Source organism: Felis catus, chromosome A1 (genome assembly GCF_018350175.1).
Source record: "Felis catus isolate Fca126 chromosome A1, F.catus_Fca126_mat1.0, whole genome shotgun sequence".
In the NCBI taxonomy this organism is placed as follows: Eukaryota; Metazoa; Chordata; class Mammalia; order Carnivora; family Felidae; genus Felis; species Felis catus.
This window is the reverse complement of record NC_058368.1, coordinates 161,213,384-161,501,741: the sequence shown is the minus strand read 5'-3', so window position 1 is coordinate 161,501,741 and position 288,358 is coordinate 161,213,384. Positions and strand designations below refer to the sequence as shown.

At 35.6% G+C, this 288,358-nt stretch overlaps 1 protein-coding gene and 1 long non-coding RNA gene across 3 annotated transcripts; one reads left to right on the top strand and one right to left on the bottom strand.

Moving 5' to 3' along the window:
- Window positions 1–56,659: 56,659 nt before the first annotated feature.
- FAM174A (family with sequence similarity 174 member A) lies at window positions 56,660–94,747 on the bottom strand. Of its 2 annotated transcripts, XM_011284785.4 has the most exons (3): window positions 94,091–94,744; window positions 71,249–71,383; window positions 56,660–57,235 (listed from the first exon to the last, which is right to left on the bottom strand). In XM_011284785.4, exons 1-3 carry the CDS (start codon window positions 94,528–94,530, stop codon window positions 57,232–57,234), a joined length of 579 nt encoding a protein of 192 aa, XP_011283087.1. In that variant the 5' UTR covers window positions 94,531–94,744; the 3' UTR covers window positions 56,660–57,231. The 2 variants fall into 2 exon arrangements, with proteins under 2 accessions (XP_011283087.1, XP_003981213.1); XM_003981164.6 differs by lacking the exon at window positions 56,660–57,235 and having other exon boundaries at window positions 71,245–71,383; window positions 94,091–94,747.
- Window positions 94,743–279,344, top strand: LOC123379211. Its single transcript, XR_006583423.1, has 4 exons — window positions 94,743–95,013; window positions 262,718–262,887; window positions 271,813–271,965; window positions 279,286–279,344. It is a non-coding gene; the product is annotated as an uncharacterized LOC123379211 (long non-coding RNA).
- Window positions 279,345–288,358: the final 9,014 nt, after the last annotated feature.

Here is a 288,358-nt window from a genome sequence, read left to right as displayed (position 1 = left end):
TTTATGCTCCAAATGTGATAGCACCCAAATATATAAATCAATCACAAGCATAAACTCATTGACAATAATACAATAATAGTAGGGGACTTCAACACCCCACTTACAACAATGGACAGATCATCTAAGCAGAAAATCAACAAGGGAAAAATGGCTTTGAATGATATACTGACCGGATGGACTTAACAGATATATCAGAATATTTTTATTCTAAAGCAGCAGAATGCACAATATTCTCTAGTGAAGATGGAAAATTCTCCAGAACAGATCACATACTGAGAAACAAATCAGCCCTCAACAAGTACAAAAAGAGATCATACTGTGCATATTTTCAGACTACAACACTATGAAACTCAAAATCAACCACAAGAAAAAATGTGGAAAGATAACAAATACTGGGAGACTAAAGACCATCCTACTAAAGAATGAATGGACTAACTAAGAAGGTAAAGAGAAAATTAAAAAGTACATCAAAGCCAATGAAAACACCATAGTCCAAAGCCTTTGGGATGCAGCAAAGGCAATCAGTCATAAGAAGAAAGTATATAGGAATCCAGGCCTTCCCAAAAAAGGAAGAAAGGTCTAAGATACACAACCTAACCTTACACTTCAAAGAGATGGAAAAAGAACGGCAAATAAAACCCAAAACCAGCAGATGACAGGAAATAATAAAGATTAGACCAGAAATCAAGGCTATCGAAACATATAAACAAACAAACAAACAAACAAGCAAAAAAACTATTAGAACAGATCAGTAAAACCAGGAGCTGGTTCTTTGAAAGAATGAACAATATTGATAAACCTCTAGCCAGTTTGATCAAAAAGAAAAGGACCCAAATAAAAAAAATCAAGAATGAAAGAGGAGAGGGGCGCCTGGGTGGCTCAGTAGGTTAAGTGACAGACTTTGGTTCAGCTAATGATCTCACAATTTGTGAGTTCAAGCCCCACGTCGGGCTCTATGCTGACAGCTCAGAGCCTGGAGCCTGCTTGGGATTCTGTGTCTCCCTCTCCTCTTTGTTCTCTCTCTCTCTCTCTCTCAAAAAATAAACGTCAAAAAATTTTTAAAAAAGAATGAAAGAGGAGAGATCACAACCAACATGGCAGAACTACAAACAAGAGATTATTATGAGCAATTATATGCCAATAAAATGGGTGATCTGGAAGAAGTGGAGAAATTCCTAAAAACATATAAGCTACCAAAACTGAAACAGGAAGAAATCGAAAATTTGAACAGACCCATAATCAGTAAAGAAATTGAATCAGTAATCATAAACCTCTCAAAAAACAAGAGTCCAGGGCCGGATGGCTTTCCAGGGGAATTCTAGCAAACATTTAAAGAAGAGTTAACACCTATTCTCTTGAAGTTGTTCCAAAAAACAGAAATGGAAGGAAAACTTCCAAACTTTTTCTACGAAGTCAGCATTACCTTTATTCCAAAACCAGACAAAGACCCCACTAAAAAGGAGAAATACAGACCAATTTCCCTGATGGACCTGGATGCAAAAATCCTCAACAAGATACTAGCCAACTGGATCCAACAATACAATAAAAGAATTATTCACCGTGATCAAGTGGGATTTACACCTGGGATGCAGGGCTGGTTCAATATCCACAAAACAATCAATGTGACATATCACATCAATAAAAGAAAGGACAAGAACCACATGATCCTCTCAATAGATGCAGAGAGAGCATTTGACAAAATACAACATCTATTTAGATAAAAACCCCCAAGAAAGTAGGGATAGAAGGATCATACCTCAAGAGCATAACACCGACATATGAAAGACCCATCACTAATATCATCCTCCATGGGGAAAAACTGAGCGCTTTCCCCCTAAGTTCAGGAACAAGACAGGGATGTCCACTCTCGCCATTGTTATTCAACATAGTATTGGAAGTCTTAGCCTCAGCAATCAGACAACACAAAGGAATAGACATCCAAATCAGCCAGGAGGAAGTCAAGCTTTCACTCTTTGTGGATGACAAGATACTCTATCATGGAAAACCCAAGGTTCCACCAAAAAACTGCTAGAACTGACCCATGGATTCAGCAAAGTCACAGGATATAAAATCAGTGCACAGAAATCGGTTGTATTTCTATACGCCAATAGTGAAGCAACTGAAGGAGAAATCAAGAAATCAATCCCATTTACAATTGCACCAAAACCCACAAAATAACTACGAACAAACCTAACCAAAGACACAAAAAAATCTATATACTGGAAACTATAGAAAACTTACGAAAGAAACTGAAGAAGACACACAAAAAATGGAAGAATATTCCATGCTCATGGATTAGAAGAACAAATGCTGTTAACATGTCGATACTACCCAAAGCAATCTACATGTTCAATGTGATACCTATCCAAATAACACCAGCATTCTTCACAGAGCTGGAACAAACAATCCTAAAACTTGTGTGGAACCAAAAAAGACCCTGAATAGCCAAAGCAATCTTGAAGAAGAAAACCAAAGCTGCAGGCATCACACTCCTGGACTTCAAGACGTATTACAAAGCTGTAATCATCAAGACAGTATGGTACTGGCATGAAAACAGAAACTCAGATCAATGGAACAGAATAGAGAACCCAGAAATGGATCCACAGACATATGGCCAACTAATCTTTGACAAAGCAGGAAAAAATATTTAGTGGAATAAAGACAGTCTCTTCAGCAGGTGGCGCTGAGAAAACTGGACAGCAACATGCAGAGAAATGAACCTGGACCACTTTCTTACACCATACACAAAAATAAACTCCAAATGGATGAAAGACCTCAATGTAAGACATTTGGATACTCCAAATCCTCGAGGAGAAAGCAGGCAAAATCTCTTTGACCTCACCGCTGCAACTTTTTTTTTTGGGGGGGGGGGGACAGAGAGAGACAGAGCATGAACGGGGGAGGGGCAGAGAGAGAGGGAGACACAGAATCTGAAACAGGCTCCAGGCTCCAAGCCATCAGCCCAGAGCCAGACGCGGGGCTCGAACTCACGGACCGCGAGATCGTGACCTGGCTGAAGTCGGACGCTTAACCGACTGCGCCACCCAGGCGCCCCTCACCACTGTAACTTCTTACTCAACATGTCTCCAGAGGCAAGGGAAACAACAGCAAAAATGAACTACTGGGACCTCATCAAAATAAAAAGCTTCTGCACAGTGAAGGAAACAATCAGTAAAACGAAAAGGCAACCGACAGAATGGCAGAAGATATTTGCAAATGACCTATCAGATAAAGCGTGAGCATCCAAATCTATAAAGAACTTATCAAACTCAATGCCCAAAAAACAAATAATCCAGTGCAGAAATGGGCAGAAGACATGAATGGACACTTCTCCAAAGAAGACATCCAGATGGCTAACCAACACATGAAAAAATGCTCAACATCACTCATCATCAGGGAAATACAAATCAAAACCACAATGAGATACCACCTTACACCTGTCAGAATGGCTAACATTAACAACTCAGGCCACAACAGATGTTGGCGAGGATGCAGAGAAAGAGGATCTCTTTTGCACTGCTGGTGGCAATGCAAACTGGTGCAGCCACTCTGGAAAACAGTATGGAGGGTCCTCAAAAAATTAAAAATAGAACTACCGTACGACCCAGCAAATGCACTACTAGGTATTTATCCAAGGGATACAGAGGTGCTGTTTTGAAGGGGCGCATGCACCCCAACATTTATGTAAACTCTATCAACAATAGCCAAAGTATGGAAAAACAGCCGAAATGTCCATCGATGGATGAATGAATAAAGAAGAGATGGTACATATATACAATGGAGTATTACTTGGCAATCAAAAAGAAGGAAATCTTGCCATTTGCAACTATGTGTATGGAACTGGAGGGTATTATGCTAAGCAAAATTAGTCAGAGAAAGACAAATATCATATGACTTCATTCATATGAGGACTTTAAGATACAAAACATATGAACATAAGGGAAAGGAAGCAAAAATAATATAAACAGGAAGGGAGGCAAAACGTAAAAGACTCTTAAATATAGAGAACAAACAGGATTACTGGAGAGGTTGTGTGAGGCAGGATGGTCTAAATGGGTAAGGGCATTAAGGAATCTATTCCTGAAATCATTGTTGTACCACATGCTAACTAACTTGGATGTAAATTAAACAATAAATAAATTTTAAAAACCCAGAAACTGTAAAGAAAGATGATTTTGAAAGATGCAATGCATAATAAAAAGGATTTGACACTCCAAAATATAAATAAAATAAAATAAAATAAAATAAAATAAAATAAAATAAAATAAAATAAAATAAAATAAAAATATGACCCAAGGGATTATTCCAAATCCTGAGTTGGATCTTGGCTTCTCTGAGCCTACGAAGTTAAAAAGAACTTATCACACCTAATTCTAAGAATCTGTAGAGCTACTTGAACCACTCTGTATTTCAGTACTGGGTGCTCGAATCTCTGTAACTTACAGTTTATAGGATCAAGTCCCGTGTTGGGTTCTGCCCTGAGTGTACACAGGCTGCTTGGGATTCTCTCTCCCTATCGGCCCCTCTCCTGCTCTCTCTTTTTCTCTCAAAATAAATAAATACACTTTAAAAGTACATTCATAAACACTGTTTTTTTAAAAAAAAGAGTTTTTAAATTTATTTATTTAAAATCTAGTTAACATATAGTGTAATATTCATTTCAGTAGTAGAATCCAAAGATTCGTTACTTAAATGTAACACCCAGTGCTCATGCCAACAAGTGCCCTCCATAATGCCACTACCAATTCAGCCCATTTACCCACCCATCTCCCCTCCAGCAACCCTGTTTGTTCTCTGTATTTAAGAATCTCTTATGGCTTGCCTCCCTCTGGTTTATCTTATTTTTCCTTCCCTTTCCCTATGTTCATCTGTTGTGGTTTTTAAATTCCACATATGAGTGGAATCATATGATATTTGTCTTTCTCTGACTTATTTCGCTTTTCATAATACACTCTAGTTCTCTCCACGTTGCTGCAAATGGCAAGATTTCATTCTTTTTGATCGCTGAGTAATATTCCACTATATATCTATAGATCGAAAGACAGGTAGATAGATAGATAGATAGATAGATAGATAGATAGATAGATAAACAGATAGAAAATCACATCTTCTTTATCCATGCATTAGTTGATGGACATTTGGGCTTTTTCCATACGTTGGCTGTTGATAGCACTGCTATAAACATTGGGGTGCATGTTTCCCTCAAATCAGCATTTTTGCATCCTTTAGACAAATGCCTCATAGTCCAATTACTAGGTAGTAAGATCGTTCTATTTTTAATTTTTTGAGTAAACTTCATGTTATTTTCCAGAGTGGCTGCACCAGTTTACATTCCCACTAACATTGCAGGAGGGATTCCCTTTCTTCGCATCCTCATCAACATCTGTTGTTTCTTGAGTTGTTCACTTTAGCCATTCTGACAGGTGTGAGGTAGAACCTCATTGTGGTTTTGATTTGTATTTCTCTGACGATGAGTGATGTTGAGTATCTTTTCATGTGTCTGTTCGCCATCTGGATGTCTTCTTTGGAAAAGTGTCTATTCATGTCTTCTGCCCATTTCTTCACAGGATTATTTGTTTTTTGGGTATACAAAGAAGATTAAAAAGGCAGGAAAGTATGCTTACACCGGAAACTTAAGATCAGATACTGTTAGCTCCATAGTAAATGAGGAAATAACTACCTGTATTCAGAATATTTACATATAGGCTGAACATTGAATCCAATCAAATAAAAAGAAACTGGTATATATCACAAGACGACCTTTAAAAATTTACTGAATTTGCTGCAAATTAAGGGAGACTCATCTGCCTGGCATTTAAGGCTGTTGTATAAATTTACACAGGTATTCCCATATACCTACCCTAGGCTCCAATTAAATACATCTCCTGCTATTGCTTTACACATTAATGTTATGATGTCAAATTTTTGCTTGTGCCTTTTTTTTTTCCCAATCTAAGTACTTTCAGGATCCTATTCATCTTTAAAGCTCCATTTTGAAATATCATTTCTACCTCAAAGATACTCTTATTTTTTTGATTGCTTTAATTTCAAAGCCAAAATGTATATTATCTCCCCTTCTATTACAGTGGACCTTACATTTCATCAAAATAAGGACAGGAGTGGTAGGGTAGATGGAGAAGATTTTTAGGACAAGATCTGAAGTTAGGTAATTTTTATTAAAGGTTTATTAACATTCAAGTCTTCTGGTTACTTTTTTTTTCCAAGTCACTTAATCATTTAACAATTTGCTGACTATTGTGAGCCAACATGTGCCAGATGTACCTGGAAATGTAAAGACGGATTAAGACATAGTACCTACTCTCAAAAATTTTACATCTAATGGGAAAGAGGGATTTGAACACTGACGGTCAAGGCATAGAAAAGGGCCAAAGAGAAGCAGGGCAGTAGCACATCACATGGAATTTTCATAACTACCCACATCTAATTTATTCAAGATTTAGACCATTGAGATAGGAGAGTTATTTTGTCACATCATCTATCACTGAAGATACATTCTAGAGAGAAATGAAAAATATAAACAAACACAACACATACAAAAACACCCTAAAACTCTTATTCGTTGCAGAGCATGTTGAATTTGGTCCTCAGTTTCATTTGTTTCATATTTTCACATTTCATGGTTCACTTAGCTCCTATGAGTCAGATGAAACATTTTTAAAATCTATTCTTATCTCCTTATTTGCATATATGTTTATTTTATAAGCTTGGAATTTTAACATTAACTTTCTGACCACAGTGCTGAAGTCTCATAAGAGAGTATGAACATTTTTAACAATTTTGTGTATAATGCAATCTCTAAAAATATTTTTTATGTGCAGTTTACAAAATGTTCAAGTGTCTAAGAAGTTAGGCAGATGTATACTTAGGAAAGAACAAACTTTAATAGAGACTCAAAAGTTATTTAGAAAGCTAGATGTAAGATAATATTTGGTAGTTTTCTAAAAACAAAGGAAAAATGTAAAATCTTAGAGTGAAATTATTATGGGACTACAGAAGTCTCAACCGTGGGGAATTGGAAGAATGGCTTTATTTTCTGAATGAAGAATGACTAACTGAGAACTTGAATCAAACAATTAACCTCCCTATGTCATCCACTACTACTCATCTGTAATATTTAGCTGAATATTTCTTCCTATCTTCAATTTCCTCTTCTCCTATGTTTAGACAATAAAGAAATATCCAGACTATTCCCAATATTGGAGTGATGTGCTTGTGTGATTTAGTTGGAGGCTGGAGTTACTACCTATGTCCGCAGGTGTAACTGGCAACAGGAAAAAAAAAAAAAAAAAAAAAAAAAAGGAAACATGTAAGAGTAATTAAATTTCAATTTTCTCTTCTGCCAAGAATCCATTTTTTTTTAATTTTACATTTATGCTCTAAAGGGGTTTGTCATGTCATTTTAGTCAAAAAAGGACTTCTCAAGATGACATTCTGCTATTTCTTATTTTCTCTCCATCTGTGTTTTACATAGCAAATGTGCTCACATACAAGTCAAAACAAGATTTGTTTTGTTCTGACAGCACCAAAGTCAATCTTCACTCTAAAAATCAAGCTCCTCTTTCTGTTTCACATCTACTACAACTGATCACTAAAAATTTGAGAAAATTCAGACGTGCCCTGGTAGCTTGGTTTATATATATAACTAAAAAAAATTTTGGTTGTCTCTTTAGTAGATAGTCTAATTTCACTGTGACAACAGTAGCAATCAGATGATTTGAGGTTCATAGGGAGAACATATTCTAGGAAATGTTTGAGGAACAGATAAGAAAATAAATAAATATAGAAATTACAAAGAAATAGCATTAATTCATGCCACCTATGAGGTTATCTAAGGTTGTTCGGAAGAAATAAAATATACACTAATTTAAAATAAATACAAATTGGCTCATATAGAGAATATGCCATAATTCACACCAAGCTAACAAAATATCATAGAAATATTTAAGCCATGTACTTTAATAACAGAATATGATATGAAAGATCATGTCATGGCCTTTAATAAATTAGCTACTACTATCTTTATGTAATTAGATATTTATATAAGATTTGTAATGGTTCCTTTATAATGTCCTTTAAGAATTCACTCTCTAGTCATATTAACTTTTGCTGCCTACCAAAATGAAGTAAACAACTGAGATCAACTTCAGGCTAGTCCCCTGAAAATTCCATTAGTGATGTCCCAAGCAAGATGGTTTCACTACATCATTGCAAAATAATAATAATACTTTTGTAAATACTCCTTTTGGATTCCAAGATTTTCAAAAATGTTGCCTAGGATTTTGAAATGTGAAAAAAACTATTTAAAAAACAAACATTATTGGACATGAAAGTAAAGGTGAGTAAGATCCCGATAGAGATTATGAGTGTGATCACACTTTTAAGAAACTTAGTTTTATAAATTCATCAGCTGATATTCTTCTGCTTCAACTTTTATCTCTACAATGTCTTTGGCAGTCAGTACTGTCTGCAGTAAACCAACCAAGAAACAAATAAGAAAGGCTCTCTTTAGCCTGGTGAAACAGCAGGAAGCCTGGCTGTCACCCCTGAGCTATACCCAACTGCTTCTCCATGTACTAACTAGGAGCAATGCTCATCCAATCAAGAGTACAGCACTAGAGAAATGATGCTCATGGTGAGTAGAAAAATGATCATGGGAGCTAAGACACTACTGAGAAACTATTCAGTGTGATGTTGGTGGCCCTTTCTATTTTTTGGGGGGTCTCCTTTATACCCAATCCTATCCAGTGACCACCATCATCTGGGTCTATTTTATGTACCTTTGATAGATACTGAACAAATTGGTTGATCATAACATACAGAAGTCATAAAAATATAGATGTAGGCTCTTACATGTTCATCCTTTTTTTTCTGTTCCATAATCTTACTACTTCTGCCTTTAGACTCTTCGTGTTAAGGCTATTATCACTTTTTCCAGCATCCTTCACTGCCTCGGGTTTAGACAGAAAAAAATATTTCTCTTCTTTCTTTTACACTATCCCTGAACTTTATGCCCTCACCAAAAGCTATACAATACCTCAATTACAACTCTTTTTATGTTGTATTATGACTATTATAGTGTATGCTTCTATTCAGGTCTCTAAACTTTGTGAGGAAAAGTGTAATACTTGCTTTATCATTTTTAAACCCAGTGCTGAAGCTGAGTAAGTGTTCATGAAAAGTTGTTCGAAGCAGACTGAATGGAACATTATCCATTAATGTCTACTTCTTTTATGGTCTTACCAAAATGACATTCTAATGCTATAATACTGATAGAATTTCAAAATTACACCTCTTCTTCCAGGAATAAGAGAGTAATTATTATTTTATTCTGAGATCAAGACCAAAAATATCCATTACAAATCTGGGACTTTAGTTGCCATCATTAAAATGGAGTTCTTGAGCACTGTCCACCCACTTCAGAATTTTATGAGAAATTATTATTCAGTTAAGGTTTTTATTGTAACACTGGAAACAAGACTAACTTGCAACAAAATAATTCATTACAAAACTATTGGAGGGAGTTTGGGGAGCTCCAGTGGCCCAGGAAGAATATTGGGAAACTCACAGAGACTCAGGCAGAAACTGATAGAGAACAAAAATTTCTTCCCAGGAGGCTGTCATTTTTGCCATCAAGGCTGGGTAACTGTGGCTAATCTCATCTCTACCACAGCCTCTACAAAGTTATCAGAAACTTGCTTGTTCCTTTGAATCATTCCCCCAAAATTCAAAGTTCAACAGTACTGTCTAATGGACTATACCTGGGTACCTAACAATTTTCTTGCCAGGTAGGTGGGAGAGAAAAATGGGTGTCCCCTTTAACTTAAAGAAGACCAAAGTTGAGAAAGGATTTAGGATGTTATATTAGCCAAGGCTCTGCAGAGGAAGAGAACTAATGGGATATATTTATTTGAAGACATTTATTATGAGGAATTAGCTTATGTGATTATGGAGGCTGAGATGCCCCACAATCTGCCTTCTGCAAGCTGGAAACAGGAAGGAGCAATATAATTCCAGTTTCTAATTTTGAACTCCTCTGAGAACCAAGGGAGCTAATGGTGTAAATCCCAGCTCAAGGGCAGGAGAAAACTGATGTCTCAGCACAAGCAGTCAGGCAGGAAGCAAAAAGGCTAAATTCCTACTTCCACCATCTTTTTGTTCTATTCTGGCCCTCAACAGACTGGATGATGCCATCCACTTGGGGGAGGGCAATCTACTGTACTGGGTCTACTGATTCAAATTCTAACATCATCTGGAAATACCCTCACAGAAACACTCAGAAATTATTTTCATTCTGGGTAACACTTGGCATGGTCAAGTTAACACATAAAAAATTATCACAAATGTGATACCAGAGTTGTACTCTAATGAGACTCACTGAGGTCCTGACCCATTTAAGGTCTGATTCTGTTACCAAAATACTTCTCTACTGTTTGGACATTATTATTTTAGACTTTTCACATCCAAATTATAAGATATATAAAGAAGAAACAGCAATGTTGATAATTGATGGGTTGGGCTCTAGAGGGTTTATTTTTTTTTCCCCTTCCACTATGTCTCCACATAAAGCTGATGATATCTTTTATATTTAGGAGTTTCACTTAGAAAACAATTTTTTTTATCATAGGGTTTGCCCAAACTCTTTTTTTCAATTGTTGTAATTTTTATTTATTTTTGAGAGGGAGAGAGACAGCATGAACAGGGGAGGGCAAGAGAGAGAGGGAGACACAGAATCTGAAGTAGGATCCAGGCTGTCAACACGGAGCCTGATGGGGGTCTTTAACTCACGGACCACGAGATCATGACCTGAGCTGAAGTCGGATGCCCAACCGACTGACCCACCCAGGCACACCAGCTTCCACAAACTTTTGAAAACAACATCTCTACAAGAAGTTTCCAATCCACATACATATGCTAATCAAAAAGAAAGAGAAAAGTTTATTTTTAAGATTTTTAATTACTTTATTTTTAATTTATATCCAAGTTAGTTAACATATAGTGTAATGATGATTTCAGGAGAATTTGGTGATTCATCACATACATATAACATCCAATGCTCATCACAACAAGTGTCCTCCTTAATGCCCCTTGCCCATTTAGCCCATGCCCACATGCACAAACAAAAAAGGAGAAAGTTTTTAAGTTACAAGGCTAATTCATAAAAATATTCTTAGCTCATTATAGAAAATAACATTGCTTTAAGATTAAGGATCAAATTAAACAACGACAATCATTTTAATGACATTTCAAGAATAATTGTCAGAAAAAGCTTGTTTAATTAGAGAAAATTGAGGATATATCAATGACTTTTGTAGATAAGATAAAGGATTTTCCACATTCAGCAAAAAGAAGCCAAGCACCAGCAGAAAGTATCAGTGGGAAAAGGAAACTTAGATGTGTGTGTGTGTGTGTGTGTGTGTGTATATATATATATATATATATATATATATATATATATATATATATATTTGAGATTATTTGAAATGCAATTTACTCAACTCAAGAAATAAAATATAGTAAGGGAAAGTGGAGAAAAATGTGACACATCAGTTTACAGTAAGGAGGAAAAGGTGCTATTTTAGTCACCGAGAGTCACAATAGACCAAGCTATTATCTGGAAGAGGACACATAAGCAAGGGTGAAAAATGAGTCCTTCATATACAAGTACAGGATGATCATAATCTGGGAGACTTTTCCAAGATAGAGTATACCAATCAGACATTTATGTTGTCTCATATTTATAATGGTATTGGCATTGTTTTCTGAACACAATTATTACTCATTAAGAGTTTCTTAAGGGGTGCCTGGATGGCTCAATTAGTGGAATTGCAGTATATCAAGAGCTTGATCTAGGGGTCATAGTGAGTTGGAGCCCCACACTAGGCACAGAGATTACATTAAAAAAAAGAGTTTTTTAAAAAGTAAAATAGGTGAGGGGCGCCTGGGTGGCGCAGTCGGTTAAGCGTCCGACTTCAGCCAGGTCACGATCTCACGGTCCATGAGTTCGAGCCCCGCGTCAGGCTCTGGGCTGATGGCTCAGAGCCTGGAGCCTGTTTCCGATTCTGTGTCTCCCTCTCTCTCTGCCCCTCCCCCGTTCATGCTCTGTCTCTCTCTGTCCCAAAAATAAATAAACGTTGAAAAAAAATTAAAAAAAAAAAAAGTAAAATAGGTGAAAAAAATATTAGCTGACCAACCTATTAAGACCTTCATTTACTACAATACTCCAAAAATGGTATCTTGTGTCCTCATAGAACAAATTAAAACAAGCTGCCTATATATTTGTTTCTCTCACTTCATACAGACAGCAAATAAAACATACTTTATTATAAGTGTTAGCATTCTGGAAAAGAGAATTGTGCAAAATAAACACTTAAAGTTTTATATGTAAATTTGTTTCTATCTAAAGACAAATCTAAGATTTTCTTGATTCTGATTCATGTTACGAAGATTTTGACTTAACTTGAAAAGTCCAGATAACTATTTTTTTAAATGATCATCATAAAAGATTAGCACTATTAGCCTTCAGAGCAACTTGATAAATATTTTAAAAATAAACTTCCCTTGGGGCGCTATTGGTGAGAGAACAGCCAAGATGGCATAGCAGCATAGAAGTTCGCTACTGCTTTTGTCCCTGAAATGCAACCAGATCAGCACCAAAACAACTTGCACACCAGGAAAACTGACTTGAGGATTAATACAACAATCTGCACAACTTGAACCACAGAATTTGGCAGGTATGTGGTGCAGAGAGGTAAACTGGGGGAGACAGAAGCCGCGGAGGGTAGGGAGCTGTTTTTTGTTTGCTGAGAGAGAACAGAGAAGGGGGAGAGTATAGGAAAAGCACTCCGCCCAAAAGCAGCTGGAGTGAAAGAGAAAGAGGGGAAACACCCACAAGGAACTGGACAAGAAAGGGAGAAGGGGAAAGGAGAGGGTTTCAACACCATTAAGACTATAAACAGGGGAGCACAGAGTCAGAAACTATGTGGCTGGATACGTGGAGGTGCTCTGGTGGGAAAAGCAAATCCCCAGAAGCAGATGGCAGAGTCCTTGGCATCCTCAGGACACATGGGAAGAGGCAGTTCCCTGCCAGGACGATATTTGGTAGAGGCTATGCACCCTCTCCACAAGCAAAAGTGCCAGTGGACCCCATATTACAGCCACGTTTGCTGGTGATGGATCAAGGTCGCTAGGGTGCAGTGAAGCCTAGTGGCAGATGCCTGTTGTGATTTACCATAGTCCCTGAACTGCTGCTGCTACAAGATCACACAAAAATTTTCTGGGGTGGGCTGGCACCTGGCTGCAGTCTCAGGGCTTCGGCAGCAGTGCGGTTGTGTGAGCATTCCCAGGGGGCAAGCTGGCACCGGCCATTGCTTGGCGAGCCCCCCCCTCCAGAGAATCTGAGTGGGTCACAGCTGCAGGGCCCTCAAATGAGCCCCATCTGAGATAAAATTCGGGACAGAGGTACTGCTTGGCAGGCTGATGGCTTGGCCGGGGACAGCGTAGAAGCAGAGAGTGGGTGGAAGCCAGAGACAAAGGAGAGGTGCTTGATTGCAGGTTGGCAAGAGCACAGAGCTCTGATGCTAGAGACTGGGAAGGTGGGTAATGCCACTATTACCTCTCCCACGCATGCACATACATCCATATTCACACCACACTGATCCACCCTGGTAAGTTAAGCAACGCCACCGAGTGGAAAATGGAGCCATTACACCAACCCCCATCCAACTGCACAAACTAAGCTCTAGAAGAACACCACAAGTCTCTCCATCTGCTTGTTTACCATCTATAAAGTGCTTCATAGTTTGACTTCTAGGGGAATCGATGCAATTTCATTCGGATTTCATTCTGTTTGTCCATCTATTCATTTTTTTCTTTTATTAATCGTTGACACAGAAAGAGAAAAAAATGATTTTTATTTCCAGTTTTTACAAAAAAGAATTTTCTTTACTTTTTTCCTAATGTATTTTTTTATTATTTGTAAATTTTTTGTCTACTTTCATTTCATTTTTTTCTATTTTATTGTATCATCTTTTTAAAATTTTAAATGTTTTCCTACTTTTTTCCTTCTTTTTTTATTTTCTTTCCTTTTTTTCTCTATTCTATCAAGCTTCTTTAAACAACGAGACCCAAACACATTTAGAATCTAGCTTCCTTTATTTGATTTTTTGTGTGTTGTTTTCAATTTTTTTAATTTAATTTTTTTTACTTTATTAATTCTTTTTCTTCCTCCAAAATCATGAAATAAAGGAATTCACCCCAAAAGAAAGAAGAGGAAGAAATGATAGCCAGAGACGTAGTCAACACAGATATAAACAAGATATCTGAACCAGAATTTAGATCACAAAAATAAGAATACTGGCTGGAGTTGAAAAAAAGCATAGAATCCTTATCTGTATAGATAAAAGAAGTAAAATCTAGTCAGGACAAAATATAAAATGCTATAACTAAGATGCAACCTCGAATGTTTGCCACGGTGGCAAGGATAGATGAAGCAGAGCAGTGAATCAGTGAGACAGAGGACAAACTTATGGAGAATAATGAAACAGAAAAAAAAAAGGAGGCAGAAGAGCATGATATAAGAATTAGAGAACTCAGTGACACATTAAAAAGGAATAACATCTGAATCATAGGGGTCCCAGAGGAAGAAGAGAGAGCTGGCTAGAAGGTTTATGTGACCATTCATAGCAGAAAACTTTCCTAACCTAGGGAAAGAAACAGACATCAAAATTCAGGAAGCACAGAGAACTCCCATTAAATTCCACAAAAACTAACCATCAATAAAGCATATAATAGTCATTCACAAAATACACACACAAGGAAAGAAATTATGAAAGCAGCAAGGGAAAAAAGAAAGTCCTTACCTATAAGGAAGACAGATCAGGTTTGCAGCAGACCTATCCACAGAAACCTGGCAGGCCAGAAAGGAGTGGCAGGATATATTCAACGTGCTGAACTGGAAAAAAATAGGCAGCCAAGAATTCTTTATCCAGCAAGGCTCATTCAAAATAGAAGGAGAGATAAAGAGTTTCCCAGACAAACAAAAACGAAAAGAGTTTATAAACACTATACCAGACTTGCAAGAAATTTTAAGCAGGACTCTAAGGGGAGAAAAGACAAAACAAAATGAAAAAGACCAAAAGTAACAAAGACTTGAAAGGACCAGAGAACACCAATAGAAACTCCAAGTCTACAGGCAACACAATGGCAGTAGGTTCATATCTTTCAGTACTCACTTTAAATGTCAATAGACTAAATATTCCAATCAAAAGACATAGGATAACAGAATGGATAAGAAACTAAAATCCATCTATATGTTGTTCTCAAGAGATCCACTTTAGACCTAAAGACACCTTCAGATTGAAAGTAAGAGGATGGAGAATCAGCTATTATGGTAATGGAGGCAAAAAAAAAAAAAAAAAAAAAAAAAAAGCAAACAAACCTGTAGTAGCCATACTTATATCAGAGAATCTAGATTTTAAAATAAAGACAGTAACAAGACATGAAGAAGTGCATTATATCATAATTACTGGGCCTATCCACCAAGAAGATCAAACAATTATAAACATTTATGCCCCCAATGGGAAAATACAAAAATACATAAATCAATTAATCACAAATACAGAGAATACAGAGAAACTCATTGATAATAATACCATAATAGTAGGGGACTTCAGCACTCCACTTACAACAATGCACACATCATCTAAACAGAAAGTCAAAAAGGAAACAATGGTTTTGAATGGCACACTTGACTGGATGGACTTAACAAATATATATTCAGAACATTTCACCCTAGAGCAGCAGAATACAAATTCTTCTCGAGTGCACGTGGAACATTCTCCAGAATAGATCACATACTGAGACACAAATAAGCCCTCAACAAGTACAAAAAGATTGAGACCATAGTATGCATATTTTCAGACCACAATGCTATGAAACTTGAAATCAACCACAAGAAAAAATTTGGAAAAATAACAAATACTTGGAGGCTACAGAACAACTAACTAATGAATTAATGGGTTAACCAAGAAGTTAAAGAGAAAATTAAAAAGTATTTGGAAGCCAATGGAAATGATAACACCACAACCTAAAACCTCTGAGCTGAAGCAAAGGTGGCCATAAGAGGAAAGCATGTAGCAATCCAGGCCTTCCTAGAGAAAGAAGAAAGGTCTCAGGTACACAACCTAACCTTATACTTCAGATCTGGAAAAAGAACAGCAAATAAAACTCAAAACCAGCAGAAGACAAGAAATAAAGATTAGACTGGAAATCAATGCTATTGGGAAAAAACAAACAAATAAACAAAGAATAGAACACATCAACAAAACCAGTAGCTGGTTCTTTGAAAGAATTAACAAAATTGATAAACCCCTAGTCAGTCTGATCTAAAGCAAAAAGGAAAGGAACCAAATAAATAAATCAAGAATGAAAGAGGAGAGATCACAACCAACACTGCAGAACTACAAACAAGAGATTATTATGAGCAATTATATGCCAATAAAATGGGTGATCTGGAAGAAGTGGAGAAATTCCTAAAAACATATAAGCTACCAAAACTGAAACAGGAAGAAATCGAAAATTTGAACAGACCCATAATCAGTAAAGAAATTGAATCAGTAATCAGAAACCTCTCAAAAAACAAGAGTCCAGGGACGGATGGCTTTCCAGGGGAATTCTAGCAAACATTTAAAGAAGAGTTAACACCTATTCTCTTGAAGTTGTTCCAAAAAACAGAAATGGAAGGAAAACTTCCAAACTTTTTCTACGAAGTCAGCATTACCTTTATTCCAAAACCAGACAAAGACCCCACTAAAAAGGAGAACTATAGACCAAATTCCCTGATGGACCTGGATGCAAAAATCCTCAACAAGATACTAGCCAACTGGATCCAACAATACAATAAAAGAATTATTCACCGTGATCAAGTGGGATTTACACCTGGGATGCAGGGCTGGTTCAATATCCACAAAACAATCAATGTGACATATCACATCAATAAAAGAAAGGACAAGAACCACATGATCCTCTCAAAGATGCAGAGAGAGCATTTGACAAAATACAACATCTATTTAGATAAAAACCCCCAAGAAAGTAGGGATAGAAGGATCATACCTCAAGAGCATAACACCGACATATGAAAGACCCATCACTAATATCATCCTCCATGGGGAAAAACTGAGCGCTTTCCCCCTAAGTTCAGGAACAAGACAGGGATGTCCACTCTCGCCATTGTTATTCAACATAGTATTGGAAGTCTTAGCCTCAGCAATCAGACAACACAAAGGAATAGAAGACATCCAAATCAGCCAGGAGGAAGTCAAGCTTTCACTCTTTGTGGATGACAAGATACTCTATCATGGAAAACCCAAGGTTCCACCAAAAAACTGCTAGAACTGACCCATGAATTCAGCAAAGTCACAGGATATAAAATCAGTGCACAGAAATCGGTTGTATTTCTATACGCCAATAGTGAAGCAACTGAAGGAGAAATCAAGGAATCAATCCCATTTACAATTGCACCAAAACCCACAAAATAACTACGAACAAACCTAACCAAAGACACAAAAAAATCTATATACTGGAAACTATAGAAAACTTATGAAAGAAACTGAAGAAGACACACAAAAAATGGAAGAATAGGGGCACCTGGGTGGCTCAGTCGGTTAAGCGTCCGATTCAGGTCATGATCTCACGGTTTGTGAGTTCTAGCCCCGCATTGGGCTCTGTGCTGCCAGCTCGGAGCCTGGAGCCTGCTTCAGATTCTGTGCCTCTCTCTCTCTCTCTCTCTCTCTGCCCCTCCCCCACTCACACTGTCTCTCTCTCTCTCCTTCAAAAATAAATAAACATTAAAAAAAATTTAAAAAAAAATGGAAGACTATTCCATGCTCATGGATTAGAAGAACAAATGCTGTTAACATGTCGATACTACCCAAAGCAATCTACATGTTCAATGTGATACCTATCCAAATAACACCAGCATTCTTCACAGAGCTGGAACAAACAATCCTAAAACTTGTGTGGAACCAAAAAAGACCCTGAATAGCCAAAGCAATCTTGAAGAAGAAAACCAAAGCTGCAGGCATCACACTCCTGGACTTCAAGATGTATTACAAAGCTGTAATCATCAAGACAGTATGGTACTGGCATGAAAACAGAAACTCAGATCAATGGAACAGAATAGAGAACCCAGAAATGGATCCACAGACATATGGCCAACTAATCTTTGACAAAGCAGGAAAAAATATTTAGTGGAATAAAGACAGTCTCTTCAGCAGGTGGCGCTGAGAAAACTGGACAGCAACATGCAGAGAAATGAACCTGGACCACTTTCTTACACCATACACAAAAATAAACTCCAAATGGATGAAAGACCTCAATGTAAGACATTTGGATACTCCAAATCCTCGAGGAGAAAGCAGGCAAAATCTCTTTGACCTCACCGCTGCAACTTCTTACTCAACATGTCTCCAGAGGCAAGGGAAACAACAGCAAAAATGAACTACTGGGACCTCATCAAAATAAAAAGCTTCTGCACAGTGAAGGAAACAATCAGTAAAACGAAAAGGCAACCGACAGAATGGCAGAAGATATTTGCAAATGACCTATCAGATAAAGCGTGAGCATCCAAAATCTATAAAGAACTTATCAAACTCAACGCCCAAAAAACAAATAATCCAGTGCAGAAATGGGCAGAAGACATGAATAGACAATTCTCCAAAGAAGACATCCAGATGGTAACCGACACATGGAAAAATGCTCAACATCACTCATCATCAGGGAAATACAAATCAAAACCACAATGAGATACCACCTTACACCTGTTAGAATGGCTAACATTAACAACTCAGGCCACAACAGATGTTGGCGAGGATGCAGAGAAAGAGGATCTCTTTTGCACTGCTGGTGGCAATGCAAACTGGTGCAGCCACTCTGGAAAACAGTATGGAGGGTCCTCAAAAAATTAAAAATAGAACTACCGTACGACCCAGCAAATGCACTACTAGGTATTTACCCAAGGGATACAGAGGTGCTGTTTTGAAGGGGCACAGGCACCCCAACGTTTATATAAACTCTATCAACAATAGCCAAAGTATGGAAACAGCTGAAATGTCCATCGATGGATGAATGAATAAAGAAGAGATGGTACATATATACAATGGAATATTACTTGGCAATCAAAAAGAAAGAAATCTTGCCATTTGCAACTATGTGAATGGAACTAGAGTGTATTATGCTAAGTGAAATAAGTCAGTCACTGAAAGACAAGTATCATAAGGCTTTACTCACAAGGACTTTAAGACACAGAACAGATGACAACAAGGGAAGGGAAGCAAAAATAATATAAAAACAGGGAGGGGGACAAAACATAAGAGACTCTTAAATATGGAGAACAAATAGAGGGTTCCTGTAGGAGTTGTGTGACGGGGGATAGGCTACATGGGTAAGAGGCATCAGGGAATCTACCCCTGAAATCATTGTTGCACTATATTTTAATTAACTTGGATGTAAATTTAAAAAGAAAAAAAATCATACTTGTTATTTATGAAGGTATTTAGAGGTATTCAGAGAGCTCTAGTGATCCATATATATAATTGTGACCTATATTGTGATTCGAATTCTAAACTGATTTTTGAGGGAGGAGTATATACAACCATTTCATAGTATTCCTGCATATCTGTGCATCTGTATCAGAGAAAATGTCCCAGATTGTGAATGTCTAAAGTAGAAGAACCAGACTACTTATATTTATATTTATGATATAATATATATTTAATTTTGGTTTTAATTTATCACTCTGGGTATCTGACTTTCTTGCATACGCAACCCTTCCATTATATACAGGCACTGTCCATTATTTAAATCAAACTTAGCATTTAGCAAACAGCCTTATTATTTGTTGGCTATTAACATCTAATCATTCCACAGATTTAAGCCAAACATTATTTCCTCTAGGGTTACCTTTTAATCTGTACAGCTTCATGGCTAGGCCCTGAGTATCCCTTAGTTTCTGCTTAGCTTCTTCCTCTACGCTCTATTGTTTTCTATCCTTCTGCCCTCCTCACTTTTATCCTATAACTCATGTCTTGATGCTATCCTTGGGACAATGTGGGAAGTGGAAACCATAAAAATATGGAGCAACCACTCAGAATATTTTTTGTTGCTAATGTGAACAGATTTTAATATGATTATTCTAGCAACAACAAAACAGATTTTTTTCAACCAGGAGTGAAAAGAAACATAAACATAGTCGTGAGAGGGAAGAAAACTTTGTCCCAGTTAGCAAGTAAAATGAAAGAAGTTAAATCAAGCATTCCTACATATAGCCTGTATAGACTAGTCAGTTTTCATAAATAAATATTTTCCATTATCACTAACAGCATTACAAGTCCCATTATCTTGAATAAATTACATAATTTGAGGAGGAGAACTGTGATCAGAAAGGTTTCCTGTCAGACTTCAAATAGCACTCTTTCACCGCACATACATTCAGCCTGATAAGTCACAGAAATCAGGTCTACTTATTTCACAGAAGAAAAAAACAATTGCATTATTATCATCAATGCTGAGCTGTGAACATCTAAAAAGCAAGTTAGATTTTTTTTTTCCACCTAATGCTGTGTCAAAATGCTGCCAGAAACATCCTGATCTTGGAATTTTTATTGCTGTTGATGATGTATGAAGTGGAAAGAACATAGCTTGATTTTCTAATAAGTGGTTAAGGTTGCACTACTGACTACATTATTAAAAAAAAAAGAACTTGGTAACTGAGTGCATATGATAGGAAAGTCACTGATGGGGAAGCAAACTAGAACACTGAGATGTGTCAGCTTTATAGAGTCACATTTTTGGAAATAGTGTCCTTTAAATCAAAGAAAGCAGGTTATATAGGAATGTTTTTAGGAGGTTACTAGTATAGCACTTTTGAATAAAATGTAGTATTTTCCTTGACAATGCTTCCAATAAAATGTAGTATTTCCCTAAAAGATGCTTCCGATGGAAAATACAGGTTTTAAACAAGAAATAAGTTATCAAGAAATATAAATCTCCACAGTCAATTTTTTTTTGGTTGTAAAACACAATTAGGCTTCAATAATCATAAGACTTCAGTGATAAGCAGTAATATGTCACATAGGACTGGGAAATACAGATGTGTTAAAACCTATGCTTGTCTTAAAAATAAGTTGCTATTCATATATTTACACATACTTAAATTTACTTTACAAGCAAAGTTTGATAATGTTCTAAGTCTTTTAGCAGTCTCATTATTAGATCCTGAATACTAAGGGGTCAACAGAATAACCAGACATAGGCAGAGTAGGTTAGAAAAATGGGTAAATCTATTCATTGTACGATTTTCACAGAAACATTTAAAAATAGTGTTGGCTCACTATTTATACTATACTATTTATTTTATATTTTATATATACACAATATTTTATATATACATAAAATAATATACATACTATTTTATATATACATAAAATAAAATACATATTTATATATTTATACATTTTTATACATTTGTATACATATATTTATTTTATATTTATATATACATATTTTATATACATATAATATACATAATATTTTATATATACATATACACATGCATATATGTATATGTGTATATATATATCTATCTACATCTTATATAATCCTGTTTTAACATATTTATATTATTGCCTCTTTTAAACCTGTTCTACATTAGCAGTATTACTTTACATATTCAGACTGAATTTCTATCTCCTGCTACACATTTACTTTTTCCTCTGTAGGAAATAGCCACAGTATGATTACAAATCATCACATTTAAATCAAACAGCAAAATCAACAGTATTTCCTTCTAATTATCTGTCACTAGCCTATTCTGAAGTCTCATATTACACATCCATCTTGGTTTGGAGTCTTTCCTTCTAGGACCCAAGCTGATGTAGCAGCTGTAATGTATGCATGTCAAGATAGTGCCAGGGCAAAAGAGCCATGGTGGAACCATTTGATGACTCTTAATGGTTTTGTTGGAAATAGTGTGCCTAAATCAAACTTCCACTCACATTTCATTAGACAAAGATTATCACATGGCCATGCCTGATGTCCATGAGATAAGCCAGTAAGGAGGGGTTTGGTAGAGAAAAGCTGGACTATTTAGTTAATTATGCAGATTAATCCAACACTCAAATCCCAAGTCCTCAAACAATGCTGGCTTTGCCTATTTACTTCATAACTTTCATTCCTTACCTCTATACTAAAACCCTTACTGCTTGGGTCAACTCAAGGTTAGCATATCTAATGGGCAGTTTTCTATCCTTACATTTTGATCTATCAGAAACATTCAAGTTCCCCACTCCCTCCTCTCTTTTTCATTTGACATTCAAGACTCCAAACTCTAGTTCTATTATTTCTAATTCTCTTACTTTATTCTTTTTCCAGTCTCCTTTGCTAACTGTCCTCTGAATGTTAGCACAACTCAGAGTTCAGTCCTCGGGTCTCTTTTGGGTTGCTGTTATTATTTTCTTTTTTTTTTTTTTAATTTTTTTTTCAACGTTTATTTATTTTTGGGATAGAGAGAGACAGAGCATGAACGGGGGAGGGGCAGAGAGAGAGGGAGACACAGAATCGGAAACAGGCTCCAGGCTCTGAGCCATCAGCCCAGAGCCCGACGCGGGGCTCGAACTCACGGACCACGAGATCGTGACCTGGCTGAAGTCGGACGCCCAACCAACTGAGCCACCCAGGCGCCCCTGCTTTTATTATTTTCTAACTCTCCCTAGATGTTCTCATGGCCTCAGATCCCATGTATATTCTGGTAACATAAAGTATTTTCAAACTTTGACCTCTTTCCTGAGTGCTATCCAATTATATATCTCAAGGAGATCTGAAACATAATATCTGTAAATACAAACTCATGATCTTTCTCCATTCAAAATGTGCTTCTTTATGTCTTGGCAGCATGTGAATTCCTTCAGGTTCTTCTAGCCAGTGATCAGTGCTTTATTCTCTAAACCTCCTTTCCCTCACCATATTTTATACTAATCTATCATAAAATGTTATTTATTTTTAGAACAACTTTATTGGGGTATAAGTGATAAATCTTAAAGTATCGGTCATATAACTCAATCTTCCTAGAATTCTCTTTAATACACCTTGTTATGCCTAATATCTATATCCATTCAGTTTTAGAGTAATAACTACTTCCTTGGAAAGCCGTGTCTAACATATTGGTGAAAATTTACATTTAGCATATGATTTATATTTTTCTGCTATTATCTCCCATAATATCCTAATTTTTTTAAATATAATTTTATAGAGACTACCTTTGGTCCCCAGCTGCACATCTGCCCTTGGGATAGAATCTATGTAGTCAGTGAGCCCTCACTCCTGTGTCCCTTCTGGACTACATTCCAAATATCTGAGTCCAGGTATTTCCTGGCTCAATAGCCCTGAGCCTACTTTCAGGACCTTTAGCAGAGCCAGTGAGTGGTGCTGGAGTTAGCATGTGGGCAAATAATGGTGGGAGTCCAAGAGCTTCCGTCTATGCTCTTCCCCTGGGACCTGGAAACATGAAGGCCAGTTCTGCCCACGATGTCCCTTTTTAAATGGGGGACTTGATGACCATAGCCAGCTATTTCTGTTGTGTCTCTCAGAGAAATGAAAAAAGAAGTCACTTAAAGATGAAGACAAATTCAGCCCTTTAGCTCTCCAGAGTCCACAGTCCTCTCTCTGCATTCAATAATCATAAAAACAACACAAATGCTAGCAGTGTGGCCACACTTCAAATTGTATTTACTTGTTTAGTTCTACATTTCCTTTAGGAAAATTTTTATATACATATGTCTTTATGGAAGCAAGACCTTATAATTTCTCTTTACACCTACTGACATACTTCATAGGAAGCCAAGCCTTATAGTTGGTATCTAGTGTTTTAAGTTTTTCCTTTCTGAGGGAGATGTACTCTCAATTTTTTACTTTTACAAATGTCAGGCTATATATTTAATTGTTCTAGATGTAAGACCACATACACCTTATATTGAAAATGTGAGATTGTCCAGTGTGCAACCAACCTTTTTGAATCTATATTTACAGAGGTCTAATTGTTGTGTATTATAGGGACAGTTTGAGTGTATCCTCTTTGTGTTAATTTGATTATTTAGAACTAATGGTTGTTTTTGGTTTTTCTCTGTGATATATCCAACATGGAAAGAAAAGGTAAAACCAGAGATTCAACATAAATGTCTATCTGATTCTAGTTCCTTCCCAGTATCTTGGACCTCACAGCTCTCCTTCAAAGCCTACATTAGTTTTTATGATACAAGTTTCCAATGAAATAATATACTTAATCTAAATTCTCAAACTATTAATATAGAAATGAACACTGCATTCATGAAATTGAAAACACCATTCTCCTAATTCTAAGCTCCAATCTACCTGTGATTATAATCTATTTCATCCTTAAGTATTTGTTTTCTTTAGAGTAAATTAAAATTCCCAAAATTTTTTGTAATTTTATTTTTTAAATATCCATTATGTTAGAGTATTAATAAATCATGTTATTCCAACCCATTAACTTATTATTTTATTTTTGAACTTCTTCTCTAGTAGCTTTTTTATTTTTATTTTGTATATTCTTTTTTAAATATCCTGGAATCAAATGCTTTCTTTAAAAATTATTACTCTTCTTTCTCCTGTGGTTTATTTAAAAGAAAAGAAAGGGGTGACAGTATGGAGCTTGTGTGGGATTCTCTCTATCCCTGTCTCTCTCTGCACCTCCCCTGCTCATGTGTGTGCACTCTCTCTCTCAATATACATAAGCAAACTTTATAAAGAAACGTAAAGGCTATAAATTTGTTCTGAGTACAGCTTTGACCAGAGCGCATAATTTTTGAAGTTTCATTAAAATCAATTAATTTGCAAAGAATCTGTAATTTTAATTGTCATTTCCTTTTTAACTCAAGAGATTTTCATAGTATTTAACAATTTCTGGTTGTCAGATTATTTCTGGTTAATTTCTATTTACAGTTTTATGATATTCTGGTCATGAAATATAGCCCATATAGTGTTTTCTTACTGAAATGTATTGAGGTTTTCTTTTTGACATGATATATAACTGATTTATATAAATATTCCCTGGGCACTAAAATTCATATTTTATATCCATCAGTTAAAATGATGTCTTCAGATATATATTACATCCATTAGTTATCTATTTGATGATCATAACAGATTACTTATTATGCCATTCAATATGTTGGAAATGTTACACAGTGGAACAAACACTAAAGGTGATTAAAACACTGTTTCCATAGTCCCTATACTTGAAAAATTCATACATCAGGGAAGCAAGTGATTAGTAATAATACAAATAACTACAATGGAGTAACCATTCTGATAGGTGATATGGAAGCACATAATAAAAACAAATAACTTGGGGTTGGGGGGGTCACGGTCTTCCCATCTGAAAGAAGTGATATGAGAATTATATTAGCTAGGCAGAAGTAGGGAGAATATTCCTGGAGTAGAGTACAACATGTGGAGCACAGCATATGTATGTTTGAGTAATTAAAAAAAAAGAAAATAGAACGGATAGGAAGTCAGGGTAGAAGTATGTTTAACCACATACTGGAAAATAATTCCAGAGAAATAACTTTACATCAAGTTTACTAAGTACTCATTAATGAGTTTAAAGTAGGTTGGTGAGATGATCACATTTTATAGAAACTTTTGTGGGCAAACCTACATTGCAAGTCAGAAGGCTAGAAAAAAGAACACGAGTAAGCTGTTATTATACTAACACAGGAAAGAGACGAAGGGAAAACGAATACAATTCCGGGAAGTGAGAGTAGAATTAACAGGACCAATTTGACAGATATTTAGGAGGAATAGTTAAAATAACTGGTGAGAAATTAGAAGGCTTTACTTAAATTTCCCTTTGAAGACACTCAATATATTTCCATATGTTTATTAATAGTATGCATTTTCTCTTGGGTGAATTTTCTTTTTACAGCCTTCCCTCATTTTCCTGTGTCATCTGTTTTTATGTTTTTAATTTGTATGGACATTTTGAATACTAAGGAAAGTACTCTTTATAATATCACATGTATTGTAATATTTTTCCCAATCTAAAAGTTATCTTTGGATATTACTACTGCGAGTTTTCCCTCTAAATGCTTTAAAGTTCCTTTGTTCATTCACTAATTAATTCATTTGGAAATTGCTCACTCAATAAGGAAAGGAAAAACTGGTTTCAAGTGCACATGTTGAAAAGAGGTGAAGGTAAGTAAAGATGTAGTTAAATATAAAAGTACATATAAGCTCACTTCATCCTACAACAACTTAGTATTGTAGACAAAAGCTTTTCAATTTTGCAGCTTAATAAATGGAGGCACAGAGTTTAAGTAATGTAAATGGGATTTAAAACAATATGTGAGTGGCTTAAAAAGCTCTTTCATTAACCATGCCAAATGTGGTGAGATCTCTGCAGATCTGTTCAATGTTATCCCTTGAGCTCTTTATCACACATAATCCAATTTCACTGATCTATCATGTATGAACAGTGAGAGAATTAACTCTAAAGAAAGACATATTATGAAGTAAGAGACCTTATATTTAAGATAAAGTACAGATACCCACATACATACACATTTTGTTTTAACACAGATATTAGGTGACTACAAACCCACACAATGTTGAATAAGCAAACATAAGATATCTATAAATATCTGAAAATCAATGATTAAATTTATATAACAGATTTACAAAAATTATTGCTTATAAGTACTTTGTCAACATAATTTAAAATATTCTGGGGCATCTGGGTGGCTCAGTTGGTTGAGCGTCCGACTTTGGCTCAGGTTGTGATCTCATGGTTCATGGGTTTGAACCCCACGTCAGGCTCTTTGCTGACCCCTCAGAGCCTGAAGACTGCTTTGGATTCTGTGTCTCCCTCTCTCTCTCTCTCTCTCTGTCCCTTTCCCCTCTCTTTGCCCCTTACCCTGTCTCCCTCTCTCTCTGTCTCTCTCTGTCTCTCAAAAATAATACATAAACATTAAAAAAAAAATAAAACATGCTGAAAGTAAATTTAGCAAAAAATGTGTCACAAAACAAGCAATCCTAAGGGGAGATGTTTTGTATTATGTATCTATTCAGAAATATGCATTGGGACACCTGGGTGGCTCAGTCGGTTGAGCGCCAGCTTTGGCCCAGGTCATGATCTCACAGTTTGTGGGTTCGAGCCCCGCATCGGGATCTGTGCTGACAGCTCAGAGACTGGAGCCTGCTTCTGATTCTGTGTCTCCCTCTCTCTCTGCTCCTTCCCCACTCATGCTCTGTCTCTCTCTCTCTCTCCTTCAAAAATAAATAAAAACATTAAAAAAATAAATAAATATGCATTGAGGGGCGTTTGGGTGGCTCAGTCAGTTAAGTGTCTGACTTTGGCTCAGGTCATGATCTCACAGTTCATGAGTTCAAGACCCAGAGTGGTCTCTCTGCTGCTGGCACAGTGCCTACTTTGGATCTTCTGTCCCTCCACCATCCACAACTGACTGTCTCTCTCTCTCTCTCTCTCTCTCTCTCAAAAATAAATATTTAAAAAATTTGAACATGTGAATATACTAGTTAATACTGAAACATGGATCCTGTCTTACATCCAGACTGTATCTGAGTATGATAGGGAAACTGTTGAGGATACTATAATTCTACTTACAGGAAGGTCTGGGAGCCACTCATCTTGATTTTTTTTCTCCACAATTTCCTTGTGAGATTAAGCTTAAGTAGCTTCACTTTGAAATGCACCTTAGCTGCTTTTCTTTCTTTGAACCACTTCTTCAATCCCTAATAGTGGTTTTTGAACTTCCCAAATAAACTATTATACTGAAACTCTTGTATTACAATCAGCTTCTGGGGAAACTCATTTTAAGATAGTTGGTATCAGAAATTTTCCTAAACATCAGATCTTCAGGATAAAATTCTAAAATTGGAAAAAAAACACCACTCAGATGACAATTAAAACCCCATAGCCGTTTTTAAATTGGGTGATATAAATCGGCAGGCTGTCTACAAGTAGCATTATTACTGTGGTGAAGTGAATATGATACAGTTAAAAAAGGAAGTGCTGATTTATGCAATGTCTCTACTATCTGGGAGAAATGATAATAACTTGAAAGACTGCAGAATTGAATGGTTACTAAAAGAACAAAGAGGCAGGGTCAACCCAGCCAACAGTCAACATAGGCCATGATGGAAAAGCCAGAATGTTTAATAAAGGAAACATAATCTGCACCAGGAGGGTAAACTGGGAAGACCGTCAAGCCCAAGACCAATTGTTGCAGTAAAAGAATTACAAAGAGGTTTTAATTCACAGACTTAACAAGTCTCCCAGGCTAAAATCAGGGCCCTAACATGGAATTAGTGAGACACTGAGACTTAGGAAAAAATATCTGAAAGTAAATTCTAACCTTGAACCCTCTGTTACATTATATCCTCTAAGCATGCAAATGTGGCCTGTACCCTTTCTAGAAGATAGTAGTTTCCTTTTGCCTAGATATCATGCAGGGGAGAACTCTTACAACATCATGACAAGTGCATGTGATAATGATTTCAAGACTTCCCCAAATCACACTAAGTTAATTTACATAAGTAAGAGTACCCAAGTACTAGTATACTGAGGCAAGAGGAATAGCAAGAGTTTTTGAAGGCAGTTGGATTCAGAATTTGAGCTAAAACTAATACTCGTGTCCAAACTAGCATTAGAGTTCTCCTATTAGCATGGCAGCATAGAGATGCTATATGGTAGATGGAATCATGACCCAAGTTCTACTCATATTAGGTTCAAATGCCTATGAATCTATCCTGTAATCATTTTCCCAAACTCTGAAACCAGAATTGAAGTGCATATGGTTAGCAGATGGCTGAATCCTTATGATAGTCCTTGACTTTTGGGTATGAAAAGCCAAGAGAAAGACCATGAAATTGTCCTCTCCTCTACCAAGATTAAAAACCAGAAGCAATTCTGCATTCCAAGTAAAAGGGTACAGATCAGTGCCAAGATTGTTGGTGGTTCCCATCATATCCCCCCCCTTTTTTTTTTATTCATCAATCTGGCCTCTACAAAAATTGGGATGAATTTGGCAGATCATGAGGGACTACCATAAACTTAACTGGGTGGTCACTCAATCTTAGCTACTGGGATAAATGTAGTATCTTTATGTGAATAGATCAGCACAACCTCTTATACTTAGTATACAGCCAGAAATTGCCAAATGCTTTATTTTCAATCCTATAAGGAAGGAGATTCAGAAATGTAATCCACTTAGAACATACAATAATATACATTCATGGTCTCGCTGCTAAGTTTTACTAACTATCCTGCTAATGTAATACAATTCGAAAGGTATTCATTTTCTGGATATTGCACAGAATATAACCATAGCTCTGTATTAATGGGAAGAAGAAAGTAGTAAGTATTATTGATGGCTTGGAAAGACACATGTCAGAATGTGAAAAAATCTAAAAATTCAAGAAGCTGCCGTTGGTGAAGATTTTAGTTATTCAGTGGTCTGGGAATGCCAGTACAGCATCCACCAAAGTATAAAGAAAGTCATTGTACTATATCCATCCTATCACTAGGATAGAATTACAGTGCTTCATTGGTCACTTTACAGTTTTGGAAGCAATGCATACCACACTTATACATGTTGACTCAGCCCATTTGTCACTCACTGTATGACACAGGAGATTCCAAGTAGCCCTATAGACTTGACTTTAAGTGATAGAACACATTAAAATCTCTAAATATACAAGAAAGAAGATTAATTCAGAGATCATTTCAAATTCCCAAACGTAAAGATTCTAAATATTGGTCACACTATTGGCTTCATTTTGATAAACCAAAACAAAGTCATTGTTATACATAAGAATTTCATTGAAACCATAAATAGGGAAACACCTAGAAGGGAATATTAGAAAACATGAATGGAATTCAGCCATAGATGAATAAAAATCATCATAAAACATAAGTAAGGGGTCTGTTCAGGTTCAAAACATCAACATATATTGAACTTAATAAGGATGGTTGTTGTCTGCTCAATAAGTCAGCTGTGTCACACAAAGAGAGAAAACAAATGATCAAGATTACCCAAGCCAGATATTGGCAAGGTGAGACTGGAGGAGAAACCCTAATGTGGGAAGCAGGAAGAGTGGAGCTGGAATTACTTGAGTGAAACTTAACTATATATCAAATTAGTAACATAACTACTGTGGGGAGAGGTGGGGACATGCAGCTTTGAGCACAACTCTAACTGTACATCATTAGTGAAATGTCTTTAAGAATAAAAAGAAATGTTAAACTTCTCTCAGTAGCTTTATTGTTAGTAAAAATAATGGTTAGTAAAAAGCATACATAGTGGTATTATAATTTTGCAACAATTATAATCAAATTGCAGGCTAAATCAAATAAGTGCATTAGTGATATTGGTGACTGAGGTTTTTCATAAAATAGAAAAGAGACTAAATTATAAAATTAAAGAAGTTAAGAAATATTCTGCCATGTTAAATTTAAGTTAGACATGTCAATAAGAACATGCTTTTTAAAAAAAATGTTTATTTATTTAATTTGAGAGAGAGAGAGAAAGAGTGGAAGAGGAGCTCTGAGAGAGGGAAAGAAAGAATACCAGGCAGGCTCTATGCTGTCAGCACAGAGCCTGATGCAGGGCTCAATCTCACAAACCATAAGAGCCGAAATCAAGAGTTGGACGCTTAAATAACTAAGTCACCCAGGTGACCCTGAACATATGGTTTTTAAGCCACTGAAGTAGCACTAATTAGCCCTAAAACCCAGAAACCTGGATCTTGGTTTCCATATACCTACTTAAATAAACCAGGTCTCTTGGACGTATTCTAGGATTAGAAGAGAAAACACAACATGTCCTTGGGACTTCTGTTGTGGAAGAATAAAAAGAAGCCTGAAGGGAAAAGTTGTCAAAAGGACATAAAAGTCCAATTGAAAGCCCCTCCTCACTGGCCAATTAAAGCATCACAAGTGGCTACTCTTGAAGGTGAAACACTGAATAAATAAAAATACATGAATCCATCATGACACAAACAAAAGAGGAAAGACAAGAAAAATATCCATTTACATATCAGGATATATCACAAAATAGTTATGTTACTATCTAAATGTTGAATACATATGAAATTATTGTATTGACTACATTCAGAAGTGCTTTCTTAAACATATCAATTAAGTTTTCTGATAAATATGGCAAATTTCATTTGCCAAAAATGAAAGGTCAGAAATACTGCTGCCTAAATTATACTATGTTTAACATGTATTTTAAGAGAAATTCAAAGTTATTTATGTATTTCCTATGGTATAAATACTGGCTCATAAAACTCATTACCATAAAGGAAGATGAAATAAATGTATATAACTTGGTGACATAATTTGTTTTCAATGGAAATTATAAACTCCTTAATAAAATCATAATAGCTTAATAATATCACTTTTATAATAATTATAGTCACTTTAACAAATTAATGTAAAAATAAGAAAATATCTGTATCATGCCAGAAATATATTTTTAAAAAATGAATGTGCCATACATCTGTTCAAAGAAAACTCCAGAAGGAAACCTCAAAGGTTCTTCATTCTTGCTGAATTTATTTCTAATAAACAATACAACCAGAGATCCTTAAATTCATGGGCAAATTAAAAAGCTCTTCTATGCTGAGATGAGGAGATCGTAAATCTATGGCACTGACATGGAAGAGAACACAGTGTTCAGAGTTTATTTAGCTATAAAAGTCAAGATGGTGGTCTTTAAATAACTTACGTGATTGGGTGGTCACTTAGGAAGCTGCAAATACAGCATTTATAATCTTTGCTAAGAAACTGCAGTTTCTCTGTGAGAATGTTTTGATTGCCTGTAGGAACTGCCTTTTTAAGAAAAAAGCTTAGTGATTTCTAATTATGACACCTTGATAAAATTCCTGTTTCTATAAGTTCTTATAAAAATAAAATGCACATATTTATATCTGTAATTTCATTAAATCCCATCATTCAGAAGTTATCACTGTTCCTTTCCAATGTATTTATAGAGACTGATTAGCAGAAACAGAAAGAGATTCCTTATTATACTTCTAGGTAAAAGGACAGAAACTGTAGGCAATTAACAACATATGCGGCAAAAGGGGATAGAGGATACGGACAACTCAAAAAACTTCTTGTAGGAATTTAGACATGATGGTTCATGTAATAACATTTCACTTCTAAAGGCATATGCAAATACCTCATGAGTAGAAAAACAACTGAAACCTATCTATGACATGTTTCAGAATACAAAAGGAAGGGCATGAAGTGCCTGTGTTTTAGGGAGGGATAATTCCCCTACAGTCTCTCTGGAACTATTGTTTCTCTGATGTAGATGGTACGGAAGTTTTTGTCCAATATTTAAAAATGCCTGGAACTAATAAGTATATGTGGCTTGAAAGGATAAGGGATACAGAATTCACAAAATACACTTCTAAAAATACAAAACTGTTTTCTTTTGGAAAATTGAGGAGCATTTTTTAAGCAACTTACTAAATATTTAATTCTCCCCGATAATGTAAATTAATTGACTTAGTGAGTGGAGCATCTGTTAGAATACAAGCAAATTTTCAGGTCAGTGTGTCTCATCTTTGGTAAATTCACTTATGTCATGGTTATTTATTGCTCCTGTTCTATGTGCCAGACACCATGCTAGGAGTTGAAAACAAAATAATGAATGAGGCAAAAAAGTTATCTATATGTAGTATATGTTTCTGTGTGGTGGTGAGAGGGAAGGAGACTTAAAACTCATATAAGTAAATACATAAGCTAATTTTAGACTCAGATAAAGCAAATGAAACAAACAGGATGTGGTAATAGGGAATAACTGGCTGAATGATGGGGAATATGCATACAGGAAGGAGACCTCTATGAGGAAGTGATATTTAAGTTGAACCTAAATCACAGCTGGACCTGAGTAGGTATGTGAAAAATCAGTTAGTGATGAGTTCCTTACAGTGACTAAGTAACTTGCCTAAGGTCAGCCACCTGGTCAGAATGAAACCTAAACTCAAACTCAGAAATTCTCACTAGATTATTCTCAGCAGAAAACATTTCTGTCCATATAACTGCAACTTATCTAAAAATTTCAGATTCATTTTCCTCCCTCTATTCTCTTCACCTCTTAGTGTGGGAGTCCTACAAGATTTGATCTTTGAAACTTCAATCTTCTCCACCTAAGTTACATCTATGTTTTCTGCAATCACATTCCATCCCTTGCTTTAAACACCACCCAAGTGTATCTCTGAAGTCTGGACCTCTTTCTGATCTCCAGACTTGTATTTCTGACTACCTTCTCAATAACAGCAATGTCTAATAGACCTATCATGTAACACATCTTGAAGTGAAATATTGGTTGTCTCCTCCAAACCAATTCAGTTAAATGCCATTCTATCCTTCCATTTGCTAAAGTAAAATGATTTATTCTAGGCTCCTTACTTTCTTTGAAAAAATGTCTCCAATTCATCAGCATATCCTGCTAGTAATACTTTGAAAAAATGTCCAGAACTTCACAACCAGGTAATTTCTTTGGATATATTTTCTAGTTTTAGCTATGTGTATTCTACTGCTCAATATACTGATATTCTAGTTCTAAAACTATATTGTTTTCCATTTATATGAGTTTCATTTTTCTTTCCATTTGCCTCTACATTTCTATTAATCATTTGTTTCTTGTTCTTTGTGATTGTCCTACTATTTAGTGCAAAGCCTCCTATATTCTCTTGCTTTTTGTTCAGCCTCTAGTAAACATACTTTATTTCTGTTACATATGTTGCCTTCACAACTCCTATATTTTATTATCTTTGTGAGCTCATGGCTTTATTGTAATCTATGGGAGTCCTGTGGGTTAAACAGGGAAAGCTTTCCTCAAGAGATTTGCTTGTTTTTTTTTTTTAAATATTAAATTTATTGTCAAATTGGTTTCCATACAACACCCAGTGCTCATCCCAACAGGTGCCCTCAATGCAAATCACCCACTCTCTCCTCCCTCCCACTCCCCATCAACCCTCAGTATTCTCAGTTTTTAAGAGTCTCTTATGGTTTGGCTCTCTCCCTAACTTTTTTTTTTTCCTTCCCCTCTCCCACGGTCTTCTGTTAAATTTCTCAGGATCCACACAAGAGTGAAAACATATGGTTATCTGTCTTTCTCTTTATGACTTATTTCACTTAGCATAACACTCTCCAGTTCCATCCACGTTGCTACAAAAGGCCATATTTCACTCTTTCTCATTGCCAAGTAGTATTCCATTGTGTATATAAACGACAATTTTTTTTATCCATTCATCAGTTGATGGACATTTAGGCTTTCCATAATTTGGCTATTGTTGAAAGTGCTGCTATAAACATTGGGTTGCAAGTGCCCCTATGCATCAGCACTCCTGTATCCCTTGGGTAAATTCTGAGCAGTGCTATTGCTGGGTCATAGGGTAGATATATTTTTAATTTTTGAGGAACCTCCACACTGTTTTCCAGAGCGGCTGCACCAGTTTGCATTCCCACAAACAGTGCAAGAGGGTTCCCATTTCTCCACATCCTCTCTAGCATCTATAGTCTCCTGATTTGTTCATTTTGGCCACTCTGACTGGCGTGAGGTGATATGTGAGTGTGGTTTTGATTTGTATTTCCCTGATGAGGAGTGACGTTGAGCATCTTTTCACGTGCCTGTTGGCCATCTGGATGTCTTCTTTAGAGAAGTGTCTATTCAAGTTTTCTGCCCATTTCTTCACTGGATTATTTGTTTTTCGGGTGTGGAGTTTGGTGAGTTCTTTATAGATTTTGGATACTAGTCCTTTGTCTGATATGTCATTTGCAAATATCTTTTCCCATTCCCTCGGTTGCCTTTTAGTTTTGTTGACTGTTTCTTAGTTTTGTTGATTGTTACCTTCACAGTGCAGAAGCTTTGCTTCTGCTTCTTTGAGTAGCTGGGAGGCTACATGGGTAGCTCTCTAACCACTTTCAGGTGAACGATTTCACTAAGAAGTCCTAGCCTCAGTTTCCACCTTGATTCCGGCTCCACACTCAGTATTTAGACTGTTTTTATGCTACTCATATCTGCCGTGCCTCTACTTACTGTCTGCATCTCTAGCACCAGTTCATGTCTTATTTACTTGGGAGGGGTTATCCTCAGAGACTGCCACTACCTTATGTGAGACAGCAATGCCTGCGTGTGTCACAGCTACGATATAGTTGTTTGGAAGTTAAAGGATCTTTCATGTCACACCACTCCACTGGAACACTGGTTAAATATGGGAAAAAGTGGTATATTTTATTTACCTTTTATATTTATAAATGGATATAGAAAATGCAATATGATTATTAATTTTTCTCCTCTAATCTGCAGTTTTTACTTTGAATTTTTCTAGGCTGTGCTTTAAATACAATTTTATGATTGATATTATTTTCCTTTTAACATGAAGTAACGTCCTTTATTTATATCTTAATTTCCCTTAAATTCTATTTTTCATATAAATTTGCTTTCGCTCGTCTTTATCTAGTGAATTCTTTTCCACCCTTTTATTTATATTCTTTTGCAACAGGTGTTCAGCTTTTAATGAGAAATAGTTATATAATTCTAATCTTGTGTTTCTCAGAAACAGTAAGTTTATGTCATTTATCTTTATTGTGGATATTAATACTAATATGCATTTGGTCTAACTTTTGCAGTCTGTGATATATGCCATGCTGCTTTTGCTTCCTTTTTCTTTTACCTTTTTTAAATTCATAAGTTCCTCCTTTTCCCCCATTACACATTATGTTATACGTTCCATTTCTAAACTCGGTGATTAGTCTTCAATATTAAACAAGCTTATTAAGTATTTCTTCCCTAGACTTCCCACAGCTTTCAAACTCTTAGTCATGTGTTGCTTATACACATCTTTGTGTGATTTTCACTTGTGGGTAAAAGATTGATAGAAAATTTGAGGCTTATAACAATTGCCCCTTAGAAGTTTTAAAATAAATTTCTATTGTCTTCTGAAATTTTTTTATTATAGATGATGTCTGCTACAATTCAGCATTTTGTTTTGTTATTTTTGTTGTTCTTAGTTATCATTCTTTTTTCTTGGGTAGTTTTGAGTTTTTCAATATGTCCTTGATATTAAGTAGCTTTATTAGAATGTATGAAGTGTATATTTCATTTTCTGTTCCACTTGCCTTATTATTTGTTGAGTACTCTCAGGTTTCTTCGAGTCTCAAAAATTTTAGCCATTATAAGTCTGAATTGTATCTCTCCAATTAGTTCTCTGTGCTGCTCCTAGAAGTTCAATAGCATACTTGTTGAGTTTTCTTCTCTCCTTTCTGTTCTAAAATTCTACAAGATTTTCTCAGTTTTATATTTCTGATTATATATTTCTATGTGCCTAGTTTACTATAGAGCTTTTCTATTAAAATTTACAATATCAACTATTAAATTTTAATTCCAACATTTTAACTGGTTAATTTTTATATTACTCTGTTATTAAGAACTACGTGCTTTTATTCCACAATTCATGGAGTCTGAAACTCCTAGATGTCTTGGGAGCAGATTCTCAGTAAAAGCAGCATGTGCCACCTCCACATGTGGCTCATAAATCTCTCACCCATGTTTTCCCATGCTCTTCCCATTTTCCTGTCATCTTCAAGATGGTAATAGGAGCAATCCTGAAGCCAAGTACAAAGATGGAACAACCACCTACAAGTCCAGGTCATTGAACAACTGTATGTGTCACACCAGTAAAATTCCCACTCTGGACTGTTTAATGTGAGACTTACCTTATCTTTTAAGTCAGTAACTCTTACCTTGAAAACTCATCTTGCATTGGAATATTTCTCTTTTCCACAAGACCACTCCTCCGTGTGCAGTATTTTCTGAGGTTATCTCAGCCCAGCCCAAGGGTTCCACAGTTCTTAAATAGGTCAACCAAATGTTTGTAACACTAAAGGACAGTATTTCTTTCTTAAAACCAGCATTAAGTTGGCCAGCGTTGAACTTGTACTGCTACTTCTTTTTACTCCCTCCACCACATACAAGCAGTCTGTTTGTTCTACAAGTGGGCAAAATTTTACCAGCTTCATTCATGTAGCTAGCCTGGCTTTGGGACTCAGGCATGAGCTATGCTGTCTGTTTTCATACGCAAACGTTTAAATTTTAGACTCAACTCCTACTTCTGAGCTCAGGGCTATAGGGCTTCATTTCTGATCGTAACTTGTAAAATCTTTCTTTTTTTGTATTTTATTTTTAGCACTGTGATACTCTTTTATCATCTCATAAACTGGTTCTATGTATTTGTGGAAGTAAGAACAGTTATGCTTGTGTACTTAAACTAATTTCATGAGTTCTCTAATTCATTCTAAACAGTGAGGTGTATGTAGAGATATATATACAAAGATATTTTAGCATTGTTAATACAAATAAAAAATGAAAATGATTGACAAAAGGGTTTGATTAAATATATCACACTATTCTGCAGAATAGAATGTGTACAGTCAGTAAAAATAATTATGTTAAAAGCTACTAAGTTGAACATATATTAATTTTCCAAATTAAAAAATAGCCATTTATAAAACATTTTATATATGTAGTTAGGCATTTTCATGTTTGAATATGTGTGTGCATATACAACATGTTACAATGATAGGCTATCAGATTATTTTAAATTTGTGGGCTCTAAATGTGCATTTTCCAAAATTTTTATGATGAACATTTTCTTATTTCAAAAACCAGGATTAAAAAATTCAGTTTCTAAAGGTAATGCTAGACTTTCATTGTGAAAAGAGTTGGTATTAATTCGTAATGTGCTTAGAAAATAATTTGATAAAAAGATATTATTTAGCTTGTGATTTTTTATTCTGTTGTTTCTGGCACCAAAATAATACTTATGCTTATTTACAACACTCTGGGACTCAAATCTGGGATCCTGAGCCTGCTGCTTCATCTGGCATATGTTTAACAAACAGATGGATCTTCCACTATACCCCAAGGGTCAGAAAACTTGGGCTCTTTCAAGCAAAGCAGTAAATTATTTAGTAACTTCCTCATGGTTCCATTAATGACCTGATAGATCAGCACATCAATGAAATGTGTAAAGTATACTAAATTGATGGTGGTATGAAAAATTCATTGAATACAAAAGGAAGAAACAGATTAATCAAAAAATAAGTGAGAAGAAAATGTGCCAACATACATTCCTCACAAAACCTTAAGGGAAATAATGAGGTAAACGAGAACAATGTAGAGAAGCATTAGGAAACAATGAGTTTAGAACCTTTGGAAGATGCTTTTTTGACTATATATGCTTAGAAAAAAATATATAAATTTCTGTTGTGAATTATGTCTTAAAAACGTAGTTGAAACAAAATCTAGAGGGCCTATGCATCGAAAAAAATTACTGGACTTGACTGCTTTTAAAGCATTCGATACAAACTAATTTTTTTGAGGGTTGGGCAAGTAACTGTAATTTTTATTTTCCAATGTATCTGCCTAGTGATCTCCATGTACTAAGTGATCATGAAATCATTGCTGAATTGAACAGAATTGATTGGAGTTTCCACAAGTAAAAAAGTGGGGGGAAAAAAGTGAAAAGTGATATATACAATTATATAAATCTGAAAAATGACAAGGCCAAATTCAGAAAATCTATCCTTTGATATAAATATTTTGCTCTCTAATGAATATTTCTGTATAGAAAGTACCTTTTAAAAATTTTTAGGTTTTAGAAAATTCATCCTTGTTTTAAGTTTTCCTGTGCCACTTATTTACTCTTTCCTTTTTAAGTCTTTTAAGACTAAGAACGGTGGGAGTAGAAATAGATGTTTTTTCAAGGTGAAACATTTAAAAAACCCAAAGTTCATAAATAATGAATGTATCTTGGCCTAGAATTTAACTGATGCACACAAAAGCTAGCTTACCCGATGAGGCTGACTTTCCCCTAAGCTTTGAAGGTAATAATAGCTTTAACCTTCTTAGATGAAGAGAAAAAAGAAAGGAAAAGCATGCCTCCAAGTAGGAGGCAGCTATGTTTATGAACCCTGATGCCTGGCTAACATATTTTTGCATAAAACAAGGCTTGCTAACCATGGAAACATAAACCTTAATCATGTTAGTCAGCTCTGATTGTGAGACACAGCTGTGATGGAGAGTCTGACTGTAAAAACAACCTTGGTAGGTTTTCATGTTGCTTCAGCTAATATACATAGGTATTCACTCTGCAAGGGAGCATGCAAACAACAACAACAACAAAACAAAACAAAACAAAACAAAAACATGCTGCTAGGGTACAGACAAAAGAAACAAATCGAAAATAAAATTTAGATATCCACTAAGGAACCCAACTTATTACCAACTTCTTAAAGGTTCCTTCGTGATATCTGGGCAATCATATATCATCCTTCACTATTTTAAATTCTCTTTAATTAATCAAAAATTTTGGCTAAGGTATTCATTTGTTACATGCAACGTACTGGCGATAAACTACAAAATAGATCCAAGAAGTCCAAGGTAATTTCTTTATATACCATTTTTATGTCTGCAAAAGATAAACATTTTGCATACATCCTGTATTTCGTATCTTTTTACTTTAGTATTCTCCCATGAAATATATATTTATTCCTCACCATTATTTTTTTTTCTTTTTTCAACGTTTTTATTTATTTTTGGGACAGAGAGAGACAGAGCATGAACGGGGGAAGGGGCAGAGAGAGAGGGAGGCACAGAATCAGAAACAGGTTCCAGGCTCTGAGCCATCCACCCAGAGCCTGACGCGGGGCTGGAACTCACGGACCGCGAGACCGTGACCTGGCTGAAGTCGGACGCTTAACAGACTGCGCCACCCAGGCGCCCCTATTGCTCACCATTATTAACTGAGATACCTCTGAAACCTTAACGAATTGCATTTTAGTAGCGATATCAACTCTTTAATAGTTAAAACTTGTCTTTAAGCCCACTTTTTGTAACCTATAGAAAAAAATAGTCTTGGCTCCTATGACTTGTTTTGAATCCACATTCTATTATAATAAGATAAATTTTGAATGATTAACCAGAATAAATGCCAGAAAGCCTACCATCCTCATAATCATAATTTCAAATATTTTATATTCCCAAACTATTTTCCATCTGGAAAGCTTACTCTTAATAACATTCCCATCACTTCTGGAATACTTTTATTTCTTCAAGATCACCAACCCATTGATCTCTTCAGTTGTTTACAATCCATCAAGGCTGTCATGTTTTCAGATCTCTCATTGTCTAGTTTAGATTCCATTGCTAATCATTTTAATATTCACTTGCAAATACTCTCAAATGTCTTGCCTTCTATTTTTTCTTTTGCAATCACTTGGCAAAATCTAAACCCAGTTCTATCTAACTATCATATAAATAGCTGAATACCTAAAATAATTATTCCCTATTCTCTTTCAAACAGAAATCCGTTACATTTTTCCTTATGCCCATACTACTCATCATGACCAGGTAATTTAGAAAAGGCTGACTCAACCCCAGATGTAAATTCTGATTGGACTAAGCCGGCTTTATATATATATATATATATATATATATATATATATATATATATATATATATATATATGTGTGTGTGTGTGTGTGTGTGTGTGTGTGTGAGTGTGTGTGTATGGTCAAGTTAGCTAACATGCAGTGTAGTTAGTCTTGGTTTCAGTAGATTCCTGTGATTCATTACTTACATATAACACCCAGTGCTCATCCCAACAAGTACCTTCCTCAGTGCCCATGACCCACCTTCTCCACCACACCCAACCCCCCACCCTCATCAACCCTCAGTTTGTTCTCTGTATTTAAGAGTCTCTTATGGTTTGCCTCCTTCTCTTTGTAACTTATTTTTCCTTCCCTTTCCCTATGGTCTTCTGTTAAGTTTCTCAAATTCCACATATAAGTGAAATCATACGATATCTTTTTCTGACTTATTTCACTTAGGATAATACCCTCCAGTCCCAACCATGTTGTTGCAAATGGCAAGATTTCATTCCTTTTCATTGCCAAGAAGTATTCCATTGTATGTATGTATGTATATGTGTGTGTGTATATGTGTGTGTGTGTGTGTGTGTGTGTGTGTGTGTATACACACCACATCTTCTTTATCCATTCATCAGTTGATGGGCATTTGGGCTCTTCCCATAATTTGGCTATTGTTGATAGTGGTGCTATAAACATTGGGGACCATGTTTTCTCATTCTACTTGTTGGGGAGTGGTTAAAGCATGTAATTATGACAGAATTTGGGGCAATGAAAGAAGTTTTCTAAGTGGCTTCTAGAAACAGTTTTATTATTAACAGTTACAAAGAGATAATGGTGTTATAGTCTACCTTCTCTGGCTAGATGTCTGCATATGGCTCTAAAACTTTGGCAACCATTTTACATCCATAAGGGAGGCTGGTCTAAGAAAAAGTCAAACACTTGGAGAATAGCCAAGGAAAGTTGCAAGAACTTTGGTTACTGTGACCCACTGACATAACTGGAATAATGAAACTTGAGACATCTTACTTGATAAAATAATTCACCCTTACTGGTTAAGTTGATTTGGGATTTTGTCTTACTTGTAAACAAAAGTATTCTGAGAAATGTGGTTAAGTTGATTTGGGATTTTGTCTTACTTGTAAGCAAAAGTATTCTGAAAAATGATACTAATTAGCAAGTTAATCACATACCTGGTTTCCCTTTTAAATTATGATCAATTACTCTGCATAGACACTGTATACCACTGAGCACCGAGCAATACCATATCCTTCCTAGTAATTTTACTTTTCTATTGATTGAAAATGCTATTTTATACCATCTCCTTTTTTTGTAAGATTTCCTTATCACTTTAATTCCATTCTTACTGATCATCTTATCAAAATCACAATTTTTTCATTCCTAATGTTTCAATCTTAGTGTCTGCATCCTACTTCTCCTTCCCTCTTGTTACATTTGAAGAAAACTTTATGCTTCTATAAAGTACCAAGCCCTCCACTGAATTCTAAATCTCCATCACCCTTGGTCTCTAAAGGACTTAGATTCCCTAAGTCTTGTTTCTTCACTCCTGTTTTCTGTAAGAAAAAAATTGTTTTCTATATTGCTCCTACTTGATCTCAAATTCAGTCTTAAACTTATTTTTTCTGGGTTAAGTCTCCATCATTTAATTAAGACCAATTTAGCAAAGCATTCAATAAATTTCATGTTTCTCAACTCAATATATACTTTTATATCATGTTATTAAAAACTTTCAACAGTATGATAGAGTTGACCACTCCATCTTTCCCAAACATTTTCCATTTCCCTTTCTCAGCCATGGTGTCAGCCTATAATTTTTCTTGTATTTCCATGGTAATTCTTCTTCTTCTTCTTCTTCTTTTAATTCTTTGCATATCTGTCTCCACTAAACCTTTAAAAGTTCAAGTTTCTTAGAGCTCAGTCTGGGGTCCTCTTCTCTGCTGAATGGACATGCTCTCCTATGTGACTGGGGACCCCCCTTCATTCTCATAACTTTTTCCCCCAAATCAAATATTACGCACACAGACACATCCATATACATTTTCCGTAATCTATAATAAGTCAAGGACAGGAGAATTCTTCACAAAACTCTGGACATTGAGGTTTCTCAGATGATGAGCTTATGACTTCTTCTCCCTAAATCTATATAATCTACCCAGGTAATTTCATTTTTACCCCATGATAAATACTGTCTTATGTTGATAATGCACAGTATCTTTACCTCCGTTCAAGAGCCATAGACTTAGATACCAACGCTTTGTGGCAATACCCAAATATATATTTCACCTCCTTTGCCTTCCTGACCCATACCCAACCACCTACTTGATATCCTTACTTGCTCATCTCACTGAAATCTTACAATGGAAATCTTGATATATTGATCCCCAGAAAATACTTATCTCAAACATAATCTTTTGTCAATCTGCCCTATCTCAGAATACTACAACTAACCCAATTACTGAAGAAAGGAAATGGGGAGTCATTTTGACTTCTTTTTCTTTATCTCCCCAACCCAATCCATCAATAGCTCCAACTGGTTTGTTGTGTATCTAAATTGTATTACATTTCATACACTTAGATCCATTTCACCTCTTACCACCTTACTCCCGCACACCACCTATTTATTTCAAAAGCCTTCTAACTAGTTTCTCTAATTTTCTCTGAACTCACTCCAATGTAGTCTCCATATAACAGCCAGAGGGATCTTTGTAACACAAATTAGATTAAATCACTCTCTATTTTAATCCTTTCTGTAGCTTCCCATTTGCATTTCAGTTATAATAAAACCCAAATTTCTTGCCAGGCCTTTGTAACTGTGCAATCTGGCCCACGTTGGCTTTCTAACAGTGTACTAGTCTCTCCCACTAGCTCACTCAACCCCAGGCATTCTGGTGTTCTCTCAGTTTCTCTAATGGCTCAAATTAGTTTCTGTTTAGGAAGCTTTCAGAATGTAATTCCCTGGAATGCTTTCCCACTGGTTTTTCACACATAGATCTCTTTTCATTCCTCCAGGTCTCAATTTAAATGTACCTTCTTGGGGAAGAATTTCTTGAATCCTATGTTAAGGGGCTCACCCTGCCCCTACCAATACTTTTTTAATATAGCAACTACATGTTTCCTTCATAGTGCTTATCATAGTCAGTAATCATTTTATCTATGTTTGTGTACTGGTTTACTGTCTGTCTCCTTTACTGGAATATAAACTATATGTTTAGTTTACTCCACCACCGTGTGTGTGTGTGTGTGTGTGTGTGTGTGTGTGTGTGTGTGTGTGTATCTCCAGTCTTTTCACTTTTAGGCAGAGCGACTAACACATAGTGTGTGCTTAAAAATTTTTCTGGAATTAGTGACTAAATATTAAGACTCAATAATATTATCCATAATTCAAAGAGAAATGTGGGGTATGATAAACTTTTTACAGAAGTCCTTTAGAACTCTCCCTGAAAAATCCTGAGATACTAAATCTTAAATTTTCATGCAACCTTTTCAATACTTTAATATTCAGAATTATGTACATTTATTTAAGCCAAGTCTCATTCTAAAATTAAACTTCAAAATCCTAAAGTACCTTTCGAAAATATAGTAAAAATTCCAAATTGAGGGAAAAAAAAATAAGGTAGGAAATTGCTTCAAAGTGGAACTAATGTATAACAGCAGTAACTATTACTTAGTGAAAAATGGTTTCATATAGACATTATGCTAACTATTTGCACTATCCTAAAACAGTCATCATACTGAGCTTATATTATCCCAGTTTTTCAAAATAGGAATACTGAGGTTTATGAAAATTAAGTAATGCCTATGACCACACAGCCAGTGGAGTGCGAATGCCACTAAGCCCGAGTGCTGAACCTACATGTTGTATTTGCCACTATGATATTGTTGCTTCTCAACAAGGAAGGAAAAATGCAATAAAAACCAAGCGTGACAGATTGTACATATCTGCTTATTGATTACTCATTCTTACATGTTTTTTAGCTTGCCTTTCTGTAAAACAGACTGTAGAGCTGAAAACTGTAATCTCCAGACTGCTTTGCAGTATCAGGCAGAAGTCTGGCAATAAACTGGAACACAATCAGTCAGCCTTTGGGCAGGGACATCTGATCTGGCGTGTATAATCACAGAGGTATGTTTTTCTGGGGCAGCTGTAGCAGTTTGTTATCTAGCTCCTGGTGTCATAAGTGTTAGGAGATGTTTCCCTTTGTATAGTTTTTCTCTGGCCCTTCTCGGGATTTTATGAACTGTTACTAATTAAATTATTTAGAATGCATTGTTCGTGCACCTAAGTACTGTGATTGGTTCAGTAATTGTTACTAGAAATAGGTTGCTATAAGTAACAGGAACTAAAATGTGGAATTGACTTAATGGATAGAGATGAAAATTCAGGTCTTAGATACTTGACACTAGAAAATAGGTCACACTTTATACACAATGGAAAATATTTGGTTGGACTGTCATCTGAGGAACTTTGCAAAGCAAACTATATACTGACTGAGTCCTGTTGGAAAGAGTGGGACTGATCAGAATGTTGGCTAGTGCTGATTCTATTACCACATTTAGGAAAATGAAGAGCTAGATGAACCCAGGTGAAAGGTAGATAGCTTGGAGGCATGGATGAGAGGAAATGCCACTTCGGCAAGAGAAGGGCTCTCTTCTCACAGTCTGACGTCTGTATTGCCAGAGAATCCTATAATTTGAACTCTTAGAAGGCCAAAACAAAACAAAAACCACACAATTCGCATCCTAAATAGAAGGCATTGTAAAGCAGCAAACTTAATCAGAGATAGGACTGGTAGGCAGCCAGGCAAATGCAGCCAGTATGAAGGCACAAATGAAATAAAGGGTTTAGCCTTTCCCCAAACATATGATTTTAAATTACACCATGGCAATAACCATTAAGTTAAAGCAAGAAGAGTGGGCAGAATGTAATGGCCAGGCAATAAAGACAATATCCACTGTTAAAAACATTGACTAGATCATATCTTTAGCTATAGTTATACCTACAGGATAGTGACTAGACCTGTATAACCTGCTAGTGTGTGACAGAATTGTACGGTGGCCAAACATCTAGTCTGGACTGTAAACTCGTGCAACTGTCATTGCTCCACTAAAAAGGTACGAAACTATTCCCAGGATCCCCCAACACACAACTGCATGTAATTATTTTTAGAAACTGTACAAGAGGCTGAACTATCACATCTGTGTAGCCCCTCAGAGGGCAGAGCTAGAGACCACAACAATGCAATGAGAGAGTACAGAGTTGGCTGATCCAGAGCTTCCTCTACCCCAGTTCAGGAGGTCCCTGCTATACAGGGTCCCTGCGGTCAACAGGACTTGAAGATCGCTATGAATGTTAATTCTCTGGGTTTTTTTCTTAATCCTCTATTCCCAAATGGAGGTTTTAATAACAGGAAAAAAAAAAAAAAAAAAGGACCCACATTTCCTAGTCTGCACTGTTTCTTTACCCAACTATGAAACAGTTCTGGTCAGTGAGAGAAATATACTAAGGATTTCTGGAAAATTTCATTTTCCTCGGGTCATAGATAGACAATCTCTAAGGATGGCCATGAAAATTCCTTCTTTTGCTTTACAGGCATGTTCCCTCACCCCCAAGAGGTGGAGGTTTAGTTCCTGTTTTCTTGAATCTGAGATGGCCTTAGTGATTGACTTGACTGACAGGATATAGAAAGGATATTCAGAATTTCTGAAAGTAGGGCATATGGAAACCTGTTAGCGGCACAAAGTTTAGTGATAGCATGCCACAGTAATGTAGAAAATAGAAAATTGTCCTAATGAATAGATATATCAGGCTAAGAAAAATGCCAGGCAGAAAGCTGAACATGCCAATTGGTTTCTGTTAGATGCAGAAGATAAGATCTAGATAAAGAAAGAATGAGCTAAAAAAGACAATATTCAACATTTTATAGAGGAATTTAGAGGATAAATAAAAGAGTTAGGACTTATTGGGCTCAAAAATAGAACTGTTTATCATGTCTAGTCTTTGCAACCTGCAAAAAGTTTCTCAAAATAAGAAACCACATCAGGGTAAAACTCAAACCCAGAATATTTCCAGTAACATGTAACAGGAGGGTAAAGTTCATTTTAGTGGTGCATTTGGAGCATCCTTCCCTGATACATAAGAAGCATTTATGACAAGCCTTCAACCAGATGAACAGGCTTCTATGAATATCACTGAATGTCTTATAGACTTTCCTAACTAAAAAATAGAGTTCCTAAGAATCCTAAAGATATGAACCCACACTATCAAGACTCTCAGACCAAAGTAGAGAGGAGCCTTTTGGGGGGGTGGGGAGGGGGAGTGGGAATGTTGATTTTTTTTTTCTAATGGAGTGAACCCTAATAAAACTGGACTAAACAAAGCAGTTCAAAACTTAAAAGAGCCCTTGGAGGCTCCGGCCTTCTGAAGGCAGAAAGCAGGCTGAGAAGACTACTCAGCAGCAAACACAGGCCAGTTGTAAAGGAAAAGAAGGGAAGTCTTAAGAGTCCAGCACCAGAAACCCAGAGGGCAGACAACTGGCACACAGCCTCATTCTCAGGGAGCAGGACTCGCCCCCACTCAAGGAACTTTTGATTCCTGTGTGCTCAGGCAGACTTCAGACTTCCTGTGCATGAGCAACTGCTATGTCTGTCAGACCGGATTTCTTTTTCAAATTGGGAGGTTTTTTGGTTTTGTTTTTTTATTGCAAATTCATACACATGCATCACCACTGTACTATTGAATGTGTTAGATAATTTATTGAGTTTATTGGGCAGACAACTTGTCTTTTTAGGCAAAAGGTTTCATTAGAGAGAAATCATGCTTGAGAAACTGCATTTGAGAAGTGAGACCCTCATCAACCCTTGATCCTGACTTAAATGATAAATCCTGGACTTTAAACCAATGTCATAATGCCTGCCACAACTTGGGAGACAGTGAAGGGCATTAGTCTACTCTGCATGTGGAAGGGACATGAATATTAGTAGCCAGAGAGCAGATTGTAGTAGATACTCTCCAAAATTGGCCACCACTGATTCCTTGTCTCCATCCCCCTGTTGCTTCTCACATGATAAGCTAGGCTCTCATGACAAGCTTTCCTTCTCATGCATATGAGTATACCTTCTTTTCTAACCAAAATAATGTGACTAGAAGTGGGGCATGTAGGTGGTTCAATTGGTTAAGCATCCCACTCCTGATGTGGGTTCAGATCATGATCTCACAGTTTGTGAGTTTGAGCCCCGCATCGGGCTATGCGCTGACAGCATGGAGCCTGCTTGGAATTCTTTCTCTCCTTTTCTAACCCTCTCCTGCTCTTTCTCTCTCTCAAAAAAATAATAAACAAACAAACAATGTCACTAGAAGCAATATTCTCAAACATCAGAGACCAGGTCATAAAAAGTCTTACTGCTTTGATTTTTAACACTTACTCTTGAGATGCTTTCTCAGAATACAGCTGCCATGCTATGAGAAGCCAAAGCCATGTGTAGGCATTTCAGCTGAGCTCCCAGACAACAGCCAGCGTCAACTCAGCCATGAGTGTGTCACCTTGGATACTCAGATCTGTTAAGCCTAAGATGCCTCCAGTCCCAGCCACAATCTGACTGTAAACATGAGAAATACCAAGTAAAAATGGCCAATTGAGCCTAAATCATTACATAGAACCATAGGTGATGATACTAAATTATTTTAAGCTACTAAGTTTTGAGAACGTTTGATATGAAATAATAAATGGCAAGAAAACCTGTTACCAAGACCAACTATTTTTTTCTGGTACTTTCTTCCTTCATTTTGCAATCAAAGGCATGATTCCTACAGCTATAACAATCATCTTGAGACCATGAAGGAAACACCAAGACATTTTTAGAGACTTTGACCCTGGATTTCTTGATCTATAAAAGAAACACTAGCAACCACAAACCTCTTGACTTCGAGATAATGAAAAAAATAATCTATTTGGATTTTCAGTTACATGTAGCCATGCTAATAAACTGATACTCCAGGAATGAGATGAATACACAAAATGATACACCATAAGGTGTTGTACTTTGCTAAACAGGGGTTGCTGGTTCAGCTTCAAGTTTTATGGGCAAAGAAAAAAAGTCAGTCATACAAATTACAAAATTGCCAGATTACATAAAATAAATATCCAACTAGCTGCTCAATGGTAACACAAATATTTCTGGTACTCAACTGAAGGAAATATTTATCATTTCCTTGTATAAAAACTGATGTGATGGGATGTCATATACAACTTACTCATTGTTAACAAGTTAAATGTAACCTTATCTTTCACAGCTAAAATTTTCATAATCTCTCTTCAGCAAAGGCATAATCCCAGATAGTCCAAAGTGATTCTACAAAATGAAAAACAAAAGCAATGAGGTACAGCTTTACAGGCTATTGGCAGTCTGAATTAATCCAAGAATTGAATTCAAAGTGTAGAGGAATTGGTGGCCAGTGGTTTCTACTTCCAGTCTTCAAAAAAACTTCTTGCTAGTAAGATTTTGATGAATCAATATGATAATATCTAGTGCTGTAAATACTTTATTATTAAAGATAGATTCAAATGCTGATATGGAGATAGAGTTAACATTCTCTTATGGAAACTGAAGAGCCTAATTAAGATATGTGCCTGGGTGGAAGACTGTAATTCAGTCCGCAGATTGGCCAAGATAGTAGTCAGTAACAGAATAAGGACTTTCTTGCAGAACATTTCTGTTCATTTTACAACACAAATGGAAAACTGAGATGCTAATAATCTAGCCCACAGAGTATAGGCCACATAATTTTTTTATGCCCCATAATTTTAACTTGGAAAAATTAAATTTTGTACTGCCAAATGCTCTCTTTGATTATATGTATATGTGAACATGGTATTGACTAAATATGGCAGGTGAAGAAGATGCTAAGGAAGATTCTGTGACTTCTGGTTTGCATACTTAAGTGAATGCTGATGTCCTTCACTGAGAATTGGAACACAGAATAAATCCTAGTTTGTGTGAGGACGATCATGAATTTGATGCCTCTATGGGCCATCCACATGGGGTGGGAAGTATATACAGGCCTTTAAATATATAGGTCTTAAATATCAGAGAAATTTAAGGAAATACACATCTGTGAATAACATGCTGACCAAAATGGCCTTAACATTCTATTCCCCTTAACTTGACTAAAATGAAAACTTCTTCCTAACTCATGATTCCTTACCTACCTTTTTGTTTATTTATTTATTTGAGAAAACATAATTGTAAATTCTCTCTCTGCCCCTTTGAGATGTAAATCTTTTTTTTTTTTTTTTTTCTTGTAACCTCCTGACAGTTTTACAACCCAGAATGTCTTTCTTAGGGACTTGGGAACAATCTGTTGGAAGCATAAGTAAACATCAAGGGAGATAGTACCCTTATCTCCCAGTTCTTGTGGGAGAGCAGGAGCCCAACTTTTCTGGGGTCAAGTTGCAAAACTATCATCATAACGATATGACAAGTTTATTTTCCATTTGGATAAAGTCAATTAGTAAAAGTATATGGCCTGTAACTTTACCAACATCCTCTAGTACTTTAGGGCTTAAGAACCCTTCTGATCTTTGTTTCAGTGGACTTTACATTCTGTTCTGGCCTCTATTCTTCTCTTTTTAACTAATTATTTATTATTTGGGGAGGGCAGGGACAGAGGGGGAGAGAGGAAGACAGGGAGAAGGAGGGATAGTGGGGGGAAGAGACAGAGAGAGAGAGAGAGAGAGAGAGAGAGAGAGAGAGAGAGAGAAAGAGAGAGAGAGAGAATCTCAAGCAGGCTCCACATGCAGTGTGGAGCCCAACATGGGCCTCATTCCCATGACCCTGGGATCATGATTTGAGCCGAAACTAAGAGCTGAATGCTCAACTGACTGAACCACCCAGGCGCCCTAATATTCTGTCCACTATTGTAACAGCTTTGAATGAAGTCTTCCTTGCCTGGTGCAATTTTTGATTTGACACTGTCTGTATGGTAAGTGAAGTCATGAGTAGTTATGCCAAACTTATGCTTATAGCCTAAGGACAGATCAAAGTATGAAGAGGAGAAGATCTAAGAGAAACCTAAAAGTAAAGAGAACTACAAACAAAAGGAGAAAGAGAGGAGGAAAAGCAAACACATGTTGAAGAAGTGATTCCTTTTATAGGTTTTTTTAAAGAATATTTTGGTAAAGGCTGACTTAGACAACATTAAGACTTACCTTCCCGTTAGTATAAATCAGTAGATAGTTGCATAAAAAACAGGATTATTTTGATTTCCTGTGAAATTAATTTTACTGAATTATATCAGAGTGTGATGCCTACAGTCTATATTAAAAGACATTTTAAAAGATGTGCATGGCATATTTTGTGAGTTTATCATAAACATGTTGAAGAAAGAGTTATCAGAGGACCTTCATTATATTACTACTTAAGAACCCAGGAAAAGAAATTTCCTTCTAGTCCCTGTACTAGCAGTAACTGAATAGCTTTACCATCCTCTTCAGTGACATTAATGGCACACTTATAGCAAGGTATGGAATTTCATAGCATAGACATGAGATAATAAAATCATAGCATGACCTTATTTTCCTACCTATTCCTTCCCTGTATCTCAATTTTCTCACCTCTGCAAATTGATTTTATCTTTTTGTTGTATGTACATTTACAAACAACCTAATCCTTTCTTTGGAAACAAAGTGAGATTTACATTAGTAAAAACAAATTTCTTGAACTTATATTCAGTAGACCGTTCTGCTACTTTCTAGCTCTTGGATTTGAAACAAATTTTCCAATCTTTCTAAGCCTTAGTATCCTTATCTGCAAAATGAGGATAATAATCTCTCTCTCAAAGAGTTAGTATGAGAATTGAATGTATTAACAAACCTAAAGCATTTAGCACACTAGTCGTTCAGTTACTATGAACTATTAGTTTTATGTGGAAAATAGGAGACAGTGAAAAAAGAAATACTGGAGTTACTAAGAGGAAAATGATGGAACCAGAATTCAGTACAAGATCTGTTAGACTCTGAAGCTCTGTTTTCAATCACAATGTGATTCATCGTTAGACTGGAAAAGGATCTCAATCTGAGTTTACAAAAGAATTGCTCATGTAGCTTTCTTTATTTTTTTTTCTTTTTTCTTTTTAGTTTCTTTATTTTGAGAGAGAGTGTGAGCAGGGGAGGAGGAGGGAGGGAGAGAGAGAGAGAGAGAGAGAGAGAGAGAGAGAGAGAGAGAGAATCTCAAGCAGGCTCCACACTGTCAGTGCAGAGAATGAGGCGGGGCTCGATCTCATGAACCGCCAGATCATAATCTGAGTGGAAATCCAGAGTTGGGCACTTAATACAGTGAGCCACCCAGGAGCCCCAGCTCATGTAGCTTTATTTTAATTTTTTTTTTTTAATGTTTATTTATTTTTGAGAGAGGGAGAGAGGCAGAGACAGAGCGAGAGCAGGGACGGGGCAGAGAGCAGGGATGGGGCAGAGAGCATGAGCAGGGACAGCGCAGAGCCTGTCACAGGGCTCTAACTCATGAACCACCAGATCACGACCTGAGCCGAAGTCAGCTGCTTAACTGACTGAGCCACCCAGGCACCCTTTAGCTTTCTAACTGTACAGATGCTTAAGCCACTCCCAGTGCCAATATAACATGAATTCTTCAGTGTGGAACCAGCAAATGTATACTTAAAATATTTTTTTTTTCCCATAGGCCAGGAACCATCACACTTCCTGCAGAAAAGAAATCTTCTTGCTCTTTAATACTTCTAGGAAGAGACCCCCTTTGGTCCTGCTAACAGTTCTGGCCTTCAGATCCCGAGATACAATTGTCTTTTTAAAACCATGTGCATCATAAACAAATTAAAAGTAAACTAAACTGTGAACAGATACCCAGAGTAGGTGCGTTTGCTTGACAGCATACTAATTCAGCAGCAGTAACCAGTGGGTTCCTATGGATGCCAGAAACAAGCTTGATTAATCAACCCCTATCTATCAAAGTCTATTTTACCACAGAGAGAAAACAAAATTACGGAATATTATGAAATAAAATTCGCGCATCCATATTAAAAGGTTAAGCCAAAGAATTGGGATGCCTACTTTTGGAGCCTAGCTTGCCATATTTCAAGGAAAAAAAAAAAATGCAGAATTTATCTTTTGTGAAAGACTGCACCTATTGATTTTACCTTAGATTTTAGGATTTGTTTAACCCATAGCATGGGTGTGGTGTATTGCAAATCTGATAAACCCTCTGACAAAGGTCACATGCCTGTTGCTTGGAAACAAGTAAATCTACAGGCTTCCTGGACCTCCCTGACCACACTGGTACTAGTCTATTTAAAATTTAGCTAATTAACCCATGAGAAGCTATTAGCTCGTAATAGTTTATCAGCTTACTGAGTAAAATGCGGTTCGAGAATTTTAGGAGATTAGATCCTGAACAGATGAAGAATTGCAACAGACTGAATGGGAAAAATACATAAAACAAGGGGATAAGAACTAAAGTCTGAAGCTTAAAGACTGCTACCCTTCCTGATTTGGAGATAAAGGATTTAAAAACAAAACAAAAACAAAACAAAACACAAGCTGCACTCTATGTCAAGAACTTTCTTCAGGCAAGGAGGTGAGCAGAGTCAAAGGATGAAGTGAACACCTAATCCTTCTTAGGTAATAACAATAGGTGGAGACTAAGGCTGCTTCAAAAAGGACACTGGCAGATTAAGAACAATAGCTATCAGAGATGTTCGGCTTACTTTACTTCAAATGCCTATTTAACAAAAGCAATCTGAGTGATTTTGTTTTATTCTTGGATGACATAGCATGGGTACTGAAAGAACCTGTATAGTAAGAATGGAGAGAAATACAAATAAAAACATATTTAGAGTGAGATGAAAAGAAAAAAAAAATCAGAGCCAGACACCTGCCAATACATCCTATACTGTGGCTTTATAATGGGATCTTTTAATGGAACACACAGCATTCAAGGTTTCTCAATGAGCTAGTCATGAAAGCTTTGGGGAGGATTCCTCCCCTAATTTCTTCCCTCTATCTTTATCTCTTGCTTTGTAACAGGCTATTCCCATGGGCAGGTAAAATATATTGACGTCTGTGGATTTAAAATGTTCAACTTCTGATATAGGAACTGATAGTGTAAAATGAGAAAATATCAAACATCTATCTTACTAAATCAAGCATAGCATCTATATTGAGAATAATTTTTGCTTGATTCTTACAAGTCACTGAAACTGTTCATAAAAGTCATTACTGACTGGGATAGCTTTGGTGGGGTAGCCAGAGAAATATTCAGGGAAATAAGTATTTTAAATATTTATGGAATGGCTTCTTTCGCTACATTCATCCCTTCAATCCTTTTTTTCTAAGTTCTTTTTACATTCCAACATAAGAAAAAAAACAAACTATCTTTCCTTTATTGTTTCACTTAGAGAGGCAAATTAGGTAAAACTATACTACATAAGTAAAAAGGAATAAAGTTAAAAAGGACCAAAAGAAAAAAAAAACAAAGGACCAAAAAAAAAAAAAAAAAAAAAAAGGATAGGTGATACAGGGTCACAGACTATACCTTCAGTGAGGCAACTAAACCCAGTAACCACCTGTGAGCTGACTCGGTGTGGTTTGAGTACCAAGCCCAACAGCATGTCTTCACTGTATTGTAGTGACTGTCTACCTGATAATTATAAGAAATTAGGCACAGAGAAGCTACTTAATTTTCTAGCCCCATGCGGTGAATGATCAGTTGAAGTGTATGACATCTATAAATTACCCCAAACCCATGTTTTCTCTAATTTACTCTAGTCCTAAACTATGACCACAATTATACTACTTTCCATTGATCTCTAATTCCTAGGGTAGGTTCTTACCAACAAATTATAGCCACAAATAAGTAAAAAAAATGAGAAAGGAGAATAGTAACAGGTTTTCACAACATCTAAGATATCACCAGGTATTTTATAATGTACACATAACTTTATAGATGAAAATCCTAACCATTTTATCAGCATGCTTGTTACATATCCAATGAAGCTAAAATCCGGCATACTATCTGGCACTTTAATCAAAGTGTGGCTTATTATGATTACTATTTAACAGATTTGCAGTTCAGTAATGATTATATAAATATAATGAAATAAGAGCATTTCTAACAAACATGCCAGAATTCCCATATTCAGTTGAAGGATATTCTCTTTAAAGTAGTCACTTAGAGAATTTGTGTATTTCTAATAAAGTTGCTGCTGCCCAAACATTTCAGTAACACCTTTTTTAATTTGTTTTTAATTATTTTTTAATGTTTTTATGTATTTTTGAGACAGAGAGAGACAGAGCATGAGCAGGGGAGGGGCAGAGACAGGGGAGAGACAGAATCTGAAGTGGGCTCCAGGCTCTGAGCCGTCAGCACAGGGCCTGACACGCGGCTCGAACTCATGGAGTGTGAGATCATGACCTGAGCTGAAGTCGGACACTCAACCGACTGAGCCACCCAGGCGCCCCAGTAACACCTTTTTTAAACCTAACTTAGAGGGGTGCTTGGGTGGCTCAGTCAGTTAAACGTCTGACTTCAGCTCAAGTCATGATCTCGTGGTTTGTGAGATCAAGACCGGAGTAAGACTCTGTGCTGACAGCTCGGAGCCTGGAGCCTACTTCAGATTCTATGTCTCCCCCTCTCTCTCTCTGCCCCTCCCCTTCTTGTGTTCTGTCTCTCTCTCCTTCTCTCCCTCTCTCTCAAAAATAAATAAACATTAAAAAAAAAAATTCTAAACCTATTTGGAGATCATTTATTAAAATTATCTTTACTTCATCTTAAACATTATTCTTCAGGCAGATTTGATTTTTACCTCCATTTAGTTTTAATTCAAAAGTCAGTTTATAAATAACAGCAATTAGTAAATTAATTATTACTATTTCTAAGATACTATAGTATATGATTTTCAAATATCACAAAATGGTAGGTAGGGGGCTAAAATTAAATCCAATATTATGTTTTTAACTACATTTAAAAATGAAGAAAGTTTATATAAGAAATCTGGATCCTTGGCTTCTCTTAGAAAACTATGAGTTCGTAGTACTGGGCGAGTGTTTCCTCATGGTAACTATTGGTGGGAGCTAAACTGAGGCTGCTCCCTTCAGAAGAGAAAATGTATTTTCACTTTTAAGTTCCTACTTAGACAACATATAAAAATACAGTGACATCAGGGGGACTAGACTTATTGTAGTTAATTTAAGCCAGTTAACATACTTGATAAAACTAAGTTGGCATTTCAGGTGGCCAAATACTCCAACTTACCTCATTGCTAGAGGATTACCTATCCTTGCCTTGTTGAACTCTGGAGTAGCCTTAGGGTGTGTTTTGGCCAATAAAATGTAGATGGAAATGAAATATATCACTTTAGGGCAGAAGCTTATGAACTAGCATGTAGTTCACCACATCTGGACATTTAGCTACGAGGCATTATTCCAGGCAGAGGTTTCTCCATCAGCATTGACCCTGAAGAAAAGACAACGGAAGAGTAGAATCACAGTCCATAACAAACGGGCAGCAATCTTTGTTGTAACCCACTGTGATCTGGGGACCATCTGTTACTACTAAACAACTTAGACTATACTGATAGACAGACACATATTTAAATTACCTCCCTGGCCTCTATCAGCAACTAAATTTGTGACCCATGCTTTTCCTGTAAGTTCCTTTCTAAGTTTTAGAATGTGGAAAACTGAAGCCCAACAGGGTTAAATAGCTTAGAGTTAATAAAGTCAGTCTCTGTATTCAGGTCTGTCTGACTCCAAAGTTTATGCACTTACTTTAATTCCTTTTTCTCCTGCACCAAAATATATGACTGGAATGTTTTGTCATTACTTCTATCTTTCACAATACTGTAAATAAATAAAATGGCCTTGAAATTCACATTTTTCTAAAATATCTAATCAAAGAAGGTATCTTAACAAGTTGCTCAATAAAATAATCTTTTTTGAAAGATTTTTCTAGAAACCATATAATATGTATATATTAATATATAATTCTATAGTCTTTGGATTTATTCTGTAAACATATTCTGTCTGTACAATGTTAAAAGAATTTTTACATCATTTCTTGTTTTGCAAACAACTCAGACATTTATTAATTTACAAAAAAACACAAATGCAAAGTAATAAATTTGGCTTCTTTTTCCCCCAAAAAATGGGAAATACATCTTGGTAAAGAAATTTTAAATTATTTTTACACACCAGTTGGTTGTTGGGATTTATAGTTTTATCAAGAAAAAAAAAAAAGGCAAAAATCCTCCCCAAAACAAAAAGTCCCCCCCAAAACCCACAACAAAACAAAACATTAACTGATTAATATATAAAACTGTTTACAACAATATGGTAAGCAAGAAACAATAACTGATCAGAAAACACCCTGCTTTAAAGTAATTTTCACACAGATTTCTACTATAGTGCAGTTCACTCCCAACAACTGTGAGCCCATTAAGAGCACTTCTGTACATTCAAAGACATAACAAAATGATACAGTATTTATTGCAAAAACAAATTAAAGGTTGTTATAATATATATAACTTAAATACCCCGCCCCTAGTGATAAAGTGGCTTCTTATTCCTTAAACATAGAAATTCTGCTCTTCATTGTAGAAAGATGAAGTCCTTTCATCAAAAGGCACATTCTTATCTGCAAAAAAACAAAACAAAAACAAAAACTGTAAATGTTCATCCCGGAATAAACTTGAACACATTTTAAAATATCCCCAAAGATTTAGCCTGGCAGGAAGGTAATGAAAGTATTTAATGTAAGGGAATTGCAATGAATGGCACTGAATAAAACAAACGATTATTTTGCCTATATTAATTAAATCAGACCCTATCTTTCGAATTATAATTCTAATATTTCCAAAGAGATTTTATATGGTAGTGACATGTAGAAGAAGTACAGGCAAATCTATTTCAAATATATAGTCTCATGTGAAAACAGGAGTGACCATAATACTTAATGCTTTGATTTATTTAAAATAGGGCCTGCAACCTATTCAGCTATGTGTGCTAAGTTTAGTACTTAAATACATCACCAAACATATACCGAGCTATTATCTGCCAGAAAGAATGCTTGATACTGGGGAAGATGGTGATGACAAAAAAGAAAAAAAGAGAAAAATAATAAACATTATTCCCTGCTCTTGATATAGAACCACAAATAAAGGGCAGAAATCACTCAGAGGACAAAAAACCTGGCCTAGAAAGGAAGTCTGAATTCTAATACCATCTTGGTCAATTATTTACTGGATAAGTTCTTCTTCTTAAGAATGGTATAAAACAGGGATGCCTGGGTAGCTCAGTCAGTTAAGCATCCAACTTCAGGTCAGGTCATGATCTGGTTCATGAGTTCAAGCCCCGCAGTGGGCTCTGCACTAGTAATGAGGAGCCTGCTTGGGGTTCTCTCTCTCTCTTTCTCTCTCTCTTTCTCCCACCCTCTCCCCCTCTCTCTCTTGCTCCCCCTGCCCCTTCCCCACTTGCTCACTCTCTCTCTCCCTCAAAATAAAGACATAAACTTAATTTTAAAAAAATTTAAAAAAATAAAAAAAAAGTAAAGAAAATGGGATAAAACAGGGGCACCTGGGTGGCTCAGTCGGTTAAACATCTGACTCTTGGTTTCGGCTCAGGTCATGATCTCATAGTTCGTGAATTCGAGCCCTGCATTAGCCTCTGCATTGACACTGTGGAGCCTGCTTGAGATTCTCTTTCTCCCTCTCTCTCCCTCTGCCCCTCCCCTGTTCATGCTCTCTCTCCTCAAAAATAAATAAATAAACAAAAAAAATCTGCTTATTAAAGCTTTTTAAAAAAGAATGAGATAAAACAGTTTCCAAGAATTTAAGGATGTCTTTTTATGGAAACCTTCAGGATGAAAACAGAAAACTATTATAATAAGAGTCCAAGAGCTGGGAAAGAGTTGAGAGATGCAGACCAATCACACTATTTGTCAGGTGACATGGTAAGGAAGAAAAGCCAAGATTCAAGAAACAGAATTAAGGAGATTCAGTTATCAATGACAGAAGCTCAAGAAGCATTTCAGTCTACATAATCATATTCTGTTGCTCCTTATTTTACCACAGCACTCCTCAGTCATGAGGATTTAGTCACAGAAGTTTAAAGATTATATCAGATTAGATTAGCTGCTCTATCGTTCTATTGACAGAATTCCCACTGCACACACATACACAAAAAGCTACTCTGTTTACATTGGATTCCTACTCATACTGCTCTGCAAAACAGCTACTCGTGAACGGTAATTCCTTAAAACACATACATTCATTCTGTGACCTCCAAACCCAAATATTTCTCTTACTAGCTGCCAAATTTAACCTTCAGAAAACATCTTGAATAGTTAGGGTGACATATTATAAGCTGTGTATTTAACACTAATCTACTTTTTGTTTGCTGATAAAAATATTGACTCATTTTTGTCTTTGTTTTTGCTAGTAAAAGGGGGTGGAGGTGTATTGGGAAGAATGTAGTTGAGAAATTTTGACTTTCTGATAAAGAGGCTGAGGTGGGGTGGGTTCTTGCCTACCACCCTCTTGTTACCCGAAACACAGATGTGGTGGCTGAAATTACAGCAGTCATATAACCAGGATAAGACAAGCATGAGGAAAGGCTGGAGAAAAGTGCATAAATTTAGACTCTGATCAAACAGCCATTGAGTCAATGTCAGGAGCCAACTACTACAGATTTCTTATGACATGACAGAAACTCTTGAATTCAGAAAAACTTCTGCTATTTTATGTTCTTTATTAAAATAGGGAAAAGTAAAAAGTTGTAGAAAATAGTCAATCATAGAGAAGCAGAGAGCAGAATGGTGGTTGTTGGGGGCTGAGGGAGAATGAAATGCAGAATTGCTATTCTATGGGTATAAAATTTCAGTTATGCAAGACGAGTAAGTTCTAGATATTTGTCATAAAGCGTTGCACCTATAGTTAATAATATTGCATTGTGTACCTAAAAATTTAAGAAAGTAGAGCTCATGTATTCTTAACACAATAAAAAAAACCACCATGCTCTTCTATGAGGTAAAGCAACTGTGCAGTTTTTAATAATTTTTATGGAAACCTCAGTTTGAGTACTTTTCAAACCTCAAGAATGTTTTGTCTCTTCATATTACAAAATGATGCAATAATAAAAAAAAGTCATTATTTTCAAGGCCAACTTAAAAGCTACCTCAGAAAATCTTAAACTATCAAAACAGCTACAAATCCAAATCAAGTTAAAAAAAATGTCTTAGTGCAGCCAAGAGTATTGTTACTCTTTATTCATTTAAATAAATTTGCAAATATTAGATGCCTGTTTTTGTTTTTCGTCCCAAATTCTTTTATTTTTTATTTTTTAAATTTTTTTTTTAATGTTTTTATTTATTTTTGAGACCGAAAGAGACAGAGCATGAACGGGGGAGGGGCAGAGAGAGAGGGAGACACAGAATCAGAAACAGGCTCCAGGCTCTGAGCCATCAGCCCAGAGCCCGACACGGGGCTCGAACTCACGGACCGCGAGATCGTGACCTGGCTGAAGTCGGACACTTAACCGACTGCGCCACCCAGGCGCCCCTCCTCCCAAATTCTTTTAAAGAAGATACAGTATCTATGGATCTGGAAGAATGAATAATATCTGAGAACACTAGGAAAGGTTAATGACTTAATAATTGTGTTTATAACTTTTCTGTCCATAAACTTGAGGTCTTTGTCCCTATATTGTCTTTAACCCCATTCAGGCACATCAGCCTCATGGGGTAGCTATGCTCTGCCTCCCATATCTGTCTATCTCAACTTAGAGGGACTACAATCCAAACAGTCACAGCGGGGTATAAATCCTGAACAAAAGCAGCAAGCATTTCATTAAATGGATCAACTGCTATATGGACAGAAATTTGTGATTTAACTGTTGTAGAAGTGTTCATTTAATAGAATTAATTTAAACCAGATCAAGCAAACATTTTTGCTCTAGGTCTGTTCTGTCCAACAGCCACTAGTCACATCTGGCAATTTAACTGTAATTTCAATTAGTTAAAATCCAGTAAAATTAAAACTTCAGTTTCTTAGTCACACTAGTCAAATTCAAATGTACGAGTCACATGTGGTTAGTAGCTATCAAATTAAATAGGATAACTCCAGATCATGCAATGAGATGAGAAAGGGCATTACCAAAAAACCTGATGTTACATAACATTTGTTAAAATAACATACAAATAATTCATGTTCTTGGGACACCTGGGTGGCTCAGTCGGTTGAGTGTCTGACTCTGGCTCAGGTCATGATCTCACGGTTTGTGGGTTCAAGCGCTGTGTCGGGCTTTGTGCTGACAGCTCAGAGCCTAGAGCCTGCTTTGGATTCTGTGTCTCCCTCTCTCTCTGCCCCTCCCCTGCTCACACTCTCTCTCTAAAAAAAAAAATAAACATTAAAAAATAAATAAAAATAACTCATGTTCTTATGCACATTGTGATGTCTAATTAATGGAGCAAGGCAAATTTTCTTCTAAGGCTCAATGTCCACAGAAAAAAACATACAACAACAACAACAATAAAAACAATAGGGGCATCTGGGTGGCTCAGTTGGTTGAGCATCCGACTTCAGCTCAGATCATGATCCCACTAATCATGAGTTTGAGTCCCACATCAGTCTCTGTGCTGACAGCTCAGAGCCTGGAGCCTGCTTCAGATTCTGTGTCTCCCCATCTCTACCCCTCCCCTGCTCACACTCTGTGTCTGTCTCTCTCAAAAATAAATAAACATTAAAAAAAAAACCCAAAAAACCTTAAGGCTCTCTTTTATTACCTTTTATTAATTATTACTTTTATCATTTAAATAATGACAAAGTTGCATAGTACCCTTTAAATGGATAAAGTACAGACTAAACGTAACATTACCAATTTTTATCTAAAATAAACATTAGTACTTTGACATACTCTTATATTCTATTTACTTTGAATACTCTTAGTGTTTATTCTGATAATATGTTTCACAGTGAAAGTAGTGTTTTAGGAATTAGAACTATTTTCAAATTGGTAACTGAATAAGACCTTCTTAATGAGTGTTTCTGGTTAAATACTTATATATCAAATCTACTTTCTAATTCTGATATAGTGATGTTAATATGAAAAAAATATTTTGTGGTCAAGTAACATTGAGCACAAATGTAATGAAGACATATATACTAAATTTAATGAAGCAGAATAGAAGTAGCTAAGAAGCAAATTTAGGGTTTTAAAAATTACATACTTGAAAAAATAGAGGTTAGAGTGGGAGAGAGCCAAAGCATAAGACTCTTAAAAACTGGGAACACGGGCGCCTGGGTGGCGCAGTCGGTTAAGCGTCCGACTTCAGCCAGGTCACGATCTCGCGGTCCGTGGGTTCGAGCCCCGCGTCAGGCTCTGGGCTGATGGCTCAGAGCCTGGAGCCTGTTTCCGATTCTGTGTCTCCCTCTCTCTCTGCCCCTCCCCCGTTCATGCTCTGTCTCTCTCTGTCCCAAAAATAAATAAAAGTTGGAAAAAAAAAAAAACTGGGAACAAACTGAGGGTTGATTGAGGGGGTGGGAGGGAGGGAAGGGTAGGTGATGGGCATTGAAGAAGGCATCTTTTGGGATGAGCACTGGGTGTTGTATGGAAACCAATTTGACAATAAATGACATACATTAAAAAAAAATTACATGCTTGATAAAAATGACTAAAACAGCCTTGAAGTGATGTAAGTGCCAGCTTTTAGAAGCTGCTACCAAGCCTGTTAAACTGTCCTGTGGTGTACATCATTATAAAATACTACTGGTTATTTTAATGTTTGGTGGAAATCAAACAGAATAGCAAGAAAGTATTGTTCCCATTTGTTGTACATTGTTTTAAACTGTTTTGGGGACTGGTTATGAGTATTTGTCTCCAATATTTTTCTTTGAGGAAAAAGGGACTTTTTAGTCAGTATATGCTGATTCCTCAACAGTTTTTCTATGCAAGAGGGCTGAAACATCCTACACAACACTTAAAAACCAACATTTGCTTTTTAGTTTTGTGATTTCTTTGTGCAAAAAATTTTAGTAACCAAACATAAGAAATCACCTCTCATTTACAAAATTAGGATATCAATAGTAAATTCAAGAGAAGTTATATTAACCAAGTTGCTCAAGTTACTTTTTTTCCCATTCATATATTTTCCCAATTTCACCATATTAATATTAATGTTTAAAGTACTACATATGAGGACACTGCTGGATAACTCTGCAATATCCACTGGAACACAAATGATAATTCTTACCTAATTATGGTACTTCCATTTTCCTTCCCAGGAGTTTAGTTTAGAAATGGCCACATGACCAGTGATATGGAAAGCAAAAACAAAAACAACCTTATTTAGAATTTCTGGGGAAACTTTTCTCATTCCTAAGAAAGGGATACAAGAGAGCAAGTCGCTAACTTCCACTGAAAGTGCCATTCTAGATATGATTGTAGAAACTGCTGGCACCGTCCTATTATCAGCCTGAAAATAAAGCCAACACATGAAGATATGCAGAACCAAGGGGACTGCAAAGAAAAGAAGCCACAGTCTTAATGTACTGTGTCCAGAGTTAACCCTGTGACATACTATTATGTGAAATAATAAATTTCCTTGAATAAACTTAGATGAAACCATATATTGGCAGTTTCATATGGTTCCATCTAATACAAAGAAACAGTGAAAATAACTACCCCAAATCCTACCAACAACAAACATTAAAATTCTGATGTATTAAAAACCAAAGTAAAAACACTCCTCTCAGAAAGAGCTGACTACAAAAAGATAGTTTGAGGCTGTGATAAAATTCTAAGCAAGGAAATTCATTTGCCTCTCTGGAAATAACTTGCTTCCTGTTATTTTGTGGATAGAATCTGGAAAATAAAGAGGAACTAATTTTAGAAAGAACTTAAACAATGAAGGCAGCATCAGTAAGAGCTGATCCCACAAGAATTACTAGCAGTTATACTCTAAGACTAATATGATTCTGCACTGCAGTTGGCAAAGTAGGCATATCATAATATTTACATTCCTTATTTTTAGGGTCCTCGTTTGCAAAATAAAGAGTAATAGCAAGTGCTGATATAAAAGACAGAATGAAGAGAATTTAGAATTATTCTCTTTATTATAAAGGTATAAATCAAGTAAATATTTAAAAAATGGAATTAGGTTACAGCAGGAAGAGAAACCTATTATTTAAACTCTCTGAGACTCAAACATCCTAACCTTTAAAATAAGACCAATGTGGGAGTGGGGGCTGGCGGTGCCTGGGTGGCTCAGTCTGTTAAGCCTTGGACTTCAGCTCAGGTCATGATCTCATGGTTTATGGGTTTGAGCCCCACATCAGGCTCTGCTCAAAAGCAGCTCAAAGCTTGGAGACTGCTTCGGATTCTGAGTCTCCCTCTCTCCCTGTCCCTCCCCCGCTTGTGCTCTCTTTCTCAAAAAATAAATAAACATTAAAAAAAAAAAAAAAAAGACCAACAGCAACTACTTTGCAAGACTGTCTTGATGATTTCATAGTACATGTAAGGAACCCAGTACAGTGTCTGCTATATCCTCCACTAAAGTAGGTAAAGTAGGTACCTACTAACAAATGACTGTTGTAATTGCTCCTATTGTAGTTCTCTGACCCCACTCAGTCCAGGCTCCCCACTGGGTTCATTGATAATATCCCTTATCTTATCCCTCTAAAGACATTTCTACCAATATCATCCATTCCCTTGATTTCTTCTATCATTTATACAGTAGGACTTCAGGTAAGTCTTTGGTGAAAGTCCTCTTTTAGGGCCTAAAAAGACCTTATAATACACTCTTCACAGAAGTACTAATTTTCCCTCTATATTAACTTTTTAAAAGTGTATTTGTTTGTTTTGAGAGAGCAAGAGTGTGTGGGCGGGGGAGGGGCAGAGAGAGAGAGAGAGAGAGAGAGAGAGAGAGAGATCTCAGGAATCCCATGAGATCATGACCTGAGCCAAAATCAAGAGTTGGATCTTTGACTGAGCCACCTTGGTGCGCCTCCCCTCTTTTTAATGGGAGAAGCAAATGGTATCAACCCTGATTATCTGTTACTAAAGTCAGTCACAATGAGATCTGTATGTATCTTTCCGACAAGATAAATATGAAATGTTGACTAAATTGATGGAATTATTCATGTTTATGCATGTTTAATTTCTAACACCAACATTAGAAGATCAGAGCTTTGCTCATTGAATCAGCTTCAAATGAAGTAGCTGAGTTTGGACTGTGTATCTCATTACAGACAATAATCTCTAAACTACAGAAGGTAACAGGAATATAAACACATAGCTAGTCACAAAGTAGAAAAGAAATGTGTCCACCTTCCCCAAAGTGAAAGACATTTCAAAAAAAGGGTCTGTAACTGTACAGACTATGAAAAAATTCAAAGCAGAGGTTCAGAATCAGTGTAGGTGTTATTTAAATGATGCTTAATATTGTTTGAAAAGGAATGAAAAGGGAGAATAGAATAATGGTTTGATGTTTGCTTCTTGGTGTATGGAAATATCCATCTCATTGCTCATTTTGCAAAAGTAGCTCTGGCCTAGTGAAGAACATTACCCCTGATTGTGCCAAGATCAAAAACCAATTAGGTGAGGGGTTCCTGGGTAGCTCAGTCGTTAAGCGTCCGACTTCAGCTCAGGTCATGATCTCACAGTTTGCGAGTTCGAGCCCTGTGTTGGGCTCTGTGCTGACAGCTCAGAGCCTGGAGCCTGCTTTGGATTCTGTGTCTCTTCCTGTCTCTGCCCCTCCCATGCTCATGCTCTCTTTCTCTCTCTGTCTCTCAATAGTAAATTAAAACATTAAAAAAAAAAAAAAGGGTGGGGGGGCCTGGGTGGCTCAGTGGGTTAAGCCTCCGACTTCGGCTCAGGTCATGATCTTGTGGTTTGGGAGTTCGAGCCCCACGTCGGGCTCTGTGCTGACAGCTCAGTACCTGGAGCCTGCTTCTGATTCTGTGCCTCCCTCTCTCTGCCCCTCCCCCCATTCACACTCTGTCTCTCTCTCAAAAAAAACAAATAAACATTAAAAATTTACCAAAAAAAAACCCAATTAGGGGAATCTCAAGTCTAGTCAAGATTTCTTTGTTCTGTATTCCTGGCGTACTACATTGTTAACTATATAAAGATGCTTTTTTTTTTTTTTTTTTTTGTCTAATTTTGTTTACCACCATATATCTTAGTAGAGTATTTGGGGACAAATGACAGGCAGTTTATCACTGCTCTTAATGAAAAAATAAATTCATGAAATTTGCTATGTCCACTGGGATGCCTTATATTTTCATGGTTAAAACTGATTTTCACACTCTTTGACCCATAATCTCAGTACTAGAAATTAACTCTGAAAATGCACATACACAAGGTTATTCATCGTAGTATAACTTGTAATTGCAAAGTAATTAAAACTATCTAAATGTCAAAGCATAGGCAATGGATTGAATAAACCATGGTACCTACACACCACGGGGTACTATGCAGGTGTTAAAAATGAAAAATATCTTTATGAACTTATAAAGCATGACTCACAGGAGATATTACAAAGCAACAAAAAGGTATAAAATAACATATATTATACCTTTTGTGTAAAAAAGAGGAAAGCATAAGAAATACATATTTCTGCCAACTTCTACAAAAAAAAAACACAGGGTAGATAAACCATAAAATAATGAAACTGATTACCCAAAGGGGTGAGGTGGGGAAAATGACATGTAAAGAATATAAGAGGGAATGATATTTCTGAGTGTATGTGTGTGTATATTTTTAAAAAAAAAACGTGTATAGTTTTTACTTTTGGAAGCATGTTAGTACTTTTCATATTAAAAATGCCAATGAAAATGGGAAGGGGAGGAAAAATCTGAAACAGAAAGCAAACTCAAAATGATTTAAATTATATTTCAAGTGATTATGATAATCACACTAAAGAGGGGAGGAAAAGAGAACCAAGCCAAATCACGTACATATCTAACTATATATTCTGTCTTGGGCAAGATGAGGTTGTAAAGAGAGAACTAACAAACTCTAAACCTTAGCTGGCTTGTTTATCATAGTGCCATAGGTAAAGCAATTCTGAAACTGTATTAATATTATTTTAGGAATAAGCAAATGAGTAAATGTGCTGATGTTGTTGGGATCCAGAACATTGTTGGAAGTCATTCTCGTGACAGAACAAAGAGAATGCAGCTATGAAAAAGGAAGAAGGCAAGAAAGAACCCAGTGCCGATAGACCAGCATGATAGAATGGGAGGTATGAAGTAATACTATGTAAAGTTTATGTATATATGTGAATACCCATGTTTATATGGGCATGCGTGTGTGTGCCCACACATTTCATAGCCCTATTGGCTGAAAGGACCAAGAAGTCAGGACACACTTTAGTAACAAAGAGCTCATTTAGGGGCCACTAACAGAAACCAAAGCTCTTTGGAGAAATGGCTGATTCCATCACTAGGGCAGGATAGATACAAAATGAGCCTGGAATAGCTTATTAGGCCAGAAAGTAAGGAAGTGCTTTAAAAACAATGGGAGCAAATCACAAGGACACAGAAGCCAGCTTGAAGAGGCTCCCACTGGCAAGTACAACAATGAATTATACACCACTGAGACAAGAGAAGAATCATGATTCTATACTGTCAATAGTTAGATAAATGAATGCAGAAGGAACGAGGAAAAGCTCTTGCTTACACTATAGTGTCAATGCTAATTGGTAAATATGAAGGAAATGTTGAAGTCGGAAAATCATTACTTTGCAACTATCACAGTGAAGATCAGATCCGGCAAGAATTAAGATGAATGACTGCTAAACCTAGGGGAAAATTTTGATAAGAATATTTTCTGGGGTGCCTGGGTGGCTCAGTCAGTTGAGCGTCCGACTTCGGCTCAGGTCATGATCTCGCGGTTTGTGAGTTTGGGCCGCGTTGGGCCCTGTGCTGACAGCTCGGAGCCTGGAGCCTGCTTCGGATTCTGTGTCTCCTACTCTCTCTGCCCCTCCCCAACTTGTGCTCTGTCTCTCTCTGCCTATCAAAAATAAATAAATGCAAAAAAAAATTAAAAAAGAAAGAATATTTTCAGGATTTTAAAATATCTTCTTGGTTGCAGTGAGGAAAAAAATTGTAACATACTAGAGAAACTGGGCAAAACTTTAGATAGGTGCATCAAAATTACTACTGCTAATGAAGGAAAGAAGGACATTGTGTGTCTCCAGATATGATAGCCTGAGAAAGTACTTCAGGTAAGAATGTATAACCTGGATCTAATTACAAGGAAACATCAGAACATTAGGTAAACATAAAATGAGGGAGATGCATTTTTCTGTAGCTACACTATGAGGTAGAACACAAAAGAAGAAATGTAGTAAAATGTGTTGTTTTTATTTAAATTCTAGTTAGTTAACATATAATGTAATATTGGTTTCAGCAGTGGAAATTAGTGATTAATCACTTAGGTACAACACCTGATGCTCATCACAGCAAGTGCCCTCCTTAATACCCATCACTCAGCCTATCCCCTGCCTACCTTCCCTCCAGCAACCCTCAGTTTGTTCTCTACAGTTAGTTAAGAGTCTCTTAAGTAAAATGTTAACAATAGGTAAATCTAGATTTAAAAATAATAGGATATTCTGGGATGCCTGGGTGGCTCAGTCAGTTAAGTGTCTGACTTCAGCTCAGGTCATGATCTCACAGTTTGTGAGTTCAAGCCCCGCGTCGGGCTCTGTGCTGACAGCTCAGAGCCTGGAGCCTGCTTCAGATTCTGCGCCTCCCTCTCTCTCTGCCCTTCCCCCGCTCTTGCTCTGTCTCCTTCTCTCAAGAATAAACATTAAAAACCATTGAAAAAAAATAATAGGATATTCTTTGTACTATTTTTATTCTTAGGACTTTTCTGAAATTATTCCCAAACAAAAAGTAAGTTTTTTTTTTTTCCTAAAGTAGTGCATAAATATATGTTCTTGGGGGAAAAAAATCAACATAGAAAGATATAGAAACAAAAATGAAAATGAACTGTCAACCTCCCAATCTCAACCTTTCGTCACTAGAAGTTAACCTTCACAAAGTTAGAATTTTTTTTTTTTCTTTTTCTGTTCTGTTTTTGTTGCTCTATTGTATCCCAGGTCAGCGCTAGGCACTAAACAGTTGCTGTGTAAATTGCTTCTCAATCATTCATTTCTTGGATCAATAAATGAATGAATGAATGAATATGTAAGCACTGTTTATTTACTGTTCTCCCTACTTTAATCAAACATATCTACATTAAAGTTTTTTCTACGTCTTTTTTTAAATAAGTGGAGTCATACATAGTAGTAAAAGATTATCACTGGGGTGCCTGGGTGGCTCAGTCGGTCAAGTATCCGACTTCAGCTCAGGTCATGATCTCACACTCCGTGAGTTCAAGCCCCGCATCGGGCTTTGTGCTGACAGCTCAGAGCCTGGAGCCTGCTTCAGATTCTGTGTCTCTCCCTCTTTCCGCCCCTCCCCTGCTCATGCTTTGTCTCTCTCTGTCTCAAAAGTAAAAATAAAAACATTAAAAAATAATAATAAAAATAAATAAATAAAAGATTATCACTGATAATTATAATTACCCCTGAAACATGCTTTCCTAGTATTATAACCATTTCTCCCACCTTAACCCTCCAAACACAATTTCTAAATCTGGTTCCTAATACCTTTCAAAGGCTCTTGAATAATTAACTCCTTTCCATTTCTCTTGCTATCACTCTACTACTGGCCACCCCATGTACTTGCACCATCTAACTGGTCTTCCTGGTTGCCTTACTCCTTATCTTACTTTTCTCCAATCTATGTAATCTTCAAAACACAACTTTGATTATGTTTCCTATCTTAAAATTTTCTAAGTGGCTTTTCATAACCTGTAGAATAATTTCTCACTGATTGTCATGGATCATGATCTGCCTTTTGATTCTTTGTTCTTCCTTGCTCATCACTCTTACTTTTGCATTCAAAGCTCAAAAATTATTCACTCATTCATTTATTCTCACATAGATTAACATAGCATCTATTTAACTTCTTTTAGTTATATTTTATTACTTTTTAAACTTTATTTTTTAGAGAGAGGGAGTGAGCAATCAGGGCAGAGGGGGATGGGGAAGGGGGAAGAGAGGAAGAGAGAAAGAGAGAGAGAGAGAGAGAGAGAGAGAGAGAGAGAGAAGGGATCTTAAGCAGGCTCAGCGCTCAACATGGAGCCTGACATGGGGCTCAATCTCACAATTGAGCTGAAATCAAGAGTTGGATGCTTAACTGACTGAGCCACCCAGGCACCCCAGCATCTATTTAACTTCTTTTAGATTCTTGAATACTCTATATTCTCTTTTGCCTCTTGTGTTGTGTGCCTGCTGTTCTCTCTCCAGCTCCCACCTCTACATCCACCTTTAATGTTGCTAATTTTTGCTCATTTTTCAGTATCCATTAACATATCACATCTAAGAGGCTTTTCTGAACCATTAGTTTTTGCTTAAGTGTTCTATGTCCCTAGTACAAGTTCTCATACCACCCTGTATTTACTGTTTATGTAACTCTAATGTCTAGCTCCCTAATAGAACACAAAATTCATGAAAAGTGGGCAACAAGAGTGGTGTAAGTATTAGAGAAAGGTCTGTGGTGAGGCAGGATACAAAATAAAAGATAACTACAGCTAATTACATTTCATGGAAACCATTCCCTCCTTTATATGCCTCCTATATTCCTTGGTTCTGTCCCTCTCCATCCTTCAGCTCTTCTACGCCACCTTCTCCACTACTATAAGACATACTCTTCTACAACATGAATCTGATTACCTGATTACATACACTCCATACAACACCAATGGTTCCCCATTGACAGCAGGTTGATACCAAACTCTTTAGCAGATTATAAAACTACGCATTTCCCTCAAAAACAAAAAACAAAAAACTTGCACATTCCTATGTCCTGCCAGAGCTGATCCTCCCATCCTTACATGTATAAAAATCCAAGATTTCTGTACTCATGGTATTTGTAACTAAATCTGGACTGTAGTTTTCTTTTGCCCAAAAAAATCTCCTCTCTATTCCAACATGTCTTTCCCTATTGAGGGGATTTTTTTTACTACCTCCTTTCTTCATTCCATCTGCTTTGAAACTAAGTCCATAGCCGTTTAACTCTGCTTATCCAAACTTCTTAGGAAGCATCTTAACAGTCAGCAAGAATAGATCTGAGAATAGATATCAGACCATTAGCTACACTATCAGACCACTAATACCACAATTTGCACAAAAACATGATTTACAAATAGAATAACAGACTAAAATCAAAATATTTTCAGAATGCAAAAAGAAAATCAAGTTTATTAATATTTCTCTTTCTTTCTCTTTCTCACGCACATACGCACACACAGACTTACTACATGTTACACGTAGCAGCTGAAAGAACAAAGCTCTACAAGGAGACCTACAATGAAGATTTCTTGCGGGGATGATATTCTGTTTATACCTATTTTAGCAAAGCAGTGTGCATGTGATCTATTGGTTGGGTAAAACAAAGAACTTCATTAAATAGAACTAAATAAAATCTGTTAGGATAAAAACTGCTAAATGAAATACTGTATTTTTTCTACTTTATTTTTTCACTTTACTTATCAAGAACTTGCCTCCTAATTCATGGAATGAAACTGTCCAACACTTACTTACCTTCGAGGATGATTGGCATCGAACAAAGTGTTATCATCATCCTCATCATCTTGTTCTAAAGGTGTCAACTCCATGTTTTCTATGTTAGTATCCAAAACTCCGTATCTCCTAGTCTTTCGGTTTCTTCTTCTCATCCTGTTAAATAGAGCATATTAATAAATAAAAATTATTTGGATATGGCATAATGATCCTTATTTTATATGTAGTTATAAATGAAAAATAAATTATCCCTCTGTTGCTGACATACGAGGCACTCAATATCAGAATGGCTACATTTTAGAAATGGAAATGATCTACTACCTAGGATTATTTATGAAACAAAATCTATCCTAATCCTACATGTTGTGTACCATTTCTTCTGTCTGACACATTCTCTTCTCAATAAGCTTATGGTATAGACAGATAAACTTTTAAGCCTTAGTTTGGGTACCATGTTTTCACCGAAGCTTTCTATTCCAGCCTTTTCCCTACTTCCTCTATGCCTTCTTCCCATTGGGCAGGATTAGGTATTTTCTGCCCCACTAAGAAACTCTATGTGATACATGTTCAAATTCTACACTAAGTAGCTTACAAACCTGGCTGCATATTAGAATCACCTAGGGTATTTTAAAAAGCTCCACACTTAGTCCATATCTCCACATAATTAAATCAGATTTTCCAAGGAGAGGAACTAAGCATCAGTATTTTGTTAAAGTTCTCCAAGTTATTCCAATGTGCTGAAAACCACTGTCTCAAGTCAGTGGTTCTTGAAGTGTCATTTCCTGGACCAGCAGAATCATAATCATCTAGGAATTTATTAGAAGTGTAAATCCTCATGCCCATTCAGACCTACTGAATACGAAACTTTGAACTTGGGGCCAAGATCCCTACATTTTAACACTTCTTGTCAGTAAGATACATGCTAAAGTTTCAGAACCACTGCCTTAGAGGACAGAAAATATTTTAGGGTGCTAAACATTAATCATTATTTGAATTCATATGGAAGTCTCTGACTTAGGATTGCACTCTAAGTTTTCTCTCACATAACTTGTTCTTTTCCTTCAATTATTTATCTCAGTTTGCATTTATATTTATTTGTATATATGGTTATTTGAGTGTTTATTTGCCTCTCTCTTCCACTAAGTTCCAGGAGGGCAGCTATACATGCCTTGTTTGCCATTGTATTACTGCTTTGTACAACAGTTTCTGATTGATTAGGACGCTCCTTAAATACTTGAGGGTCTGAATGATACATTCTAGCTCAGTGATCCAAATCTGATCCTACAATCAATGCCTAAGTCACCTCCAATGCAATAACCTCAAATCCATACACAAGAAAATATGTTTTACACAAGATTCTATGGGAGGTTAAAAACAAAACAGAAGATATTTCAGTAACAACATATATGTTTATGCTTCTGGGTCACTTTATATGATGTAGTAAGTGTAAAAAGATATACTATGACTACAGTGCCAACTGGGAAAAGCTATACAAGCCTCTGTAAAGATGACAGTGGATCCCCTGAGAGACAAACTGTCTCACACATATATACATACTCAAGAAATATTTGACTCTTATGAAGCATCAAGCATTGTGCTAGCTTCTGAGGGTAAAGTACCTGGTCTCAGTAATGAAAATTTAGAAAATACTACTAAGTCTGGACAAAAACCAAGAAAAGATCCACCAGTCACTGCCTATAGATCTATCTATATGCCTACCCAAACATGTTGGAACAGGAAACAAGAAGTTTCAGTATAGTATTTAAAACTACAAATGCAACCAATGTAAGAGTTAATACTAATGTTAAAACTAATAAAATAAAATAAAATAAAATAAAATAAAATAAAATATAAAATAAAAATAGCAAAAAGTAAAAACAGCAGTAAGTAGTATAAGCTAGTCTTTTATATGGCAAGAAACTAAATGGTTAGGTTGTTAAATTAGTAAGCACATCCATGTGTGCATGTCTGTATGTATGTATATGTGTGCAAGCACATTCATACACACTCACACCCATGTAGAGATCAGAAATCTAAACTTTTTCTGCAAAGGATCATATAGTAAATATTATAGACTCTGTAGCAATCACATACAGTCACTTGTCACATATTCACCTTAATTTTTTGCTGTTGTTACTTTGGTTTTTTACAACCCTATAAAAATGTAAAAAAAGAAAAAAATCTTGACTGATAGGTCTTAAAAAAATAGATCAAGAAACCACATGTGACTGATGGGCCACAGTTTACCAACCTGTGATTCAGACTAACAAAGGTATTCACAGAAAAACTAAGAAAATAAAAGTACTGATCCCGGAAATAGGAAAAGCACAAGGGAGATATACCTAACTAATGGTTCTTTTGAACTACATAATTCAATAACCTTTGTCATGCATTCCTTTGGTTTCAAAAAGTGAATACACAAGAGTAAGTGAAGGGATGTGGCAGTGTAAGTTAAGGATATTCAGAGTTAGAATTTCTCCTCTTCCCTTTTGCCAGTCTTTCACTCAATTTTCTAAATCATGTGGCTTTTCAAACATTCTGGCATTTTCACTAAACAAAGAAGAAATTAATGTCACATGAATTATTTTTGATCCTTCCAGGTCATATATTATTTGTCAGAGTCAATATGTCAGTAACCTAGTCATAGTCAGTCACAGGATACCTTGGCAAGTCTTAAAAAAGGGAATGATACAAATGTAGACCTTAAGGACTTGAAATTTTATCTCAGCTGACACTCCTCTCCACTCCCAAGGTCTTCATTGTTTCTTGAATGAATCTTTCAGTGAGTGGCTGAACTAATCTGGCTAATCATGCTATTTTCTATACTTTGTATAGTGTAAATGTTTGACTATATTGGTATGAGTGAGCACTCTGTTACTTATTTTAGCTTGCACTGTCTTTTATCATTTATATAAATGCTGTCTTCCAAACATGAATCTAAGCTCTTTAAAAACAAGAACCTACAGAGAAACTACATTGTTAGGCACCCAATAAAGAGGGGAATGCTGTTCAATTTAAGTGAAGTTAGCATCTTGGGGCGCCTGGGTGGCTCATTCGGTTAAAGCATCTGGCTCTTGACTTAGGCTCAGGGCATCATCTTATGGTTTATGAGATCGAGCCCTGTGTCAGGCTCTGTGCTGACAGCAGGAGAGAATTTAAAGAACGAAACTTAATTTAATAGAATTTAAAGTTGAAATGCAATTTCTCAAAAAGAAAAAAAAAAAAGTCTTTCCTAAGTCTAAAGATCTAGGCACTGATGGCTAGCTACATGGCTCTGATAGTAACATGGGTATAAAAACACCAAATATATCCACATGCAGTGATTTTTCTCAGGGAAGGTCAAAAACACTTGTAAACCTTTAAGTTATTGGGCCGATTTAATAAGCCATCTACTTAAAATAATAATAAATATTGAACATAAAATACAAAACACAAAATAAAAGTACACATTTTAACTAAAAAGGCTACTTTTATCTTAATATGCAGTGTACCTTAGTCTTAAACAAAAATATAAGGGGGCTTTAAAATTCATGTAATTCTAACAGCTATGGTTCTTTTGTCACAATTGAATGTTTTCTTTAAGCTCATGACATCCCATCTTGTCTACATGTATTGATAATTACATAAAGCCATAGTTACACTTTTCTATTAAACATAGTAAATGCATATTGCAACCTGAAAAAAAAATTGTTGGCTCTCAATTAACAAAAAAATGAGGATTTTATAAATGTGTAGAGGAAAATATAGAAGATTAAAAGGGCAAAAGAAAATAGCTATATGGTTGATTATATTGAATGATATTCACTCATCACATGGAATGCACAGGTAAATGATCTTGAGATCCCTTCTAGGTAGTCAAGTTAATAGCTAACCAATATAGTTTGAAAATTCTTCAAAATTTTATTTTACTAAGGTTGGTAGGAATTATTTCCATTTAAATAACATGTAAAAGCTACAGTACAAAAATAAAACTAAACTACTAAAGTAAGCTTGATAAAATTTTATGTAAAAATGTATGAGGCTACATAAAATAAACACAACAGAATAAAACTCCATTTCATTTTACTACTCTATGAAAGAGAGAAAACTGATCAATGTAACTTGCAGTACCCATCTGGTCTTATTCTTTTTGTGTTCTTTTAAATGAAAGCCTGTAGGTATTAAGTATGGAATAATGTACGTAATATTACTTAATTTCTTCCAAAGCATATTCAAAACTAAACTGAGGAATATATCATCTACTGGATATTTTATACACAGAAGCTTCTCTATATGAGAGACATAATGATTAAGCTGAGTAATTTTTAAAAATTTTTTCTGGGGCGCCTGGGTGACTCACTCAGTTGAGCAAACGAGTTCAGCTCAGGTCATGATCTTATGGTTTGTGGGTTCAAGCCCCATGTTGGGGTCTGTGCTGACAGCTCAGAGCCTGGAGCCTGCTTCAGATCCTGTGTCTCCCTCTCTCTCTCTGCCCCTCCCCCACTCATGCTCTCTGTCTCAGAAATAAACATTAAAAATTTTTTTTTTTAATTTAATGTTTATTTTTGAGAGAGAGAGAGAGGGAGGGAGGGAGGGGCAAAGAGAGAGGGAGACACAGGATCTGAAGCAGACCCCAAGTTCTGAGTTGTCAACCAGAGCCAATGCAGGGCTCAAACTCACAAACCGCAAGATGATGACCTGAGCCCAAGTCAGATGCTTAACCGAATGAGCCACCCAGGTGCCCAAGCAGAGTAATTTTTTTTTTTTTTAGTTTTTTTATACGTTTATTTATTTTTGAGAGACAGAGGGAGACAGAGCATGAGCCAGGGAGGAGCAGAGAGAAAGGGAAACACAGAATCCGAAGCAGGCTCCAGGCTGTGAGCTGTCAGCACAGAGCCCGACGCCGGGCTCTAACTCATGGACCATGAGATCATGACCTGAGCCAAAGTCAGATACTTAACCGAGTGAGCCACCTAGGCGCACCAGCAAGCAGAGTAATTCCTAATAAGTAAATGTACAACTACTACAAAATTTTTGACTTCACTATTTTTGGCAAAAAAGTAAATCAGTGACCAAGAATGATTTTGAAACTGATTACTTTGCCATTGTAACATAATACAAATAAAAATTAGTGAGCCACAATTTAGCCGCTTATAATTTATCAAGAAATCCAACTCAATTGGATATATAACATATTATAAAAATACTTTTATCTGACCTGTCTCTCATTTCCATATCCCATTGCCAAAACCGAATCCATCAGTTATCACTTCAAGTTCTTCAAGAAGTAGACACCAACAAGAGATAAGACTATGTTATGGCTTGAACTGTGTCTCCAAATTCATATGTTGAAATCCTAACTCCTAGATCCTGAGAATGTGACTTTATTTGAAGATAGAGTCTTAACTAGTCAATTAAGTTAAAGTCATTTAGAATGGGCCCTAATCCAGTGTGACTATTGTCAAAAAAAAAAAAAAAAAAGAAAGAAAGAAAGAAAAGAGAACAAAGAAGATGAAATTTGGAGACAGACTTCCAAGTGAAGATGAAGAGTCAAGGAGAGAAATCTGGAACAACCTTCCATATATTAATCTGCTCAGGCTACCATAATGAAATACCATAAAATTAATTGCTTAAACAATGGAAATTTATTTGTTACTATTTTAGAGTCATCAAGGTATGAGCAAGGTAGGTTTCATTCTGAGGCTTCTTCTCTTGGCTTGTGGGCAGCTGCTATTTCACTGTGTGCCCACATGATCTCTTCTTTGTGTGTACAGGGAGAGAGCTCTTGTATTTCTTCCTTTTCTTATAAGATGCACCTGCCCTACTGGATGAGGGCACTGTCCTTACGACCTCATTTTACTTTTATCCCATCTTCAAATATAGTCACATATTAATTTGGGGGTAAATAAACATTCAGTTCAGAATATTCCCTCATAGCCTTCAGAAGGATACAAGTCTGTTAATTAATAGAGTAGAGGAGATTTATTAGGGGGAAGGCCTCTGAAGGACAGATGGAGAGAATAGGAGATCCTACAAAGGCTAATGCAGGCCTTAGACCTGTGCAAGAGAGTGGAAAAGAAGCATAATTGGTTAGGAAGAGCAGTAGACAATAATGCAATTATGAGAAAGCTTTGACCAGGACAATGGGATGTCCTCACACAAAGGCTGTCCATTAGAGGAGGGAGTCCTCTGTTAATCAGGATGCCAGATTTAGCCACAGTCAGTCACTGGTTGGAAAAGGCCTAAGAATTACGGCTCTGGCATGGATGCAATGATGGATCCAAAGCTGTGGCAGCTGGAAGTTGTTGGTCAACTATGCCTCCTACAGCAGGGTCTCTTAAAGGGAAGTCTATTCAGTGTAGCTTCATGGCTGTCACAATCACAAAGTCCTATTGATTGTACTTCCTGAGAATTATTGAAATCCACTTACGGTCTTCACCACTGCTATCACCAATTGCCTTGACTATTAAAATAGTTTAATAACCATAGCACTATCTACCTGGCCACCCACTAACATTCCCTCCATTTTCTAAAATCTCCAACAATTTCCTTTAGCTTAGCAGTGATGATTGTGTAATACGGCCTATAAAGTCCAACACAGCATGGCTCCTAACTTACGTTGCTAGCCTCACCTTGCTGTTTACTCTACATTCTGCTTCACCTTCTGCACCCCATCCACAAAGCCTTCTAACTCATTCCCATATAATGGCCATACGTGCTCTGTCATTGGCCTCATACTCTTCCCCACACACCACACTGTTGCTGAGTTAATGCCTATTCATGTTTCAGCTCCAGCTCAGTTATCACTTCCTTAGAGAAGTCTTCCTTAATCTACCTAACTAGGTCATACATAAACACCTAGTACTGGCTTCCATAGCACCCCTGGTACATGTCCTTTGAAGTATTTATTAATGATATACTTGTATACTCTTTTGTGTAAACTATTTGTGTTCCCTACTAGATTTAATTTCAGGGGAGCAGGAAGTAAATTTGTTTTTGCTCACCGTGATAACCACAGCACACAGGGAATGGCATAAAGCAGATGCCTACTATCCGTCAAACTAAAATATATGGATTCACATATATATTGCATTTTCTATGTGTACCAACAAAACCTACAATTTTATATGTTAATCATCACCTCTGGGGTAAGAGAAGCCTGAAAAGAACATCATCTCCAAAATTATACCAAAACCTATAGGAGTTAGCCAATTGTTAAATCAGAATACACATAACAGCCTTCTGGCTCAGAGGGGAGGGGGGAAAGGACTAGAATAATTAAACATATCAAACATGCACTCACTCCAGGACTTCTTAGATACTCATTTAGGATGTTTTAAGTTGAGCCCGGGTGATTCTCATACGCTATCCAAACAAGAACCACTAGTATTCAGCTTGCAACCTGTACTGAGTAGTTTCATTTTCATCTTTTGGGTATGTAAAATTACCATGTTGTAATGTGTGGTTATACTTCATTTAGATTCTAAATAATTGAAGTTTATCCATTCAAAGCCAAACTGACTTTTTCCTTATTTTCTTTTAAATTCTCTGCATTCTACATGGAGATATATCCAATGCTAACAATATCTCTACCCTATTATATAGGATAAAATGAGCTAATTCTACTATTTTAGATGTCTCAATATTATTATGATTATTCCATTTTGCTGTAAAATAATGCTCTCAGGAGCAATTGACCCCATGTTGAAGTTCTCAGACTATGGTGCTTTTTAAAAATTCTTTTGGCTTCCTTTCATAATTATAATTGGGTCCTCTCTATTGGCCTATCAGCTACCAAGCTCTGTCACTATCATGACCTTGACCAAGTGCAGCACTAAATAGAAGATTCCCTCAACAAAGTATCCTGCCATTCTTTATCTCCAGTAAAATGTTCACTGCTAACACCTAAAAGTTAAAAAAGATCAAATGCATGTTCATCTATGTTTAGGATACTGCACTATTTTCTCTGATCTCTTCTCACCCAGCTCCCTGTAATTTAGCACATACAATCAGTTCCTGTGTTTAGACTTGTCTCCTATTTTATGTTATAATGGTAGATAGCCCCAGGTGAAGTAAATCCTAAATAAGTATCATATAGCTTAGCTAGGACATGTCATGTAGTAAGTGCATAGCACATAGCTCCCTTGTTCATTTCTTGCCTTGGTCTTTACATGGATATCCTAGTGTTCTTTTCCTGGCACTAAAACTTGGGATGTGAGGCTTGATAAATTCTTCTGACCTCCACTTCTAAGAATTCAGCATGGAATTATTCCCCAACTAACTTTAAAGTACTATTTACAACTCAGCATTTACAAAGTTCATCCTATTACACCTCCCACTCTAAGACCAACCCCTCTAGTGGATTTCTCTTACAATCTCCTCAGCTCCCACCCTGTCTCTAATAATCTTGCCAGTCCTAACGTCTTGGTGATCATAGGTATTTTAGGAGGTCAAATACTACATGTATAAAGAATGGTGTGAAGAGGTATCAAAAAAACAGAGTAAAAACCCCAAAATATATTACAACTCTAGACATACAAAATCACTAGTAAGGTTAACATTTACCCGGTCTGCACATATGACAGGCAGTGAGCTACGCAGCTTACAAGAATTACCTGATATAATCCTCACAACAATCCTATAAGTACCTTCATTTTATACATAGAAAAGCAGGACTTGGAAAAAATTAAACTTGAGATAGTAAATGGTAGAGCTAGGATTCAAACACAGGCAATTTGGCTCCTGAGTCTGGGATCTTAAAACATTAAGCAAGACTGTCTTCCTAATGAATCAAAGTAATTTTAAACAAGGTCACAAAATCAGTTACCAAAACAGTCTTCTGATCCCTAATATAATTATCTCACACTATGCCAAAATGAACATATTATTTTAGTGAACTGCATTTTCTGGTTCATCCTTTTGCAGTAAAACTAATAACCCAGTAGCTACTTGCATTAACAAGTACATTTATGTTTTGGTAAGGCCATCTCTTAGTTCTGATCACAGAAACAGAATCTGCCTTTTGTTTATCCAAAAGGAAACCCTACTTTGCTTTAACAGAATCATGATTTTGTTTACAGAGCAATTGGGCCCAGCCCTAAGAGATACATAATGATCATAATAATTGGTGTAAACCTATCATGGAAATATAATTTTCCTTTTGCCAGTCATTGTTTAGGGCTGAGCAGATAAAGCAGTTCAGACAAATGAGATAGAAGGGGCTGACTCTAGCAGTGTGGTTTCTGGGAAAGGCCCCCTTCTTTTTTGTGTTTGAAACACTACTGTGTGAGAACAGAATGCTTAAAGCTGAGGTAGCCATCTTATGAAGAGACAAGGATGGAAAAACCCAGAATTCTTGATGCTATCACAAAATCACAGAACCATGTCTGAGCCTTGTTCATATTCATGACAAGCAAATAACACCACCACCAAAATATGTCCTTATTTTAAAGTCACTTTTAACTGGCATTTTATTACCTACAGGTAAAAACCTCCTAACTGATCAGGGCACCTAGCATCTTAGCTTCTCTGAGATGGGCTGACAATCTTCCATAACTCAGATGTGTATTTCCTTCTGATGTTATTCTTTTTTAAGAATCTTTTAGGTAGGTTCTATTACCAATCCCTCCATTCTGAATATATTACTCACCTTTTTTTCTTAGCAGAGTTCGATAAAAAATCAGTGCCACATAATAAGCCCACTAAAACTTTTCACTTTCATTCTACCCTTGTTTTTCCAGGAATTCAGTAGTCTCAGCTCCATCTAGATCATCCAAACCTTTTCAGTTTTTTCTCTCCTCAGAGACTGAGCAGCCCAAATTCATGAACACAACAGTTCTTAAATTGGACTCCTCAGAGTGCTAGGTTTCAGTGGAAGTATAGCCAGCCTCTACCACTAAAAAAGATGGAGCTCTAATATTAGAACAAGTCCTGCTATCATAAGACCTGTCATGTCTGCTGTCCCTATCCTAAGAAAAAATTACTTTGCCTACAAGCTTTTTTGAACGAGTAACAACAGTTAATGGTATATTCTACTGTGCAAAAGTCCCCTACTCTCAGCCATAACTAAAACTATCCTAGGATAGATACTTTTTTTCAAGGGCTATCAGTCAATCTCTAGAAGGGATTGTGACCCATGATGTTGCCTAGCCCATAAAGATAAGCCAATCAGAATACTCTTTAGGGAGTCAATGTAGAAGAAAACACATGCAACTATGGGCAAAAATGAACATGAGGCAATTTGAAGCTGCGATGGAGATTAACTCTTTCTCAAGAGTTAGTATAGTTAAAAAAAAAAAAAGAGTTAGGATAATTTTCCAGTGGGGATCAATGTGCATCCATTATAATGTATCCTATGGGTAAGAAAACATTGGGAAATAGTACAGACTAAGCTAACTGCAAAAGCGTTATTTAATTGTTTATTATTTTCAGTATCATTAAGAATTTGTTTTCCTGTTCTGTAAAATACAAATTCATCCCAATGAAAAAGTGATCAATCAATCACTTCAAAAACTGCTGTGCAATATAGAAGGAACACCAAAAATAGAATTCAAACTCTGGATTCTGCAGGAACTTGGATACTTTGTAGCTCAATGACCTTTGATATATCACTTTATATGGCAGACATTACTAGGGCTCATCAAATCTGGAACACACACACACTCTCTCTCACTTTGTCACTTCCCAGCTCATCATTCAGTTAGGCTACTTTCCAGGCAGAGGCAATCAAAGCCCCTGGGCATTCTTTAGTCTCTTTTACCAAGGTCTGACAGTGTAGCGGGCTTAGGTTGAAAGGGCAAAACCCTAAGATCAAAGTCAGCCAAACTGCTGAGTTGCTATGCAGAGGACAACTGTCCTGGAGGAGAGCCCAGGCCTGCAGCTGCATTTTCATAAGGGAGAAATAAACTTTTATTCCATTAAGTCATTGGAACTGAGACTGTTTATTATCTCAGCATAAGCTATGGTACCCTGATTAAAATATTCAGACTCTCAAATGCATTCCAGTATCTGTAAAATCATCTACATAAGAGGTGAGGATAAAGTAATATAATGTTGATTTAAAAAAAAAACTTTATAGTGGTGTCTGGGTGGCTCAGTTGGTTAAGAATCCAGCTCTTGATTTCAGCTCAAGTCATGATCCCATGGTTCGTGAGATGGAGCCCCATGTGGGGCTTTGCATTGACAGCATGAAGCCTGCTTGGGATTCTCTCTCTCCCCCCTTTCTGCCCCTTCCCACAGCTCATATGTGCTCGTGTACTCTCCCAAATAAAAAAAAAAAAAAATTAAAAAAATTTCTATGAAAGTTCTGCATAAACATACATGAACTAATATGAACTATATGTCTAATGTGCCTAATGAAAAGAAAAAGGATATAATTGATAACATAGGATTATAATTATTCAAAATATAGTATTGCTAACATGAATTGATATTTACAGGCTTGAGTATAAAAGAGGAGTAGAAGCCTACATGGAATAGTACACATGTACACATTTGTATGTACGTACGTTAGCCAGTACAAAAGTTTATTTTTCACCTTTTGTCTTATTACTGAGAAAATCAGTGAATAAATAAAATTATAATATAAACTAGAGACAAGCCACAGTGCATTTTTACTTTAGAAAAACATAACACAGTTTGGCCACCTCAAAGGAATAACATTATCTCTTAAGTAGACTCAGTATCTTCATGTTATTCTGAGAATTGCCAAGTCTATGCCTATTTATTGGTATAGAAAAAAAAATAATATGAAAGAAATTAACAGTAAATATCTCTGAAAAATAACTAGTAAAAACCTAAATGATTTATTTTAAAATGTTTTATTTATTGTGAGAGAGAGAGGAACACAAGCAGGGGAGGGGTAGAGAGAGTAGGAGAGAAAGAGAGACAGAGAGAGAGAGAGAGAGAGAGAGAGAGAGAGAGAGAATCCCAAGCAGGCTCCACGCTGCCAGTACAGAGCCCAACACGGGACTCAAATTCACGAACCATGAGATCGTGACCTGAGCCAAAATCAAGAGTCAGTCATTTAACTGACTGAGCCACCCAGGCGCCCTGGAAAAACCTAAATGATTTCTTAGGAAAATGATTTTAATTACTATAAGATTCCAAATTTATGATTGAGGTATTTTTCATGCTATGTTTTACATCGATACTGAGCAATGCAACTTATCAAGACATACCTTGCAACCCAACTTTAACTTTTTATTGTCTTTCTCATATTTGAGAAAAGACAAATTAAATTAAAAACATGAAGTTGACAGTATCAAAAATAAAGTTAAAGGCAAATGCTGTAATATAGAAGATAAATACCAACAAGGGCAATGGACAAAACAACTCAAACTCTGAAGAGAAGGAAAAGCAGAGGTTGTATTCTAGATATTCAGCTATTTAACAACTGCAAGACGTAGAATCAACTAATCAAGACAGACAATGGCTGTAACAATTGGTCCAAATATACTGGAGGAGTATACTGGAATATACCATCTGCATATTAGCACTAAAGTTTCATAATTCTATTTGTTGATTATTTTATTTTCAGAAAAATTCCATTATAACTAACAAGATGCTTCTCAATTCAGTTTCTCCTGTATGTCCCAAATCCAAACTTTCTTAGTTACCAGAAAATGCATCTCCCAGTTACACTTATACAACTCATCCTGATTACTGCATTTATCTTAGATATATGTAATGAATATTATCTTGAATAAATATATACAAATATTTATGTATTTTAAAGGGCCCCAATTGACTTTTCTGCACAGCCACAGATGCTGAGTCCACAGCTCTTCAAGTACAGAAAATATGTGAAGTGGGGCACCTGGGTGGCTGAGTCAGTTAAGCATCTGACTTTGGCTCAGGTCATGATCTTACAGTTTGTGAGTTCAAGCCCTGTGTTGGGCTCTGTGCTGACAGCTCAGAGTCTGGAGCCTACTTCGGATTCCGTGTCTCCTTCTCTCTCTGCCACTCCCCCACTCATGCTCTGTCTCTCTCTGTCTCTCAAAAACAAATAAACATTTAAAAAAATTAAAAGAATCAATAAAATCAGCTAGGAGACACTGTTTATGAATCAAAAACTAAGCCTTAGCCAGGTCCCAAAAATGTCAGTACCATGATGTTGGACTTCCAGCATCAAGAATTGTGAGAAATAAGTGTCTGTTGTTTATAAGCCACATGGTCTGTGGTACCTTTGTGATAGCACCCTGAATGAGCTAAGACAACAAAGGGGTCTGGCACCACAAAGGGTTTTTGATACAGCTGATGTTTTATTTCCATCTTAAAAGAAATGTTAGATAAAACAAAGAATGCATGCAATCTCTTTGTTTGAAAAATACATTTCCATAAAAATATGGCCCATTTGAGACTAGAACACAAGATATACATGGAAAATGATGAAAACAAGATTGAGGAGGACCTTACATGCTAAGCTGAGGAATATGAACCTTATCCCATCAGATGCCATAGAATAACAATGCCCAACAGAACTTTCTGCAATGATGGAAATATCCTACACTGTGCAGTCCAATATGGTAGCCAATACACTCATGTGATTATTGATCTGTGAAATGCGGCTAGTGCATCCAACAAATAGAATTTAATTCTAATTTACTCAAGTTTTTAAAGCCACATGTAGTTGGCTACCATATTGCACAGCCATAAAGCACAAATTATAAGCACAGAGAATGATTGGATCTACACTTCAAAAGGAATGCTAGCGGGGCGCCTGGGTGGCGCAGTCGGTTAAGCGTCGGACTTCAGCCAGGTCACGATCTCGCGGTCCGTGAGTTCGAGCCCCGCTTCGCGCTCTGGGCTGATGGCTCAGAGCCTGGAGCCTGTTTCCGATTCTGTGTCTCCCTCTCTCTCTGCCCCTCCCCCATTCATGCTCTGTCTCTCTCTGTTCCAAAGATAAATGAATGTTGAAAAAAAAAAAAAACATTCAAAAGGAATGCTAGCTGTTTAGAATGTAGGTTGAAAGACGGATATACTTGGGAGTGAAGAGACAAGTTAGAATAGTACCACCAGTAGTCAAATGATATGAGCCTAAAGGAACGTGATATTAGTGAAGCTGGCCAAGTGGTAATGTAGTCAAGAGCTATTTAGAAAATGAAACTCTATGAGTGGATGCAGAAGGTAAACAAAAGGGAGACTTGGCATGGCTCAGGTTTCTAGTTCAAGAAACTATGTATATGGTGATACCATTTACCTTTAGAGAACAGGGAGGCAAAAGTTTGGGGACAAAAATGATGGTTACAAGTTTTAACTTTATGAGTTTGAATCATACATCCAGTAAAAGTTGGGTGGTTATACATGATGGAAACTCAGAGGCAGTTAATAAATTAGAGGTGGTATTTAAAGAAGTGAATTTTTGATGGATCACTCAGAACACATGGGCAGAGTTAAGGAAAGCAGAGTTAACTGCATTTTCCTTAACTGCAGAGTTAAGGAAAGGACCTAGTAAATTCCCAAATATAAAAGAGGTGAAAGTCATTCTCTTCCACAAACATTTAATAAAGTCTTTGTCTTCCAGGAACTGGGTGGGGTCTTTAGGGAATAAATATGAATAAGATATGGACGGTTCTTCAGATTAGAGGTGTAAAAGAATTCTAAGAGCAGGAAGAAGAGTCCTTGGAGAAATAAGTTCATGGATAACATGGACAACAAATATTGAAAGAGTTAAGAAAATCAGAAGATGAAGTAAGAGATAAAATATTGAGTGCTACAGGAAAGACAGGAAAAGTGTCCATGAACTGATGTGAAAAGGTTATTAATTATCCCCTGCAGGGACACTTTTAGAATGGTAGAAGTAAAACCAGACTTCAACAACCAGAGGAGGAAATGAAAGGTGTGAAAATAGGGACATTTCAATGGAGGTTATCTCTCCCTTCTCACCCACGCTATTCCTACACATTGGTTTTATTCAGATTCTTTCTCTCCATGATTTCTGAAGGACCTTCCTTTCCTTTAACTTCAATATTTCTTTTTCTACTAGCTCTTTTCGTATTACTAATATCTAAATATACTTCAACATTACATTCTTAAATGAATACTCCTCTCTCTTCTATTCAATACTTCTCCCTGACAGCATAGCCGAGATTGTTAAGAGTGACCAAAACATATCCCAGGAGAAAAGGCCGACTGAAAAGTAGATTCAGTTATAGGGAAAGTTTTTAGATCGTTCATGTTGATTAGGAATAACAAGCCTTCTATTCAAATTTAATATTTTTTGCTGTATTAAGTGACTGTCCAAGTAGTTTTGTCTATGGGAATGAGATTTCCAAGCAGCCCCACCAATTAGCTTGATCTCTTGCAACATACTCCTAAAAGTTCAATGTGTTATCACAAAAACCATCTACTTTATCCTAGATGTTAAGCTCCTTGAGAAACAATATCATCTTACTTATCCTTTAAGATCCAATGCCCAGAACAGTTTATGAAGTGACATAATAGTCACTCAAACTTAATCATGAAATGATTTGGCTGGAATTAAACGTGGCCCATACAATAACTTGTCCAACCACTTCTTTGCATAGTCACATACATCACTATTTTACAAACACTCCCCAACCACTGTGCCACATATGAAAATGGCTTACTGATGTGCCAAAACAAAAATACCCTCAGCCCTTGGGTTGCTATCAGGGTTCAAGGTGGACAGAGATCAGGGTAAATAGTCTCAAGCATTTACCCCACATGGATATTAATTTCTAAGTATGGCATGACATGGAAAAGGTTGGGAAGCATTGCCCTGGCCCAGATACCCCCAACAAATTAACCTCATTGCTTTTGCCTCCCAGAACTGCATACCTGATGAACACTGCTTAAATACAGAAAATCCTGTTATCACATGTAAAAAACAAAAACAGAGGGAAGAAATAGTTTTAAAAGCATTCCCTAAAGCCAAGATTATTACAGGTGAAAACAGAAAAGACAAGTGGAAGAGATCAGAAAAGAGTAATGAAAGAAGAAAAATAATAGTTATCACTATTAAAATTCATTAAGCAGTTATTATGCCCCAGGAACTGTGCTAAGTGTTTTGTAGAGATTCTTCACACAATCCTTTCTGGTAAATACTATCATTTTCTCTATTTTGCAACACCTAAGCTAAACCTTAGGGTTGCCATTTAACTCATCCAAGGATATACACCAAGTGTATTCTCATAAAAAGCTACTATAAGAATTCAGGGAATCTGACTTCCCATCAGGCTACACTGAAATGGGATCATGATAGCATAATGGAACAGAAGTCAGGAGAGGAAAAATTACTCAAGAACTAAATGATAACAAATACAGCCAAACTGTTCAGAATAAAGACTCTCCTTGTAGAATAAAGAACACTTGGGGAGGCTGGGTGGTTCAGTCAGTTGGGGGTCCGACTTCGGCTTAGGTCATGATCTCACCGTTCAGTTCGTGAGTTCAAACCCCTTGTCGGGTTCTGTGCTGACAACTCAGAGCCTGGAGCCTGTTTCATATTCTGTCTCTGTCTCTGTCTCTGTCTCTCTCTGCTCCTCCCCTGCTCATGCTCTGTGTGTGTCTCTCTCAAAAAGTTAATAAACATTAAAAAAAAATAAGAAAAAAAAGAACACTTAGTAATTTGAAGGTAGTGACTTTACAGACTGGTGGTAAAATTGCAGTATACTTTTTGAGCCAGGCATGAGAACTGGCACTTTAAACTGATGGATTAGGGGCACCTGGGTGGTTCAGTTGGTTAAGCATCTGACTTCTGCTCGGGTCATGATCTTGCAGCTCGTGAATTTGAGCCCTGCATTGGACTCTGTGCTGACAGCTCAGAGCCTGGAGCCTGCTTCAGATTCTGTATCTCCCTCTCTCTCTCTCTGCCCCACCCCCACTCACACTCTGTCTCTCTCTCAAAAATAAATAACTGATAAAAAAAATTTTAAACCGCTGGATTAAAAAACATCTAGCAAGATGGGTATGAATTATTTATATTCCTCCTTGAAACCTAGAGCAAAGATGGATAAGGGAGGTAAACATCTGTTGTTTTTGGTGACTGCATCTTTTTCCTGTTTGCACTCATATTCCTTTATTGGTAGTATCTCTACCACAATAGTCTGGTGAGATATTAGGATTGCTACCATCTCTGCTAAAAGATAGGCCAAATTTATTTCTCCATCCAAGGAATTCGGTCCCTGAGCTGAGGGACAAAAAAAGTGAAAACCACTGCATATCTATACAGTAGGGTGGAAAGAAACTTCTGTTTTGGGTTCTTATCTCCTAAGCTGCTTTTAGTTCCTACCTATTATCCAAACCTGATTCTTTAGTTACTCTTTGACTTTTTGAGATATAAATAAATAAATAAATAAATAAATAAATAAATAAATAAATTCCTTCTAGATTAAGTTAGCCAGGGCTGTTTCATGAAACCATGTTTTATGGCTACTATTTCAACCAAAATAGTAAGTGATACAAGCAGTAACCTAATTCTTTAATATTAGAAGGAAGCAGGAAAGGAAAAGTATATATAAGGAGATAGATGAGGGATGTCATTTCTTTCTTTCTTCGAGGGAGGGAGGGATGTTATTTCTTTTGAGAAACCTAATGACTATTTTCCCTAACTAAACATTTATTTTCTTAGTCTAGTCAAACCTATTCCATTTATTAAATATCTGGGTGCAAATACTATGCTTAGTCCTGGATGAAAAATAAGTAAATTGCCTCTGCTCTCATAGAGTTTCTCTAAGTTCTCCATCAACTTCATTTCTCAATGATCCTGGACATATGAGATTGGTATATCACTGATACATAATCACCTTGACATTTTGGCATTTTACCTCAAAGCCAAATTAACATTTTACAGTATTTTAAGTGTACGGCTAAACATTTTGGGAAGGTTAAGTTTCATCTGTGCAAAGAATATCAATTCTTTAAGAATGTATACTTGTTAAATATATTTCCAAGCTCTGAGTCTTTGTATAAAACATTCAATGTATACTACCTAGCTGAACAAATGATGCCAAACCAGGACAATTTGTACATGTTGAGAAAATTCCACTTTCCAAGGATGCATAAACACATAGAATGGAGTCCCAAAAAGGCAGAGACTTCTCGCATCTTGAGCCCTGCTAATTCTCACCACAAGGCCCACCACTGACACAATTTAAGTGCTCTAGAGTATTTACCAAATAAATGGCAGTGAGAAAATATATAAATGTTAAATAGTGAAAGTATTCCCTATTTTTGCCTAAAATGAGTGATTCCTATTGATGTCTTATGATTTGACAAGCTTCTTGTAAGTAACCAGATGGGAAAGATATCATTACCAATCCCGCATCCATAATTCAATAATGAATTGCTCCAGGAGGAATTGAGGTAGAAATATGTATGATTGGATTAATAGAAGTTACTGTAAAATAACACTACTCCCAGACTGTGTCTAGCAAATCAAGAAAACCTTTGGAGGAGGGATGGGAAGCAGGGAATTGAGGTAGGATATTAAATTATTTGAGGTAGGATATTAAATTATTTAATATAGGATATTAAATTATTTATTAATAATCAATAAATGCCAAGGTTAACTCACTTTTTAAAAATAAAATTTGAGACTTTTAATAGTCACAAAACTCACTATGTTTTAAACAGAAAGATACTGTGCATATAATATTCACTTGTTTTTTGTTCGAAAATAAGCTAGCCATCCTTATGTACAGTATCACTTTAAATTGGTTACTTTAAGTAATCACAGGAAGCAGGATGGTAACTAGGCATGTTGGAAAAGTTCAGACAGAGCTAGGTTTCAATGCAGTTTTGCCATGGCCCAACCATGTGTCCTTGGACAAATTATTTAAAATAATGTTAAAAAATAAAATAAAATAAAATAAAATAAAATAAAATAAAATAAAATAATTATTAAATTAAAATAAAATTAAATTAAAAAATAATGTTTCAGTTAGAAAGTAAGGTTATTTTAAAGAAAACTAATTTTGTGTCTTAGCTTATTGGTATAGGAACAATTAAAATTAAATTAATATTGTGTAATTACTAGACACTAGGTATTAATAGTACTTGCCTTTTATTACTTTTTCATAGCATCCTGTGTGTTCTTCATTATAACAATTGTTTGATTAGTGTCTCTCTGCTCCTCTAGTCTATAAGTGCCATGGAGGAAGAAATGTCTATTTTGCTCACAACAGATCCCCAGTGCCTAGTTATGAGCAGCTGAATAAATACTGACTGCCTAAATAAAGGCCAGCATACTAAATTTCATGCTCATCTCCACTATATAAAGTACCTTTCTTTCCCCATTTTTAATGAGGAGATGTTACACTGGAAAGGTTAAGTGACTTGCTAAAGATCAGAAAGGAAGAAAGGACCAGGATTGGAATCTAAGCCTTGGTCTCCTAATATACCATATTGAATACAAAATGAAAAAGCATCAATGCCATGGCATGAAAAAAGAAATAATTTCCTGCTTTTAAGGCAAGGACCATTCTTCACAAAGTTATACCAAAATTTCTTATAATAATTGTTTATAATAATCAACCTACATGCTAAAAAATATTGACCCTACAATTTTTTTTCTTGCTTTATAGATTTTACTGTGACAAGAATGTCCTAGAGAGAGAAAGGAAATCTAAGTATTAATGGAGATGTTCATTCCTCCTTATTCTATCAATAAGAAGCAAATACCATTAAATTGCTAAATCTTCACCATCTATAACTAGATAAAAAAAATAAGAATGCTCAACCATTAGACAACTACTTATACAACGCCTATCATATGTTGTACATAATATTTAGCACTTAGGATACAGCAGAATATAAGACAGACAAGGAGCCTCTTATCATAGAAACTGGGTATTTTTAATATTAGGAAGCCTACTCTTTCCTTTGTATACATTTTCCAATTTCTACTGAGATAATCTAATTGTTCTTTGGAATATTTTCAGGTTCCAAGTTAATGTTATTTCTAGTTACATATTCATTGTAACTGAGTTAGATTAAAACAAAACAATTTGGAAATTTCATGGAGTTCAAGTATTTTACAAATAAAATATTCTCCTCATAAATGTTACCATATAAGAGTTAGGGAAATGATTTTCACCCATTCTTTCCCGTGACACAAATAAACTAGCACTGGTGTGCTGTGACAAATACTTTTAAAGTGGGGAGGCAAAATGAGCATTCACCGAAATAAATAATTCACCAAAATAAATAATTTCATCCCATAATCTGGAAGCAAATATATGAGTTCTGAACATTGCCCAAACACTGTCAGCAACAATCAAGCTTTGGACATCAGGTAGCCAGCTAATTTTAGGATTTGAACTGAATGAATATATTAGATGCTGGTTAAAGAGCACAGTTTTCCTAAGCTATAGTTCAGAATTTGGCTTTTAACATACACTATGTTAGTGAGTTATCCAATAGAATCATACCGAAAAGTCTGTGCTCTTCTGAGCATTATAGAAATGAAGACAGAAAATCAATGGCAATAAACATTACATATAAGATTTATAAAAGCAAATTATAGAAGCAAAATAACAACATAAGGCCAAAGTTATCATCAGGCCCATAATTTACAAGTATAAGAAATATAATACTCAGGGTACTCTGGACTTTCATAGGACTATAAAGATAGCACTAAATAACAGATAGTGAGAAAAATAATTTCTGCTTCAATCTTTATATCAAAGTCTTCTAATCTTTATATCGGAAACAAAGTCTCAGTTTGGTGGTAATGTCTTTAACACCTCACGAATATTTACTTACTTCCACTTTAACAGAAAGTGGACCTGGATTCACTGGCTTTGTGAACCAATAGTACCCACCTCAGATAATGCGATTTACACCAGTGGTTCTCAAATGTTTTGGTCTTTTAAATTCTTAAAAATTATTCAGGATTCCAAAGAATTTATATTTATGTGAACTATGCATATCAATATTTAATGTTAATTAAACGTAAGAAACTTTTAAAATATCATTTAAGATAAATCCATTACATGTTAACTTTTTTATGAAAAATATATTGTCAAAAAGGAAACCAAAAAAGTGAAAAAGTCACACTGACAGACTTTTCCAAATCCCTTCAATGTCTGGCTTAAACAAACAGAACTACATAGAAAAAGATAAACTGCCAGGTTTTCATATTTTCTCCTGCAATCATTTCCAATGTGTTTGGTTGAAATATATGAAGAAAATTGCTGCTCACATAGATATGAACTTGGAAAAAGGAAGAGCATTTTAATAGCCTTCTTAGATACTAGTGCGTAGTTTGTTTTTTAATACTACACCAAAACTCCACAAGAGGTAAAAACTACTTAGTGCTTCCTCAGCACTTTTCTTGGATGGATCCTTCAAATAGTGAAGCCTTGGCTCTGTAAGTCAACTCTTCAGAGAGGGAGTAACCAACGAAGCCACTTTAATCATCTTACAGATTTTCAACGTTGTAAGTCTTATTACAGATTTGTTCTAACTCAATCTTATTACATGGAATATTTAAATATTATGATTGATGCCATAAAACAATTTACATCAGTAATAAAAGAATGTATCAAATGAACGTTATTATCATAATAAATGTCACCGATTGGATTATATCATTCCTTTTCAACTTTATAAGGCATTAAGTAGAATAATAAGTGGCAATCAATCATCTACTTTTATTCATAACCTGGTATTTACAACAATAATGACCTGGTCTACTTAATCAAAAGTCTGATCATATGTCAGACCTAGACATCTTGTTAAAGGGGAAAAAAAAGAGGGAAAAAAATTCAAACAAAGAGTGGAATTTACAATCCTGGATTTTCCTTAGACCCCGTGGGACACTAGATAAATCACTTTACTCTCCTGAGTCATCTTTGTCATATTTAAGGTGTTATTTAAGTCATCATTTCTGTTCCAAATCTAATATTTAAAGAACTCCACAATCTAGCAAATATAGTAAGAATAGGCTCAAAAAATTTATTTTGTAAATTTAAACTTTTGAATGACTTAGAACTATTATTTATAGATGAATTCATTTTAGAAAGGATTTTTCAGAGGGTGAAATATCAAATTTATCCACTTACTAATTCAAAATTTGGTATATTTAAAGTCAGATATGTTTAGTTTTGTTAGGTATTAAATAATTGCTCCAATATTAAAAGTGACTATATTTGCCTTTTTTTTTTTTCCTTTGCCACATAGGAAAGGAAATGTTACCATGCAACTGATAACATTGTGCATTTAAATACTTTGTGCCATGCAAAATGAATGCTGTTTCTGACTAATGGGGTATATGACATAGATTGAAGCATACAAAATTGTTACTTTTCCAGGTCGAAAACAGTGGAATGCAGGAAACTTCATATAGTATAAGCAAATTACTTAAGGGAAGATTAAAGACCAATAACAAGAAAATGCTAGTAAGGAATAACTTTTCTTCTTTTATATTTTATGAGATAAAATATTCATAAGGTTTTTCTGCACTACTATTATTCCAAATAATAATGATTTTCTAGTAAGTAACAGTACCATACAAAGAACTCTAGGACTCACAGACGCTACTAAATAGGAATCCTGCCCTTAAGAGGTCTGCATTCTGACAGGCAAAATGAAGTACGCAACAATATATAAAGCAGAAAGACAGAAGTATTACAAGATAGTGTGGTCAAATACAAAATTAGTTCCTAAGAGGAAAGCATGCCCTTTGAACAAGGTAAAGAGATTTGGAGGTGAGGTATTAATTTATAATTTATAAATGAAAGCGAGTAACTATTTGGTTGTTTAACTTCTTATGGTACATAGGCCTTTAAAGACAACCGTCATGATAATGGGGGCATGGAGGAGTAACACCAGGTAACACCAGGTCAAAGAAATCTGCCTTGCTAGGTCACCAGGCAGCCCATCTTAGGCCTGCAGGGAAAGCTCACTGAGGCTTTGCCTCACCTGACCGTCCTGACGACGAAGTACACCAGCACCGCGCCGCTCACCACCATCAACACGGTCAGGGCCCGCTGGGTCATTGGCTTGTCGCCGGGGTTGGGGCTCACAGAAAGGCTGCCACCCAATGAGTCTTCTTCCCCGGCCTTCCCTCCTGAGTCTTCTGACGCAAGTCCTGCCCGGGGGCTGCTGCCATTGCCGCCCTCAGAGCCCCGCGGCCCTTTAGCTTCTGCGGGAGCGCGGCCCGTGGACTGGGCAACAGCGGGACCCGGAGGCAAGGGCGACAGGGTCCGCGGCCCGCGGTCCGGAGGCCCGGGGTCCGGCGCGGCCTCGGCCGCCTGCAGCAGCACAGCCAAAGGCCCTCCCAAACCTGGCAGCAGTAGCAGAAGCAGGAAAGCGGATATCAAGAGGGGACTGAGGCAGCAGTTGCAGTGCGGGGCCTTCATCGTCCCCGGACCGTCCTCTCACCACGCGGGAGCCGCCAGGCTCGCCGCCCTGGCTCCAAGAGGAACCATGGGCGCAGTGGAGAACGAAGAAGAGGTGACCAAATCGGGAACTGAGGCCCAGCCGTGGCAGGTGGTAGGGGCAGCAACAGCGGCAGCGGCAGCGGCCAGGAAAACCGGAAGTTCGTACATCTCAGCAGCCAGTGATACTACAGACGCTTTAGGTTGCTAACAAGTAGGGGCAGGCGCGTCCAATGACGTCAGGCGCGCCTGGTAGTCTGCGCACGCGCTTTGCCAGGACAAGGGCAAATCTTTCGGTTTCGTCACAGGTAAGAAAGTAAACACGAAAGGATGGTGTAAAGTGTGCAGCAACTCTGCTTGGGAAAACCATGAGAAATTGGAAGCTCATAATTGAGGTCCTTGGTGCAAAACTGCAGAAACACAGCTAATCATTGGTCAAGCGAGCTTGACTTTGCCTCGGCTCAGGTACAAATTACGGTCATGTTTCCGACTGTCTCTAAGACCCTGACTCCCTTTCCTTAGTGCATTTACTTTAGAAACTTGTGATTGTAAATTCATTCTCTGCCTTTCTGAGATACAAATCCTTTTAAAAGTTCTTGCCAGTTTTACAACCAAAGGCTGTATTTCTTAAGGAACATCTTTTTTGAAATGTGATCAACAAAGAAGACAGCCACCCTAGTAAGTCCCAGGCTCTGTGGAAGGGTAGGAGAGCCTAACTCAGGCAGGCCCCTTGACCAAGTTCTAAAACTACTTTCTGTCACAAAACTATGAGAAAAATTAACCACTTCCCTCCGGGAAGACCAATTAGTAAACACAAGTGTTCTATGATGCACCCTACCTCAGCTTTTAAAATCTCCAGCCGTTTCTGAGGACTTGAACTAGAATAGAGTTGTGCGATAATTTTGAGTAAAATCTTCCTTATCTGTTTAACTTTGACATCAGTAATATAGAATGTTGGTTTGAGCAGATAACTATAAACAAAAGAGGCCGGACCGTAAGCCAAAGTGAATATTTGTTCTTATTTAAAAAACTTATTCAACAAATTGATTAGAAATTCTACTCCTTGATTAGCATTGTGGTAAATCATGTGTAACGGACAATAGACAAATAAGATTGGATCCTTGCTCTTATAGCACTTAAGTTCAAGTAGGGATAACACAATGAGCAGTTGCATTAATTCTGAATTCTGAAGTGTTACAAATGACAAGTACAAATCTAGGGTAAAACTTTTGTAAAGGGCTTTTGTAGGTAGTGTAGATAGGATAATATCTTTTAGCCACTTGGAAGTAACAGAGTAATGCAATTGCTCCTGTCTGGTAAAATTACAGGGACTAGACATCTTAATTCTGGGTTGCAGTGTGAGGGAGAGCAATAGTGACACACCCTAATTTTAGCTTTCAACCTGGCACTTATCAGTAATAAAATGGCTGTTTGGATTTTCTATCTTCCTTGATTCACAATTTTCATCAGAGTCGTATATAGAAGAATGTTGGTATTATATGCTCTCCACCACCTCTCAAAAACCTCCAGTATACAACACATCAACCCCCCCACCCCCCAAAAAAAGGTATCATCTTTCCTTCCTTAAAATATATCATTTTACCAGTGTGTACTTTATTTTGATTTGATGGCATTATTCTTCTCCAAGATACTCAAGTATAAAATCGGAGTCATCCTTTACAATTGGTTTACCATCTGCAGCAGTCTTTGCCAGTAACTGGAATATACAAAGTACTAAATAATTTAAATAGCAGAGTCAAATTATTGTTTCTAAATGATTAGAGTATGTCATGTTCTGATTTTTTTCCAAATATTACTCTCAGCCACCTGAATCAGAATCTGAAATGGAGTATGTTTAAAATGCAGGTTTAGGTCACTATTCCAGAAATTCTGAGCTAGAATTCTTGGGATTGGGGACAAGGACCATCTGCATTTTTACTAAGCTCTCAGAGTGATTTTCATTTGCATTAAAGTTTAAGGATCTTTTTCCTTTCCCTTGCCACATGCATCCAGATGTTGTCAAATCTTACCCACTTCCCTCTCATCTTTTTCATTAATTCTTTTTTGTGCTTCTGACAGGGAATCATTTTTTTATATTGCTACAGCTATTATGTTGGTTATTTGGGTCCCAGCCCTTTTTACCTTTAATTAAACTTTATGTACTACTGCTGGGGTAAACTTTCAAGCTCAGATCTCTTTTAAAATAACAACACCGGGGCGCCTGGGTGGCGCAGTCGGTTAAGCGTCCGACTTCAGCCAGCTCACGATCTCGCGGTCCGTGGGTTCGAGCCCCGCGTCAGGCTCTGGGCTGATGGCTCAGAGCCTGGAGCCTGTTTCTGATTCTGTGTCTCCCTCTCTCTCTGCCCCTCCCCCGTTCATGCTCTGTCTCTCTCTGTCCCAAAAATAAATAAACGTTGAAAAAAAAAAAATAACAACACCAAGTATATTTTTACCCAGAGATTTTTAGTCCTCAACAACAGTGAGGACTGCAAACCAGCTACAAATTATTGTGTTCTTGGAAGAACACTATTATTTCCAAAGCATAATGAAAAAAAAATATTTTCAATTTCATCACAGGAACTAGGAGCAAGTTTCCCGGGAGAAAGTACTATATTTTGCTTGTGTATAAAATGACAACTTGAGCCACACATGTCTATTTAAAAAACATTATATAATTATACCAAACTATATAATTAGTGTTTCTGAATTATCACTATTAACAATAAAACTACATGTTCATTTCCTTGTTTTCATTTGGCTTGTCAACAAGTTGTGCCGACCAATAGAGATTTAGAAACGTATAAGTGAGAAAAATTCTTATAACAAAGAATTTATATAAACTTACCTAAGTTAATATGCATAATGGGAAAAGGTTGCCATTATTCTGATTTATCAAGGAATACCTCAGCTGACCGACAACAGTCTTCCATGAAAATACAGTGGCCTGCTGAATAAAGTCTAAAGCCTACAGTCTGGTATTGAATAATGATACTGAGTACTAATTAAGTATCTATTGTGTACTAGAATTCATATTATAAAATGTTAAGCTATTATGTGTTTAATCCTCACAAAAAGCCATCATTATTCCTGTTTCATAATTAAGGAAACTGAAACACAGGATCATCATTTGGGTGAAAATCCATTTGAGTGAAAAAGAGCTGGGCAGTCTAGCAGCAGAGGGGGTCTATTTCCTCTTACATTTTTATCTTCTCCTAATTAAGAGTTTCCAATTTTTGACCCTAGCTTATAGTCTCAACCAGCTTGGTCTCGAATCAGTGCTCCATAACCAATAGCAAAAAGATCTCAGTGGCATACAGCAAATAGGCATTTATTTTGCACATGTTTGATGAAGCTGAGGTTGACTAATTTAAGCTGACCTTGTATAGGCTTGGTTCCAGGCCAAAGACTGAGTTCACTTTTACTCCAGGCACCTCTCATTCTGGGATCTCATGGCCTCCTGGGTCATGTCCTTCACAAGTCTAAGATCAGAACTTCACGAAGCAGAATGGGTGAGTGGAAAGGCAATAGGCATAATTCTCAAGGAGACAATAGGCATAATGAGAAATGAGGAGCCATGTGCATCTTTTTTTAAACAAAAACAACTGGTTAACCACAAAGTCCTACCTTATGCCCTTGACATGCATTTCACTGGAAAGAGATGTGTTACATGGGCACTTCTGGCTTTCAGGAATCTGGGAATTTTAATATTTAGATGGATGTTTTCTAGTCTCTAGCCAAATTGTATTTATGCTAACAAAGAAAAAAAAGTTTATATTGATATGTATTTCATTTTTAGTTCAATGTAATGGCAATCAAGGCTCAATAAGTGTTCCCTAGTGTTAGAATCTCCTTGTCCACTAAAATGAGGGAAGATGGGAGGATGGCTCAACTGTAATAGTCATTCATAGTCATATCTGACTGAAGGAATCTCTTACCTTTTAAGGGGCAGAAACTTCCATATCAGTGGATTGTCTATATCCTGAAATCCAAAAGTAAACAGAGTCCAATTGTCCAGAAAAGAGAATATGAACTGATTACATAACCAAGAGGCCAAGAGAATTTACTGAAACCTAGAGTATAAAGGCAGAATTGGAATGTCAGTTAGACAACTAAAGAGCAATAGTTCAAGAATAAGGGAACAGTGCTATTGGGATAAGTACAGCATAACCAAGTAGGAACATGAATAAATGTTAGAATTAAGTGTCTAAAAGAAAATTATCACACTAATGGGCTATGGTTCCTGAGAGGAAAGAAAAAGGTGAGTCTACAGTTGCTCTGGACCTCTGTTTGGGGAAAATTTCCCAGCTCCAATGCAGTGATCTGAAATTCAGTCAGAATATGGAAGTCTTTCTTATCTAAGGAGGCAGAGATGAATGAGAGTTTGAAGTGGTTGGAATCTGTGGGGCAGGGATTAAGAGAAGGAGTCTGTAGAGTTATGTCATTCATATGAGGGTTCCCCATAAGTCCTTTACTGAGAGCTGGGCTGGACAGCCACAGGCATGGCCCCTCAACGCTTATAGGAGAGTGACTGCTACAGAGGTGAGAGCAGAACAGAGATGTTAAGACATTAGAGTGCTGAGGACCTTGAAATTTTGGCCCAGACATACTGAATAGACCTTAATAACTCCTAACAACATGGAAATCAAGTTGAGTCACTGCTGAATGATAAAGGCCACACCCAGAGAAAGGCCCACTCCAACAAAGCTTAAAACCAAGGCCTAATATGATTCTTAGAGGACGCAGAGTTTGGAGTTCTAACCTCTCCAGTTTAGAGGGATTTGGAACATAGAAAATATAGCCTCAGGAACAGAGATATAAAGATTCAAGAAAAGTGAACAGAACCTCATGATCTTAAGGGACACTATTATATGATTTAATATGTGCATTGGAGCTCCAAAAGAAAAATCAGAATATAGTGAGGCAATAAACATTTTTGAAGGATGAGAGCAGAAAATGTTTACTTACAGTGCCAAGACGATCACATCAGAATACAAAGAAAACTACCTTTAGGCATTTCAGACTCCTACAGACAGTCACAAATATCAGAATCCAAAATAGAATATCTTGAAGGGAGATATATAAAAAAAGATGCATTACATTAAAAAAATAATGATAGAAATGAAGGCATACATTTAATTAGAAACAATGTAGACCAGGAGACAAATGTAATGACATCTTTAAGTTGCTAGAAAAATAAAACAGCTATTAATCTTGAATTAAACAGGTGATAAAATTAGCTTCTACAATATATGGTGAAATAAAAATATTTTCAGGCAATTGAAATACAGATGCCATTGTATAACATTGGGTCAAAAGTTTACAAATATTAGGTTACAGCCAATAATTACCCTTCAATAAACAAAATACATTTTTAAAATCTCTTCATCAATAGGGAGTAAATAACACAAAACTATTCCATATGATATAATCTACACTAGTTAACCACAACTGCATTACTGGTTTTCATTGGACACAAATTGGCATATCTAACTTCTCTGCCAGGCTTTATAAAGAAAAATAGTAAATAATGACAATGTGTGAGCTCACATATGGTAAAGGTAGAAAATCATTGCTATAAAAATAGTGTTACTGCAAAAATTCATGATCTTAATTTCACTTAATTGTATCTGAATTCCATATGTCTAGTGTAAATTTATCCTTAAAAAGTTCTGCCAAACAGGTAAAACAAGAATGTCAAATTGTGCAGAATTCATCTGTATTATGTACTAACAATCAGGGTCTTTTTATATCATTTTACACAAAATTGTTGCCTTCCAAAGTACTCCTTCCAAATGGGACAGTGTTATATGAGTGAGATTTTAATGTTTCTAAAATTCTCTTTTCTAAAGACTTTTAAATTGAAAGATAACCTATCGAAATGAGATTCATATAAGAATGCCTATTGGATTCAGTGCAGCTTGAAGTTAAGCTAGGATTTCAAAATATTTGAAGCTGAGAAAACTGCTAAGTGCTTGTTTTTGATAGCACAAAATGGGTTTAAAGATTTTTTTTTATCATTTGGGAGGGATTTTTTTCCATTTCTTTATTTTTATATATAATTTATTGTCAAGTTAGCTAACATACAGTATATGTAGGGTGCTCTTGGCTTTGGAAGTAGATTCCTGTGATTATCACTTACACAAAATACCTAGTGCTTATCCCAACAAGTTCCCTCTTCAATCCCCATCAACCATTTTCCCCACGACCTCCTCACCCCAATCAACTCTCGGTTTGTTCTCTGTATTTAAGAGTCTCTTGTAGGGGTGCCTGGATGGCTCAAGTCATGATCTCATGGCTTGTGAGTTCAAGCCCCCTGTTGGGCTCTGTGCTGACAGCTCAGAGCCTGAGGCCTGCTTCAGTTTCTGTTTACCTTTCTCTCTGCCCCTCCCCTGCTCACACTGTCTCTTAAGGTTTGCCTCCCTCTTTGTTTGTAACGTATTTTCCCTTGCCTTCCCCTATGGTTTTCTGTTAAGTTTCTCAAATTCCACATCTGAGTGAAAATATATGATACCTGTTCCTCTGACTGACTTACTTCACTTGGCATAATACCTTCCAGTTCCATCCACATTGCTGCAAATGGCAGGATTTCATTCTTTCTCATTAACAAGTACATTACATTGTACATATAAACCACATCTTCTTTATCCATTCATCAGTTGATGGACATTTGGGCTCTTTCCACAATTTGGCTATTGTTGATAACGCTGCTATAAATATTGGGGTACATGTGCCCCTATGAATCAGTGCCCCTGTATCCTTTGGATACATTCCTAGTAGTGCTATTACTGGGTCATAGGGTCATTCTTTTTTTAATTTTTTGAGGAACCTCCACACTGTTTTCCCCAGGGGCTGTGCCAGTTTGTATTCCCACCAAAAATGCAGAGCGTCCCCCTTTTTCCACATCCTTGCCAACATCTCTTGTTTCCCAAGTTGTTAATTTTAGCCACTTTGACTGGTGTGAGGTGGTCTCTCAATGTGGTTTTGATTTGTGTGTCGCTGATGATGAGGGATGTTGAGCATCTTTTCATGTGTCTGTTAGCCATTTGGATGTCTTCTTTGGAAAAGTGTCTATCCATGTCTTCTGCCCATTTCTTCACTGGCTTATTTGTTTTTCAGGTGTTGAGTTTGGTAAGTTCCTTATAGATTTTGGATACTAACCCTTTATCCGATATGTCATTTGTAAATTGACATAGTAATGAAAAGCCATTCTGAGGAATACTGTATTATTGAAGATTGGTAATGAGGACTGGGAAATTTAATCTCATTCTGGAAAAGAAACCTGGAGATTTATACTTTGAAGTGATAGAGAGGTAAGTGTACACAAACTGCAGATTCTTGGCCAATTCATATTAAAGCAGGTATTAGACATTTATTTCTAGTCACTAGAGAGTGGTATTGTGTTAAACATCAAGGTAAAGGCAAATGTGTGTAGTAGATACATTAGGAGAATTTCAGAATTAGATTTTAGACTACTCAGATGAAATCAGAATGCCTATGAAGAAAATTGCTTATCACAAAAAGATATAAGGAATAGTGAAAAAGTATATTATTAACTGATTTCAATTTTTAAGTGTTCATTTAAAAACACTGTGTTATTGGGGCACCAGGGTGGCTCAGTCGGTTAAGTGGCTGTCGGTTCGGGTCATGGTCTTGTGGTTCGTGAGTTCGAACCCCGCGTTAGCTCTGTGCTGACAGCTCAGAGTCTGGAGCCTGCTTCAGATTCTGTGTCTCTCTCTCTCACTGCCCCTCCTCTGCTCACACTTTGTCTCTCTGTCTCTCAAAAATAAGTAAACATTAAAAAATTAAAAAAAAACTGAATTATTAAGAGACAAACATACATTACTTTAAGAAATATACATAGTGTATGTACATTTCCTATTCCTGTGATAAGCTGAAAATCCTTTTTCACACTAACATGGAGAGTAAATCTAGAGCAGACTTTGGGTATTAGTCATCTTGGGTCTCAAAAGCTTGGGAATAACCAGTGAGCCCCAAGCAACCCCATTTCCTCTTTGTGTCCATGAATCTGTCATCCTCAAGGCACTCTCATTCTCCCAAATCTCCATCCCCAACATGTTCAAAATTTGATTATAGAAGTAATGCCACTGAAACCTGGGAGGAGATACCAGGGAAATGACACATTAGTGGCTACCTGAGAGAATAAGAGATTTTATTTCTAGAACTTCCTTTCACTTTAGTGTTTATTGTGTCAATTCTGTTATACTCTTCCCCTTTGCCTATTCTCCAAAGAGAGCACACCATCTTAAATTTTTGTTTTAATCTTTTTAAATCTTTTCATGTGTCTCTTAGTCATGTGGATGTCTTCTAAGGTGTCTATTCATGTCTTCTGCCCATTTCTTCACTGGATTATTTGCTTTTCAGGCATTGAGTTTGGTAAATTCTTTATAGATTTTGGATACTAACTCTTTATCTGATATGTCATTTGCAAATATCTCCTCCCATTTTGTTGGTTGCTTTGCAGTTTTTGTTGATTGCTTACTTTGCAGTGCAGAAGCTTTTTATCATGATAGGGTCCCAGTAGTTTTTTTTGTTTGTCTGTTTGTTTGTTTTTTTTATTTCCCTTGCCTTCGGAGACTTGTCAAGTAAGAAATTGCTGCAGCTGAGGTCAAAGAGGTTGTTGCCTGTAATCTCCTCTAGGGCTTTGATGGTTTCCTATCTCACATTTAGGTCTTTCATCCCTTTTGTGTTTATTTTTGTGTATGGTATAAGAAAGTGGTCTAATTTCATTCTTCTGCAGGTTGCTGTCCAGTTCTCCCAGCACCATTTGCTAAAGAAACTTTTGTTTTGTTTTTTTTTGTTTTTTTTCCACTGGATACTTTTTCCTGCTTTGTTAAAGATTAGTTGGCCATACATTTGAGGGTCCATTTCTGGCTTCTCTATTCTATTCCATTGGTCTGTGTTGTTAGTTAGTTTGTTTTTTTATTGCCAATACCATACTGTCTTGATGATTACAACATTGTAGTACAGGTTAAAGTCCGGAATTGTGATGCCTCCAGCTTTGGTTTTCTTTTTCAACATTAGACTGTTTGGGATGTTTTGTGGTTCCATACAAATTTTAGGACTGTTTGTTCTAGCTCTGAGAAGAATGCCAGTGCAATTTTGATTGGGATTGCATTGAATGTGTAGATTGCTTTGGGTAGTTGTAGAGAGACAGGTCCTAAAGGTGTGGTGAGGAGAGAATTAGAAAGCACGGGGTTAAGACTCTCCAGGAGACAAAGCACCGGTCTCCTGGCTCAAGCCTCATTTATTTTTGCAAATTGTCTGATAAAAGCAAGCACATACAACATAGTATGTGGCATCCTGATGGGTCGTGCACCTGCAGTGTATTCCATACTGGGTCATGAGTACATCTGGCACCAGACAAAACATTCCTATCCCAGGCCTGGTGCCCATATGATGTCTTTCTGGAAAGAATGCACAGTCCTGGTGGCTTTCCACCTGGGAATGGAACTGCTTTTCTGCTCCATCCCTTTCCTTCAAGACATTCTTACAGTGCCTCGGGCTTCTTGTCCTCCAAGAAGTATTATTGACATTTTAACAATATTTGTTCTTCCAATCCATGAACATGGAGTGTTTTTACATTTCTTTGTGTCATCTTCAATTTCTTTCATAAGTCTTCTATAGTTTTCAGCATGCATATCTTTTACAATCTTTGGGGTTTATTCCTAGGTATTTTATGATTTTTGGTGCAGTTTTAAATGGGATTGACATCTTGATTTCTCTTTCTGTTGCTCATTATTGGTGTATAGAAATGCAACTGTTTTCCGTACATTGATTTTATATCCTGCAACTTTGCTGAATTCATGTATCTGTTATAGCAGCTGTTTGGTGGAGACTTTTGGGTTTTCCATGTAGAGTGTCATATCATCTGCAAAAAGTGAAAGTTTGACTTTTTTTGGCCAATTTGGATCCCTTTTATTTCATTTTGTTGTCTAATTGCTGAGGCTAGGACTTCCAACACTATGTTAAACAACAGTGGTGAGAGTGGACATCCCTGTCTTGTTCCTGATCTCAGAGGGAAAGCTCTCAGTTTTTCCCCATTGAGGATGACATTAGCTATGGGCTTTTCATATATGGCTTTTATGATGTTAAGGTATATTCCTCTATCCTTACTTTCTTTAGGGTTTTTTTTTAAGAAAGAATGCTGTATTTTATCAAATGCTTTTTATGCATCTATTGGCACAATCATATGGTTCTTATCCATATATATATATATATATATATCCGTATATATCCATATATATATATATATCCGTATATATCCATATATATATATATATACACACTACACACCCTGGGTTCGGTATAGTGCCACTCTGCCCAGCTGACAAAGGGCCTCTGGCTGGTGGTGGGTGCCTGCAGGGTCTTTTGTCCTTGGAGGGGCTATATGCCCTCTTCCCACAGCACTCGAGGGAGGGGACTGCCCCCTCTGACTGCTCCTGTGAGCTCACTACCAAGCCGGAGCTGGCTTCCCCTTCCCCCCAGTGCACACAGGACAGCCAGCCCCAGTCCAGAGGAAGTCGTACAACCCTGGACCCTCATTGTTAAGGCTATTTGCAAGTTAGAAATTGGTTCTTTCTCCTTTTTTTTTGTTTTTTTGTTTTGTTTTGTTTTGTTTTGTTTTGTTTTGTTTTGTTTTGTTTTCTGTTCCCTAGTCCAGTCTGTGGTCTGGGGAGGTTTCTCTCTTTTCCAAATACAATCCTAGGCTTCCACAGCCTTTCTTTCTCTGCCTTTGTCTCTCCACAGAAGGGGATACCTCCCCTCCATGCCTACACTGCCCATTTTATCTCTCTCAATTTGCAATCATGCACCTGTGGCCCACCAGGTTGTCCCCATGGGCCCCTGGAGATGTTTCTGTCACTCTGTAGCCCAGATTCCTGGAATTAAAAGTCTTCTGGCCTCAATACTGCTGTGTTTGAGGGACTAGGGAACTTCTGGTCCCCCGACTTCACCATGTTGACCTATTCCCCCTATTTTTTTTTAATGTTTATTTATTTTTTAAAGAGAGAAAGAGACAGAGACAGAGAGTGTGTGAGGGAGGGGCAAAGACAGAAGCAGACACAGAAGCTAAAGCTGGCTCCAGACTCTAAGCTGTCAGCACAGAGCCCAATGTGGGGCTCAAACTAATGAACTTCAAGATTATGACCTGAACCCAAGTCGGATGCTTAACCGACTAAGCCACCCAGGCACCCCAGTACTATTTTTGTACATGTAAAAAGAATATACAGGTTTTGTTACAAAAGTCTAGTAATATTGAGGATGATATTCAAATCTCTTGTATCATTTCTTTGACTCCTCAAGCTATTGAAGTCTGAGGTAAATAAGTTGTTGTCTCCTAACATTAAGTTGTCTTGGAAGGCGGGAGGGTGATAATCTTTGTTTCTAATATTTTTACTTTATATATTTTGCTTCTACATTAAAGGGATGTGTGTTTATAAATGGTCATAACTTTATAGCTTTCTTGTTGTGACAGATTTATACTCATCCCATGAATACAATATAAGACATTTTCTTGAGTACTGTGTCATTTAATATAAAATTCCCATTTTAAAATATTTTTATTTTCCTTTATCTTCTTTTTTGCTTCTGTGTTACTTATTTCCTTAGTTTTAGTTTTCCAGTATAAAACTACCTGCATTTTACTTTCATTTTCTTCTTTAATAATATGTAAAAGGTTTTTAATCTTAATTTACACTTATCATAAGCTCTTACTTAATTATCTTGATTGGTTTTATATTCCAAGCTATTAGGTTCTTATGGGTTTTTTTTTTGTCATTTATGAATTTTGCTAAAATAAGACTTTTTATTCATTCCATTTTTCTTTTACACAATTGAAATGTTTTTGTTTCAAATTTGTGTTTTCATAGGGGTATCCTTAATTTTTTAAAATGTATTTATACCTATAGATTTTAAGAAATGTGATGCTTTTCTGATCTTCTTTATGTGTAGTCTGTTTTTCTATTTAAAAACTATTTAAAAATAAATTTCATGTTACAATTGTTCTGAAATGTCCCTATGTAATGGTGAGATTTTTGCATATATCATTGTCATAATTTATTAAAAAGTTGTTATGATTATTCTCACCTTTATACTCTTCCCAGAATCTCAAAACTTCATCTATGAATGTTGAAACTTTCTCTTATTATCCCATTGTAGCTGTGAAACAGCAATTTATGTCTGAACTTTTATGTCCAAGAAATTCTAGGCAAGGAAGTCTCTAGAGGAAAAAGAGGGGATCTTTGAATATGAATACCTGACTTTTGCCCTGAAACCTTGTCAGTTTATTTTGGAAGATGCACATATAACCAACTTATTCAAATCCAAATATATCAGTAATGAGTAGAGATGAACTGGGGTCAGAAAAGAAAATAAGGACAGAAGGAAGAACTTAAAAGAATAAGAGAAAGTGTGAAATGACTGGCATATTCACACACTAAGTAGTGATAGAGTGAATGTAAAGACGAAACGGCATGGGACTGAGTGGCAAGGGATCTAACTAGGAATGATAATGGATATGTGAATAAGAGGATTGGGACTATGAACTTCATCCTTTATGCAGTTAGAATAATTGAAAACTTTTGTTCAAGGGAATGATATGAAAAGGCTTACGTTTAAGGATAACTCAGATAATGAGTGGAAAGTGACTTAGAACTGAGATGAAAAGTCTGTGAACAAGGGTAGGGAAGAAAAAAATGGAAGCAGAGAATTTATTTAAAGACATTTTTGGTACCAACTTACCGAAATTCATAAATAAATTGCATGTGGGTATTATTGGAGATGGAATGGTCAGAATTATCTATTATACTTCAGGTATGAATAATTGTTGGATGCTGTAGCCATTAACTGAGCTTTAAACAATGTGGGAAAGCAAGTTTCATTGTACATAATTTTTTTTAATTGGGAAGCAGTAGAATTCAGCAATAAAATTCAAATGAAATAATGAATTAAAATCCTTGCACTTGCTTTTACTGACTTTTTGACATTGCTCACATTACTTAACCATTTTTAGTTTCATTCATCAAAAATACATAGAGTAATTCCTTTGAAGGGATTATTATAAGATTAAAACAGATAGTATATAATAAATCCATTACTATTTCTATCATAACAATATAATAATTATCACTATTACTATTTTTTTACATAATATACCTGAGATTTCTATTGGAGAGCTATATAGAGTTTCAGAGTTTTTTTTTTAATTTTTTAATATAATTTATTGTCAAATTGGTTTCCATACAACACCCAGTGCTCATCTCAACAAGTGTCTTCCTCAGTGCCCATCACCCACTTTCCCCTCTCCCCCACCCCCCATCAACCCTCAGTTTGTTCTCAGTATCCAGGAGTCTCTTATGGTTTGCCTCCCTCCCTCTCTGTAACTTTTTTTTCCCCTTTCCCTCTCCCATGGTCTTCTGTTAAGTTTCTCAGGATCCACATATGAATGAAAATATTTGGTATCTTCCTTTCTCTGAGTTATGTCATTTAGCATAATAACCTCCAGTTCCATCCACATTGCTGCAAATGGCATGATTTCATTCTTTCTCATTGCCAGGTAGTATTCCATTGTATATATAAGCCACATCTTCTTTATCCATTCGTCAGTTGATGGACATTTAGGCTCTTTCCATAATTTGGCTGTTGTTGAAAGTGCTGCTATAAACATTGGGGTATATATGCCCTTATGCATCAGCACTCCTGTATCCCTTGGGTAAATTCCTAGCTGTTGCTGAGTCATGGGGTGGTTCTATTTTTACTTTTTTGAGGAACCTCTGTTTTCCAGAGCAGCTACACCAGTTTGCGTTCCCACCGATAATGCAAGAGGGTTCCCGTTTCTCCACATCCTCGCCAGCATCTATAGTCTCCTGATTTGTAATTTTAGCCACTCTGACTGGCATGAGGTAGTATGTCAGTGTGGCTTTGATTTGGATTTCCCTGATGAGGAGTGACATTGAGCATCATTTCATGTGTCTGTTGGCCATCCGGATGTCTTCTTTGGAAAAGTGTCTATTCATGTCTTCTGCCCATTTCTTCACTGGATTATTTGTTTTTCGGGTGTGGAGTTTGGTGAGTTCTTTATAGATTTTGGATACTAGCCCTTTGTCTGATATGTCATTTGCAAATATCTTTTCCCATTCCCTCGGTTGCCTTTTAGTTTTGTTGATTGTTTCCTTTCCAGTGCAGAAGCTTTTTATCTTCATGAGGTCGCAATAGTTCATTTTTGCTTTTAATTCCCTTGCCTTTGCAGATGTGTTGAGTAAGAAATCACTGCAGCTTAGGTCATAGATTTCTCCTCTAGGGTTTTGATGGTTTCCTGTATCACATTCAGATCCTTTATCCATTTTGAGTTTATTTTTGTGTATGGTGTAAGAAAGTGGTCTAGTTTCATTCTTCTGAATGTTGCTATCCAGTTCTCTGAGCACTGTTTGTTAAAGAGACTGTCTTTTTTTCCACTGGATACTCTTACCTGCTTTGTCAAAGATTAGTTGGCCGTACATTTGTGGGTCCAGTTCTGGGTTCTCTATTCTATTACGTTGGTCTATGTGTCTGTTTTTGTGCCAATTAGAGGTTCAGAGTTTAGTAGTTCAACCAAAATGAGCCTTGCATCCAGGAGAAAGTTAAATACTGGAGAAATAATTTTGTATAATGGATATTATGGGAGAGACTGTATAAAACCATAACAGGAAAAAGATGGTCATCTGTGGATAAGAGAGCATATGAAAAACTAATGCTAAGCCAGCCAGAAAAATAATTGTAAGTGTTAAGAAGGAAAATCAAAATAATACTGCCAGTTAAGCTAGAAAAGAAAAGAATATCTGGGAAGACAGATATCACAAAGAAATAAAGGCAGGAGAAAAATGAAAAGTCTATTTGACAATCCAGGAGTCAACTTCCAGTAGTTTCAGTGGAGTGGTAGAGGGGGGAAAATACAGTGCAGTGGATTCAAGACTCACTGAGAGGCAGAAGAGTGAAAAAGGTGGTATAGATTGCTCTTGAGAGTCTATTGTCAGAAAAGAGAAAGAAGTAGAAACTGAAATACACTGATCATTTTGTTCATTTTCTGGAAGGAGTGGAAAGGACTAAACATGTTTGTAGGCCAAGGTGAAGGTATCAATTAAGAGATAGGCTAGGGACTCAGGGAGTGTAGTAAAGGTACAGTGAAACCAATAAAGAAAATGGGAAGAAGTCAATAAGAAGATGTTGACTTATGATTATATAGTTACGTGCAAAAGTAGAAAAAAGAAAAAGATCTGCATTCAAATAAGAATTGAAATAACATCTCAACACAGAGCTCTGTATCTTATATTTTCTATAGTTTCCATTAGTCTTTCCTGTTATAAGATGTATATATCATTTCTATGACCCTCGCAAGTATGACAAAAGCCATATAATACTCTCTGATTTTTAGATTTTGTTTTTAACTTCTTTTCTCACCATTTATTATGCCTAATCCATCCTATATTTGACTATCCAAGTTTCTAAAGCATGCACATTTCACGAAGGAATATATTTCCATTTTTTGCTGCAGGCACATATTCTGTAGAATGTTACATTACAAATGCAAACTTTGGGAAAAAGTGAAGAGTCAGTAACTCTGATGGGCGATAGAAACAGGTTAGAAAACAGTGGATGTAATCATCTGTTTTCTGCCACTCCTTACTGACAAGATGGACTAAATTAGCATTTATTGACTTTGAGAAAGTTGCACTTGTCACATGGAGCATCTGAAAAAGAAAAAAAAAGATCAGAGTTTTCTTTGGTTTATTTATTCAATGGCTAAATAGTTAACATGTAGGATTCATTTAATTTTTGCAGTTCTGTTACCAAGTAGAATAAAAATCGCAGTGAATTAACATGATATTCATTAAGTAAAGGGATGTTTGTGGAATCTTTTCCTTTACTTAATTCTACATAAGCAAAATTATTATCCCTTACAGTGTCAGGAGACATCTAAATTGTGATTGTATTGTCAGACATTTTTATTATGATTTTTGTCCTTGGTGATCCCTGCATTTTTCAGTACTATTGGGAAAGCTAATTTGGAGCATATAAAATCGCATTTACCAATATTGAGCTGTAATGATGTAAAAAGATTCGATTCAGTAGTTTTGTCATATTTGGTCAATTGCCAGCAATTGCCATTAGTGAGAAGTGAAGCACCTACAAGAAGTACCAAATCGGTATGAGAGACAAATCAAAAGGAGATGAAATGATCCGTAATGAGCAGAGAAAAATCAATAAGGGAAGAAAAGAGCCTCTCTCTAAAAATGAATGAAGAAGAGTTGGGCTGATGTTTGAACTAAATTTATTCCATGTAAATGGTGAGTCTGAGCAGTAAAGCTTCACACAAAAATATCTGTTCCTTGTTCTAATTCTCCCTGATTGTGAGTCCATTCTAAAACCATACATTCGCTGTACCTGGTAATACTTTGAAAAATCTGTGTCTTATTAAAAAATCCTGTTTAAAGGGGCAAACTTAAAGCAAGATCTACACTGTATAAAACCATCTCTATACAATAATGAGCAATGCACCTTATTGTCATTCTAAGACAACACCACTCCTACTAGCCTAGTTAAGATTGAATAAAGAACAGCATGTGAATTCTCAGCCTGGTTTGTAGGTTCACCTTGGAGCTAACTTAATTCAGTGTTCTGTCTTGAAGCATATACAAAACTTATCAGGAAAACATCAAAGAAGAATTCATACATTCTCAAAGAGCTAAAGTATTTCATGGATCCCAGGAGGATAAATGGGAACTTTGACAAGAATGGAGAATGTAGCATCTCAGAGGTGCAATTGCTCTGCTGTTCTGTTCAGCAGCTCCCATTAAGAAAACTGCTTCACCTTCTGATTAACAATAGGCTTTTCTAGTAAATTCATTGCTTTAACTAGAGAATGCACAAAAGCAGAATTCAGGATTTAGGGGAGCATTCAGTGCATCACTTCATTTCTCAAATACACTATTACTTTTTGTCTCCCAAGGATTAGACAAAATCAGGTGTATCCAGTACCTTTAAAATAGAAGGGCAAGGGTCATCTTTTCTAATCACAGAAATTTGGGAGAAAATAGGGAAAGTGGGTTTCATCCTTCATTAACCCAAATCTTTGGGTTCCAAGTCAGGGGCTTTGTGGTAGTCAGCCTTAAAGATGGCCTCTAATGCCTCTTGGTAGTCACACCTTTGTGAATTGTACTAGAGTTGGTCTGTTTGGTGAATCAAATATGGCAGAAGGGATGGTATGTTACTTCTGAGTTTAATTTATAAGAGATTATAGCTTCCAGCTTTCTCGCGCTCTCACTCTCTCTTGCTTTCTCTGATCACTAGATCTGGGGGAAGCCCTATAGAGGCCCACATGATGAGGAACTGAAACTTCTTACTAATAGCCATGTGAGTGGGCTTGAAAACAGATTCTCCAGCCCCATTTATAGAGATGCAGACCATCTAAGAGCTTGACTGCAATCTCATGAGACATCCTGAGCCAGAGACACATGGCTAAGCTACTTCTGGATTCCTAACCCTCAGACACTGTGTGACATTATAAAGTTTCTTGTCTTAAGCTGCTAAATTTTGCAGTAATTTGTTATGCAGCATTAGTTAAGTACGTTGGCTATTTTTATCTATACTGGAATGTAAGCTTCTCCTTTATGATTTTTTTAAAATAAATTATGACAAAGTTTCTTTCATTTTATGATTGTCACTTATAGAGTGGGATTATATCCTTTCAATAACTGGGATCCAGGACTTTTAAAAGAAAAAAAATTCTATCCTGGTGTTCATAATTTTAGTGATCTTATTTGCTTCATCTGTCCAGAACACATGGCAGGCACTAAGATTAGGGGCAATCTCTATAAAAACTGTAAAGGTATACATTCTGCTATTAAGTATTTTTATTGTCCTTCTTTCTCCAAGTAATTCTGGCTCCTTGTACTAGTCTATATGTATAAGTTGAAGACAATAATAGTACTGAGTTGTTAGATAAAATAAGTAAATATATGTAAAATATTTTAAACAGTGCCTGGAATTTTGTAATTACCATGTACATGCACATTCTTGTATTATCTCCATCTCATCATCCTGACAAACAGAGAAATTATTAGGAAAATCTTAGCCTGTCACTGTGATCATCATTTTTCATCCAGATTTTGTTGTCCTAGAATGTATTCTTCCGCATTATCAAGATCTTCGTGTTTCTTAAGATAATACCTTAACACTCGAGATTTTGGGTCCCTCTCTGCCAGGATCAATTTATTGGATAATATTCAAATTTAAATATAGCCTACGTTTTAAATAAGATCTGAAACATTTTAACATAAAAAGGAACTGTCAATAATCATGGGTCCTTTAATGAGAAGAGGAATCACCATTTGACTTAAGGCCTACAATGTCAGTTAACCCCAGAGGGTAATAGAGAAATATTTTCAAAGTAGGTTTGAATGCACACTCTGCCATATAAGCCAGGAACCCAGAATAGAGCCCCAGTATAGATTTTGACATCTATCCTTAGTGTAAAAAATAGATTTTTTTTACTATAAAAAAATACTTTAACAATATAATAATTTAATCAGAAAGTATTAAGGAAGTAAAGTTTTAAAGGAACTGAAAAGTCATATAAATCTCTATCCTGAACTTGGAAATAATTCCTCTAGTGCTTGGCCTGTACATATTTCATCCAATCTAAGATATCATCAATTGTAAGTGTTCCATTACATTATGAACCACTAAGAAAGAAAAGAAATATGCTGCCAATTAAAATTATGGTAAAATACTTTCCTGTGACATATCATTTTTACTTTTATGTATTAAAAGCCTTTTTTTGCAATTTACCAAATAACTTTAGTCGCATATAGCACTTGTACATGCAAAAGAAAGAAAATATGAGCAAGATAACTTGGTTAAGATACTCCTAATTTGTCTTTACATGAGATACAAACTCTATTGAATCATTGTTTGAAGTGGCCCTGTACATGTTTTTACCCATAATTTCTGCTGGACTATGATGCAGTACTTTTTACAAGAGTGTTCTATTGTCTTCTCTGAGCTCTTCTTTCAAGCTATGGACACTGTAAGTTTTGTTGCACGTACACAGGGAAATGCAAATAAGTCAGCTTTGCTCTCTCATCAACAGAAAATGATAATATCTACTATTTCAGAGATGTTAGAAAAACAAAACAATGTCAGCATCAGTTAGCATCCAGTCAAAAAACAGAACTAATATCAAGAAATTCAATAGAAAGAATTTAATGTAGATCTACTTAGAGAATTTTTAGAGAGCTAAAAAGGCAAATAGAGGTAGATAAGACAACCAGACAGCCAATGAGGGAAGCTACTCTCACTTTTAGGGTGGACACATAAAGGGATGAGGTGTTATTTGTGCATATTAGCCAATTTGCCTGGCAGAAACTGGAATCATGGAGGGAGACACTGGAGCTAGAGCCCCAGAGGATATGTCTGGCTGAGGATGCCTTCTGTAGCAGGGAGAGGAGAGAGACACATTGCCTCTTCTCCTTCCCTTCCCCATTTGCTCACACATAACTCCCATTACTTAAACCTGAGGAAGTTAGCTGGCAAGGAGTAAGGAGTAGGTTTTCAGAATCAGCAGAGCAAGGGATGGGTGAAAAATGGATCTGAGAACAAACCTGTAAATCACCAGCAAAAGAAGCATTTTAGAATTGATTAAATATGGTATTTATCACTATCTTCATCTCTATAATGAATTTAATCATATAATGTATGCTCTTTTATAAGCCACCTTTTGTATTCACACTGAGCCGTGTATGTATATATCTACTATTGAGGCTCTATTTGTCTTTTTTTTTTTTTTTGGTTGTGTTGGGTACTGCATTGTTTGGATAAATTTATTGAATATATTCATAAAGGAGTTTGTCTTTATCTGTAGCTCTATAAACCTTTACTCATTTTTACATATCCTTTGCATAATACACATTTTTGTTGCCCTCCCCTTAAAAGTGTAAACCCCTCAGGTGCTTTTATATTTCTTGACTATTTCTAATAAGGATGATTTTTAATCATTTTTTAAAATTTTGCTATTAAACACTAGCATATGTATTTATTAAACTAGAATGGTTGGAATAAGTAGACATCCAAATTATAATTATTCTGAGGCCATTTGTTATAGTGGAAAGCTTATGCGTGCATTTTAGAGTCATATGAATGTTTCACACCATTCTGTAATTATACATGCTAACTAGTGATTAGTTATTTGGGTGAGTTATTTAAACTTTAAATTAGGTTTCTTCTACGAAATGGACATAATAATTCCCACCTCTTAATTTATTGTGAAACTATATAAAATATGCCTGGAACACAACATATACTCAATGTTATTCCCATCCCTCCAGCATCAATCTTAGTTCCATGCAGTTTTCCCTTTATGTCTATTTTGTATTGAACAAATGATGAAACTTGCAGTAAATTTACTCCCAGTGAGTTCTGACATTGTTTCTTCCTACTAAAATTTAAGGATTTGCCAAGGAGCAAACAACAGGAAAAATGTAGCCTACAAAAAAATAATAATAGTAATAATAAATTAATCAATTAAAAATAAAAAATGTGATCTATAGCAGTTGACTTGTTGAAAGCAGCTGAACTATAAAGTCCTGCTTCATGTTATATGTAGTAAGATTCAGTGATACAGTCTAATCATTGCTTTATTTTGATTTTGATAATGCAGAGCTCTGGAACTTGAAATGATTAGTGCATGGATGTTAAACCAGCTACCAATTCTTCCATCTGGTTATTCACCCACTGATTAATCAATTTAACAAATATTGATTTAGTGCCTTCATGTTTCAGACACTATATTGGGTGCTGGGGATATGATGGAAACCAAAACCAAAATCAAACCCAAACCAAATCAAATGAGGAAGAGAGCAAGAGAGCGCGCTGGAGCGCACACACAAGTGCATGGGCAAGCCATCAAAAGTGAAAAAACAAGAAAGCAAGCAGCACTCACAAGACTCACAGTTTCTAGGGGTGAGGAGTACTGCTATTAAATAATTGTACAAAAGTATACAAACTTAATTCATAACAAAAAGCTATATAAAAGTAAAAGGTAAAACTATGGAAATCATAACAGCACCCTGGTTTAGTTTTTCAGCTGAAGGAAAGGTTTCTGAAAAAGACATTTAAAATATACCTGAAAGATGAGTAGTAGTAACAAGGGAAAGTGGAGTACATTTGGGTGAATAAATCAGCTAATTTATCCATTTTTTTAAAAGCAAGCTTCTACTTTCAGTATATTATCATTCTATTAGCAGATATTCCATCTAAACTGTTTATAGTAAACTCTGTTCTTGACAATTAACATTCTGGGTTTTTTATGTCAACTTTTTTATTTGAAGAGTAGCTTAAAGTAGAATGATTTCATTATTGAAGTCTATATTATTCCTTACTGTGGAAATTTCTTTTTTTTTAATTTTTTTAATGTTTATTTACTTTTGACAGAGAGAGAGAGAGAGAGAGAGAGCGAGAGCGAGAGAGAGCGAGCGAGCGAGCATGAGCAGGGGAGGGACAGAGAGAGAGGGAGACACAGAATCCGTAGTAGAATCTAGGCTCTGAGCTGTCAGCACAGAGCCTGACACAGGGCTTGAACTCACAGACCGCAAGATCATGACCTGAGCCAAAGTTGGACGCTCAAGCAACTGAGCCACACAGGCGCCCCTGGAAATTTCTTTTGAGAAGAATATTAAATAATGTGGAACTTTTGTCAACTTTACTTTGTCCTTTATCTCAGTGACTTATACTTAATTATAGGTACATATATCCATACTATTTGGTTTGAAATAACCAAAATTTGACATAGTTTAATTAAAAAATGGAATGTATTGGCTCATGTAAATCACAAGTCTATTTTTAGGCATTATTCTTAACTGGATGTATGTAGGTACTTAAGCATGTTTATCAGAATAATCTCTAAATTTATCTCACAGTGTCCAATACCTAAGAAGAGAGCTATTTGGAATTGATGTAGATACCTCACTATTGATTTTTATACAGTATATTAATACTTTTGTAAAAAATCAAGTTTGGTAGGGAAAATTGTGACATGCTGCCACTTTTGCCACTTTTTTGAATGTGTCCTTTAGGGGTAGAATAGAACTGATTCTCTTCTATGCAACTGACAGGAATCCATTTTCTTCAATTCGGAGCCATCTGAATTGATTAGGTAATTAATGTCAGAAAGAATAAATTCAGATCAGCTCTTATAAAACCAAAAGCATATGTTGGCTTTTGGTACATGTCTTCCAACAATTTACTGCTTTATATCCAGCAATAACATGTATATTGAAATATGTACTATGATCTTGTATTATTAAATATTTGTTGGTGCTTTGCTAAAGAACACACACACACAGATCCACACTTTTTTTTTAAGTTTATTTACTTTTGACAGAGAGAGAGAGACAGAGCATGAGTAGGGGAGGGGCAGAGAGAGGGAGACAGACACAGAGGCTCCAGACTCTAAGCTGTCAGCACAGATCCTGATGTGGGGCTTGAACTCACAGACCACGAGATCATGACCTGAGCCGAAGTCGGATGCTCAACCAACTGAGCCACACAAGCGCCCCAGATCCACACTTTTTTTTAAAATTCAGAGAGCATGACTAAAATGAGCTGTTCATTTCTTCTAGAATAAAATTGTTGCCATCATTTTTCCTTCAGACCTTAAAGTTTTCACAATTTATGCTTTCATTCAATGGTGTGATTCCCCAGTAGCCCTGTGGGGACCTCAGAAACTGTTGTGTGTCCTACCTCAGTGCAGAGAAAGAAAGACCTTCTATTAGATTAGGCATTGTGTGTGTGTGTGTGTGTGTGTGTGTGTGTGTGTGTGTGTGTGATTTTTAGTGTCTCTGTCACTATCTTCTTGTATCTCTCTCTCTTTCTCACTCTCATAAAGGTGTGTCATTTCTCCTTCCTGCTTTCCTTGTTAACTCCTTTGTGGCTTTGATTTAAGAGACCACACAGAATGTGTGCACTAGAGTTTATCAGGGAGAATAACCTCAAACTCATTACTGTTCAATGTCTCAGAGTCTTTGTGGAAATAAACACAGGATTTCCTGAAATTTAAGTAATCCATCCATTTTTCTTGCTCAGAGATTTTTTTTAGTTTATTCCTTTTGTGAGAGAGACAACGGTGGGAGGGGCAGAAAGAGAGAAGGAGAGAGAGGGAGAGAATCCTAAGCAGGCTTTTGAACAGTGAGCATAGAGCCAGATGTGGGGCTCCAACTCACAAACTGTGAAATCATGACCTGAGCCAAAATCAAGAGTCAGACACAACTGACTGAGCCACCCAGGCACCCCCCTTGCTCAGAGTTTCTTAACCTTGCATAAAAGAGGATTTAAGAGCTTCTTAAAATTACATACATATTTTATGCATTTGAATTTAGTGGGCAGTCTATTATTTTCACCAAGTATTCAAAATGGTCTGTAATTAAGAAATGGTTAAGAATCATCTCACGTGATGTTTTCAAATCTATAACTGGATTCAGCAAAAAGACTATAATGCTATGTACTGTGTGTGTGGACTTTGGTACTCCAGAAATGCGTAATTTAATTGTGCTTAAGTTGACTATTAAAATTACACACACACACACACACACACACACACACACACACACATTTAAAAAAACAATAACATAAACAAAAAGTATCACTTTGCCTCCTACATCTCTTCTAGAATAAAATTGTTGCCATCATATTTGCTTCAAACCTTAAAGTTTTCACTATGCTTTCATTCAGTGGTGTAAAGATATCTACCTTTGGTGTCCATATGAACAATAAATGTGCTTTTTTGAAAAACTGGCCTATCTTCATATTTTGGAAGCAGTGGGTCAAGTAATTGGTTGTGTTTCCTCTGGCTTTGCTGTTATAGACAGTGAACTGCCAAATTAGAGGCTTGAGATGAGCTATTATACTCCAGGGCACACATTTTCTATAACTGTTGAATTTATTCTTTTGTTTCTACCTTTATTTATCTTTGCTACAAATTCTTTACTTCTTTTTTCTTATGCATTTTGTTGTACTGTGTATATTTATAAGTTGTGTTAAATCACTTCCAAAAGCACTGAGAATACAAATATAAATGAACAAATAAATAACAATAGTGACTGAGGCAGCATACAAATCATTTTGTTTGTTTTGTACATTTTTTTCACATGGTCCATAGTTTCAATATGTCTTCAGAAATGGTTTCTTTAGCAACATACTTTTGTAGTTTTTTGTTGTAAATATGTATTTAGGTGTAAAATCTACTAACCTATCTTTAATAAAGTAGTAAGATAAAGGGGGCCCACACAGAAAAATGAATCCAAAATATTTTAACTAGAACGGTGAAACAGGGAAGCTCCTTTTTCTCTGTTAGGTTTAAAAACCTATTTTAATAGGGGCAGGGGCGCCTGGGTGTCTCAGTTGGTTAAGCATCCGACTTCAGCTCAGGTGTTGATCTCATGGTTTGTGAGTTTGAACCCTGTGTCAGGCTCTGTGCTGACAGCTCAGACCTGGAGCCTGCTTTGGATTCTGTGTCTCCCTATCTCTCTCTGCCCCTCCCCTGCTCTCTCTCTCTCTCTCTCTTTCTCTCAAAATTAAATAAACATTAAGAATTTTTTTTTAAAAAATTAAAAAAAAAACCCATATTTTAGGAATCACTGCTTTGGGTAAATGTGCTATTTTGCAGTTGCTTATTCAGAAAATCTATCAAATTGAACATACTACCCATAATGTACCTATTCTGTCTTCTACTTACAAACATAATTATGAGTTTCTACCTTGGGAGGTATTTTGGTACACACCAATATATTTTGCATATGTGTGTGTGTGTACAACTGAACTTTTATCTTTTAGTAAAATTGCAGTCATTTATATAGTCTCTATTTTTATTTCTCTTACCTTTAAACTTGTATTTGTAATAGGTTAACAATGGTGTTGCTCCTTTGTTGCTGTTGGTATGAATGGGTTGCTAACTATCTTACTGTATTGTGCTAAGATGTCCTGATGAATGGGAAAAGAGTGTAAAAAAGGAATTGATTTTTCTTTTTATGCCCAAGTAGGATTCCCAAACTACATTGGTATGTGTAGAATAATCATTTAAACCTGTGTTTAGTTCGTAAGTCAAAACCCAAACCTTGGGCATAGCTTAGCTAATAAGAATGCTATAGACTATACTGTTTACTGTCTACTATAAACCACTTCTTTCCAGCAGCATATTGTGCTACGGAAGCATTAAGGGTTAACCTAGAGAAAAGAATGAAAATCCTATTCATATTACACGAAACTTAGGTAAAATTTAACAAGTAAATATACCATGGGTAGCCTGCATGCCCAAGAATGCTGAGTCCTCAGGCAAACTGAAAAGCCTTCCCTCATCACATATTGCATTCCAGGCAAGGCCTAGGCTTAGTTCCACTATGCATGTTGCATAAGTGCTCAGTGAATACTTGTAGAGTAATTGATAACACTGTAAGGAGAAAGAACAGCCCTATATAGTGCGCCTGTGACTCACATACAGCTGTCAGGAAAGAAAAATGAAGTGCCCAGGTTACCCAAAACTAGATTTGCTAGAATAAAAGGAAATGGCTGTCTGGTAGCTCCTAGGCAGAGAGCTAATATCCACTGCTTCCTTTCATCTTATGGGTGATTTAGTACTGTGCTAGAAGATGTGGTCATTGCTCTACTCTGCTTCTACTAGCAATATCACAGCTAGGCTGACCCTTAGAAGGAAAAGAAAATGTGAGCATCGCTTCCTTTACAAGTTTGCAGTGAATTGCTAAACTGTAAAGACTTCACTTTTAATACACAAAGAGAAAACCTGTGGTAGTTATTTTTAAGGTCTGCCAAAAATAGCCTAAGGGACAATCTCCCCAAGTAGTTGCAAGTAGGCAGAGAAAAGGAGAACCAAGACACTTCAGAGTAAACAGTCTAGTGGGCTAGAGAGTACATATCTGAAGGAATAACTATTAGAAGCTATTTTCTTTCTACTTTTGGAGAAACTCGGTGTTACCGTGTAAAGTAATCTCTAAAATAAAATAAGGACTGTAGACGTATGAATTCAGGGCTATGGAATCAACTCAAAGAAGATAAAGGCATGCTTCTACGTTTCTTCTGCTAACTGCCTTTGAGAGTGATTGGACATTAATCCCTTTGATTCATTTCTTCATTTCACTTCATTACTGCTTTATCTGTAAGATTTTGCCCTGAGAAATAGAATCACTATGAGTAATGTAGAGTAGAGATTTATCATAGAGACCTGTACCTCACAAGGTTGTAGTTGCTGGTGTAGAAGTCTCTGCAAGGCTGCTGCCTTTGTGATCTTGTGCTAGGTTTCAAGTCTCAATAGGTCAGCTAGGCCCAGTCTGGGCTTCCTAAGCTGAATGTATATCAGGGGAAAGCAGAGAAAAATTGGAACCTTGTGAAGACAGATTGCAACCCATGAAGCCAAATGGGGACCCCCACCTGTCTTTTACTACTACCAAACCTGTGATGCACGTAACCTGTAGGTGAAGCTGCTGCTATTTGCCAAAGAACTGCATAAAAAGCTTCAAGTTCATGGTTAGCATAAAGTTCTTTGATCATAGCATTTTATCAGCTTACTCCCAACTTTCCATTCCCATTCTCCCATCTACAAACTCTTCAACTCCCCATAGAAAATTAAAAATTTTCCAAAAGATTTGAAAAAGCCTACCAAACAACATCTGAAATTGAACCACAGTTATCTGCAAGAAGCAGAACCCATTTTGAGGTACTTTTAAACTCAAAGTGGTTTTCCAAGAGGATGATTTTCATTACAGACGTACCCAGGAGTATTGTAGGTTCAGTTCCAGAGTGCAGTAAAGCAAATGCCACAACAAAGTGAGTTAAATGAATGTTTCTGTTTCCCAGTGTATATAAAAGTTATGTTTACACTGCACTGTAGTCTATTAAGTGTACAACAGTGTTATGTCTAAGAAAACAGTGTACATACCTTTATTAAAAAATACTTTTGCTAAAAAGGCTAGCCAATATCTAAGCTTTCAGGGATACATAATCTTTTCGCTGGTGGAGGGTCTGGCCTTGATGTTGAGGGCTGCTGATTGATCAGGGTGGTGGTTGCTGAATGTTGGGTGACTGTGGCAGTTCCTTAAAATAAGACAGTAGTGAAGGTTGCCACATAATGGACTCTTACTTTCATGAACAGTTTCTCTATAACATGTGAAGTTGTTGGATAGCATTTTACCCACAGTAGAACTTCTTTAAGAGTTGGAGTCAATCCTGTCAGACACAGCCACTGCTTTATCAATTAAGTTGCTGTAACATTTTACATCCTTTGTTGTCATTTCAATGATCTTCACAGCATCTTCACCAGGAGTAGTTTCTATCTCAAGAGACCACTATCTCTGCTTATCCATAGTAGCAACTAATCATCTACTGTAAGTTTAAAATTTCATTAAATGTTTATTTTTGAGAGAGAGAGAGAGAGAGAGAGAGAGAGAGAGAGAGAGAGAGCGCGTGAGTGGGGAAGGGACAGAGAGAGAGGGAGACACAGAATCTGAAGCAGGCTCCAGGCTCCAAGCTGTCAGCACAGAGCCCGATGGCCCAATGTGGAGCTTGAACTCATGAACCGTGAACATGACCCAAGCCAAAGTTGAATGTTTATTCAACTGAGCCACCCAGGCACCCCTTATCTACTATAAGCTTAATCATAAGATTGCAGCAATTCAGTCACATCTTCAGGCTCCATTTGTAATTGTAGTTCTCTTGCTTTTTCCACCGCATCTGTAGTTACTTTCTCCACTGACATCTTGAATCTTCAATTTGTAAACACTGCAATACCTTTGAAGAGCACAATAAAACAAGATATTGGAATCTTTCTCTTAGTTTTGGAATCTTTGTGCAGCAGTGGGAACATTAAAAGAAGATTCATTGTTCACATGAAAAAGATAACTCTTGTTGTGTTTTGTAGCAATCTCCACAAAGACCATGTCCACCAGATTAAACCCCGATCACATGAAGACTATCCTTTCGCAGTCATCCACATGACCTGTGTTGTAGTACTATGCTGTTCAAGAATTTAGTGCCAGCTAACACAATGACTGGCTGAGTAGTGTAGCTTTGATGTGCACCGTCGTAATGCTATTTTTATTCTTTCTTTAGGGAGGAATGTTGGAAGCTGGCTCTTTAAAAGTAACCAGTTTAGAATGAAGCAACCATATGATTGATTACAATGGTGCTTTTCATTTTGGTTCAGTTTTGGTTAAGTTGGAATCTGATATCATAGGTACTCTTTCGTATAACAACAGAACAAAGCCTAGGCATTTTAATCTTACCATTTATGTTTGTATATAAATCTTAAAATTCAAAAGATAATATGAAGGACTAAGCATTATATACATTTTAAAATTATAATATCTCTTAAAATTTTCATATTTGCACAATGCCTTACTATAGAATTTTAAAATTATCACATTTATATAATATCTTACTGTAGTGTGTACTGTAAAGTAATTGTAAGTTTGGTGGGAGATTGAAGAAAAGAAATGAACATGCAAAAATTATTCCTTAAAGAATGTGTAAAACAGTTTACCTAATGCAGGTAACTGGAATAAAGCAATCTATATACCAGCAAGTTCACATTTTTAGGTTCAGTTCGCATTAATAAGAACATTTAAAAAGAGATTCTTTGATCACATAAAAGAGATGGTTCTCGCTCTCATTTCTTCCAAGAACCAATCAATGTTGTCTTTTATAGTATTTTCCCCCCTTTGGTGATGCTTTCTCATAAAATGAAAGATGTAGAAATTAGAAACTAAAGAGAAAATAAAAGAACCATAATCTATATGTATTGTTGCAATGATTTTTAATTTGTTCAAATATTTTTCCATAAAGTTTGCAAAAACTATGTTTCCTAAGCATGAATGCAAGAACAAAATGCGTAAAATTGCTATAGTAAGTTTTAGATACAAAAACTTGATAATATTAAAGTTTTTATTGAAAATTTGCCTTTTGAAAGACATCACATTTATATCATATCTTGAAATATAAATGCGATATTATTTTTTATCATAATATCGTGACATTATGTCTGTCTTTCACATAATGTCAGGTATTGTTGAATTACTCTCTAAATAGTTTTATTCTTAGACATTAAATATCCTTTAATTTTTAAAAATTAGTATTTTTGTGTAAAACAAAAAGAATATGGTGGGGTTAAGAAAAATTTGAAGATATTTCTGTTATTTTTAGAAATTTGTGTCACTAAAAGATATTGAGTAACTTGGTACTTCAAGTATCAGGTTTGTCAGTAATGTTTGACATTGGAAGTTTACTAGAGCCTGTAGGGAATTATGACCTTGACCCTCTCTGGAAAGCCTTCATCTATCAGACAGTCAGTCAACCAGTTATTCTATAAGTCAGCCAATCAGGAGGTCAATCAGTCAACCAGTTAGTTTACATTTACTTGTTGCTAGGTGGAACATTTGGAACATAAAATGCAAACTTTCTCAGCATCGCAACCAAAGGATTTTATTCCACATCCAAGCTGATATATGGAGGGTGGGAGGGCACAAAGAATCACTTAATAGGTGAGAAGTTTGATAGGATAAAATGCTGATCCATAATTTGTTTGATTCAGAAATGGTACATGCAAATGCTATTCTTATCATTGTATTCCTGCCATTTTGGGGAATGCGTGGTCTATGGCAAGGCAGTGGGCTGTGGTGTATACAACCCTAGGTCCAAACCTTGGTTTAGGTGCCAACTCATTTGAGGATTTTATCAAAGCTAGTGTTTGGTCCCTGGCCTGTTTAATTAGAGTGTTGGCCTGAATAACTCCTATGCCTTATAATTCTAGAATTCTATGATCTTTTTTTTTCTTCATGTCAGTATATAGAATAGGGCTTTTCAACAGCTTCTTGTAGCTTTCTGGTATACTGTGAGCTCTTTTCAGCATACCACCTCAAGTTGATCATTATGTAACATTTCATTTTGTTCCAATCAAGTTTGCAAACTGTTTTAGTGATATCCATCAAATAGATCATTTAGATGAGTGGATTGTGGTATAGAATTGGGGATACCTTGTTGCCAAAATGTAAAAAAGCATGGGATAATATTAATCCAGTGCTAGAAAAAATAATTTCCTTAAGAGGATATTAGGAAAGTCATGTTAAGTTAGTAAACAGGAACTGAAACTACATCACAATGCTAAGTGTGGAAATGTGTGTGGTGTAATAACTGTGAATAGTTTTCTAGATATTCTGAGAACTTGTTATAGCTTAATAGTGATTGTGTTATCACTATAATTGCCTTATATCGGGCCTTAAAATTTTTCCAATGTACTACTAAATAATTTTGGCATTCATGGGGATTTAACAAATACAGAAAGTTTAAGATTTAGTATAGAGGGGTAAATAATCAAGCTGATTTGTAATAAATTTAACTCAAACTAGATGGAATCCTCTGAATCAAATCTTGAAATTTAAGAAAGCACATGTAGAGTCAGACCAATTTAAGCCCACTGTGACATAGTGCAGCATATTTTTCTGAATTTAATGTAAACAAGGAAATTTATAAAAAACAAAACTAATGGTCTGTTAAGGAATTTCACTTTGAGGACTGTGTATTCCAGTTGACATGCTGAATAAGTATTCCACTTGCACTCATATTCAGACTTTGAAGTTGTTTTCTTGATATTTAGATATTTCCCCAAGTTATGAAATTCTTACACTTACATTAAACAGTAATAATCAGATTAAAAAATACTGGGACTTAATAATAATTATGAGGAAATGAAATGATTCGGCTCAGAAATGAGAAAATGAAAAGCATGGATCAAATTGTACAGCACCTCCTTGATGGTTTGACATGAGGCTAGAAGCAAGAGTTTACACTAAACATTGGTTTTAAAATGCAACCTTCAGTGTTATTTGATTTTTTTTTCCCCAAGCGGACTAAGATGTGAAATTTAATAATCCTTTCTGACAATTTTATAAAAATGGACTGCCATGCTTAATTGATGATAGGCCTCTTCATCTGCCACCCCCAGGCATTCGCTGTAAGTTAGTGATAGAGAGTTCACAGCCTCTATCCATCAGATGTTTGACTGCATCTGTGTTATTAACCTTTGGGTTGATCTGAGAGTGGCATTGCCCCAACTAACCGGCTGTCATGTCAGTTTGGCAGCTGGGCTTTGCATGTTCTCCTTCACTTTCACTTTGTCTTCCAAGACCATCTGAACAGATAGGGACAAAGCAATGTAGCCAATTACCTTGTAATTTCTAGATTGTACAGCCTTTTTTTTTTTTTTTTTTTTTTTTTGCTTTGCTTTTTCTGAAATAGTGCCAGAAGGCACTATTCCATTTCCAGGAGGAAATAAAATTCTAAAAGATGTGAGTAGTTGATGCCTTAGAAATATAATAGTCAAAAGACTTTGAGACTACAGGTTCTAATTTCAGCTCCAACTCTGTGTGACTCTTTGCTAGATACTTAACCTCTTTGGAACTCACTGGTAAAATAAAGGAAATTATTTGGAAATTATTTGGGGCAAGAAAATTATTTTGGGGCAGAGACAGTGAATTTTCATCCAGAATTCATTCTCTCTGTGTATCTTTTATAGGTGAGCTCTATGTATCAGGGGAAGATTTATCTTTTGAAAGTGTTAGGGGAAAAAAAGAATGTGAAATAAATAAATGAATAATTTGCTAGCTCCCCCTTCCCCAGGAGCTTGGAGGAAGCTCTAAAAGTTATATCACATTAACTTCACAGTGATTCCCAGTAAGTCTACCTTAACCAACTCCATTACTATACACATTATTTTAGAAGGACTACTGCTCTCCCAGCTAGAGACTACGTTTCTTAACCTGCTTTGTTACTGTGACTATCTGACCTTGTTCTAGGCAAAAGGGGTACACAAATGATATATGCAGCTTTCAGATAATATTCTTTAAAACCCCTGCTTGTCTTTCATTTTCTGTTTTCCTTTTCTCACTTATGGGAAATGACAATAGTTGGATGTGGGAGATGGTACCATCTTGGACTCAGAGGTAGAAACTCTACCTTGAGTCTGGCAAAGCACTCTTGGGATCACCCTATGTACTAAATGTTCCTTGAGAGAGAAATAAGCCTGTACTTTTTTAAGTCAATGTATATTTGGGTCTCTGTTAGTACCTTAGTCTATATACTAATAAATATAAATATCTATGTTTTAGCATTTTTATGAGGGTCAAAAAATATAGTGCAGGTAAAATGCTTTCATGTGGTATTCTGAAAATACTAGCTTTCTTGCAGACAGACAGAATTTTTGAATTATCTAGTTTTGTTTGGGAAAATAAGTAATCCTAAGATCAATAGAGAGGTTAATCCTTGGATACTTTTAAACCAAAGTCATTCTAAAATTTAATTCAATAAATGGTTATTAGGTTTAAAATAAAATTACTTTAACATGTAATCTTTTTTTTGTTCAACGTTTATTTTTTGGGGGGGACAGAGAGAGACAGAGCATGAACGGGGGAGGGGCAGAGAGAGAGGGAGACACAGAATCGGAAACAGGCTCCAGGCTCTGAGCCATCAGCCCAGAGCCTGATGCGGGGCTCGAACTCACGGACCGCGAGATCGTGACCTGGCTGAAGTCAGACGCTTAACCGACTGCGCCACCCAGGCGCCCCATTAACATGTAATCTAATAAACAGTTATTAGGTGTCATCGTGCCAGGAACTGTGCAAGCATCAGAAATACAAAATTAAATATAGTTTAGTACGATAGGTATACTAATTGAGCATGTATACGTGGTAGCCTGAATGCAAAAGTGAAACATATTGTATACTTATTTAGATAGGAAAACATGAGTTAAGTGTTATTTCCTTGTCTGCATAACCATGTGTATTTAATTTATGCCCTCATGTTTTACTAGTTGTGGTTTTTCAGGGTATAACTGAATTTCTACAATAGGAAAGGGGATACATTTTAATTACCATCAGGATCTAGTATATGTGTTTTTCACTGTAGCAATCACGTTCTTACTTCTAAACTATTAAGAAAAGTACTGTGTACAATTGATTCAATTTAATCGTGATTGTTTGCTAAAAATATAAGTTGACAGAAATTTACTTGTGTGTAGATGATTTTCAGTTATCTGAAAATAGTATCTACATGGATTACTGACTATGGGATTTGTTTTCTTATCCTGTAAGTTTATATATTTATCCAACCTTTCCATAGTGACTTTTCTGCCTCCTATACAGTTACTACTCTAGAGACCCCAACTATTCAAATATTGAGAGATAACATATAATGATGAAGAGAAAGGTAGTTAATTTTATGTAAATGTTTTGATGCTTGATATATAATATGTAAGAGTAAATACAAGTTTAAGTGGCTTAATTCACCTATGAAAAATAAGGGAAGAGATGTCCTGCCTTTCCTTTTTTTTAGACATTTACTTTAGAAAATTTGTGGTTATTTTCCTTCCATCTCTTTAAAATGTATGTAAATCTTTTTAAAGGCTAAATAAGTCCCTTGTCATTTTTACAATCGGGGAATGGCTTTCTCTAGGACCTGGGAGTCCTCTCTGAAATGTAATCATTAAAGAAGATAGTACTCCTATATCCCAATTTCTGTGGGCAGGTAGGAGGAGCCCAACCTTGGCCAACTTGCAGAACTACCTCCTATCATAAAGGTAAGAATTGAATTTGTTTTTGAGTAAATTCAATTAACTAACACAATTACTCATCTCATTATCAGGTGAGTTTAGAATGAACTATGTGTGACAAATGATGCTGTCAAATCCTCTTCCTTGAACAATAGTTATTGTTTACCTTGATAACACGTATGAAATGTGTTGTATCTGCTTGGCTGTGTAAGAATGAGATTTCCTTCTGCCTTTGCAGTTTCTTAATGGATTTGCAGTTACGCTCATCATATTCTGGTGTAATGCTCATTCAATAAGTATTTTCTCTCCCACCTTTGTGGAAATGTTTTCCTGGGTTGGCAGAAGATTTTGTTTATATATTTCCCCAGCAAAGATGAACACAGATATTATCCATTCATTGAACCATTCATTGTTTTTTGAGAGAGGGAGAGTCTGCGTGTGTATGTGTGTTGAGCACATGTTTTGGGAGGGGCAAAGGAAGAGGGAGAGAGAGAATCCCAAGCAGGCTTACACTGCCAGCACAGAGTCCGATGCAGGGCTTAATCTCATCACCGTGAGAGTGTGACCTGAGCCAAAATCAAGAGTCAGAACCCCGAACCATTTATATTTTTAAAATGTTATTTGGGACACCTGGGTGGCTCAGCCAGGTAAGCATCTGACTCTTGATTTCGTCTCAGGTCATAATCTCACAGTTCGTGGATTCAAGCCCTGTGTCAGGCTCTGCACTAATAGTGTAGAGCCTGCTTGGAATTCTCTCTTTTCCCTCTCTGCCACTGCTCATGCTGTCTTTCTCTCAAAATAAATAAAAGTTAAAAAAATTATAAAGTATTACTTGAAAATTGCTCAAAAACTATTTTAAAATAAATGAAAATATACATGTACATATGTATTGAATCATTTGATAACTGTTATAAGCAAAAAACAGTTGAATATCAGCAATTTCATGTGTTACAACCTGAATTATGTGAGTATAGAGATATGTGTGGAAGAATCTACATTAAACTGTTAAATCAACTGGTTGCGGAAATATATTACATTTTCTTTTATGTATCTATCCTCATATTTTATATCTTGTTGCAATAAGCTTGTACTATGTTTTTTTCTTATTTTACAAAGAATAAATGATTAGGCAAAGATGTTGATTGCATTTGCAACATCAATCAAGGCAGAGACACTTTCCCTTTTACATATATATGTGCATATGTGTGTGTGTGTGTGTGTGTACAAAATGATGTGTACAACTTTCGGTTTATATCCTTAAATGCTGCTTGTCCTTCATTTCATTCTTTTGCCTTTTCCACTGGCTGGGAAATGACAATAACTGGATATAGGAAATATCACTATCTATCATCTCTCTCTCTCTCTCTCTCTCTCTCTCTCTCTCTCTCATCTATCTATCTATCTATCTATCTATCATCTATCTATCATCTATCTATAGTGCAGCATTATGGAAGGAATTATATATGTACACACATATATATGTGTATATACATAATGTATATGTAAAAGATATATATAAAGATATATACATATATATGTATAAAGATATATATTACAAGTTAGCCTGTGTAAATATGCGTTAAATGAAAAAATACATGAATGAATGAATGACCATAGCCAGAGAAGTTTTTTGAGAAATACTGAAGATTTAAAGAAGCTAAACTGGAATGGGCTGACAGATGTTTGGAAGTAGAAAAACAGAAACAGTACAAATAAAAATATTTTTTGAAAAGTTTGGCCAATAATAAGGCAGGAAAAGTAGACTTTAATATCAGTTAAAAGAGACCTTTTGTACGGTAGACTCTAATAGTGGTTAAAAGAGATCTTTTTGTAGTTGCGAATTCCTGGAGCAAGCACATTAACAGGATTTTTGGTAGCATAGACTTGAAGAGGCAGACAGGATAACTAAAAGCTGCAGATCACTGAGAAAACAGGTCCTAGTCTTCAACTGGCTTGCACAGGATTCCTCTATTATTATGAAAAAGGAAAGCCTTCAGATGTAGGTCTGTTTGCAGATTTGCTGGAGGATTGGGAGGATCTCTGCTGATGATGACTTTCTGTTTCTGTGAGGGATGGAGATGAGATAGGATGCATCTGTCTTTAATGCTGAAGTGGCTCTTGCTGAGCTTAATATCTGCACGAGCAGAGATGGTATTTTACATGCTTTCAAGGTTAAAACTTTTAGTTGTCATTTGCATGCCCAGCTAATAATTCCAAAGCCTAGTCATTTTACCTGCTTGCCTAGGACAGATGATTTTTGTCCTTAGTTATTCATTGCCAAATAAACTGTGTGGATATCCCTGGAGCTGATTACAGGTCACCAGCCTATTTCCAACTTTTCCTCTTGGTGTGTTCCTGTTTGGTATCCTTGGTTTTCTTTCCTCAATCAGAACCACCAAAAGGAGATGAGTTCTGGATTCCTTTTCTTCAAGAGTCTCTATATCTATTGGTGTTCAGTGAGGAAACTAGAAAAAAACAAAACAAAACAAACAAACAAACAAAAAACAAAACTCTAGCTGTTTCACACGGCAAATGGCTTAATAGTGGGTATTAAAAAAACATTAAAAGGTCTGGGGAAGAAGAGGTTAGAGAAGCCACTGTAACATTTAGGAAACCAGAAAATTTTCAGATTATGAAAAATCATTGCCACTGATTTCACTGCCTCCTGCATTAAAGCAGGTGATTTCCTTGGAGGACACCAGGAAGCTCCTAGAAAAGCCTTGGTAATTGCTGTCCACAGCCATGAGAATAATGCTCTTGCTTTTCTTATGCCTTCCAGAATTACACTAGTGCCTCTCATTGGCAGAATCTAACCTAAGACCATACTGGCAGGAATTCTTGAAAATGTAGTCCCCAGGCTTCCAGCTCCTATGATAGGAGACCAGAGAAGGAGAAAAATGGGGCAGAGTGGCCAACACAATTTCACTCAATCCAGCACATTTCTCAGCCAGATTACTCACATTCTTTCCCAGGAAGCAGTTCCCTTTTGACCTACAGTAGGAGATGCTGAGTATGTGAATAAAACAGTACTAATTCAGGGAGACCCTAGTAGAAACTTATGCCAATAAGTTGAAACTAGTCAAGCATTAGAGGGCTAGGTTGATTTGCCTCTAGTTCCATTATCACAGCTCCTTAGCAGCAGCCCCAAAGGCATGGGAGATTAGTGTAGGAGTCATTTGTAGAGTTGCCAAGCAGAAACTTAGTAATATATCTATGCTTCTCCTGACCCCCACCAAGTTGTTTGAAAGCCAAAATAGGGGGAAAGCAAGTATGAATTTCAGACACTAAACAGTTGCATTCAGAACAAGTTACACTTCTCCGTCTCTAAAGGTAGCTCTGTTGCATGTAATAATTTAATGAAAACAGTTTGTAAGAAAGGTCAAAATGAAATCTTTATAGATGAGATTGCTTTAAAGATTCTGACCTAAAGCAACTTTGTGAACTAATACTGGTAAAGAAAGAATTTTAAGAAAATTTGGGCAGAATGCAAACAGTATCTTTACTCAGAGTATTATATTAAGTAGTCCACAAGGAAGCATTACAGTTAAACTTAGTAGGGAAACTTTGGAAAAGCTCAGAACACTATAATAAAATCAGTGAGTTTTATGAAACTATGATCAACCTCTTCAATTTTATGAAATGTCAAGAATTTTTTATTTCTATATTTAAATCTGGATGTCTTAGATATCCTGCCACTTACTTCTTCCACAAGAATATTGGCAAGCATACCAAATAACTATCTTGCCTTGTAGGAGCCTCATTTTATTTCTGTTTAGGGAAAAGTCCAGATTCTAAGAAGAAGATGGTGATCATAACAGGACCATTAGTTGCTTAAATTGAAACTGATGTAAAAAGAAATGGAAGACTCAGAACATATTTTTTAGTTTTAGGAGAAACTGAATTTAAAGGTCATGCTTGGCAATGTTTGAACCTCTGTCTCAGTAAAATACACAATTTAAGACCTCTGAAATACAACACATACAGCTTTTAAAACATGGGAATGCCAAAATAAAAGTCTCTGAAATTCTCACCTTTTTTGTTTTCACAGTGGAATAAATTTCCCATTTGTTTGTACTCTGCAGCCTAAGAAATGTGAAAATCTGGTTTTTAATAAAACATTACTTCTAAACTTATTAATGTAAAAGGTACTTTCTCAAAAATTGAGAATTTCTTTATTGGTTAACTGTCCTAAAACCTTCTGTAAGAGATTTTATAATTTAAAATCAAAAGCAATTTAACCTGATATATATATATATCATAATCATATGATTATATATCTTATATATGTATGCATTGCCCATTTTATTTAAAAATACTTAGCGACAACAGTGACTATTTTAATTTAATTGCAAAATATTTTAATTTTGTGCAAAATGCATAAATCAAAGGAAATGCATATTATTCGTTTCTGTGAGGTAACCATGACCATGAAAAGACAAGCTGCTTAACCCAGAAGAGATTTCTAATTTCATCTAATGGCAGTATATATTTCTTTAAGCAAAACTATGTAGAATTAAATGTTTTAACTGAGGTTAGAAAATCTAAGTTAAATTGAAATTAAATATTAAAATTTGGTAAAATGGTGACGCCTTGGAGTGCTTTGCCAAGTAAAATGAACACAGCACTTAGAAGCGTTTGAATATTTCATGACTCAACAAAAATGAGGAGGCTAATCTGGCTTGAGGAATGGACTCTCTCATTGGAGGGAGTAACAATTAAAATAACCAGATATGTGCAAGCTTGATCTTTCTTTCAAGCCTTTATAGAATTTTCTGCGTGTGTCCTTCAGTTAGTAATTCTTTTATATTATTCTCCAATTTATATATCAATTTGTATGAAATCTCTACTGATTAAGTAAACTCTTATGGGCCAGAACAAGATTTCATACTTCTTTATAATTTTCAATTGTGCATGGCACAGTGCATATTATAGGCATGCAATAAACATTGCTGTTGGCATGGTTGATTATGATAATGATGATGTTGGACAGGTAGAGTAAGACATTGTTGGATAATTGCTTGGACGCCGATCTGGTAACTTTAGATACAACTTTTTATTATTATTATCTAAGGTTAGAAAAGAGTTATGGAAAGTTTATGTGATGATCAAAATTTTAAGGAAGACTCTATAGTCACATGCATAATGGTATCAAGTGTGGTGGGGAAAAGAAAATCTGTTGCAAGAAATTCAATTAAAAAATGTACAGAGTAAGGGCTCCTGGGTGGCCTTGTCCAACTTTGGCTCCGGTCATTATCTCACAGTTCGTGAGTTTGAGCCCCGCACTGGGCTCGGGGTTGTCAGCACAGAGCCTGCTTTGGATCCTCTGTCCACCCCCCTCTTTGCCCCTCTGCCACCCACATTCTCTCTCTAAAAAATAAATAAACATTAAAAAAATGTACAGAGTATTTGCCAGAGGAAGAGTAAAACTAGTATTTCAGGTATTTTAGTACATCAGAAATGAATTAATAAGGACTTGAACCTCAATGACATTCATGGCAATGAAGATAAAGCAGCGGATAATTTAAATCATGACTCCGGACTTGAAATCACAATGTTGATGTGATCAGGATTCCCACATCCCTAATATATCAGGGCTATTGTTACATTTTCTATATGGCAAACAATATAGAATATATATGTGTGTCTGCCTCCTAATCACTAATGGTTTTCTCACCTTTGAATGTAGTACAGTTAGAACATATGTGGTTTACAAATAGATATTTTTTTTGTCTCTTAAGCTTAATCTGAATTAGAACATGAGATGTATTAGGCAAACTGCTTTGTAACATTTTTATGCTAGGCCTGCAACCTTGGTGTCTTAGCATACTTTGTGTTACCACCCTGACTGAGAAAAACAAGAGGAGATGGGTGGGTAGGGGGAGATGTGAAGGGCTCCATTTCCCTATGGCATCTGCCAGAGATGACCTAAGATTTTGCTTGCTCTATTCTTTGATCTCAAACTCTTTCTAACCTTTTTTGCATTTCAAGTAGAACATCAACTCCCAGTTTACAGACATTACCAAGATCAGTGTGATCACATCAGTCACTCTCAAAAATTCTCTGGTGCTTCCCTGTTGCCTTCAATAGGGAATGGAATGTGGAAATGGGAAAATGATCTAAACCCCATTTATTCTATAGTTTCTTAGTTCTTATTCTGCTATATATAGCCATCATAGATTTTTCAACTTTTGCGTAGTACTTGTAATTCTTAATGCAATTTTAAATTAAGCAACTTAAAACATTGGCAGTTTTATTTCATAACCCCCAATGATGGGTTCAGGACATGCTACCCCATCATGGCTCCTTGGTATATTAAGTATTTTAAGCTAAAGTAGTTTGAGAGAATAACAGTGGCAGGAAAGTCTCCCATCCTCCCTCCACCCTTCTCCCCTGAAACAGATCATAAAACCCTCATGTGAGAGTCATCATCCCTATATCCAGAGGAAAGCAGCCTCCAAAAATGAAGCGATGCCAGGAAGAATCTAGATAAACAGGCCTTGATCAATTTTCTCTAGTTTACAACACTTAGCTCATACTCCTTGATCTGTCATATTTCTGCACAACTGCCCACTCTTCATGAAACCTACCATAAAATACTAAGATCGAACTGTTTCTTCAGGTCTTCATTTCCTTATGAAGGCTCCATGTCACATAAAACTTACATTAAAGAAATGTGGATACTTTTTTCCTACAAACATGCCTTTGTCAATTTAATTTTCTGTTTCAGGCAAGAACTCTTAAGGAAGTTGAGTAAAACTTTGCCCTCCCCAACACTGACATAAAAAATATACCAATTTACTTAGTATAAAAGAGAGTATCCATGGGTGCATGGGTGACTCAGTCAGTTAAGTGTCTGACTCTTGATCTGGGCTCAGGTCATGATCTCCTGGTTTGTGAGTTTGAGCCCTGGATAGGGCTTTGCACTGACATCATGGAGCCTGCTTGGGATTCTCTCTCTCCCTCTCCCTCTCCCTATGCCCCTCCCCTGCTAATGTGCTCTTTCTTTCTCTCAAAATAAATCTTAAAAAAACTTTAAAAGAGAATATCTATAAAAATGTGTATATTAAAAAAAGCTTTATAATAACCTTAAATAATTTTGTTATTCTTTAGAGATGCATGAACCACACTTTGGGAGCTTAGCATTAGAGGCCAAAATTTATCATGAAAGAATTACAAAGGCAAAAACATCAAAATCTTGGTAACTGAGTCTGGCTAAGAAGGGCACAGTTAGTACAGTAGTTAACTGCTAATATTTAAGTGTTGAAAATTAACGGGGTGATTGGAAGGGAAGCTAGTTGGTCGAGAAAAAAGAATAAAAGTTATTTTTAATAAATTTGTCATAATAATGAGAAAAGTGAAAATAGCAAGTATATCACTAAATATTGTAAACTGATATTTATATAAGCAATATAGATTTAGGATTGATTGCCCTCTATTTGAGATCTGATAAGCCAATAAAGGAAGTTTTAGTTCTCTTTTGTGGAAAGAATAAAGAGAAAAACAAAACACACATATTTCATAATGTGGTATATGTATTCCTGGAAAACCTTATATTCTGCCAAATTGTATGCAACAAATAAATCTTACATGAAAGATAGAATTGGGGCCAAACCCATCAAACTCTGCAACTTTGTAACCAGAGCAATAACAGAATAAAAAACAATTCTAAACTTAACGCTGACAGATTTTTAAAAAGGCGAATTCCTAATGAATGAATAAATTGTACTATAAAAATGATTTAAAAAACAAACAATAAAAGGAAAAAGCTTGATGGAAGGTGTGTAAAGAAAGATGTGGGGGCACCTGGGTGGCTCAGTGGGTTAAGCATCTGACTTTGACTCAGGTCATGATCTCACAGTTCGTGAGTTTGAGCCCTACATCAGGCTTTGCGTTGACAGTGCAGAGCCAGCTTGTAATTCTCTCTCTCTCTACCTCTCTGCCCTTCCCCACTTTTACTTTTTTTTTTAATCTCTCTCAATACAAATAAATGAACTTAAAAAAAAAAAGAGTAGGAATAGACTCTTTCATAGCCTCAGTATTTAAGAAAAAATAAAGGAAAGATGTGGAGTTACACAGACGAGAACATTATAAGGATTGGTGAGAAGTAGAAGTAGGTAGTAAAGACTACGCAAGGGGCCAAACTGAGCCAAGACAAAGAACATGTGGTGACATGGTTAAATGCCCCTCTGTGGCTTGCTATAATTTAGCTGCATGTGGTAGACAGAATAATGCCCCTCCCCCATATCCATATCTTCATCTCTAAAACCTGTAAATATATTAGCTCATGTGGCAAAATGGCAGTCCTTACATGTAAAGCCTTTGACATTGAGAGATTGTCCTAGATTATCTGGGTACCCTCCATCTAATGACATAGGTGCTTAAAAGCAGAGATTCTTCCCTGGCTGTGGTCACAGGGAAATGTGAATGTTAAAGAAGTTCAGAGAGATACTTTGCTGGCTTTCAAGTTTGAGTGAGGGGACCTCAAGGCAAGAAGTGTGGGCAGCCTATAGGAACTGGGAAAGTCAAAGGAGCCGATTCTCCTCCAGAACCTATGGAAAGGAATGCAGCTCAGCAGACACTTTGATCTTGGCCCAGTGAGATAAAGAGCTGTGCCAGACTACTACTGCAGCTAGTCCTGCTACTATTAATGCTGCGACTACTACTGCTATTACTACTTTCAATCTGTAAGGGTAAATTTGTGTTTTATACCACTAAGTTTGTGATAACTTATTAAGCAGAAATAGAAAACTAATACAACATGTTTCTGTATTTTATGCTTTGTTCTCAACTGTTATTAGTGGTGCCAGAAAATAGAATAGGCTAGAAAAAGTCATGCATCATCCCATGTGAATTTTATGTCATATTCACTTTACACTAATTTATACTAAGAGCATGTAAAGTCATTTGTACTATAGAAACATGTGAAAGCAGAAAAGGCCACTCTCAAAACTTGTATCTGGAGAAAGTATTTAAAAAACAGCTGAAAAAAAGTGAAGCAAGGTACAAAAGGCAGGGCAAATGGAACATAAAAGTAGAATCAAATCTTATCCAGGATGGCCTACAGGATAAGGGTTTTGTGATTGTATGAGTAGAGAATTCTATCAATGTTGAGTGGTCATGGAGAGATTTTCAGGTATTTGGTCTTATCACTAGGGTTGTCAGATAAAATACAGATTACCCAGTTAAATTTGGATTTCAGATAAGCAGCTCATAATTTTTGTTTGAGTATAAGTATGTCCCATACAGTATTTGGAACATGCTTATACTAAAAAGTTATTCATTGTTAACCTGAAATTCATTTACCTAAGTGTTCTATATTTTTATTTGCTTAGTCTGGCAACCCTACTTGTTTTTAACATTCTTAAATTTAAGACATGTTTATTATTAATGTATCAAGAATGCTAAGAATCTTTCAGGTTAGGTATTTACTGTTTAACTTTAAAATCTCTTGCTAAATTCATGATGTATCTTACTTGGCATCTTAAAACCATGGAAATAGGCATAAGCTTTTCTTATGAATATTTTTCCATATATTTAACATTTATATCTAATTGGTCAATTGATATTTACATTTAATTGTCTTAATCAATAGTGCATGTATGTCTGTGTTTTTATGAACTGTTTCTGGCAAACTAAAATTGAATCTATGATAGTGAAAACATTGAATGAGAACATTCATTCTGTAATGTGTCGTTATATGAGGGTAAAGCAAATTTGTTGAATTTGTGTTGTGTAAGGCAGCAGGTATTTGAAAATTAGATGCGCAGTGGGGCAGGTTTGCATGTTTCTATGTAGTGTGTGGAATTTGTAAGGCTTCCAAAAAGAGCCTGATGCTGACAGAATTTTCAGCCATGACTTTACACTACATCTGATCTTCAACTTGAATTGTTTTCCAATCACATAAAGTGTCCAAAGAATTTTATTCCAAAATTCCAATTATTTGAATTTTTTTCTTCGTGTTTTCTATTTATTTTTTAAGTTTATTTATTTATATCTAGAGAGAGAAAGAGAAAGAGAGTAGGGGAGGAGCAGAGAGAGAAAGGGAGAGAATCCCAAGCAGGCTCCACACTGTCAGCGCAGAACCCATTGCGGGGCTCAAACTCATGAACTGTGAGATCATGACCTGAGCTGAGATCAAGAGTCAGACGCTTAACAGACTGGACCAACCAGGTGCCCCAATTTTTAAAATTTATTTTAAAATTTTTTCTTTTTCCTCTATACTTTTTCCACACATGTAAATATATCTAGACTTTTAAACCTTTTCTGAAATTTATATTTCAATTTATATGGATCAGGAACTGTATACATATTATGAACTGATTAGGTTTTAATGACTTCACCAACTGAGGAAAAAAGTACCAGGAAAACCCGAAAGAAAATTATCAGTATTCCTTATAATTTCCAAATGCATTTATGCAAAAATTTCTGGCCATAAACTTCTTCAAATAAACTAAGCTTTCAGGTAAGTCTGAGTAAATTTACTCTGAGGTTTATATCATAGGCATGTAAGTGACAAGAAATGCACTCTGTATGACAAGGTGGTACAACGGATGGAAAATTTTAGTCAAAAATTATACATGGGAGATTTTCTTCTATGTAAATGATCCATATATTCATCTGTCGATGGCCAAAATTTGTCTCCAAATTGAAGATTAAAATTAGAGGAACTTCTGAAATAGGACTTCTAAAAATATATATGTAAATTAGCAGGACAATTTCTTTTAACCAACTGTACATGCAGCTTGCCTGATTCATTCTGGCTATTAAAAAAAAAGGTGAAGAACATGCATACAACTTTGTGGTATTTCATATGCATTCTTCTTTTTCCTTTTTTCAGATTTGCAGTTTTATTATTTTATACATTGTCATATATACAAATTAAATACAAAACATAAGGACCCTTAATGGTACGCTTTTCAGCATTGTAATCTTGCAGAAATACTTTCATATAATATTTGACAGTAAGTTGAACAACACCTCTCCCTGGCTTATGAAAACACAGCGTCAATGGAGTACAGGCTTAATTACAAAGGGCATTATTTCCCAGGAGCTATGAAGGATTAAACAATATCTCAATTTGTGGCATTCTATTTGGTATCGTATTACTTTGAACTGTCTAAGGTTTCTTTTGAAAAAAAAAAGAGAGAGAGGAAAAAAGAATTGCATTCCTTTATATCATGGCTACTAACATCTGTAGGAGTTGCTGTATTACATAGTCAATAGCAGCTATATTTAAAGGCAGAAAATGATTTTGTGTGTGTATATATTTTATATGTCGTGACAATTTTTTCAACAAAAAGTCCCTTTGTACTTTTATCTTATAAATGGACTGTATTGCTTCATAAACAAAAGTATTCTCTCAAGTCATATTTAAGGAAGCAAAGATTTCCAACTATAAATAGTCACAGCTTTAAAACAGATGTTTTTCAAATTTCACTTGTATTTGGTTGGTTCCATTTTCAGGGATACATTTTCACTTGTATTAAATGTTGGAAATCATGGTTTCATTCCAAGTAGAGTCTGAAACAGAACTAAAGATATAAAATAAGAAGATGACCTATATTTCCAAATATTTTGGAATTATAGTTTAGATTCCAGAACCCATTTATTTATTCCTTTTCCCCTTCCCTTGCCACATGTTACCAAAAGTAGCATAACACCCAGGAAGTAATAAAGGCTTTTGAATCAAAAACATCTAGGTTTGAGTAGGGGTTTATTTTTGGCAAGTTCCTTGCCATCACTGAGCTCTGTTTACCTTTGTAAAGTAGGGATAATGACAGTGTGCTATTGTTGGGAGCAGCCCTCCATAAGTTTTTTCATATTTGTGTATGGTCTGGGTTTTCTGAACAAAACTCACTGGAAAACTTCATTAAAAGGATGATTACTAGCAAACATAGTTTGAAAGCTGGAGATGGCGTATTGTTCCAAATACTTAGAGACATATTTCCCCTGAGGCCATTTGCTGTTCCAGCTTTGGTAGGTTGGGAATTTTCTCTGCCTTCTCAGGAAAAGATTTACTTACATTCCTGCTTAAAGGCTTCTCTCTCTCTCTCTGTTTCTCTCTCTCCCTCTCTCTCACTCTATCCAAGGGAAGGAGGGACAGATATGTCCCATACAACTTAAGAATCTCATAAATTCAGGATTCCTACTGTGTGGTACAAGCACACAATAACATTAGGCTCTTACCATGTTGCTCATTGGAGATTGGAGTTTGGAGACCTAGTGCCGAGATGCTCTGTTTTTGTTTGTTTGTTTGCTTGTTTGTTTGTTTTAATGTTTATTTATTTTTGAGAGAGTGAGAGAGAGAGCAGGATCAGGGATAGGGCAGAGACAGAGGGAGACACAGAATCTGAAGCAGGCTCCAGGCTCTGAGCTGTCAGAACAGAGGCCAGTGTGGGGCTCAAACTCACAAACCATAAGATCATGACCAGAGCTGAAGTGAGATGCTTAACCAACTCAGCCACCCAGGCATCCCCCAGAATGCTCTGTTTGTAATAATGATCTGTTTTCTGATCCAGAAACCTTATGTGTCCTATTAGAACCTGCATCTATCTACCTACCTATATTTATCTATAATAATATATTACATAAAAAAGAATATTCCTACCTAAGAGAACCTAGAATTTGTTCATTGATGATGTTCCCAGCCTCAGAAGATGATGCATGTTTCTATTTCTAGTATGTGCTTAGATAGACTAGTCCCCCTTTCCTCTAGTTAATTTAGAGGTAGGTTAAATAACCAAAGATATCAAAGGAAAAAATGGCCAAGTCAGTGGTAGTTCTATGAATGATTTTCCTCATAAATAAGAAAGTGCCATATTACAAGAATCCCTTTTCTCTCCTGATTATTTGCATCTTGGAGCTTGTCTTATGAGGATATGATATATGGAGAAGCAGCAGACACGTTGTGACCATTAGAAGCAAATGTGAAGAAGGGAACCAGCAGACTGGGGATGGAAGAATAGAAGAATGTCATATCAGTGAGCAAAATAGCAAAATAGTGTTCTGGACAACATCTTTAAGCTGCTGACTCAACCCTGAACTCATGCCTTTGGATTTTCTATTGAATATAAAATAAGTGCCCCTACAATTCAAACAAGCTCTTATTAGTTTCACTTATTTAGAACTAAGTGGTACAAGAATCTAGGAAGTGTGAAGCTTAAATGAAATGAGAAATAAGTAACTAGAATAGAACCTAGTAGAAGATTAGCTAAGGAAAGAAAAAAAATGCTGCTGCTGATGCTACTACTGATGGGGATTATCCCAGGTCTGAGCACCTGTAGGCCTATTGTAAAAGTATCTATATCATAGACCTGGGGCTCTAGTTTGGGAGGGTTTGTGAAAGATGGTTATTTAATCACAAAGACAGGAATGATGGGGCATGTTGGTAAATGACAGGAACATTAGGATAAAATATAAAAGGTGTTAATATTTAATTAGAGCATTTATCCTCAAACAGGAATGCTTTAAACTCTTCTAATAATTATTTAGAACTCCAAGAAGTTTTGCTTATATGAGTTGTCTATATCAATATTTACTGTATTAGAATTTAAAATTGAGAAATTTTGGGGGCACCTGTGTGGCTCAGTCAGTTAAACATCAGACTTCGGCTCAGGTCATGATCTCACGGTTTGTGAATTGGAGCCCCTGGTTGGCTCTATGCTGACAGCTCAGAGCCTGGAGACTGCTTCAGATTCTGTGTCTCCCTCTCTCTCTGCCCCTCCCCTGCTCATGCTCTGCCTTTCTCTCTTTCAAAAATAAGTAAACATTAAAAAATTTTTTTTAACTGAGAAATTTTAAAAATGAAATTTGTTGAGTGCTTCATTTTAACTTTATTTAAAAACATATTTTATATAAATTTTTTTTCCCAAAATTAGAAAAAAAAATGAGAAACATCATTGTTTAAACTTTTTGCAAATCACTTTACTGTTTGGCTTCTCATATCTGTCTCTGCATTCAAACTGTTTTTGTACTGTTTGGCTGAAGTATAGCGAAGAAGGTTTGGTTTTACACAGATATGCAGTTAGAGAAGGAAGGAGTATTGTAATAATCTTTAAGATAATCATTAAGTGTGTGTGTGTGTGTGTGTGTGTGTGTGTGTGTGTGTGTCTGTTTGGAATTGCACCAAAACTTGTCAATTGATAGTTTCTCAAAAGTTGATTATAATGTAGAATTTTGATTTACAGCAACAAATATTTCAAAGCAACAAATGTGAAATACATTGCTGTATCTTGCATCTTAATTACCCTTTACTCATGCATAATTCTGTAGCATCATGCTGCATTGCTATTTGGAAAATACTGGTTAACTGAGTTATGTATATCTTTAAAAAATTGGCAAATTCATTATTACATTTGTTAGCATCACTGGTGTTCTCATAAGAATATTATTTAAATATTGGGAAATTGTCAAGTTCATGGTGGCAGACCTATATTTTCCAAAATGCTAATTTTTCCTTGAAAGCTTGAAATATATCATTGCAACAAATATTGTCAGTTGTTTTCCTTGAAATGATAGGCTCACTTCATTAATTTTTGAAACGAAAGTCTGTCAAAACATGTCTGAATAATTATAGTGTGCCACTTGTGTTTTCAGGTAAAAATGTTGCTCCACTGAAAAAGCAGCTAGTTGAGCTTGCATCTGAAACAGTTGCACAAGGGCTTTTACTGGATACAGACACATGTTTCAGATTGTGGCAGAAGTGTTTTATCTTTATCTCACATTTTGTCATATTCTCTATTAACAGAGGAATGTATGCAAAGGTCGAGCTTAATTAAATTAATTTTACTGCTTTATCAAGAACACTGTTAGGTGAAATTCAGTGTGTTTCTTTTTTACAAAATTATGAGTGCATGGCAATAGATAATACAATGACTCCTAGACTACTGATATAATTTAGTGCCTACTGTCCTGATTCATGTTGAGGTGTCAGCAGTTTTGCCACCATTGTTTTTGCACTATCAGTGTACATATCAGCCAAGTGAAAAAGGCAAATTAGGTCTTGGTATTATGAAATAGTTTTGACCTCATTGGCCTCTGAAAGGGTCTCACCAGCTGTTTTTGGCTTTACAGATCATATTTGGAGAACAATTGACTTAGGAACAAGGGGATGGGAGGGAAATGTATCAGTGTGTCAAAATATCCCTAATATCCTGACATAGGCTAATAGAATGAAGACTTCACGTCAAGCCCATTAAAAGAGCCATTAAAAGAGAGGGCCACTTATATGGATTTATCAACCATCCATCCCAGTAATCCCTAGTTCTTGTTCCCAGAGATATATGTGATTCAGGAATCTTCCATTTAGAGAGATATTGTTGGAGTAGGTGTGATGGTTATGAACCTTTAACCATTGATTCATGATATCTGGGTCTCCTAATGTAGTTGAAGGGAGAAATCAAGAAGTGTTTGACTTTTATCAAGTCCTTCAAACACAGTGCTTCCTGCAGTGAGTTCAAGTTTTACCCAAGCTTCATCATTTTCTTGTGTTGTCTTTACTTTTCTGTCATCCAATGCAGGGGTCTGCTGCATATTTTTCCTTCTCCCCACAGACTTACTTTAGAAGCAGGTAGGCTTATTTTTGCATTATTTACTTATAACATCTGCTTTGTAGAGACAGAGAGTAATTCTTGTTGACTCAACTATTTTATCTTGCTTAGTGAGATAAAGTTCAGTAACACCCAAAGCTAAAACATTTTTGTGGTCAGCAGTTACTGACTGGTACAAAGTTATTACTTTTATGTACTTATCACAGTACTTTCGGTTCATGAACCGCTGACATTTGTTTTTCTTATCCCAAGTTAAGAAAATCACACAAAAAAAACCTGTAAGAACTCTGCTCGGTATGGTAAGTAAAGTTGAAATTTGATTTCTAGAGGCTAGAGAATGCCTCTTTATCCAAAGCATAATGCTCCTTACTGATATATTCCAACATTTGTATACTCTTACTAATAATGAGATACTAATTTTTATACCAGTTTCAATAGTTACTTTGTTTTTTTATATTTAAATGTATTCCATTTTTGTCTCATCTACTATTATTTATTGCTGATTGCAATTATTGATCCCTATTAAACACTGTAAATTTTTTAAAACATGGTAAAACATAAGCAAGTAAATAAACGTCTAACAATGACTTCTCATATGCTACTCTGTTCAAATTCTCCCTTAATCCCAATTTTTCACTCTGAAGGCAATTTTAAATGGCACGAAGAGTCTGGTGGTGTGTCTCTGATATTGATGTATAAAGATTGTGCACAAGACCATGATTGTCACAGCTATGTGATAACAGAAATAGGCAATGGCATTTTGGGGATACTAACGGAAAATTAGTATACCTCAGGAAAATTAACTCATGGAATATGAAATACTCCTAGTCATAAATCATAGAATGTTATTTCTTTCCTGTGAGAATTAGTAGAGAACACATGCATTTAGACAATTGGTTGTAAGCAATGTATGCTGAAGGCCACTGAAAAGAATATGTGCATTTTGTACTAAGGAAGAATAAATAATCCTCTTAAGAACTATACATTTCCTTAGAGAGTCAGATATTTGCTTAAAAGATTTCAAGGTTTAGTTATAACTGTTCTAGTATAAGACTAAATTAATTTTACCTTTTAAAACTTTCTGCATTGAAGAAGATATATACCTGGTTTGAGCAAATCCTATAATAGTTTTGAAGTAAGGGTAAGACAACATCACATGAGGAAGTAGCAAACATGGGCAGCACATAGAGAGATAGTCTCTACCCTGAATCTCCTTCCTTGTATTTCCTTTCCTGTTTCCTCTATACTACCGGTCTCATTACATGCAAGTGGGGTTTAGAATACAGTAAGTGGGGGATGAAGCTTGAAATTTGGAAGAGGAAAAACAAGTATCACAAGAAAAAAAATGCCTCCAAAGAGTGTAAGACTCTTTTCTAGGTTATCATTCATACATGAAAAACTTAAAGAATTCATAGGTAAATCTGGGAGTGACTGAAAAGTATTGACCTTTTCCTTTCATTCCATCTTTTAGGAACCAATAATATTTAATGAGAAATTAAAATAGCATGCTCATTCTTTATTCTTTCAGGTTATGTTGTATATATATGTAAGATATATATCAGATTCTCACATTAATGTAGGAATCCAGTAATTACTTTTACACTCTGCCATTAGTGTTGCTATGTTATACATGGTGGCCTTAAAGCTTAAAGCTCTTCCCACCCATTGTTCAAAGAAGTTTCCAGATTATTTATTTTCCCTAGATGTCAGAAGATCAGGGAAAATCCCAGGTACTAAAAACATTATTCTTAAAAAATTCTGCTCTAAGCACATGATGAAGAGCTGTAATACAATTCTAATTTGTTACACTAAGGTTCTTTTTTAGATTTCAGGTTCTTGACAATTTTTTTTTATATTTTATTTTTTTATATGAAATTTATTGACAAATTAGTTTCCATACAACACCCAGTGCTCATCCCAAAAGGTGCCCTCCTCAATACCCATCACCCACCCTCTCCTCCCTCCCACCCCCCATCAACCCTCAGTTTGTTCTCAGTTTTTAAGAGTCTCTTATGCTTTGGCTCTCTCCCACTCTAACCTGTTTTTTTTTTTTCCTTCCCCTCCCCCATGGGTTCCTGTTAATTTCTCAGGGTCCACATAAGAGTGAAACCATATGGTATCTGTCTTTCTCTGTATGGCTTATTTCACTTAGCATCACACTCTCCAGTTCCATCCACGTTGCTACAAAAGGCCATATTTCATTTTTTCTCATTGCCACGTAATATTCCATTGTGTATATAAACCACAATTTCTTTATCCATTCATCAGTTGATGGACATTTAGGCTCTTTCCATAATTTGGCTATTGTTGAGAGTGCTGCTATGAACATTGGGGTACAAGTGGCCCTATGCATCAGTACTCCTGTATCCCTTGGATAAATTCCTAGCAGTGCTATTGCTGGGTCATAGGGTAGGTCTATTTTTAATTTTCTGAGGAACCTCCACACTGCTTTCCAGAGCGGCTGCACCAATTTGCATTCCCACCAACAGTGCAAGAGGGTTCCCGTTTCTCCACATCCTCTCCAGCATCTAGAGTCTCCTGATTTGTTCATTTTGGCCACTCTGACTGGCGTGAGGTGATACCTGAGTGTGGTTTTGATTTGTATTTCCCTGATAAGGAGCGACGCTGAACATCTTTTCATGTGCCTGTTGGCCATCCGGATGTCTTCTTGAGAGAAGTGTCTATTCATGTTTTCTGCCCATTTCTTCACTGGGTTATTTGTTTTTCGGGTGTGGAGTTTGGTGAGCTCTTTATAGATTTTGGATACTAGCCCTTTGTCCGATATGTCCTTTGCGAATATCTTTTCCCATTCAGTTGGTTGTCTTTTAGTTTTGTTGGTTGTTTCCTTTGCTGTGCAGAAGCTTTTTATCTTCATAAGGTCCCAGTAATTCACTTTTGCTTTTAATTCCCTTGCCTTTGGGGATGTGTCGAGTAAGAGATTGCTACGGCTGAGGTCAGAGAGGTCTTTTCCTGCTTTCTCCTCTAAGGTTTTGATGGTTTCCTGTCTCACATTTAGGTCCTTTATCCATTTGGAGTTTATTTTTGTGAATGGTGTGAGAAAGTGGTCTAGTTTCAATCTTCTGCATGTTGCTGTCCAGTTCTCCCAGCACCATTTGTTAAAGAGGCTGTCTTTTTTCCATTGGATGTTCTTTCCTGCTTTGTCAAAGATGAGTTGGCCATACGTTTGTGGGTCTAGTTCTGGGGTTTCTATTCTATTCCATTGGTCTATGTGTCTGTTTCTGTGCCAATACCATGCTGTCTTGATGATGACAGCTTTGTAGTAAAGGCTAAAGTCTGGGATTGTGATGCCTCCTGCTTTGTTCTTCTTCTTCAAAATTCCTTTGGCTATTCGGGGCCTTTTTGGTTCCATATGAATTTTAGGATTGCTTGTTCTAGTTTCGAGAAGAATGCTGGTGCAATTTTGATTGGGATTGCATTGAATGTGTAGATAGCTTTGGGTAGTATTGACATTTTGACAATATTTATTTTTCCAATCCATGAGCATGGAATGTCTTTCCATTTCTTTAAATCTTCTTCAATTTCCTTCATAAGCTTTCTATAGTTTTCAGCATACAGATCCTTTACATCTTTGGTTAGATTTATTCCTAGGTATTTTATGCTTCTTGGTGCAATTGTGAATGGGATCAGTTTCTTTATTTGTCTTTCTGTTGCTTCATTATTAGTGTATAAGAATGCAACTGATTTATGTACATTGATTTTGTATCCTGCAACTTTGCTGAATTCATGTATCAGTTCTAGTAGACTTTTGGTGGAGTCTATCGGATTTTCCATGTATAATATCATGTCATCTGCAAAAAGCGAAAGCATGACTTCATCTTTGCCAATTTTGATACCTTTGATTTCCTTTTGTTGTCTGATTGCTGATGCTAGAACTTCCAGCACTATGTTAAACAGCAGCGGTGAGAGTGGGCATCCTTGTCGTGTTCCTGATCTCAGGGAAAAAGCTCTCAGTTTTTCCCCGTTGAGGATGATGTTAGCTGTGGGCTTTTCATAAATGGCTTTTATGATCTTTAAGTATGTTCCTTCTATCCTGACTTTCTCAAGGGTTTTTATTAAGAAAGGGTGCTGGATTTTGTCAAAGGCCTTTTCTGCATCAATTGACAGGATCATATGGTTCTTCTCTTTTTTTTTGTTAATGTGATGTATCACGTTGATTGATTTGCGAATGTTGAACCAGCCCTGCATCCCAGGAATGAATCCCACTTGATCATGGTGAATAATTCTTTTTATATGCCGTTGAATTCGATTTGCTAGTATCTTATTGAGAATTTTTGCATCCATATTCATCAGGGATATTGGCCTGTAGTTCTCTTTTTTTACTGGGTCTCTGTCTGGTTTAGGAATCAAAGTAATACTGGCTTCATAGAATGAGTCTGGAAGTTTTCCTTCCCTTTCTATTTCTTGGAATAGCTTGAGAAGGATAGGTATTATGTCTGCTTTAAACGTCTGGTAGAACTCCCCTGGGAAGCCATCTGGTCCTGGACTCTTATTTGTTGGGAGATTTTTGATAACCAATTCAATTTCTTCGCTGGTTATGGGTCTGTTCAAGCTTTCTATTTCCTCCTGGTTGGGTTTTGGAAGAGTGTGGGTGTTCAGGAATTTGTCCATTTGTTCCAGGTTGTCCAATTTGTTGGCATATAATTTTTCATAGTATTCCCTGATAATTGTTTGTATCTCTGAGGGATTGGTTGTAATAATTCCATTTTCATTCATGATTTTATCTATTTGGGTCATTTCCCTTTTCTTTTTGAGAAGCCTGGCTAGAGGTTTGTCAATTTTGTTTATTTTTTCAAAAAACCAACTCTTGGTTTCGTTGATCTGCTCTACAGTTTTTTTAGATTCTATATTGTTTATTTCTGCTCTGATCTTTATTATTTCTCTTCTTCTGCTGGGTTTAGGCTGCCTTTGCTGTTCTGCTTCTAGTTCCTTTAGGTGTGCTGTTAGATTTTGTATTTGGGATTTTTCTTGTTTCTTGAGATAGGCCTGGATTGCAATGTATTTTCCTCTCAGGACTGCCTTCGCTGCGTCCCAAAGCGTTTGGATTGTTGTATTTTCATTTTCGTTTGTTTCCATATATTTTTTAATTTCTTCTCTAATTGCCTGGTTGACCCACTCATTCGTTAGTAGGGTGTTCTTTAACCTCCATGCCTTTGGAGGTTTTCCAGACTTTTTCCTGTGGTTGATTTCAAGCTTCATAGCATTGTGGTCTGAAAGTATGCATGGTATAATTTCAATTCTTGTAAACTTATGAAGGGCTGTTTTGTGACCCAGTATATGATCTATCTTGGAGAATGTTCCATGTGCACTCGAGAAGAAAGTATATTCTGTTGCTTTGGGATGCAGAGTTCTAAATATATCTGTCAAGTCCATCTGATCCAATGTCTCATTCAGGGCCCTTGTTTCTTTATTGACCGTGTGTCTAGATGATCTGTCCATTTCTGTAAGTGGGGTGTTAAAGTCCCCTGCAATTACCACATTCTTATCAATAAGGTTGCTGATGTTTATGAGTAATTGTTTTATATATTTGGGGGCTCTGGTGTTCGGCGCATAGACATTTATAATTGTTAGCTCTTCCTGATGGATAGACCCTGTAACTATTATATAATGTCCTTCTTCATCTCTTGTTACAGCCTTTAATTTAAAGTCTAGTTTGTCTGATATAAGTATGGCTACTCCAGCTTTCTTTTGGCTTCCAGTCGCATGATAAATAGTTCTCCATCCCCTCACTCTCAATCTAAAGGTGTCCTCAGGTCTAAAATGAGTCTCTTGTAGACAGCAAATAGATGGGTCTTGTTTTTTTATCCATTCTGATACCCTATGTCTTTTGGTTGGTGCATTTAATCCATTTACATTCAGTGTTATTATAGAAAGATACGGGTTGAGAGTCATTGTAATGTCTGTATGTTTTATGCTTGTAGTGATGTCTCTGGGACTTTGTCTCACAGGGTCTCCCTTAGGATCTCTTGTAGGGCTGGTTTAGTGGTGACAAATTCCTTCAGTTTTTGTTTGTTTGGGAAGACCTTTATCTCTCCTTCTATTCTAAATGACAGACTTGCTGGGTAAAGGATTCCCGGCTGCATATTTTTTCTGTCTAGCACCCTGAAAATCTCGTGCCAATTCTTTCTGGCCTGCCAAGTTTCAAAAGAGAGATCAGTCACGAGTCTTATAGGTCTCCCTTTATATGTGAGGGCACGTTTACCCCTTGCTGCTTTCAGAATTTTCTCTTTATCCTTGTATTTTGCCAGTTTCACTATGATATGTCGTGCAGAAGATCGATTCAAGTTACGTCTGAAGGGAGTTCTCTGTGCCTCTTGGATTTCAATGCCTTTTTCCTTCCCCAGTTCAGGGAAGTTCTCAGCTATGATTTCTTCAAGTACCCCTTCAGCACCTTTCCCTCTCTCTTCCTCCTCTGGGATACCAATTATGCGTATATTATTTCTTTTTAGTGTATCACTTAGTTCTCTAATTTTCCCCTCATACTCCTGGATTTTTTTATCTCTCTTTTTCTCAGCTTCCTCTTTTTCCATAACTTTATCCTCTAGTTCACCTATTCTCTCCTCTGCCTCTTCAAGCCGAGCTGTGGTGGTTTCCATTTTGTTATGCATTTCGTTTAAAGTGTTTTTCAGCTCCTCGTGACTGTTCCTTAGTCCCTTGATCTCTGTAGCAAGAGATTCTCTGCTGTCCTGTATACTGTTTTCAAGCCCAGCGATTAATTTTATGACTATTATTCTAAATTCACTTTCTGTTATATTATTTAAATCCTTTTTGATCAGCTCATTAGCTGTTGTTATTTCCTGGAGATTCTTCTGAGGGGAATTCTTCCGCTTGGTCATTTTGGATAGTCCCTGGCGTGGTGAGGACCTGCAGGGCACTTCCCCTGTGCTGTGGTGTATAACTGGAGTCGGTGGGCGGGGCCGCAGTCAGACCTGATGTGTGCCCCCAGCCCACCGCTGGGGCCACAGTCAGACTGGTGTGTGCCTTCTCTTCCCCTCTCCTAGGGGTGGGATTCACTGTGGGGTGGTGTGGCCCGTCTGGGCTACTTGCACACTGCCAGGCTTGTGATGCTGGGGATATGGCGTATTAGCTGGGGTGGGTAGGCAAGGTGCACGGGGGCAGGAGGGGCAGGCTTAGATCGCTTCTCCTTAGGTGATCCTCTTCAGGAGGGGCCCTGTGGCAGCGGGAGGGAGTCAGATCCGCTGCCGGAGGTTTGGCTCCGCAGAAGCACAGAGTTGGGTGTTTGCAAGGAGCGAGCAAGTTCCCTGGCAGGAACTGGTTCTCTTTGGGATTTTGGCTGGGGGATGGGCGGGGGAGATGGCGCTGGCGAGCGCCTTTGTTCCCCACCAAGCTGAGCTCTGTCGTCAGGGGGCTCAGCAGCTCTCCCTCCCTTTGTCCTCCAGCCTTCCCGCTTTCCGAGCAGAGCTGTTAACTTATGACCTCCCAGACGCTAAGTCGCGCTTGTTGTGGGAACACAGTCCGTCAGGCCCCTCCGCTTTTGCCAGCCAGACTCGGGGGCTCTGCTTGGCCGGCGAGCCGCCCCTCCGCCCCGGCTCCCTCCCGCCAGTCCGTGGAGCGCGCACCGCCTCGCCGCCCTTCCTACCCTCTTCCGTGGGCGTCTCGTCTGCGTTTGGCTCCAGCGACTCCGTTCTGCTAATCCTCTGGCAGTTTTCTGGGTTATTTAGGCAGGTGTAGGTGGAATCCAAGTGATCAGCAGGACGCGCAGTGAGCCCAGCGTCCTCCTAAGCCGCCATCTTGCCGCTTCTCCTTATTGACAATTTTTTAAACAACTTTATTGAGTTATAGATTACAAATCATAAAATTTACCCATTTTAAGTGTACAGTTTGATAATTTTTAGTAAATTTAAATAGCTGTAGAGCCATCAGCACAATAAACCCAGAAAGAATCCCTGTGTCCATTTTCAGCAAATCCTCATTCCCACTTTCATTCCCAGGCAACCACTAAATCTACATTTGTCTTTTTTTTTTTTTCCTTCTGGACCATTCATATACATAGAGTCACACACTATGTCTTGCATCTGACTTCTTTAGCTTTAGCATGTTTCTGAGGTTCATCCATGTTGTAGAATCATAGTAGTTTCTTCCTTTTTATTGCAGAGCAGTATTCCCTTGTATGGATACACCACATTTTGTTTAGACATTTATCAGTTGGTGGACATTTGAATTGTTGCCACATTTCAGCTACTAGGAATGATGTTTCTGTGAACATTCATATGAAAATCCTTGTGTGGACATATATTTTTATGTATTCTGGGTAAGTGCTCAGGAATGGAATTGCTGGATCATATGATAAATTTATGTTTCACTTTTTAAGAAACTGCTGAAATATTTTCTAAAGTAACTGCACCATTTTCCATTACTATTAGCATGTACAAAGGTTCCAGTTTTCTGTATTCTTGCCAACACTTCTTATTATATGTCTTTTTTATATAGCCATTCTAGTGAGTGTGAAATGACTCCTCACTGTGGTTTAAATTTACATGTCTCAAATGACTAATGAGATTGAGCATTTTTATGTGTTTATTGGACATTCATAAATCTTTTTTAAATGTCAATTTAAATATTGTCAAGTGACTACAAGTTAACAATAAGGTAGAGGGTCTTGCTGAATTCACCTTTTAAATCTTCTTGATGGTCAGCCTCTCAGGCTTTTCATGGTAAAATGCTACTTTGCTCTTCCATGAGATAAATGAAGCTTTCGAATATCTGACACTGCGATAACGTACGCTCTCTTCTGCTTACATCTGTTAGGAAGAGTTACGTAGGCCTGGTTTCCCACTTTCCATATTTTCCTGCAAGACTGACTTTCTTTTGAACAGTGTTATGATTTGTAGGCAAAAAGGCATGTACCTATTTCCAAAAGTGGAATAGAGTAGCACAGAGAGTTCAACACTACACAGTGATTTTTGTGTCAGTAATTAGTGGCCCTATATAAAATCTTAATTGCATTTATTTGCATGTAGACTTACCAGCTGACCTCCTTGACTTGGTCCTCTGCCTGACCAAACCTATCATATATACATGACTTACACATATAAACTTGAGGACTTGAACCTGGATACTCTTGACTCTCCGCTTTTCAAGTTTCTGAACATGAGACTTTTATTCTGATTGCCATAAATAAGACAAGAAAATATTAATCTCTTTCAAGAGTGAGATTACCACACTTTTTTGCATATTTTGATGCCTGTCACCACACACCAGAAATACTAATTGAATGTTTACAAAAGAAATTAGCATAATTTTGGGAAGTTTTTGTTAGATAATATTTTTGTTACATATTATTTATTAGATAAAATTTCTCCCCCTTTCCTGTACTACTGAGATACATATATATCACATATAGAGACATTTGCCCTCCTGTGTTACCAGCAACTATGTAATAGACTGCGGTATTATAATTCTACTTTGTGTCATTACAAAATAACTGCTATTAGACCTGTTGTGCTACCATAAATTACTGCAAAGATGGACTGTTTTCAGATGTGGTGGGAATCACTGAAAGAAAGAAAATAAATGAGATGAGCTTCATGATTGCCCTGGTTTTCTGCATGAATGCATATTCCTGACTGTAGTTCTGGGAGAGGAAGCCCAAAAGTAGTCTTGTCAAATTGAGGAGACAGAGATCAGAACTTGAGGCTACTGACTTGGCTAGAATTTTCAGAGCAGGGTATCAGAGAAAAGATATTTGTCTAGAGAAGGAGGTTCAGAAATGCGTATGCAACTCACCTCGGGTCTTTGGCTACAGACTAAGCTGAACATGTGCAAATGACGTTCCGAGAGGCTTCATACCTACTGACTGCCAAAAGACACACAACTATTAGGGAGCCTTGAGCCAAACAACTGCTGCAGCTGGCACAGAACAGATGTTGTGATTCCAGGTAGCCAGTGTGGAGAGACTTTGTTTAATATGGTAGGTAGCAAAGAGATCATGCTTTACTGGTGATCTAATTCTGGGTCTCAAAGCCTGCTCTCTACTGCAAGTAACAAGGATTTTTTTTTTTTTAATTTTTTTAAAGGCTTGGAAAGGTAAAGGTATGGGTGAATAAACTAACTGTCAGGTGGGACAAAATAAATGCTTCATTAAGGAAAGCAAAAACATGTAAATAATCAGTAATATAATATTCATAATGTCCAGTATGCTGTGAAAAATAGACATGCAAAAACAACTAATGAGACCCGTATCCAGGAGAAATACCAATCAATAATGAAAATGACAGAGGTGTCAGGATTAGCAGATGATTTCATAACAGCTATTTAAAATGAGTACAAATTTTAGAAGTAATTTTAAGGGCAATTTTGACTTTAAAATTTAATATCCTATATAAGATGCAACTTTTCCAAACCTTACATTAAATGAGTACATAGTAGATGAATCAAAGAATATGTGCATACACACATACAAAAAATAGATATATTTGGCTGACAGGGGAACATGAGAACATTGTAAATAGGAGAAACATCAGAGTAGGGTATAGAGAGGAAATTGACGTGTTCTGTAAGATGGGTTGTATAGGAGGATAGTGTATTTGAAATAGTAAAAGATGAAATTTGAGAGTTATGAAGGAGCCAGTTGATACGGATTTTGAAACCAGATTGACGGGTTTGAATTGGCCCTAACCATAGTAGGTATTCAAGAAATATCTTGATTTATCCAATTTTTATATGTGATAAGTGTGGGAAATGATATACTGGATAAGTAAGAACCCGTTGCCATTGCTGGAGGTTAGGAAGGGTAGTTGCCATGTATGCAAATAGACCCATGTGTGCATCACATGTTGAAAGTGAAAGAACCGTACAGTTAAAGACATCTGTCATTAAAGACATGTGCCCTCTGGCTGAGCACAACACAAAGAAGAAAAGACTATTTTCTATAACTTCTGATGATTATTGCATCTAGGTAAATTAGTGGAATGGCTTCCAGTCAAGGCTTAGGATCATCTATGCCAGGGAATAATCATTATCAACCATAAATGAATAAGAGCCCTGCCTTGTAATTATTGTCTTATCAACATTGTTGTATTGTAATAACTTTGGGATACTGCTTATCTCTCAAATTTATTATGAAGTGTGCCGGCAATTTTAATATTGATAGTGATTCAACTTTGAAGCACGCTTTTTCTATTTTTCTAGTAAGCATTTATTTCAGGTTAGTTAAAAAATATCTTGAGATTTTAAGGTAGCAATTGTAGCTGCTTATCTGTTTGAATCAGAATTTTATCCATGTTATGCAATCAAAATAAAAAGAAAGACATTAGATGTTAGACTAATGTATAATAGCAATCATAATTTCAGTTGTTGTTTTCAACTTTTTAAATCTAAACACTTACAATTTTCTCATTGACATGATTGAAATGATAAAGAAATGTTACAAATGTCTTAAAAACAAATTTATGTTAACTAGTGCCCATGTTTATATTTTTACTTATTGAGATTCCATGTAAGATTTTGCTTGAAAAGAAAAGTGTTCATTTGTTGACAACATTTAAAACCACTATTCTGAGTTACTGATCAAAAGGAACCTGAAAAAAGAAAGGTAGCACTGTTAGAGAATTAGGAATTCTGTGAAGATAAATCTAATTTTAGACAAGTAGAGTTGGATGAAGTGACATTAAGCTACATTATATGTATTTATAAGTTGTCTTCATTGATTTCCAAGGAAAATAAATATGGGTGGGGCCTCTAAAGAAGTGGAAAAGGAAAGAGAACACAAAGAGCTCTGTCTAAGTCTTGTAGACATCTTAAAGTTGGAGAAATTTCACAGTGTGTATTGGCAAATTTACCTCATAAAAACCCAGTTTGAAATACACCGAGTTTTACTCATACATTTGTGTTCATGCCCTACAGCAAACATGGTGACTGCAATTAGGGCCTGGTTAGAAAGCCCTGGCACAATGGGCCATTGCTGCTCTTCCCATTCAGAGATATGTTCTCTTTATCTAGCCCTTTGAACCTGGTCTTGGGTCTTGCTTTTTGATCAATGGAATGTGACAGAAATGATGCTGGACAACTTCTGAGACCTTGCACTCTCTTGTCATGTGGACATCACATCTCTGGAAGTCCAGTCTGATCTAGTCTCCTGGATGAAAAAAGACATGTGGAGAGAGCCCTAGATATTCTAGATGTTACAGCTCAACTCCAATCCCAACCAACTTCTCAGCTGTATGTAGCATCCTGAAGAAGCACATGTGAAAACAGCACAGGAATCATCCAATCACACCAAAGATATAAGAGAAATAACAAATAATTCTTGCTTTAGGCTTCTGAGTTCTGAGGCAGATTCTTACACAATAATGTGTAACCAACACCCTGGGTGAAACAGTTTTTTTTTTTTTTTTTTTTGTTCATGCCACTTATTTTTAATTGTTTTATTATATTTTTTAAATAAATTTTTAATGTTTATTTGTTTTTGAGAGAGAGACAGAGCACAAGGGGGGAGGCACAGAGAGAGAGGGAGGCACAGAATCTCAAACAGGCTCCAGGCTCTGAGCTGTCAGCACAGAGCCTGACATGGGGCCTGAACTCCTGAGCAGTGAAATCATGACCTGAGGCAAAGTCGGAGGTTAACCACTGACCAACCCAGGCATCCCTCATATAACCTATTTTTAAATTCACATGTGTCATTCTTCCAACTGTGTGGTTTGATGAATAGTGCAATATTGTGTAAGGTTTTCTATAGTAGTTGAAAGTAGTAGAAATATCAACAATTATTTGCTCCTTTTGTGTGTAAAGGCATATTACAATATAAGGACCAACTAAATTCTCTAGAAGAAAGAATTCAATATATAGATATAAGAGAATCAATTTAAAGGACAATTTGAAAAGGATTTGCTTTCTGAGTAATTTGAGTCAAGTTATTTCAGATCTCTAAATCTCCATTTTTCTATTTGATTAAAAAAAATTTTAAGACAGATAATTCCCAAGTTTGTAATCCTATATTTCTGTTGTTGCTTATTTCCATTTATAGGTGAATAAATTTCTTCAAATTTGTTGCCAGTATTTTATTTATTTTATTTAGCATACAATGTAGCTGAATGTAAACTATGAGGAGATTACTGAAGATACTGTCCCAGGTATTTTACTGGCAAATATCTTAAGTGATTGAAACAACTTTTATGGCAGGTTATCTATTTCAGTACTAAGTTATAGTAGCATTTTATTCACATTAATATTAATAACAATATAATTTTTAAACTAAATAATAAGTGAAACTAATGTATCTTCATGACTCTGAAAGCCACAAGCTAAAACCATGAATACTGAGTGAATATATGAAGGCTAAAATAAGATATATCATCCATATGCATTCGTCAAATGATATATTCATGTGGTAAGAAGGTTCTGCCATGGACATCTGGGTGTGGCATCTTATTCATTGCTGGCATGATAATCAATCATCTTTTGAAATATGTGGCAAGTCAAATAAGGAAGAAAAAGTACTTGCCAAAATACTTAAATTATTCAAATGTAAGCAGATTTACTCACAAAGAGGTGACACCAGCAACCCTTAATGTTGGCAGTTTGACAATTATTTTATGTCAATCATAAGCTTTGGTTTTGCTCCCTGTGATTATTACAATGTGTAATGTGTAATTCCTGTTGTATGCAAAAACTCACTTTCTCACTTACAGATACTTGTGTAATACATGTCATACATTTAAAATTTCCACTTTAATTTGAATTTTCACTCTAAAGTTTAGGAGAAAAAGGAATTTAGAATAGTGACTAGTAGAATTGGATGAAGTTGGGATGTATAATTATTATTGGTCTCCTTAAACAAACTTATGAATGGCTTATAAACTATTGGAAAAGTAATTAAGGGTCCAAAGTATTTTATGATATTGTGAGATGTTTAAAGATACTGGGTATTTATTTATTTTTTTTTAATTAATTTTTTTCAATATATGAAGTTTATTGTCAAATTGGTTTCCATACAACACCCAGTGCTCATCCCAAAAGGAGCCCTCCTCAATACCCATCACCCACCCTCCCCTCCCTCCCACCCCCCCATCAACCCTCAGTTTGTTCTCAGTTTTTAAGAGTCTCTTATGCTTTGGTTCTCTTCCATTCTAACCTCTTTTTTTTTCCTTCCCCTCCCCCATGGGTTTCTGTTAAGTTTCTCAGGATCCACATAAGAGTGAAACCATATGGTATCTGTCTTTCTCTGTATGGCTTATTTCACTTAGCATAACACTGTCCAGTTCCATCCACGTTGCTACAAGGGGCCATATTTCATTCTTTCTCATTACCACGTAGAACTCCATTGTGTACATAAACCACAATTTCTTTTTCCATTCATCAGTTGATGGACATTTAGGCTCTTTCCATAATTTGGCTATTGTTGAGAGTGCTTCTATGAACATTGGGGTACAAATGCCCCTATGCATCAATACTCCTGTATCTCTTGGGTAAATTCCTAGCAGTGCTATTGCTAGGTCATAGGGTAGGTCTATTTTTAATTTTTCGAGGAACCTCCACACTGTTTTCCAGAGTGGCTGCACCACTTGGCATTCCCACCAACAGTGCAAGAGGGTTCCCGATTCTCCACATCCTCTCCAGCATCTATAGTCTCCTGATTTGTTCATTTTGGCCACTCTGACTGGCGTGAGGTGATATCTGAATGTGGTTTTGATTTGTATTTGCCTGATGAGGAGCGACGTTGAGCATCATTTCATGTGCCTGTTGGCCATCCGGGTGTCTTCTTTAGAGAAGTGTCTATTCATGTTTTCTGCCCACTTCTTCACAGGGTTATTTGTTTTTCAGGTGTGGAGTTTGGTGAGCTCTTTATAGATTTTGGATACTAGCCCTTTGTCCGATATGTCATTTGCAAATATCTTTTCCCATTCCGTTGGTTGCCTTTTAGTTTTGTTGATTGTTTCCTTTGCTGTGCAGAAGCTTTTTATCTTCATAAGGTCCCAGTAATTCACTTTTGCTTTTAATTCCCTTGCCTTTGGGGATGTGTCGAGTAAGAGATTGGGACGGCTGAGGTCATAGAGGTCTTTTCCTGCTTTCTCCTCTAGGGTTTTGATGGTTTCCTGTCTCACATTCAGGTCCTTTATCCATTTTGAGTTTATTTTTGTGAATGGTGTGAGAAAGTGGTCTAGTTTCAACCTTCTGCATGTTGCTGTCCAGTTCTCCCAGCACCATTTGTTAAAGAGACTGCCTTTTTTCCATTGGATGTTCTTTCCTGCTTTGTCAAAGATTAGTTGGCCATACGTTTGTGGGTCTAGTTCTGGGGTTTCTATTCTATTCCATTGGTCTATGTGTCTGTTTTTGTGCCAATACCATGCTGTCTTGATGATGACAGCTTTGTAGTAGATGCTAAAGTCTGGGATTGTGATGCCTCCTGCTTTGGGCTTCTTCTTCAAAATTACTTTGGCTATTTGGGGCCTTTTGTAGTTCCACATGAATTTTAGGATTGCTTCTTCTAGTTTCGAGAAGAATGCTGGTGCAATTTTGATTGGGATTGCATTGAAAGTGTAGATAGCTTTGGGTAGTATTGACATTTTGACAATATTTATTTTTCCAATCCATGAGCATGGAATGTTTTTACATTTCTTTATATCTTCTTCAATTTCCTTCATAAGCTTTCTATAGTTTTCAGCATACAGACCTTTTACATCTTTGGTTAGATTTATCCCTAGGTATTTTATGCTTCTTGGTGCAATTGTAAATGGGATCAGTTTCTTTATTTGTCTTTCTGTTGCTTCATTATTAGTGTATAAGAATGCAACTGATTTCTGTACATTGATTTTGTATCCTGCAACTTTGCTGAATTCATGTATCAGTGCTGGCAGACTTTTGGTGGAGTCTATCGGATTTTCCATGTATGATATCATGTCATCTGCAAAAAGTTAAAGTTTAACTTCATCTTTGCCAATTTTGATGCCTTTGAATTCCTTTGTTGCCTGATTGCTGATGCTAAAACTTCCAACACTATTTTAAACAACAGTGGTGAGAGTGGACATCCCTGTCGTGTTCATGATCTCAGGGAAAAAGCTCTCAGTTTTTCCCCATTGAGGATGATGTTAGCTGTGGGCTTTTCATAAATGGCTTTTATGATCTTTAAGTATGTTGCTTCTATCCCGACTTTCTCAAGGGTTTTTGTTAAGAAACGTTGCTGAATTTTGTCAAAGGCCTTTTCTGCATCGATTGACAGGATCATATGGTTCTTATATTTTCTTGATTAATGTGATGTATCACGTTGATTGATTTGTGAATGTTGAACCAGCCCTGCATCCCAGGAATCAATCCCACTTGATCATGGTGAATAATTCTTTTTATATGCTGTTGAATTCAATTTGCTAGTATCTTATTGAGAATTTTTGCATCCATATTCATCAGGGATATTGGCCTGTAGTTCTCTTTTTTTAATGGGTTTCTGTCTGGTTTAGGAATCAAAGTAATACTGGCTTCATAGAATAAGTCTGGAAGTTTTCCTTCCCTTTCTATTTTTTGGAACAGCTTGAGAAATAGGTATTATCTCTGCTTTAAACATCTGGTAGAACTCCCCTGGGAAGCCATCTGGTCCTGGACTCTTATTTGTTGGGAGATTTTTGATGACTGATTCAATTTCTTCTCTGGTTATGGGTCTGTTCAAGCTTTCTGTTTCCTCCTGATTGAGTTTTGGAAGCGTGTGGGTGTTTAGGAATTTCTTCCAGGTTGTCCAGTTTGTTGGCATATAATTTTTCATAGTATTCCTTGATAATTGCTTATATCTCTGAGGGATTGGTTATAATAATTCCATTTTCATTCATGATTTTATCTATTTGGGTCATCTCTCTTTTCTTTTTGAGAAGCCTGGCTAGAGGTTTATCAATTTTGTTTATTTTTTCAAAAAAACAACTCTTGGTTTTGTTGATCTGCTCTACAGTTCTTTTAGATTCTATGTTGTTTATTTCTGCTCTGATCTTTATTATTTCTCTTCTTCTGCTGGGTTTAGTCTGCCTTTGCTGCTCTGATTCTATTTCCTTTAAGTGTGCTGTTAGATTTTGTATTTGGGCTTTTCTTTTTTCTTGAGATAGTCCTGGATTGCAATGTATTTTCCTCTCAGGACTGCCTTTGCTGCATCCCAAAGCGTTTGGATTGTTGTATTTTCATTTTCATTTGTTTCCATATACTTTTTAAATTTTTTCTCTAATTGCCTGGTTGACCCACTCATTCTTTAGGGTGTTCTTTAACCTCCATGCTTTTGGAGGTTTTCAAGACTTTTTCCTGTGGTTGATTTCAAGCTTCATAACATTGTGGTCTGAAAGTATGCATGGTGTGATCTCAATTCTTGTATACTTATGAAGGGCTGTTTTTGTGACCCAGTATGTGATCTATCTTGGAGAATGTCCGATGTGCATTCAAGAAGAAAGTATATTCTGATGCTTTGGGATGCAGAGTTCTAAATGTATCTGTCAAGTCCATCTGATCCAATGTATCATTCAGGGCCCTTGTTTCTTTATTGACCATGTGTCTAGATGATCTATCCATTTCTGTAAGTGGAGTGTTAAAGTCCCCTGCAATTACCACATTTTTATCAATCAGGTTGCTTATGTTTGTGAGTAATTTTTTATATATTTGGGGGCTCCGGTATTCGGTGCATAGACATTTATAATTGTTAGCTCTTCCTAATGGATAGACCCTGTGATTATTATATAATGCCCTTCTTCATCTCTTGTTACAGCCTTTAATTTAAAGTCTAGTTTGTCTGATGTAAGTATGGCTACTCTAGCTTTCTTTTGACTTCCAGTAGCATGATAAATAGTTCTCCATCCCCTCACTCACAATCTGAAGGTGTCCTCAGGTCTAAAATGAATCTCTTGTAGACAGCAAATAGATAGGTCTTGTTTTTTTATCCATTCTGATACCCTATGTCTTCTGGTTGGCGCATTTAGTCCATTTACGTTCAGTGTCATTATAGAAAGATATGGGTTTAGAGTCATTGTGATGTCTGTATGTTTCATGCTTGTAACGATGTCTCTGGTACTTTGTCTCACAGGATCCCCCTTAGGATCTCTTGTAGGGCTGGTTTAGTGGTGACGAATTCCTTCAGTTTTTGTTTGTTAGGGAAGACCTTTATCTCTCCTTCTTTGCTAAATGACAGACTTGCTGGATAAAGGATTCTTGGCTGCATATTTTTTCTCTTCATCACATTGAATATCTCCTGCCATTCCTTTCTGGCCTGCCAAGTTTCAGTAGAGAGATTGGTCACGAGTCTTATCGGTCTCCCTGTATATGTTAGAGCACGTTTATTTCTAGCTGCTTTCAGAATTTTCTCTTTATCCTTGTATTTTGCCAGTTTCACTATGATATGTTGTGCAGAAGATCAATTCATGTACGTCTGAAGGGAGTTTTCTGTGCCTCTTGGGTTTCATTGCCTTTTTCCTTCCCCAGATCCAGGAAGTTCTCAGCTATTATTTCTTCAAGTACACCTTCAGCACCTTTCCCTCTCTCTTCCTCCTCTGGAATACCAATTATGCATAGATTATTTCTCTTTAGTGCATCACTTAGTTCTCTAATTTTCCCCTTATACTCCTGGATTTTTTTATCTCTCTTTTTCTCAGGTTCTTCTTCTTCCATAATTTTATCTTCTAGTTCACCTATTCTCACCTCTGCCTCTTCAACCCGAGCCATAGTTGTCTCCATTTTATTTTGCAGTTCATTGATAGCATTTTTTAGCTCTTCCTGGCTGTTCCTTAGTCCCTTGATCTCTGTAGCAATAGATTCTCTGCTGTCCTTTATAATGTTTTCAAGCCCAGCGATTAATTTTATGACTATTATTCAATTCACTTTCTGTTATATTGTTTAAATCATTTTTGATCAGTTCGTTAACTGTTTTTATTTCCTGGACGTTTTTCTGAGGGCAATTCTTCCGTTTCGTCATTTTGGATAGTCCTTGGAGTGGTGCGAGACTGTGAGGCACTTCCCCTGTGCTGTCTTGAATAACTTGCAATGGTGGGTGGGCCGCAGTCAGACCTGATGTCTGCCCCCAGCGCACTGCTGGGGCCATGGTCAGACTGGTGTGTGCCTTCTCTTCCCCTCTCCTAGGGGCGGGATTCACTGTGGGGTGGTGTGGTCCGTCTGGGCTACTTGCACACTGCCAGGCTTGTGGTGCTGGGGATCTGGCGTATTAGCTGGCGTAGATCGGCAGGGTGCACAGGGGTGGGAGGGGCTGGCTCAGCTTGATTTTCCTTCAGAGATCTGTTTCGGGAGGGGCCCTGTAGCACCGGGAGGGAGTCAGTCCCGCCAGAGGGATGGATCTGCAGAAGCACAGCTTTGGGTGTTTGCATGGTACAAGCAAGTTCCCTGGCAGGAACTGGTTCCTTTTGGGATTTTGGCTGGGGGATGGGCGAGGGAGATGGTGCTAGCAATCGCCTTTGTTCCCTGCCAAACTGAGCTCTGTCATCCGGGCTCAACAACTCTCCCTCCCATTGTCCTCCAGCCCTCCTGTTCTCCGAGCAGAGCTGTTAGCTTATAACCTTCCAGATGTCAAGTCCCGCTTGCTGTCGGAACACACTCTGTCCTGCCCCTCTGCTTTTGCAAGCCAGCCTCGGGGGCTCTGCTTGGCCGGCGGGCCACCCCTCCACCCCGGCTCCCTCCCGCCAGTCCGTGTAGCCCGCACAGCCTCTCCGCCCTTCCTACCCTCTTCCGTGGGCCTCTCGTCTGCACTTGGCTCCGGAGACTCTGTTCTGCTAGTCTTCTGGTAGTTTTCTGGGCTATTTAGGCAGGTGTAGGTGGAATCTAAGTGATCAGCAGGATGCACAGTGAGCCCAGAGTCCTCCTACGCTGCCATCTTCCCAGTATCCCCCAATACTGGGTATTTAAAAATTGTAGTCAATTAATGATAAAGAATGAAGAATGAAAATACCTTTTTGAAACATATTTGCAAAGAATTTTTGTTAAAAAATTTAGAATGATAGTACAGATAGTTAAATAAAAGTAATTAGTCTCATATAAACTCAGTTTTGTTTGTAAAACTTTCTTGGCCCTGGGGCGCCTGGGTGGCTCAGGTCATGATCTCATTGTTCGTGAGTTCGAGCCCCGCGTTGGGCTCTGTACTGACAGCTAGGAGCCTGGAGCCTGCTTCAGATTCTGTGTTTCCCTCTCTCTTTCTGCCCCTTCCCCGCTCATGCTCTGTCTCTCTCTGTCTCTCAAAGATGAATAAACGTTAAAAAAATAAAAAATAAAAGAAAGTTTCTTGGTCCTATTTTTTTTTCATTTTACATCTCTTCGTAAATGTTTTGTCGCCATATTTATCTACATTTAAGTATGATTAGATTACAATAACCATGAATTTTCATGCATCCATTAGGGTTGTCTCTCAAGTTTATTTCTTCAAGAAAACACAAGAGAACTGAGGAGAAAATAGAGGTTTATTATATTCTGTTAATTTCTTTATAGAACATCTAATACTCTTGATTGCTATGAGAATGGAGCTGTGTTTATTTTTGTACTTCTTTAATTAATACATAGAGTCAAACCAAAATTTTTTCATCAAAACACCACTATTTCTTTAGATCAAGAGCTATATCTTGCTCTCACTTCAGAAAATTTTGTTGGACTATAATCCCTATGCTTTACTCACATTTATAGAGCAAAGTGGCTTACTAAGTTTAGTCAATAGTTTATATTCTTAATATCAATGACATTGTAGCCATTGATGACTATACTGTATATAATACATATGTTTAATAAGTGGTTTTATCAATCATTAAAACTTAACAGTTAGAATAAGTATGAGATGAGAAAAATCCTTCCAAAGCACTGTGAACCTTCATGAATGTAATGATACAGCTCTCTGAAGGCTTAGAAAGGACAATGGGGAGAAGAAAGATCTCTCTTTATAGAAAGTAAAACAAAGAGATGTACTCAGTGATCAAAATAGCTCTTCCACAGGTTTTTAAAGCAGAGATGAATCTCCCAAGGTTGGAACACTGAGGGTTGGATTTTGGTATTTAATTCATTGGAAACAAGGTAGCTTCTAATAACAGTGGTCAAGCTAACTAAGAAATGTCATATGGTTTATATGACATTAATATGTCATATATGCATATATATGCATATATGCAAATATAAATATTTGCATAAGAAGAGTCATATAGAAAACTGAATCTGAAGTCAGAAGATAACCATCCATAGTCTGGCTCTCTAAGTACTATTGTTGGAATGGCCACCAGAAAATCACTTATTCTTTTTAGACCCAAGTTTCTTTATCTGTAAAATGAAGGATGTAGATCTACTGATCTTTTTCAACCTTAAAATTCTATGATTTTTGCTGATTGGTAAACCGTATTTCCAAGAGCAAGTAAGTTATATTTCCTTATTATTCAATGGAGTTAAACTAAGATAAAGATAAAACACTAGTAGAAGAACTATTATTTACTATTTCTTAAGCATACATATCCTGATCCTAAAAAAAATATTTATGTTCTCCTTGTTATTTATACTAGATATTATTGGGCATCAAAATACAAATTTTATTTAAAAATATATAAAAAAAAACTAAAGCAACCAGTTATCCTTTGTGCTGTGAAGATATCAGCAATGAAGGGATCTATTGAACTCATAGCAATGATTTAGAGTACCTAGTAGAAAGTAACACTATACCACCTGGAAAATTACTGAGATTTTACATTTCTTATTTATGAGTTTTTGTTCTTGGTAAGGAATATCTTGTATAAGATAAGTCTCAGAGCAAAAAAAAAAAAAAAAAAAAAGTCATCCCTTAAGTATTTGCTCACTTAGACTAAAACGCAACTTCTTAAGGTACAGAAAGTTAAAGGGCTTATTTCAGTGCACACTGTTGCATTGTTGGTGTTCTGCGATGTTTATCGAATCAATAAAGGTAAAGAACTGTGCTATCACTTGGTTAAATGATAGAGGTTTAGTATTCATGGTCATGTTCAAAGGGAAGCTATGAAAAGAAATTCACAGAATTGGTTTTGTTTTTTGTTTTTTTTTTGTTTTTACTTTTAATAGGGACGTTTCTAAAGAATATATTAGAATATGTATTGGAGAACAAGAAAAATGAGACTATATGAAATAAATGGAGAAGATGCTGAGGAAAATTGGGGTCATTATACACTCGATGGAAATGCTAAATATGTGATTCTGTTAATTATTCATTTTATTGACAGAATGCATGAAGTGTGAACTTAAGATTATTGAACAGATAAATTTATTAATTTTTTTGTCTATTTTCCAAAATCTTTTGAGGCTTGGGCTTACCTGTAGTATTTGGAAAGATTTCTGACATTACTGATAAAGCAGTTTCCTACATCACCTTAACAATTTGTATAAGATGCAATTGCAGAAACATGGAGAAAATATAAATGCAGAAGAGAGCAGCATTTGTGAAATCATTAAGACTATTTAATATAATTTGAGTAAATATCTAGGCCAAGATTTTGAAGATAAATAGGTATTCACATAGTGAATAATAAATGATATTTTGGCACATAAATATATATAGAGTTATGAGGCAAAAATAGTGTATCCAACTAACTACTAATGTTTTTGTATTGCTGGAATATAATGTCCAAATATCAGAATACAGCAAGAAAGGAGGAAAGAAGTCAATGCAGTAGTCCAGGCAAATGTAGAAAGGACCAGATCTAAGCAAGTGGCATAGAGTTGGAGAAGAAAAAATAGATTCAAGTGGAACTTAGGAAACAGGACCTTTGACATTTGGTGACTATTGGAATTAGGAGATATTTTAAGTGCTTTCTTTTAAGAGCCTTATTGATCCTGAAATAAATAATATGGCAAGATTTATTAGGGCAAGAATTGTCCTTCAGTGTTTACATGATGGTTATTATGGGAATATGCTTGCCATTTAAAAACCTAGATGGTTAGGGGTGCCTGGGTGGCCCAGTTGGTTAAGCCTCCAACTCTTGCTTTCAGCTCAGGTCATGGTAACATGGTTTCATGAGTTCCAGCCCCACATCGGGCTCCACATTGACAGTGTGGAGCCTGCTTGGGATTCTGTTGCCCTTTCCCTGTCTCCCCCATTCACAGTCTCTCTCTCTCTCTGTCTCTCTCTCTCTCAAAATAAATAATAAACTTAAAAAAAGAATTTTCAAAATAAAATAAAATAAAAACCTAGATGGCTAAATTATTCACTTTTCATCCATATATCTTATTGATGAGGAGACAGAGGGAAGCAGTTAAGATTACAGTGTGATACGTTTTAAAAATAGTAACCATAAAAGATAAAATATATTAAATTTAATTAGTATGGATTTATTTAAATCCTAAAGCCAGTTAAATGGCATACAATTTTTTTATGATATTCAGTACTTTCTAAATCCTTTTTACTATTTTGAGAATATATTTCAAAAATGCCCACAAACATCTTTGCTTTTAGTTGCGATATAAAAGGATAAAGTAGCAATTCCTTTCTGGCAGAAAAACAAAACCACAGCAACTTTTGTTTCTTTGATGTATGCATCTTTTTTAATATCTCCATCTGTGTCCCCTTCCACAATATAGCTAATTAAATTTTTGTTTTCTTACACACTGTAAATGCAGCTGGAATGCCCTAGTTACTAAAAATGAGTAAAGTAATGTAATTCTTGGTGGAATTCGTTTGATTACAGACTTGCTCACTACAACCAGGCAACAGCAATTCCTTCTTGAGAAAAAGAGGAAATATTTTATAAAAATCTATTTCAAAATATTTCATTGTTTAACAATTATCTTTGTTGGGCACAGTCCTAAGAGTTATTTTGTTCCTTAAAAAAAAAGGAAATTATAACAGTAATGTAAGAAGTATTTATAAGAAGGTATCTACTCTATTTAGCTGCTTTCTAAAATATAGTCAATATCAAGTAATATTTATGGATAAGATGTTTTATATGTGTATATATATATATATACATATATATATATATAGAACATATATATATATATATATATATATATATATATAGAATATATATATATATATATATATATACCCACACACACAGCACCACATTTATGTGTGTTTATACATATATGTGTGTCTTACTATTATTGGATATAGTCAATAGATACATTTATGGGCTATATTTTGCTGCCTAACCAACAACCACAAAACACAGTAGACTTAAATACTTTTTTAGCTCCTGATTCTGTATATCCTCAATTTGGGTAGGACTCAGCAGGTAAGTTCTCACAATGGCTTAACTTAGGTCTGCTCATGCATCGTCAGTCATTAACTGGTCAGGTGGACAGCTCTGCTTTTAAGTGTTGATTGACCATTGGCTGGAGTAGCAGGCAAGTAGGTTATGAATCTCTCATTGTTCAGTTGGTTCGTTCAGGTTTGTTTCAATGATGGTGACAGATATCAAGAATGGAGAAAAGGCAAGCCCCACTGCTTAATTACTATTTAAGTCTCTGCTTGCGACATGTTTGCCACTGTCTCATTGGTCAAAGCAAGTCACATGGTCAAGTACAAGGTCGGTGTATCATGAACATTCCAATAGGGTAGGGATATGGAGAGACATGGAGACATGAACAAATTAGTGACAATTATTGCACCAGTTTGTGGCAACATGATACTCAGAGGGTATACCTATGTCTGTCTTCTATCTGTATGCAAGTCAATGGAGTAAATGACTAAATTCAGGTTCTACCTTTATAGTACAACCACTGACCCACCATAGCCATTTCACTGAAACTAAGGGCATTATTTGAAAGAAATTATGTGACCAGAGCAGCACCTCTTTAGCTAGCATTTTGTATTTTGTAAATACTTTCTTCCTTCCTAATTACTAATGCATCTACTAGTTTTTAAATCTGGAAATATATATGATTTTTCTAACTCCAGTTGGAAACAGACACTGAGGTAACCCCAGGGATTCTTTCTTTCTTATATAATCCTCTTACTTGTGACTTGCTTCTTATTTATAAACTATGCAAAAAAGGATGTCATTCTCATGATTACATTGCATTTTATAAGCTTTTTTTCTTGCTGGCTGTCTTCTTCCTAGTTGAATAAGTAAACTTCTTTGTTGTGAAATGCCCATGGAAGGTACCAGTTGGCGGGGAACTGAGTGACCTTTCTCTAGGAGCTGAGGGTGGCCTCTAGCTGACAGCTAGCAAGAACCTAGGGCCAGCAGTTACAACTCAGAAATTGATTCATTCCCTTTTAAGTTTCCAGTTGAAAATGAAGCTCATATGGAGACTTTGCACATAGCCTTGTGAGAGATCTTATCAGAGAATCTAGTAAAGCTATGCCTGGACAAGGCAACTGAGATAATAAAAGTGTGTTGTTTTAAACCACTAAGGTTTTGGTAATTTGTCACATTGGAAAACTAATACACAGGCAAATAATCCACTTCAGTTAAGATCTACACTGAAAAATGTTTAAATTTGGACTTGGTTATTTTTGTTTAAGGGTTATTTCTTCACAAAACCAGTTAAAAAAAAAACACTTTATGTTTTGTTAGTAAATGGAAATGTATACATTTCTTTCATCACACATTTTCCAAACTCTGTCAACATATTTTCATACATTATACTTCAGACTAAGGCAGAAGTTCTATTTAATTAGCTTTGGGAATAGAAGACTTAATCAAAAAAAATTTGAAAATTGTTATTTCCTCACTGTATTCAGCCCTAAACCCTGACATGATATATGTGGCTACAACCTTATTTCTTCAAAAATATTAGGAAATAATCACTTTCATTTTCATTGTAAAGTACTGTGAATTTACAATGGCTAATCTCTCCAAGTTAATTATGCATTTAACCTGAAACCATTTTAAATGTATGCAGAGTTCTTCATGTGTTATGTCAAGGATATGTGTTCTATTCACTATCCAAGGATGAATTCAGTGAAACAAAGGACTAGAGCCAGTTTGTGGGCCATAGGAAAAGAAAAATGTGATACTAACAGCTCATGTTTTGAGGTCCTTTACAAAAGAATATTTGACTATTTTAGCCTATCATTGATTAAATTTAGCTTATATTGATTATAAGTAACAAGTTTTTTTTTCTTGTATGCAGTTATTTTGACAGAAAGTTGTACTACAATTTTATTATATTCATCTTATATAAATATATACACTATGCTCATTTTTATGTTGTGTGAAATGAGTATCAGCTGGTAAAAAATCATGTTGATATAATTTTGACATTGAAGCATTCGGTATCCATAAAATTGATACTGTGATGGTAATGTTAATGAGTTAAAAAACCCAGTGGAATTTCAAGGGATATATTTGGAAGAAAAAAGGCAATAGTGTTATTGGGATTAATAGGATTACTTAATTAAGATTAAGTATCTTTCAGTTGTTTTCTTTTTCATATGTTTTCCTTTATTCTTTTTCTTTTTTGTTTCTACTTTTTTCCCCAAAATTAACATGTCTGTTTGAAATGGAAGTTTCAGAATTAAGTCCTATAATGGTATAATGGTATATGGTAGAGTAGCAGAGGTAAGCAGAGCTTAACAAAAGTGCATCTGTCTTGAAGTTTATTTATTTATTTTGAGAGAGAGAGAGAGAGAGAGAGAGAGAGAGAGAGAGAGAGAGAGAACACCAGCAGGGCAAGGGCAGAGAGAGAGGGAGAGAAAGAGAGAGAATACCAAGCAGGTTGTATGCTGACAGCATGGAGCCCAGTGCAGGGCTCGAACTCACAAACCATGATATCATGACCTGAGCCGAAATTAAGAGTTCAGTGCCTAACCAACTGAGCCACCCAGGCAACCTGAAAGTGCATCTGTTTGTTTGTTTTTTAATTTTTTTAATTGTTTTGTTTTTGAGACAGAGACAGAGCATGAGCAGGGGAGGGGCAGAGAGAGAGAGAGAGACACAGAATCCAAAGCAGGCTCTACGCTCTGAGCTGTCAGCACAGAGCCTGACGTGGGGCTCACACTCACAGACTGTGAGATCATGACCTCAGCTGAAGTTGGATGCTTAACCTACTGAGCCACCCAGGTGCCCAAAGTGCATCTGTTTTAAATGATAAACGATTGTCATTGTCTTCCAGAGTTACTCAGAAGAGAAAGAAAGCCTAAGTGAAGAAAGAGTAAGAGACAAGTGCAAGTGATGACAGCCTTGTAACTATATGAGAAAAATGAAGGTTTTAATTTTTTTCTCAGCATCTATTGATTCATTTTTTTAGTGTACAATGTGATATTTCTCTTCTAAATGTATGAACATGGTGACTTGATATATGTATATATTGTTAAATGATTACTATAATCAAGTTAATTCATAGATATATCACCTCAAATAGTTCTTGCTTTTCTGTGCATGGTAAGAACATAAGATACACACAATTTGCAAGTTTCAAGTACACAATACAGTGCTAACAGCCATAATCACCTTGCTATACATTAGGTGACCAGAACTTAATTCATTTTATAACATAAATTTTGTACACTTTGACCAATATCTCCCCATTTCCCCCACCCTCTAGGCTCAAGATCCATTGTTCTACTCTCTGTTTCTAAGTGTCAACTTTTTAAATTCCACAAATAATTGAGATCATACAATATTTCTTTCTATGTCTGGCTTACTCCACTTTGCATTATGTGTTTCAGGTTCAACCATGTTGTCACAAATGGAAGCCTTTCCTTCTTATTTATTACTGAATAATATTTCCTTTTGTGTGTGTGTGTATATATATATATATATATATATATATATAGTGAATAATTCTATAGTGAACAGGGAGTACAGATATTTATCTGAGATATTGATTTTATTTCCTTTGGATATATATTCAGAAGTGGAATTACTGGATCATATAAAAGTTCTATTTTTAAGTTTTTCAGGAAACTCCATACAGCATTTCATAGTGGTTACACCAATTTACATTCCTACAGTACACAAGTACTCCCTTATTTCATACTCTTGCAAACATTTTATATGTAAGAGATAAAAGATAAAGAGATACTAGGTGTTCTAACAGGTATGAAGTGATATCTTACTGTAGTTTTGATTGGCATTTCTCACATGATCAGTAATGTTGAGCACTGTTTCATGTACCTGTTGCCATTTGTATGTCTCCTTTGGAAGAAGGTCTGTTCAATTCCATTGTCTATTTTCATTTGGGTGTTTAGTTATTTATTTTTGCTTTTGAATTTTACAAGTTCCCCTATATATGTTTGAAATTAACCACTTATCCGATATATGATTTGCAAATATTTTCGGTCATTCCATAGATTGCCTTTTCATCTTGTTGGTTGTTTCTTCTCCTGTACAGAAGCTTTATAGTTTGATCAAGCCTCCCCTGTTTATTTTTGCTTTTGTTAACTTTCTTTTTGGTGTCTTATCCAAAAATCATTTCCAAGACCAATATAAATGAAAAATTTACCCACATTTTTTCATGAAGTTTTATATTTTTGTGTTACATTTAAGTCTTTAATCCAGTTCAAATTATTTTTTATGTATGGTGGAAGGGTCCAAATCAGTGTTATCCAGTTTACCAACACTGTTTATTGAAAAGACTATTGTTTCTCTATTATTCTTGGTGTCCTTGTCAAAGATTAGTTGATCATAGATTTGTGAGTTTATTTCTGTGCTCTCAATTCTATTCTGTTGGTCTATGTGTTTGCTTTTATGCAGATACCATACTGTTTTGTTTACTATAGCTTTGTAATATTTTTTGAAATCAGAAAGTGTGATGATGCTTTGTTGTTCTTTCTCAAAATTGTTTTGGTTTTGGGGATCTGTTTGTCTATTTATGATTTCATACAGATTTTATAATTCGTTCTATTTCTGTGAATAATGCCATTGTAAATTTGATAGGAATTGCAACAAATCTGTAGGTTACTTTGCATAATGTAAGCAGTTTAACTATATTAATTCTTTTGATCCATGAACATGGGATATCTTTCTATTTATTTGAGTCTTCCTCTATGTATTTCATTACTGTCTAAAAGTTTTAAGTGTGCAAATTTTCTACCTGTGTAGTTTAATTTACTAAATATTTCACTCTTTCTCATGCATTTGTAAATGGAACGGTCTTAATTTAATTTTTTGATGCTTTATTGTTAAGGTATAGACATGCACATGATTTTTGTGTATTAATTTTGGACACTAACTTTACTAAATATGTGTATTAATTTTAAATGATTTTTGTTGGAGGGTTTTATCTATATATGATCAGGTCATCTACCAACAGGGACAGTTTAATGACTTCCTTTCTCATTTGGATACCAATTAGTTCTTTTTCTTTCCTAACTACTCAGGCTAGGATTTCCAGTGATAGTTTCAAAAGAATAGAAGTATTGTTGAATGGTATAGAAGTGGGCACTCTTATCTGGTTCCTGATTTTAGAGGAAAAGCTTTCAGCTTTTCACCATTGAATATGTTAGATGTAAGCTTGCTACATATAGTCTTTATTATGTGGACATTTATTCTTTGTATACCTAATTTATTGATAATTTCCATCACAAAGGATTTTGAATTTTGTCAAATGCTTTTTCTGTGTTTATTGAGCTAATAATATAGCCTTTAGCCTTCATTTTGTTAATGCAATTGAGCCCATATGTTGATTAGCATATATTGAATTATCTTTTTATTCCCAGGATAAGTCCTACTATATCATGGTATATGATTCTTTTGATATGCTGTTGAATCCGATTTGCTTGTATTTTTTTTAAATATGGCCCTGTAATTTTCTTGTCTTTTACATACTTCTTTATCAATATAATGCTAGTCTCCTAAAATAAGTCTCTGCAATTTTTTTGGAAGAGCTTGAGAAGAATTGTTTTTAAAATGTTTGGTAGATTCAATTGTGAAGCCAGCTGGTTCTGGGCTTTAATTTGTTAATTTTTGTTTACTGCTTCGATCACCCTACTTGTTACCGGTCTGCTTAGATTTTCTATCTCTTTGTGATTCAGTATTGAGATATAGTATGCTTTTAGGACTTTATCCTTTTTTTCTTGGTTATCCTATTTGTAGTATATAATTGTTCATAGTAATCTCTTTTGATCCTATTTTTGTGGTATCAATTTAACATTTCCTCTTTCATTTATACATTTATTTATTTGAGTGTTGTTTTTTTTCATAGTCTAAAAGTTGGTTAATTTTGTTTATCTTTTCAAACAAAAAAAATTCTTAGTTTTTTTGATCTTTGCTATTGTCTTTTTTAAAATGTATTTATTTAAATTCAAGTTAGTTAACATACAGTGTAGTATTGGTTTCAAGAGAAGAACCCAGTGATTCATCACTTACATGTAACACCAAGTGCTCATCCCAACAAATGCTCTCTGTAATACCCACCACCCATTTAGCCCATTCCTCCACCCCACACCCCTCTGGCAAGTCTTAGTATGTTCTGTATTCAAGAATCTCTTATGGTTTGCCTCTATCTCTCTTTTAATCTTTTTTTTTTCTTCCCTTGCCCTGTTTATCTTTTGTGTTTCTTAAATTCCACATATAAGTGAAATCATATTTTTGTCTTTTTCTGACTGACTTATTTTGCTTAGCACAATACATTCTAGTTCCATCCATGTTGTTGCAGACAGAAAGATTTCATTCTTTTTGATCAACAAGTAATATCTCATTGTATGTATGTGTGTGTATGTATATATATGTGTATATATATATATGTGTGTGTGTGTGTGTATATACACATTATATATTATATATATATATATATATATATATATATATATATATATTCTTTATCCATTCATCAGCTGATGGACATTTGGGATCTTGTCATAATTGGCTATTATTGATAGCACTGCTATAAACATTGGGGTGCATGTGCCCCTTTGAAACAGCATACCTGTATATTTTGGATAAACACCTAGTAGTGATTGCTGGGTCATAGAGTAGTTCTATTTTTAATTTTTTGAGGAACCTCCATACCATTCTCCATAGTGGTTGTACCAGTCTGCATTCCCACCAGCATCACAAAAGGTTTCCCCTTTCTCCTCATACTCACCAACATCTGTTGTTTCCTGAGTTGTTCATTTTAGCCATTCTGACAAGTGTGAGGTAGTAACTCATTGTGGTTTTGATTTGTATTTCCCTGATGATGAATGATGTTGAGCATCTTTTCATTTGTCTGTTAGCCATCTGAATATCTTCTTTCAAAAAGTTTCTGTTCATATCTTTTGCCCATTTCTTCCCTGGATTATTTGTTGTTTGGGGGTTGAGTTTGAAAAGTTCTTTATAGATTTTGGATACTAACCCTTTATCTAATATGTCATCTGCAAATACCTTCTCCCATTCCATTGGTTGCTTTTTAGTTTCGCTGATCGTTTGTCTTGCTGTGTGGAAGCTTTTTATCCTGATGAGGTCCCAATAATTCATTTTTGGTTTTGTTTCCCTTTCCTCCAGAGACGTGTTGAGTAAGAAGTCATTGCGGCCAAGACCAAAGAGGTTTTTGCCTGCTTTCTCCGCGAGGATTTTGATGGCTTCCTATCTTATGTTTAGGTCTTTCATCCATTTTAAGTTTATTTTTGTGTATGGTGTAAGAAAGTGGTCCAGGTTTATTCTTCTGCATGTCGCTGTCCTGTTTTCCCACCGCCATTTGCTGGAGACTTCCATTGGATATTCTTTCCTGCTTTGTCAAAGATTAGTTGGCCATATGTTTGTGGGTCCATACTGGTTCTCTATTCTGTTTCATTGATCTATGTGTCTGTCTTTGTGCCTGTACCATACTGTCTTGATAATTGCAGCTTTGTAATACAGTTTGAAGTCTGGAATTGTGATGGCTCCAGCTTTGGTTTTCTTTTTCAACATGACTTTGGCTATTTGGGGTCTTTTCTGGTTCCATACAAATTTTAGAATTGTTTGTTCTAGCTCTGTGAAGAGTGCTGTTGTTATTTTGATAGGGACTTCATTGAATGTGTAGATTGCTTTAGGTAGTATAGAAACGTTAACAATATTTGTTCTTCCAATCCATGAGCGTTTCCATTTCATTGTGTCTCTAATTTCTCTGATAACCTTCCTATATTTTTCAGTTTATAGATGTTTTACCTCTTTGGTTAGGTTTTTCCCTACATATTTTATGGGTTTTGGTGCAATTGTAAATGGGATTGATTCCTTGATTTCTATTTCTGCTGTTTCATTATCGCTGTGTATAAATGCAACTGATTTCACTACATTTATTTTATATTCTGTGACTTTGCTGAATTCATGTATCAGTTCTAGCGTTTCTTTCTTTCTTTCTTTCTTTCTTTCTTTCTTTCTTTCTTTCTTTCTTTCTTTCTTTCTTTCTTTCTTTGATGTCTAAGGTTTTCCACATAGAGTATCATGTCATTTGTGGAAAGTGAAATTTTGACTTCTTCCTTGCTGATTTGGATTCCTTTTATTTCTTTTTGTTGTCTAATTGCTGAGGCTAGGACTTCCAAAGCTATGTTGAGAGTACAGTGGTGACAGTGGGCAACCCTGTTATGTTCCTGACCTTAGAGGGAAAACTCAGTTTTTCCCTATGGAGGATAATTTTAGCTATGAGTCTTTCATGTATGACCTTTACGATGTTGAGGTATGTTCCTTCTATCTCTACTTTCTTGAGGGTTTTTATCAAGAAAGTATGTTCCATTTTGTAAAATGCTTTTCTGCATTTATTGAGAGGATCATATGGTTCTTAACCTTTGTTTTATTAATGTGATGTATCATGTGTTTGACTTGTGGATATTGAACCAGCCCTGCATCCCAGGAATAAATCCCACTTTATTGTGGTGAATGATTTTTTAAATGTATTGTTGGATTTTATTGCTAGAATCTTGTTGAGAATTTTGGCATTCATGTTCATCAGGGAAATAGGTCTATAATTCTCCTCTTTAGTCGTGTCTTTGTCTGGTCTTAGAATCAAGGTAATGCTGGCCTTATAGAATGAGTTTGGAAACTTTTCTTCCACTTCTATATTTTGGAACAATTTCAAAAGAATATGTATTGACTATTCTTTAAACGTTTGGTAGAATTCCTCTGGGAAGCCATCTGGCCCTGACTCTTGTTTGTTGGGAAAGTTTTGATTACCGATTCAATTTCTTTACTGGTTATGGCTATGTTCAAATTTTCTATTTTTTCCTGTTTCAGTTTTAGTAATTTATTATTTTAAGGAATTTATGCATTTCGTCCAGATTGCCCAATTTGTTGTCATATAATTGCTCATAATAGTCTCTTACTATTGATTGTTTTTCTGTGGTGTTGGTTGTTATCTCTTCTCTTTCATTCGTGATTTTATTAACTTGGGTCTTTTCCTTTTTCATTTTGACCAATCTGGCTGCAGGTTTATCAATTTTGTTAATTCTTTCAAAGAACCACTTCCTGGTTTCATTGATATGTTCTACTGTTTTTTTTTTTTTAATCATTAATTCCTAATTTAATCTTTATTCTTTCCCTTCTTCTGCTAGTTTGGGGCCTCATTTGCTGTTCTTTTTTGACCTCCTTTATGTGTAAGGTTAGATTGTGTATTTGAGATATTTCTTCCTTCTTTATTAAGGCCTGAGTTGCTGTATACTTCCTTCTTATGACTGCCTCTGCTGCATCCCAAAGGTTTTAGACTGTCATATTTTCTTTCATTGGCTTCAAAGTATTTTTATTTCCTCTTTAGTTTCTTGTTTAACATATTAATTCTTTAGTAGGATGTTCTTTAATCTCCAGTGTTTGTGTTCTTTACACATTTTTTTTTCTTGTGGTTGATTTCAAGTTTTATAGCATTTTGGTCTGAAAGTGTGCATGGTAGTAAGATCTTGATCTTTTTGTACTTTTTTGAGGGCTGATTTGTGACCCAGTATGTGATCTATTCTGCAGAATGTTCCATGTGCACGCAAGAAGAATGTATATACTGCGGTTTTAGGATGAAATGTTTTGAATGTATCTGTTAAACCCATCTGGTCCAGTGTGTCTTTCAAAGCCATTGTTTCTGTTTTGATTTTCTGCTTAGATGATCTCTCCATTGCTGTAAGTGAGATGTCAATCCCCCCTGCTATTATTGCATTATTATTAATGAGTGTCTTTATGTTGTAATTAAGGGATTTATATATTTGGTTGCTTCTAAATATTACAATAGTTGTATCTCCTTGGTGGAATAACTTCTTAATTATTATATAATACCCTTCTTCATCTCATGTTACAGTCTTTTTTAAAATATAGTTTGTCTGATATAAGTATGGTTACTCCAGCTTTCTTTTGATGTTCAATACCATGATAGATAATTCTCAATCCCCTTATTTTCAATCTGTAGGTGTCTTTAGGTCTCAAATGAGTCCGTGTAGGCAGCATATAGGTGGATCTTGTTTTTTTATTCCATTCTGATACCCTATGTCTTTTGACTGGAGCATTTAGCCAATTTACATTTGGAGTGATTATTGAAAGATATGAATTTAGTGCCCTTGTGTTGGCTGTAGAGTTGATCTTTCTGGTAATATTCTTTGATCCTTTCTAGTCTTTGTTGCTTTTGTTTTTTGTTTTGTTTTGTTTTGTTTGTCTTTCTCCATAAAAAAAGTCCCTCTTAAAATTTCTTGCAGGGCTGGTTTAGTGGTCATGAACTCCTTAGTTTTTGTTTGTCTCGGCAACTCTTTATCTCTCTTTCGTTTTTGAATGACAGCCTTGTTGGATAATGAAGTCTTGGCTGCATATTTTTATAATTCAACACATTGAATATATCCTGCCACTCCCTCTGGCCTGCCAGGTTTCTGTGGACAGGTCTGCTGTGAATCTGATTTGTCTTCCCTTGTAGGTTAAGGACTTTTTTCACCTTGCTACTTTCATGATTGTTTCCTTGTCTGTGTATTTTGTGAATTTGATTATGATATGCCTTAGTGTTGGTCAGTTTTTGTTGAATCTAATAGGAGTTCTCTGTGCTTCTTGGATTTTGATGTCTGTGTCCTTCCCCAGATTAGGAAAGTTTTCAGCTATAATCTGCTCACATAAACCTTCTTCACATAAACCCTTTTCTGTCTCTTCATCTTCTAGGACTCCTATGATATGAATGTTATTCCTCTTTAATTAGTCACTTTTATTGTCTTTCTAATCCTGTTTCATTTATTTTTGTTCTAATCTTTATTATTTTGTTCTTATGCTAATTTTGGGCTGATTTTGTTCTTTTTTTCTTTTTTCTTGAAGTGTAATGTTAAGTTGTTTCAGTCTTTTTCTTGATGTAGGTGGTTATCACTATAAACTTCCCTCTTAGAACTGCTTTTGCTGTATCCCATAAGTTTTTGGTATGTTTTATTTCCATTGTAATTTGTCTCAAGATACTTTCTGTTTTCTCTTTTCTTTCTTTGGCTGTTCAGCAGTGTGTTGTGTAATTACTACATGTATGTTATTTTCCAGTTTCCTTCTTGTTATTGGTTAGTTTCGTATCACTGTGGAAAGAAAGAAGATTTGATGTGTTTAAAAATTTATTATGACTTGTTTTGTAGCCCAACATATGATCTGTGCTGGAGCGTGTTCCATGTGCATTTCAGAAGAATGAATATTCTGATACTGTTGGGTGGATTGTTTTATATATACCTATCAGATGATCTATTTATATTTATAGATCCATTCGAGCTATAATATTATAGATAATGTCTGTTTCTTTATTGATTTCCTGTTTGGATGGTCTAAACACTAATGAAAGAGGGGTATTGAAGTCGCCTTCTATTATTATATTGCTGTCATTTTCTCTCTTCAGTTCTATTAATATTTTACTTATATATTTAGGTGTTCCATTGTTGGGTACATATATATTTACAATGGTTGTATCCTATTGATGAATTGACCCATTTATCATTTATACTGACCTTCTTTGACTCTTGTGACTGATTTTTATTGAAAGTCTATTCTACTAATATAAACAAGTATTGGCACCCCTGCTCTGTTTTGGTTACAATTAGCAAAATATCTTTTATAATTCCTTCACTTTCAGTATATGTGTGCTCTTAAAATTAAAGTGAGTCTCCTCTAGATTTCATATTGTTAAATACTATTTGTTTTATCTATTCCACCACTCTGTGTTTTCTGATTGAAGAACTTAATCTATTTACTTTTAAAGTAACTAATGGTGATTCCCTCTCTCTCTCTCCCCTCCTCTGCTCATGCTCTGTCTCTCTCTGTCTCAAAGATAAATAAACATTAAAAAAAAATTAAAAAAAAAAGGGATGCCTGGGTGTCTCAGTCAGTTGGGTGTCCGACTTCAGCTCAGGTCATGATAGCACAGCTAATGAATTTGAGCCCTGCGTTGGGCTCTGTGCTGAGAGCTCAGAGCCTGGAACCTGCTTCGGATTCTGTGATTCCTGCTCTCTCCCTGTCTCAAAAATAAATAAACGTTAAAAAAATTTTTTAAAGTAACTAGTGGTGAGTACAGACTTTACTGCCATTTTGTTAATTGTTTTACAGCTTTTAGAATTCCCTTTGTTCTTTTCTTTCTCCATTTCATCTTTGTGATTTGTTGGGGCTTTGTGGTGACATGTATTGACTTCTGTTTCTTTCTCTTTTGTGTGTCTACTAGAGGTTTCCTCTTTGTGGTTACTGTGAGGTTTACATAAAATATCTTCTATTTACAATAGTCTATATCAAGCTGATAACCACTTAAGTTCAATGGCAAAACCAAAACAAATCAAACAACTCTATACATATACTTTCCTCCTCATACTTTTTCATCTTTTGATGTCCCATTTTACATATTTTTATATTTTGCATCTGTTAACAAATTAGCGTGGCTATTTTGTTTTTTTTTTTAACAAATTAGCATGGCTATAGTTGTTTTTTAATACTTCCATTTTTTAAGACTTACAAGTGATTTATATACCATCATGACAGTAGTTGAGTATTCTGAATTTAACTATGTATTTACCTTTACCTCTGAGTTTTATTATAATTTTATATTTTTCATATTGTTTGTTAGTGTCCTTGTTTCAACTTGAAGAACTTCTTTTCACATTTTTTTATTAGGCAGGTATAGTGGTGATGAACTCCCTCAGCTTTTGTCTGTTAAGGGATTTTTTACCTTTCCTCATTTCTGAAAGACATCTTTGCTAGGTATAATGTTCTTGTTTGGTGTTTTCTTTTTTTCTTCGAGCACATTGAATATATCCCCCACTCACTCCTGTCCTGCAAGGTTTCTGTTGAGAAATGTACTATAATCCTTGGTGGCAGGAGGGTGCCCTTGCATGTGAAAAGTCACTTTTCTCTTTCTGCTTTCAAAAGTCTCTTTTTTATTTGGATTTTGACAGTTTGATTAGAGTGTATCTTGGGATAATCTTCTTTGGGTCACTTTTGCTTGGGTCCTTTGAGCTTCATGTATCTGTATGTCCACATCTCTCCCAAGATTCAGGAAGTTTTCAGCTATTGTTTATTTATTTTTTTTAAATGTTTATTTATTTCTGAGACAGAGAGACAGAGCATGAGTGGGGTAGGGGCAGACAGAGAGGGAGACACAGAATCAGAAGCAGGCTCCAGGCTCTGAGCTGTGAGCATAGAGCCCGACGTGGGGCTCGAACTCAGAAACTGTGAGATCATGACCTGAGCCAAAGCTGGTCACTCAACCGACTGAGCCACCCAGGTGCCCCATGTTTCTTTAATATGCTTTCTAACCTTTATTTTCTATTATAGTTCTTGAACTCTAAAAATGTGTATAAATTTGTTCTTTCCATAATATCTTATAGATCCCACATCCTTTCTGTACTCTTTTACATTCTTTTTTTCTTTTTATTTCTTTAACAATTTCAAATGGCTTATATTTGAGGGTTTATTTTTATTATTTCTTTTATGTGACTGAGTGTGCTATTGAGGTTCTCTATTGACTTTTTCAGCTTTATCATTGTATTTTTCAGCTTTAGGATTTTTGTTTGATTCTTTTTTGTGGTTCTATTTCTATATAAAACTTCTCATTTTATTTACTCATTGTTTTCCTGATTTTTCTTACTTGTGTATGTGTATTGCATCTCACTGAGCTCATTTGAGATAATAATTTTTTTAACGTTTATTCATTATTGAAAGATAGAGACAGAGCATGAGCAGGGGAGGGGCAGAAAGAGGGGGAGACACAGAATCCAAAGCAGGCTCCAGGCTCTGAGCAGTCAGCACAGAGGCCGATGCAGGGCTTGAACTCACAAACCGTGAGACCATGACCTGAGCCGAAGTCGGACACCCAACCGACTGAGCCACCCAGGCGCCCCGAGATAATTATTTTTAATTTGACATCTGACAACCCATGGATCTCCATTTCTTTGAGGTCATTTACTAGAGATTTATATTAGTTTATTTTGTCAGTGTCACATTTGCCTGATTCTTTGTGATCGATGTAGCCTTGTGTTGGTGTCTGTGCATTTGAAGGAGCACACTTATTGCAATCTTACAGACTGGTTTAGGTTGTGCAAGGTTGAAGCTAAGTCTTGTGGCTGGTTCTGAACTACAGTCTGTGTTTAGAGAACTTATTACCTGGGTCCTGAGCAGGTATGGATCATCTCTGGTCCTTGGGTGAACAGGTCTTCCAACAGGACTGGACAAGTGTCCACTTCAAGACCTGCAGATAGTGGGTCTGTTACCTGGTGCATGGATGGTTGTGGCTCCTGACAAGTTTCTGGGTGGACTTCTGAAAGATTACTGGACAGCATCCTAGGTGGGCAGGATTAGCCCTGGAACATGACTGAGAGGGGCTGGAACCATTACAGGGCAGCTTCAGCATCCACTATTGGGACTGAGGTCAGTGGGCCTACCTCTTGGAACAAAGATGAGTGGATGCCTGGGCAGTCAAGATTATTGTGTGACTATAAGTACAAGGGACTAGAGCTGGTTACGGGACTGCTTGAAGTTCTATGGTTTGACTGAGATTGATGGGCCCATCTTTGGAGTTTGGGTGGGTATGCCTCCTGGTAGATCCCTGAGGGGGAAGGAGTGTTCTCTACCTATGAAAGAGAGGAGCTGGAGCCAAGTTTTGGGATTGGCAGTTGAACTGACATGTATTTCATGGGTTGTCCCTGAGCAGTATGCAGGTGTGACTGGTGACCAAAAGTGGCTAAAGTCAAGCCTTAGGCCATTTCAGGGTCTACAATTGGGACCAAGATTAGAGGGCTTGTTATCTGTAGCATGGATAGGTATGACTCCTGGCAATTTCCTGGCGAGATTTTGCTGGTGGCAAGACAAAGGCTAAACATGCTATAGCTGAACCCACAGTGGAGCAGAGCTGTTTCTGTGTTTGCAGCTAGGACTGTAATCTGTAATTCTTTCTCCTGCGCGTGGGTGTGCCTTCTGAAAACATCCTTCTTCAGTCTTGGGCTCTGGTGAGGTTTCACCATCTCTTACTTGCATCTCAAAGTTCCCACAAAGTCACTTTTGTCCATGAATTACCAAATTATTGTTGGATATTGGAGAGAGTATCAGTGGAAGACTTTCTGTTCTTCCATTTTTCTGATGCCACTCAACACATGAGGATTTAATTGGGATGATAGTCACTTAGAATGTCACAGATAGCTGCAGTGGTTTTCACTTCCTTAGTATTGTTTAAATTTATGGTTTAAAGGTTATATCATTAAGGTATAGAAGAACAGAGAAAATGTAAACAAGCAGTAGATTCAATTTTTTTTAAATTTTTTCAAAGGACATTATAGTGTTACTTAAACTAAGCTGCCTACAAAATAAGCACCATGATGAATTACAACAAAATGTTGTAGCAGGAAGGAGTATTCATGTGGGTGAGTAAGAATCAGCCAGTGTCAGTTTTGATTTCTCCAAATCTTATAGAGCTGATTAGACAGAAGAAATTTATGATTATATTATATATACCATTCTACAATTTCTGCATTTTTCTAGGTCATTTACTTGAAGAGAGATTTCATCAAAAGCAAATATATTTCATTTTATTTGGGATGCCAAGATGGTGTGATGTTTTTGCAATTGAAAATAGTATTGGTGGAACAACACAATTCAATACTTGATAAATATCATTTTCTCAGGCCAAAGGCATTTAAAGTTTGAGTATTATAAAGTCTATTGCAGGAAAAAAAAAAGACAAAATGGAAAACCATAGTGGTTATTAAAACTAAGTATTCAAGTTTCAAGGAAGGATAATTAACTAAGGTACTTAAAATTTCACCATATTCAACTAAAAAACACAAGACTGAAATAGTAATGCATTTGAACAGAATAAACAATAATAGATTTCAAAATGGTAGTATTTACATTAAAAATACTATCAATAATACTATAATGTTTTTTCAAAACAATCTTTTGCAGATGAGTGGAACTCAACATATGAGTAGTTTACATAAGTTTAGATCTCATAGAATATATGGAAAAAGAAGAGAATTTAGAAATGATCTAATGATGTTTTCTCATTGTATCTATGAATAAACTGAGACCAAGTATGATGAATGACTCATCCTAAACTACTAATTGTGGCAGAGCCAGAATTCTAAACACCTGACCTGAACTCTGTCTTCTTAATCTATATTATGCTGCAGTTTTTAGTTCCAGCATAATATCTTCTCATGATAAAATTGAATATCTTATAGCTCTAGATGTAATACATATATATCAGAGTAAATTTGTAAAGTTTTGTGAATATATAGAAGATAACCTACTTATGCCTATGAATCTGTATATATTTAGTATAAATATATACCTGTATGTATATACAAATGTATTTTATAAATTATGGATCTCTATGGTTATAACAAACATATTTATAAAATATCTGATTTATGACATAAGTTTTCTAGTTTTAATATAAAACAAAAAAACAAAAAATCATTTGTCCAATGGGTGAAGGACACCATATGACCGTTTCTTCTATTCATGAGTTATCTCATGAGATCTTATGTATTAGGTAGATAATACCCATATGTGATAGATATTAGGGCAACTAGATGAATTAACAATTGATTGTCGCTAACAACTGATTAATGAAAATCAGTTGTTAGTAATGATATCCAAAATTTATTGATTGATGTCCTACCTGGAAAAAACATTTCTAATAGTATAAAGCTTATCATGACTCTCTTACTCATTTTTTTCTGAATGATTTGAGTGAAGATTTATAAAACTTTGTGTACCAAATTTTGTTAGAATTTGTCACAATATGATAATGTTGTTATAGAGACAGAATCCAGAAATACTGTAGAGAGAAAAGGAAAAATCTGAATTCGATGAAATGAAACTTAACAGAAATGAATATAAGACCGTCTGTTTACACTGAAAAAAACTGAATAAATACCAGTGCCAGAATTTAGGCAAAGATATAGATATTTTAGTCAGCCATTAATTAACTCGGTATGGGGAATTTAAATGAATTATTGGTCCAAACGTCAGGGGGAAATCCAGGTTTTTTGCTAAATCCTCAATTAACAGAGGAGTAAATGAAATTTGCAAAACACTAAGAGATGTATGCCAATAAAAAAGTTTTTCAAAATTATTCTTGAAATCCATGATAAATTATGGAATACAGTATTATTCATAATTTTCATTATTTCTTTACATTATTTCATGTATGTATTTGCAAGCAGTAGAGACTGACTCCTCCTGCCCACCCACTGTCTTAGGAGATGTAGAAAAACTTATTAGTCCACAAAAAGTTTCTCCAGCCTTTCCCAAATTCCTCACCTTACAGAAATAATAAACACAGATGATTTCCGATTGCAACAACTTCTTTCCCACTGAGAGGCAGGCATCTTCTATCATTTATAGAGGTGTTACAAAATAGAAAAATATAAAACTCTCATCTCATATAAAAATATTTAAAGTCATAGAGGATCTTATACTTGTGTCCTATCCTTTTGTAATTTATCCTAATTATCTCATTGAAAGTGGATAGCCTAGTCTTTATGAAGCTGTATTCTCCTAGAAACATAAATAGAAATAATTTATATGAACTGATAGTAGTGTTCATTCTTGTTTTTGTCTATAAATCCACAGTATTTTGGTAACTTTCAGGTGTTAAATTTAAGGAGATACTTCAACAAATAGAACACATTCAGGTGATAATGATAAAATAGAAGGATGTGTCAAAATAATGTGATGTAAAAAATGATTGAAGAATATGCAAATGTTTTATCTGAGTGAATGTGTTGAGGTAGCTGCCTTCCAATACATTTTTGTTCTACAATTTTAAGGACAGAATTAGTGGAATTAGTATCTACGATAATAAAGTATAGTGGGGCAGAAACAGCTCTATAAAATGAAGGACCTCTGTTACAGAGAAGTGGGTAGGTTACATGGGCAGTTTCGTGATCGAAAATTTCTGCTTAAGAAGAGAGTTTATGCAGAGGTTTGATGGTCATTTGTCAGGATGCTGATTATTTAGCAGTAGGTGTCCCTTCCCTATAAGCCCAGATTCCTATGATTCTGTGTATTTCTCAGTACTACTTTTCATCCAATGCCATAGGCTGACACGAGATTTATTTGACATAGAATTGTAAATCTTACATATTAAGAGGCACATATAGCAATCTGTGAAATTGGAAGTAAAAGCAACATGGAGATTTTAAAGAAAAGTCTTGTGCTGCTTATTCCAATTATGAATGAGCCTTTCTTATATGTTTCTTTTTAGCATGTGTGTGTGTGTGTGTGTGTGTGTGTGTGTGTGTGTGTTGACATCAGTGTACATAGGTACAGCAGGGAAGAGGTGAGCAGAATAACAGAAGTAGAGAACTTGCCATTTTTTTCTTGAGTCTAGGAAGATTTAGATCTTTATGATATTTGGGCCAAATTTTCTCATTTTAACTCAATCCATTTGTTCATACCATACCTCAATAATCTCCTCACTGAAATGCTCAATAATTCTTTGTCTTCCTTGTTCTTATACCTTTCAAATATTTGTAGGCTTTTATCATCTTACCTTTTAGTCATCCTTTTGCACAGTTATAGAGACTTTGAGTCTTTAATCTTCTTTCATAAGTCAGAACCTATATTCCCTTAATCATTTCTGTTACGCTTCTCTGAACTTCCTCTACAAGTCTTTTATCTGTAGTGTTCTGGTACTGAGATGTCTAAAACCAAGCCTTTAATAATAAGGAAAAATGTGTAAGTGTAACAAACCTGGTCTTGAGGCTTTCTACCTAGGGAAATAAAGAAGGTTACTGTTTTTCTATGCTATACTAGTGTATAGAACATAGAAGGACCTAAGTTTCTTTCAAATGCCTTGGTTAGAGGGAGAATCAGCAGTGCTAAGAGATGCATTTTTTTTCCTGAATCTGGTTCCCTGTGTTGCATTTCTTCTCAGAGTATTATTCATGCTTTCTGGTTTTAATTCAGTGATCAGTGTTTAAATTTATTCAATTTCTTGTTCCTCTTTTCCTGTTATTTAGCACTATTTCTTTTAAATTATAACTTGGATTCAAACATTTTATAAGATAATATCCAACTATATCTAATAAAATGTGGAGTATGGGAAGGTTTACAATAAGTGTCTTAAAGAAGAGTAAAATTCAGTTACACTCTGGATGTTAAGCACATTTGAGAGCAGCATCTTCAATTTAAAAATTCCTCTTTTGGAGTCTATGGCTGGAAGAAGAAAGGATGCAGTTTTCTTTCCTTTTTTTCCCCTGCCTTTTCACTTATTTTCAGCTAGCTTCTGAATATCAGCCCTGATTTCTACAATTTTCATCAGCTCACACATCTTTGAGACATTATTTTATTTGATGAAGGGCCTTATTCTTCTCTGCCCCACAGTCAAATTCTTTCTATACTTTGACTTTAGGTCTCCAAAAGACTAAATTAATGTCTTTGCTTGAAACTTGACCTGCTTTCACTAATCATTTTTACTTCTTCAACTTTGTCATTTTCTGATCTTTAAGTCAAAGGGAGGAGTCACCAAACATGTAAATTAGGGAACACTTGAAAACCTAAGAGTTCTTAGTTAAGTACTACCTTAGAAATATAATAGATTTGTTTTTGTTAAGTTCATTTATTTTGAGAGAGAGAGAGAAAGACAGAACAAGTGGGGGAGAGGCAGAGAGAGAGAGAGAGAGAGAGAGAGAATCCCAAATAAGCTCTGTGCTGTCAGTGCAAAGCCTGACATGGGGCTCGTAACCATGAACCATGAGATCATGACCTGAGCCGAAATCAAGAGTTGGACGCTTAACTGACTGAGCCATCCAGGCGCCCCTATAATAGATTTCATATAACTGTCCATTAGACTCTGACTAACCAATTAGCTCTTACTATGCAAATAAACTACACAATAGTTTCTACAAGTGATGGGATTAACTTGCAATATGCTCAAAGTGAGTGTAGCCAATATATACATGCATCACCTTGTTAATATTTCAAATGACTTAATTTACTTAAGGCAGTGATGTCAATCATGAACTGAAACAGAGGTTTATGCATTTTTTTTTTTTGACATGGTGAATGGGACAACCAATTTAAGTAATTCCTTCAGGACCAATGATCCATGGTGGTTATTTTTACAATCCAGGTTACCTGAATAATGACAATAGCTTGTTTTGAAAGGATAGAATCAGCTTCATTTTTGAAACCATGGTCTATAGCTGAAGATATAGATATACTTTGCTATTCACAATACTTTACAGACCACGAATTAAATATGTATATACACACAAATACATAAAGGGTTAAAAAATTCAAAGCAGGCAGTACATGCATCAGGTAATTAGGACTAATATGTTGTTTGGAATTAAAGTCGAATCTTTTTAATTGGCACATCTCAGTGGGAATAGAAATACAAACTTGTAATTAGGTGATTGGCCTGATTATCAAAGCTTCATTGGCATAGATTGTACTGAATCTTTTTTCTCAAACAACTATAGCATGATATGGGGGCTGTGCAGAACAACCATAACAGGGCTTCAATGTTGCCTAAAAGGAACAAATGTATACAGAGTGAAGAATGTAAACTGGCCAACATTATTTCACAACTGTATGTGAGAATCCGCATTTTTGGAAGAAAAATATGTCTGTGTTATTTTAGTAAAATAATCTATTCTTTATAATCAGTTAGATGTACTAAATTAAAGCCTCTGACAATTAAGTGGGTATGAGGTAGGTTTGTAATTTATTAGGCACCCAGGAATTTCAACCCTGATCTGTATTCAGCAGTCCAACTGCATTACTGTGAGGTGTACAGATGGAAGTCAATAAGCAAGGATGAGAATTCTTCTTTTTAATCAAGTATAAAAGTCTAAGGAGGTGGGGGAGTGTAGAACCCCTCAAAAGTTAAAGAGCTGTAAACAATCAATAAGTAACTATAAGTTGTTTGTATGAATGCATTATATAGCTATTTAACATGTTATTGCCATTTCTGTTTTCTTCATGCCACTATCTGTATTCCTGAAAGTGGAAATCAGGACTTCAATAGATAAAAAGTCATCTAATTCATATTATGACATAACAGCCCAAAAGAATTCATTGAAGGTCAGTTTGACACTCTTAATTAAGAATTTTAACTAAAACAGTGATTGTGGGCACAAGATCCTGTACTTAGGAAAATGGATTTTAAATAATAGTAATAGTTCACATAAAAGCTTAAAGAATATGTTGAAACATTTAAGAAAATAAACTATATCAAACAATTTAGAAAACTTATTTATATTTAATTCTAGTGTTATTTAGGAATTAATTTTTACATTCCCTAAATGCTATTTAGATATCCTATTTCTTATTACTATATGTAGCTGAGTATGAATGTCGTGTGTGTGTGTGTGTGTGTGTGTGTGGTATGTTGCTGTATTTCGTGCAAATAAAAAAAGCTCTATGATTTATAGCAAATTGGATTATATGAAAGCAGGGAGGACAAAATTAAAATATATGAGTACAAGTTATTTTCCTTGTCGAACACACTGAGGGGTAGTATCATCATTTTCAAGGAACCACAGAGGGCTCACCTTTAAAAAACAGAAAACAAATGGAAATATAAAGTCTTATTTATTGTGGTTATACACTGTAGACAGGTGTTCTGGGTGAAATAGATGTTGCCTCACCCCCAGTCATTCACGTTTAGCTCTGTAGGCAGTCAAAGACTATTTATACCATAAAAATTGTTTGTTGTTATTTTATAATGGAAATCTGGCTCAATAATGCTCATAATAACTCTCTACTCCTTAAAAACAATGTTAATAGACATACCAGTAAAACATACAGATGAACTTGGACTGTTTTTTGGGTTAAAAGGTCACCTCAGGGAAAGATAATCATTTTCTATTAATGCTCAAACCACTATGCACTTCAGTGAACTATATGAAAGGACACAGTGTCTTATTAGAAGATTAGTTTACATTATAGGCTGACAAGAATGGCTTGTAAAGTGTGATTCATGCTCTGAAACAGCACACTAAAGATAATTTCTCCCCTGTCTAGTCTGTAATAATGAAAATAACCAAGAAACTACATCCTAGACTTTATAGGCCCATAAACACATACAAAATCAGGTCACCCTATGCCACTATTGTCACTTTCCATTCATATTTACTATGGTTATTTCTTTTATCCAGAACCACACTTGTATATAAAAGTGAATAGGATCAGCCATTTAGTTTTCAGGAATACTTTCTCACTTCCAGAATGAGCAAGGAATCAAGCCAAATGATAACAGGAGAAACTACCACTTAAATATGCTCTGTGAATTTAATCTATAATTTGTCTGCTGATCTATTCAGTGTAAGAATAATTTTGTCCACTTGATGGAGTTACTTAAGACCAAACAATATTTAGGGAACTATAAAAACAGCCTAAAAATAATACAAATAGCTCATAATCCTTATTATTAAAAGGATATCTAGTGGTATTTACTATTATAATTCACGTAATTATCATTGTATAGATTATAAAGAAATCTGGAGGAGTGAATTTACAGTATACTGGCCTACTATAAAAATTTCCATTTGGCTAAAGAGAGATATAATAATTATGAATTAAGTCAGCTTTATAGTTATTGGTTACTCATTATAGAATTATTTACCATATTAGTCATTGAATAAAAATGCAGCAATTTGTAATATATATTGCCACACAGAATATACCTTAACTGAGATGGAAAAGATTATTTGCTACTTTATTTGTTACATGTTTTAATACATAAATGATAACTACATTTGGTGGTTTCCTATCATCTAAAATGTAATAATATCTTTTAGTATTCTAATTAATATTACTTAATGGTAACAATATAATTTAATTGTATTTTCCCCACCCCAAAATTCTACTTATTCTTTGAAACCAGGTTAGGTGCCATTTCATTAGTTAAGATTCTCTGGCCCAGCCTCAAAAAGAATTAATTACTCTTCTGTTTCTTGTGCAGGTTTCTATTATACATTTCACAATATAATTTAATCATTTATTTACATGTAGACTCCATTTTGAGATTTTGAACTTATGGAAAGAATGTGTCCTTATATGGGGGTTACTTGGGACAAGACTTAAAATACAATAACATGATATGGCAAAGCCCCAGTGAAGAGGTTACATTGGAAGAAATGAGACTGATCATTGGGGTCAGATATAACAGTTGAGGTGAAATGGGTATGTTTTCAGCCATCTTCAAGAGGCCTCAGATGTTTGCATGCACCTTCTTGCACATGGTCATAAGAACAGCCTAACCTAACCCTGCAGGTCTAGTAGACATGCAATGGGAGTACACTCCGGGGGATGTGGTCCATGTGACTGAGAGAGGGCTGTCTGTCTGCCCATTGTAAAGTGAAGGACTAAGAAGTGGGAGACGTCTTCTCTTTGTGCCTCAGTAGACCACTCACAGCTTACCTGACCAGCCAGAACAAAAGCGTGAGGCCTTTTCCTCTTGTTGGTTTGCCACTGCTGGAGAGAACCCAATAGTTCACCTGAATGAGGAATGTGGGAACACCAAATTGTGAATAATCAAAAGAAAAATACCAATAATAGTCATAGTAACTTGACGGATGAAGACCAAGCCAAAAAGCCTAGACAAGTGGAATTTGCGGGGGCAAAAGTGATGAAGTAGAGAAGGATTTCAGAGAAATATTAATAATCTTCAAAAAGAGGCACTTATAGCCAACCCTTTCTCCAAAATCCTTCAGGAGTCAGAAAATATGATTTCCAAATTGAAAGAAATCACTCACACAAGCAAACAAAGACCATGACTACTGTTGAGGAAGAAATACCATCAATATGAAAGAAATACGATAAGTGAAAATCTTGAGTGAAGAACTTTAGAATTGTTGGACTTTATCAGATTGTTCCAAGCAGCTGATGGGGTACACATGTGCTCAAATATTTACTCCCTACAAACACTGGGTCAGTTGTAAAGGGCTTCAGGTGGTCAGTGGGCCCAGACTGCTACCATGAGCAGCCTGCTCCATTTGCTGCTAATGCTATGAAAAAGAAATGAAAGAGGTTGGGAGCTCTGGTTCAAAAGCTATATCTAGAGAACTCCTGTGTGAATAAACAAAGTTCTAAAAGGAAAATAAGAAAGGGGAGAAATAATGAAGAAAAATATTCCATCAAAAATCAGGTGAACTCCACAGATGAAAAATTTCACTAAGGGGCAGACACCATAAAGTGCAAACACAGTCATAGAGAATATACTTTCATATACCCAGTTTAAGGAAAGTACTTGAAAAAGTGCTACAAACAAATGAAATTTGAAGCATAAAAAATATCGAAGATGTAGAAGTAGAAAGAAAACTGAGAAATTAACATTAGGATGTTAATTAAATTAAACTTATAAACTAATATTGACTCTGGAATTTATGTAAGTATTATATACATTAATATTAGGATTGTGTAGTTATATACAAATATATGATAATTACATGGCTTGGAATTTGTAATACTAGAAGTAGGCAAAAAAAAAGAGACACTGGGGAAAAAAATCTCTAAAAATACTCAAGTTGGAGTGGGAGTGTAAGGAGGAAGAATAGAAAAATAAAACATTTAGGGGTGCCTGGGTGGCTCAGTTAGTTAAGCATTTGACTGGCTCAGGTCATGATCTTGCAGGTCATGATTTCAAGCCCCACATCGGGTTTTGTGCCAACAGCTCAGAGCCTGGAGCCTACTTCAGATTCTCTCTCTCTCTCTCTCTCTCTCTCTCTCTCTCTCTCTCTCACACACACACACACACACACACAAGAATAAACATTAAAATAATAAAATATTCTAAAGATTTTTATTAACATGGGAGAGAGGGTTGAGGGAGTTAAACATTTTTATGTTAGGTTCATAGTTATTATTTAATTTAAACAAAAAACTGGTGATGTAGGACATGTTAGGATGGGGAGATGTAGCAATTTGTTTTAGTACCAGCCCAGGTCTGTGCACCTCCCTTGTATTCCTGCCAAAATGATTTTGACAATGACTTAGGGTAGTAGAGCTAGTTTGCTGCAGCTGCTTCTATGTACTGCTAGGGTGGAAGTACTGGAGTATGGGGATTAAAGAAAAGGGACCACTGCACTCGTGGGTCTGGTACCTCCTGTATCTGCTCACAGTGTCTTGCCTTGCATCCAGGCTGCCTGCCTTTAGCTCTAGTCTCGAGGCCTGCAAAGTATCCGATGTGTGTATTTCAGAACTGCTTGTGAGTTGACACCTCATGAAGCAAACTTCACCAGTAAAACTGGGGAGATGACGTACCATCTTCCATCACTTGGCGAGGAGCTCTGCCAGCTCAGCTACGTGCTCCTCTTCTCATCTCTCTTTTGGTCCTGTGTCCCTGAGATTGCACTCACCAATGGTGTTAGCACATAAACCTTTGCCTTAAATGTTCTCTTCTAAGGAAGTCATATTAAATCAGAAGATAAATACTGATGACACTTAAAAGAATTGCAAAACTTCCAAGCTAATGGGTCAGGAAAGAAAAGAGAATGAAGAGAATCAAGTACAATCCAAAAAACCATAAAGATGCCTGTAATGAAGAGGTAACAACTAAAAAGTAAAACAACTAAGAAAAAAACAATAGTGAAGAAGGATGCAAAACAACATTATCAATTAATGATGTTTTTAAGGTATTGATTTTTCTGTTATAAGATCTATACTTTACAATTGTGTTAATTACACAAAATTCAGCTACTTACGTTCCACTAGAAACTTAGGTACTGGGTTAAATCCTAGTAACAGGGTATAAATAAAGGGATGGGTAAAGATGTTTCAGGCAATTGTACATTGACAAAAAAGCAGGAATCCCAATTAAAACTTATGTAAAATGTAATTCAAAATTACAAATATTAATTGAAGCTGTTAAATTAAGCAGAGGCTATTAGACTGAGGTGGTCCTAATATTTTTAGCAGCCTACCTGAGCAGATCAAAACGTAAGCCTGTAAATGTATCAAATTTAAGAAATTTAAACCTAAGTACAACCAATCACATACAGTGAACGGACTTTCCCAAATAAGGCAGCCCCTTAAGCTATAGCCAATCAAGTAATTTCCTTTCTTTTTTTGACCTCTTCTCTAAAAGTCTTTCCCTAACTTCTGTTGGTGGAGCGCTTCTAACCACTTCCAGTTTGTTTGGCATTGCCTGGTTAGAGTTGATTTTTGCTCACATAAACTCTAAGATTTTTAATATGCCTCAGTTTACCTGATAAAAGAAAACACAACTCAATAATAAAAGGTACAGAAATAGGGCGTATTTGCTACAGTTTGTGATGTTATTGTGCTGTTCCCCTAATTAGAACTTGAAGTTGTATTATAAATACTGCCATGGGAAAGCTCACTAAAACTAGACATGGCAATGTGCCTGCACAAATCAGCAATCCAAACATTTTTGCAATCTTTCTTGTCCTGCTTCAGGCTACTTTAATTGAATAGTGGACTACTAGTCAATAATATAAGTTGCATACAAATTGGTATCATACTATAATTTTCTATCTAAAGTTCATGCCTTAGGTGAACATTAAAACAGGAGTATTTAGGATCTATTTGAATTTGACTTTTCCCTTGAAAGGAAATGAGAAACATAAAATACTTTTTTAAAAAGAACTAAAATGTATAAAGTAGCTGAACTATAATTATTTATTGATTAATCATACATTGATAGATATATAAAGTGACCTTGGCATATGCATATCTAAAACTTTAATTAAAAAACCATTTCAAAGATGTATAATCTTCAGTGTTCAAGAAAAGGTACAACCTAATAGTATTTTAGACTCAGTTAAACACATATTAAAGCTCTGACCTAATTATAACCTCTTGGTTTCATACCAAAAAGATCAGAGAATGATTTTTTATATCCTTCTCGAAAAGTAAGGATGGTGAGGAGTCTGGCTTTTGGTTAGAAGCCTATATGCAAGGCCTCATCATAGGCATTGCAAAGGCTCTACCTGGTGGGGCTCACTGGGGATGCTGCCCGCCCCACACCGGATTTGGTACACAGCTCCTATTTGTTTGAGGCCTCAGAAGACGTCATGTTCAGCTGCCTCTGCAGAGTTCTCCTTAATGGGGGAGGTCGGGAAAACTTTGAAGACACTTTTCCCCACTCTGAATCAGTGCCCAGTACTTCTTCACTTCCAGCTTTCTCCCTTGCCTTGCCCCCATCCCACAGTCCATGAAACTACTAGAGCCTTTTGTTGGGACTCTGTCACCAGTGAGATACCCCCCCACATCTGTGCTATCCCACCTGACCCTTGACTGGTGCACTGTTCCATGGGAAAAAATTAAACAGGGGGAGCTGGCATTTTCTCTGGTTTTAGACTCTTGCACATACCATTGCATTAAGCAATTAAAGGCTTAACTCTTATTTTTTGGCTTTTTTCTTTAATTGGTTATTCTGACACCTGGCAGCTCAGCTCCCTCTCTCAGTTCAACTGAAATTTTAACAGATGGGATAACTCTTAAAGTAAAAAAAAAAAAAAATTAAAAATTAAATAAAATAAAATAAATATCTACATGAAGCAGGAATATTTAGAATTTAGTGTGTCTTGCAATGCCTGTGAAAAGAGCAGTAACTGGCAGGGATATTTAAGTCAGAGGTTGATTTATCATCCCCTCTTATATTTAAGCCAAGGGCTAGGTATGATATAAGTGTTCTCCAAAAGTCAGGGCATCTTTTCTGATTCCACTTTTCTTCAGTTATATTGTAATTATTCACAGTGCAAACTATTCCTTCTTCTCTTCCTGCTTTGTACTTGATCAGAAGAAAAACTACACGAGACTAAAAAGATAGTGGGAGCATAGGACTTGCCTTCTCCAATCCCTATCTATAAAGCTTCTTAATTAAGAATATGCCTGAAGTAAGTTAAATGACTGTAAAAAAAAAAATTTATGCCCTACATCTTGCAAATGTCTCAAAATAAATTTAAAACATCTTATAACCCAATCTTAGGGTTATAAAAATGTGGATAACCTTACATGATAATCTGTACCCCAGTACACTTAATAGTAAAACATATACTTCATTCTTTTAATTCATGCCTGTACTTTTTATAGAATTGTAGTTGTGGAAGTTTGTAGCTAAATTTAGTTGCTCAGAATCAAGTCACAAGACAGCAAGGATGCAGCAGAGCAAAGGGATAGTAATTGTTGCCATCAGGGAATTTATTTTTCTATTTAAAGGATAGACTGTGCCTTTTTTTTTTTTTTTTTGAGAGAGAGAGAGAAAGAGAGAGAGAGAGAGAGTGCAACCCAGCAAGGGAGAGGGATATCTCACTGTTTTCAAAGTGATAGAGACAGATTTTAATACTATAGCACTAGAGTCTGGACCCCCAATAATGCCATCTACTGTTGCAAACTAATAGAAATTTCTATTATTTTCCTCGTTTTGAATTTTTTCTAATTTTTTTCAAGTTTTTTAAAAATTTATTTTGAGAGAGACAGAGAGAATTCTAAGCAGGCTCCTCACTCTCAGTTCAGAGCTCGACAAGGGGCTCCAACTCACAAACTGTGAGATCACGACCTGAGCCAAAACCAAGAGTTAGATGCTTAACCTGCTTACCCAACTGAGCCACTCAGGCACCCCAATTTTTCCTAATTTTTTAAGTAGCAACATTTAATTTTTTTAATCTTAAATATTTTTAAGAAATACATAATATAAAATTTATCATCTTTTTAAAAAAATGAGGTTTTATGATGAATAACATAATAGTTTCAGGTATACAACATGACTCAGTATTTGTATATATTGCAAAATGATCCCAAGTCCAGTTACCTGTACTCCATCACCTTACATCGTTACAAAAAAAATGTACCCCCTTTTAACAGATAGGTTATTTTTTATCATGTTAGGGTATCATAGTTTAATTTACCAGACTTCTGTTGACAGACATTCAGGCTGTTTCCTGCCCTTTACCACTATGAACAATGTTGCAACAGGTAACATACCTAATATATCATTTTGCACACATAATAAGCATATCTGGGGCCAACTTCCCTAAATTGAAATTGCTCAGTCAAAGGTATGTACCTTTGAATATATACATATATATATAAAAGCTATCTAATTTCCCTCCTTAAGTATTCTGTTTTGGGATTTTATCATTTTGCAATGTGAAAAATGCCATTTCAGGGTAAATGTAATTGACATTTCACATATGATAATTGAAGTCAGCCTTGCTTTAATGTTAAGAGTCATATGTACTTCATTTTCCATGACTTTTCTTGATATTCTTTGCCTCTTTTCTATTGCCTTTTGGTCTTTTTCTTCCCCTTTTGCAAGAACATTTTATTTATTGTAGATTTTGATCTTTTCTTTTAAAAAGAGTTAAAGTTTTTGTTTTGCCTTCTATTGTTACTTGCTTCTGATTTTTTATTGTTTATGGCAATTTTTGATCAGGTAGGATTTCTATTTATTTTAATTTTGATATAGCCATGCTAGAAATTAAATGAATGTAATTATTCCATGTGTTCTTTTCATACATATCACAGTACTGCTCTTAAAATTTTTAGAATTCAGTGAAAGGAAAAAGAAACCCAACAAAATGATGAAGTGGTATATGATAAGGGGGAGGTAAGTAACGGGTATTATAAGAATATAGCTCTGCTCTAGCTATGAAGCCTGACATAATCAATAATGCCATACCCACTGCACCTATAAAATAATATTATTACATACTTTACACCAAATTTTCACTTGGCTGGTAAAAATCTCTCAAGTTGATTTTTCTTCCTTATATAATTCTAATCTTCTCAAGCATAAACAGACTGTTTTACTTGATGTACTCAGAGACAGGTATTAGTTTTAACATTCAATAAATGTACTGATTTAATTAATGCAATGTTTGGGAATGTGTTTCCCTTTTGGGACATGGAATTTTCTGTTTTTTTTTTTTGTTGTTGTTGTTGTTGTTTTTGTTTTTTTTTTTTTTACCAAATGAATGATTAAGTGGAATAAGTATCTAGATTTTCTGAGTCTAAATTCTCTGTGGTGCAAGAATTTATGGTAGCATCAATTCAATTGATCTGAAAAAGAAGCATGTGCCAAAAGGAAGAAAGTGAAAAGTGACCCTGTAAATCACACAGCTGTTGATAAGAATTCCGTGTAAGCCCCTGAATGTACTTAATAGAATGGTGGCCCTGCCGTGTGTATTTTTGGCATATATAGCCAAGATTGGTTTCTTCTTCAACCATCAACCTAGCTGTATACGTTTCTGAATTTGTGTATTCAGACATCCTAAAATTTTCTCTATATCCAAATGAGATATATCATTTTAGAGTAAATTCCTGCATTAACAATAACCATTACAAGAAAAGAAGTAACAAATTTAAAGTGGTTATATTTTGCTAAACAAAAACTATATGACCGGTTCTTTATTTTATCTCTAATTTCACAAAAATCTTGAAAGTTCTTCAGATAATAAAACTGAACTAGAAATAGTAAATTTTCTTTGTTTAAATTTAAGGTTAGTCTATAATAGAGGTAGGATTCAGGGGCGCCTGGGTGGCGCAGTCGGTTGAGCGTCCGACTTCAGCCAGGTCACGATCTCACGGTCCGGGAGTTTGAGCCCCGCGTCGGGCTCTGGGCTGATGGCTTGGAGCCTGGAGCCTGTTTCCGATTCTGTGTCTCCCTCTCTCTCTGCCCCTCCCCCGTTCATGCTCTGTCTCTCTCTGTCCCAAAAATAAATAAAAAACGTTGAAAAAAAAATTTAATAGAGGTAGGATTCAAATCTATGCTATTTTGATCCTAAAACCATTTTTTCCTCCCATCACGACCTCCTCAGAATTGTTTCACTGAGTTAAGATTTAATAGTATGCACTCAGGTTTTATAAGATATTAAAGTAAAAAAAATGTGTTTGGGTGCAATTTGTGCATTTTTAAATAATAGTAATGGAAAATATTATTAATTACATTTTTGCTGCTGCTTACAGAATAATAAAATAGATTATTAATGAATTATTTGCTATAAAGAGGTTTTTAAAGTTTTGTATCAAGCAGGATTTGCCATAAAATATACTCCATTCAGAGCATTGAAGTAGATGTACTTTAAAGATGGTTTAAAGATGGAGCAGCATTAAGAAAATAAAGAAAATGTCTTTGTCTGTTTGGGCTGCAGTAACAGAATGCAACAGACTGCAGGCTTATAGGCAGCAGAAAATTACTTCTCACAGTTCAAAAGCTGGGAAGTCTAAGATCAAGTTACTGGCACATTTGGTGTGTGGTGAGAACCCATTTCCTGGTTCGAGATGGCAGTCTTCTCCTTGAGTCTTCAGATGGTAGAAGGGACAAAGATCTCTCTGGGGTCTCTTTTGTAATGGCACTAATGGTCCCACCCTCATGACCTAATCACCTCCCAAATGTCCCATGTTTAGGTAATATCACATTGGGCATTAGGTTTCAACATTTGAATTTTGGGGATGCAGAATCCTTCAGTCTATTGCACAAGGAATATTGAGATATTCAGAGATAAGTGACAGAGAAAGACATATTCCTGCCTCTTCAGAATCAAAGTAAAGAAGGAGAAACGGCAAGAGCTGGAGCCAAGGATGAGGGTTTACTTAATGGGACATAAACTTATGGCACAAGGGGGCTTCAACCAGAGAAATAGTTCTGATGTTGGGAGGGAACTGGAAAAAAAGAATGAAAGAAATTCTCTCCTTTCTTCTTTCACTATAACCTTTGTGTTCAGGGAACCTATATGAACCAATCCATAGGTGTCAGCCTCCTAAAGTATAGAGCAGAGCAGAGGTAGGTAAAGAACAGAATGAGTCAGTGTGTGTGTCATGAGAGGAGTCAAATGACTAAACAGTCCAAGCTTTAACAGTAAGCACAAAGACATGTCTAAATATGTTTTCCTGTTTGCATTAGCTAGTAAGAAATGTACAGATAAGATGAATAAACTTAAAAAAAAAGAGAAATGTACAGATAACATTCTTTATCCAACTATAATAATTAAATTATCTCCATTGTTTCCTACCATATTATTCATTTGTTGTGGGTTTTTTTTCCCTTCTAACTAAACCTTTTCATGTTGCATTAATTTTGGAAGATGTTATAAGTGCCACCTAAAAATACTCAGGTTATAAAGAAAAACTAATAATGATATAAAATAGTCTAAAATGACATAGTATAAAATGAAATAAGTAATATAATAATAGTATAAAATGGTATAATAGTATAAAATGATGTAAATAATATAAAACTAATAATACAAAATGTAAAACTAAAAAATTATTTTCACAGATCACACATATTACATATATTATTATATTCAATGCCTTAAAGTGAATGTTTTGTACTTATTAGCAAATCAGTAAAAATAAAATTATAATCTTCCTGCCTGGCAAGTAATCATCATCCTCTATCCTTTTCTTTTTCTGAGTATTTTCAGTAATAATAAAACCACTAGATGACCACATCTTAACTTGCCCATATTTGATGGGTTCTGAAATCTGAAAAGAGGAGATGGAAAAGGAAACTATAGACCACTAAAGATGAAGCAGTAACTCCACTTGTTTGTATAATGAGGAAATTGAGGTCCATACAAGTTATATAAGTTGCCCCAGTGTCAAATTTAGTATTAGAACCCAGATTTCTTGATGATTGTTCTGTTCCTTTGCCTTAAGCCCAAGAGATTTCTCCTACATGAAGAGCATTTTCATTTATTTATCTATCTATCTAGAGAAGGAGAGGGGGAGAGCCAAAGGAAAAAGGAGAGAGTGTGTACATGCGTGTACAGAGAAGGGGCAGAGTGAGAGGGAAAGAAAGAATTTTAAGCAGGCTTCTCACCCAGCATGGAGCCTGACACAGTGCTCAGTCTCACAACCCTGACTATGACCTGAGCCAAAATCAACTGAGTCTTAGCCAACTGAGCCACCCAGTCACCCCTGTGAAGAGTATTTTCCAACTTGATCAGGATAAAGAATTCAAACAAGGGCCCACAGGGTTAGGGGACATCTGAGATTGAATACTGTGGCAGAGGCCTACATTACTTGTAGAGAATTTTCAACAGACAAGGCTACAACAAGTCTTTAAACCATAATAATGAAGTGTTTGTTCTTATTGTAAAGGCGATGGTTGAAACTTTGATGATTTCAAATCATGTAATCATATGATCAATATTTTAGAATGCTCATTTTAGCTACCGCATGAAGAATCAGTTTGAAAAAGCAAGGCTGGAGGTGGGGAGTTCACATAGGAGAAAACAAGTGCTTATTGTGTCGATAAGAAGATAAAAGAACAAGTCATATTTAAGAGTAATTAAGTATAAAGAATCAATATGATTTGTTAATTGATTGGATGAAGGAACTAAAAGAAAATGGGTAAAGTATAATTTCCATGTTTATGAATAATAAACTAGGTGGACAATGTTGTCATTCACTGAGATTGGAATTGAACTGGTGTATGCAGATGTGAACAGAAGATAAAGAATTCTATTCACGACATGCCAAAGTGAAGTGGCTGTAAGTTATCTATATAGCATTGATTTTGAGATAAAACATAGAATTTTCAGCCATTCACATGGCACATGTCTGAGCCCATGGATGGTTTCAGACAATCCCTAAGTAACTTGAAATAGCAAACAAGACAATGTATATGTGTGTGCACATTTTCAGGAGAGAGCTTGCTAATTTTCATCGTATTCTTAAAGATTCTCTAGTCCATTAATACTTTCTGAAGTCTTGCAAAGATATGAAATCACTATAATCTAGGGAAAGTTGATAGATACATGTACAGGCATGCCTATATTTTGTTTTTGGCCTAAATATTTCTTCACATTGAATGGAATTTTGTGACATTACTGAATTTATGAATGATAGCAAGTTTACTCAAGATGAACATGTATGATATGCCTTTGATTCTATACTGATCCAAATATTTTAAAAACCTTTGGCCTACAGGATGCCACAGACAATGTTAGAAAGGATCCCTAATTCATGTAGTTTATAAGACTTTCAACCAAGACACTCTAGGTTGGAAATAAATAACTCCCATGTTATGACATAAAAGATCTTTTTTATCGTATTTTAAAAAATATTATAGTTGAACTTTTCCAAAAGTAGCCCACCAATATGTCAATGTACAATTGTGTAAGTGTGGGTGCCACAAGGGAGATACCTGTGGGACAATGAGTTTTCAATTGTTTATGCAGGAATCACATTATTTCTTTTTCTTAGAACTCTCTGCTGCTTGTGTGAGAATTAACTTGATATCCCTGATAATATACCTCCTTTCTTCCCAGTTATCTTGCTTAAAGATGCGGGGTGAACCATCCAAAAACTGAGGTGTTGACCCAGTACAATAGGGAATTCTTTCTAGCACTTCCATCATTCATTTCTTTGTACATGGAGGAGAAATTAAGTATACAATTTATTGAGATAATTTTGAGTGCTAGACAATGGATTCATCACTAGCAACAGTGAACATGACATAGTCTCTGATTTCATAGAATTTACAATCAAATAGGTGATACATACAAGCAAACAAATAGTTATAATATTGTTTTGAGTGTTATGATAACATTAGTTATTAAGATATTAAGGGTTCTAGGAGTATTCATACAAGAAGCTTTCATACACTCTTTGGGATTTCTCAGAGAAATCAATATCTAAGTATAGACTCTATCTGATATAATGGGGTAACCAGGGAATTTTTTGTTGTTAATGTTTATTTATTTTTGAGAGAGAGAGAGAGAGACAGAGTGTCAGTGGGAGAGGGAAAGAGAGAGGGAGACACAGAATCCAAAGCAGGCTCCAGGCTCTGAGCTGTCAGCACAGAGCCCAACATGGGGCTTGAACCCACGAACCGTGAGATCATGACCTGAACTGAAGTTGGACGCTTAACCAACTGAGCCACCCAGGCGCCCCACCAATTGAATGCTTAAAGCAGAAGAGAGATACAATCAGATGTGCACTTTGGAAAGATCAGTACCATGTTAAGGATTCTTGCAACATTACCACTGTTTATAGCCATGTTCACAAGTGACTTCCCAAAATTGCAACCTGACTAGCAAGGGTGGGGGTGAGGTGAAGGCAGTAATTCTTAGCCTCTAGGTTTGTGAGGTCAATTCTAGGAAGAATTCAGATTCTAACTGTTAACACTGCTACCAGAATTTCAGTTAGGATTGAATTTAGTGGCATATCTAGTGTGACCATAGGTTCTGGTTTGCCTGGGACAGCTGTTTGCACTCAGAAGTGTTCTTTACACTCAGAATATGTGGTCACCTTTATAAAATCCCTAAATAACTGTGGATTAAACTAAATATGTGTTCCATTCTGAGTCTAGTCAGAAAACAGTAACATTTTAACATTAGAGAGAACTTAATATAAAACTTTTAATTAAGATATCACACAGATAGCAATTGCAGGTGCCAACTACTCTGCTTAGAGCTGGGTAATCAAAGGGGGACAGTTGAAATTATTAAAATTTAGTAGCTTGGGGAAGGGACCAGAGGAAGTTGAAAATCAGATATGTGAGGAGGAGCACTGGCCAGTAGCTGCAATTGTCTCTGAAAGCCTGTGATGGGGCTGATTCATTAAGTAGTAAGAAAATGCATAGTAGACTTAATTGCTGGAGCCACTAGAACAAATTGTCTGTCAAATGTCAAAAAGTTAGACTGAGGCAAAACTGATAGGAACAGGAAGTAGGCGGAAAGCTCAAAGGACGCAAACAGCTTCCAGCCCTTCAGTGTCCCTGTGGCTTTCCCTGTTGGCTGAGCCTGTCAATGTAGATTGGCAAAGCATAGATGGTCCCAGCCCCAAAGCTGCATGCTCATTTACTGCGCATTTACTGGCACACCCAAAAATGGGTATTGTGTTTGATATGGTTTTAAGATTTGGACCTATGCAGTGGAGGTTATTAGTGTATCACAACCATTAACTGGTTTTGCTTCAAACTCCTTCTTAAAGCACATTATTTTTAAAGGAATATATATATTAAGTATTGGTTTAGATGTTATGGTGCAAGTAAATACTTTCTACATGAACCTTTGAAGGCATTTCTTTCACCTAATTTACTTAATCTATTTTTCCATATGGGAAATAATTTAGCTTAAGTGTAGTAGGCATATCTATGTAAGCGTTCTGTTTTTGCAAAATTAAAATTTGCTTTGCTCTGTTTTTATTGCAGATAAACACATATGCACACATAGTCATGCCTTGAGGTATAAGCAACACATTAGTAAAACTGATTGAATTTTCACCTTCTTTGCAAGCATGGCCATGTTTCTTACTTTGCATGTCCTTCAGGCCTCATCAGAGCACAAAGTTCCAAGTGACTTCAAAGGGTTTTCTGTGCTCAGATCAGCTCTATGGGGCATGTAGGAAGGTGCGAAATGAACCGACACCAGAGGTGCAATGAAAGGTAAAAATGCTAGCATCACCACAGCTCTTGAGCTAAGCTGCAGGCTAAATTTTTGCACCTGGATATAGGAATCTCGAAGGGAAAGGTGGTAAGCAGTTAAGGCAGGAAATAAATCTGAGTTTTTTTCACTGGATTCAGGAAGATTTCCTCACCAAACAACATAGGTAACATTTCATTATTATTATAGGGATCTGTCAGCTTTCTTGTTTAGAAAAAGAAAGAACAGATAAATGTAAATCATCAAAAATAAAAGCAAAATATAGTATCTAGCTATTATAGTGCCTACCTATAATACAATATGCATTCCATATATGCTATTTGGGTTAAAATAAGTCATTCAAAGCCCAATAAATGTTTTCAAGTGTTTATATTTACAGTGGTATGAGTTCTAAGGATATTGAGGAATTAAAGACAGACTCAGAAACATATAGAAGAAATCTTATCTTTCCATTTACACCAGCTTTTCTCTCTCTGAAAGACTGGCTTGGGGAAAGGGATGAAATAGGTACAAAATGAAGATTAGATTCAGATTCTATGTCCTCTGACACAAATACTTGAAAAAACTCTTTTTAAATGAGCAAATATAAAATTTAGCAGTGTTTATATGCATGCAAATGCTTAATCAAAACACAATATTGCAAAGTGAAGTGGTTTATATTTTTAGATAGATTGTACATACGCTTGATAAAAATTATAAAGGCTTGAATTTTTGAGAACTTAATTCTTTAAATAATTCTGATTTGATATTGATCAATCTGAAAGTCCTTTTCTGGAATTAAGATTTTTATTCTTCTATAAATTCAAATATTTGAACTTGTGGATATTTAAACTTTTTCTTTGTTCTCTTGAGGGTTCTTCTCACAAATATTACTTTGAGGGTTCTTAGAGCTCATACTGATACTACCTTACCGTTAATTGATAAAGGCATGGAATTAGGGCTCATCAGAGACTTTGGAAAGCTACAATACGCAGGAGCAAGTTTCTTTTAGGTTTTTAACTGGTTTACAAAGAATATATGTTGAAAATAAACATTTAAGAATAGCCATACCTCATTCTTTATGGTCATCATTGACCAACATTCCTACTAGAAGATCAGTAGTTTTGGAATGTGCCTTAGAGTATTGACAATAAACATTGAATAAGATACATTTTAAGCTCAATAACATACATTAAAATTATTAATTCTTCATTAAAATTATTAATTCTTCAGTCCAAAATATTGCTTATGCAAAATTAAATGGACATGTTGTCTTTTTTTTTTTAATGGTTTTTTTATTTTTGAGACAGAGAGAGGCAGAGCATGAACAGGGGAGGGTCAGAGAGAGAGGGAGACACAGAATCTGAAACAGGCTCCGGGCTCCAAGCTGTCAGCACAGAGTCCGATGCGGGGCTCGAACCCATGGACCGCAAGATCATGACCTGGGCCGAAGTCGGACGCTCAACCAACTGAGCCACCCAGGCGCCCCGGACATGTTTTCTTAAAGCCAGACATGTTCCATCACGCTCTTTGTCATTATAAAAACATTTTTTCTATAATGCTGTAGCAATTACTCTGCCCAGTTTGTGTATCCTATATCTTACTCCCCTTCCTGTTATCAGAGTTCACTTGTACTAGAGATTTAGTGTATTGCTAGTAGCTAAGGATGGAATTATGTGATGAGAAGAAGAGAATTTTGATAATTGGCAGTAGATTTCCTCCTCTATATTGTTAAGTTTCCCCCCTTATTTCTGGGATTTGGCCTCTGGGTACCATTTGAAATTTACAGTATTGTATACCTCTGGCAATTTTCCAGATGCCTGGCAGCTCCACAGGGCCCTTATTGCAAGTTCTTCAGCCTTTAGGTCTTGAAAAATCCTCTTACCTAGTTTCATATGTACTAGAAGAGAGCATCTGAAATACACCACTTGCCATTGGACTCTAAAATCCACATCTGGGGCGCCTGGGTGGCGCAGTCGGTTAAGCGTCCCACTTCAGCCAGGTCACGATCTCGCGGTCCGTGAGTTCAAGCCCCGCGTCGGGCTCTGGGCTGATGGCTCAGAGCCTGGAGCCTGTTTCCGATTCTGTGTCTCCCTCTCTCTCTGCCCCTCCCCCGTTCATGCTCTGTTTCTCTCTGTCCCAAAAATAAATAAACGTTGAAAAAAAATTAAAAAAAAAAATCCACATCTTTAGTTCTGATGTCTCTAATTTATGCTCCTTTATTTCTGCTTGAATAATCTCCTTTCATCATAAAGTTAGCTTATGAAACTTTGAAGGAACCGTGCTAAAGCCCAACCATGGTGTCCAAGGACAACGTGTCTGGATGAGAGAGGAGTTATTTTAAGTCAATAATGATGAGGGAGTGTGGGGCAAGCTGAGGGCCAAATATAGGCTGGAACACACCCCCTACCCCCAGGTGGAATATGTGTGATGTTCCTTGGACACTCCTGGCTGCCCAAGAACAAAGGAAAGGGGTTTAAGTGTTTGCCATGGTCATGTGAGAAACTAAGGCCAATGAAAATTAAGTTCCCTTACTGCCTACGGTCCATTGACAAGTTCTTGAAACTGGCAGAGTGACCTCAGCCGCCTCAATGATGACACTTTGCTAGGGGTAAAAGGGAATCTTAGTTTAACATTATCCCAACCTCAAGGATCCTATAAGTCTACTTTCTTTATCTCAGCTGCCCCAAGATATATGCTGGCAATCATATCCAAGTGTATGGCACCCTGAAATATATCTGAAGGGTCTCATGACTAAGGTTTTATTAAATGGTAATAAATGGTGTTTCCTTAGCCACAGCTAGCCCTTCAAGGTCCTGAAACCTCACTTCCAAAATTTCTTAGAGACTTACTCTATCCCTGACCCCCTCCCAACCTGAGGGTATGTAATGAGTTACATGTCACGACCCCAGTTCAGCTCTTCCTGCCCATGGACCCTGTCCCCATGCTTTAACAAAATCACCTTTTTGCATCAAAGAGGTCTTCAAGAATTCCTTGGCTGTCAGCTCTGGACCACCCCACCATCACCCCAAAACTTCATCAAAAACACTAGGATCATTCCCAGCCGACTTTCTAAGGATTTATTAATCATATACTAATAAAAATAAGAGAGTCAAAATAAGAAAGAAGTTATTCAAACTGGAGGGTGCACAGAGAGGGCAGGGCATCCCCTGTGTTGGTGCCAAAATGTCAAACGAACAGGAGCCAGAGCCATCTTTACTGGTCTCCATTTTCAGACATCACCTGTTACCGATCGTGGCACAGTCATTGACAGCTTTAGCAGCACTTGCAGTACCTTCAGAACTTATTAGCAAAAGCACCCTTCAACAGACAGTGGCAGCAATTTCAATGATTCACTTCAGAGGGCTTCCTAGTTTTTTTAAAGCTGGAAGTAACTAGAGAAAATGAGAAATGTCATATGACTTACACTTGAGAAGACTAGATTTGGGAGCACAAGTAAAAGAGCCTCTAGTAAGTAACTTGCAAAACTGGGAGGAAATTGATACACATGATTGGAGTTCCTGTGCAGAAATGGAATGAACTTACTACTATAGGGTAGCATTTATTATGGTCCCACATTTACTTCTTATCTGGTATGCCTTGTGAGATGCAAACCACACACAATTCTTTTAGTTATAGTTTGTCATTCTTGATTTCTTGCTGTGATGGTAAATGGATGCTCAGCAGGATTTCATTTCTCTAGGAAAATGCAAACAAGTGTCTCAAGTTGCTAATTTATTCATACAAATGCCTCGCAGTAGGTGATCTCTGCTTCATGCTGTAATGGTTAATATTAGAAATTCCCTCATAGTCTTAATCTAAAATTGCTTTTATTATCAGAGACATTCCTCCTCAATTTCCCCTGTTCCATTTGGCACTATTATCCTTTCAGTATTACAGACAAAACTTTTAGAGTCACCTTTGACGACACATCATTGTGACTGCATTGCACATACATGAAACTTAAGTAAATTATAAGAACATAAATCACTGACATACAAGTCTCCTCTCAACTCTCACAACTAAAACATTAAGTAAAGGATTAATTGTTTTCATTCTTGGCTCATAATAGCTTCTTCAAAATATGCAGCCAAGAATTCTTTAATCAGCAAGACTGTCATTCAAAATAGAAGGAGAGATAAAAATTTCCCAGGCAAACAAAAATTAAAGGAGTTTGTGACCATTAAACCAGCCCTGCAAGTAATTTTAAGGGGGACTCTTTGAGGGGAGAAAAGATGAATATATATATATATATATATATATATATATATATATATATATATACATACATACACACACACACCCAAAACAATGAAGATTAGAAAGGACCAGAGAACACCACCAGAAACTCCAACTGTACAAGCACCATAATAGCAATAAAATCATATCTTTTAGTACTCACTCTAAACGTCAATGGGCTCAATGTTCCAATCAAAAGACATGAGGTAAAAGAATGGATAAGAAAACAAGATCCATCTATATGCTGTTTACAAGAGACCCACTTTAGACCTAAAGACACCTTCAGATTGAAAGTAGGGGGATGGAGAACCATCTGACATGCTAATGGTCAACAAAAGAAAGCCAGAGTAGCCATACTGATTCAGACAGTCTAGACTTTAAAATAAAGACTGTGTCAAGAGATACAGAAGGGCATTATAACATAATCAAGGGGCCTATCCACCAAGAAGACCTAGCGATTGTAAACATTTATGTGCCAAATGTGGAGCACCCAAATATATAAATCAATTAATCACAAACTTAAAGAAGCTCATCTATAGTAATACCATAATAGTAGGAGACTTCAACACCCCACTCACAGCAATGGACAGGTCATCTAATCAAAAAATCAACAAGGAAACAATGGCTTGGAATGACACACTGGATCAGATGCACTTAACAGATATATTCAGAACATTTCATCCTAAAGCAGCTGAATATACATTCTTCTCCAGTGCACATGAAATGCTCTCTAGAATAGACCATATACTGGGACACAAATCAGCCCCAAGTAAGTACAGAAAGATCGAGCTCATACCATGCATATTTTCAGACCACAATACTATGAAACTTGAAATCAACCACAAGAAAAAGTTTGGAAAGGTAACAAATACTTGGAGACTGAAGAACATCCTACTAAAGAATGAATGGGCTAACCAAGCAGTTAAAGAGGAAATTAAAAAGTATATGGAAGCCAATGAAAATGATAGCACCACAACCCAAAACCTTTGGGACACAGCAAAGCCGGTCATAAGAGGAAAGTATATAGCAATCCAGGCCTTCCTAAAGAAGGAAGAAAGATCTCAGATACACAGCCTAACCTTATGCCTTAAGGAGCTGGAAAAAAACAGCAAATAAAACCCAAAACCAGCAGAAGACAGGAAATAATAAAGATTAGAGCAGAAATTAATGCTATCAAAACCAAAAAACAGTAGAACAGATTAATGAAACCAGAAGCTGGTTCTTTGAAACAGTTAACAAAATTGATAAACCACCAGTCAGTTTGATCAAAAAGAAAAAGGAAAGGACCCAAATAAATAAAATCCAGAATGAAAGAGGAGAGATCACAACCAACACAACAGAAATAAAAACAATAAGAGAATATTATGAGCAATTATATGCCAATAAAAAGGACAATCTGGAAGAAATGGACAAATTCCTAGAAACATATACACCAGCAAAACTGAAATAGGAAGAAATAGAAAATTTGAACATACCCATAACAAGTAAGAAAATTAAATTAGTAATCAAAAATCTTCCAAAAAACAAGTGTCCAGGGCCAGATGGCTTTCCAGGAGAATTCTTCCAAACATTTAAGGAAGAGTTAATACCTATTCTCTTGAAGCTGTTCCAAAAAATAGAAATGGAAGGAAAACTTCCAAACTCTTTCTATGAGCCAGCATTATCTTGATTCCAAAACCAGAGACCACACTAAAAAGGAGAACTATAGACCAATGTCCCTGATGAACATGGATGCGAAAATTCTCAACAAGGTATTAGCCAACTGGGTCCAACAATACATTAAAAAAATTATTCACCACGACCAAGTGGAATTTATACCTGGGATTCAGGGCTGGTTCAATATCCTCAAAACAATTAACGTGATTCATCACATCAATAAAAGAAAGGATGAGAACCATATGATCCTCTCAATAGATGCAGAGAAAGCATTTGACAAGATACAGCATCCTTTCTTGATAAAAAAGCCTCAGGAAAGTAGGGATAGAAGGAGCATACCTCGAGATCATAAAAGCCATATGTGAACAACCCAATGCTAATATCATCCTCAATGGGAAAAAACAGAGAGCTTTTCCCCTAAGGTCAGGAACAAGACAGGGATGTCCACTCTTGACACTGTTATTCAACATAGTATTGGAAGTCTTAGCCTCAGCAGTCAGACAACACAAAGAAATAAAAGGCATCCAAATCAGCCAGGAGGAAGTCAAACTTTCACTCTTTGCAGATGACATGATACTCTTTATGGAAAACCCAAAAGATTCCACCAAAAAACTTCTAGAATTGATTCATGAATTCAGCAAAGTTGCAGGATATAAGATCAATGCACAGAAATTGGTTGCATTCTTATCCACCAACAATGAAGTGAGAGAGAGAAATCAAGGAATTTATCCCAGTTACAGTTGCACCAAAAACCATAAAACACCTAGGAATAAATCTAACCAAAGAGGTGAAAAATCTATACACTGAAAACTATAGAAAGCTTATGAAAGAAATGGAAGAAGACACAAAGAAATGGAAAAAGATTCCATGCTCCGGGATAGGAAGAACAAATATTGTTAAAATGTCAATACTACCCAAAGCGATCTACATATTCAATGCGATCCCTATCAAAGTAACACCAGCATTCTTCACAGAGCTAGAACAAATAATCCTTAAATTTGTATGGAACCAGAAAAGACCCCGAATAGCCAAAGCAATCTTGAAAAAGAAAACCAAAGCAGGACGCATCACAATCCCAGACTTCAAGCTATACTACAAAGCTGTAATCATCAAGACAGTATGGTAGTGGCAGAAGAAAAGACACTCAGATCAATGGAACAGAATAGGGAGCCCAGAAATGGACCCACAAACATATGGCCAACTAATCTTTGACAAAGCAGGAAAGAATATTCAGTGGAATAAAGACAGTCTCTTCAGCAAGTGGTGCTGGGAAAACTGGACAGTGACATGCAGAAGAATAAACCTGGACCACTTTCTTATACCATACACAAAAATAAACTCAAAATGGATGAAAGACCTAAATGTAAGACAGGAAGCCATCAAAATCCTCAAGGAGAAAGTGGGAAAAAATCTCTTTGATCTTGGCCACAGCAACTTCTTACTCAACTCCTCTCCACAGGCAAGGGAGACAAAAGCAAAAATGAACTACTGGGACCTCATCAAAATAAAAAGCTTCTGCACAGTGAAGGAAACAATCAGCAAATCTAAAAGGCAACAACAGGGGCGCCTGGGTGGCGCAGTCGGTTAAGCGTCCGACTTCAGCCAGGTCACGATCTCGCGGTCCGGGAGTTCAAGCCCCGCGTCGGGCTCTGGGCTGATGGCTCAGAGCCTGGAGCCTGTTTCCGATTCTGTGTCTCCCTCTCTCTCTGCCCCTCCCCCGTTCATGCTCTGTCTCTCTCTGTCCCAAAAATAAATAAACGTTGAAAAAAAAATTAAAAAAAAAGTTTATTAAAAAAAAATAAAAAAAAAATAAAAGGCAACAACAGAATGGGAGAAGATATTTGCAAATGACATATCAGATAAAGGGTTAGTATCCAAAATCTATAAAGAACTTAGCAAATTCAATACCCAAAAAAATAAATAATCCAGTGAAGAAATTGGCCAAAAGCATGAATAGATACTTCTCCAAAGAAGACATCCAGATGGCCAACTGACACATGAAAAAATGCTCAACATCACTGATCATCAGGGAAATACAAATCAAAACCACAATGAGATCCCACCTCACACCTGTCAGAATGGCTAACATTAACGACTCAGGCAACAACAGATGTTGGCGAGGATGCGGAGAAAGGGGATCTCTTTTGCATTGCTGGTGGGAATGCAAGCTGGTGCAGCCACTCTGGAAAACAGTATGGAAGTTCCTCAAAAAATTAAAAATAGAACTACCCTATGACCCAGCAATTGCACTACTTTATATTTCTCCAAGGGATACAGTCGTGCTATTTCAAAGGGACACAAGCACCCCAATGTTTATAGCAGCACTATCAACAATAGCCAAGGTATGGAAAGAGCCCAAATGTCCACTGATGGATGAATGGATAAAGAAGAAGTGGTATATATATACAATGGAGTATTACTTGGCAATCAAAAAGAATGAAATTTTGCCATCTGCAACTGCATGAATGGAACTAGAGGGTGTTATGCTAAGTGACATTAATCAGTCAGAGAAAGACAAAAATCATATGACTTCATTAATATGAGGACTTTAAGAGACAAAACAGATGAACATAAGGGAATGGAAAAAAAATAATACAAAAACAGGGAGAGGGACAAAACAGAAGAGACTCATAAATATGGAGAACAAACTGAGAGTTATGGGAGGGATTGTGGGAGGGGGTATGGGCTAAATGAGTTAGGGGCACTAAGGAATCTATTCCTGAAATCATTGTTGCACTATATGCTAACTAATTTGGATGTAAATTTAAAAAAATAAAAAAATAAAACAAGTTAAAAAATACAATACAATACAATACAATACAAAAAATAAAATAAATACAATAAAATAAAATAAAAATATAAAAAAAACAGAAATACCTATTTCACAATTTAAAGATGCAGATGTATGAGGAAATGCTTAGCAGGGCAACTGACCCCTACTATGCAAAAAATAAAGTGCAATTTTATAAAAAAAAAAAATAGCTTCTTAACTGTCTTTTTACCTCTATTTTTCCTTTCTTTAATTCTTTACACATATTACTGCTAGCTTAATCTTCACCAAACTAATTTTATCTTGACATGTAACAGGAGAAAAATATTTCAATCCTCTGCTCAAAATCTTATAATATCTTTATGTTGTCTATCACATTAAATTCTATTCTGATTTATGTAATTTTACATGATCTGGTCTCAGTTTTGTTTGTTTGTTTGTTTGTTTGTTTTCAGGTTAGCCTATTACTGAGTCAGAAACTCATTTAGTGAGTTGATATACTGAATGTATATACTGAATGTAGTTGATATACTGAATATATACTACTAATTTGGTAAATCCTGCCTTCTAAATGAGAATGTAACCTTCACAAGGGCAAGGATAATGACAATTACTTCTCTTTATGTTTCACTGGAACTATCAGTAATAAAAGAACCCCATAGTTTTAAAATAATTACAGATTTATAAATTAACTTTGGAAAAAATTGAAGTCAATTTCTGTCACTGAAGTCTATTTATTTCAAATCAATTCAAATGATATGAAGTAAAGGAAATAAACTTTCAAGGCAAAGAATTTGTATGGCTCAAGAATTAATTTGTATCATCTGTAGTTTAACATTCTTTTCCTATAAATGAGGAAATTAGTTCACCATGTTTTCTTAAAAAGAAATGATTTTAAATAATAAATTGTTTAGAGACTTCTTTTCAAAGCTCTATCTACTGTCATTTAATAGGAAAACTGCTTTCTGTTTCACAATAGTTGTGGAAATTCCAGTGCACAGTTACTGCATCTTTGATAATTGCATACTCCAGTGTCACTGGGTTTGTCAAGCAGACTTACAAAGTTGAATCCATTTAGAATTTAACGCAATTCAAATGTTGTTAGTTTTGTTTTGATTATCTATAAACAAATCTTCAATCTACTCTTTAAAATACATTTTTCTTAATAAATAGCAGCTTATGGTCATCTAAGAACCACCTTACATTTCATTTCTGAATGTTTTAAGACTGTCACAACTTTTGAGGTTTATTCACAGATTTCCAGCTTTCATTTTGTATTGTGTAATGAGTTTATTCATCCCAAAGACCTTGTGGCATAGTTAATCCATTGCTTTTAACACATTGAGATACATTTGTTTTTCTTCCCCATGTTGCTGTCGAGTAAATGCTATTCTGTTCACCTAATACTTAACTCAAAAGCCAAATCCATTATTTTTACCCAACACATTTCTCATTTCTCAAATACCCCAAAGTTCTCAATGATGCTTTTCCCTCTTTCTCCTTCAAATAATTTGCTGGATAATTATCTTCTCTGAGTATCTTAAAGCGAGTGAAATTATATACATACATGTATGTTAGGTATGAGAAAATTCCAAATGTTTCTGTGTTTTTATTGAATTAACTCATTCTAGGCATCAACTAAATGGTTACTAAATGGCCATAAGAATCTGTGTCAGTAGGAATCTGTAAACCTGGGATCTCCTCCAACCCTACTAAGTGCTAACTGGAAGTAAGTGCTTTAATCTCTTTGGTCCTTCATCCTTCATTTGTATATTAGATTGTTGAAGTATCTCTTAGCAGTCCTTTTAACATTGAAACTGGTCATAACTAATTCAATGGATCATAGCAAGTCTCTGGAGTGCCTCCTCATGGCTGAGTAATTGTGGATAAACAATACTGGAACTCCCACTACCAATACTGCCCACAAACTTTGGGTTTGTGTCAAATAATCACCAGCCACCTTACATATAAATTTTATCTTGCTAAATTAAAAGAATAATAGCTTTTAATCATAGTACTCTGAGGTCTATTTATGACATTTTTCATACTAATATGGGTGATTATAATTAGCATTTCTCCTCATAAGCATTTGAATTTCCTGAATTCCATCTCCTTTTTTACTAGTGTGGAAAAGGAGAGATCCATTTCATCCTCTGAAATGGAATAAGTTTAGAAATGTGGAAAGAAACTATGTTCCTTTGGCAAGATCCCCTGGGCTAAGATGCCACCTTCATTTTTCTTCATTGTTTAGAGTTAATTTGGTTTGGCTCTGTTTGCAGCCAGTGCAGTGTCATTTGAAATCCAGGAAACAAGAAAAAAAATACCATCCTCGTAATTCAGTATATTTAGCCCTTGAACATAGTCATTGGGAAAAAAGAAAAAAATATATATTTAGTTAGAGAATATTGAACATATATCTGTAAAATCTTCCACATGATATTAAATATTATACCTACCTGACTAGGTCAGTTGGCTCAGAAATTTACAGCCGTCATGTTTTATCTTCTCATGTGGAATATTGAAAAATATGGAAAATCTACCAAGATGCCTAACCAGAAGAAATGATTCTATTTTTATAATGCTCTATTGAAGTTAACAATGTATAAACACATAATTATTTTAGAATGGATTTTATAATAGATTTTATGGAGTACACGGAAAAGGAGATGGTATGATTAAAATTATGTTCTGCACAAAACTGTTCGGTATATGAAAAGAAAAGTTATTATAGTGGTGTTTCCACTAATGATCTGTTTGGTTTACTGCCATACAAGAATAAGAGTCTATTTTGGGCTTTTATTTCAGTTGCATTAAATTTCCATCAGAGTTAGATTTGTTTAAAATAAGTTTCTGGAATAATAAGCCTTTTTGAGAAAACAGTATTATTTAAATACATTTGGAAAGAGGCAAGATTAGGAAAACAGGAAAAGGTGGCAGCTTGAACATTTCCTGCCTTGCTGTCATTGTCCTAATTGCCACCAAACAACTTTATCTCTCCCATGCCTTACATGTTAAACTGAAGCATTGAAGCTGGTAGCAAGGCCTCAAGCTTAACTGGAGTCCTAAAGGACAGAGTTGGTACAGTTTTTGTTTTTTTTTTTCCCACTAATCTTGGTATCACATTGGGACAAGGGGAGGGAAATTCAGGGTGAGGAAGTTTAGATGGATTCTGGAAAGCACCTGACCTGCAGGTATTCATGAATCCCATCCCCCACAAAAGGAAGTGCTGCATATTGGTTCACTGAGGACCTGCGGTTCCTCTGCATTGGAAGAGCTGTGGGAAAGTGACCCTGGCATGTTGGATTTCTGTACCTGGGAAATATTAGAGTGACATGAGCTGACACCTTGACTGTTGCCTCTTCCAAGAACAGGAATAGAGCCTGCATACCTCTCTCCAGATTGCTGCCCCCTCACTTCAGTATTTGAACTGAGCCTTAATGAGCAAGCAAGGGAAAATAATGTTGTTGTTAAGGGGCCCTAGCAGGTAGAGAGAAGGAAAAAAAAGGCAGTTTAATGAATTAATAATACTGCTCTAAATGGAAGGCATTGTCAGCAAAAGGAACAATTTTAATTTAACTTAAATGCAATTTTAATTTACACTAGCATTTAAAATCTGCAGCTTGATCATTTTGATCTGATTTGAAGTCCATGGCCAATATTTTTTTCAGTTATTGTCCTGCTCTATTATTTCTGTCCCCTTGTAATGCAAATTCAATTACATGAATGATAGACCATTAACTTTTTTATTCTTTTATATATTTTCCCAGATATTTATTCCTATATTGTCCTCTACTTCACTGGTCTTCTCTTCTGGCCACTATTCTGCTTTTAAATTCATTCACTAAATGTGTAACTTCCATTACTGTATTTTCAGATTTAGAATTTTCAAAGATTATCTATTCTTATAGATCTCAATTTTCTGATACAGATTTCTGTATTTCCCCCTCTCTTCTTTTGAACATATTAATCACAGTAATTTATTCTTTATTTTATTTTTTTTAAGATTTTGTTTTTAATAACCTCAAAACCCAACATGGAACTTGAACTCACAACCCTGAGATCAAGTCACATGTTCTTCAAACTGAGCCATCCAGGTGTCCCTTAATCACAGTAATTTAAAAATGCTGCCCAAAACACTAATATCTCTGTCATTTCTGGGTCTGTTTCTTTTGTCTGATTTTTTTTTCTCTTGAATTTCTGTTATTTCTGTCTAATCTCCTGACAATCCTAGAGATTATTTATTTAATGCCAGCATTGTATTTGAAAAAATTGTAGAGGATGGGAAAGATCCTATCTTCCTCTATAGTCTATTTTACTTTTGGATTACAGCTAGAAGCAGGAGAAAATTGGTGTGGGATATTTCAGTCTTTATGAAGATTAATCAATTGCCTCTTTTATTTTATTTAGGGCAATCCTAGGTTACACCTCTTTTCTGACCATAAGTATCAAGAAACTCCCTTTTACAATTAAAAGTGTTTGGATGAGACCAAGGGTCAGCAAACTTTTTCTGTGAATAATCAAATAGTAAATATTTTGGGCTTTTCATGCAGTGTCTGTCATAACTAGTAGGTTTGCCACTGAGACACAAAAGCATACATAGAGAAAACATAAACAAATGAGTATGTGTTTGTTTCAGCAAAACTTTATTTACAAAATAGATATTTTGCTGAATAACCTGTGGGTCTTATTGCTGATATCTAGTTTAGACTAAAAATATATAGTCCCTCAATTTACGGGCGCCTGGGTGGCTCGGTCGGTTAAGCGTCCAACTTCTGCTCAGGTCATGATCTCACAGTCCGTGAGTTCGAGCCCCGCATGGGGCTCTGTGCTGACAGCTCAGAGCCTGGAGCCTGCTTCGGATTCTGTGTCTCCCTCTCTGTCCCTCGCCTGCTCATGCTCTGTCTCTCTCTGTCTCAAAAATAAATTTAAAAAAAAATTAAAAAAAAGATTTAAATATATATTCCCTCAATTTCTTAGCCTTAGTCTCAGGACTTTAAGAAAAGAATATTACTTCAAGGAGAAAAGTGAGTGGTACAGAATGTTGGACTCACTTTTCTGCAGTTCCCTTTTCGACAGGGTCTTTCTCTTCTAATATTAGAGCACTTTGTACCTTGAATTGCAATTATTTGTCCCCCTGGCCCCATAGACCACCATAAGTTGTGAGCTTGTTTATACTTGTTTACTAAGTTTCCTACTGTTATTTTATTTGAATGTTTATTCACTTTTAAGAGACAGAGAGAGACAGAGCATGAATGGGGGAGGGACAGAGAGGGAGACACAGAATCCAAAGCAGTCTCCAGGCTCTGAGCTGTCAGCACAGAGCCTGATGCAGGGCTAGAACCCACTAACTGTGAGATCATGACCTGAACCAACATTGGCTGCTTAACTGACTGAGCCACCCAGACACCCCCCCACCCCATTGTTATTAATCAGCAAAAACCTGGAAAGAAAAGTGGCATAAAAATATCTGGATCTTTTCAATACTTTTGTCTTCTCCTGAGATCACTGCCCCGTGAGATTCTGGCTTTTCTAAGTGTACTCTATTAAACTCTTGAAAGAGCTGTTTTGGTATTTCTTATAGCTTTTTTACTTATTCTTGAAGGGACACATTAGTCTAATACAAGCTATTCTATCATAGTGGGAAGCAGAAACCCCCAAAGAGAATATTAAAAAAAAAAAAGCAATTTGTAGCTTTTGAATAAACCAGCAAAATCTAGAAATGGAAAACTATGATAACAATGAAATGACATAAAAGTAAACATTGAATACATAGGTAGAATGAAAGTCAAGTATATCAAGTATTACACTATATACAAAAAACTACTCAATCTTACTCAATAATATAGAGTAAATCTGAATAATAGAATGACATGCCATGCTTTTGATACAAAGATTAATACAATGAAATTGTCAATTCTCTCTAAATTGTACCATGTATTTAATGAGTTTCCAACTAAATCACAACATAGTTATTTTTTAATTGAGTAAAATGATCTCAAATTCTTTTCAAAAAATAAATGCCTGAAAGAAGCCAGATAATTATAACAAAGAAAATGATTATAAAAGATTAACTTCATAAGATACTGAAATAATATAAAATCATCAGAACTAAAAAAAAATTGTTGGTAAAAGAATAGAAAATCAAAAAATGGCACAAAGTGAAGAACAAATAGATTTCAATGTATATGTAATTGAAATTTTGTTTGCATTAGTGTGTTTTAATTTTGTGGAAACATACTAACATATTTAACAATATGTTGACCCAATTGGCATTCTATATAGGAGGGAATAAAGATTATATTTCATACTACTCACATATCTCATACTACTCACAAAAAGAAAATTTAGGTAAAACATAACACAAATGTAAAAATTAAAAATTTTATAATAAAATGTGAGAGGTAAATGAATATCCTATTGATTAGAAATAATTTTAACCATGTCACAAATCCTAGGAACTATGGAAAAATGTAGATTTGTTTAACTCTCTCTATATATTTTTCAAATATGTTACATCACAAAAGATACCATAAACAAAGCTAATATGCCTATTATTGATTAGGATTAGTATCTGTAACTGAGTTAACATCTATAACATAATGTGGTCACAAATTCTTGAAACAGGCAAATATACATGAAAAATGGCTTATTGATATTACATTATAACATAAGATGCATTCAGTGTGTTTTATCTCATTAGCAACACCTACCATGAACAGAAAAAAAAAGAAAATGCTATAATATATTGCCTATGGAAATGTTGTTTTATAGCGCTTAGAAATCCATATGTCAAAATCCATTAAAATCAAAATGTATGCATTCAATATTTCTTCTGTGAACACACCCTATGGAAATATAGGCGTCACTTATATAGCTATAAGGATGTTTATTATAACTGTGTTGTGGCAAAAGTGAAATAAGATGAATATTGGTCTATAAGAAAATAGTTGAGAAGCATCTGGGTTGTTCAGTTGGTTGAGCATTTAGCTTTTGGTTTCAGCTCAGGTCATTATCTTCCAGTTTGTGAATTCAAGCACTGCTTTGGGCGGGCTCTATATTGATGTTGTAGGGCCTGCTTGGGATTCTCTTTCTCTCCCTCTCTTTGCCCCTCCCCACTCTGTCTCTATCTCTCGCTCTCTCAAAATAAGTAAACTTAAAAAAATGGTTGATTAAAATATGGCATATCTAAAGTATAGAAACTATGAAGATATTAAAAAGAATGCTCACTTGTAAGATTTTCCATCTCGATCTACTAAGTGAAAACTGTAAGATGCAGAGAGGTATGTGTAATATGATCACATTTTTATAAAACAAAGAAATTTTAAAAATACTTAAACCTCTAAAGATAGTTTTATGTGATTTTATTAGCATGGAAAAACAATAGAGATGCGTATATATTAATTTCTTTGAGTGGAGATAAGGTAGGGGGATGGGTCCAGAAAAAAACATTCAACTTCTTCCTCCCTTATAGACAATGAAGAAATTTAACAATGAAGTCTATGTATCTAAGAGATTCGGGATACTAATGATAAAATTAAAACACTTGAAAGAATATGGATAAGAAATCTCTCAGCACACCAGTGGGAGGCAAGTCCCTCTGGGACACTCAAAAGAGGATCATGAATGGTATCAGGCCTATCCCTTAACCACACTCATTATAACCAGTTCCTTAGAGCCTTGCTTCTCAAAGTGCAGTCTATGAATTAGCAGCATCAGTGTTACCTAGGAACTTGTTGGAGAGGCAGATATCTGGCACAACCCATAATTATTGAATCAGAATCTTCATTTTTTCCAAGCCCCCCCAGATGATTGATATGTACATTAACATTTGGAGGAGCGCAATGACTTAATGGATGATTGTAGACTAAAGTCAGTACTCATAGTCTATCTTTTTAACTTAAGTATATATAAGTGTGCATAGAAATATATATAAGTATGCACAGAAAAATATAACAAGTTCTGATTTTGAAAATCTTTATAATTGACAAAGTAAATCTTAGGGAAAAACAGTAAATAAATCCAATAATAACTCTGTGACAGATTTTGGTTGGGGGGGGCGCAATCATTGTTATAATAGACAACATAGCATTTAGCATTGTGCTAAGCTACTAGAACCTCAATTCTCTCAACTACAAAGTGGAATTTTAATAAATAGAACCTGTTTCATTGGACTATCATCATAACCAAAAATGTGTGCAAAAAGAATTTGAATACTTAACAACTATATAAATATATAAGCAGTGGTGTTTTCATTTGGGTTTTATTAAATGCATCAAATGCACTTATATCTTTTACTTTGGTTTTTTACTTCACTGTTTTTCAAACTGGAATTTTCCAGAGGGTTATGGAAGTATTTTAGTCAGTCGAGAAAACCAAAGGCATACAATATTACATACCTATGCATTGGCACATATTTACAGATTCATAAACTTGGAAACTCTGTCTCCTTCCTATGTTTTATGACTTGTGTTAATGTAATATTGCTTTAAATTTTTTTAATCTTTATTATTTATAAGTGTATGAATATTAAATTATATGCTATTGGAAGCTGGATTATTTCAACAGAAATAATACATCTGGAAGACAAAGTGATTTAATATGTGATTGTGTCTCTGCATCAATAAAAAATAAAACATCACATTTCAAAATATAAAATATCTTTAGTAATTTCAGAAAGTACCTCTATGTAAAGTCCTTACTTTTGTTAAGCTGCGTGTGGCTAAAATCACACTATAAATTGAGAGTTTAGGGTTTTTTTAATGGTTACTTATTTATTTTGAGAGAGAGAGAACAAAAGTGAGCGAGCAGGGGAGGGGCAGAGAGAGAGGGAGACAGAGAATCCCAAGCAGGCTCTGGGCTGTCAGCACAGAGCCCGATGCGGGGTCGAACTCACTAACCGTGAGATCATGACCTGGGCTGAGATTAAGAGTCCAAGCTCAACAGACTGAGCCACCCAGGTACCCCAGGAATTTAGTTTTTAAAGAATAGGAACAAATAATTTTTAAGTGAAAAGTATTTTGTGGAGAAAATAATTCAATTTTCTCTCTACATTTTTGTCTGACATTAGATTTTAATATAGTGTTTTAAATGTGTCTTTGCACTTTTCTTTTTCTTTCTGAAGACTTATGTTTCTGCCACAGTTAACTGTGCAGAAATTTAAGAACTTTATCAGAAAATAACTACAAAAATGAATGCTTGAAAACCTGGGCCATGTTTCTTCTTTGGAGCCAAGCCAGGATTTGTTAACACTAAGGAAATGAGACAATATTTCTGTTGTTCACACATAACCACATTTACCACAAGCAGTAAAGTAAAGCTTCACATTGGCAGTAATGGAATTTGGCCTGGCATTTTCAGCCCCAATGCTCTCAGCTGCATGGTACAGCCCCAAAAGAAATGAGCAGCTATTGTTGTCTCTTGCCAAGATCAGAATTTTTGAACTGTAACCAGGAAGAAGTATTTTCCTCATTTATATGCACACTGATAATTAGGCTCAAGGAAATGAAGTGCACAGAATGGAAATTGAGATTATGTTTTTTAATGTGAACTTGTTTGATACCAGCTTCTACTCTTCTGACAGATGGATTCTTTTTGGCAGATGATTATGCAAACTGTTCCTTTCGTGCCCGTCTACATGAAGTGTATTCTATAAACACATTGAAGCATCGTGCTCCTCTGAGTCCTCAGTGCTTGGGAATATATTAACACCATGATGATTTGAATGGCAGGATTCAAAAGTATCTGAGAGTAAAAGCTAAAGGAATACTAGTGTGATTGCTTTGGTACTATCAAGGGACCTGGTAGTTAATAATGTGCTTCCCTAGAAATTTTACATGGGGCATTTTCATGTCAAAGGAAGAGAAATGAACTCACAGATGATAGAGGAAAATCCAAACAATCAAATCATAAATAGTTTTTAGTAAGTGTTTTTAACAGATACCAAAACACTAACACATTTGGAAGGCAGTGCTCAGGAAAATTTAAATACCTATCAAGCACTCATAGGGTTGTCCTGTCTCTCATGATCTAATTATCAAGGTCATATTTCCTCATGATTTAACGGTCTTGTAATGATTGTTCTAATATTTAAGTGACAAAGAGACCTTGCTCTTCATATTTCTGCAATCAAGAATGTAAGACCTGAATCAGTGTTTTTGCAACCCAAATTTTAGTGGATGTTTTCTTGAGGAGGTAACACACACACACACACACACACACACACACACACACACACACACACATTTACATACACACATACATAGACACACAAATTCATATTTTAAGAGAGAAAACAGATTGCTGCAACAAGTCATGGGTAACTTGGGCAGTATAGTCGTGCTACATTATATATTCAGTGGGTCAATGGGATCCTAATTCAAGGTCTGGTCTGCTGCCGTATATAAAATCCTGAATGTTAGTCTCCTTAAGGGCATTATAAGAACTTTACTATTTCTTTGTTATTAACTGACATTTTACGGGATTTTGTAGAGGATAAAGGGGAAGGATGTGAAGATGAAAGATTTTCTAATGTCCCTTCAGTGAGGATTTGCTAAAGACATGTAGGACACTGAAGGGAAGTAAAGAGAGTAAAGGGCTATGTCCTCTGAATTCCACAAGCATGATTTACAGTCTGAAAGTTAGATTTTTTTTTCCTTGAAATAGAATATAACCTTTTATCTTCCACTAATGAAAGCCATGCATCACAAAGATGACACATGATTATAGATGTGTCTGAGCAAGTGTGATGGTGACAGCAACAATGCTTTAAATTAGGTGGAAAAGAGTGAAAGTGTGTGTGTGCGTAAAACGATTATCTAACTCAAAATGTGTGTGAGCTTTCGTAAAAAAACAAACAGAGAGGCAGCCAATCCATGAGAGATACTCAAAGCACATGTATAGCCACATATTGGACACCTTCTTGTGATTGAATTAGGGATTTGATGTTGTTTCCAACTTATCACTACACATTTAAGCAGACCAATTCAAAATTGGTTTGTAATGAGCTAAACTGACTGATTGCAGCTATCTGGACATTTGGATTGTAAGTATAAAGTATCACTATGACTGACCAATTATTGAAATCTGATTCAGTTGGAATCTAGTTCCTTAATCTGGTGGCTCAATGTTTGAGAAACAATTGGAATAGCATTTGGAGATATAGAAGATGAACCTATAAGCCTCTAGTATTCTCTACTTCTATTACCATATAATCAGATCCTCTTTGATACTGATGAAGCCAGTAGAATGGAATTAGTAATTAATGTATTCAATAAATGTTGAATGTTAAGAACATGTATATTGAGGTATTGCTTTAGGTAAAAGAGATATAGCAAAGAACAAGGTAAAAATTTCCTTATTTTATGTAACTTATATTCTAATTTAGGTGGGAGTAGATATAAATAGATAGTAAACACTTAAACAAATGATGAAAGAACAATGTGTTGGGATTGAGAGCATAAAAATACCTAAGACTGGGAATGCATTTGAATGAGTACTTAATGCTGAACAGAAACTAATCCTGCAAAGATTTGTGGGAAGAGAATTCTACATGGAGGGAACAGAAACACGATTCTGAGAATACTCTTGGGGTTCCAGTTATCTATTACTATGTAATACATAATGCAAAAACTTAGTAGCTTGAAATGTGAACTTTATTTTGCTCATGACTTCATGGATGAATATACAATGGGTTCTGTAGTGTGTATATCTCTGCTCTATGTTCTATCAGCTATGGTGACTCAATAGGGCTGGAAGATCTACTCACATATCTGATAAATATGTGCCAGCTGATTGCTATGAGCTTAACTGGGGCTCTTGGCTTGGCGCCTCACTCTTCCTCATGTGGATCTCTCCAAGGCTTTGCTTCAGCTTCCTCCCAGTAACATCTAAGAGTTAGTGTTCCAAGAGACAGAAAGTGGAAGTTTCCAGTCTTTAAATGTTTCTGTTTCATTTCTGCCGTACTTCAAAGTAGTCACAGATCCCACAGATGCAAGGAAAGTGGGTAGAGACTACAACTGTTAATAAGCAGAGTGTAAAGAACTTAGCCTTCTGTCTAAAAATTATTTATGTTACTCCCACATGAAAAATACACTCACTTCCTCCACAAACTCCAACTTTCCTTCCCAATATAGCATCAGGTTCAAGATCAGGATCCAAGATTTCATAAACTAAATCAGGTTTAGGTGTTGACGAGGCTCCCCACGTGGAATAACGAGTTGGTGCTGACTGCTGGCTGGGAGCTCAGCCATGCTAGTCCTCTCCATGAGGCAGCTTTGGCTTTCTCATAGCATGGTGGCTGACTTCCAAGAGTCAGTGTTCCAAGAAACATGAAGTGGGAGCTGCCAGTCTCTACAGGCCTGGAGCCAGAAACAGGCAGAGCAAAGCTTCTAATATATTCTATTAGTCAAAACAGTCACACTTGATGGGAGGAGCGTCAAGGAATTTGTGGCTTTCTTTAATTTGCACATCTGGTGCTTTCAAAGGGCAGAAAGATGAATACTTCAACAATATCCCATACCGTTTTTTTGTGTGCTTCTAATTTAAAATCAAATCCTTTTAAGAACTCAGAAAATATGGCTAGTGCTCTAAATGGCATCTATGAATACATACTAAATAGAAAACTCTGAAAGATATAAAACCACTTTAAGACTATGATGAATCAATATGAGCGTCAACCAAACTAATAGGCACAGAGGTCTTGCTTCTAGAGTTCCAAAAGGGAAGGGAAAGTGCATTAACCCCAAGTAGTCAGGAGCAGGAGGGGCAACAGAGCAAATAGGAGCTCAGAACTGAACTGAGAGGTGAAATTGGAATCAGCTTAGAAGTCCATTGGATGGACGGTGGACAGTAGGTCACAAATTGATCAAAAATTACAAGTTGCAGATCAGATTCAATTGCAGTGTAACAGGAAGTGAAAACAAGGGAAAGAGGAAAGTAAGAGACCCCTTGTTTGTTGTCATAAGCAGGTACCAGCTTCCTAATACTGCTTCCTATTTCCACTCTGAATGTTTAGTGAGATCTGTTTTAAAGTTACAGAACAGAAAGAAGCAAGGAATTATTTTCTAACTTTGGACATAAAAGTAGGTAATTATATTTTGCTTGCAATAAAACATTCAAATATCATGTGGAAAAGGTGGATTCCCAACCTCCAGAATATGTACCTGTAGTTTTTGGTATCTAATGGGGAACCTATCTGTTATTTTGGTGAATACTCTTTACACTTTGCTGTGGGATCTTCTAATGATTATTTTCTTGCACACAGGAGTATAAAATTGAAAGGAAGAAACATAAACACCAATCACAGTGAATAGAACAATTTAGTTTTGGAAATGGGTATGGCCACAATCATTATAATTTGTTTCCTTTGCAACTGCAGGAATGGATCTACTTGGATCTAATGCCTACTTATCCTTCAACATAACTGCTTTTTTCTTTCCTTTTAAAAACTTTCTTTGGTGTTTCCCCATTTCTTCTAATATGAGTTTCTATGTTCCTTTAGTCACCCTCTGTCTAATATTACATGCTTCATACTATACTTAAGTATTATACTTAATTGTTTTCTCCTACCACTGTGAAAATGTGGATACCATAACTGTTTCTTACTGTCATAGATCTGCTCTGACCAATATGGTAGCCATTAAACACAACTGGCTATGATTTAGATTTAAATATAAAGTATTTAAAATGACATTAAATTAAAATTTGATTCCTTAGCTCTACCAGCCACATTTCTGGGGCACAATAGCCAGGTTTGGATAGTGGCTACCACGTTGGAAGGCATAGATATAGAAATGTGTATATTCATAACAATTCTATTGGACAGTATTGCTCAAGGTTTTTAATAATGTTTATGGAATAAAAGAAAGATGTCTATGACTCAAAATTACTATAGTTATTTGGCCTCATATAGAAGATTCTGAAAATAAACACATCATACATATATATTAACCTTCAGTTTTCTTGGCATGACATTAGTAGCTATTCATGAAATATAAATTGAAACTTGGTCATGCTGCATAGACACATTTTAACCGGGGTATCTGGGTGGCTCAGTCAGTTGAACATCTGATTTTGGCTCAGGTCATGATCTCACAGCTTGTGGGTTTGAGCTCAGTGTCAGGCTCTGTGCTGACAGCCCAGAGCCTGGAGTCTGCTTCAGATTCTGTGTCTCCTCTCTCTCTGACCCTTCCCAGCTTGTGTTTTGTTTTGTTTTGTTTTGTTTTGTTTCTTTGTTTGGTTGTTTGCTCTCTCTCTCAAAAATTAATAAACTTAGAAAAAAGCATTTTAATTCACAGAAATAGTTAATGACCATATAGAACTATAAATTCTACTTATTCTGAAAAATACTTGGACAGCCTGGCTTGGTTAGTAACTGAGATAAAATCTTGAACTCCTTAATGGCCCACATTAAGGATCTACACTGAAGAAGTTGATGTAAGAAGATGGATCTGTATAAATCATCATGCCAAACGTGAGTTTAAGTCACACTTAAAGGTACCTGGATGTTGAAAAAAGTAATAAGACACCATCTCCTTCTTCCAGGAGTAATGCTTCCCTATATCCTACATAGTAAAGTGCAAACATTTTATATTGATAATATTCAGATTACTTCACAGTCTTACCCTAACTCATACTACCCCTTTTATGGATAAACTCTCAAGTTTCCAAATTCTCTAAGCCAGTCAAACTGGTTACCTGCTCTCCTCCCAGCTAGAATAATTTGTTCCTCTCTCTACAACCCTTTGCCCATAAACTACTCTTTCCTTTCCAACTCTACTTTACCCTAATACAGTACTCTACTTTCCAACACAGGATGCCTTCCTTTCTTCCCTTTACCCATAAAAAACCCTTAAGGAGGTGGGTCAGTTCAAGTGCTTCCTCACCAGATCCTTTCGAGAGTTGAATGTGGAGATGACTTAAGTTCCTCCACCATAAAATTCATAAATGCATTTTCAATGGGAAGCCCTCCCAATAATTTAATTTGAACATTTGGCAACTATAACATTCCTTGGCAGGTAGCTATACAATAGGGTAGATGCTGTTATAAATGATATTAAGCTGAATGTGAAATGGAAACTAGAGCTTCCTCCTAAGATAGATTTATCCCTTTGTCTTTCTTATCCTATATCTAGAGTCTTCATTTTATTAACAGTTTTCAGAACTAAACAAAATTTTTTCAACTCCCAGCTCTAACCCCGTTTTTTGATGGGCATGGGGACAAGTGTAGAAAATTACAGCATTAAAAGAGCTTGCTTTCATTTTTCAAAAAGGGGTGCCACCATTCATAACACAGTGTCTCATAACTCCTACTTGAGTTTCCAGATTTTGTAATAATAAAAAAAAATCTCTGTGTATTACTTTATCAATGTGATTTTTATGATGCTGGATAACTATAATTCAAATGGAAAATAAACAGCAATATACGTACACACACAAAAGAAGGTACCTGGCTGTTTATTTAAATCTACCATAACAATTACCCTAAGATACAAAATGCTTTAAAATAGCAATTAGGGACAATGCTGTAATGAAGACTGTGCTCAGAGTTACAAAAATTCTTTTCAGACGCAAAGAAATCTGTCATATTAAACAGACAGATAAGAATCAGCAAATAAGGTGAAAGAATTTACTAATGGTCTCATCTTTAGTTATTTGGAAAATTACAGAAATGATCTCATAGCTTGTTCTCTTCATTAACTCACATAAATAAGACAGTAATGATAAAACAGTTGAAGGAATTTGCCCATTAGTCCTCACTGGGACCTGTGCTCCTGCTTAGTGACTGTCTAGATCTATACATTTTGCTTATTCAGCTGGAAAAACATACCAGAATCTGAATTCTAAATGAAGAGTGGAGAGAAAATCCCTATCCTTTGGAAAATATGAGAGAAAGAAAATTAAATATTGACTAAAGTGGAGAATTTCTAATTGGATGGGAAAAGTTAATTTATGTGGAATAGAAAATGAGACCATATCTCAAAATGGTCTCAGATACATGAGCATTTACTAGTCATATTTTTCCATTGTGTATTGCCACGGATTTCATGGTAAATCTTCATAGCTGTTCCTGTGTTGCATGCTTTCTTATCTCCACTATTTTTCTATCAATAGACTAAAGAGAGCATACTCCTGGTTAAATATATACAAATCAACTGTCTCTAATTGTAATAATTATGCAAGCAGAGTTTATTGCTTTTGCTTTCATTTGACTGAAATTCATGTATACAAAACTTTATTTTACACTATATGTACTGAATCCTTATTGTCTTTTACTTTCACATTTCATAACTTGCCTTTTTAGCCAGTATTCTTTCATATATACCCCTATATACCACCCATATATACCCCATATATTTACGCCCTCCCCCTTGAGCTACAAAGTAGTCTTTAGACATATTGATAGCTTTTTACCCCTTGCTAAATTGATCTGTTTTTTTAATATATATATATATTTAATATATATATATATTTAATATATATATATTGACATTTATTTGTTATTGAGAGACAGAGAGACACAGAGCGTGCTAAATTGATCTGTTTTTTTAATATATATATATTAAATATATATATTAAATATATAATATATAATATATATAATATATATATAAATAATATATAATATATATAATATATTATATATATATGATCTGTTTTTTTAATATATATATATATTTAATATATATATATATTTAATATATATATATTGACATTTATTTGTTATTGAGAGACAGAGAGACACAGAGCGTGCTAAATTGATCTGTTTTTTTAATATATATATATTAAATATATATATTAAATATATAATATATAATATATATAATATATATATAAATAATATATAATATATATAATATATTATATATATATATAATATATAATATATTTAATATATATATAAATAATATATATATTATATATATTATATATAATATATAATATATATAATATATATAAATAATATATATATTAAATATATTATATATTATATATATTTTATATATATATATATTTTATATTATATATATATTATATATATATATATATAGACATTTATTTGTTATTGAGAGACAGAGAAGCACAGAGCGTGAGCAGGGGAGGGGCACAGAGAAGGGGAGACACAGAATCCGAAGCAGGCTCCAGGCTCCACGCTATCAGCGCAGCGCCCCACGGGGGCTGGAACTCACAAACCTCAAGATCATGGCCTGAGTCAAACCCGGATGCTTAACCAGCTGAGCCACCCAGGCCCTAAATTGATCTTTTTTTTTTTTTTTTTTTTTCTTTTTTTTTTTTTTTAAATCCGTGCATGAGGAGCCTGGGTGGCTCAGTCGGTTAAGCGCCCAACTTCAGCTCAGGTCATCATCTCACAGTCCTTGGGTTTGAGCCCCACGTGGGGCTCTGTGCTGACCGCTCAGAGCCTGGAGCCTGCTAACGACTTTGTGTCTCCCTTTCTTTCTGCCCCTCCCCTTCTTATGCTCGCTCTCTCTCTCTGTCTCAAAAATAAATTTAAAAAAACGTTTTAAAAAATCCATGCATTGTAGCTTATCCTGATATAAAATCCAAGTCCTATCATTTGGGAAAAACAATACGCATAATAAGAATAAAGTCCGGAGCTTTGTTTTCTGTTCTTTGTAGCAAGATTATTGTATAGTAAAACTTTATATGTTAAAATTTTTAATCTAAGTATTATTAAGATATTTAATTTGTTCATTACTTTTACTCAATTTACATGATTACTTGTATATTATACTCTATTATTAGTTCCAGAATTTTGGAATTCAACCTGATTTGGTTCCTTCCTACTTACTGCTCTAGTCAAAATCAGATTCTGCATTTATCATAGATGTCATAAAAAATTAATTTTTTTTAGCCATCAAATCTGATTTTGAAAATAGATGCAATGACTCTACCATAAAACTTTCTTGGCTATAACAATTAGATTTCTTCTATATTCTGGCCTCATCAAAAAATTTTCAAGGTCATTTTCTATTACAGCAAATTTGGAAGCACAGGTAATTGGACATTTGGATGGCAAACAGTTACTTTCAGAAATATAGGAGACCTTTTTAGTGGAAAAGGATACTATGAAGTTGTCAATGTTGAGGAGAATAGAGTACCTCTTTGAATCTGCTTTCAAACTGTGGTTTCACTTATCTTTCTGAAACAAAATATGAGCATAGCACTAATCCAATTAAATCCAATTGGACTAATCCAATTAAAAATGTCCATGGATTCCTACCACTGCTAGAGCATAAACTTCAAATTCTACAGCATGCCTTGTAAGTTTAAAAGATATTCTTAAATTATTTCTCCAATCCTGTCTCCCTCTATTCCCTGACTTCCCTATGCTGGTCATTCCATAATAAACAACTGGTAGTTCTCCAAGACATCATACTCTTTTTTTTCTTTCTTTCTTTTTTTTTTTTTTAAGTTTATTTATTTTGAGAGAGCGCTAGCCAGCAGTGGGGAAGGGCAAAGAGCAAGAGAGAATCCCAAGCAGGCTTTGTGCTGTCACTGTGAGCCCGATGCAGGGCTCCACCTCACAAACTGTGAGATCATGACCTGACATAAAATCAAGAGTCAGATGCTCAACCAACTGAGCCACCCAAGCGCCCCAATACTCTTTCATTTTAGGCCTTTGCACATGTACCTTTCCCACTACCTAAAAACTCATCCTCCAATTCACTCTCCCATCCTCAGATATATACCTAACTTCTGATCTTTTGATTGATTTCAAATATCTGCTCAGTCATATTCTCCCCTCAGTGAGCCACTGTCTGACTACCCTTTCCTATATACACAACGAAGTAACTACAGTTGCCCCATCATGGACCTGGAATGGATAGAGAGGAAGTAAAAAGGTAATTTTTCATCAAAATATGAAATGAAAATCTATCATTGTTGCATCTGAATAATATATGATTCCTGCCAAATAATTTGATCATGGGATATCTATGGGATATATATTTTTTAAATCTCCTCAAATATTTCATGTTTTCTGTTAGAGAAGCTGCTGTCACATCATATTTGTGATAGATACAGAGATGGACAGCCAAAATCTCCTTCAAATAAGAACTTGTTGTTGGGCTTCAGGGAGTATGGTCAGCACATGGTCTCCATTTATGAGCTACTTCAAGATATGCCTTAGCTGCAGAAAGTCATCTTGCCTGAAATCATATATTTTCCTGGGGCAGCCTGTATGGTGACTGATTGGGGTATAATATAAAGTCCCAGCTACTTATTCAGATAACTGCCCAAGAAAAGGAGGATAACCAACTTAGGAGACTGAGTACAAGGAGAGTAAAAGCATGTGAATGGACCTATGAGAATGGACACAATGTGAGTAGATCTTTGTATTACATGTTTATGACCACAAGAAAGCATCTACCACAGAAGAGACTGAGCATTCATGCGGACAAAATGGACCAGGTGACATCAGTTTGTGTCTATCACCTGATATCTCAGCAAATGAACATTTAAATAACTGCTAAGGTGGTGTGAAACAAACTGCACCCACTCCACTAAATTTGATCTACCAGCCATCAACATCAGATACCAATGCTGAGTTCTCCATAGGGACCATTTCTTGAGGGACAAACTGGGTACTAGGTGTCAACTACCTTGTTCCCCATACATCCTGGAAGGGCCTGTGGTTCATCAGAAGAGTAGTCACATATTCTAAGTACAGGTTTGCCTTTCTTGCCCTCATAGTCTCAGCCAGCACTATTCAGTGGCTCACAGAGTGTTTTAATGACTGGCACTGGAACCCATATAATGATATGTCAGATTAGGTAACGCATGTTCTACAAAGGAAAGCAGACATGAGTCCTTTATATCCATATCACCCAAGCTTCTAGCATGATAGAGAATTGAAAAGGTTTACTGATATTCCAGCTTAAGGGGAAGCCTGGAGGCAATGTACTTCAGTGACAGGATTTCCTATATCTGGATGCAATATATGCTTGGAATTAAAGACTTTTATATGGCTCTGCACTAGCAGTAGGAAGAATACATGGCCTCAGGAACTGGGAAAGAAAGTAGGAATGGCCCTTTACCCTCACTTCCAGTAATTTACTGAATGTTTTTATGGTGGAGTATGGTACATATGGAGATGTGCAGCTCACATCCCCCATAAATTAAACACACTGGGAGTAACTTGAGAGATAGTTTCTGTATGTTAGATCCTCAGGGGCTGCTTGGCTACAGAAAGCACAGCTGCCCAAGGTTATATACTTTCTTATGTAGCCTGCATCTGGTAGTGAAGGACAAAGGCTTGGTTGTATCACTTGTAGACAGGACACTTTGATGTCAATACTTGCTTTAAAACTTTCTACTAAGTTGACCAAGACTTTGATAGTCCTGCATTGTATGGCTCAACTTTCTCTATTGCCCAATCCTGTTACCTACTCACCCTTCATTTCACAGATATTGGTTCCTAATAAATATATTGCACCTCAACCTCTGTGCTAGCATCTGCATTTTGAGAACCCAACTTATGACAAGATTATAGTAGCTTTTTTACTTTTTGTAGAAGAGGTGCAGTTATGAGGCTGGAGTTGTGTCTTCTTTACCATTTTATTTACAGATACTATCACACGATGGGCCTTTAATATGTTTTAGTAAATACTGAAAAAATGAAAAAAATTAAAATGTGTATTAAAGTTAGGAAACATGTACATTCTAAAGGATAATGCTTAAATTAGAATTCTAAGAAAATAATATTATATGGGTTCAAATAGCAAATAACTTTTAAAATGACAAGATAACATATTACATAATGTACTTTGTGTGTAGATGTAAGTTACTCCATAATGTTCTTGAGTCCATAAATGTAATTGGATAGACAATAGATCTCTCTAGAATGTCATGATGCCCTAGTGATAATTCTGCTGTTTTCTTTAAGATCATTTGTATCTATAAGTAATTAGGGGAAGGAAATGTCTAAAATTAACCCACAAATGGAAGAGTATATGAGGAAGTCATTTTAAAGTTCTTTAAGTTCTTGTTAAATTTTCTTGCTTTGAAAAATTTAACTTTTGGGTGCATTATATAGCAAAGAAAACACATCTTCTGTCATTGTCAACAAACATGAATTTTTGTATCAGAATTGAATTTGTTTTTAATGTGATTCTGTAAGGTATAGCTTCATATAGCAAAATTTCTCCATAGTAGGGAAAGGCAGGTACTGTGATACTTTGATAATTATGATAAATTTCTGATTAGGCTAGTGGTTCATACTTCCCCCAATACAATGTCTTGAAAATATTTTTTTTATGAACAAGTGCAATGAATATCCATCATTGAAATATCCTGCTGTGTTTAAAAAATAGAAAAGGGTCTCATTTGATTTCATGAGTGAACAGTTAAATTTTCATATATTAGAATTTTGTATAATATTGTAATAAAAGTTTTTGTTTTGGAATAAAAACTCATTAAATTAATAATTTTATAATTAATAATTAATATTCCAATGTATTATCTAATATATCATATATTAGATATAATATAATAATAATAACTATGAGTAAATTTATATTTGATCATTTAATTAAATGTGCTTGCATAAGACAGATTTTTAAATTATATTATAATATCAAAATGCTAATATGAAAAAAAAATTACCTAAAAAGCAGCATAATTAATGGATACATCTGGTCAAAATTATGAGAAAGGACAATTATCTTAATTCATTATAGCCTTTATAGAATAAAATAAAATGTTTCTTTAAAGCATATATGTGTTCACATTAGGGGGATATTTTGTAGAAGACATAATTTGTACTCTAAGAACATTATAGTTTGGTATGGTGATTTCACAATACCGTAGAAAGGCCATGTTTGGAGTCAAAAATACTAGAGATCAGGTCTTGGTTCAGACAAGACAAGATTTTGGGCAAGTTGCGTTTTTCTGAAGCTCAGAGTATTTACCTCCAAAAATCCAGATAAAATTACTTTTCAGGATGTATTTCTTCTCAGCCTCTTTTATAGGCTTTACTGTGTTGACCTGTAATCGAAAAAAAGAGTTCATTCCTTAAACGTCTACTCTTGGTCCATATTTTTCTTTATCTTAACATTTGTGCTAGCTGATACCATCCCTTGATATCAAACTGGGCCCTTGGGCACTCTAAGTGATAGAAACTGACAAGAGGTCAGACAGGAGTTTCAGGCAAGGCTTTAATGGGATTTAATGCTGGAGCAGGAGGGAGGAAGCACAAAGGAAACAGTCCTTTGAATGACTTCCCAAGGCGAGAGAGGTCAGGGAGAGTTTTTTAAAGAAAGTGAGGCTGATGTCTCAGCATGTAGATGTGGGGGTTTATTAGCACTTGTGCACTTAAAAGTCATACTTCTTCAAGTGTCACATGTCTCATTAGAATGTTAAATCTCCACCCCTGAGCATGATTTTTAGTATTATAATGAGAGAAAAAGTCCTGAAAATTCAGTACCAGGGTCCAACTGGGTGCAGACTGGTTTGGTCTGGTCTTTGCCAGTCTTTGTAGCAAGCATCCTTCTTTCAGTAAGCATCCTTCATGATTCCTGTAAGATAACCCAACTCAAGAAACACAGAGCCTTAGCATTTTTTTTTTTTTTTCTTTTTGTCAGAGAGGCAGCCAAAGGGCACCGGATTTTGCAGTCAGGGTTGAGAGGATCTGAGTTCAGGCCCTGCTCTGTCTCACATTGATAAAGTGTTTCTTTTCCTCCTATTTACTGATAAATCCCAAGGTTAAGTTACCAGGCGGGAAGTCTTCTCTGAGTTGGAAACTTCTTTCCCGCTGGACGTATTCACTTGGTTGATCCCACAGGCACCTAACAGTGAATCTGCATAATTCACTTCCTCATCTCTGCTACACTTCACTCCCCCAATTTTTCTCCATACTATCAACACCTTCATCATCACTTTACCAGGAAAATCTCTCCAAATCAAATTTTATCCCTGACAGCTTTGGTACCCTGAATTCCTCCTTTTAGTGTTCTTATCCAACTTGCTTTCATGGAAGGTGCAAATGCCTTCCATCAGTATAGTCACCCATCTAAACCAGACATCAGACCATCACACTCCAGGTTAAAACTTCCAAAATATCTTGCTTTCCAAAATATCCTTATTATCAGTTAGTTTGGCATGTAAGACCTTGTATGAGCTGCGTCCTACCTTATATCAAAAGCTCTAGACATTTCTTCCTCTCTCTTCTGCAGTCTGATAACATAAAGTTTACAGAATTACTTTGTTTGTTTTCACAGACCATACCGTTTTGTACCTGTAGATGTACCTGTGTTTTTTCTTTTACTTGGGATATCTTTTTAAAGATTCTTTGACTAACCCTTTGGGATTAATCAAAGCATCCCCTCATTCATAAGGCTTTCTGGAATCACCATGTTGAACTTAGCTCCCCTCTTTTTCGCACCTGTTACATTTTAATGAAATTATTCACTTACATACCTACTCTCACCAACACCCTCCACACATGGTTATGGTGTTTGAAGAGCAGTGATAGGTCTCTTTTATTTTATGTTCCCTCAGCAGCTAACAAACTTCCCAACAGTAATTGGTAGCACTAGGCTGCTCAGTGATTGGTAGCCCTGAGACTCTAAGAAATAATAGAATGAAAAGTGGCTGGGTTGTGGGGCTTTATTTAACACTTTCACCATTAATTTCTCTCAGAAATCACCCCAATAAATATATCAACCAGGTAAAAACAGTTGTTTACGACACAATAGTAGATTATAGATAAATCCCTTAATCTTCAACTTCCAACCAGAATGTTATCCACTCATTTTGGATAGAGAAATTGTGGAGATATCACTGAATATTGATTATGTTAATTAAAATAAAACCAAAATGCTTTTGTAGCTTTAAAAAAAAAGTATCCACCTTCACTGTAATTAATATATTAAATGAGATTTGCCGTTATTTCCAATCACAAATTATTTCCAATTACAAATTTTTGAAGGCAAGGAAGCGACACTATAAAAATAGTAAGAATTTTTCCACTCACAAAATTTATCTATTTTAGAACAACTTATATCTGAAGATATTTTCTTTTTATTATTTACATAATGCTCCACCACCATCAAAATGCTCTATCATTTACATATAACGTAAGATCAAAGTGGAAAAAAAAGAACAGTTTAACAGCCTTACAACTCTGAACTTATTTCCTGCCAACCTTACCATTTATTTACATTTTTGTGCAATTAAACTTTATTCTAGAATAATATTAATAAACACCTGTAGCTATTTTTTTAAAGTCCATTTATTTATTTTAAGAGAGAAATAGAGAATGAATAGGGGAGGGGCAGAGAGAGGGGATGACAGAGGATCCAAAGAGGGCTCTGTGCTGACATCAGAGAGCCTGATGCAGGTCTCAAACTCACAAACTGTGAGATCATGACCTGAGCCGAAGTCAGACTCTTAGCCCACTGAGACACCCAGGGACCCCTCTGTTGCTATTTTTAAAATAGAATGCTTATAAGGGGCACCTGGATGGCTCAGTTGGTTGAGCGTCTTTGGCTCAGGTCATGATCTCGTGGTTCGTGAGTTCAGACCCTGCATCAGGCTCTGTGCTGACAGCTCAGAGCCTGGAGTCTGCTTCGGATTCTGTCTCCCTCTCTCTCTGCCCCTCCCCCGCTCACACTCTGTCTCTCTGTCAAAAATAAATAAACATTATTTTTTTTTAATAAAATGCTTATATTCATAATACTTGGATCAAAACCTATTTTGGTTCAATATGGTAGGGCATAAATAAGAATAAAAATAGCCTCTAGTATTTTGTTGTTGTTGTTTTTGTGTCTCATCAAGGAAAACTTTTTAAGGCCTCAATTTTTTCTAATAGGTTATTTACTCTGCTAAATAAAAGTACCTTTACAATGTCTGCTCCAGTTTTTAAAATAGCTCTAAATGGACTCAGAAGTTCCACTGAGCCCATATTCACCTATTGTTAGGGAGATACGTACTTGCAGAAGGATAAGGCTCAACCAAAGATGTGAATCATGCACCTCAAGACTCCAATTAGAATATGTCAAATAGAATTGCCAAATCAATTACTCAGAAAAAAGGAACCGAATCATTTTAACAGCAGGAAAGAATAAAAGAGGAAGTAATTATTATGGTTCTATAGTACTTACCTTGATTATAAGGAACAATTTGTTAGCTGCTATGAGACAATGTGCCTTGTTTACCTCACTCTTAATGGGAACATGTTAATATATCTGAATTGTTGCCAAAGAATCCAATCATCATCATACTGAAACAAATGACCATTTACTGACATTAATGATTCTATTAAAGGCATAATTATTTGATTTCAACAAACAAATCATTAGAGTTGATCACAAAAATCGTGCTCAAAGTGCCTATCATATAGATAATTTGATCATTTCTTATTGAAAATATTAGTTCCTAATTAAACTTTTGATATAGCATTCATCAATAGTTACACTTTTGAAAATGCAGGCTTATATTATAAATGAGGATGGGAGCATTTGTCAAAAGAAACAAGACATTATATTATATACCATGGAAAGATTTCATACTTAGTTCATTTCTGAAAGATGAAAATGTGTAATTTAACATGTCAACCTTTGGATGTATGAACAAGCTTTCCATAATCCATCATCCAAAATAAATATATTATTTAGGAACTTTGTAAAGACAGACAAGCTAAAATCATGTTTTACAAATATAAGGATTTACACCGTGTTAATTTCTCATGAATGCAAAATGCTATTATTTATTTATTTATTTATTTATTTATTTATTTATTTATAAATGCTTACTTATTTTGAGAAAGAGAGGGAGAATGGGTGAGGGGCAGAGAGACAGCTGGAGAAAGAGAATCCCTAGTAGGCTCTGCACTCTCAGCACAGAGCCCGATGTGGAGTTCCATCTCACAAACCATGAAATCATGACCTGAGCTGAAATCAATAGTCAGATGCTTCACCAACTGAGCCACTTAAATACCCCAAAATACTTTTTATTTATTTTTTTTTAATTTTTTTTAACGTTTATTTATTTTTGAGACAGAGAGACACAGAGCATGAAGGGGGGAGGGACAGAGAGAGAAGGAGACACAGAATCAGAAGCAGGCTCCAGGCTCTGAGCCATCAGCCCAGAGCCTGACGAGGGGCTGGAACTCACAGACCGCAAGATCGTGACCTGAGCTGAAGTCGGACGCTTAACCGACTGCACCACCCAGGCGCCCCCAAAAATGCTTTTTAGAGATGTACGTGAATTGTTGCTTTTTATTTAGGACCACCAAAGTGGCTTCATAGTTTCAAGCTGTGCTTCCAAGGTGTGCTTCAGTTTCTATTAAAATCATCTGGCCAGTTAAGTAAAATTGACAGGAATCTGTGTAAACCATATTGAAGAAGGAGGAAAGAAAGTTACTGAGCAGTATATACAAGATCATCCTATGTGCAGGGTTGTGGTAAACATATACATACATGATCTGAATTAAAGGGTTTTTAGTTTTATATTATACATGTCATGTTACACATTTTTCAGTTTTATGTTATATTTGTCCACAGTGTTTGAATTTTTTAAGAGAATCAACCTAAATTACGCCTGAAATTAGGAGAAAAATATATTTTTTAAAAAAAGGAAACTGTATATATGTAAATACTAAAATTCTCTACTCTCAGTGAGCTTCTGATACCTTCTCTAAAATTTACTCTTTACATAACCTTACTTCTTTGCTTCATATTTTTCTCCTTAGAGCTATATACTACCTGAAATATCTACACCTAAAATGCTTTTTTATCATGTTTATTTCTAGCTTCTCATTAAGAATATAACTCCAAGAAGGTAAAGATTTTTACCTGTTTATTCACTATTGAATCTTCAGTGCCAAAACACAAGCATATAATGGTGGGTGCAATGAAGGAAAATGTATAGTTTTATTCATTAATTCATTCAAAATGTGTGCATATGCATACTAGTGTGCATGTATATTATATATTAATGTGTATATATAGTAATACATAGTTATATATATAGTAATACATAGCTATATATACTATATATAATACATAGTTATATAATCTCTCTCTATATACATGTAATATATGTAATATAAATGTAATATATATGTAATATAAATGTAATAAATGTATATTATATATTAATGTGTATATATAGTAATACATAGTTATATATATAGTAATACATAGCTATATATACTATATATAATACATAGTTATATAATCTCTATATATATACATGTAATATATGTAATATAAATGTAATATAAATGTTATATATATATATATATATATATATATATATATATATATATATTTATACACACACACACACACACACACAGAGTCATGGTCTCCAACTTTTGTCTGGGCCCCTAACTGCCTTTTTAAGAAAGGGAAAAGGAGATCTAAAACCCAGAAACAACCAAACCCCATGGAGAATGCTATCTATTTATGTAAATAACTGCTATTTTTAGGACTCATGACAGAGTTGAAAGAGTGCTCTATGAGAACATTTGAAAAGTAATCTTTGAAACAACACAAGAACAAATGAGGCATTTGATATATTTATGATTGTAGGCATAATTGTTGCTGCCGAGTATGCATATATCTGAGTTTTCAAAATTCATTTTATTTCTATTACAGCCTTTGAAAATAAAGCAATTTTCCATGATACACTATTTGCATCCTGCTGAGAACAAGTGTGTATTGAGAATAAAAACATGCCAAACATCAGGAAAGTTGCCCTTTGTCTGAATCTTGAGCCTTTTGAAATTAAACTATGAAATTAATTGATTCACAAATATTACTATGTGCCAACAGAATTAAAAGATCGTGATTAATTTCTTGAAGTCAGAATCACATGCTGACCTTTATATATGTATATGAAGGGGATGCTACCTGCTGTCCTTCCTTTCTAGAGCATATAATTTAAATAGTTTAATGAAAACTTATTAAAAACCAACTGTTGGGGCGCCTGGGTGGCTCAGTTGGTTGAGCGTCTGACTCTGGCTCAGGTCATGATCTTGCAGTTCGTAAGTTCAAGCCCCACGTTGGGCTCTGTCTGACAGCTCAGAGCCTGGAGCTTGCTTTAGATTCTGTGTCTCCCTCTCTGCCCTTTCCCCGCTCATGCTCTGTCTCTCTCTGTCTCTTAAAAATGAATAAATGTGGAAAAAAAATTAAAAACCAATTGTATGCGCCCTTATGTTTACTGAAACATTATTTACAGTAGCCAAGTTGCAGAAGCAGCCTAAGTGTCCATCAGGAGACTAAGGGATACAAAAGGTGTAGTGTACCTACACACACACACACACACACACACACACACACACACACACAGGAAGATTACACAACCACAAAAGGGATGAAATTTTTGCCATTTGCAAAAAACATGGATGGATGTAGAGGGTATTATGTTAAGTGAAACAAGGCAGACTGAGAAAGGTAAGTGTGATATGATTTCACTCATATGTGCAATGTAAAACACAAAACAAGTAAACAAACAAATAAATAAAAAGTAGAATCAGACCTATAAATACAGAGAATAAACTGACAGTTGGCTAGAAAGAAAAGGATGGGGGATGGGTAAAAAGGATTAAGGGGACAGGGAGATACAAGATTCCATTTATGGAATGAATAAGTCACAGGAATAAAGGGCACAGCATAGGGATATGGTCAGTAATATTGTAAGAGCATTGTATGATAACAGATGGTAGCTACACTTGTGGTGGTAATAGCATAACATATAAAGAATTTGAAAGATTATGTTGTACACCAGAAACCGATGTGTGCCATTAGTTTTGTGTCAACTGTACTCAAAACACAACAAAAAACAGTTTTAAAAGACCCAAATGAAAGATCCTGTTAGATGGTAGTTAAATAATACCAATTAAACAACTAAATAATATCTGAGCAGAAAGAAAGAAGAACCAACTATATTGAGAGATATCGTGGTAAATCCTTGGGAGGAATACACAGATGAGTGCCATATGATCTCTTCCCAATAATACCACCACCACCATCCAAACAACTGACATTTATTGAGCACCTCCCATACACCAGACACTATGTGAGGCATGTTATTTTTACACATGATAACAATTGTTTGAAATACAGTAAAACCTTGGATTGCAAGTAACTTGTTCTGCGAGTGTTCTGCAAGATGAGCAAACATTTCTAATAAATTTTAACTTGATAAGCAAGCAAAGTCTTGCAATATTAGTAGTATGTGACATTGAATGTCACATGATCACTGAGCCAATGGTTATCTCCCTTTCTCACTACAGGATTGTGGGTGATCATCTCCCATGCTCAGAGGCTTGGTCTCAGCCCATGGTGTTTGGCAGAAATCAATAATTTTTCAGAATGTTAGATGCCCACAACTGGCACCTGACTGTTGCATCCAACTGTTGCATTGTGAGCAAAAGCAAAAGGTTATGGAGGAGACCTTGTCTGCAGAGGAGGAGGAGAAAAAGGCAGAGGAATCCCTCACTTCAAATGAGATTAGGGAGATGTATAAAATGTGGGAAACTGAAAAATTTTGTAGAAAGGCATCACTTAAATAAGGCTGTAGTAGTCCGAGTGTTGAATCTGTTTAACGATAATGCAATGTCACATTTCTGCAACATCCTGAAAAGGAGGCAAAAGCAAGTGTCATTGGATATGTTCCTTGTTAAAGGAAAAGATTTCATTGAGCCAACAGGTAGCAGTGATTTTGTTAGTAATAGTGAAAGCCATCCTGCACAATAACTCTCCTCTCTCTTGTCTCCCTCAGACGGGCCATGGTATTCAAAGATAAGTACAGGTTAATTTGTTTATTTTTCTTTATGTTTTGTATTTTATTTATTATTTTTATTATATTACAGTGTTGGAATTATTTTTCTATGAATATTTTTGGGTTGTGGAATGTATCATCTGAGTTTCCACTATTTCTTATGGGGAAATTTTCTTTGATATACAAGTGCTTTGGATTGCAAGCATGTTTCTGGAATGAATTATGCTCGCAAATGAAGGTTTTACTGTATTCCCTTTAAACAACGTATTGTAATCATCATTTCATAGAAGAAATTGAAGTTCAGTTTTTTTTCAAAATTACCTGATATTAGTCAGCTGCAGAATAATGTGCCTATTTCTATGAGAACTACTTTGTCACCCATAACAGATATAAGATACTTGCCGAGTTCATAATATGCAGTCCTTTCTCAGGTATAGACACTGGAATCCATGGAAGCTATTAATATTCTCTTAGGAACTGGAATTTGGGACTTGATCAGGAATAGACACTGTAATCAACAGAGGCTATTAATACTCTCTTAGGAAGTGGAAATTGGGATAGAAAGATGGCATTTCATTTGCCCAGAATAATTAAGCTCACCTGAAATAAAGTCAGGATCTGTTGTATGACACTTCATCTGCAAAAAGAAGCAGGAAGAGCTAATGTTTAAGAAGAATGAAGCAAACATGTAAAATGTGAGCTTCCTTTTTGAGAGTATTTTGATTTCCTTTGGTCAGGGTAAGTTACATTTGATGACTTGGATACTTTCTTATTTTGAAAAAGATCCAAGAAAACTGTTGTGCAGTTCAAAAAACATCTGCGACCATGTGGTATTAATTTGCTAGAATACAAACCATACTTCCAGTCCAATATGCTATTGCTTTTATATATAATTACTGATAATTTTAATAAGGAATGATTTCATTTATCATGCTAACTCATTTTTCTCTCATGCCAACTCATGTTGATGCATGTTCATCGTGATTGCTATTTTTTTCTTTTTAATTTACCACATAAAGACATTCATGAACCCTGAAAAGATCGTTGTATATCAAATTTGGATCCTTCTTCTAGCATATCACTTTAATATTAGGCCATCTTTGATTCAACAGTGTCATATGTGTAAATTACCTGTTCTCTTTTGAAATAGATAATGTTTTTATAAAGCTAAGAATGGTGTATCTGAAAAGAAGTAAGTAGCCAATTATTTCTGTTGCCTGGAAATTTTAATATGTATCAAAAAATGCTTTTAAATTACCCTTCTGTTGTAGATATATTCTCACATTAGGTATGGGGGAGAGTGGCACAGGTGAAACAGTACCACTATGACCTAGTGTTTATTACTACTACCATTAATACTACTGCTACTATTAATGCTACTACTACTGTCAATACTACTGCTGAAACTATTACCACTACCACCAAAACCACCACTACTACTATGGCTAATACTTATTTACCAAGAAATATTTACCACGCGTCAGCACTGTTAAAAAAAATTAACTCAGAGCTAAGGATGTCAAACCAAACCATTGTTAGTTAGTTCATGTAGTTCATAGAGTTGGTACTGCATTATCTTTGATTTGGGAAAGTCATTGTAATTGAGAGAAATCTTCCTTATCAGTATTATTTCAGAAGTTTTATAATAATTAAATGATGTGAAACACATAGAAGTGCTTTCTGAAATATTCAACATTATGCACATTCAGTTATTTATACTATGCTGTAACCAAATGCCTACCACTGGGGTTATTAACTTTAATAGTAAAGAAAGTTACAATCATGATAATTGGCAACTTGTACCCTAATATAATTAGGTAATTTATATGTAAATTACCTTCCAGTAATCAATTATGAATATTTCTACTATTTCTAACTCACAGTATATTTATTTTATATTTCCAAAAACATCAGGTAATCACTCCGATTTTGAATAATTACTATTATTTTAATATCTACTATATATGTGATAGTACATTTGAATCTCCATCTCTGCCAGTATACTCAAAGTTGACATTTGGTGTAACGGATCCCTGAGTTTCTTCAATATGTTTCACATCTAGCCACATGAAATGAGAAGCTCTGCTCCATAATTAATGATGCAATATACTCCTTTTAAATAAGGATTTTATCAGCCTATATAACTAATGACAGAGTCACCTAAATGACCAGTTGGCATCATTAAATTTACCAACTACTGTGCTATCATCAATTCCAATTAAATCCTAAGTATGTCTCTCACCAACATGTAAACACATTTTCTAATTGGGAAGTACCATCATGAGTAAATTTAATGGTGCCAAGTTGGCCGTTTAAGTGATTTAACAGTTTAGTGGGAAATCATTTGGCTTTGAATGTATTCCTTTTCCTATTCTTCACATTTGTTGCAGTTATCCATGTGACAGGGAGTGCTAGGGAAACTGATACTAGTCTCATATAAAGCAAGTTTACTACATTTAGCAGTGATTTTGGGTGTTTTATGGGAAGGTGTGTTAGCCTAGCAGCTGAACTGAAATTATGAAACCCCAAAGGGAGATACTGGATAGTCAATATGAGTATGTAGGACAAGTAAAATTTTTCAGGAGTTTGACTGTCAGCTGATGCTGGAGAAATTATTTTTACCCATGAAGTTTCAAAAAAAAGTTTGGGCAGCCATCTGGCCTCATTTACTTGCTTGTTTATCCTCATCACCTAGAATACTATCAAATACATGAATCACAGAAAGAACCCAGGGACAATATCACTTTCTGTGTTTGAACATCTAAGTAAAGGACTTTCAATAAAAATAATAGCATCTAATATTTGTTGAGCTAATTACATTCTGAGGACTGGAAGAAGAATGTTTTACATGTTCTATATATACTTTGATGTTCACAATAACCAAAACCAGAATCAGCCAGGACTTTGGACAGAAATCAGAACCACCCTAGATATTTGAAGTAAAAAAGAGTTAAGCAAAAGGAATTCTGTTTTCAAAACTTAGTGGAGGTTGAGACGTGGACTCCAGGATGGCATCTAGGAATGATACCAAGCCTATAGCAGAACCTGACCACTACATAGTTACTACTCTGCCACAGCTACCTTCAACATCCTCAAATCCAGAGACTTAATGAAGACATCTCCACATCTTTACTTGCCAACAGAATATAGCTAAAGTAGCTGGAAGATAGTCTCTGCCACATTTATCCTTTTAAATCTCAGAGGAGAGTACTTAATTTATAGTAAGTCATTTTTTTTCATTCAGAATTTTAGCTTCAAGGAAGAAAAATTATTTTTAGGTTTTTAGCCTTTCCTTTATATAGGAAGGAATGATGGTAGGCAGAAAAATATTAATAGCACCACCAAATATATTTATCCCAGACTTTACTCTTATATCCAACTATGAAAATTATAAGTCAAGAAGTTTAAGTAACTTGCTCATGATCCCAGAATTAGCATTCAGTGAAGCAGGAATTAAATTTCACATGTATTAGCATGTGCTAGGCTGTAGAAAGTACTACATGAACATTTTACAATTTCAAAGGCATGTATATATATACACAATATATATACGATATATATATATACAATATATATGATATATATACACTATGATATATATATGATATATATATATATATATATGATATATATACACAGTGTACATTGTCTTCCTTCTCTGGAATGGCCACAGCTGTAGTGTTTAGGTCATAGTGACAGAAGAAAATAAAATGTGATGGACACAATGTTGTCTCTTAAGCTTCTTCCCAGAAGTGATACACATTATTTTCTCTTATACATTATTGGCCAAAATAAATCCCAAAGCCACACCTCAGTTCACTAGCATAGGGTTGGAGGTATATAACTCTGTCAGCAAGGGGAACCAAATATTTGTGAACAAAATGGTCCATAATTGCAGATCTGTCTGACTGTAAACTCTATGCTCTTATCTACTGCAATTCTTTTCTTATCCCCTAAGACTTTGTGAAAAAGACCCAGGTAAGTGGAAGTCCTGGCTTCCTAGAAAGAGGCTCTGGTTGCTATTGACTACTCCATTCTGGGCTCAAAGTCTACAGTGAGGTGCTGTGAGCAGCTAAATTCCTTCCTTCCGGGACCAGCTCTTTTTTCACAAGACTCTTGGGACAATCTGGGCAAGTGATGGTTTTAGATAAGACTGTTTGGATTCAGAAAGATGAAGGTTCTCGTCTTCTGGGGACTTACATTTCTAATCCATTTGGATCATTACCTTTGATGAACTGAGGAGTGACTAGTACAGCCATTCTAAAGCTCTATCGTATACTTAATTGTTATAACTTACAAGGTAGGTGCTACTATAGATCTCCAGTTCAGCGATAAGAGAACTGAGGCACAGAGAAATTAAGCAACTTGCCTAAAGTCGCCCAAGGAGGAGTCAGCACTTATATTTGAACTCCATAGATCTTGCTCCTAAATTCACAATCTTAGCAGCTGTGTTTTATTGCTTTTTCTTTTGCCAGGCATTGTCTTAGGTCTAGGTTCTGAGATACAAGGATGGTCAAGCAAACATGATCTATGCTCTCTTAGGACTAATCTAGAAAGGTAGATGTGTGTGTGTGTGTGTGTGTGTGTGTGTGTGTGTGTGTGTGTGTTTGCATATGTGTGTATGTTACAGAATCACAAAATCATGTAACTACCAACTTATGCTTTGAAAGAAAAACGTAGAGTATATGATAATATAAAACATAATAGATAGAACTTAAAACTTTGTGTTATTGAAGTCTTCTCTGTGTAAGTAAAGTTTGAGCTGAGAATTAAATTTAAGTTTACTAAGTAAAGAGTGCTGGAGAAGAATATTTTCACCAGTGGAAACAGCAGATGCAAAGGCCCAGAAACTGGGGAAAATGATAGATTTTAGATACTGCATAAGGGCTAACATGAATAGGATGGTCAGGAGATGAAGCTAGAAACAGGTCATGGTCCATATTATCTTATTAAGACATGTAGGGCAAATCAATGATTTTGGTCTCTATTTTAGGAATAACAGAAATCCACTGAAGGGCGAGATGGGACTATCATTTTAGATTTGCATTTCATGTTCATGATGATTTTTTTTTTTGAAACAGTGATTTATTTACCTGCCTAGTTTTCCTGTGTCTCAGTACTTATGTAAGCATCTTTACCCGGAATTTTGAGCTATTATCAAGAGAAATCACTGTGTGGGTGTGAGTGGTGGTGAAGAGTGTGGCATATTGAAAGTATAATATCACCGCCTGAAAGACTGACAAAAAATTATGCAGACACTTTCAGATCAAGAACCAGTGAATATGTGAGAGGTCCACTGTGTCACAGAAACAATTACCAGAAAGGATTTCACATTAAACCTGGTGTAGCTATCCTGGAATTGTAAATAGGGCAATGAGGTAAATAGAGGACTGACTGGAATTGTGATTAGACTTAACTAATAGGAACTTGACCAAAGCAGGAATGAATTTTTCTAGAGCATCTTCCCAGAAATAAGTATTAGGTGATTATTAGAATCAGACCTCAAATGTTAAATTAGGATTAGGGACTACCCTACTTTGACATTTGTGAACCTGCAAAGCACATCTTTGCCTATAGTTCTTGGTAGAAACTCTGAATTTTGGTTGCCAATAAAATAAAACAACTTGTTTTATTATTTTTTTAGTTGAGGGAAAAGGGGGAAGTTATTAGAAAAGAGAAATTAAGGAATAATAATGAAGCTAAGACATGAAGAAGGCATGAAAACACTTAGGTCTTAGGAAACACATGGAAGCTAGGAATCAAACATCACCAAGAAGCTAGGAATCAAACATCACCATTACCTTCATTTTTTTTTTCACCCCACTGTCTCTGCTCTGCAGACTAGCTTTCTTAACTAGGCAGGAAATATGGAAAAAGAAAAAAGAAAAACTTGGCAGGAAATATGGTCAACAGCTATAAATTATATTATATTATATTATATTATATTATATTATATTATGAATTGTATTATAATATCATATTAATTATAGTATATTGTAATTTCCATACAATGCCGACCACTAAAAGGATAATTTCTTAAACTGTTTTTGATGGTAAATCACAAAATTTGGGGGCAGAAATTCATAGCAGGTTGGGTCAGGTGCTACCAACTGTGACCACAGGATCAGAGTCATAGAGATCATGATTTAGGTCATAAATTCCAATGTAAATGGTACTTTTGGTGACAGATACTTCACCAAAGGAAAAGGAGGTACTCCTGGGCAGAAAAATACATGATTTTCCATTCTTCATATATTTGCCAAGACATATTATTTCTTGACCACCAAGACTACAATACATGTCTCTTCTATTGTTTTGTAGTTATCCCCATCATGGTACACATATAGGTATATTTTTCTTGCTTGTGTCTTCAGCTGTATCCCTTATAAATGATAAGTTCCTTGAGGACAGAGACTTTACTTTGATAATATAATGGCAAAAAGACTGGCACATAATGTAATGAAATAGAAATTGATCTTTATTCTAATTGGATACATTTTTGCAGGAACTTTGCTGATAAATTTTATGTGGATTATCACATTTATTCCTGACAATAACCCTATAAATCAGTTAGTGTTATTATCTCCATTTTACATAGAGGGAAATTTAGACTTAGAGAGGGCTTGAAGCTCAAGGTCACAACTAAAGTGTGTTAGAGCTGGCATTTAAATCCAAGTAGTCTGACATTAGAATGCTTACTTTTATCATTTTGCTAAACCTGCATTCTTTTAGCTTTAAGAAACATAAAAATTATATGACATAAGCCTGAAACATTTCATTTTGTTTTATGAAGCTTTAATCATGAAAATTTATTATTTATTTAAAGAAAGACTTGATTAGCTCTAAAAACTGGTGGGTAATAGCATCTGTGTAGACAAAGTAAAGAAAGAAAACAATTCTTTGCATAATATGGGAAAAGAAAACAAAATGACATTGAAGGCAGAGTTTTTCTTAAGTTTAACTATGTCAGTCACTGTGCTAGAAATTTAAACATTATTTCCCCAATCTTTCCAATAAAACTGTTGACCACATGATTGTTAAATTGATGCTAAGATAGACATTATAATGAGTCTGAAAAAACAGAGCTTTTGAAAGATGGCATTGGTATTATATCCATATTTTGCCATATGATGGTGATAATTCATAATTAGTTCAGTATACTATACTAGCTAGGGAGGTATATGATACATTTACATGAAGAGCTCAAATGGACTGGATAATTTCACTTTGTAACCAAAATGTTATATAAAAAATGCATATAGTAATGTCTTACTGTGTTTTGGCCAAAAGGTTTTATAGATAATATGTATAACTCCATAATCATATATTTACTTATTCATTATATTAATTACAGATTTAGAATAGATAGATTTGCAGCACCAATGATCATTCATCTTAAGGAACAAGCATAGCAAAAAATCGTGAGATTTTTAGCTCACTTAAATTGTAAATTTATAAGATAGTTATCCTAGATATACAGTATTGATGCAAGCAACTCTTAGGTTATAATAATGCACCCTAAAAGTTATATATATTTTGAAGCATAAAGGTAGTAAATTCTCCAAATGATAATAATCTGTGTGGCTACGGGACAAAATAATTTGTATTAATAACCTGCACATCATGAAATATATCAACACTCAGTTTGATTCAAAAATAAATTTCTGTCTTGAATGTTCCAAAGAAATGCTGTAAATTTATAGCTCCTTCTGAATTCACAGTTATCAGATAATGAAATCAAATAACTGGATCTTTGGATTATTCTGGTGGCATTTTACCACAATAATGTCAAACATTCGTAGGAGCTTTTTAAATTGATTTAATTGGAGATATTAAAATTAGAATTCTGGTTTTGATAAGATATATAGAAATAGAAATACAGACAGATTTATGTTGTTTTTAAGAAATATATCTAGCACACAAGTTTAAAATTAAAAAAAGAGATGAATCACATTTATACTAAAAATTTGAAAAAATATGCTAATCACATTTAGATCCAGAGACATACATTGATCATTCACATACAATATGTCTATTTAGGTGTCTTGTGGCTCATTTGAAAATTCTGTAAGTATTCATTTCCTTAATCTTTAAACAAATTCAGAATGTTGTAAACTATCTGTGGTAGAATTGTCAAAAGATTTCTATAGCTTTTGATGTTAAAATGTCCTTCATTTTATACTTTAAAACATGTTCTATTTACATTTACCTTTACAACATAAAATATAATACTAGCCACTTCTTGGCAAATGCTAAGCCTGAGAAATATTTTTCTACCCATTATTGATTTCACAAGGCAATATACATTTAAATTTCCCCTCAGACTAAATATTGTCACTGTTCTATTTTATAAAAATAAAATGTAGTGCCAAGTACTAACAACTATTTTTAGGGTTAAGCCCTTCTCATAATAGTATAATACTACAATCTTTATTCTTCAAAATGGCTGTCATGGATATAGAAAACTCTGTGCCTTCCTTTCTAAATAGACTCTCAGTGACCAATGGGCCGACCTGGTTATATAAAGACTTTCACTTTCAAATGCTCCCATAATATTGGCAAGTAATGGTAATGCAAGTGAAATGGCCAGGTGTTAGAGAACTTGGGGAAAGAGGAGTGCATGTGGGTGACCATAGCAATTTAAAGAGTTAATTATTTATTTAAAGGAGGGTGCCAACTTCTGCTCCAGTCAATTTTGATTACTGAAAGAATTTGAAATCCACATTATCTGTGAACTTTCTCGATTTTTCTAATACTGAGTAGAACTCATAAGGCTACTTATGGGCCATTAGTTTGCAAACCTGGGCTGATGTCCCATGTGTTATAAAAAGAATAAAAAAAAAAAAACTAACATACTCATAGTTATTCTCAAGTTGAATCCACAGTTTAGAAATAAGGGACAAGGGGGAAGGGAGAAAGGGATAGGAGACACAATCACTTTCTTATTTTACCATATTAGCAATTGTTAATATTTTATTGAACTCTCTGCAATAAATTAAAATCTCAAAGAATACACTTTTTTAAAAAACATATTATATGGGCATCTTCCAACAACTAGTCATTTTAACTCTTTGAAAGGGATTTTTGTTCATGTTGTTGAATTCCACTGTCTGTTTCCTCCTGCAGGAAATCATTGTTTTACAATTAAGAAAATAGCCGCTGAGAGGACTCCTAACATAGAGTTGGGCTTAGAATGGCACTTTTAGGAACAGAACCCACACAGCATATAACCTCCCTTCAGACTTTTGTCTAATTAGAATACAACTTCATTTTACCATTTTCTGTCTTAGCGAAATACAGAGCCATCCTGATATAGGGTGAGTATGTTCATTTATCCAATGTGTGATAAAGAGAGGTAACTACCAGGCTATATGGTTTCTCTGCCCATCACTTCTAATCCATCACATCATTTTATTGAGCTAATATTTAATGAGTACCTCTTATCTCTCTCTTTTTTTATTTATTTTAAGACAGACACACACAGAGAAAGAGCATGTGAGCAGGGGAGGGTCAGAGAGAGGGGAAGAGAGAATGCTAAGCAGGTTCTGTGCTGTCAGCATAGAGCCGGACCTGGGGCTTGATCTCATGAAATGTGAGATCATGAACAGAGTCAAAATCAAGAGTTGGATGCTTAAGTGACTGAGCTATCCAGGAGCCCCAAGAACATATTCTTTATAAAGAAATTTGTTAGGCATAATTAAATATTATCCTGTAGGATTCCTTGTTATGTAATGACTAAAGCCTATGTTACAGAATAAACTTTTAAGCAATAATAAATACGTGGGTCAAGCTCTTAGATTATTTGGGGAATATTCTTCTTTTTTCTTAAACATTTATTTTTATTTTTAAAAATTTTTATTTATTTATTTTGAGAAATAGAGAGAGAGAGCAAGCAGGAGAGGGGAAGAGAGAAAAAGAGAGAATCCTTAGCAGGCTCCACAATGCCAGCACAGAGACAGATGGGAGGCTAGATCTTGCAAACCGTGAGAGCATGACCTCAGCTGAAACCAAGAGTCTGACACTTAACAGACTGAGCCACCCAGGAGCCCCTGGGGAATACTCTTGTAAAAGTAATGTATATATGTAGCACTTGTCACAGCTATGTGTGACAGTAAATAAATAAAATTTATTATACTGCCACAAAGAAAAACTTACAAGTAGTGGAGACTACTAAATAAAATTATTAGCCATATTCCATGGCCCCATAATGTTCTTTCCATAAATGCCTTATCGTGGAAGTTGATTCTATACTCATTTTTTCCAGACCTATAAAAAGAGCACAACAATCTCTAACATATATACTCTTAATTTTTTCTTCATGCATTGTGATAACTATGCATGGTGCCAAAAATAATGCACAATATCAATGTTTAATACTGGAATCTCCTTTCCTGATAATACATTGAAGATATGTGAGCAGTGTATATCTTCTGATGACTATGACGTAATCTGGTTTTGGCCTAATATTTAGCTGCCATGGTGATGTGTTAAAAACAGTTTGGGGTGATAACAACAAACAAATTTGAGATTTAAATGTTTTATTTATTTTTGAGAGAGAGAGAGAGAGAGAGACAGAGTATGAGTGGGGGAGGGGCAGAGAGAGAGAGACAGAGAGAGAGACAGAATCCTAAGCAGGCTCCAGTCTCTGAGCTGTCAGCACAGAGCCCAACGTGGGGCTCAAACTCGTGAATTACGAGATCATGACCTAAGCCGAAGTCAGATGCCACCCAGGAACCCCAAACAGATTTTAGATTTAGAAAACATAGTTGAAATTTTATTTTTATGAAGTGTTTAAGTTTAACAGTAATTGGATGTTGTTCAGACTAGAATGTTAACGTAGCATTTATTAGAATTAGATTTGAGTGCATTATCCTTTCATGTTATTAAAAGATGAAACATAACTCAGAAATTGGTCAAATAATAAAATTCCTTTTTTTTCCTTTAGTTTCTTTCCAAGTCTTGACACACTATCAAATGCTTTATGTGGGTATTTGAAAAATGATACAGCATTATAAACTTCTAAACACATCTTACCTCTGGGATTGTAAAGCAAACACACATATTTCAAGGTGCGTTGGCTATTAAGTTGAGTATATATATATTTTTTTACTAGCCAGATATAAACTGATACCAAGCATCCCTGCTAGGGCATATATGTTTATCATACTGTTTCAGTACACGAGCTGTGGCACTTGGGACAACAGTCAGCAATTGTGTAATCTACAACAGAGTGGTCTCCAAAATTTTTACTCATGTATTACTATCATTAAATTCAGCATATACACACATATACATAAACACACATATCAATTACCTATATCCAACACCATATCACTATATAAATTATATGTATCTATCACTATATAAAATGGACATTGTAAATCATATATAAAATTGGGAATTAAAATTATTAAGCCATAAATGAAATAAAATTTTCTTGAATTTATTTAATTATGGCAAAAAATTTATAATCTGATTTTAATGGCTGTCAAAACTAAAAAAAATACTTTACAAAAATTAAACATCCAAATGAAAGAAATGTACCCTAGGTTGTGCATACTTAATCACAGTCCTCATTTTTTAATTTCATACTTCAGTTTTGCAAACTTTTTTGTCAAAATCCAGTTAGTACTTTTTCTTGAAACTAAATTACAGGCCTTATAATTTAATTTGAAGGAAATTAATTTAACATTTAACAACGAGTTAAAAAGCTACTGACCTTCATCCTTTGGAAATTTTTATACAAGTTGACATATTTTGTCTCAGTTTTTCTGTTTGAAGGTTGTAGAGATTTGCAATTATTACAAAGTATTTTCAAGAATAAAATTGTTCAATAATCAAAATATATCCAAATAATTTTTCCCCAAATCTCCCCTATATGTCTTGCTAAGTACAAGTAAACTACCTGGGTATTACATGTAAAATAAACCTAAAACTTGTTAAGTCTGGCTGGGGGCCTCATAAATGAGAAACAACACAATAGAGCAGAAGTGGCTATATAGTTATCAAAGTAGACTTCAGAGCAAAGAAAATAACCAGAGCCAGAGTGGGACATGATAATGCACCAAGAAGACATAGCAATCTAACTATATGAGCTTTGAACAACAGAGATGCAAACTGTGTAAAGGAGAAATGATAGAATTGAAAAAAAAATAGACAAATCCACAAGTACAGTTGGAGGCTTAACCACCCTTTTCACAGTAAGCCATAGGATAATTAGATACAAAATCAACCAGGAGGGGCACCTGGCTCAGTCAGTTAAGCATTCGACTCTCGATTTTGGCTCAGGTCATGATCTCGCAGTTTGTGAATTTGAGCACCATGTCAGGCCATGTGCTGACAGTTGGAGCCTGCTTGGAATTCTCTCTCTCTCCCTCTGTCTCTTCCCCCTACCCTCAAAATAAATAAACTTAAAAAAAAAAAAGGAAAAGAAAAGAAAACCAACTAGGTATATGACTCATTAACACCATCAAACCAACAAGATCTAATGGATGTTTAGGTGTTATATTCAACTGATAAATCACTAAATTCTACTCCCGAAACCAATATTATACTATATGTTAGCTAACTAGAATTTAAATAAAAAATTGAAAAAGAATAAAAGAAACTAATGGATGTTTGTAGAACATTCCAACCAACAAAAAAGAGTAAATTCTATTCAATTGCTTGTAGAACACATAACAAGATATATTCTGGACCATAGACCAAATGTCACTAAACTTTAAAGAACTGAAATCAAACATTATGTATTCTGCAAATACAGTGGAAAAAATACTAGAAATCAGTATGAAAGATAAAATAAAAATTTCCAAACACTTAGAATCTGAACAACACACTTCTAAATAATCAAAGGTCAAAAAGGAAGTCTCAAGGGGAATCAGAAAATACATGGAATGGAATGAAAATGAAAATTCAACATACCAAAACTTGTGGGACACAGCTAAAACAATGCTGACAGAAAAGTTACAACAGTCTATGCCTATAATAGAAAAGAGTAAAAATATCAAACCAATACCCTTAGATTCCACCTTCAAAAAAGGAAGAGCAAAATAAATACAAGGCAAGCAGAAAGAATGAAATAAAGGGCAGAAATAAGTGAAATTGAAAACTAGAAAAAAAAACGAAAACTGGAGAAAAATAGAGAAAATCTTTGAAACAAAAGTACTGGTTCTTTGAGAAGATCAATGAAATTGATCCAGCTCTCACAGCAGAACTGATGAGAGAAAAGGGGGCAGTGAGAGAATGAAGATGGGGGCAAATTTCCATTACCAAGAATGAAACAGGGATATTGCTGTAGACCCTGCAGAAATCAAAAGGCTATGAAGAATACTATTGTCTTAGTCAGATCAAGCAGCCCTAACAAAATAGCACAGAGTGGGTGGCTTATAAACAACAAATTATTTCTCACAGTTCTGAAATCTAGAAAGAGCCAGATCAAGTCACCGGAAGATTGTGGGAGTCAATTTCTGATTCGTAGACAGCCGTCTTTTCACTGTGGTCTCACGTTGTGACAGGGGTATGGATCTCTCTGGTATCTCATTTATAAGGTCATTAATTAGGCACTGCCCTCATGGCCTAATCACCTCCCAAAGGCCCCATTTCCTAACACCATCATCTTGCAGGTTAGGACTTCCAATATATGAATTTTGAAGAGATATGAACATTTAGGCCATAGCAACTGTAAACACATAAATTTGACAACTTGGATGAAATGAACCAACTGATTCAAAATGATGAACTACTGAAGTCCTATGCCAATATGAAATAGATATTTTGAACAGGCCTATAACTATTAAGGCCAAGTAGAGCAAGTGGTTGCTGAAAACTGAAATGTGAAATTCATATAGAGAGGCCACCTAGAGGGATTATTCAAACTTTAGCTGAGGAATACAGCCAACCGACGACAATATCAGAGGGAAGGACCAAGGAAATATGTATCATGATGGTGCTCAGTTTTGCCTTCCAGCTCCTGATGTTCCCCATTAGTCAAATCCAACAGAAAGCCAGAGAACAAGGGAAATCACTGATGAATATATGCATGTCTACCTTCCTGTGGCAGAAAACAATGAGATATTTAGTATACTCATTGGGAAATAGACAATAGGTGCTAGGAAGGGATAGTCCAACATATACTTCATTTTTGTGTCCTACTTTTTTTAGACTAGAGATACCACATTTATCTAGTTCACAAATGAATTTTACATCAAGAGAAAATATTGTTAGTCACCCCTTAGTGAATACTAATGTTTAAATATGAGGATAAAGTTAAGTTCAACAATTAGATTGATTAGTTGTTTTGTCACACCATGTGATTGGATTTACCCCTCTATTGATGTTAGGTGTTGAGCTAAGTGAGAGCTGGCAGGCCGAATATAAGCTAGGCAAGTACATAACTTGAAAAAGTATTTAATGCAAAGTGTAAATACTTGTACCTCAGCTCTGAGAAAACCAGGAGCTTATTGATTCACAGGAGAATGGCCTGGCCCGTAATACTGCAGAAAGATCTTTTAAGCAGTGAGAATTGCATATTGTAATTAAGGATCCTGATTGAACCTGTTAATTCTTATTTTATAGCAAACAATCTGTAAAGTAGGTAGAGACATCTACTTTATATATGAAGAAACTGAGTCAACAGAAAGTCAGCCTTGTCCAAGGTCAAACATTGATTTACTTCTGGAGTCATGATTGAAAAGAACTGTCTGGACTTTCAAACCACCATTACCTCTTTCATATTATGTTAAATATCAGTAGATATGATGATAATTATATGATTAACCTATGGCCTTGCTCAAATGATTATATTAATATACAATTTATGTTCAGTATAAATATTTTTTTTTGGCTCAAATGAAAGATACTGGCCTAAATGATGACTCTAATTTTTGTAATAATTATCCCTTTATACTGGACATAATTTAGCTTATTGCTCAGCATAATAAACAGACCATTGAATACTATATATAACTGAGTTAAAATAGATTGCTCTTTATCTGAATTTCATTGGCTAGCTTAATGGGCTTTATTAACAATGACAATTTGTAATAATAGTAAGGATAATGTTGTGTAACCTAATTCTTCACCATGAATATTTAACTGATACTTTAACTGGATATTTTTATTTAATGATAAAAATAATTCAGGGTAAACATTTAATTATCTTATAAATATGCAAATAATAAAAATTAAAAAACAGATGGTTTTAAGTGCTTTCCTATAAAAAAATATGTAATTGACTGGCCCTCTGAGGAAGTTTTACTTTAAAAAATATGCTTAAATATAGATACAGAAAAATAACAGAAAACATACATTGAAAGTGGTAAGAGAATAATCTTCAGATACATGAAAATTTATGGAAAGAATGGGATAAGATGGGTAGTAAGAGGAAAAATCAATAGTTTCTCATTACTGATTCTGCCCAAGTTTGGGTGGGTGAAAAGGGGATGGAAGGTGAAAGATATTTCAATTAACAGTGAAAAAATTTTAAGGAACTTCATCTTTTGGCATGGTAGGTTATAAATAGTATAATTCAATCAATAAACTTTTATTAATTCTCTTAGCATGAAACATTTTAATAAAATAAAATAAAAATTAATAATATAAATAGTGTAAATTTCTTCTTTTTTTTAAGATTATTTATTTATTTTAAAAGACAGTGAGAGTGGGGGAAAGGCAGAGAGAGATGGAGAGAGAGAGAATCCCAAGCAGGCTCTGCACTGTCAGCGCAGAGCTCCACACGGGGCTCAAACTCATGAACCGTGAGATTATGACCTGAGCCGAAATCACGAGTAAGAGGCTTAACTGACAGACGCTCTGGCGCCCCAATAATGTAAATTTCTAAGGAAAGAATATCAAATTGAACAGAAACATCTCTTTTAATGATAGTAAAAAATTTTTTTCTCATAAAGAAGTAGCTGAAAATTATTGTAGGATCTAGAATACCTTTTCCCACAGGCTCCAGATTAGATACTAAGAACACCTCTAAAAATTTAAAATGTAATAGAATAAGTTATAAAAGCTTAGTTTTATTTTAAAGTTATGATAATGGCATTGAAAAAAATTTTATGGTTAAGCAGAATAATTAGTATATAAAAAGTATTTATTGAATTTATCACATCCCTTTGTATTTCTTTTAAATGTATCTTGATATACTGTTTGTGTATGTTTGGTTACTCTTTTTTGATATTTTAATTACTTGCTAGCATTACCATTTCAATATAATTTATAATATTTGAAATTTATTCTGACAAATTATTTTTTATATGATGAGACATAACAGAATATATTAAAAAGGCTTGAATATTAATTTAAGGGAAGCTTTTTGGTGATCCTCTTTATACTTTTTCATTTAAACTACCCAATATACATGGAAATGTATCTACCAAAGAAAGTCTCTTCTCAATTATCTATTCTCAACTATTATGAGAAAGCATTAAAATGTATATTATTTTATAGTTCAGTATGTCATCATTTTTTTAGCTATTTATTGACGCTGAATTTTGTTGGCAGAATTGTTTTTTTATCCATTTTAAGTTCATTTTGTATCAGTAATTTGTAAGTAAAGAGAAACTAGAAAAATCACAGTTTTTATTATGCTTTTTCTTCTTAAGTTATATTATACATATGAGCAGAATATTTCAGATACTTTGTGAGAAACCACCAGGTTTTAAGCTGGGTTTTATGGATAGATTTAACATATTACTACACTTAGATGAGAAAAATACTACATCTTTATTTTCACCCACCTCTAACTGAAATTTAGCATTTCATTTAATTATAAACATAGACAAAAAACTTGATGGTGTTAGTATATCTGTGTCTTTCATGATTGTGACAGATACCTTGAAGTATTATTTATGACTATCATATATTCACAATTGTTCACCTAATTGGAGTCTTTCACTCTTCAGACTCAGGTAAGGTCCAATACAGCTGTGAAGCTATCAGATAATTCTGTATCTAGATTATCTTCTTGTATTTCACGTTCTTACATTAAAGATCCAGACATCTTTCCTTTATTCTATATCTTCCTTTACTGATAGGTAGAAAGAGGTGGGTAATTGTTTCTGCATATCATTTTTTTCAAGCCTGGATAATGAGAATTACTCCTATTTGTAAGAAATTTTATAACATGTATTGCTGCTATTAATATAACTTATAGACTGGAAAAATTTGAATATGTCTAACTGTCTAATTCTTTTTTTAGTCAATACTCAATTAATTTGAGTTAATTTTTTGGCTTTATTGACATATGATTGGCAAATAATCATTATATACATTTAAGGTGTACAACATGATGTTTTGATATACATATACATTGTGAAATGGTGCCCCCAGTCAAACTCATTTACCTATCCATCAACATCCATATTTACCTTCTGTTTGTGTGTGTTGGGAGGGAGGGTTTAGGAACTATAGTTAATAATGATGTATTCCAACTTGAAATTTTCTGGAAGAGAATATCTTGAGAAAATGCTTTGTGAATTTTATTTAAAGTAACTTAAAAAATTGCTAATACATTGTACCATCATATGAATTATTTGCCCTGCTGGAAGTTCTAAGGGTTCCTTTTATTTTTTTAGCTCTTGGCTCCCCATTTTGTTCACCATCTGTTATGAAGTAAAGGATTTCCTACTCAACATAATATTCTAATAGTTGCCTTGTATTATAGTTTTGTGGAAATATTGTACATTTAAAAATAAATTGGCAAAATAATCTGTAAAGGATATCAGATATTAAAATTATTGCTTATAGAAAAGCCTAGACACATGTTTCTCTGTCCAGTCCTACCATCCTAACACTATAATTTCATCTATACTGAGCCACATGTATCTTTTGTTAGTGTTACATAGTTTTAGAAAGAATAATGTAACTGAATGGTGATCATCTGATCTAAATATCACCTAGCTGTATGCTTAACAACCTCAATTTTAAGAAAGCAAAAAGAATAAGAATTGCATTAGCATGATAAAAACTATTTTGGAATATATTAAAAGATGGATTGATGTTTTGAATGAATTAATAATTTTGATCTTGATGTGATGTGGCTGATAGAATAAATAACAAAACATGAATGAATATGATGCAGGGATAAATGATGATATGTTGGAAATTTTAAAAGACACAAGGAAGTAACAAGATTTCTCCAAAGTCTGAGCTTTAGCAAACCTATAGCTTTGAGCTATAGGTTTTATTTGGTATGTTTAAAATATATTGAACTATATTTCTGATATAAAGGCCTGATATTTACTTAAGACAGCTCTTTTACGAGTAAGAAGCATAGGGTGACATCTAATAATCATCCATCAAATTCTAATGTGACTATCATTAAAACAGACTTACTTTTTGGTATATGTACGTTAATGATTCAATTAGTTTCAATTACCAAAGCCTGTCAGGCAACTAATCAAATATGTGGAAAGGACATTTTTATTTTACCCCTAACAATTTTGCATAGGAATCAGAGCTGAGAGGAAGAAATATAGTTTTTTCAGATCTTATGTAAGCAAAGTGATATAATGCATATATAAATACTAAAGGGAGTATAACTTCCTATCATTGTTTGGTATACTTGATTATGCACTAATAGATACTTACCATAATGCAAGACTAATGCTTTCAAAATATTGGCCAGAAATAAAAGACTATTGGTATAACGAAATAAGAGTTGGACCAGGAAGGAGAAGAATGCAGTTTCAGAATGCAGTTTGTTTAGCTGTGTAACAAAGACAAGTCCATTTAGAACAAGTCCACTTATGTCTCTGGACTTTGGTTTAACTCAGAGAGAGAGAGAAAACAGAGAGACAGAGACAGGGATGGGAAAGATAATGTGTGGATGTGATATAATAAATGTGTTTTTTTTGTTTGTTTCGTTGGTTGGTTGGTTCAATGTCTTCTTAAAGAATCTGATGAAAATCTATAGGCTCTCTACCTAGACAAATATACCTATGTTGACACACATATTTGCCTAAAATTTTAGAAGTTCAAGGATACCCAGAATATAATTTTCATGGTTTCCAAATTGAAAAGAAAAAAAAACAATCTCTGAACCAATCATTTCCAATTGGAAACTCAGAGTTCTTCTTTGTCAAGTTCTAATGTAAATTTATTAATGACAATTGCAGACAGCTTAAGTCAGATATGTCAGATCTAGGAAGGACCTGAGTCTATTCCATATACAACAGATTTTAATTACTGACTTTATCTATAATTATAATTCCATCACAGAGCTAATAATACTGGAATTCTTCTCTCATAACCCAAAAATGGCATTTGAAGAAGTAAATTATAAAAAGTATGTAGATACTTTGGCTTCCATTAAAAAAATATCAACGTTAAAAGTACTTGGTAGAATCTCTGTTGAAAGCTCAATGTATTTCTTCAAGTGTCAGGTTTTTTAAGGAGATAAATTTATAATAATACTCAGTTTATACAAGGTCAGCATTTAGAATCCAATACCATAATCTTTAATCACTGTGATATATCAGCTATTTTGAACATGATAATGATTAAAATGATGTAGACTGGGTGTTATATGTGAGTGATGAATCACCAAGTACTACTGAAACCAATATTATACTATACGTTAACTAACTGGAATTTAAATAAAAACTTAAAAAATAAAAATGAAATGATATAGAATGTTTCTTGCATTACAATAGCCAAAAATTGTATTCCTTTTATGTGTCCCCACTTATGTACGAGTAAATCACTTTCATTTCACCCTAATCATATCTCATAATTTATATTAGGATTGAGTATTGCTGTACAAAGTTGAATAATAAATTACAAAGGAAGGTATTTTCTTCTTAAGAAAAAGAGAGTATGCATGCACACAATCAAAACCTAACAATATTAGTGATGAATTATCTTTCCACATTGTCTCATCTCTTGCTTGTGTTCTAGATCAGCTGACACTTTTCGTACTCATTTGTTTGAAAGAGAATACGAATTTTCTCAATATAACCTAAAGAGTTATAAAACACTTTAAAATCTTCCCTTTAAAATTGACTTGTTGTCCTCCTTTATAGAATTTCTGGTGACTTGGGAAGATGACGGTGTAGGAGGATGCTGGGCTCACCACGTCCTGCAGATCACTTATTTTCCACCTACACCTGCCTAAATAACCCAGAAAACCGCCAGAAGACTAGCAGAACGGATTCTCTGGAGCCAAGTGCAGACGAGAGGACCACGGAAGAGGGTAGGAAGGGTGGAGAGGCAGTGCGTGCTCCATGGACTGGCGGGAGGGAGCCAGGGCAGAAGGGCAGCCCGCTGGCCAAGCAGAGGCCCCGAGTCTGGCTTGCAAAAGCGGAGGGGCCAGATAGAGTGTGTTCTGACAACAAGTGGGACTTAACATCTGGAAGGTTATAAGTTAACAGCTCTGCTGGGAGAGTGGGAGGGCTGGAGGACAACAGGAGGGAGAGTTGTTGAGCCCCGGATGACAGAGCTCAGCTTGGCAGGGAACAAAGGCGCTGGCCAGTGCCATCTCCCTCTCCCCTCCCCCAGCCAAAATCCCAAAGGGAATCAGTTCCTGCCAGGGAACTTGCTTGCACCCCGCAAACACCCAACGGTGTGCTTCTGCGGATCCATCCCTCCGGCGGGACGGACTCCCTCCTGGTACCACAGGGTCCCTCCCGAAGCGGATCTCTGAAGGAAAAGTGAGCTGAGCCTGCCCCTCCCGCCCCTGTGCACACTGCCTATCTACCCCAGCTAATATGCCAGATCCCCAGCACCACAAGCCTGGCAGTGTGCAAGTAGCCCAGACAGGCCACGCCACCCCAGAGTGAATCCTGCCCCTAGGAGAGGGGAAGAGAAGGCACACACCAGTCTGACGGTGGCCCCAGCAGTGGGCTGGGGGCAGACATCAGGTCTGATTGCGGCCCCACCCACCAACGCAAGTTATTCAAGACAGCACAGGGGAAGTGCCCTGCAGGTCCGCATCACTCCAGGGACTATCCAAAATGACCAAACGGAAGAATTCCCCTCAGAAAAACGTCCAGGAAATAACAACACCTAATGAACTGATCAAAAATGATTTAAACAATATAACAAAAAGTGAATTTAGAATAATAGTCATAAAATTAATCGCTGGGCTTGAAAACAGTATAAAGGACAGCAGAGAATCTATTGCTACAGAGATCAAGGGACTAAGGAACGGTCAGGAGGAGCTAAAAAATGCTATAAATGAACTGAAAAATAAAATGGAGACAACCACGGCTCGGATTGAAGAGGCAGAGGAGAGAATAGGTGAACTAGAAGATAAAATTATGGAAAAAGAGGGGCACCTGGGTGGCTCAGTTGGTTAAGCAGCCAACTTCAGCTCAGGTCATGATCACGGTCTGTGAGTTCCAGCCCTGCGTCGGGCTCTGTGCTGACAGCTCAGAGCCTGGAGCCTGTTTCAGATTCTGTGTCTCCCTCTCTCTCTGCCCCTCCCCTGTTCATGCTCTGTCTGTCTCCGTCTCAAAAATAAATAAACGTTAAAAAAATTGAAAAAAAATTATAGAAAAAGAGGAAGCTGGATAAAAAAAGAGAGATAAAAAAATCCAGGAGTATGAAGGGAAAATTAGACAACTAAGTGATGCACTAAAAAGAAATAATATACTCATAATTGGTATCCCAGAGGAGGAAGAGAGAAGGAAAGGTGCTGAAGGTGTACTTGAAGAAATAATAGCTGAGAACTTCCCTGATATGGGGAAGGAAAAGGCATTGAAATCCAAGAGGCACAGAGAACTTTCAGACGTAACTTGAATCAATCTTCTGCATGACATATCATAGTGAAACTAGAAAAATACAAGGATAAAGAGAAAATTCTGAAAGCAGCTAGGGATAAACGTGCTCTAACATATACAGGGAGACCGATAAGACTCGTGACCAATCTCTCTACTGAAACTTGGCAGGCCAGAAAGGAATGGCAGGAAATATTCAATGTGATAAATAGAAAAAATATACAGCCAAGAATCCTTTATCCAGCAAGTCTGTCATTTAGAATAGAAGGAGACATAAAGGTCTTCCCTAACAAACAAAAACTGAAGGAATTCGTCACCATTAAACCAGCCCTACAAGAGATCCTAAGGGGGATCCTGTGAGACAAAGTACCAGAGACATCGCTACAAGTATGAAACCTATAGACATCACAATGACTCTAAACCCATATCTTTCTATAATAACACTGAACGTGAATGGACTAAATGCGCCAACCAGAAGACATAGGGTATCAGAATGGATAAAAAAACAAGACCTATCTATTTGCTGTCTGCAAGAGATTCATTTTAGACCTGAGGACACCTTCAGATTGAGAGTGAAGGGATGGAGAACTATTTATCATGTTACTGGAAGTGAAAAGAAAGCTGGAGTAGCCATACTTATATCAGACAAACTAGACTTTAAATTAAAGGCTGTAACAAGAGATGAAGAAGGGCATTATATAATAATTACAGGGTCTATCCATCAGAAAGAGCTAACAATTATAAATGTCTATGCACCGAATACGGGAGCCCCCAAATATATAAAACAATTAAACACAAACATAAGCAACCTTATTGGTACGAATGTGGTAATTTCAGGGGACTTTAACACTCCACTTACAGAAATGGATAGATCATCTAGACACATGGTCAATAAAGAAACAAGGGCCCTGAATGATATATTTAGAGCTCTGCATCCCAAAGCAACAGAATATATTTCATTCTCGAGTGCACATGGAACATTCTCCAAGATATCACATACTAGGTCACAAAACAGCCCTTCATAAGAATACAAGAATTGAGATCATACCATGCATACTTTCAGACCACAATGCTATGAAACTTGAAATCAACCACAGGAAAAAGTCTGGAAAACCTCCAAAGCATGGAGGTTAAAGAACACCCTACTAAAGAATGAATGAGTCAACCAGGCAATTAGAGAAGAAATTAAAAAATATATGGAAACAAACGAAAATGAAAATACAATAATCCAAACACTTTGGGATGCAACGAAGGCAGTCTTGAGAGGAAAATACATTGCAATCCAGGCCTATCTCAAGAAACAAGAAAAATCCCAAATACAAAATCTAACAGCACACCTAAAGGAACTAGAAGCAGAACAGCAAAGACAGCCTAAACCCAGCAGAAGAAGAGAAATAATAAAGATCAGAGTAGAAATAAACAATATGGAATCTAAAAAAATTGTAGAGCAGATCAACGAAACCAAGAGTTGGTTTTTTGAAAAAATAAACAAAATTGATAAACCTCTAGCCAGGCCTCTCAAAAAGAGAAGGGAGATGACCCAATAGATAAAATCATGAATGAAAATGGAATTATTACAACCAATCCCTCAGAGATACAAACAATTATCAGGGAATACTATGAAAAATTATATGCCAACAAATTGGACAACCTGGAAGAAATGGAAAAATTCCTAAACAGGCACACACTTCCAAAACTCAATCAGGAGGAAATAGAAAGCTCGAACAGACCCATAACCAGGGAAGAAATTAAATCAGTTTTCAAAAATCTCCCAACAAATAAGAGACCAGGACCAGATGGCTTCCCAGGGGAGTTCTACCAGATGTTTAAAGCAGAGATAATACCTATCCTTCTCAAGCTATACCAAAAAATAGAATGGGAAGGAAAACTTCCAGACTAATTCTATGAATCCAGTATTACTTTGATTCCTAAACAAGACAGAGACCCAGTAAAAAAAGAGAACTACAGGCCAATATCCCTGATGAATATGGATGCAAAAATTCTCAATAAGATACTAGCAAATCGAATTCAACAGCATATAAAAAGAATTATCCACCATGATCAAGTGGGATTCATTCCTGGGATGCAGGGCTGGTTCAACATTTGCAAATCAATCAACGTGATACACCACATTAATAAAAGAAAAGAACCATATGATCCTGTCAATCAATGCAGAAAAGGTCTTTGACAAAATTAAGCATCCTTTGTTAATAAAAACCCTCGAGAAAGTCGGGATAGAAGGATCATACTTAAAGATCATAAAGCCATTTATGAAAAGCCCACAGCTAACATCTTTCTCAATGGGGAAAAACTGAGAACTTTTTCCCTGAGATCATGAACACGACAGGGATGTCCACTCTCACCGCTGTTGTTTAACATAGTGTTGGAAGTTCTAGCATCAGCAATCAGACAACAACAGGAAATCAAAGGCATCAATCTTGGCAAATATGAAGTCAAGATTTCACTTTTTGCAGATGAGATGATATTATACATGGAAAATCTGATAGACTCCACCAAAAGTCTGCTAGAACTGATACATGAATTTAGCAAAGTCGCAGGATACAAAATCAGTGTACAGGAATCAGTTGCATTCTTATACACTAATAATGAAGCAACAGGAAGACAAATAAAGAAACTGATCCCATTCACAATTGCACCAAGAAGCATAAAATACCTAGGGATAAATCTAACCAAAGATGTAAAAGATCTGTATGCTGAAAACTATAGAAAGCTTATGAAGGAAATTGAAGAGGATATAAAGAAATGGGAAACATTCTGTGCTCATGGATTGGAAGAAAAAATATTGCCAAAATGTCAATACTACCCAAAGCTATCTACATATTCAATGCAATCCCAATCAAAATTGCACCAGCATTCTTCTCGAAACTAGAAGAAGCAATCCTAAAATTCATATGGAACCACAAAAGGCCCCGCATAGCCAAAGTAATTTTGAAGAAGATCAAAGCAGGAGACATCACAATCCCAGACTTTAGCCTCTACTACAAAGCTGTCATCATCAAGACAGCATGGTATTGGCACAAAAACAGACACATAGACCAATGGAATAGAATAGGAACCCCAGAACTATACCCACAAACCTATGGCCAACTAATCTTTGACAAAGAAGGAAAGAACATCCAATGGAAAAAAGACAGTCTCTTTAACAAATGGTGCTGGGAGAACTGGACAGCAACATGCAGAAGGTTGAAACTAGACCACTTTCTCACACAACTCACAAAAACAAACTCAAAATGGATAAAGGACCTGAATGTGAGACAGGAAACCATCAAAACCCTGAGGAGAAAGCAGGAAAAGATCTCTCTCACCTCAGTCGTAGCAATTTCTTACTTGACACATCCCCAAAGGCAAGGGAATTAAAAGCAAAAATGGACTATTGGGACCTCATGAAGATAAAAAGCTTCTGCACAGCAAAGGAAACAACCAACAAAAGTAAAAGGCAACTAACGGAATGGGAAAAGATATTTGCAAATGACATATCGGACAAAGGGCTAGTATCCAAAATGTATAAAGAGCTCACCCAACTCCACACCCGAAAAACAAATAATCCAGTGAAGAAGTGGGCAGAAAACATGAATAGACACTTCTCTAAAGAAGACATCCGGATGGCCAATAGGCACATGAAAAGATGCTCAACGTCGTTCCTCATCTGGCAAATACAAATCAAAAGCACACTCAGATATCACCTCACACCAGTCAGAGTGGCCAAAATGAACAAATCAGGATACTATAGATGCTGGACAGCATGTGGAGAATCGGGAGCCCTCTTGCACTGTGGTGGTAATGCAAATTGGTGCAGCCACTCTGGAAAACGGCGTGGAGGTTCCTCAAAAAATTAAAAACAGACCTACCCTATGATCCAGCAGTAGCACTGCTAGGAATTTACCCAAGGGATACAGGAGTACTGATGCATAGGGACACTTGTACCCCAATGTTTACAGCAGCACTCTCAACAATAGCCAAATGATGCAAAGAGCCTAAATGTCCATCAACTGATGAATGGATAAAGAAATTGTGGTTTATATACACAATGGAGTACTACGTGGCAATGAGAAAGAATGAAATATGGCCCTTTGTAGCAACGTGGATGGAACTGGAGAGTGTTATGCTAAGTGAAATAAACCATACAGAGAAAGACAGATACCATATGTTTTCACTCTTATGTGGATCCTGAGATACTTAACATAAACCCATGGGGGAGAGGAAGGAAAAAAAAAAAAAAGAGGTTAGAGTGGGAGAGAGCCAAAGCATAAGAGACTGTTAAAAACTGAGAACAAACTGAGGGTTGATGGGGGGTGGGAGGGAGGAGGGGGTGGGTGATGGGTATTGAGGAGGGCACCTTTTGGGATGAGCACTGGGTGTTGTATGGAAACCAATTTGACAATAAATTTCATATATTGAAAAAAAAGAATTTCTGGAGCCGTATTTACAAAATTATTAATATTTTATTGAAGTTTTCTGCATCCAAAGTTTTTGTCAATAGCTTTCAAAATGTAAACATTTAAATATAATATTATCCTGAACGTTTTATTGCAGATACATTGGTGAAATTCTTTATTGCAGCCAAATAGTACAGTGTTGTGTAGAGATAATTTATCAGTGAATAGTCTTGGGCAAAGTATGCAAAGTTATGTTTTTATATGTAAAAATATCAGCTGTAGCATTCAAAGTCATCTTTTTTTTAATGCTTATTTTTTTTTGAGAGAGAGAGAGAGAGAGAGAGAGAGAGAGAGAGAGAGAGAGAGAGATCAAGCAGTGGAAGGGGAGAGAGAAAGAGGGAGACCCAGAATCTGAGGCAGGCTCCAGGCTCTGAGCTGTCAGCACAGAGCCCCACGTGGGTGAATGTACGAACCGTGATATCATGACCTGAGCGGAAGTCGGACACTAACTGACTGAGCCACGCAGGCGCCCCTCAAAATCATCTATGCCACTCATCCAATAATGTGTCAAGAAACTCAGTTAATATATATTTACACTAATCTAAAAAGTTACCAAAGAAGGGATTACTAAAGCAGGGAGCAGGTAGAAATAATAGAAAGGAAATATATTACAATTTAGAAAATCATTAATAATTGAGTATCTTTTTTATATGTGTGTACTCTCAAAGTAAGTTGGATTAGGATGGAAAGCACTGTGTCATACTGAAGAATGTTTTCAGATATACTTTTATTCATTAATCAGGAAAAGAAAAATAAATGAGCTACCAGTTAGGAAGTAAGAATTTGCATTAAGCACCCAGCGTGTTGTTGTCATTTTGTTAATGTCATTTTGTTAATTTTGTTACTGTTTTTGACAGTCATGAAATTCATGTAGAAAACTCCTCAGTTCATAGTCATTTTTAGCACTGACCCATGCACAATTGTCATTATTTTGTATCTCTCCTCTGTCTTCCACCTTCAACTCAGCTTTTATACACCATTTTTCTTGATTGCAAATAATTAATTAGAAACTGATAATATTTTCATGCCTGTTTTACATCGATGGTATTGGCTGTACTTTTTTTCTTTGTTTTTTGGCCTAATATTATGTTTTTGCAAATTACTCATGTTGGTTTATGTAGGTAGATTCATTTCTTTTTACCACTGTGGAGTAATCCATCATCACATTATATATTTCAGTTAAGCATTCTTCTTCTAACAGATACAATAGCTTCTTATTGCAAGTTTCCAACAAGCAGAGTTTGGGATGAAAATTTTTGTGTGTCATTTATTGAGGGAGTTCTCCTAGGAGAAACTTGTAAGGTAGTGAGGAAAGCAGGTAGAAAAGTGGTTTCAGGACTCATCTAGCCTGATCCTAAGGGGCTCTTGAATGTGAATTATACTTCAGAGGTTGCCCTGCCCAGAGGCAAAGAATTTGGATTATTTATGTCCACATCAATCCATTACTCATAGGTTAATGGATGGCTTTGAAACAGAACTAGATAGAGAAAAAGAGTGGAAAGGTGAGTTTGGAAACCGTGTAGGCACCTCCTGGGTTGGAAACTTCTGTCAACCAACGTTGATCCTCTGAAGAAAGGTGCAGGTGTGAAGTTTTTAGTGACCAATACCCATGGGAGTTGTGGGATGGGTACACAAGTCCTACAAAGAGAAGATGGTCAGGACATCAGTAGCATCTGCTACAATTAGGTTGCTTATATCTCCTTACTATCAAAACTATAATAGGATGGATATTTTTGTTCATGGTCCATTTTGCACTGTTGCCAGTGTTGCAATATGACAGTCTAGAAGTGGAAGTGCAACACTACCTTTCACTGAAATCTGCTAAATAACACATCTACTGTTGAGTCATTTACACTACTGCCTGCAATGCATGAAGATTCCTACCTTTTCCTATATTTGCTGGCACTTCATGTTATTCATGTTATTCTAATATTGGGAAAAATGATGCGTATTAAGCTATATTTCATTATGGTTTTAATTTTTTAAGTTACTACTGAGTTTGAATATCACTTCATGTAGATATTGGATTGCCTTTCTATTAATTATACATTCATATTTTGACCATTTTTTTATTTCCTTTCTCATTTGTGAGAATGCTTTGCATAAATTTTATTTTATTTTATTTTCAATATATGAAATTTATTGTCAAATTGGTTTCCATACAACACCCAGTGCTCATCCCAAAAACTTTGCACAAATTTTAGATATCAAGGGCAAGATAGGAATTATCCAATTTTTATGTGTTCACTCAAATATTTATATGGCCATCAGTCAACATACAATATTTATATAACAGTATCAACACCATTGTTGATTTCCTTTAACTTCTTTTATATGGAATTTTCAAAGGAGAAACTGTACCTTAGTATCCCAAATTGAACTTGGATTGTATCTTTTCATTTCAAAGGACTATATCCATTTTGTTAATAGAAATTATAAAAAGATTAATGACCCATTTTTCTTTGGTGACAAGAGCAGCTTAGATTAATACAGAGAAGTTCAGTCAGTACAGAAATGACAATATTTGGTTAAAAAATATTTGAGACCTTTGTAAGTGTGTGAACCAAGCATTTAAAATATATTGGTTGACAACGTAGTGAAATTCAGTTCTTTTAAGAATTACTTGATGGCAAATTAATTTTTATATCAACTATTAGGTGGAAACATGATATTCTTGGATTTCTTTAAAAAGATCACAAAAAAACAAAACAGTTTCTCTACAAAGCCTTCACTAATCCTTGACGTGTAAGGTACTATTTGAATATAAATTGAATATAAAAGTATACCGCAAGGCATTTTTATTATATTTTACATAGAGTGAACTGGGGGTTAGGAAGGTAAAATCAGGTTTTTAACATCAAAACTGGCATTCAAACTTTAATGTGTCTGATTCCAAAGACTGTCCTTAACCATTATGCTTCCCTGCTCTTCCTCTCCTTTCAGAGGACTGAGATGTGTGGATCTGGGCTGTGTGGAACTTGGTTCAAACATATGATTCGAGGGAAAAAATATCCAATTCATCACTGTATGCTCTTTGGGTTTCAGACTACTGAATCTTATAGCTCATGCAAAGACTCTGCCCAGAGAGCCTAACAGGTGAGTTTTTATTTTACAACTTTTAAGGCACCACTTTTCCTTGTCACAAATTCTCTGCTAAAACAGAAAGAGGGTGAACACTTTCAGTTCTTTCCATGACACTTGTATAACTCTGAACAAAAATCTGAAAAAAGATATGAAATAAAAATATTGATTTGTCTTATAACCTCACATTAAAAAAAAAAACCTAGTCACACCTAATTCACAGAAATTTTCAGACTAATCTGTGGTAAAATAGAATGCAAGAATGGGCCAATATAATGAAATCTGTTATAAATTCCATCTCATCTTTTTAAATGTTTTAAAAACTATTTCCAAAATCTAAAAATACCAAAATAGAATAAAAGCTCACAGTAAACTAAAAAAATAAATACAATAACAACTTTACATGAAAAGTAATATATATAGAATAGTAAGTAAGACTTTACTTATTTTTAAAAACAAAAGGCCTCTCCATTAAACTCCAGTCCCTTAATGACAATATTTTAAATATTTTGAAATTTGTTAACAATGAAATATGAGATATAGAAATACTGACATGAGTTTAGCCAAAATGTTAATAGTATATAAGAGAAATTTCCATTCAATTCATATTAATATCCTTTAAAGAAAGGGTACATTGTTCTGTACATAGAGTGGCAATGATTGATATTCTAAAATGATAAAACTCTCCTTTTGCAAAGACATGGATGGAGCTATAGAACATTATGCTAACCAAAATAAGTCAATTAGAGTAAGATAAATACCATATAATTTCACTCATCTGTGGAATTTAATAAACAAAACAAATGAGCAAAGGGAAAAAATAAAAGAGAGAGAGATCGGTAAACCAAGAAACAGACTCTTAACTATAGAGAACAAACTGATGGTTATGGGAGTTGGGGGGGATGGGTAAAATAGGTGATGGGGATTAAGGAGGACACTTATGATGAGAACAGGTGTTGTATGGAAGTGCTGAATCACTGTATTGTACACTTGAGACTAATATTACAGTGTTTGTTAGCTAACTGGAATTTACATTAAAACTTAAAAAAATAAATTCCAAGATCACACAACAAAATTTTTAAAAATGATAAATTTCTCCTCCATTTATACAAATTTATTTTAGATGGATTTAATATTAAAACAGAAAGAAATAAAATAATTGCAATACAGTTGAATGATTCTTATCTTTGAATGGGAAAATCATCTCTAAGCATAAATACTGTAAACAAAATTACAACACAAGTGTCAGCCTTGCTTCTAGTTGCCTCCCCTTGACTTGAGTTTTCGGGCTAGTAAACCAGGCCTGACAGGCCTCCACAAAGCAACACAGGCAAGGTGAAAGGGCCACATTTATTCTGACACAATTGCTTACGACACTGCTAATGCAGTAGCTTTCAAAATGTGATGTTCACCATTCCCATAGCAAGTGAGTACTTTCTGTTATCCAACAGCCAAAATTCTTGGAAGAAAACAAATCAATGGCCAGATGTCTATCCTGCTAATTAGAGAATCAGATCAATTAACAGCTACAATTCCCTAATTCATCTTTCAAATTCCCATTGAAATGGCTGAACCTAGAAATGCAATGTGGAGAGTAAAATTTATTTCTTTACTAAATATACTGAATTATACTCTCCAATTTTAATAATAAAAAATAGATCTGAAACATGTTAAAATCTCTAAGTTGATGAGTTTGAAAACATCAGAAGGATCTGACTTGATGGCAGGAACAAATGTTAAGTCAGGTGCAAAAACAAAGTGACACAGACATCCAAAATTATATAATCAATCTCTTAATACATTAAATGTGGTTGAGAATATATGAAGACCTAAAACTTTATCTTGGAAATAAAAATTATAAAACTTGTCTTTATCCAGGATTGAAAAAAGAAAAGGAACTTAGAATGATAATTAAGTTTCCACTTTGGTTCGTTAAATTTAAAAGGCCATAAATGATTAGATGAAAAATTCTTATTTCTTTACTATGTGTATATATTGAAAGGAAACCTCAGATTCTAATATAAGTTTTATGGGAATTGTTTCAGGATTGCTACTTTAATGCTGATACTAGATAAGTTTTAGTATCTCAAGTCTTCTCTAATCTTCTGGGACCTGAATTTCTCTAGGATTTTGAATTTGACACTTCATTGACTTGCTGTATAATAATTGACATGTGCTACAGCACTGATTTATTGGAATCTTCTACAAAGTCAAGTATAATTGATAAATCTGGCTTAAACACTATAATGTCAAAAGGGAGACAGTTTTCATCTAATGAAAACATGTCAGATTCATTGAGCTACCATGCTCAACCTAACACCAAGAATTAATATAACTCAAATTAGTTCCAAATGGTGCTTTTTAAAGTTTCAGCATATGTAGCATAATTGTAGCAGTTTAAAGATGGTCCATTTGAAGGTATATTTGAATTTCTTAAAAAGAGGCACTGTCTAGAGAAGCCAAAATAAGGCAACACTTTACAAATTAGAAAGTGTACATTTGAAGGACTTACTCTATTAGTCAATATATTTTTTGATATTTAAAACAAAAAATCAGGTGCATTCTGGAAAGTAAACCTCACCTATGCTTCTATGCACAGGAAATTTGAGAACTACACGCATCAACAACACTCTAGTTCATAGAGTTCCAAGTTGATGTTCCCATGTTCCAGACTGATTTTAAATTCCCAAAGAAAGGAGATATTTTCTATCCATAAACCCAACCCAGAAATAAGTCAATCATATGAATTTCAAGTTATTTATTTTTTTATTAAAATTGTTTTTAATGTTTTTATTTATTTTTGAGACAGAGAGAGAGCATGAGCAGGGGAGGGGCAGAGAGAGAGGGAGACACAGAATCTGAAGCAGGCTCCAGGCCCTGAGCTGCCAGCACAGAGCCCGACACTGCCCGTAGACTGTGAGATCATGACCTGAGCTGAAGTCAGATGCTTAACCGACTGAGCCACCCAGGCGCCCCCAAGTTATTGTTTATAAGGAACATTACTTTATGCTTCATATTTTGTGCCCTTCATCTGTTTTGGAGTATACATTGTATTTGTCTACTTACTCTTTCAAATTTTCACATTATAGAATTTGTTTGCATTAATCACAAAAATTTTTTTTTGTATTTATTTATTTTTTAATGTTTATTTATTTATTTTGAGAGAGGGAGAGAGAGCGAGAGAGAGAGAGAGAGAGAGAGCACGTGCACACACGTGTGCATGTATGAGCAAGGGAGAGGCAAAGAGAGAGAGATAGAAAGAGAGAATCCCAAGCAGGCTCCTCACTGTCAGCTCAGAGCCCAACACAAGGCTGGATTCCATGAACCATGACATCATGACCTGCACTGTAACCAAAAGTCAAATGCTTAACTGACTGAGCCACCCAGGTGTCCCACAAAATATAATTTTAAAAAGGAGAAGCTGAAAAATAAAAATAGCATACCGGGATAAATTTGAAAAATGTTTGACAGATAAATATTTTTGGTATTAAAAATATTTATAAAAACTAAAATAAGAAAAATTTGAATACCTGAATTGGGAGGCAGGCCAAGATCACAGATGGGGAATTCAAAAATAAATATTAATATTAATGATATTTTTGAGAAACTATTCCATTTTACTAGACAACAAAGATTCTAATGAGATCTATGAGATACCAGTTTTTTTAAATCTATCATGTTGGAAAATATTCAAATCCAGTGATTTTAGAGTATGTGCATAAGTGCTATCAAAGTGACATTTCCTTATATTATTGGTGAAAGTGTAAAAAGGCATAACTTTTCTTAAGGAAAATTTAGATATATACATGAAAACCTATAAGGTTGTTCTTATCCTTTTATCCAATAATTTTACTCTTAGTAATTTTTCTAAGAAATAAAAATAAGACATAAGTGATACATTTTTGTAAAATGTGTTCATTAAAGATGTCCTTTTGGGGCACCTGGGTGGCTCAGTTGATTAAGCATTGACTCTTGATTTCAGCTCAGGTCATGATCTTGTGTTTTATAAGACTGAGCTCTGCATTGTGCTCTGCTCTGACAACGCAAAGCCCACTTGGGATTCTCTCTCTCCCTCTCTCTCTCTCTGCCCCTCCCCTGCTCACTCTCTCTAATCCTCTCTCAGAATAAATAAATAAACATTAAAAAATATGTCCTTTTAATAAAAGGAAAGTTTGTAAATAGAGCAGGGAACTAAATAAGAGTACTCTATCAGTTTATATTGAATACAGTTAAGATTATGTATATTTTATGGAGTTAATGTTGATATTCAAATATTAATTTAAAATTACAATTACAGAGTACTTCATTGTGGATATAATATATTTAATTCCTCAATTCTCTGTTTTGTTTTAATTTTATTAATGTATTTGAGAGAGAGCAAGAATACACATGTACATTTGAGTGAAGGGCAGAAGGAAAGAGAAAGAGAGAGAGAGAGAGAGAGAGAGAGAGAGAGAGAGAGAGAGAGAATCTTAACAGGCTCCATGATCAGCACGGAGACCACTGTGGGGCTGGATCCCTGACACTGGGATATTCACCTGAGCCAAAATCAAAAAGTTGGAGGCTCAACTGACTGAGGCGCTCAGGTGCCCCTCCTCAGTTCTCTGTTAAGGGTCAATTTGGTTGCCTCCAACCTTTAATTATTTAATACAATACTGCAATGAATATCTTTGTGCAAAGGTTATTTTATAACTTTGTAATTTGGCAAAAATTCCTGAAAATGGTACTATTGATTTAGACAAATACACATTTTTCATTTGATATTGTATAGTCCCCTTATGAGTTGTACTACTTTGCATCACCATCAGAAAAATAATGATCATTCTTGTTTCCCTACACCTTAGCCAAAAAATGTTTTCAAACTTTTATATATTTCTAAATAAAATGACTTTTCCCTTATTTATTATTATTATTTTTTGCTTATTATGAGTGAGATTGGGCATTTTAAAATATGATTTTAAAATCCATTTGCATTTATTGTTCTATGATTTATTTGTTTGTATATTTTGCCTATATTCTTATTGAATTGTTAGCATTTGACTTAATTTCTATGACTTCTTTATATATTAGGCATACCAACATTTTGTCTTCGAGAAAACTTATAAATATTTATCTCATTTTGTCATTTGCTTTTCCTCCCAAATGTTTCTTTTCTTATTGTTTTTTGTTTCTCCGGACCTAACTACCAATCATTTCTTTATTTCTTCTAAGTTATAAGCCATAGTTAGGAAGATTTTTCTCTAACTCTTGAATAAAAGAAATTCACCTGTGTTTCTCCTAATATATATCTAGGTTTACTTATTTTTTCTTTTGAATTAAAAATCTATTTTGAATTTATACTGATTTTTGATGTGAGGAATTTTAATTGTTTCTATGAAGATATGAAGTTGTATAATACTATTTATATAAAAGTCTATCTTTTCCTTACTGGTTTGAAATGCCACCTGTACCATATTCTAATATTTTTTTTTTGTTTTTTGTTTCTTCCCTGGGGTCTGTTTTTGAATGTTTTTATTCTGCTTCATGCTATCTGTCCATGTTCTAAAACATAATATTTCTTTATTTAGAGGTAGGACTAGTCTGTTCTCATTGCTCTCTTTTAAAAGTTTTTGACTACTCTTACTACTAGTTTTTCATATAATGACCCATCTATTTCTAGGAAGAAAAATTTAAAAACCTAATAGTATATTTGTTGGGGTGAAATTTACAAATAATCATCTTTATGATGTTGAGTGTTTGTATGCATGTGTTTTCATTTGTTCGAATCTTCTTTTGTGTCTTTTAGAAATATATAATTTTCCTTATAAAGACATTTCCTTTTACACACATTTCTTAAGTTTAAGCTTAGTTTTTCCCCTATTGCAAATATACTTCTAGCTTTCACCTAATTGGCTATCTGCTTATTTGAAGATTATTGATACCAAATAAGACATTCTTCAGTATATTTCTACTGTGAAATAAGAATAGTACCTGGTTGTGGTATTATACTATAGTTTTTCAAGATGTTACCGTTGGATAACTGGTACATGTTAGCTCACTGTATTATTTCTTTCAATTACATGTGAACCTATAATTAGCTCAAAATAAAAAAAAATTAAAAATAAAGATGGCTATATTGGACTAATTTGTTATGTACTTGTTATCAGACATAATTTAGGTAATGCATGTTTAAGTAATTTTCAGTGTAGAAAACAATATAGAAATATAGAATACAATTATTACATATTATGTTTTTCAAACAGCCTAAAATCTAAGAACAATTGAGTCAGAAGTCTACAACTTAGAGAAAGAACTTTATCTAACCCATAAATGCAGGATGTTCCAAAGTTATTTTCTCTTAGGTATTCTTTGGGCATGCAGTATATGATATGAATGAAATAGAAATGTCTTCTGGTACAGTTTCAATATTTCAATACTTCTTAAGATGATATTACAGTGACTTAGAAAATTAAATATGCATAAACATTAAAACCATAAGTATTTTGTGATGGTAATAAAATTTATAAGCAAGATTAAATTCCTAGAATCTGTAAAAAAAGGAAAAAGGCATTAAAAATAAGACATAAAAGTTACTGCAAAACAAAAATATCCTGAAATGATAATATAAAATACAAACTGGAGGGAAATTTTTACTCTAAGTGGTAGACTTAATACAACCAGAGTTTGAACAAATCACAAGGAGAAAAGAACTAACAGCCAAATAGAAAATATACAAAGGACATGATTTGTGAAGATGAGGTATTGCTTTTCTTCTCTTACATTGTTAAAGTCCACTGTTTGATAAGACAGCATTGCAGGGGTATAGGAAAACAGTTCCCATTGCTAAAAATCTAAATTAGCTTGACAGATTTGAGAGCAACTTGGCAATATACATCAAAATATGTAATCACAATACCCTTTGATTTAGAAATTTTAATTTTAGTTTTTTATCATATAAAATAAGCCCATTTATGTCTTTGAAAATACATAAAAAGTTCCCCATTGCTGCAGTATTTGTTATATCAAAAGACAAAAAATCTTAAATACCCTGCAATAAGGGACTGGCTATATTCACACCAGGAAATACCATACAGCCACCAAAAATTGAGATAAATCTCTCGTACTGATATTTAAAAATTGGTAAATGTATTCTTGAGAGAAGAAAGCATACGCTGCAAAATAACCTAAGGCACATAACATATATCATTATTTATATGATACTTATATGTGGGAACCTGTACATATATAACACAATGCAAAGAGTGTTTGTATGTGGGGAGGATGTATCTAATGGGGTGAAAACATTTGTTGCCTTTTTTTCATTTTTAAAATGTTTTTTATTCATTTTTGAGACAGAGAGAAAGCACAAGCTGGGGAGCGGCAGAGACGGAGAGGGAGACAGGAACCAAACCGGGCTCCACGCTGACAGCAGAGCCTGATGCGGGGCTCGAACTCATGAACAACGAGATCACGACCTGAGCTGAAGTCAGAAGCTTAGCTGACTGAGCCACCCAGGTGCCCCCTTATCTTTTTAATATTTGAATTTTTACCTATTTTGTTTTTCTAAAATATACTATTAAAATGGGAAGCTTCATGAAGGTTTTGACTAAAAGTCCAAGAAAAGTCCAGCCATGAGGTGCCAGGCCACATAAAATAAAACTTGCAGAATAGAAAACCAGGACCTAGTTTTATAACCCAAATGTAGAGAAGAGAAGAGATCTATATTAGAACAAGAATTTATTTTTTTATGTTTATTTATTTATTTTGAGAGAGAGAGAGAGAACTTGAGCAAGGAGTGGAGGGGCAGAGAGAGAGGGTGAGAGAGAATCCCAAACAGGATCCATGCTGTCAGCAGAGTCTGACGTGTGGCTCAATCTCAGGAAACATGAGATTAAGACCTGAGCCGAAATCAAGAGTGGGGTGCTTAACCAACTGAGCCACCCAGGAGCCCCTTGGAAAGAATTTCTTTGAAGACTATTGCAAATATGTAAGAGGGTTTGGAGAATCCTTCTACCAAAGTTTAAGTCAATTGAAGAGGTTTCAGTGAGACTTCTTAGAACTTGTCCTCTTTGGTTTATAAGATACATTGGGATCATAACTGATTCACCTTGAGGCAATGAAAGACCAGAGGCTGTTTCTTTTTCTTTTTTTTTTTAATGTTTATTTATTTATTTATTTTTTTTGAGAGAGAGACAGAATGTGAGTGGGGGAGAGGCAGAGAGAGAGAGAGAGAGAGAGAGAGAGATACAGAATACAGAGCAGGCTCGGTGCTCCGTGCTGTCACCACAGAGCCCAATGACGGCTTGAACTCATGAACCATGAGATCACGACCTGAGCTGAAGTCAGATGCTTAACTGACTGAGCCACACAGGCTCCCCCAGAGGCTGTTTCTACAGCCACAGTCTCTGATGGAAAAACAAGAGGTAGTTCTGTGGGCTCTTAGAATATGTTGGAATAAACAGTGAGATTGCAGAAAAAAAAAGTCTGAATAGGATTGTATCAAATGCCTAATAAATGAAGGAAGAAATATACATGATTTTCTATAGATGATGATTACCCAAGATCAAAAGAACTGCTGGTGAGTGTTTCCCAGCATTGAGAGTAAGTGGAGGGGTCTCCAAAATTACTATATGAAAGCCCAAAACTTGATAGAGCATCAGCTTAAAACACCTGAAAAATGTTGACAGATATACACATATAGATATACATACATAGATATACATACATACATATGCACATGTGTATATATGCATGTGTGTATATGTATATATAGTCATGTAACCACCACTATAATTAAGATATAGAAACTTTCAGTTACCCCAAAATTTCCTTCACTGCCCTTTACAATCAATCCTTCTCACACTCTGGCTTTGATCTATCTGCTAAAGATCTGGCTTCTATAAGCATGGATTGTCTGCTTATTCTAAGACTTCATGTACTAAAAGCCAGCTAGACACTTAGCCAAATGAAATAAAATGTATAGCAAGTCACTGTCTCAAAGATTTGAGAGTCACATGGGAAAAATGAAAGGGACAGAACAAAGATTCTAACCGTCTAGGCTTTGTCAGAGAATGAACTGTAGATGTGTGCACATCCTTCATACACAATGACTTGCCAGGAATATTGAGTCACAACATCCCCAAACTATTGGGCAGAAGATATTTTTTAAGATTTTAGTTAAATATATGGTTCTTTGGCCTATTTTCTAGTCGCAGATGATTAAAAATATCCAGTTTCTGGACTTCTTCATGAAGTTCACCTCCCACTGCATTCATATAAAATTGTACATTTACATCAAACATGATGTAATTAGCTGATTTGTTTCAACAAAGATTTGGAATATAGTACACTATAAAATGATAAAAACACAAAGGGCTAAATTTATTTCCATATTTGAGATATGAGTCCTTGGTTACATGTAAGGTTTGCAAGTATTTCCGCCAAGTCTACCTTATCTTTTCATCTCTTATTATTATTATATTTTTTACAGAATGACAAAGTCTAATTATTGATTTTTTTTTCTTTTATGGATCATTTCTTTGGTGTACTGTCTAGGAACTCTTCATCAAGCCCTGGATCCAGGATATTTCTGCTATTTTCTAGGATTTTTACTGTTTTATGTTATATATTTGAATCAATAATGTATTTTGAGTTTTATTTATTTGTTTATTTATTTAGTTTATGGATCTCTCATTGCTCCACCATCATTTGCTAAAATGACTTATTTTTTTTCATGAAATTGATTGTGTATCTTTATCAAAAACAACTGACTATACTTATGTAAGACCATTTCTAGGCCCTCTTTTTTTGTTCTATTGATCTATGTGTCTATCCCTCTGTTAACATAATGGTCTTGATTATTGTGACTGTATAATAAGTCTTGAGATCAGGTAGAATAATTTATTATGTTTTCTCAAAATGGTTTTGATATTCTAGTTGCCTGACCTTTCCATATGAATTTTAGAATCATCTTCTCTATATCTACAAAAGAACTTGATGGAATTTTCATAAGAATTGCATTAAAACCATATAAATTGAGAATTGATTTTTTTTACCACATTGAATCTTAAAATCCATTTATAGTGTTTCAATTTATTTAGATCTTATTTCATTACTATTTTATAATTTTCAGTATGCAAGTCCTATATACACGTTTTGTTGAATTTACACAAAAATGCTTATATTTCTTGTTACTATACTCCCATGGTTGCCTCGGAGGGGAGCTGTGATATTATTAGTATGTTAAAGAGCGCTTAGCTCCACTTCGGCCCACACAGCTATGCCATGAAGGGTCTCCACCTGGCTGCCCAGGTGAGGCCCCCTCCAGACGCAGGCCATAGGGGTCTCGCGATCAGGTGCGGGATTTTTGCTGCTCCTGTGCTCTGGAGTGCCTCATGGTCAGGTGCAGGCACTCTCAGAGGGTCTGCAAAATGCCGTAATGGGGCTTACAGTGAGGTCTTGTGGAAGCCCTCTTCTGGAACATTTGGTGTGAGGACATTATACTTTGTATGCTGATGATGCTCCAGTTTTCTCCTTTTTAGCCCCCTTGCACCCAGTGACAATGGTACTGTTTTATTATTATTATTATTATTATTATTATTACTATTATTATTATTTCAGTTCCCAAGTATTCATTTCTAGGATATAGAAGTTCAATAGGTTTTTGTATGTTAATCTCATATATTGTGATTTTGCTGAATTAATTTATTTGTTCTCAAAGTTTATATTTTTTTCGGAATTTTTAAATTATCTGCAAAAACAAGACAAGTCTGTATTTTCAAGACATCAAATTATCTGCAAAAAGTGGGGTTTATTTAAACATCTAATTTGTGTGCATTTGATTGCCTTTTCGTGCCTTATTGAACTGATTAGAACGTGAAGAGCTATCTTGAACAGCGGTGACGACTGTGGAAACCCTTGCCTTGTTCCTGAACTTTGGTGGAAAAATTTCTCTCACAAGTTAAGTGTTATTATTTGCCTTATGTTTCATGTAGGTGTTCTTTAACTTGTGCGAGTCTCTCTATATCCCTATTTTTCTGAGAGCTTTTATCATGAATAGTTGTTGATTTTTTTTTCTAAATGTTTTGTTAGCCTGTTGATATAATGGATTATATTAACTGATTTTCCATTTTGAGCTAGCGTTGTATACCTGGTATAAACACCACTTGGTCATAATATGTATTTTTTTCATTTATTACTGAATTATATTTACTAATATTTTAAGACTTTTAAAAAAATTTTGTCAATGTTTTTATTATTTTACTTTTGAGAGAGACAGAGTGTGAGCAGAGTAGGGGTAGAGAGAGAGGAAGACACAGAACGCAAAGCAGGCTCCAAGCTCTGAGCTGTCAGCACAGAGCCCGACGCGGGGCTCGAACTCACGAACCGTGACATCATGACCTGAGTCAAAGTCAGATGCTTAACTGACTGTAAGACTTTTTTTTACCGGAATCATGAGGGATATGGTCTTTACTCTTTATGTATTGTCTCCCTGGTTTTGATAAATGATAAACTTCATAAAATGAGTAGGAAAATGTACCCCTTCCCCCAACTTTTGGTAGAGGTTGTGTAGAATTGATGTTAATTTTTCTTTAAATATTTGATGGAATTTGCAAGTAAAACTGTCTGGGCCTGGAGATTTCTTTTTTGAGAGTCTTTAAATTAAAATTTCAATTTCCTGAATAGTCACGGTGCTATTCAAATTATCTATTTCAAATTGGGTACATTGTGGTAGTTTGTACTTTTCCCGGAATTGGTTCATAACATTGAAGTTGTCAAATGTGAGTATTTGCTTGCATTATTACCTTATTATGTTTTTGTTGTGTTTGTGCAGGGTCTCTAGTGGTATCCTTTGTTTTATTGGTTTTCTTTACTGCCTTTTTCTTTTCAATTCCATTGCTTTTGGCTCTTACTGGTATTATTTCCTTCCTTACGATTGCTTTGTATTTTTAATTTGTTCTTCTTCTAGTTCATAAGTGGCTTGAATTTTTTGAGACCTTTCTCTATTTAAATGTAAGCATTTAATGCTGTCTGTTTTCCCTCTCAAAATTACTTTAGCTGCTTCCAACAGATACTGATACATTATATTTTCATTTTTATTCAGTTCCATGTATCTTTGAAGTTTTTCTTTGTTTCCTTGTTTATTTAGGTGTGTGTTGTTGAGTTTTCAAGTAATTGGAGATTTTCCTGTTCTCTTTCTATTACTGATTCCTAGATTGATTCCGTTGTGGTCAGAGAACACACCCTATATGATTTTAATTCTTTAACATTTGTTGAGGTTTGATTTATGACCCAGCATATTTTGATATTTGTTTCTTGTAAAGAATAGGTATCCTTGTGCTGTTGATTTGAGTGTTCTGTAAATATGATTAGATTCTATTTGTTGCTAATATTATTGAGTTATTCTATATCCTTGATGATTATCTAACTGTTGTATCAGTTTTTAAATGTTTATTTATTTTTGAAGGAAGGAGAGACAGAGCCTGAGTGGGGGAAGGGCAGAGAGAGAGAGAGGGAGACACAGAATCAGAAGCAGGTTTCAGGCTCCGAGCTGTCAGCACAGATCCTGATGTGGGGCTCAAACTCATGAACAGTGAGATCATGACCTGAGCCGAAGTCGGTCGTTTAACTGACTGAGGCACCCAGGCACCCCTGTTGTATCAGTTTTTAAAAACCCTTGTGTCCAGGGGCGCCTGGGTGGTTCAGATGATTAAGTGTCCGACTCTTAGTTTTGACTCAGGTCATGATCTCCCAGTTTTTGAGTTCGAGCCCCACATCTGGCTCTGTGCTGACATTGCGGACCCTGCGTAGAATTCTCCCTCTCCCTCTCTCTCTCTGCTCCTCCCCTACTTGCTCTCTCTTTCTCTCTCTCTCAAAATAAGTAAATAAATCTAAAAAATTTAAAAAATATAAACCCTTATCTCCACAACTGATACAAAAGTGGAATTGTTATTCACTTTGTTTACTGATATTTTTCAGTACTGTTATTTGATGCATACACATTTAGGATTGCTATACACAGACTAACCCTTTTACCTTTATGTAACGTCCCTCTCTGACCCAGTAATTTTCTGTTTGCAAATCTACTCTATTTGGTAAAAATATACCCATTTATGCTGTATTTGATTAATGGTTGTATGATGTGGTTTTTTTCCCAGCTTTGTATTTTCAGCCAAACTCAATCATTATATTTGAAGAGAATTTCTTGCAAACATTGTATTGTTGGATCCTTTTTAAAAATAAGTGTTGCTTAGGATGTCTGGATGGCTCAGTTGGTTGGGTGATGGGCTCTTGATTTCAACTTAGGTCATGATCTCATGGTAAGTTTTTGAGTTTGAGCCCCCCATCTGGCTGCTCTGCTCCCACAGTTTGGAGCCTGCTTGGAATCCTCTCTCTCTCTCTCTCTCTGACCTTCCCCCGCGTGCAGGCGGGTATGCCTGCACACACACACAAGATTTCCCTCTCTCTCTCTCTCTCTTAAAAATAAATAAGTGTTAAAAAATTTAAAAAATCAGTGTTGCCAATGTCTTTTATATGGCTTATTTTAATGTAATTTTTGATATATTAGGGCTTAAATCTGCCACTTTATTTTCTGCTTATTCTTTCTGTTTTGGGGCAGAGTTTTTTGTTTATATTTTATATCCATGTTGGTTAGTGGACCATTTGTTAAGAATTCCATTTTGATTTTTTCATTTTGATTTACAGTGTTTTATGTGTGTTTCTGTCTCTCCCTTTCTCTACATACATATTTTTTCATGGTTGTTCTTGGTATTACACTTTATATACAAAACATATCACATTTTATTGGAGTCAACATTTTAAAAATTCAGTTAAATATAGAATCTTTCCTTCCTTTTGTCCTTCTGTTTTGCTCCACCTATAATTTCATTGTCTTAAATATTTCTTTGAAATACACATTAGAGACTATTGTAATCTTTATTTCAATCGTCAAACATTTTAGGAAACCCAAAAGGAGGAGAAATATCTATTTTATTTCCCCATACTTTGTTTTTTCCTTATTCTTTCTTGTTTTTTATTGCTCAAAGTTTCCTATTTTTTCCTTTCTGTTTAAAAAATTTCTTTTAGCCATTCTTTTAGGCTAAGTCTACTGGAGAACATTTCTCTTAGGTTTCCTTCACTGGAGAATGTCTTAATTTACCCTTTTTTGTTTGTCTATTTGTCTGCTTGGAGGCTTTTTACCAACCTCTCTCTATTTCCTCCAACTCCCATCCCCTGGTAACTACCATTCTAGTCTCTGTTTCCGTGAGTTTGGCTTTTTTAGATTCCATATATAAATGATATACAGTGTTTGCCTTTCTCTGTCTTATTTCATTTAATTGGCAAAATGCCCTCAAGTTCCATCCATGTTGTTGCAAATGACAGGATTTCCTTCTTTCTCATAGCTGAATATTGTTTCATTATATGGCACCTTTTCTTCATTCTTCTGATCATGGATTCTTAGGTTGTTTCCATATTGATGAAGTTTTGGGGTGATGTTGGGGTCCGGAGTCCAAGGTCAAGAAAGAACTCTTGAAGATGTACAAAGGTGATTTTATTAAGACACGGGGATAGGACCCATGGGCAGGAAGAGCTGAACTGGGGTTGTGACAGGTAACTGATTATATACCCTTAGAAATAGAATAAGTCTATAAGGTATTTTGGAAGCAAAGTCTCCAGGACCTTGAAGGGCTGGCTGTTGCTAGGAAATGTCATTTATTACCTCGCACATGAGACCCTTCAGATATATATCAGGAGGCCATAAGCTCGGAGCCAGCCAGCATATATCTTGGGGGAGTTGAGATAAAAGGAAGTTTCCAAAGAAATTTTTGTATGTTAAAGTAGACTTAGAGGTTCCTGAGAGAATCAGGATAATGTTAAGCCAAGATTCTCTTTTGTACCTAGCAAAGTGTCATCATTGAGGCAGCTGAGCTCCTAGAGGGAAGTCACTCTGCTGATTTCAGGGACTTGCCAGTGGGCTATAGGCAATAAGGGAATTTAATTTTTCATTTGCCTTTGTTTCCCACACCACCAGAGCAAGCACTTAAACCCCTTTCCTTTGTTCTTGGGTAGCCAGGAGTGTCTGAGGAATATCACACATACTCCACCTGGGTGGGAATGCTGTTAGCCTGTACTTTGTCCTCAGCTTGCCCCACATTCCCTCATCAATATCTTGGCTATTATGAATAATGCTGCAGTGAACATGGGAGTTCTGGCATCTCTTTGACATCCTGATTTCATTTCCTTTGGCTGTATGCCCACAGTGTGACTACTGCATCATATCATAGCTCTATTTTTTAATTTTTGGCAGCTCCTCCATTCTGTTTTCCCTTTTACTTCTGAAGTATATTTTCTCTTGATATAAAATTCCTATTTGACAATTTATTTTCTCAGCACTTTTTTCCCCCTCAGTACTTTATTTCTGAAGTATATTGTCACTTGATACAGAATTCTTGTTTGACAGGTTTTTTCTTTTTCTTTTTCTTTTCTCTCTTTTTTCTTAGCACTTGAAAAATATGCCAATTCTTTCTGGCCTCAGTGAATTCTCATGAGAAATTCTCTATTATTCAAATCCTTTATTCAAATTCTTTTTTCCCCCTAGGTAGTAAGGTTTCTTTTCTTTCTCTTTTCCTCATTTTTTTTCTGACTGCTTTCAAGAGTTTTTCCTGATCTTTACTTTTTAGAAGTGTGACTGATGTGTAATCGCTTGCATTTATTTTGTATTAACCTGTTCAGGGTTTTCTCAACTGTTGAATCTGAACTTAATGTCATTTGCTAAATTTGGGAAATGTTTAGCCATTATTCCTTCAAGTACTTTTTCTGGCCCAATTTTCTTTTACCCTTTGGGACTCCAATAACATGAATGTTAGATCTTTTGTTATATTCCCACATGTCCCTGAATTGCATTTGTCTTTTTTTTTTCTTCAGTCTGTTTTCTCTTTTCTTCAGATTGCGTAATTTTTATTGTTTCATCTCAAGGTCACTGTTTCTTTTATTTTTCTTCTCTATTCTTCTGCTGAGCCCATTCATCGAGTTTTTAAAATTTTTGACATGCAGGGTTGAGTAGAGAGGAACTACTCACAGCTAGACAGGTGGCTGGTTGGGTTGCTGTGCTGTTTTGCTAGTTCATGCTCCCTACTAGATCTCCATTGATAGTATCCTACGTGAGAGGAGAGGGAGACCATATTACTGCTGGAAACTATCGGAAACTATCCCTTTGGAGAGAGCAGGGACACGTCATTGACACATGCAGAAAAAGTATAGGCTTCCCATGTGATCTTCACCGACATCACACTCGGGGCTTACTGCCACTTATTTTGTGTGAAAGGCCCAGTTCCATACTCACAACACCCTGATAGAAATTTGTGAGCCACTACAGTCTGATAAGTTTGGACATGTAGGCTTTCCACTTGAATTTGGGGAGAGGGCTGGT

Bases quoted from the DNA above. Each gene is read 5' to 3' on its own strand.
- FAM174A (XM_003981164.6), bottom strand. From the start codon at position 94,530: ATGAAGGCCCCGCACTGCAACTGCTGCCTCAGTCCCCTCTTGATATCC. The intron at 71,384-94,090 runs GTGAGGCAAAGC...TCTATTTAACAG, and splicing joins TTCGTCGTCAGGACGGTCAG to GATGAGAAGAAGAAACCGAA.